Source organism: Trichosurus vulpecula, chromosome 1, assembly GCF_011100635.1.
Source record: "Trichosurus vulpecula isolate mTriVul1 chromosome 1, mTriVul1.pri, whole genome shotgun sequence".
Lineage (NCBI taxonomy): Eukaryota > Metazoa > Chordata > Mammalia > Diprotodontia > Phalangeridae > Trichosurus > Trichosurus vulpecula.
In genome coordinates this window covers 490,915,177-491,158,969 of record NC_050573.1, presented here as the reverse complement: position 1 = coordinate 491,158,969, position 243,793 = coordinate 490,915,177, and the positions used below count along the sequence as shown (strand labels likewise).

At 36.9% G+C, this 243,793-nt stretch overlaps 1 protein-coding gene and 1 pseudogene across 1 annotated transcript; one reads left to right on the top strand and one right to left on the bottom strand.

Moving 5' to 3' along the window:
* Positions 1 to 559: 559 nt before the first annotated feature.
* LOC118840419 (solute carrier organic anion transporter family member 4C1-like) lies at positions 560 to 120,808 on the bottom strand. The gene is made up of 13 exons (XM_036747920.1): positions 120,511 to 120,808; positions 108,449 to 108,712; positions 101,083 to 101,268; positions 97,576 to 97,672; positions 86,943 to 87,064; positions 82,544 to 82,659; positions 75,435 to 75,579; positions 74,243 to 74,438; positions 65,651 to 65,804; positions 50,839 to 51,029; positions 39,478 to 39,542; positions 35,468 to 35,605; positions 560 to 735 (listed from the first exon to the last, which is right to left on the bottom strand). Exons 1-13 carry the CDS (start codon positions 120,806 to 120,808, stop codon positions 560 to 562), a joined length of 2,148 nt encoding a protein of 715 aa, XP_036603815.1.
* A 74,645-nt stretch (positions 120,809 to 195,453) lies between these two features.
* LOC118834060 lies at positions 195,454 to 196,186 on the top strand (annotated as a pseudogene).
* Positions 196,187 to 243,793: the final 47,607 nt, after the last annotated feature.

Here is a 243,793-nt window from a genome sequence, read left to right as displayed (position 1 = left end):
AAAGGAGAAAAAATATGAAATCATACACAGAAGCTATTTTAATTAGAAATTGCATAATATGTTAAATTCATGTGTTATTTTAAAGGTAATCTTTTTTGGGGAAAAATGTGATGTAAATTCTAAGGATGCACAATTGGATTAGAGATAGAACAGTTATTAAGATAAGCAAACATAAATTTTGCACAATGGAATAACTTTTTGATGGTACTTTAATAGTTCTTTGTACTCAGAATTGTTAATTATTGATTGGTTGTCTTTGCCTCCCCTCTTTAGCTCAAAAAGTTTTTCTTCCTTTACCCTGAAAGGAGTATGTTTCTCTTTTACTCACCATAATGCACATGTGTATGTTTATCTTTTGGAACTGCTCATAGTTTTGGGGGGTCATCAAGGGGCACACACTCTACTTTATTACATTTGAACCCAAAATCAAAATCTGCATGTACATAAAATATAATTGATAAATATATGAAAAAATTATACAAAAATTATAAAGTAAGTTTTTATATAATTTCCCAAAATTGCAGCTCTACCATGCAGCTATAACTCATCAATATTTCAGCTATGAAATATTTTCTTCGGGGTTTTTTTTTAAAGTTTTGGTTTCAAGATTCATTCCTTGATCACCTTCTTTTTGATTGGTTGAATGCAATGATCCACTTGTGTCTGATGAAGGAGGTTTGTATAACATTAATGCAAAAGTATTGAACAGGATAGTAATTATTTTACAAATGATACCTGAATAAATAAAAAGAAAAGCAATGATTAGTTTAAGTTTCTTAGTAAAATTATTTTTGTAAATATTGTTTTTTGACTTGATCATTTAAATAATAAAATAAATAACAAAATAAGGTGGTGTATACATATACATTTTATCAGCAAAGGTTTATGTTCCTCTGTACCTACTCTAATTTATCTTAAGTAAAATGGGTGCACATTTCTGTAAAAAGATACAAAGCTCTTAGATTTCTTATAGAGTCCAACACAAAACTAAGGAGTTGGTATTACTTCCTAAAATGTTAATTATAAGTTCTGAGAAAAGCTATTTCCAAGTTCAAAACATTAAAAAGACGTATTTAGCTCAATACACAAAGCCTTACTCTTTTGGAAATGAACTTAAGGTTTTGAAACGACATAGTGCTTCGTAACACACACAAAAATTAGAAATAAGAAATGATTGACATCTTTATTTTCCATGTTTGGTTGGCCATTACTGTGCACAAAATAAATATATTAATTGCTCTCCAGGTCTATTCCAATGTCTCATTGGGGTTTTAAGAGTACTCTAGGTTTTTAAGCGTGATACCAATAGAGTGCATCTACTAAGCTGCAAATGACTGAAATGTAGGTCCAAATGATGACACTTACATCTATCATTTTGAAATCCATCCTAGCTAAGTTTGGAGAAGTTCATCACCAAGATGGCTATAGGACAATGTATTTTTCAGTCATACAAACATCCACAGTGATCTGATTTATAGAGGAGTCATGATATGGATTAGTGGAGGAAACAGAGGTCTTTGAAATATTGAAGCATCTGAATTCATACAAATATATGCCACTGTTAATGAACACATACTGTTTTAGAGCAAAGACATTATGGTAAGTGTTGGTGCTTAGAAGGACAAACAGATGGAACTAGGGATAAGGAAAAATAGTCAATCTGGAGAAATCTTCGCACAAAATCTGATATTCAAGATATAGGGACGATACTAATACATAAGACCATCACCAACAGACCTTTGGTAAAATGATGTGAATGATTTTCAGAAGAAATATAAATGATCAACAACCATATGAAAAATACCCCAAATCACTAATAATGAAAGAAACAGAAATTAAAACAATCCTGAAATTTCATCACATCCAGAACACTGGAAAAGATGATAAAAATAGAAAATCAATTATTTAAGGTATATCAAGAGGTTATGTAGAGACAAATATATTAATACACTTCTAGTTAGTCTTGCTATTTTGAAAAATGATCTGGAACTATGTTTGAAAATTGACTTAAATCTTTATATTCTTTGTCCCCCAAATTCCACTACTGGGTATATGCAGAAAAAGAAGTCAAAGACAAGGGAAACTAAAAAATTTATAGCACTTTTTATGGTAGCTAGAAACTGAAAACAAAGTGCATATTTGTAGATTGTGGAATGGCCAAACAAATTGTTGTAGGTATAATGGAATATTATTATACCATATGTAGCAAAGACTGAAGAATTCAGATAAATTTGGGATGATCTATAGCAACTGATTAAACAGAAAAAAGAGAACAGAACATACAAAGATTACAAAACTCCAAAGTATCTGTGATCTCATTGATTTTAGGCATTTCTTCCAACATGCAGGTCTCAATACATCCATGCCTCCATGCCTCCTCCTATATCATCACAGGGGATCCTCCCCAATACAGTGCATTCCCAGACATTATAGGGATGCCAGTGATGCACACTGTTTGTCTACCAGTTATGCCTTACTCTTCTGAATGATAATTTAGTATTTTTTCATTACATTACTGTTATTTTTCAACCTATGAGACAAAGAAAATTGACAATAACATAAAAATAGCAGTGGCACTAGAAATTAGATTAATTGCAGACCACTTCAGTCTATATTAGATAGAGAGTTGGATTTGGAGTCAAGAAGATCTGAGTTCAAATCCACCTCAGGCAGTTAATAGCTGTGTGACCCTTGACAAGACACTTAATGTCTGTTGGTCTTAGTTTCTTCATCTTTAAAATTAATATAATGAAAGCACTTACCTTATACAATTGTGAAGATGAAATGAGACAATGTATGTAAAATGCTTAGCAAACAAAGTGCTGTACTAGTGTTAGCCATTGTTAATGTTGTTGTTGCTATTACTATTATTACTACTGCCTCTCTTGGTAAATACATGGTGAAGAAAGCATATGCTGTCAGACATGATCTTGTTTCAATTTGCCTTTTAGATTTATTTATGGGTCACAATTTTTAAAAGTGTTAAAAACATTTTCTGGCACATTTGGTTATAAATGAAATGGGGAGCACAGCTATTAATAAAATTTGTATAATTGTATAATAGCGTTTTATACAGTGGTTTAAGGTTTGCAAAACATTTTATATATGTTTCCTTGTTTAAATCTTATTTTAAAATTTTATTTTTTCCCAATTACATGTGAGTTCCAAATTCTCTCCCTTCCTCTCCTAAACCCCCCAGTTGAGAAGGAGGGGGGCATTTCCAGTTATCCTGATTTATATCTTGTCACTGGACCAACATGACTCTGGAGAAGAGAGTGAGGCTGGTGTCTTTATACAGCCCTCCTTCACACTTAAATCGAATTCACTTGCATTTCTTTCCTGATGTCATGGTCCTCTTTGAGAATGGAGGACAAACAACAACAACATTGAGAAGGCAAGCAATTTGGGATAGGTTATACATGTAAAACACATTTCCATGTAAACCATGCTGAAGAAGAAAACAGACAAAAACGCCCCAAAAATAAACAAAGTACAGAAAAAGTATCTTTGATCTGCATTCAGGCTCCACCAGTTCTTTCTCTGGAGATGGACAGTAATTTTCATCACAAGTCCTCCAGAATTATCTTGAATCATTGTTGCTGAGAATAGCTAAGTTATTCACAGTGGATCATCATACAGTATTGCTGTCACTGTGTACAATGTTCTCCTGGTTCTGCTCACTTCACTTTGCATCAGTTCATGTAAATTTTTTTGAGGTTTTTCTGAGAGCCTCCTGCTCATCATTGCTTATAGCACAATAGTATTCTATCACAATCACATATAACAACTTGTTCAGCCATTCCCCAATTGATGGACATTTCCTCAATTTCCAATTTTTTTGCCACCAAAAAAGAGCTGTTACAAATATTTTTGTAAATATAAGTCCTTTTCCTTTTGTTTTTTATCTCTTTCAGATATAGATCTAGTAGTGGTATGGCTGGGTCAAATACTACCCTGAGTTTTATGGCCCTTTGGGCATAGATCCAAATTACTCTCCAGAATGTTTACAACTTCACCAACAGAGCATTAATGTTTTAATTTTCCCCATCCCCTCCAACATTTGTCATCTTTTTTGTCATATTAGCCAATCTGATAGGTGTGTGGTGGTAGCTCAGAGCTGTTAATTTCTATTTCTCTTATCAAGTGATTTAGAGCATTTTTTTCATATGGCTACAGATAGCTTTGATTACTTTGTCTGAAAACTGCCTGTTCATATCCTTTAACCATTCATCAATTGAGAAATGGCTCTTATTTCTATAAATTTGATTCATTTTTCTATATATTTGAGAAATGAAGTCTTTATCCAAGAAACTTGCTGCAGATTTTTTTCACAGTAATGATTACCAGCTCGCCTATCCTCTCTCTCTCTCTCTCTCTCTCTCTCTCTCTCTCTCTCTCTCTCTCTCTCTCTCTCCTCTTTCACCCTGTCCATTCTCAAGTGTGTTTTGTTTCTAACTTTTATCTCCCTCAATCTGCCCTCCCTTCCATCAGCCCCCTTTCCTATCCCCTTTTGCTCCTACTTTCCTATATTGCAAAACATAGATTTCTACACCCAACTGAGCCTGTATGTTACCCCTCTTTGAGCCAGTTCTGGTGAGAGTGAAGTTCATATCCTCCCCTCCCTTCCGCCATCTTCTGCTTCACTGAAAAAATCGCTTTCAGGCTTCTTTTATGTCAGAGAATTTACCCTATTCTCTTTCCCTTTCCCCTTCTCCCAGTGCATTCTTCTTTCTGACCCCTAAATTTAAAAACTTTTTAATGATAATCATCCCATCATATTCACCTTACACCTGCACTTTCTAGGTATATTCCTTCTAATTGCCTTAATAAGGAAGCTTTTAGGAGTTACAAATATTATTTTCCCATATAGGAATGTAAACAGTTTAACCTTATTGAATCCCTTAGGATTTCTCTTTCCTGTTTATGTTTTTATGCTTCTTTTGAGTCTTATATTTAAAAGTCAGATTTTTTATTCACCTCTGGTCTTTTCATCAGAAATGCTTGAAAGTCCTCTATTTCACTGAATACACATTTTTTCCCCTGAAAGATTATACTCAGTTTCACTGGGTAGGTGATTCTTGGTTGGCTCTTATCCTCTCTAGAACATCATATTCCAAGCCCTCTAATCCTTTAATGTAGACACTGTATTATCCTGACTGTGGCTCCAGGATACTTGAATTGTTTCTTTCTAGCTGCTTGCAATATTTTTTCCTTGACCTGGGAGCACAGAAATTGGGCTGTAATATTCCTGGGAGTTTTCATTTTGGGATCTCTTAATTGTTTTTCCAGTGAGATATTTCACATTTTCTTCTATTTTTAATCTTTTGATTTTGTTTTATTGTTTCTTGATGTCTCACAAAGTCATTAGCTTCCATCTGCCCAATTCTAATTTTTAATGAATTCTTTTCTTCAGTGAGCTTTTGTACCTCCTTTTCCATTTGGCCAATCCTGCTTTTTGAGGAGTTCTTCGCTTCAATGAATTTTTGCATATCTTTTTCCCATTTGGCCAATTCTGCTTTTCAAGGCATTCTTCTCTTCATTGCATTTTTTTGTGCCTCTTTTACCATTTAACTTATTCTGTTTTTTAAGGTATTGTTTTCTTCAGTATTTTTTGTGCCTCCTTTACCAAGCCATTGACTCTTTTTTCAGATTTTCTTGCATCACTCACTTTTCTTCTCAATTTCTCCTCTACCTCTCTTACTTGATTTTTAAAATCCTTTTTGAGCTCTTCCATGGCCTGTGGCCAATTCATACTTTTCTTTGAGGCTTTGGATGTAGGAGTTGTCAGAAAAGCCAAGTCTTTTTCATTCTGTCAGCTGCTACCATCTGCTTTAGAATTACATTTTTTTTTGAATACACAAGTAATTTGTTGAACATTCAAATTTAATCAAGGCAGTGTAATATTGCAATTTATTGGATTAATTCCTCTCATATATATGATGTCTTGATGTGACTTAGACACAGGGTTGAATTCAAACTTGGCACTCGGGTAGTACAATACAAAACAAAATGCTTATAAATGCTTCCTTTAAAAAATTGTCCATTTGAAAAGCCTTTCCTATTCAGTCTACTGACTAACACAGTAAAAGCTAGCTCTACTAATTTAACGTAATTGGCTCATTTCATGTAACATATATCTTTATTCAACAAGTACATCATTAAATGATAGAGAATGTCTAATATAACCACTTCCACGGAAAATAAATTTCTGCTATTTTTCTGACCCTATATCTTTTACACACAACCCTCACAGTCTAACTCTAAGGGGAAAAGCACCAAAAACTTTTTCCCCAAAAGGAGCTCATGACTAAAGTCATTTTACTATTTAAAATCTGTATTTCTGATTCATTATGAGCATTGAGACAAGATTTTTTATTCCCAAAGAATTATAATGAATGTTGTGAATCATCTATTTAGCAACAGCATTGAAAACCAACTCAGAGATTAAATAATAATAATTATTATTATTCAGTTATAAAGTTTATAGTCACAACTTTCTTCCCAAAATGAATACTTCAGTGAATTCTGTGAATATAGTTTTCATGATAGATCACAGCTTATAACCAAAGATACTTGACACATATCAATTCCACTAGCCAACAAGTCTGTAGTGATCAGAAACCAGACTGACCTTTCTCTGAATTCCCTCATGATAATGTCTCACTCTTAATCCATGTCACTATGCAGAGTAGAAACTCTAAAATCCTTGATGATTTATTTTTTCAATCTGCTTTTTAAATAACTCCCTATGTAATAACCAATGTCTCATACAAATAATAAAGAATATCTAGCTTATATTTTTCTCAATATCAATGCAGAATTGATTCCCTTAAGAATCAATTCTAATACAAATAGCATCACCATGAACTTTTTTGGTCACTTATAGAATTACATTTAGATATTGCAGCAGGCAAATCTTCCTTTTCTTCCCCAGTTTCTATAAAAATCCCTTGAGACTCTAAAGAAGTATATCTGTCCTCGTATTTTGAATTTTCATAAGGATAAAATTTATTTTCAATGATAAAAGTAACTTGGGCAAAATGCATTTGGGAACATGAGCCTGAAGCAGATTATTTATCAAAGCCTTTTCTTCATCTGTCACTCATTGTATCATCAGAACAGTATGAGACTTTCTCCAGCTGTCTTGCACAATGTGAAAAGCTTCAGCATCTTTTTTTTAACTGTATGCTAATTTTTTTCTCCTTTGAATGCAATCAGAAGGACTTTACCCATACTTTTTTTAGAATCCTTTATTTGAATTCCACTTATAGATGTTGTCTTTCTGGTGACCCTTTTAAGGTTTTTAGGGTTAAAGACATTAGAATCCAAATCTTCCTTTTTGTAGCCTATGGCAGGAAGCGAAGCAAGACAATTCACTATTGTTCATTACCTGCAAGACCCTACATGGAGAAGTAGGCATATATTTCTTTTTCCAATTTGGTGACCTACACTTTTGTGCTTCTACTTTCCTCTTCTGGTCTTATAATACCACTGAAACTACTTTCTCCAAAGTTACCAATGATCTCTTAGTTGCCAAATCCAATGGCCTTTTCTCAGTCTTCATTCTTCTTGACTTCTATGTAGGCTTTGACACTGTTGATCACCCTCTCCTACTTGCTACTCTTTTCTCAAGGTTTTGGAGACACCATCCTATCCTATTTATCCTCCCATCTGAATGCTCCTTCTCTGTCTCCTTTGCTGGATCCACATCCAGATCCAGCCCCCTAATCCTAGTTGTCCCTCACGGTCCTGTCCTGGACCTCTTCTTCCTCTGTATTACCTCACTTGATGATCTCATCAGCTCCTATAGATTTCATTATCATCTTTATGCTGATGATTCAAATCTTCCTATTCTGCTCTAACCTCTTTGCTGACCTTGAATCTTGCATCTCCAACTGTCAGACATCTCAAGCTGAATGCCTGCTAGATATCTTAAACTAAACATGTCCAAGACAGAACTTATCTTTCCCCCAATCCCACTCTACTCCTACCTTCCCTATTACAACACGATTCCAGATCCCCCAGCTTACAACCAAGGAATCATCCTCAACTCTTCACTATCTCTTTTCTCACACATCTAATTTGTTGCCAAGGCTTGTCAATTTCCCTTTTGCAATATTTCTCCAATACATCTTTCTGTCCTATAACACCTCCATCACTCTGGTGCAGGACCTCATCACCTCACACTTGGACTACTGCAATAGCCTGCTAGTGGATCTGCCTGTTTTAAGTCTCTCCCTAATTCAATTCATTCTTCATTCAGTCACTAAAATGATTTTCCCAAAGCATAGGTCCAACCACATAATACTCACATTTTTCCCTTGCCTCCTGACCATCCCCCCACCCAAATAAATAAACTCTGGTGGTTCCCTATTGCCCTTAGGATCAAATACAAATACAAAATGCTCTGTTTTCCTAGCCTCCTTCTACATTTCCAGTCTTCTTACACCACATATTCTTTGATACACTGACACTGGGCTTCTGGCAGTTCCACTAACAAGAAACTCCATCTCTTGGCTCTAGGCATTTTCTCTGGTTGTCCCCCATGCCTAGAACTCTCTCTCTCTCTCTCTCTCTCTCTCTCTCTCTCTTCAACTGTACCTACTGACTTCTCTGGCTTTCTTTAAGTCTCAACTAAAATTCCATTTTATACAGGAGCCTTTCCCAACCCCTCAATTCTAGTGTCTTCCCTCTGTTAATGATTTCTTATTTATGCTATATTTGGCTTGTTTGCATGCTGTTTCCTCCATTAGATTGTGAGCTCCTCAAGGACAGGGACTAACTTTTGCTTCTTTTTGTATCCCCAATGCTTAGCACTGGGCTTAGCACATAATAGTCACTTAATAAATTTTTAGTGATTGAACTTGTGTAGATTGAACTTATTCCTATTATATTTTTGAACTTTTTATTGAAATATTATTATATTATTGAACTTATTCCTATTATATTTTTCTTGTTACCTTTAGTAAATTGTTCCATTTTTTAAAAAATCTCAATTCTGTCATTCATTTTATCATCCAGGCCCTTCTAGTTTCATGTCAACTGAAAAATTCCACTTATGTTATCATCTAAGTCAATGATTTTTTTAAAAAAAAGAATTTGGCCAATAAACAAGACCTGTAGCACTCCACTAGATATTTCACCAACAATGATCTATTCATTAATTAACAGTTTCTGGATTTGGTTAACCACCTATGAACTCATTTATCACTCAGTCTGTTTATCTCTTTTGGTCTTGCTAACAAGAATATCATGGGAGCCTTTGTCAAAAGAAGTAATAACATTCAAATACAATATGTCCATTGTATTCAACTAATAATGTAAAAAAAAATGGAAATCAACCTAGTCTGGATTTTATTCTTGTTCTTCATAATCATAAGTAATAATTTTGGCTATTTCTACTCTCATTAAAATACACTCAGAGAAGAAGACAGTCCCCTTTCATAAACATTCTCATATCCTTAAACCATTCTTCATTTGACATGAATTAAGTTAGGCTTCATTCAACCTGGTCACCCACCTACGAACTCATTTGAATTTGTCAAAGGCTCTTTTGAAACATGGAGTATAGAGCTGAACAAAATTCTTCAAAGATGCTATGATCTGCACAGATTACAGTATAATTATTATTCCTATCAAATTAAATACTGTATCACTATCAATGCAACCTAAGATTACATTATGTTTATTGAAAGTTATGCTCCACTGTTGTCCTATATTAACATTGTCTTTTTCACATGGATTGCTACTAAGCTATACCTTCTATACTCCCTGGTCTCTATTTATATATTTGATTTAAACAAAACAACTATGTATAAGGCTTTACATTTTTCTCTATTTAATATGATATTGTTAAACTGAACTCAGAACAGAGATATCTTTGGATCCTGATTCTATCATCTATTGTATCCATTACCTTTTTGAGCTTTAAATCATCAAAAAATTTGAAAAGCATTTTCCTATAGATCCATCACAGCCACTGATAACAGGATAAAGTCAAGGACAGAGCCCAGTACCATCACCGGAGGCAGTGTCTCTTGTCAAAAATAACCTTATGAGGAAGCCTATGTTGGTAGTACAATTGGGTAGCAATAGCAATTGATGTATTTCGCCACATAATCGTCATCCCTGGTTAATCATTGTACTCTTTTTCAGTACAAAAATAGGGTTACCCTGTTTTTTCAGTCCAAAAATTGGTTTATAACCTTTCATTGTGTAATTGTTGCATGGCATAATTCTGTTTCGTGAGGAGCAATGTATTCACCAGTGCCACATGGATATACAAGACATATTCTTGTGCATTGTGAGCCAAGAGCCTAGAATTCACAGCACACGTGCATTGTCAGTATATTTTTGAAAACTGACACGGTAAGACTTGCATCTTCCTAATTTTAACATACATTCACAAGTATTCCATGTATCCTAATCTTGCACCAAAGACAGTTTACTAATAAATGATTTTTCAGTAATGCTGCCACAAAAACATTTTTTAAAGCTTCACATATTCCACTTTTTTGCAAAAAAAAAACTGGCATAAAATCTGTGATGATTATGCAATGAAATATGGTATTGGAGTTCCCTGGAATGAAGGAAAGTGAATCATTTTTATATGTGTTGTAATGATCACAAAGATGGTATTATACTAGTGAGAAATGGAGAACTTGGTAATGAAATCACAGTAACCATGGTTTCTATTATTGGGTAGTGCTTAATTACTGAACAAGGTCTTGCAGGTTCCCATTCTGGCTCTTGTCACAAGCAGCTATATATACCTGTATATATTTTCCTGAATCCATAGCCACCAAAATTCCTGGGTCACAGGTAGGCCTTAAAAAGTTCAAAATGACTATATGTCATAGGATAGCATGTAGTACATATACAGGATATTGTTACCTAGGACATGAAATTTTGATAATATGTCTCTCTTCCATGGTGGTGACTGAATATAAACAAAAAAAGAGCCTTGACATCAGATTTAAAGAAATTATGAAGGAAAACTATGCTGATATTTTAGAGCCAGAAGGAAAGTGAAAATAAAAAGAATCCACTGGCTATGCCCTAAAACAAATTACAAAATGAAAACTTCTAGGAATATTATAGCCAAAATCCAGAGCTTGCAGGTCAAAGAGAAAATATTGCATGCAGCCAGAAATAATTAATTAAAATATCTTGGAGCCCCAATCAGGATCACACAAGATTTGGCAACTACCAGGAGTGTAGGGCTTGGAATATGATAGAAACCCAGAATAACAGACCCAGGAAAACCAAGTGTAATCCTACAGGGGGAAAATTGATATTTAATGAAAAAGAGGACTTCGAAGCATTCCTGATGACAACACTAGAACTGAATAAAAAAATTTGATTTTCAAATTTTCAAACACTCAAAAGAAATAAAAAGGTAAACATTAGTGAGAAATCATAAAGGACTCAATTAGTTTAAATAGTTTACATTCCCATATGGGAAGATAAAACATATAATTCCAAGAACTTTATCATCATTAGGACAGTTAGAAGGAATCTACTTTGAGAGCATGGGTTTCTATCTATTATGATGGGATATTCTCAAAAGAAAAATGGAAAGGTGGGGAAAAAAGATATACTGGGAGAAGGGGGAAGGGAAAGGAAGAAGAATGGGAAAATTATCTCACATAAAAGGATTGTGCAAGGAATTGTTTTTAAAATGGAAGAAGAAATGGGGAGGGAGGAAGCAGGCAACACTTGAACCTTACTGTCATCTAAACTGGATCAATACGGGAATGCACATACACTCTCACACACACATATACACACACATACACAATGGGGTACAAAAACTCATCTTACCCAACAAGGAAGTAGAAGGGGAAAGGGCTAAGAGAAAGTGGGGGAGGTAGATTAAGGGAGGCAGTGTTCAGAAGCAAAACAGACTCTTGAAGAGAGGGGGGGAAAATGGAAATGTAAGAGAGGGTGGAAGGGAAATACACAGTTACAATCAACTGAATTGTGAATGGGATGAATCCACCCATGGATGGAAGAGGATAGCAAAATGGATTAGAAACTAGAATCCAACCACATGTTTTTAAGAAACCCACTTAATACAGAAAGATAAAAATAGAATTAAATAAGGCACTGGATCAGAATATATTATCCTTTAGCTGAAAAAAAAGGCAAGGGTAATAATCATGATCTCAGACAAAGCTTTTGCTAAAAATAGACCTAATTAAAAGAGATAATCAGAGAAAGTACATTTTCCTAAAAGGCATCATAGACAGTGAATTAGTATCATTACAGAACATATAAGTACCAAATGATATAGTATCCAAATTATTGAAGGAAAAGTTAAATGAATCATAGGAGGAAATAAATAGTAAATAGTAAAATTAACAGTGGTGGGACCTCAATTTGTTCCTCTCAGAAGTAGATGAATAAAATCATAAAATAAACACAAAAGAAGTTAAGGAGATGAACAGAATTTTAGAAAAGTTAAGTATGATAGACCTCTGGAGAATACTGAGTGTAAACAGAGAGGAGCACACTTATTTCTCAGCTGTGCATGACACCTTCACCAAAAAATGACCATGTTTTAGGTCATAAAAGCTTTACAAACAAATGTAGAAAAGCAGAAATATTAAATATGCCATTTTTGTATAATGCAATAAAAATTACATTCAATAAGGAACCTTACAGGGGAGATAAAACTTAACTAAATGTAAAGCCAATCAGTAAGTGAAAGATCTTTCCTGCCCATTGAAAAGGGTTCAGGTGGGGCCAACAAAGGGAGGCCTGATTAGAGACAGGCCCACACCCTTTCACTAACTGGGTATGAGGCCCCAGGCTAGCTATCAAACTAGTTTTCTAGTTTTTGAGAGGTGTGGATCCCTCAGTGCCCCAAGGGGAGTTGCTAAGACCAGAGCCAATGGTATGTGCACTGAGTTCTAGTCAGTCAGATGAAGGCTAGGGCTGTATAAAAAGAGAGCCCAAAACTGGGAGCAGCAGAGCAGCAGGATTCAGAAGCAGAGAGTAATATAAATTGCTCATGGACAGGCCAAGTAAATACAATAAAATTGATGATTCTGCCTAAATTAGTTTACACATTCAGTGCCACATCAATCAAACTACCTTCCTTTTTTTTGCAGAGTGGGGGGACATGGCTATTGGAGAAACATGTTTTGCATGACTTTCTATGTGTAATGAGTATTGTATTTCTTGCCTTTTCAATGGGTGGGGAGAGGGATGAAGGGAGGTGACAGATCCGTAACTGAAAACAAAATAAAATTGAATTAAAAAAGAAAAAATAGCAATATTCAACAAGATTGAGGAACTTAAGGCCAATAATCTCAGTGGAAATAACGAAAAAGAAGTGAGAAGATAGGGGTTCTAGCACTGACAGACTTCAAACTACCTGGTACTTTTTAAAAAATAGAAAAACTGATCAGTGGAATAGGAGGTACGTAAGATCCAGAAACAAACAAACATAGCACAGTTTTCAAAGATCCCAACTACTGAGTTAAGAATTATCTGACAAAATTTATCTGAAAAACTAGAACACAGTCTAATGGAAATTTGGTTGGGACCAATATCTTATATACATAAGTTGTAATATATATAATATGTAAAAATATGTAATATATGTAAAAATGTCATGCCATAAACAAATTAGAGGATCAAGGAAGGAAGGTCATTTCACGAGACTTAATTTAAAAACTCTGATCAGTACAATGAATAACCATGACTCCTGAGGATCTGTGAAATATTTTGCTTCTCATCTCCTGATATAAAATGAAACATGCATTTTCAGACATGAACAATATTTAGATTTGTTTTGCTTGGCTATACTTAGTTTAAAGGATGGATTTATTTTTTGGAGGAAGGTGAAATTTGGGGGCATAGTTGGGGGACAGTGATGGTGATGACAAAAAAAGAAGAGTATTAGTGAAATATTTTTTAAAATTCACATAAGAAAGCAGAAATTAGGGATACAGTCAAGGCCAGTTGCTGAACTACTATATCAAATTTATTAGAAAGGTTTAAAAATATGTTGTATATGAAATCTTCTATTTCCATTCTTATTTTTCAATGGAAACAATCAAGTTTTTTTATGTTTGTCTAGTTCATTAAAGAAAAAAAAGTTCATCAAAACTATGACCTCTCATGTTTGGCAGTTGGGGCAGGGGGTACTTATACTTGTTTAAATGCATTATTTTCCTATCTCCCTCCCCTCCACCCCTTGCCTTGCCATAATCCACTGTTAATTCATATGAAGTATGTAGTCCACTAAAACTCCCAGATCTTTTTCAGATGATTCATTGTCTGGCCATGCCTACCCCATCTTGCAGTTGTGAAGCTGAACCAGAGGGTAGTACTTCACATTATCTCTATTCAATTTTACAATATTAGACTTAGATTTATTTATATTAGATTTTAAATAGATAAGTCTTTTTTGGTTCTTGACTTTGTCATTCACTATTGTGATTAGCTTTCTCAGTTTTGTCTCATCTATAGATTTGGTAAGCATGTCATTTGTTCCTTCATCTAAATCACTGGTAAAAATGTTAAACCATATACATACAAGGATGGCTCTTTATTGTAAATTAATAAAAAAAAAGTTCTTCCAAATTGACAACGGCTACAATGATTTTGGCTTTTGAGTTTAGTCATTTAACAAGTTCTGAACATATTTAATTTTATTTTCATCTAAGCCTTATCTCTCCAACTTGTTCATAAAGTTAGAATGAGAAATTCTGTCAAATGCTTTGCTGAAATCTATGGAATTGTCCTGACCTACTAGTCTAATCATTGTATCAATATATCAAGAACTTGTGATTTTACTAATGTAGAACTTCCTCCACTAATACATAATGAAACCTGTCTAGAATTTATAGTCCTAGAGTGTTGACTCAGAGCTGTTAAGGGAACCAGGCTAGTAAAAAAGAAAATAGGATAAGCCTTGAATAAGATGTTTCTTTTATAAGATTTTTATTACATTTTATTTTACCATAACTAACACTTCCTATCAATGACTCCAAAATATATTCCCCCCTAACAGCAAGCAAAACCACCTTATAGAATGATTATGAAAGGTGCTATGCATCACTTAAAATTTTTGTAGTTTTCTAATTGTTAACAGAAAGAAAGAAAGCATGCTTTAACTTTAATAATTTGATATCAAGATTATCTATTTTATTTGAATTGTTTTGCTAGTTTTAGCAGATCCTTTATTTGTATTGTTATGGTCCTATATGTGTGTATACATAAAAATGTATGTGTATGCATATTTTTTAAGGTTCAGTTTTTTTCTGCATAATTCTCTAAATGGCATATTCTAGATAAGCCATGTGATCATAGTTATTACTGCAATCCTTTATACATATTCACAAAACATTTTTTTGCCAAGAAGAGAAATCAAGTTCACTAGTCTATAAGGTATCTTAGTAATCTCTTTACTCCTTTTGTTTGTCTCGAGTTACAAGGCCTTATTAACTATTTTTGTTCTGTCTTTTATGATCCAAAAATCATTCTCCTTGAAATGAACGGAGGAAAATAAAATTTGAATAGTTCTGCTTTTTCTTCATCATTGTCTATTACCACCATTCTGCTCATCCCAGTAGTTCAGTACTTTCTTTGATAATCCTGATTTTTTTCTAGCATAGCTATAACAGGTCCTATTGTTATATTTTGCATTATCTGCCAGCCTCAGCTCATTCTGAATTTTAACATTCATGACAATATTATTCCAAGACTGCCTGTCTCCATTTAAAATAATATACAATATAAAATATTTGGGAGGCTACCTGCAAAGACAAACCCAGGAGCTGTATGAACACAATCACAAAACACTTTTCACGCAAATAAAGTCAGATCTAAATAACTGGAAAATATCAGTTGCTCATGGGTAGGCTGAGCTAATATGATAAAAATGACAATTCTACCTAAATTAGTTTACTTATTCAGTGCTACAGCAATCAAACTACCAAGAAATTATTTTATAGAGCTAGAAAAAATAAAATAAAATTTATCTGGAAGAACAAAAAGTCAAGAATATTAAGGAAATTAACGGAAAAAAAATGGAAGGGAAGGTGGATTAGTCACACCAGATCTAAAACTATATCATAAAACAGCAATCATAAAAACTATTAGGTACAGACTAGGAAATAGTGATGGATCAGTGGAATATGTTAGGTACACAAAACACAGTAGTTAATGACTACAGCAATCTACTATTTGATAAACCCAAAAACTCAAGCTTCTGGGATAAGAACTCACTATATGACAAAAACTGTTGGGAAAACTGGAAAACAGTATGGCAGAAACCAGGCACAGACCAACATCTTAGACTGTATACCAAGATGGGTACCTGATTTAGACACAAACGGTGCTACCATAAACAAATTAGAACAGCAAAGAATAGTTTACCTGTCAGATCTAGGGAGAAGGGAAGAATTTATGACCAAACAAGTGATAGAGAACACTATGAAATGCAAAATGGATAATTTTGATTGTACTAAATTAAAAAGTTTTCACAAAGCCAATGCAACCAAGATTAGAAGGAAATCAGAAATCTGGGAAACAATTTTCACAACCAGTATGTCTGATAAAGGCCTCATTTCTCAAATATATAGAGAACAAAGCCAAATTTATAAGAATAGAAATCACTCCCCAATTGATAAATGGTCAAAGAATATGAACAAGCAGTTTTCAGATGAAGAAATTAAAAATATCAAGTCATATGAAAAAATGCTCTAAATCACTATTGATTAGAGAAATGTAAATTAAAACAACTCTGAAGTACCACTTCACAGATTGAATAATATGACAAAAAAGGAAAATTACTAATGTTGGAGTAAATGTGGGAAAATTAGAACACTAATGCATTGTTGGTGGAGTTGTAAACTGCTCTAACTATTCTGGAGAACAATTTTGAACTACGCCCAAAAGCTCTAAAACTACATGCCCTTTGATCCAGCAATACCACTACAAGGTCTGTATGGCAAAGATATCATAAAAACAGGGAAAGGATCCACACATAAAAAAATATTTATAGCAACTCTTCTGGTGGTGGCCAACAATTGGAAATTAAGGGGATGCCCATCAATTGCAGAATAGCTGAACAAGTTGTGGTATATGAATGTACTGGAATACTATTATGCTATAAGAAATGATGAGCAGGTGGATTTCAGAAAAACCTGGAAAGACTTGCATGAATATCTGATGCTCAGTGAAGTGAGCAGAAACAGGACAACATTGTACACAGTAATAGCAACATTGCATGATGATCAACTATGATAGACTCAGCTCTTCTCAGCAATACATTGATCCAAGACAATTCCAAAAGACTCATGATGGAAAATGCTATCCACATCCAGAGAAAGAAGTATGGAATCTGAATGCAGATAGAAGCATACTATTTTCTCTATTTTTTTCTTTTCTCATGGTTTTTGCCTTTTGTTCTGATTCTTCTTTCACGTGAATAACGTGGAAACATATTTAATATGATTGTACATGTATAGCTTAAATCAGATTGCTTGTTATCTTGGAGAGAAGGGAGGGACAGAGAAAAAAATTTGGAACACAAAATCTTATAAAAATGTTGAAAACTACCATTATGTGTAACTGGGAAAAAATACTATTAAGTGGGAAAAATATTTTAAAACGGTTTATTCACAGCAAAAAAAAAAAAAAACTTCCAAAAACAAACCCTGCCTGGCTCCTTTCTCTATCTCATGTTGTCTGCCTTAGCTTTCATTTTCTATACATTTCTAATCTAATGGTCAGTTCCATGCAAAACCATACCAGTTTCTTTGGTGTCCCATTCCTTTGTATTGGAATTGTCTTGTGTCTCCACTAAATGCTTCCTATGCTTTTTGGGGGACAACTTTCCTCTGTATAACTTTAGGCCATGTGATCTTACCATCTTTTGTTTGAATATTTTGAAAAATGTTTTCCCCAAATCTAAGGTGAATGTCAGACCATGCCCAGCTTCTTTCTCTTTCCTAATCACTATACCTAAGGGGATGGGTTACTTCTTCCCAATGCTCAAGAGATTTCTCCTTCATCAACTGGTTCCATCTTGGTCAGAATCAGGACCAGAAAAGAAGCTTCTTCTAAAAGATGAGATTATTATTAATGGAAGGGAAAAATCGATTAGTTTTTCTGCTTTTTCAAGAGAAAATGCCCCATCCTGTGCCTGTAAGGGGAAAGTCCCTATCATTTGTCTATGCGGGAATTCTCACACAATCTCTCTTTCTGTTCAGGTGAAATATCAGGGAGTATACAACCACAAGACTTCCTCTTTCCAGTGATGTTCATTCAAGTGCTATTCAGCATGCTTTCTCTTTTGGTTGCTGGAGTTCTTTATGTCAGAGCTTCTTAAACTTTTTCCACTCAAAACCCCTTTTTGCCTGAGAAACTTTTATGTGACCTGGGTATGGAGGTATTTAACATAGGTGTATAAATCAAACATTGCCTGATAATAAATAGTAAAGAAATTTATTTTAAAAACAATCCTTTGGCATACATATAATTTTACTATTTATTAAAGATGAAAGCAAGCTTGCATACCAATGAGATGGGTGTGTTTGTTTATTTTCACATAAAGAATTTAATCTTGGTGGAATATTTGATACTGCAGGACATAGAGCATCTTCAGAGTTTTTCAGAGTTGATTGACATTTCGATTTTATAATCATCAGTGCTGAGAATGTGGCTTCACACAAATGCACAGTATAAAATGGCAGAAGTATGTTTAGGGCCCTTTCAGAAATTGTTGGAAATTCTGTTCTAATCCCAAGCCAAAATTCATTGAACGATTTTGTATGTACAGTAAATATGCTGCAATTCATAACATACAATAGTCTCAAATCTGAGCCTAGGTATTTCTGGCTTGAGTGGCATGATGGCATGTGCATTTTGCACTGCACATATTAGCCAGGTTGCCTCCCCTCCCCCCACCAAAAACACCAAGAAAAATAATGTAAAAAAATTCTTAAATCTGCAGTGAGTTTATCAGTTCTTTCTTTGGAAGGTAAATAGCATTTTAAATCCTAAATACTTTGGAACTGTTGTGGATCATTGTATTGATCTGAGTTACTAAATTCTTCACAGTTAATTATCTTTACAATATTACTATTACTGTGTATAGCGTTTTCTTGGTTTGGCTCACTTCACATTGCACCAGTTGATATGCGTTTTCCTGGGTTTTTCTGGAACCATTCCCCTTGTCATTTCTTACAGCACAATAGTTTTCCATCACAATCTTATACCACAACTTCTTCAGTCATTACCTGATGGGCATCCTCTTAATTTTCAGTTCTTTGCCACCATGAAAAGAGCTGCTATAAATATTTTATAACATATAAGTTCTTTTCCTTTTTTTTTTAAATTGTTTTAGGAAAATGGTGGTATTGTTGGATCAAAGGGTATACATAGTTTTACAGCCATTTGGGTATGCTTCCAAATTATTCTCTAGCATGCTGGATCAGTTCACAATTCTACCAACAGTACATCACTATACCTATTTTTTCCACATCCTCTCTGGTGTTTATCATTTTCCTTTTCTGTTATATTTGCCAGACTTTTTAAAAATTATTTATTTATTTAATATTTTTAGTTTTCAGCATTGATTTTCACAAGAGTTTGAATTACAAATTTCCTCCCCATTTTTACCCTCCCCCCATTCCAAGATGGCATATATTCTGATTGCCCCATTCCCCAGTCAGCCCTCCCTTCTGTCACCCCACTCCCCCCATCCTCTTTCCCCTTACTTTCTTGTAGGGCAAGATAGTTTTCTATGCCCCCATTTGCCTGTATATCTTATTTCCTAGTTGCATTCAAAAACTTTTTTTTTGAACATCTGCTTTTAAAACTTTGAGTTCCAAATTCTCTCCCCTCTTCCCTCCCCACCTACACTCCCTAAGAAGGCAAGCAATTCAACATAGGCCACATGTGTATCATTATGTAAAACCCTTCCACAATACTCATGTTGTGAAAGACTAACTATATTTCCCTCCTTCCTATCCTATCCCCCTTTATTCAGTTTTCTCCCTTGACGATGACCCTTTTCAAAAGTGTTTGCTTTTGATTACCTACTCCCCCTATCTTCCCCCCTTCTATCATCCTCCTTTTTTATCTCCTTCCTCCTTCTTTCCTGTGGGGTAAGATACACAACTGAGTGTGTACGTTATTCCCTCCTCAGGTCATATTCGATGAGACCAAGATTCACTTATTCCCCCTCACCTGCCCCCTCTTCCCTTCCAATGAACTGCTTTTTTCTTGCCACTTTTATGTGAGATAATATACCCCATTCTATCTTTTCCTTTCTCCCTCTCTCAATATATTCCTCTCTCATCCCTTAGATTTTATTGTTTTAGATTTAATCCCTTCATATTCAACTCACCCTGTGCCCTCTGTCTATATATAATATATATGTGTATATATATATATATATATATATATATATGTATGTATGTATATATATTCCCTTCAGCTACCCTAATACTGAGGTCTCATGAATTATACACATCATCTTTCCATCTAGGAATGTAAACAAAACAGTTCAGCTTTAGTAAGTCCCTTATGTTTTCTCTTTCTTGTTTACCTTTTCATGCTTCTCTTGATTCTTGTGTTTGAAAGTCAAATTTTCTATTCAGCTCTGGTCTTTTCACTGAGAAAGCTTGAAAGTCCTCTATTTTGTTGAAAGTCCATATTTTGCCTTGGAGCATGATACTCAGTTTTGCTGGGTAGGTGATTCTTGGTTTTAATCCTAGCTCCATTGACCTCTGGAATATCATATTCCAAGCCCTTGGATCCCTTAATGTAGAAGCTGCTAGACTTTGTGTTATCCTGATTGTGTTTCTGCAATATCTCAAATTGTTTCTTTCTGGCTGCTTGCAGTATTTTCTCCTTGATCTGGGAGATCTGGAATTTGGCAACAATATTCCTAGGACTTTTCTTTTTGAGATCTTTTTCAGGAGGCAATCGGTGGATTCTTTCATTTTCCATTTTACCCTCTGGCTCTAGAATATCAGGGCAGTTCTCCTTCATAATTTCTTGAAAGATGATATCTAGGCTCTTTTTTTGATCATGGCTTTCAGGTAGTCCAATAATTTTTAAATTCTCTCTCCTGGATCTATTTTCCAGGTCAGTGGTTTTTCCAATGAGATATTTCGCATTGTCTTCCATTTTTTTCATTCCTTTGGTTCTGTTTTATAATCTCCTGATTTCTCATAAAGTCACTAGCTTCCATTTGCTCCAATCTAATTTTTAAGGTAGTATTTTCTTCAGTGGTCTTTTGGACCTCCTTTTCCATTTGGCTAATTCTGCCTTTCAAGGCATTCTTCTCCTCATTGGCTTTTTGCAGCTCTTTTGCCATTTGAGTTAGTCTATTTTTAAGGTATTATTTTCTTCAGTATTTTTTGGGATCTCCTTTAGCAAGTCATTGACTTGTTTTTCATGGTTTTCCCGTATCACTCTCATTTCTCTTTCCCATTTTCCTCTACTTCTCTTACTTGCTTTTCCAAATCCTTTTTGAGCTCTTCCATGGCCTGAGACCAGTTCATGTTTTTCTTCGAGGCTTTTGATGTAGGCTCTTTGACTTTGTTGCCTTCTTCTGGCTGTATGTTTTGGTCTTCTTTGTCAACAAAGAAAGATTCCAAAGTCTGAGTCTGAATCATGTTTCCAGCCAACTACTTGACCCTTGAGTTTTTCGTCGGGGTGTGACTGCTTGTAGAGAGTACTTTGTCCCAAGCTCGAGGGTCTGTGCTGTTGTTTTCAGAGCTATTTCTACACAGCAAGCTCTGCCACACCAGTGCTCCCCCCCCGCCAAGAACCGCCAACCTGGATCTGACTCAGATCTTAAGCAGACTCTGCACTCCTGCTCTGATCTGCCACTTAATTCCTTCCACCAGGTGGGCCTGGGGGCCAGAAGTCACTGCAGTTGTAGCCACACCTCCTCTGCTGCCCCCGGGGTGGTGGCTGAACCACGAACTCCTTTCACTTTGTCCCCAGAAGTTTTTCCCACTAACCTTCTCTGTTGTCTTTGCTGTTTGTGAGTTGAGAAGTCTGGTAACTGTTACAGCTCACTGATTTAGGGTGCTAGGGTGTGTTCCACCTTGCTCCCAGTCTGGCTGGTCTGGGTGTAGCCCACGCTGGTCTCTGCTCTGCTCCGCTCCCAGCTCTGTGCAAGACACCTTACCCAGCAACCATCTAGGCTGTCCTGGGTTGGAGGCCTGCTTCTCTCCACTATTCTGTGGGTTCTGCAGTTCTAAAATTTTTTCAGAGCCATTTTTTATCAGTGTTTGGAGGGTCCTGGGGGAAAGCCCTAGACAAGTCCCTGCTTTCCAGCTGCCATCTTGGCTCCACCCCTATATTTGCCAGTCTTGACCTTTTGTTCTTCCAGGTGAATTTTTGTTAGTTTTTTTCTAGTTCTATAAAATAATTCTTTAGTAGTCTGAACAGAATGGCAATGAATAAGATATTAATTTAGGTAGAATTGTCATTTTTATTATATTGGCTCAGCTTACTCATCAGCAATGAACATTTCTATAATTGTTTTGATCTGTCTTTATTTGTGTAAAGAGTGTTTTGTAATTGTGTCCATATAGTTCCTGTGTGTGTCTTCGCTATAGTATAATTTTAAATGAATTTTATTTTTCTAGATATAATATTATCTCTGCGCATCCTGTGCATCCATAGCCACTTTGGCTTGTGTCGATTTCATATGTTCTTTCATTTATTATCATTTAATTTATCTTATTCATCTTCAAAGTTATCTTTATTTTCTTATTTGAATGGAAGTTCTGATACATTTTCTTCCATTCATGTATGTTCAAGGTCTTTTACAATGCCTCCACTATTTTAGAGAAACTCTGTTATGTGTCCTAAGGTGTTTTTTTAATTTATTGGTTGAGAATTATGATTTCTTAAGTAATTTTTATCCTACTTTCTTCTTTTGATAGTTGTATTTCTCTTTGGAGAATACCACTGCAGAGTCTCTTGACATTCTTCCATTACTTTTTAGGGACCCTGAAGACTTTATCATTCAAATTTTGTTAGGAATTTGAGGTTTCCTTCATTTGATGACATTGTTTGTTCATCATTGTGTTGGGTGATTTTATCAATTGCTTGAAATAACAATATGTGAAATAGAGAATCTAGTGGTACCTGATGTTCTATAAACCTAAAACTTCCGCAAGTACTACTCTGGGTTACAATGGTTAGTTCAGACCATAATCAGATTATCTGGCCTCCTTCAGGTACTTCTGCTAGATCTCAAATGCAATCTTGATTGTCAAGATCTTGTTTTCTACTTTAGCAGAGTTTTGTTTCATAAAAATGAGCATGTTGGCATAATGTTATAATTGATTTAAAAGAGTGAAAGGTCACAAAAGAGTTCAGCTCTCTCATGTGTACCCCAGCAAATATCTAAAAAAAGCACCAGACCAAATAGTAATCACGAGATTCAAAGAGGAAGTACAATAAGGACATTTATCAAGCCAAGGTTTCCACAAAAAGATATCCAGAAGATTGCATGCATTGGAAAATTTGTTCTGACTGGCGGAGCCAAGATGGCGGCTGGTAAGCACGGACTAGAGTGAGCTCTGTACCCGAGTCCCTCCAAAAACCTATAAAAATGGCTCTGAACCAATTCTAGAACGGCAGAACCCACAGAACAGCAGAGGGAAGCAGGGCTCCAGCCCAGGACAGCCTGGATGGTCTCTGGGTGAGGTCTATTCCACACGGAGCTGGGAGCTGGGAGCTGGGAACCGAGTGGAGCAGAGCCCAGCCTGAGCGGCGTGGACGATCCAGACCAGAAGCCGGGCGGAGGGGGCCCTAGCACCCTGAATATGTGAGCTGCGGCAGTTACCAGACCCCTCAACCCACAAACACCAAAGACTGCGGAGAAGGTTAGTGGGAAAAGCTGCGGGAGTGGAAGGAGTTCGCGGTTTGGCTTCCAGCCCTGGGGGCAGCGGAGGTGGGGCAGCTACAGCTGTTGTTACTTCCGGCTCCAGGCCCACCTGGTGGGAGGAATTAAGTGGCGGATCAGAGCAGGAGTGCAACAGCCTGCTGAAGATCTAAGCCCAGTCTGGACTGGGGGTCCTTGGGGAAGGAGGAGTGCGGCTCTGACAGAGCTGGCACCTCCCCCCCAAACGTAGAACATAGAACTCGTTAGTCTACAAGCAGTCATACCCCACTGAAAAACTCAAGGGTCAAGTTAGTTGGTTGGGAATATGGCCAGGTAGTGAAAACGCGCCCAGATTCAGTCTTAGACTTTGGATTCTTTCTTTGGTGACAAAGAAGACCAAAACATACAGCCTAAAGAAGACAACAAAGTCATAGAGCCTACAACCAAAGCCTCCAAGAAAAACATGAACTGGCCCCAGGCCATAGAAGAACTCAAAAAGGATTTGGAAAAGCAAGTTAGAGAAGTAGAGGAAAAATTGGGAAGAGAAATGAGAAGGATGCGAGAAAACCATGAAAAACAAGTCAATGACTTGCTAAAGGAGACCCAAAAAAATACTGAAAAATACACTGAAGAAAACAACACCTTAAAAAATAGACTAACTCAAGTGGCAAAAGAGCTCCAAAAAGCCAATGAGGAGAAGAATGCCTTGAAAGGCAGAATTAGCCAAATGGAAAAGGAGGTCCAAAAGACCACTGAAGAAAATACTACTTTAAAAATTAGATTGGAGCAAGTGGAAGCTAGTGACTTTATGAGAAATCAGGAGATTATAAAACAGAACCAGAGGAATGAAAAAATGGAAGACAATGTGAAATATCTCCTTGGAAAAACCACTGACCTGGAAAATAGATCCAGGAGAGATAATTTAAAAATTATTGGACTACCTGAAAGCCATGATCAAAAAAAGAGCCTAGATACCATCTTTCAGGAAATTATCAAGGAGAACTGCCCTGATATTCTAGAGCCACAGGGCAAAATAGAAATTGGAAAATTTGTTCTGCTAAGAAAACTAGTGTGATAACAGGTAAACAAACTGGAAGGCTGCCAGTATCAGAACCAGAGATGATGCAGAGGTACATAAATAAAACCTATGGCATTATACATCTGCATATCAGAAAGCTTGGAATTCACACAAAAAGCTGTAAGAGGGGCAGGAAGTTGGAAACCCAGAGTACTCTCAACACAGATATGATGAAAAGAACCAGTAGAATCCTGACTGAAATGTGTAAGGTAGTGGGGCAAAATCCCCAGCACTTTGACCTGTGGTTCTCTAGAGGGCCCTGGAGCCTCTAGAGCACTCTGTACCCTGGAGTTGAGGGGAGAAGTCCAAAGTGATCATATAGCATTAGTGCAACTGGAAAGTCAAAGCACTTTCACCTGAGAAGCTGTAGAGGGCCTGAAGATTACAACATTCTGACCCAAGACAATCCAAAAGTCCTAAAACCTGCCAGAGGTATGAATGCAAACACACTCGTGGAGGTAGAAGCCAGATGAAGGAGTCCAGAAAATAGAGGTCAGAGCAAACAGGGCAATACTATGACACCTAAAAGTTGAGGAAGGGGCAGAGCCTGTCCATGTACATTTCCAGCTGGGAATAGAGGCAGGACACATGAGTAAAGAGAATATGTCACTGAACATTATGAAGAAACATTACCGGTCAAAAGATATCCATGAGGCATACCCATAAGGAGAGAATAACTTTACAACAACTATTCAGAGAAAAAAAAATTGCTTCACCACATGGACTATAATTGTAACTTGATGAAATGATCCAAATAAGGAAAATGAAATTATAAGTGAAAGAAGAACTCTAGAGGAAATAACTGGAAAGAGAGAAATATCTTTAAAAAGAATGTATAAAACCTTATCCAAGTAAGACTCTGGGAATGTTAGAATAGAGCACACAGAACTGAGTTCATCAGACAATAAGAAATATTAGAACATAATCAAAAATTGAAAATATACATGAATAGGTACACATACATATTCTATCTTTTTCATTAACACCAAGAACATTTCTAAGTTTGGGAGCAAAAGCAAATCTGCCACTACTCTGGGATGGTGTAATAACAACTTAGATTTGAAAATCTTTCCCACCCATTGATAGGCCATGTGACCTGCTTATGTTACAGGAAGCCTAAGTTACATGTGATAGGAGGAGCCTGCTGAGAGGAAAAGGAAAGTATGTCACAGGAAATGCAGAGAGAGCAGTTAGAGCTGGGGAAGAGAGCAGACATGGTGGTTGTGCTTTGAGTGTGCGTGTTGGTGGCAAGGCCCTACCTGGGGGGCAGAAAGCTTACGGGATGGAGTGGTTCTCTGCTGTGATATTGTGTATTGAATTTTTTGCTATGCTGGATTGGGCTTATTGGTTTTGGGATCTGGTTCTCTGGTGTCCGAATAAATGGTATACTTCTACCTTCTATGTGGAGGGTCTCTTATATTTTGTGATACAGAACCACATAGGCATACTGAAAATTATCATCCATATTGTGATTACTGCCTTGCTAATACAGATGGGCAGGAAGGTTTTTTGCTTCTCCAGTGCTCAAGTGAAGCCACCCTTGCTTTGTTTCTTCCCTGACATTTACACATTCACACACACACACACACACACACACACACACACACACACATGCACTCTCATACGTACACTGGCCTAGAAAATAGGTCAAGGAAAGTCAACTTGAGAATCATCTGACTTTCTGAAAACCAAGACCAAACAAAAAACTTGGATGGCATATTTCATGGAATTATAAATGAAAAATTACCTATTAAAACCTATTAGAACCTGGGGGAAAAGTGAAAATAAAATTCACTGGTCACATTCTGAAAAAAATAATCCAAGGAGTATCAAAGCCAAAATATAGGTTAAAAAAAAGTCTATAGTACTAGGTGACCATAATCAAGATTACATAAATCAACCAATTAGGACTTACTATGTGGCAGGTTCTGTTCTACATGCTGGGAATACAAATAAAAAGAAGAAAGAAAGGCAGTCTCTGCCCTAAAGGAGATCATATTCTAATGAGGGAAGGCAGCACAATAAAAGGAGGCTGAAAAGGTGAGTGAGAGAAAGGAGGGTACTAAACAGGGACATGATGGAAGAGTCTGGATTGCAGTCTGGTGAGAAATGAAGAAATGGCTGGTCTGGATATCCTTCTTAAATGGAGGTTCAAGGAGGAGCCTTTTAACTGTGGGACATGAGGCGAGGCTACAGGCCCTGAGGGTACTTGGGAGGAGTGAACTGGGGGTGGGGGGGCGGAAGTGATCTTCTAGGATGATGGTTTTCTGGGGCATGATGGAGCCAGTTCAAATTGTAGCCTGGTAAGAAATGAATAGTACTTTATAAAGCTATAAAGGACAGAAAATGTTCAAATACAATATTCTAAAAGGAAAAGGATAAAAGCTTACAACCAAGAATAATTTGTCCTGCAACAATGAGTATAATCTTACAGGGGAAAAAATAGACCTTTAATGAGGAGATAGAGAAGAAGAAGGGAATAAGCATTTATTAACCATCTACTACTTGCCAAACACTGTCCTTTCCAGATATTATTTCATTTGATCCTCACAACAACCCTATGAGTTAGGTACTATTATGATCTTCATTTTACAGTTGAGGAAACTGAGGCAGACAGGGATTAAATGAATGGACTAGAGAAATGTTGAGTACAGCACAGGAGAAGGCTAGAGATGAACAAAACAAGAACAACAACCACAACTTTGAAATGCAAACACAAGAGACAAGTGAAACTCAGACAGGTAGATGCTTTTTTGGTTCGTTTTTGTTTTTGGATGATGACTAATTGCTTACATTACAACAGGAGAGAAGAAACAATCGCTACTTAATGTCTTTAAGGGTCACAGTGGAATACTAAATAAGACAAACAGAAAGCCTATAGGAGATGTTTATGGTCTTAAGGGGGAAAGAAAAACTAGGAAAGAAATATAGTAGAAGTGGGTGGGACTTACCACTCATAACTGGAAAGTGTGAGAAGAGTATATAAATGTGGAGAAAAGTGTGGAGGAATTAGTAACACTAATTTACTCTAACAAACTGGGTGACAGAGAGTTGAACAAACACATCATGTGCATATAAAGAGTTTGGTGCAGTGGTACGTTAAACTCAACCAGGAAACAGGAAAGGTCAGGGAGGTAGAGAAGGACAAGTATGAGAGGGGAGAAGAAGAGAGGGAATGATTATAAGCAAAAACAATTCATCTTCAGAGAGTTCACTGTAAGGGAGGATTAAAAGGGAAAAAAAGAAATGTTAAGAAAAACTGATCAAGATCTGAACACAAGGAAGACAGGGGGGAAGAGGAGCTGACTGCTCCAATTATAGATTATAAACCAAACTACTCTTTCAACACCTCTTTCTTCTGCATAAATAGAGGAATGGGAGGGAGGAAGGAAAATGTCTAAGACTGAATAAATGAATGAATGAGAAGGCAGGGAAGAAAATAATCAGATGGAATTATAAGTGAATTGGATCAGACATTCAAAGAACAATTAATTCCAATACAAGAAAAAAAACTGCAAAAATATGAAAAGAAATGGATCTTATCAAATTCCTTCTATGATACAAATACTGTCTTATTATCAAAACTATGCTGAGGCAGAGCAGAGAAAGAAAACTATACATGAATATTCCTAATGAATATCAATATAAAATATTAAATAAAACATTAACAAAGAGACTATAGCAATACTTAAAAATTACTCTGTACAATGGCCATCTTGGATTTATATCATGAATACAAATAGAGTTCATTAAATATTAGGAAAATTTCAAACTTAACAGATCATATTAATAAAAAAGTCACATTGTTATGTTAATGGATGCAAAAAAGCTTATGACAAAAAATCCCAAGCCTTTTGTATTAAACATATTAAAAAGCAAGGAAATAATGGATTTTCCCTTTTTATGCTATTTCATGTCTATCTAAAACCAAGAGTTAGCATTATATATAATGCAGAAATTCTAGAGACCTTTCCAATAAGGTTAGGAGTAAAGCAAGGATATCTTCTATCATACTCTCTTTTAATGTAGTTCTAGAATGTTAGCTTTAACAATAACATAAATAAAAGAAATTGTGGGGAAAAGCATAGGCAAATAAGAAACAAAATCATTACTTTTTGAAGACAATATTATAGTCTACTTAAGAAAGCCAGAGAGGTAACTAAGAGACTAATTAACACAATTAAAAACTTTAGCAAATTAACAAGGTATAAAATAAATCCATATAAATCTTCAGTGTTTTTTTTAAATATATTACCAACAATAACCAGCAGGAAGAGCTAGAAGGAGAAATTCCATTAAAAATAATTACAGAATGCATAAAACATTTGGGAGATTTATCAAGATATACACTAGAAGTATATAAACAAAAGTATAAAACATTCTTTACAGGAAAAGAGACAGACCTAAATAATTTGAGAGATATGAACTGCTTAGGATCAGGCTGTGCCAATATAATAAAAATGACAATACTGTCTAAATTAATTGACCTATTCATTGCTATACCAAATAACAAATAATTTACTTTACAGAAGTGGGAAAAAATAACAAAATTCATCATAGAGAAACAAAGTGTCAAGAATCTCGAGGGAAATAATGAAACTAATCAATCAATAAACATTTATTATGCACCTGCTATGTGTTAGGCATCCAAAAAAATGGAAAGGAAGGGAACCTATCACGACTAGATAGTATATACACCACAAAACGGTAATCATCAAAACTATTTGGTATTAATTAAAAATAAAAAGTTGATCAGTAGAACAAATTTGATATACAAAAATACAGAAGCCAACAAACAGAGCAGTATGAGTATTCTAGTTATTAGAAAGGAATACATTACCATCGTATATGATTATGTTGGTCTTTTAATTTACAAATTTCTTGTCAACTCTGGTTAAACTAATGAAATAGAGTTCCTGAGCCTGAAGAATCAATGACAAAATCTAACCTGAATTGATTCTATCAGGATGTTACCAACACTAAAGGCCTAACCAGAGCAAATCCAATGTGGCCAACCAGCCTATCAAATTGCAGGACTATTCACCAAACCCTGCTCTGATGAATATGCCTTCTAATCCACCTGTCTTCATGGACTTGTCAAAATGAGGTATTCTAATTTCTTATATGGTTATAATGGAGCTAGGCCTACAGAAACGCTCTTAAATATTTCAGGACCTTTTTCTTATTTCCTTTGGCAGTCCAACACTCTTGTATATGTATTTGCTACATACCAAATACATGAAATTCTTAAGTTAGCTGTTCTGTGACACAGCCTCTTTCATTTACTATCTTCTCTTACCTGTAGGTCCTGTCCCTAGTCTGAAGATTATATCCTACGGAGTCCAGTTTTATATTATATGCAGGTGACCAAATGTAGTTCTTCCAGCGGTGAGGAATCAAAAAAGCAGGAATGGCAACTGATAAATGGTCAAAGGATATGAACAGGCAGTTTTCAGACAAAGAAATCAAAGCTATCCATAGTTATGTTGGAGGGGATGTGGGAAAACTGGGACACTAATGCACTGTTGGTGGAATTTGAAGTGATCCAACCATTCTGGAGAGTCATTTGGAACTATGCCCAAAGGGCTATAAAACTGTAGATATCCTTTGATCCAGCACTACTGCTAAATCTGTATCCCAAAGACATCCAAAAAAATGGAAAAGGACCTATTTGTACAAAAACAGTTATAGCAGCTCTTTTCGTGGTGGCTAAGAACTGGAAGTCTAAGAGATACCCATCAATTCGGGAATGGCTAAACAAGCTGTGGTATATGGTTCTAATGGAATATTATTATGCTATAAGAAATGACAAGCAGGATGATTTCAGAAAAACTTGTAAAGACTTACATGAACTGATGCATAGTAAAGTGAACAGAACCAGGAGAATGTTGTACACAGTAACAGCAATATTGTTTGATGAAGAAATATGAATGACTTAACTATTTGCAGCAATACAATAATCCAAGACAATCCCAAAGGACTATGAAGCATGCTATCTGCTTCCAGACAAAGAACTAATATTATTTGAATGGAGACTGAAGCATGCTATTTTCACTTTCTTTTTTTTCTTTTGACTCTTCTTGTACAAAATGACTGATATGGAAATGTTTTACATAATTGCACATGTGTAACCTATTTGCTTACCTTCTCAGGAAGAGAAGAGGGGAGGGAGGGAAAGATAGAATTTAGAACTCAAAATTTTAAATAAAAATGCATCATATTATATGTATATATAATTTGTTATAATATATCATCATATTATATATTTATAGCAGCTCTTTTTGTGGTGCCTAAGCAGCGGTATACGATTGTGGTGGAATATTATTATGCTATAAGAAATGATGAGCAGGATGATTTCAGAAAAACCTAGGAAGACTTATATGAACTGATACAAAGTGGAAGTGAGCAGAACCAGGAGAACGTTGTACACAGTAATGGCAATATTGTACAATGAAGAATTATAAATGACTTAGCTAATATCAGCAATACAATGATCCAAGACAACCCTAAAGGACTCATGATGAAGCATTCTTTCCACCTCCAGAGAAATAACTGATACTGTCTGAATAGGGTCTGAAGCATAGTATTTTTCTTTTCCTTCCTTCCTTTCTTTCTTCCTTCCTTCCTTCCTTCCTTCCTTCCTTCCTTCCTTCCTTCCTTCCTTCCTCCCTTCCTTCTTTCCTCAAGTCTTCTTGTACAAAATTACTAATATGGAAATGAGAGGGAAGGATAGAATTTGGAACTCAAAATATTTAAAAAGTATAAAAATTGTTTTATCTGTAATTGGGGAAAATATTTTTAAAAAGGCAGGGAGAGAAGGGATACTTTGCTATTCCTTATTCCATCTCCCAAATCTGCACTTTTTCCTATATCTTGCTACTCCTTACTCCATCTCTCAAGTCTATGCATTTTCCCTGGCTATCCTCCACCCCCAGAATTCTCTCCTTCCTCATTTCTTTCTCTTCACTTCCCTGGCTTCCTTCAAGTCTCAGCTAAAATGCCACCTATTGCAAGCAAGAATCCTTTTCTGGTCCCTGTCAATGCTAGTGCCTTGCTCTGAGTTTATTTCCAGTTTATCCTGTGTGTATGTGTGTGTGTGTGTGTGTGTGTGTGTGTGTGTGTGCACGCGTGTGTGTGTATACATATACATGCATAATTTGTATATAGCTGTTTGTATTTTGTCTCCCTATTATATTGTAAGCTCCATGGACACAAGAGCTGTCTTTGCCTTTTGTTTTATCCTAAGCATTTAGCACAGCACCTGGCACTTAATAAATGCCTGTTTGTTGTTGTTGACGATACTGAGGGGCCTATAATACAGTTCTCTGATTTTCATCTCAAAGAAAAGTACTAGGTGCCATGCCCATGGAGATGAACAGAGTGCTAGATAAAACTGGCATGAATTTGTATGTAAAGAAATCTTAGGTAACTTCCATATTTAGCTCTGAAAGTATATACTGTCCATTGGCATCTAAGACTCAACTCTAACTACAATCACACCGTAACAGTAATGATGTAATGGTGAGACAATTAGCTCCTATGGAACTGCACACATCCTAAAAATTATGATATTGTACTTCCACAGCATACTGAAGCCAGTTTCCTTCAGAGGGAGGTACAGACAGCTTAGAGGGCTCATATATAGTAATGTCCAAACCTGAAAGTTGAACTCCAGGACCTACATGTAATGAGGGGATTGTGTCAGTTTAGCCATTGGATCCTTAGAACCACAGAGAGGATAAGCCACTAAGTAGCACATGGGGCATTGCCTCTTAATGAGTCCTAATTGTAATCTGAGATCTTAGACACAATTCTAGAGACCTATGACCCCTGATTGCTGTTAATGGCTTTAATAGCTATAAGGGTTGGGCTTGATCCTGAGTAGATTCTACATGTGATTTAGTAGATTCTGACCAACAAAGTCCACATAAGCTGATTCCTCTTGCAGTCAGTATGCTTAAGGGTATGCTCACTAATGTGGTAGGAATCAAAGTGATAGTATTAACAGCAGCTCAGACTTGTAAGGGACCTCAGAAGTCATCTAGTCCAATTATTACCTGAACAAGAATTGCCTTTATAATCATGTACCTCATATACAAGAAGTGGTCATCAAGTTTCCTCTTGAAGTACTCCAGCATGTGGAAAATCACTTCCTCCTTAGTTAACTCTATTTGCAGACAGATCTAATTGTTAGGAAGTTTTTCCAGATATCAAGCCTAAATCCACCTCCACCCAAGGTTCCAGTTTTGTCCTCTGAGGCCAAACAGAACAAGTCTAATTCCTTTTTCTTCATGATATTCCCTAAATATCTGAAGACAGTTATCTTGCTTCTTCTAAGTTTTCTCTTTTCTAGACATCATATTCCTAGTACTTTCAGCAGATCTTTATATAGCATGGTTTTTAGTTTTTTCTTCATTCTGATCACCCTTTTCTGGACAATACAACTTGTATTGAAATGTGGCACTCAGAACTGAACACATGTTCAGAGAAGGAGAAAAGCAGATTTGAGGGATATTGTGAAGGGAGAAACAACAAGATATCACAACTGATTCATAAAATGGGGTGAGTGACTACTATAATAGCTTTCTGTCTCTCTCTCTCTCCCTCCTTTCCTCCCTCCCTCTCAACAACCAGGGTTAAGTGACTTGCCCATGCTCACGCAGCTAGTTTCAAGTGTCTGAAGCTGGATTTGAACTCAGGTCCTCCTGATTCCAGGGCCAGTGCTTTGTCCACTGTACCACCTAGCTGCCCCTGTAATAGTTTTTTAATTGGTCCTACTTCCTCAAGTGTCCCCACCCCAATCCATCCTCCACAAACCTCCCAAAGTGTTTTCCTTTAAGCCCAGCTCAACAAATTCCAGTGGTTCCCTATTACCTCCAGGACCCAGCATAAAATCATTTGTTTGGCATTTTAAACTCTTTACAACCTGGTCCATTTCAGTATTCTTCTCCTCCTCTTCCCAGATCCTGGGATCCACCCATACTGCACTATTCACTGTCCCTGGCATGCAGTACTCCATCCTGTTGGGCTATTCCCTAAGTCTAAAATGGTCTTTCTCCCAAACTCTGGTTCTTAGAATCTCTGGCTTCTTTTAAGACTTATTCAAGTTTTACCTCCTCGAGGGGGCTTTTCCGGGTTCTCCCAGACACTAGCACTATCCTCTTCAAGGTCACCTTCCCTCTACTCTATATTTATCTCTGATGTTCTGATATAGATAGATAGATAGATAGATAGATATAATATACACACATACCCGTATGTATATATATTATATATATAGTTTCTCGCATCATAATGTAAACAACTTGAGAGCAAGTTGTTATCTTACTTCGCTTAGCAAAGTGATTAAACTATGGTGATTAAGAAATACTCATTTGCTGCTTCTAATATCCTGTAAAGTAAATTTTAAAAATGAGCAAGTTTATTAGAATTTTGCTTCTAATACAAGTAAATAGAATTTAGATGATAGAACAAGAGCATATTATCTAAATAAAATACGTAAATTTTTGTAAATGGACCAACACCTGTTTTGGTTGCTTAGAAAACAATTTTTTTTTTTGCTTACTATGTTTTTTTGGCTGTATTCAGGATAAGAGAGGTACTTACTTTCTTCATCAAACAGGTATTTATTACTTTTAGATTAGTGTTTCTATGAACTTTAGACCTCATTAACTTATAATCTAAGAATATATGCCTATCGTAAAACATTTTGTTTCAGAAGACACGGTGACTTCTAAATCACTTACCATCTATTTTTTTAAAAGCTTAATGCATTGGGGCAGCTAGGTGGCGCAGTGAGTAGAGCACGGGCCCTGGAGTCCGGAGGACCTGAATTCAAATGCGGCCTCAGACACTTGACACATTTACTAGCTGTATGACCTTGGGCAAGTCACTTAACCCCAATTGCCCTGACTTCCCCCCTCCAAAAAAAAATTAAAAAAAAGTTTAATGCATTTTTGTTTTTAATATCAAAATCATTTCTTTATACATTTTTTATCCACTCTCCTAGGCCTTCCCTTATAATAAAGAAAAAAAGTCAAACATAGTCACACTTAAGATCTTGACATTCTTTAATAGCAAAACATATTTTCTCAAAATCAGATGACTTTCAAAGTAATTGCAGAAATTAAAAAAGGCAAGTGTAAAATGCTAAACAATCCAGCTGAAACAGGGATCTAATTATAATCACTCAACCAGAGCTAATTTAAGATAACTTGCAAATCTCCTTGTGAAAAATTACTTAGAAGCAATTTGAAAAATCACTTAAATGGGAAAAAATCATTAAGACATCACCATTAACACAATCAGAAATATTATTTGTGTATTTAATGCAATCACCTCCTCAAATATAAATACAAATTACTAAGGTTCTCCATATATTCCCAAAATCTATGAAAATACTTATTTATTGAAGAAATTAATTCTTTGATTGTGGTAAGATTGTTTATAAATGACGGTAGTTTAAGCTGGTTTTTTTCATATATCAATATGTATAAAATGCGGTCACTTACTTATTCCTACCAGCATGTAGGCCATTTTGAAATTGTCATAAATCCGACAAGCTCCTCTAACTCCACAATCGTTATGGTCCCATAGTACACAAGAGCTGTCTATTGCAATTCCAAAGAACATTGGTCCAGGAATGGTGCCTACAAGAAATGCAGTTATATATGAAGAACCCATGAGAAAAGACTGCATATTAGGATCATGTTCTATTCAACATATTTAAATATGTACTCATATTTCAAGGATCCAATAAACATTATTTAACATTTTCATGGTGTTTAAGAACAGCAATAAGTATCATATGTTGAAACACATTAGCTCCTTAAGGTAGGGATTGTTAGATTTTTATCTTTGTCACCCCACACCTAGCAGACTTCCTTGTATGGAGTCAATAAATGATTAACGAATTGAACTTTAAGGGAAGCTGGAAAAATTTCTCTGTAGGCTTTCCCTTTAAGTAAAAGTCCTCTTCATTTTAAGATAGTTTAAATGTAGTTTTGCCTACAGGTGGAGGTACTGGAAGATGAACTCTCAAAATCTATTTCATGTTTATGATTCTGCGAATTCAGTTTGAGATCACTTACTTTGAATAAACTACAAATAGACAAAGTAAAATATTCAGACAATAAAAATTTCAGTTCTGTGACACCACTAACATGGGTCTATTAGGTCTCAAATGATTAGCTAGGTAGGTTAACAACAACAGAGCACTACCTGTTGAGCACTGTGTCCGTTTTGGGACCAGGGTTAGGGTGAGACTATTTTATTAAAAGAAAACCAAAAGTGGATTTTTCTAACAATAATGGTTATCATTTATATGATTCTTTAGGTTTTTCAAAGCACTTTACATATATTATCTCATTTGGTCCTTACAACAACCCTGTAAGGTAGATACTATGTTGTTTTCCTCACTTTGCAGATGAGGCTGAGAAACATTGAATGCTTTGAGCAGGGTCAAACATCAAATAAGTTATCTGAGGTAATAGCCAAACTCAGGTCTTCCTGGTTCCAAGTCCAGCAATCTATCCACTGTATCAGCTAATTACCTCAACAGTCTTTGAGAACAATCTCTGAGAAATGTGTAACCTAAGACCAAAGTATCAGCTACCCAGGAAACCATCAGTCACCGTATGAGATTGCTAGAACAGAAATGTGACTGTATCGTACAATTCTCATTTGATGTTTAAGGCCAGAAAAAATTTCAACTTGTTATTAGCTAATAGTATTTTTCTTCAAATATTAATAAAATACCAATTGTTATATATCTGATATTTAAATTATAGAAAAGTCATTTAATTTTTATATAAGATTTATCATATAATGGGTCAGCTCTCCAAATGGGGCAACAACTTTAAAACTACCACACAAACCAATAATACATGTCATTTAGTATCCATGCTAATTAGTAACATTTCTATTCCTGGCCTAAATCCCTGTGTCCCACAGAGACTCCAAGGTACTGGTTTGTCTCAGGGCAGGTTTAAATCCAATTTACAAGCAAGTCAAGACATCACACCATGACATCATCACTGGTCCTCTTTGAAAACGAAGGACGAAGAACAACAAAAGCAACAAGACACCCTCTATAATTCAGAGGACCCTCAACAGGGTGGAATACTTCTGAGTACTTGGAATAATTTCAGTCAGTTTGGGGAGAGACTGAGGGCCGAAGATCTTGCCACAGAACCAAACTCTTAAGTAAACTCAGACCTTGATATCTATCATAAGAGTAGTAACTACAGGTCTGTATCTAATACTAGTGAAGCATTCGTGGTCCCCAGGTTCCCTGTTGACAGGGAACACTCTAGAAATTAGATTTTCAGTATTTGTGTGTGTGTGTGTGTGTGTGTGTGTGTGTGTGTATGCAAGCACACAAAAATATACATACACCACGTACACATGAAAATCTACAGAAGAACTCAGTGGTTCTGTTCTAGTTCACCAGGACAGAGGGGAGAAGAGATAGACAGATTCTGCCCAATTACCCAACCAACCACCTGTTGAGCATGGCATCAGTATTGGGGCTATATATAGTTCAAGACTATTTAGTTAAAAGATACCCCTGCAGTACAGTTTCCTAACAGTCTCTGAGAGATTTCCTCTAAAAAATATTTTATTTCATTAAATATTTCTCATTTACATGTAAAATTTTTTAACATTTTAAAATATTTTGAGTTCCAAATTCCCTTTCTCTCTCCTGCCTCTCTATCTCCTTAAGAAGGCAAACAATTTACAACGATTGTACATGTAATGTTATGCAAAACATTTCCACACTAGCCATATTGCAAAAGAAAACACAAAATAAAACAATAAAGTAAAAAAGTATGCTTCAGTCTACATCCAGAGTTCATCAGTTCTGAGAGATTTCTAAAATGAAAATTATTAGCCATTTAGTCATCATTTGCTATGTGAGACTGTTACATTACAAAGTTATAAGTGCTGCCTGAAGACAATTAGTTACAAAGTCAATCTGACACTATTAGCAGTAAATGACATTAAATCTTTAGCTACTATCTTTAATTAGAAGGCTATGATTTCACAAAAAGAACCAGGAGAAATATCTTATTTTTAATCATCATCTTCTACCAAGGCTAAGAAAAAATAGACATAGAAGTATACACATTTAAAACTGTGATATTCAAGTATATGAGTAAAGGGTTAGGCTGGTTGCTTAAAGTCTGAAAACATTTTCTCATTGAAACAATACAATAAATGGTTAGGTTCCCAAGTAAGCACCCACACAAAAACCCTTTTTAACTTGCAATATAACTGCAGTACTGTAACATGGCAATAATAACGAGAAATAACAACAGTGGCAACAGCAACATTAAATATAATGATCAAATGAGACAATATTTGTAAAGTGCTTAGTATAGTGTCTGGCACATAGTAGGTGCTATATAAATGCTTCTTCCTTTCCCTTCCCTTCTCTCCTTCCCTTCCCCTGCCTCATGTCCCATGATGACTGATAATTACAAAATGCATAACATTCCTGTTGTCCTATGTTCTACTGGAGTTGTATGGAAGATGTTTTCAGTGAGTTACAGAGAATGAGTTTATACTCTAATACTTCTATTCAACTACAAAAAGTTATTTTATCCACCCGTAATCTATAAAACATTAATTATAAAAGAATAATTTCAAGATAGAGGTTTGGCCCAGGACTGATTCTATCTGAACTCCATCAAAAATATGAGAATAACATAATAACAACATGAGATAATATGTGTAAAGTGCTTTGCAAACCTTAAAGTGCTATATAAATATTATTATTAGTGATGTAATTATATCTTTCCTTTTCTGCCATTTTTTTCTCCTGTATTGATTCTTTGGCCAAAATTCTCCTTTATATGTGGTCTTTTTCTAATTCTCTCAATTCTTACCTCTCTCATTCCTTGGTAAAATGATTTCCATTAGAAAACTCATTCTGAGCTTTAAAATGTATTCCCTTAATGCCCACAGAAGCAGCAATAGAGGTTCTGGCTGTAGTTACAGGAGTGGGTCCTCAATACTTGTATTATAAAATATATCCTTTTATACATGTGCACACGAAAAAATAACTAGGTAAATCTACTGGATGTGGCATTTGAAATATAGGTAAAATGTTTTTATTTTGTACTGTATATATGTGTATATATGTACATAGACATATATAAATGTAATGGTGGTAGATAAGCATACTCTAGTACCACTGATTCATATGCACAAATTCCTCATAAGTCAAAGACCGTCTATATTTTTCTTTTTCAAATATATAGCAACCATATCATTTATAACTTATGATAATTTTTGAATACCTCTAATTTAGATAGTGACAAAATCTTATTTATTTTCTTTTCTGAAAGATGACTCATTCCTGAATTTTGGAAAAGAAGCTCTCCCTTTCACATTTTTCCTATAACATGTCATCATTTTTTAAATTTGTTTTCCCATATATATGGACATATAAACTCAACAGAAATGAATAAGTCAACGACATTAATAGTTCACAAAGAACTATGTATCTATGCCATACCCAATAATCGGATAAGCATGAATTGTACGCCCAGGGCAAGGGAATGCTGTCTGTCAAATACACACCTGTAAGCAAACAATAATTATACAATCAATAACAGTTACAACTCAGACTGTTTTTGTCAGTGAATAATCAGTTTAGGTAACCCATGAACTACAGAAGAACAAAAATGCCCCAAACAGAAGCCTTTTTGCTCATATTAGCAAGTTTTGTAGCCTACGTGGTCCCACCCATCCCTGCACCCTACCACCCACTTCTCCAACACTCCAATCCTCATGGCCAGGCATACATAACCCATACCTTTGGACTGAATTTGTCCTCAGGTTCTAGGATTCATAATTATAGAACAGTGGAGAAATATTCTATGTTGGATTAGAATTGTTTTTTTCTTGGCAGGGGAGAAATAAGCATATTTGAATAACTCCATAAGAAATCAGCCCAATTCTGCTGACTTGTATAGCATTTCTAGTAACCGAGTGTAGCCATAATGGCTTTTGTTTTCTTTGAATGGCTCAGCTTGCCTCATTGAGCCTCTGGACACTGTGGCTTGCTCTTCCGGGGCAGGAGGCCCGGGGAGCATGCCAGGAGGCAGACGGCTTCCTGTGTGGGGAGTCATGGGGCTGGCTGAGGGGAGGTGTTAGCTCCAGAACCTGGTCTACCCTAGGGGGAGGAGCCAACTCAAGAACCAATCAGCCCTGGTCATTCGGGCGGAGCTTGATGATGTCAGAAACCCTATAAGAGGGGAGAGGACAGCTTGAAGATTCTTCCTCTCTTTCCTTTTCCGGTTGGAGCCAGAGGCAGTTACAACGACCGTTACAGAGGCAGTTACGACCGTTACATCGTCAGTTTCAGTTGCAGCTTCAGTTTCAGAAACAGACACAGCTGAGGCAGGAGCTGCCAGCAGCAGAGCTGATCTACGGGAGGAAGCTGAACAAAGACTTCAGTCCAGTGGGTAATCTTATTACCATCAAGGGGGAAACATGATTTTGCTTTACGCAATCATGTTTCTCTGTAGCCTCCTGGTTACTCTTTCAAGGCGTACCTATTGGGCCTGGAAGATTATGACCAACATATCAAAATGGGGCTTCTGGTTCATGGGTTGGTTACTGTGGAGCCTAAATAAATGTTTTGATTCTTCTGCCTTCTACTTTGAGAGTTTCTTCTATCCGGCGATTCCGAACCTTTCAGACATGTTTATGATCTTCTTTGAGATTATAAACTCGGCCCTCCTGATACATTTGGCGTCACGAACAGGATCGCTAGGTATAAGATCTCTATTTAGAAGCAGAACAATTCCAGAGGAAGAGATAAATATCCCAGGATGGGAGGATCCATTTTATTCCTCCCTAGCAAAAGAATTGGCTAAAAAAGCTGGACCCTGTGAAAACTGGGAACCAAGGCTACGGAGAGGAGATCCTAGGGATTTGGAAAAGTGTTTACGAGAAGTTGGGATTCAGTCAGGGGCATCACTATCTAGGCAAAGCTGGATAGTGTTATCAGCCTACCGGCTAGTATACGAAAGATTGAGATTAAGTGAAAGACATGGGGGCACTCCTACCCCACAGGAAGAAGGGAAATCTCAGATAGCAGAAGACCAAACTGACTCAAATGAGAACTTTTCTATTAATGTGGCTAAGAGCAACAGGAGACCAAAAAAGCCCAGAGTGCATTTCAACCCAGCCCAGAAAGAGCCGGCTGAGGCACAAAACACTACTGGGGTTCAGGATGTGCCTCACACAGAGAATAGGAGATGGTTAAATGATCAGACAAGGGCTCGACCCATACAAAGGAGGAAGACAGAAACCCGAGGTGAAGATTCAGTTACAAGGGAAATTCAGGAAGATTTCTCACCGCAAGAGGTCACAGATATTTTGAGTAGATTCAGCCAAAGAATAGGAGAACCATTGATATCTTGGATGGTAAGACTCAGTGATCAAGGGGCCGGTGGAATATCAGTAGATGGGACAGACTGCATGAGATTCATAGGTATCAGCCATGATCCTCTAGTTCAACAAGCTTTTAGGGAACATCATCAGCAAGGAGATGGTGATAGCAGGACTACTCTGTTGGCATTAGCCGCTGTGGGATGCAATAAGAGATATGATACTGATTCTATGTGGCCCACTGAGCACAGACCCTGGTATTCACTTAGAGATTGTATCATGAGACTAAAGGAGGAGGTAATGAAGACTGCCATTATGACAGGAACTGCAGACAAATATTACAATGATCCAATGGGACTGCCTCATAGGAACTTAATAATTAGGACAGCTCCCCCTGCTTATAAACAACTAATTTTGAATTTATTACTTGGAGAAGTAGGGAGCCGTCTTACAACAGTGATAAATAAGATTTTACAGTTATATGACTTAGGTGACTGGGGAAGGGATAGATCTCCTCGAGAGAGAAGGGTGAATAACCAGCAAACTTGGCGCCAAAGGAGAGTAACAAGGAAAGAAATGTTTACTACTTTATTGAGAGCAGGGGTAGGTTTTGAAATGATAGATGGAATTCCAACCAATGAATTATACAGAATGTATAGAGGACTTGATAACACGAGAAATAGGGAAATAAGAACTGCTCCTGCAAGCCTACAAGCCACTCAGACTGAAGGTGACCTTGTGTGATTAACGGATGAAAACTTGTACATTTGGGGAAAGGCTGGGAGGACAATCTTAGTCTATATCTAGGGTGGGATCCTCTTGGCTTCCTCATTATGTTCCTTTTGAAAAGAAACATTTCCCACCTGAGTTTGGCTCTGATGTTGGATCTTTGCATAACTAAAATCTCAACCAAACTTGAGATGATTTTATTTGAAGAATTATAGTCCATACTTGTCTATTCTTTTTGTCCTTTGTTTTGGCTAACCTTGTTGCTAGTTTTGTTTCCTTCAGGCTTAAGCACCCTGCACTTTCCGGTGACTGCCTAAGCATGTAGCATTCTTGGAATTCCTGCCAGCTCGTTAAAGAAATGACCTCTGGAATGGGACTTTTTGGGGGCAGGGCCATCTCTACATCCAATTTCAGCATGAAGAAGCTATGGAAAATGAGACCTTCACCCCTCACCCCAAGATTTTGAGCCCCAATCGTTCAAGGGGGGTGGAAATGATGATAGTGTTCTGTTTACTTATTTTGTGTTATCCTTGCTGTGTTGTTTTATTGTTATGATATTATTGATCCTATGTAATGGATACAAGGATTTAGGGGTGGACATTTGAATTATTAATAATTATTTTGGGGATGATTGATTGAAGAGATTATCTTGCTGGGACCTAGGGGTGGATCGCATTTGAATCGTTAAACCAATGTTTAGGAATGTCACCAAATGATATGTTTTGCTTTATAATGAATGATATGTTTTAGTTTCCTTTGTAATTGAATCACAATGTATGTTCTAGGATACATGGCTGATTAGATTATGTATCCTATAACAAGGGGTGGAATGTAGCCATAATGGCTTTTGTTTTCTTTGAATGGCTCAGCTTGCCTCATTGAGCCTCTGGACACTGTGGCTTGCTCTTCCGGGGCAGGAGGCCCGGGGAGCATGCCAGGAGGCAGACGGCTTCCTGTGTGGGGAGTCATGGGGCTGGCTGAGGGGAGGTGTTAGCTCCAGAACCTGGTCTACCCTAGGGGGAGGAGCCAACTCAAGAACCAATCAGCCCTGGTCATTCGGGCGGAGCTTGATGATGTCAGAAACCCTATAAGAGGGGAGAGGACAGCTTGAAGATTCTTCCTCTCTTTCCTTTTCCGGTTGGAGCCAGAGGCAGTTACAACGACCGTTACAGAGGCAGTTACGACCGTTACATCGTCAGTTTCAGTTGCAGCTTCAGTTTCAGAAACAGACACAGCTGAGGCAGGAGCTGCCAGCAGCAGAGCTGATCTACGGGAGGAAGCTGAACAAAGACTTCAGTCCAGTGGGTAATCTTATTACCATCAAGGGGGAAACATGATTTTGCTTTACGCAATCATGTTTCTCTGTAGCCTCCTGGTTACTCTTTCAAGGCGTACCTATTGGGCCTGGAAGATTATGACCAACATATCAAAATGGGGCTTCTGGTTCATGGGTTGGTTACTGTGGAGCCTAAATAAATGTTTTGATTCTTCTGCCTTCTACTTTGAGAGTTTCTTCTATCCGGCGATTCCGAACCTTTCAGACATGTTTATGATCTTCTTTGAGATTATAAACTCGGCCCTCCTGCTACACCGAGTCCCTGTCTTGTTCTTTTTATGATTAAAATCCTGCCTTAGTTCACTACCAAGTAAGCTAGTTCCCTGGGTGGTCTCAAGTCTTGCTCCTCTAGCTGGGTCTCTGCTTCCTGCTGTCTGATTGCTCCCTTGGCAGGTGTACTCAACAAGCAAACCACTACTGCCATGCCATGAGAGCTGAACATAAGAGCTACAGCCAAAATGATAGAGGACTTAAGTCCAGTCTATGGCCCTGGAAAAGGAACGGAATGAGTTAAAAAACAACAAAAACAACTATGTATGGAGGGGGGTGAGAGGGGTAGGCATTGAATAGCACAATATAGTAATAAGATAAATGCAACAAGACATCCAGTCACTAGAGAATTTGGGCAAAAAAGTAACTAAGAGAAAAACAAAAGTTCTTTAAATTCAGTCTTATATGACATGTTCTCTAGCCTCTTCACCATGATGATCATCTTCTTTTGGGCATATTCCTATTTGCCAATTTTCATTCTTAAATGTGGCATCCAGACCCCAATACAGAATTCCACTCATAGACCAACAAGTAGGGTAAAGCAGGACTATCAGCACCTAAATCCTGGAAACTATGCCTCTCTCAATCTCAATGCAGCCTGAGAGAGTGTGACTCCCAGACCCCTCTCCCTCCCTCTCTCTCTCTCTCTCTCTCTCTCTCTCTCTCTCTCTCTCTCTCACAAAGATATCTATAAAGATAGATAGATATCTAGCTCACCTTATGTATTCACCTATTTACATCTAGTTCAAAATCACCACCTAAATTCCTATTAGACATTTCCAGCTGAATGCCTCCTAGCTAGGTCAATCTCAACACATCTACAAGAACTCATTTTTCTCACCTCAAAACTCACCCCTTTCCCTAACTGTTCTACTTCTGTTAATAGTACAATCATTCTAGCTAACCAAGGTTCATAATCATTCCTCACTTTCCTGCATCCCTTATATCCTAATAGTTGCAAGGTTTTACAGACTCTATGACTACCATCTTTCACATCTGTCTCCTTCTTCCTATTCACAAGGCTGTCATCCTAACTCATGTCAGCTGGGTTAAGTCTACCTTCTCAGACTTTATATATAACCTTGATGCACTTTACAATTCAGTCAAATTGGCCTGCTTATTGCTCCTTACACACAACATTTCATCTAATGCCTTTGGATAGGCCGTTCCCTAAGCCTGCAATGTCTTGTTTCCTCACCTTTACTTCAAGGCTCAGCTCAAGGACTACCTCCTTTCCTGAGCCCCACTGCTGCTAGTGCCCATTCCCCTATCCCCAAACTCCCACAAATTACTTATATTTACTTTCTATATTATTTATAAATATTTATTGTTGATCCAAATGTTTGTTTGTTTTCCCTAGAAGAATTTAAGCTCCTTGAAGGCAGGGACTAATTCACTTTTCTCTTTGCACCTGCAGCGCATAGCACAGTGCCGGGCACATGAGAGGCATTGAATAAAGGTTTGTTGGTTGATTAACATTCTTATGTCTTGAATATTCTTCCATCTCACCTCTTCCTCTTAAAATTTCTGGCTTTCTTCAAAACTCAGTTCAAATGCCACCATCTGCAGGAGGGATTCCCTGCTAAAGTTGCCTTCCATCTACTCTGTATGTATTGCGTATATATTTGTCAGGTAAGGTCCCTGAAGGCTGGGATTATTTTTACTTTTTCTTTCTCTTCAAATTGTTTAGCACATCGTATGCACTAAATGCTTGTTTACTGAATGATTAGCTTCCACATCACAATGTTTACTCATAATGGACTTGTAGTATACTAAATCCTCTAGCTTTTCCTCATATGAAAGTCTTGCCACAACTTTCCCATCTTGCACTTGTGAACTTGGTTTTCTAAGCCCAAGTGAAATGTTTTGCATTTGTAGCTAATGACTTAATTTTAGGCCAGTGTTTTAGTTGTCGAGATCTTTTCCGTCATCTCCCATGTTATCTAACCTACCTAATTTTGTGGCATCTGAAAATCTGATAAATATGTCATCTGTACCTTTAACCAAGTAATTGATAAAAACATTACATGAAGAGAGCAAAATACAAATCTGTGGGGAGTACTTCCAAGCTGACATCAAACTACTACTGAACTGAAATGCTTGGCATGTGGTTTTATTATTTTTTGTCATACGAATACATAAAAAGGCTATTTGCTCATCTTCCTGCCTTTATTTCCCAAACACTAGCAGATATGTTTTATTCTTTCATATGCCACAATGCACTGAGATACAACTGAGAGGGCTGTTTCATATTCATATTCAGAGCACTGAGACATCCTAAGAATTTTTTGTTCCTCCATGCTTCTTGGTTTGGAGTGAAAGTTCTGGCATTTATAGACATTGCAAATAATCAGAACAATCCTTTGCTTCAGTCTGGCAAATCAACTGATGTGTATAATCTTTTGTTCTTCTAGGCCATTATTTTTTGTTTCTACACAACAGGAAGTGCTCCCAATCTAAGTCTCTCTTCAAATAAACAACCATACCCTTAACCCAGCCTCATAAACAGATAACAGAAAGGCAGTCAAAAGCAGTGTCATAAGCAAAGCATTAGCAAATAACCGCAAGGCAGTCTGCCAGGTGAGACAGCAAGAACCACTGCTGCTGTGAACCACTCCCTGGAGAGCCTCATAGTAGCTTCGGAAAGTTTTCTGAGTCCCTCACCTTCTGCACCAACCACCCTACTGTTGTGGAGTTTATTGCTATTCTTCCCTGAGTTTTGACATCAGACAACACAAACCAGTCCAGTACCAAAGAACCTCTGTCCTTTTTCAGAAGGGAAAAAAAAATCAAAACATTTGAGCTGGACCCTATGGCACTGTTCCCTTTGGATGGCAATCTACTGTGTTATGGCTAGCACACCCATTATAAAAAGCCCAAGACTGTACAGGTGAAAATTCCCTTCCCTATTACCAGTCTCTGCTCTCTTACCTCTATTCGCTTTAGCCTGACCCTTCCTATGTCCCTATCCTGCTCTGTCTGCCATTTCTATTGATAACGAACTATCCTTCACATTAGATCTCTTTGTCTCACACTCCTGTGCTCGTCGTACAGTTATGAAATCCTGGCTCTACTCAGAAGAAACTGCAGCTCCACACCTCCAGTACTGGATGTATCTTTTTTTCAAAGACAAACTGGGCCAAGAGGAGAAATACTCCTTGCTCCTTGCCACCACTTTCAGACCTTCCCCCATCTCAATTATTTGGTAACCTTTTTTCCTCTAAGGTTCGTTGCATCCTATCCTATCACATCCACCCTATCCTGATTCTGTTGGCAGGTGTTTTCCAGTCCCTAGGATATTCCCTTCTCTCTCAAGGAGTTTGGTTAGTTGGCTCACAGGCTTTCTCTCAGTCCTAGAACCTGCTTTTATACTTGGAGACCTCAATATACATATTAATGTCCCCTCAAAAATCAACTTCCTTACTTCCATGACCTATACTTTTTTTTAAAACAATTCAGCCACAAAAAGGGATGATCAAACCCTTGCTCTCATCTCTATCATCATCTTCACAAATATTCCTTCCATCTCCAGAATCTAGAACAACAAAATTCTATCTTTCCCTACTTACCCATAATAGCAACCTTGGAGTTACTGATTTCTCTTACTCAGAAGATCTGCATAAGGTTGCAGACATAAACAGTAGAAGAGCCAGGATTTAAAACCAGGTCCTCTGACTCAAAATAGGGCCCTTTTTCAACTATACCAGCTCTCCTCCAATCTCTTCATAGAAGCAGCTAGATGGTGCAGTGGATAGAGCACTGCATCTAGAGTCAGTAAGACCTGATATCAAATATAGGTTTAGACCCTTACTATCTATGTGACCCAGGACAATTCACTTAATCTCTACTTACCTTAGTTTCCTTATATATAAAATAGAGATAATAATAGCACCTGCCTCCCAGGGTTGTTGCGCTATGTCCTGAGTTCTGACCATTATTTGATCTCTGTCAATTTTAATTTTTCCCATTCTTTAGGGCTCAGCTTGGGTTCACTTTCCACATGAAATATTCAATGAATATCCTCAAATGGAAACTCTTTGCCTTATCATAGACTTTTTTCTATACTTCTCCAATGTCTTTATCATATTCTAATTTGCATTATCATTATTTCTATCACTATATTATTTTCCTTACAATGTCACACGCTTTTCTTGGACAGGGACTGTATTTTATTGATCTTGTGCAATGTAAGTGCTTAATAAGTCTTTAGTAAATATAATTATATACTTGGTTTTTGTTATAGTACTTCATATTTATTGATTCTCTGCTTTGCAGTAATGGATCAAGCTGCCTTAAGTTTGTTTTCTATCCCAAATGAAACTATTATGTCCATGAAAGAGGGAACTGTGCATTTAACAGCTTATGTATACTATTCTACACATTTTAGCTTATTTCTGATCAATCTAAGATCTGGGGACAAATGTTGCTTTTCAAACTTAAGCAGGTGAAAAGAAAGAAAAATCATCATCAAGCACATTTAATACTATGATTTAAAGTATTAGTAAAGAGATTTTACCCTCAAAATGGATGAGAAATGTAAACCTGTCAATTCTATTCAGTTTAATGCACAAAAAAGGTATTAACACATTAAAAACATGTATTCCTTTGTTTCTAGCTTCTCTCCTTGGTCAGATTGGCTAACACGGCAGTGATGCTCAGGAAATGCCTATAACTAATCCATTACTAACCCAATCTGTGTAATAATGAGCTGACAATTTCTATTATTCTTGTCATCTATGATCAATACATTAGAAACACCTTTGATTTTTTTTCCTTCCTCAACTCCATATTTCCCTGTCTTATTTCCCTCCCTCTTCTCCACCCATCCCCTATTCAATTAGTTATCCAGTCACTTCAACTCTTTCTTGGAAATGGCTTTTCTATATGTACCCATTTGTCCATGGAAAAGCATCATTTTATAGTGAATATGTTCTGAATCTTGGCTGTCACACATCCTGCTTTTGTGACCAGGGCGAGTCATTTAATCTATCTAAATTTTAGTTTCCTCATGTATAATGGGCTATGATAAAATATTTTTAAACCACAAATAATTACATAAATTTGAGTTTATTATTATTATTACTCACCCCGTGACCAGCCTAGTTCAGGCCACCAATATCTGTAGCTGGATTGTATTAGTAGCTTTCTAATTGGTCTCCCTGTATCCAGCCTTTTTTAACTTTCATTCATATATTGTACAGTTGCCAAAATAATTTTCCCAACACACAGGCCTAGCAGGTCACTACCTAATGCTTATATAATAGAATATAAACTTCTTTAGCCTAGGATTTAAGATGCTCAATTATGGCTGCAACCTACCCTTTCAAATGTATTTCCCTGTATTTATTCCCTTCTACATCCTATATTCCAGCCAAACTGAACTACTAGCAGCTGTCCTCTCTTACTTTAACCCCCTTCAGCCTTGATTTATTTTTACCTGCCAGCCCCTGCCCAAAGACTTCACCCCTACCCCACATCCCATCCCGCCACTCCTTCATTTCTGCTTATTGAAATTCTTCTTTTCCTTTATGGCCCAGTTAAAATGCTACGTGATCCAGGAAGTATTCCTTCATAATCTCCCTCCTTCCCACATCAACTGAAAACAACAACAGCCATTAACAGCTAGTATTTAAATAGTGCCTACTAGGTGCTAGGCACTATGCTAAGCATTTGGCAAATATTATTTGATAAAACAACCTTGGGAGACAGGTGCTGTTGTTACCTCTGTTTTACAGATGAGGAAACTGAACCAGATAGAAGTTAAGCGCTATGGTCACACCACTACTAAGTTTTCCAGGCCACATTTGAACTCTGGTCCTCCTGTCTCCTTACCCAGTGCTCTATTCACTGTACCACCTAGTGGTGGAAGCTTTTAATGCTTTCAATTTCCTCAAATCTTTATGATATTTAATCTAGACCTCTACTTTGTTTTTAACACATCCAACTTTGTATCATTTTTTAATGTGTAAGATCCTTTAGGACAAAGATTGCCTTTTTTCTTCCTATTTATATACTCATTATAAAAGTCTGTTTAATTATTCTCTCATTATTAATATCAAGATATAAAATAGAGATAGGTGCTCTGTCAAAGCCCTTTGCCACTGACATGAAAGGTGTCTGGCACAGAGTCCAGATGGGAGTAGAGAATCCCTACAGATAATCCTAGATGATGGTGTACTCATTTCAACAAGCTGTGCAACATCACAGAGCCTCTAAAATGAGACTGATTCACAATGACTCAAAAGAGCTTGGCATATCTACACAGGAAAAACCAAGTGGATAAAGAATGTTTATTATTCTGATTATGATATAAAGTTGGCTCCATAGGTAATAGAGCTAGTCCATAAGTGCTTATATTTACACATATACACAACATATATGTAACTGCATGCATGTACACACATATGTACATATGTAAATGCAAACATTTTTCCTTACCCCATTAGTTTTCTGATAATGCTACATTGCATCAAATCATGGAATACCATAATGTCTAAAAAATAAAAATTGCTAGTCACCCAAAAGGAAATGGAGAGATATATTGTAGACATAAATAGGATGCAGCATATTACCATCAATAGACTGTGTGCAAGAAATAGCATAAAAGGTACTATCAAAGACATGTATGGCTAGAAGAAGCAATGGGTGAGTAATATAGTGAGAGTAAGTGGCACACTAATATTCATTTAATTTTAGGAGATCTAAAAGAAGGAACCTATCATTTTGAATAGACTCCCATGTGGAGGACTTAGAAAGACAGGCGCAACAGTCATGGGATAAGAAGGTGAGGATGGGTTGTTCACTTAAGGATTTAAGTATACCCAATGCTTAACATAGCCTCTGGCACGAATCAGGTACTTTATAAAGTCTTTAAATTACATCAAAATAAAATTTTACTGTATTTGCTAATTTGTGATTTGTTTTCAACCAACATGAGTAAGAAGCAATTAAGGCATGCTATTGCGTATTTCATGACTGGAAACAACTATAAAGCAGCCTTTAGATTTTGTACAATACTTGTTCTGAAATATAAAAAGGACTGAAGATTCAAGATTCTTAAATCTACTTAAAATATAATGAATATTTCTTATAAACGAATTTAGGCTAGAATATTTATGTAAAGACTACAAATGAAATGCATACCTGAGGATGGCCACAGTAATTGGGGTACCAGCCATAAAAGTAAACACAACTGTAGCAAAGAAAAAGGCAAAGAATATGGGTAAATTCTTGCATCGGGATTCACATCTCCCAGCTTGGGCGTCTATGACATCACCCTCCACAGTTGATAGTAGTCGTTTCTTCTGTCCCACACAGGAACAGTTATAATACACCTATGAATATTATGATGTAAAACAAAGCTTTCATAAACATGGCTGTCATACAAAACTATTCATGAAAATAAAATTTAAATGAATATCTATATAGGAACTAAACTTTTATTTGTAGGCAACACCTTTAAATTTAGTCCATCAAAATTTAGAAAAGCATTCTAGATTCTCTTCTTTAAAGAACATCTTTGCCATAGCAGTTATGGTTAGTTTGGCTAGATGTTTTTAATTTAAAATATTTGCCTTTTAAATATTTCATTTCAATTCAGGAGAAATTTACTGACCACATAATAAATGCTATAAAAGGAATAAAAGGAAAAAGCACCATAGTTTTTTTTATTTCCAAAAGGAGAACTATCTAGCTGAAATAGGTTTTATTGTTAAAGTTATGCAAGATAAATGAGGTAGAAAAACTGTCACTAAGATTTTTAAAATTAGAAAAAGAAAAAAATAGAAAAATCACCAAATTTATCAATTATGTTTGAAAGTATATGAACTATCTTACACCCACAGTCTCTCTTCTCTGCAAAGAGAGGAGAAAAATGAATTTTCTCAACTCTTCGGAATGGCTGTGCTTAATTGTGTCTCAATTACACAGTGTCCAGTTTCATTTTTTTGTGCTTTCTGATTATATTCTTGTCATTATGCGTACTGTTCTCCTGGTTCTGTTTGCCTTCTCTCCAGAATCAGAATTCTTCATATGAATTATTTCTGACAGCACACTCTATTACCTTTCTTAACCAGAATTTGGTTAGCCATTTCCCAATCAATGGACATCTACTTTGTTTCCAGTTCTTTGCTACCATAAACAAGGCTGCTATGAATCTTTTGATTTTTTTTCCTTTTCTTTGACCTCACTGACTTGTACTTCTGGGTCAAAAGACAACATAAACATTTTAGCTATATTTAAGACCATAATTCTTAAATTCATAAAATCATAAAACTATAAAATTCACAAAACCATAAAACCAATTTATAGTTTCACCAAAAATGTATTAATGTGGTTATCTTTCTGTAGCCTTCCTAACATTGATTATTTCCATCTTTTGCCAGCTTTGACAATATGTGAGATAAAATTTCAGTGTTCTTTTGATTGGGATTTATCTTATTAGTGATTTGGAACAATCTTTCTTTTGGTTGCAAGAACTTTTGAGATTGTTCATACACATTGACCGCTAACCAAGTGAAGAATGGCTCTTGATCTTATATATTTGTATTAGTTCCCTACATATCTTTACTATCAGACTATATCAAAGACATTTGATGATAACTTTTATTCCCTCATTTGACACATTTGCTTCTCATTTTAACTACATTGGTTTTGTACATGTAAATCTTTTTAATTTCATGTAATCTAAATTATTTATTTTTTATGATCACATCTACCCTTCTTTGATTAAAAATTCTCCTCCTCACCAAATTTGTGAAAATTACTTTATTTCATTGGCTTCCATTTTTTCCATATTCAGGTCATATATCCATTTTAAACATGTTCAGGTATGTGGTTTAAGATATTCTTCTAAATCAGAAGTTCTTTATCTGGGGTCTACAGACACTAAAAGAATATCTGGATAGGTTTGGGGCGGGGGTAGGGACTCTATTAATTGGATAGATCTTCATATCTTTATTTTCACTAACTTCTAAATGAAGTTTAGGATTTTCTTCCATTATATATTTCTAAAAAGAGTCAGATATGACCTAAATGACCGAACAACAAAGTAAAATCAATAAATGCAAGTTAGGCTATTTTTTTCCTTAAAAGATATTGAAACCATCCTCAAGACTTGGTTGGCTCAGGAAACTAAAGGTTAAGGCTGTTGACATAGTTTCCTAGTGGCCTGAGTACAAAGCAGCCCCAAGGAGCTTCAGGAGTCTTCTCTGATGCTTGGCTAGTGGAAAACAATGGGCAAAACAAGCAAAGGAGCTGCATATAGCTGAAGAAACTTGAGGAAACTTGCTGAATATCATTCTCCTGCCATGGCCAAGTAAGTCTCCTTTTGTTAACTATTGAATGAGCAAAGAATGATTCATTATCAAAAATGAAATAACATAGTGCTGGGCTTTCAGGCCGACAATAGTATTCAGGGGTGTGTTAGAGCCAGCTTGAAATGACCCATGAGAGCAGACTTAAATTTTCAGTACGGGCATTTATACCTCAGAAATCAACAAATGCTACAATTTAAGGCTTGATTTATTGTGTTTCAGATTATCTAGAACTAAAAAAGTAACAGGAAAATGTTAATAATGTAGATTAAACTTAAAGGTGTATTGTTCATATATATTTTTTTCTGGACAGTCAGCTAACATTTGCCAGAACACTCCTTGGTAGGAAAGGAAGGCAATGAGTTCTTCTGGAAGTGCTTTTGGGGATGACTCTCAAAGATGGTGGTTGCTTATTGTGAGATGCTCCCCACTCTTATGGGATTAGAACATAAACTACTTGTGGCTACTCAGGGGAGAATGAAGTGAGTATGCTCTGTGACTTTAAGAAATGTCCATTTACGATAATGACAATAAATGTTTAGTCCCTCCAGGTGTGGTGTCCTACTAGGGGAATCTCTTCAGAACACATATTACCTTCAAAACAGCTTGGAAATCCTGAATTTAGGGGATCAAAAGAGATTTTATCCTCACTAGAAATGTACAAATTCAGAAGAATAGATTTACATTCTGTCCTTGCTGGGACTAGATGCCTTTGTATATCTAATGGTTATCATCACCCAGATGCTTTTACAGAGGCCTCCTAAAAATAAAAATGCCCCTCTCAGGGTTTAGGGAGTCATATTTGCATGAAATAAGGAAGTAATTGTTTGGTTTTGAACATTTTTGAAATAACAACATAACTGAACCAGCAATCCTCAGGCTTATAATTGCATATGAACATAGTCAGCAAATTGAGGGATGGCATGAAAGACCCCAATAGTGAGAGAATGGAAATCAGAGAATTTGAGAATTGTCTAACAATTCTTTCAAAGAAATTGTGTGTGGTTTTTCTTTTTATTTTGTAATTTGAGATGCTAACTGGAATATTTCTACATGAACTTTATTATAATTTTTTTGGTTCAAGACATTGGAAAGCACTTTAAAGGCCAATGCTCAACTCTCTCTAGGAGCTTAAAGACTTTTCTGGAATTAGGGATATGGACAAATGTGCCAATTGCACCCTTGTCTACTTACTAACATAGGGATATGGACAAATGTGCCAATTGCACCCTTGTCTACTTACTAAGGATAGTTAAGTAAGTAGACAAGGGTGCAATTGGTACATTTGTCCATATCCCCAATTCCAACAGCAGTGATGCTATATCAGTTTAAAAAAGTTTCCACATGAGCAACAAGATGGAGGACAAGATATTTTCTCTGATCCTCCTCACCTCTCAAACCTCTCCAAAACAAAAATTATGTACAACTTCAACTATCTCCACAGTCTATGATACCCAGAATCCAAAAGAAGATTGCAACACACACCACACACACCACACCCAGGAATTGATGCTCACTGATCCTTCAGCTCACTCAATACTACTAAGAAGAAACAACACAGACTTACATCAAAACCCACTTCCATGCTACCATGCCACCCTCTTTCCCATACCAGGGCCACATTGGCTCCAGGATGTGGAAGTTGGCCTAGGTCAAGACAGACAGTCGGGTGGCCATAGCTTCTCAGGAGTAAAGGCCTGCCAGGGATTGAAAACCCATAGCACCAGCAGAGCAGGTGCTGGAGCAGACAAACTGTTAGGACCAGTGTGGCAAAAGTCTGAACTGCCAGCTAGGACAGAGATCTAAGGAATAAAGGGAGTGGTACAAGACATCAGGACTTGACGTGTGCGTGTGTGTGTGTGTGTGTGTGTGTGTGTGTGTGTGTGTGTGTGTGTGTGTAGGGCTAGTTCTGACCACTCAAACATCATATGGGGCAGATATCTAGCCTGGTAAACCAGGAGGAGGCTGAGATGATATAAGATCCACCCCCCAACACCAGAGGAGACAGAGTCAGAAAGTGAATAGGGGAAAATTGGAGAGGAGTGTGGGGAAGACTGAAATTACCAAAGATTCAACAAGAAAAAAACTCAAAGACCTTGAACAAAAGCAGACAAATCAACTCAACAACAGAATGAAATATGGCCTCCAGATTTAGTAAATGAAACAGGAAAATAATCCAATACTTTATGAGACAGAGGACCCAGTGGAATGAGGTGGGAAGATGGAGCAACAACACACTGTTCTTGAGTGGTTAAAAAGAAAATGAAAATTGTAAAAGCAGAATTTGTGACCTACATAGAAAAAATAACGGGAAGAACAGAAAAAAACTGGGTTCTATGATGGCAAATCTCACTACAAAAACAAAAGAGAGAAGAATAGAGTGAGAATGCAAACACGGAAGTGAAGGACAATGTAGAAGAATAAAAACTCAGCAATTTCAAGTGAGTATATTCTCATTATCCAAGCAAACACAGTGATCTGAAAGACAGGATGTGTAGAGACAACCTAAAGATCATAGGTCTCCCAGAAGAATGAGACAGGACAAAAAATCTTAACACCATAATGCAGGAAATACTAGAAGAGAATTGCCCAAAACTTCTGAACATAGAAAATAGAATACCAATTGAAAAAATTCACAGATCACCTCCAGGAAAAAGAAACAAAACCCCCCCAAGGCTGACAACTACAAGACACACAGTAGTTACATTTAATAAGTCAATTAAGAAACAAATTCTACAAGAGGTCAGGAGAAAGAGCTTCAAGTACAAAGAAAAAGAAATTCCAATAAAGCAAGACTATTTAGCACCTAGAAAATGTAGAAGCGAATGGAATAATGTCTTCCAGATAGCAATAGAGCTTACGGTGCCGCCCAGTATGACCCACCATGTGAATCTGAATTTAACTGTACTAAAAAATAAAATCCCAAAGGGAAAGTGGTAACAGACGAAAAAAGAGAGGAGGGGATCAGGAATGACAGGATCAGGAGTAACAGGACAGAAACAGGGCTACCTTAAAAAAGATTAAGATAAAGTGATTAAAGGGACATAGTTCTGGGTTTATAGCAGAAGAGGGAAGAAAAATCGTACCTTGAAAAAAATACCCAAATATTAGAGACTGATAAAGGAAAACACAATTTTAACTTTAAATGTGAATAGATTAAACAATCCAATAAAATGAAAAAGAGAAATAGATTATATAAGAAAACTATTCTACAATCTGTTGCTTACAAGAAACATTTTGAAAAATTAAGACACATAAAATAAAACTGAGAAAGGAAAAAAAGTTTACTATGCATCAAATAAATCCAAAAAACCAGGAGTTGCAATCATCTTATCTGACAAAGCAAAAAACAAACAAAAAAAACCCATTCAAAATATATAAAGGGATAATAAACAAGGAAAGTATTATATTGGAAGGAACCATAAACAACAAATAAATATTAATAATAAACATGTATTACGAATACCTCAGCATACAAAATTGTAAAGGAAACATTATCTGAGTTACAAGAAGACATAGACAGATGGCAAGAGATTTCAATCTCTCTCTCTCTCTCAGTTCTGGATAAACCAAATACAAAGATAAACAGAAGGGAAAATATGGATCTGAACAAAATGCCGGAAAAAAACTAGATTTGAAGACTTAAGGCATCTTCTAAAGGGCACAGCAAAAGAATATATATACATTTCTTAGAACCACATAGAACTTTTACAAAAATTGATTATCTACCAGGGTACAGAGATGATGCAAACAAATGCAAAAAGGCAGAAAAAGTTAATATATCCTTTATTGACCATAACTTAATAAAAATAGTAATTGGTTCAGGGACCACAAACAAAAGATAAACATCCAATTTAGACTTAAGTGGATATAGTGCTGGGCCTGGAGTCAGGAAGACTCATCTCCCTGAATTCAAATCTAGCCTTGGACACTTACTAGCTGTATGACCCTGGACAAGTCACTCTACCCCCATTTACCTCAGTTTCCTCATCTATAAGATGAGCTGGAGAAGGGCAGGGCAAACTGCTCCAGTATCTTTGTCAAGAAAACCCCAAATGGGGTCACTAAGAGTTGGACGTGACTGAAACCACTGAACAACAACAACAACAATAAAGAACAAATCATAGAAACAATTAATAACTATATAAAAGAAAATGATAATGAAGAAACAACATACCAAAATTTCTTGGATGCAGCTAAAGCAGTCCTCATGGGAAAAATCATATCCTTACAAACACACATTAACAAAATAGAAAAAAAATGTATTAATGATCTGGATATGCATTTAGAAAATTAGAAAGGCAACAAATAAACAAACCTAAAATAAGCACAAAAGAAGAGATAATGAAAAGTATAGGGGAATAGATAAATTAGAAACCAAAAAACTCCCACAGAAATGAATAAAACTAAGAGCTGGTTCTTTGAAAAGATGAACAAAATTGATAAATCCTTAACTAATTTGATTAAAAAGAAGAGAGTAGGAAATCAAAACAATAAAATAGCAAATGAACAGGGTGAAATCACAGCAAAACCAGGAGAAATAAAAAGAATAACCAGAAAATATTATGCAGCTACATGCTAAAAAACTGAGAACACAAAAGAAATAGAGGAATACCTTCAAAAATATAAAATAGTCAAACACTCAGAAGACCAGATAGAGATCTTAAATTACCCAGTCTCAGGAAAGGAAACAGATTTGGCTATAAAGGAACAATCAAAGCGGGGAAAAAACCCTTCTGTTTCTGATTGATTCACAGGAGAATTCTATCGAACTTTCAAAGGACAGTTAGTACCCATACCTCACAAATTATTTGAAAAAATTAAGAAAAACACAATCAGAATCCTTTTATGAGGAAAATATAGCTCTAATACTTAGGTTAAACCAGGTAAAGATAAAACACATGAAGAAAACTATTGGCCAATATCATTAATGAACACCGACTCAAAAATTTTAAACAAAATCTTGCCATAGAGATTACAGTGATTCACCCAAAAAGTCCTTCATTATGACCAAGTCGGTTTTATACCAAGAATGCAAGGACATTTCAACATTAGGAAAATAATCAACATAACGAATCATATTAAAAACCATATCATCTGAAACCACATGATTCTCTCAAGAAACGCACAAAAAGTCTTTGACAATGAGCTACACCCTTTTATGCTAAAATCCCTACAAAATATAGGCACTACTCTAAAAAGCATCTCTCTGAAAACAAAACCAAATATGTGTAACGGGGACACACTAGAATATTTTCCAGTAAACATAGGAATGAAGCAAAAATGCCCTCTTTTCCCATTATTATTTGATATACTTCTGGAACTAGCAATAGAAGTAAGACAAGACAAAGAAATTAGAAAGATAAAGACAGGGAAAGAGGAGACAAAACTATCCCTATTTGCTGATGGTTTACTTGGAAAATCCTAGGAAATCAATGAAGATATTAACTGAGGCAATTAATAGCTTCAGCAAAGCTATATGCAACAAAATGAATCCAAAATCAACAGCATTTCTATGTAGTAATAATAAAACACAAGAAATAATAGTAAAAAGGGAAAACTCATTCCAAATAACTTCAAAGCGAAAAAAATATCTGGGGATCCACATCCCAATGCTCACAAAAGACTTTTATAGATTCGATTACATAATGCTCCTAAAAGAAATAAAGAGCAACTTAAATAGCTGGAAGAATATTCAGTTCACATGGCTAGGCCATGCCATTAAATGAGAAAAGACAGGATTTCCAAAACTTATTAAATGAATTACTAATGTATACAATCAAATTACAGAGTGGATAATTTAAAGAATTTGATAAGATAATAACAAAATTCATTTTGAAAAAGAAAAGATCTAGAATACCAAGGGAAATAATGAAAAGAATTAGGTACAAAAGGGGAATGGCATTTCTATACCTCAAACTGTACTATAAAGCAGCAGTCATCAAAACCATCTGTTATCGATTAAAAAACAGGAACAGATCAGTGGTGCGGACTAGACAAGGAAGATTCAGAAATAACAGAACTGAACAACCCGTTATTTCATAAAGTGGAAAACTTAAACAAAGTGCAAACCTGGGGGAAAAACAAACAAAGCAAAACTTCTCATTTAATAAAAACTCCTGAGAAAACTGTAAGGCAATCTGGAAGAAATTAGGCTTAGACCAACACCTTATACCAAATTCCATAGTACATTCTAAATGGATAAATTACCTTGATATTGCAGATCATACTCTAAAAAATGAGAAGAGAAACAAATCATATATCTCTCACAGTTATGGGGAGGAGACATATTCCTAACCAAACAAGAGATAAAAGCAACTAAAAAAGATAAAATAGATAACTCTGATTACTTGAAACTGAAAAGCTTCTGCACAGAAGAAATTGATACACCTAGGATAAGATGGAAAGTGACTGAATGGGAAAAATCCTTTTATCATATTTCTTTAATTGAAGTTTGGCATCCAAGATATATAAACAACTTATATATACATGTTTATATATATGTATGTATGTGTGTATAAATACATGTATGTGTATTTTAAAAAATATATGACATAGCCATTCCTCAGTAGATAAGTGGTCAAAGGATTTGAACAAACAACTCTCAAAAGAACTGCAAAGTATTCTCAACCACACAGATGCTCCAAATCATTAATAATAAGAGAAATGAAAATCAAAACAACTCTGAGGTTTTATCATATATTCTGCAAACTGACAAAAATGACCGAAAAATGGAAATAGTCAATGCTGGAGTCATTGTGGAATAATAGGCCTACTAATACACTATTGGTGGAGCTATAAAATGATATAACCATTTTGTAAGGCAATTTGGGATTATGCAAATAAAGCAACTAAAATGTTCATACCCTTTGAACCATAAGCCCATTACTGAGCTTAAACCCCAAGGAAATCATCAATAAGAAAAAAATCCCCATACACTCCAAATTATTGAAAAAGCACTTTTTGCGATAGCCAATAACTAAAACAAAGTATATGCCCATCAAATGGAGAATAGTTAAACAAATATGAATATAATAGAACATTACTGTGCTGTAAGAAATGATGCATGTGATGAATATGTAGAAGCATGGAAAAATCTTTATAAACTGGTACATAATGAAGTAAGCAGAGGTAAGAAAACAATATATACAGTAACTACAACAATGAAAATTGAAAGAACTACACTCCAAAAATCCAAAGTAAATGTAACAAAAGTATAAAGATCAAGCAGAACTCAAATGAGGAGATATTAAAGGACACTCCTCAGCTCAATCCTTTGTGGAAGTAGGGGGTCTATAAAGTGTTACACATTGCACATGTCTTCAGGCTTTTTCTATGGCTTAATCAGTTGTGTTGACTTTTCTTCCTCACTAAAAATACTATTTGTTATATAGTATGGCTCTCAGGAAGGGGAAGGGACACTTGGGATAATGACAATGATGTAAGAAACAAATGATACCAATAAAAAACATCTTTTAAAAATGTTTCTGCTCTTACCGTTGAACTGTGATCTCTTATCTCTTCTGTCTCTGTCTCTCTCCCTTCCTCCCTTTCCCATTCTTTCTCTTTCTCCTTCCCTCCCTCTCTATAAGCCAAAGAACTTGACCTTGAAGATCAAATATTGTCATATAATTGCAGGATTACTCAGAAAACATCAGGAAAAGATTAAATTTTAGAAAATAATATAAGAAAACTTCTCAGACATATTGGAATTAAAAATCAGTAGAATCTACATGATATCAGTAGTGAGGACTCTCAAGCTTAATAAGCCTAGAAATGTAGCCACTGAGTTACAGAACTATATGTTTTCACCATCTCTTTACCATAATCTCTACATTCTAGTCATAATCCCCATCATGCCTTCTCCTTCTTTCCTTCCATACACATACACTGGAACTCAGGACTACTTCTGATAGGAGAGCTTTCACCTTATCTTCCTGGAACCAGGCTTCCCACTACTTCCCAGCCATCTTCAGTCCACCACATCACTTAAGTCCCCTCATTCCACCCTTTTTCAGTTCCACTTTATGTGCTGTCTTCCTCATTAAAATGAAAGCTCTGCAAAGGCAAATACTGTCTCCTTTGCTTGCATTTGTATCTCAAGGACTTAGCATCGCCTTTAGAAAATGCTTAAGAAAAGTTCTCTCTTTCAGAGTCTAGGGGAAAGTGGGCACATGTAGCAGAGAGTTAACTCTTAGTTTCTGGTTTCTGGGAGTCATTTTCTCCCATTTGTGGGATGTTCAAGAAGTTCTCCTTAAGCATGGTGAATCTGTACCTGTATATACTTACCACCTGATACAAACAACAAATACTACTTCTAGCTGATTCTGGGACATCACTAAGACACTGTAGGAATGAAGGTAACCTATTTTAAAGTATATCATAAAGCAGTAATCAAATCTATTTGGTACTGGTTATGTCAAAAGAAATATATGAGTAGAACGGATTAGATAACCAAGGCCCAAAAGAAATAAAACACAATAGTTTACTAAACCCAAGAATACAAAACATTGTGGGAAGGATTCCTTATCAATAAGAAGTGCTGGGAAAAGTTGGAATTAATAGAAAATAGTGCTAGTCCAACGTCTATACCACACAATAAACTTCAAATGGATAAACAACCTAAATGAAAAAGTGATAGGTGAATGAAAGGTGCTTTCATGGTTAGGGAGAGAACTGAATGATGCAAGGAAAGGTATCACAAAAGACAAAATAAACTATTTTGATTATTTATAAGAGGTACTCTGATGTGGTAGATAAGGAGCTATTCTCAGAGTCAGGGAGATCTGTGCCAGCTTCTGGCACAAATTGGCTCCGTATCCGGACAAACCCCTTAAACTCTCAGGGCCTCAGGAGATTCTTGTAGTATAAGTTGCAGGATAACAAAGAGGTACAACTATCAATCCATTAATAAGTACTGTTTGCCAAGTACTACATATGTTCTAGGTTCTAGGCATATAGAAATAAAATACAAAATGTCACTGCCCACAAGGAGCTTATAATCTAATGGGGAAGGTTTCATCCACATGTGTAGGTACATACAAAATGCACACAGAGCAGAAACAAGAAAACCTAGGTGGGAGTTTGGAGAGACAAAGGTGTTAATAGTCAAGGGATATATCTCAAATAGAAGGTGGTGCCTGAGCATAATCTTTAAGAAGAGCAGAGATTCCAAATGGTGATGGTGAGAATGGAGAACATTGTAGGAATGAAGAAAAACATGTGCAAATGCACTCAGACAGGAGAGTATATGTCTTGTGTGAGGAACAGCAAGAAATCCAGTATGGACAGCCCATAGAGGTTGCAGAGGGAAATGATATGTATTAAGTCTGAAGCAATTGCTGGGTGAATGGAGAAAAAAGAGGGGTAGCAAGAGCCATAGAGATAAAAATGAAGGAAACTGGCAAATTCTTCATTTCCCACCTTGCTGCACTCCTTTAGACTGCTCTTCCCTCATGCCTCTAGGAACCTGGCCATAAGGAACCTTATCACCTTGCAAGATGGCATCAGATGCAGTACTCTCACCTCCTCAGTATCCTCTGCTCCTCCGACTGGATGGTGGAGGGATAAACTCCCCTAGAACCTCCATGTAAGCTGACTGCCTGGACCGGTCATCTCTTTATTTCCCAACCAGCTGCACTCTCCTGGACTTCTTCAGTATACTCTTTTCAGCTTCCTTTTGTGTGTTGTTTTCTTTCTTTAGATTGTTGTGTGTTCCCTGAGGGTGAGAACTATCTTTCTTTTCCATATTTGTATCTTCAGTGCTCAGCACAGGTCTGGCACACAGTAGCCACTTCATATGTGGGGTGAGTGAGAGAAGGAGTTGAGAATGACACTGAGATTTTGAAGTTGGGTGAATGGAAAGATTGTGGCATCCCTGACAAAGGAAAGTGTGGAAGATAGGTGGGTTTAGGGGGAAAGATAACAAGTTTCAGATTTAGACATGTTGAATTTTAGATGTCTATGGGACATTTAGTTTCATCTATCTAGTAGTCAGTTGGTGATGTAGGACTAGAGCTCACAAGGGATACTAAGGCTAGAAGTAATAGTTCTAGGAGTCAACTACAGAGATATGCTAATAAAATCCATGGAGGCTGATGAGATTCCATGAAAGAATATAGTGATATATATATATATATATATATATATATATATACACACATATATATATTTATGTATTTAAAAACAGTCTCAGAATGGGTCCATTGGCTTCACGAGGTCTGACTCATCAGTCTACCAAAGGGAAACATGATAGAAAAAAAGATTTTGAACTCCTAAATATGCAGGAGATGGTCAACAGTATCAAATGATGTAGAAAGGTCAGGTATAAGGTGTAATAACTGAAAAAAGGTCATTAGATTAGAAATTAGAAAATCATGTATATCATTGTAGGAACAATTTCAATTGAATAATAAGACCAGAAGTCAGATATCAGAGGGTTTAGAAGAAAGTAAGGAGTAAAGGACATGAAGGCAATGGGTTTAGACAGCTTTTTCAATGAGTCTTCCTGAAAAGGGGAGGATACAGTGAGGGTTTTTTAAAAAATTTAGAAACAAGGCTGTGTTTGTACACATTAAGTGGAAGAATAACAGGTAGGGAAAGACAAGCTTAGAGAGAGGCGTGACCAAAGTGGTAGCAAGATGATAGAGAAGAGGGGAGGGGATGGGTTTAAGGGTCTAAGTAGAAGGGTTGCCTCTAATGAAGACAGGAGTTACCTCTTCATTAGAGAAAGGAATAAAGGAGGAGATAATGATGAAATCAAAGAGAATGACATTGAAGAGAAGAGGAGTTCACAGTAAATGGTCTTAATTTTCTCAGTAAAGTATAAAGTCCTCATATGGGAGAGGAAGGATGTGCTGCAAGAAGTTTGAGAAGCCACTATGGAAAATGGGATGAGAAAATCCATTTGAGAGAAGAAAAGGATTGCTTTGATACAGTACTGCAGCCCAGTTGAGATTAGATCACATACTTTGTAGTGGACCAAGTCAACAAGATGGTGGGACTTCTTGTAGCTCTGTTTAGTAGGATGTGAGTAGGAGCAAATGTAGATGGTGGGCATAATTCAATGTTAGGGTTTGTCAAAGCATGAGTGGTAACAGAACAAGGAGCAAAGGTAGAAGATTATGTAGAGTTATGAAAATTAAAGGGATGGGGGAGGAGGTGCAACATGGAGAATTTTTCAGAGATGGTCAGGAAATAAAATGAGGCCTTACTGGAGCAGATCTATTTTAACATAGAGGTTAACAGTATAGTGAGGCCACAGGGTGGCAGTTCTAGAAATGAGACAGTAAGTCCTCCAGGGCATGGTCTGTGGTCTGAGCAGCAAGGTGTCTAGAGAAGAGATGACCAAGGAGTAAAGTGAGTGATATGTCAATGAGAAGAGCAACCTCTGTCAGTGAGGGAAAGAGAGAATGGAAGATGACAAGATGTTTTGAAATGAAGAGAATGGGATAATTAGAAATCCAAATGGACTAAGTTTTTATCAGTAAAGTAAGAGGTGAGGTCCTCTGCTGAGTGAGGTGAGAGAAGAGGATATGTGGGAGGCTTGAGAAGAAAAGAAAACATTCTGAATGGTTTTTGTGGTTTGAGAGGGAATGAATTAGAGAACAGTAAAAGGATTCCCTCACAACCATAAGGGCCCAATTGAAGGTAGATTGCATGAATTTATAATACATCTAGCCAGTATAGTTTTGTGCATTAGAAAGCAGTTATAGTATCTCAAGCAAGATATAATGGCTTGAACTTGAATATTGGCTATGTGACTAGAAAAAAAGGGATAGTTGTGAGGGATCTTGTGGAAGCAGAACAGAGAAGTCCAGATAAATGATTACATGTAGGGAGTAAAGCAGAGCAGAAAGTGAAGGATAATTCTTAGGTTGCTAAAGTAGGGTGCCTTGAAAGTTAATGGTGCTCTCAATAGAAATGGAGTTTGGAGGAGACATTAGTTGAAGAGCATGTGGATAGGGCATAGACATTAATACCATTTAGGAAATGTTGGGTTTGAAACATCTATCGTACATTCAAGTAGAGATACACAAGTAGACAATTGTTACTGTGGATCTAGAGTTAGGAAAGAAATAAAGAGTGTATATATAGGACTGGGAGTCATCTGCATTGAAATGACTGAACTCATGGGCACTGATGAGATCATTGAGAGAGTACAAAGAAGAGAAGAGAAAGGAAGAAGAATGGAAAGGATAGGACAGGGCAGAAGGTGGTCCAGGATAGAGACTTGGGGAAGAACTAGGTTGTGATGCACAAAATGGATAATTATTCACTGATACTTCCAATTTCTCCTGCCCCTCAGTACATTCTCAGGCCATCGTCCCTACTCCAACTTTACTTTCGTCCCTCTCTAATCTTGACCCTATAGTTAGTCAGTTCTACTCTACAGTGTCCTTTGTTCTCAAATTCCTCAGCCGCTTGTCCTATTTCCATTCATCACTTGTCAGTCTTCACCCCTGGATTCCTCCCACCATCTGCCTTCTCTGTCCCAACTCTAAAAAGAAGAAAAGTAAATTTATAAAAAACCTAATCAAAATAGATGTCCACATAAATATGGTAGATTCTGAGTACTAGAAATATCCTGGAAAAGACAGGTTCCTCACTGATGCTGAAGAAATATTTTAAAAACGAATTACCTTTTGATGTTCTATTGTATTTGAAGACGTACAACCTGCAATGCAGGGAGAGAAATACTGGAGACTGTCTCTTCCACAGACAGGATAATAAAATGAGCGAGAGCAATTACACCTCAAATTACAAGGGGCTGTGATGTTTCCTACGCTTTCTGCTCTGTAAGAAACAAATTGAATCTCTGTTTTATAAGTTAATGGTCACTTTAAAATGTAGGTGTCCATCTAAAAATGAGATCACTACAGAACAGTCGTGCTTAGAGGTCATATAGTTTACTATAATAAGCTGGACATTACTCTAAAGAAAAAAAGATTTGTTTACATTTTATTTATTGGATATATAGAATATTTTTATTAATAAAAATAGTTGCATAATTAGGCTGTAGAATATGGTACAGTAGAAAAGGCACTGCCTCTGGAGTTAGGGGACCTAAGTTGAAATTTTATCTCTGATGATTATCTATACAATTTTGTCAAAGCCATTTAACTTCTCTGTACTTCAGTTTCTTTAGTTATAAAGTAAAAGGTTGGATTTGATGTCCTCTTAGGTAACTTCTGATTTTAGATCTAGCATTTTCTGATTGAGTTCATGATCAATCAATCAATCAATCAATCAAGAAGAATTTATTAAGCATCTACTATGTGCCAGGCACTGAGCTAGGTAATTGGGATGGAAAGACAAAAGGTATATGTTGTTTAGGAATATATAAAATAGATAAAGGTAACCTTGAGGGGACAGTCACTAGTAACTGGGTATGTGTGTAGGAGGAGGGAACAGAGTCTTTAAAATGAGAGATTTCAAGAGGTAGAAAGGTATTCTAGGCATGGTGGACAGTCAGCGCAAAGATACAGAAATGGGAGTTCAAGTACTATGGTTTAGGAAGAGCAAAAAGGCCAATATGTCTGGAATTACTTTGTGGAGCCAGAAAAAAAAACAACAGAATTCATTTGGAGGAATGAAAGGTCAAGAATCTCAAGAAAATTAATGAAAAAAATAGGAAGGAAAGGGGTTTTGTAGTACCAAATTTGAAACTATTCTACAAAGTTATAATCATCTAAACAATTTTGTGCTGGGTAAGAAATAGATAGATTGATCAGTGGAACAAAGTAGGTACACAATATACAGAATCTACAGAAACAAACAAGCACAAAAGCTTAGGTGTTTTCTATTCCCGGATATTTTCTATTTCCCCAAATACCAGGTATTGGAGCAAGAACTCACCATCCAATAAAAACTATTAGAAAAACTGGAAAGCAGTCTGGCATAAACTAGGTATAACTCATCGGCTCTCTAGGAATATTAAGACAAGCTTCAAATGAGTACATGACTTAGACATAAAAGGTGACATCGTAAACAAATTAGAAGTGCAAGGAAGAAATACTTAGTTATATCTATGAATTAAGGAAAAGGTCATGACCAATTGTAGCAACAATGCTACTTGCCACTACTGTGGCTGTGTAAGCCCAATAACACCAGCACACAGGAAGGCTACTAGCACATGTTCTTTGATCGGCTTTTCTAAGGGAAGCAACTTTGAGGGGTTAACAATCTTACTTTAATTAAACATACATATATCATTCACTTAGTTCAGGGGAACTTTCAGAGAAAATACAAACAGAAATTACAAACAGGAATTACAGGCAGAGAGAATAACAGAAACCAACAGACAGGCTTCTATCTGTCTGACCAAATCACAATATATAGTTACCAGAGAAAGAAGCACCAATATCTGGGTTTTCAAAGCTCATGGGGTCAGGGGTGGGGGGGGCTCTTAATGGCTACCCAGAGTCTCTTCTGGCCACACCACACAACCACTCTTCCAATGAGTGAAAACCTCCCAAAACAAAACTCTAACCTCCGAGTATCTATACACTTCTTCAGGGTCAATGGGTGTCACAACCATGTGACTTAAACCCATGTGACGTAAGCCTTTCCACTACTTAAGCAGGTCATCAAAGACTCCCGATTTGATCAAAGACTCTTGATTGAAAAAAAGGCAAGACTCATCTTAATTGCCTTAGTACTGAGAAACACTCCAGAACAAAAGACAACAAAAAGTTCATTTTTCTTGCCATTACATTTGAAAGGCAAGACTCATCAGAGGTACTTGACTGCCTTAGTCCTGAGAAGCACTCCTAAAGAAAAAAAACAAAGGCAAAAATCCCACCCTGCTTGCCATCACACCAATCAAGAAACAGAGAGGACTACCAAAAGGTAAAACAGAAAATTTTTGATTATATAAAAAACAAAACAAGAGGCAGAGAGAGAAAGAGAAGTCCTATTAAAAATAACTAAAAGAAATACAAAATACTTAGTTAGAAGTGCATGAATCCAACTACAAATTGTTTTGAATAAATGTAGATCTAAATACTTGTAGAAATATTAACTGCTCATGGATAGGCTAGGCCAATATAAAAAAATGACAACAATCCTAAGCTAACTTACTTATTCAGTGCCAGGCCAATCAAGACACTAATGGATTATTTTATAGGCCTAGAAAAATAATAAAGTTCCTGTGGTGGAATAAAGGATCAAGAATCTCAAGGGAAGCAAAGGAAAAAAAGTAGGAAAGAAGTCTAGCGGTACCAGATCTCAAACTATACTACAAAATAGTAATCATTAAAATGATTTGGTACTGATTGATAAATACAAGTAGATCAATGGAACAAACCAGATGTATAACATAGAGAGGCAAACAGACACAGTTGCATACTATTCAACAAACCCAAAGACCTCAGTTACTGGGCAAAGAACACACTACTTAAAAAATGCTGAAAAAACTAGAAAGGAGTCTGGATGAAATTAGGTACAGACCAACATTTCATAAGATATAGTACAAATGGATTCATGACTTAATCAAAAAAGGTGATATCACAAGCAAATTAGAGGAGGAAGAAAGAAATTACCTTTATGGAAAGGTTTTGTCAATACCTTTTTCAACACCTATTTATATAATAATCTGGTTTAAATGATTTAAGTTATTACTATACCTTATTCAGTTTCAGACTTTCTTGTATCGAACTAACCCTGCATTTCTGGTGTAAATCCAAACTGGTCATAGTGTATAATCTTTCTAATATGTTGATGGGGACTGAATTCACAACCAAACAAGAGATTGAGAGGTTCAAAGATCACTAGACAATTGTGATTATATAAAATTAAAAAGGTTTTGTGCAAACAAAACCAATGCAGTTAAAATTAGAAAGGAAACAAGGAACTGGGAAAAGATCTTCACAGCATGTTTCTCCAATAACGGTGTCATATCTAAGATATATAAGAAATTATTCAAACATATAAGAATGAGAATCATTCCTCAATTGATAAATGGGCCAATCATAGTAACAGTCTTCAAATGAAGAAATATAAATTATCAGCAACCATATTAAAATGTTTCAGATAACTAATAATTAGAGAATTGCAAACTAAAACAATAACGATGTTTTACCTCACCACTTGTCAGATTGGCAAAGTTGACTAAAGAGGAAAATGACAAATTTTGGAGGGGCTACAGGAAGCAGGCTCACTAATGCACTGTTGGTGAAGCCGCAATTTGGAACTATGCCCCCAAAACTACTAAACTAGGTACACCAATTGACCCACCTATGTAACTGGTAGGACTGTATCCCAACAGATTAAAGAAATAAGAAAGGTACTCACAGGTGCAAAAGTTTTTATAGGAGCTTTTCTTAAGGTGGCAGAGAACTATAAACTAAAGGAGTGCCTTTCTCCTGGGGAACAGCTAAACAAATTATGGTATATGAATGTAATAGGATATTACTGTGCCCTAAGAAATAACAAAATGAAGAGTTTTAGAAGAAACTATGAATACCACTATTAACTGATGCAGAATGAAGTCAGAAGAACTAGGATGACAATCTATATAAGGACAATTATAAGGAAAAATTAAAGTTGAAAGCTTTAGGACTCCGATTAATGCAATGATAAAACATGATTCCAAAGGATTAAAGATGAAACATGCTATCCGCTTTCTGTTCCACTTCTGTTCTAGATGGATTCAAAAAATGAAGAATGATAGCCAAGGTGGGAATTTGTTTTGCTTGACTACGCATTATTTATTTGGGTTTTCTTTTTCTTTTTACTATTCAATTGGGGAGAGAGAAGTGTGAAGAAAAGAAAATTAATATTTAATTGGAAAAAATCTATAATTTTTTTCTCAGTAATTGCAGCATCTAATTCTCTTTTGTTGTGTGTGCGTGTGTGTGTGTGTGGGCGTGCGCACATGTGTGCCAATCCCCTCTTTATCATGGAAACTCTGGTTCCATCCAATTCCCTCTGTATGCATACCTTTGTGGGCATTACTGTATTATGTGAATGACACTTAGGAGTTATTAAAACTAATTTCTGAATATAAATTAAATATCTGGTGAGCAAATTTCCCATTATTGATAAACAATTTGTTGATGTGTCTTGAAGTTAACATTTCTCCAAAGTACCACAGAAGCACAGAATTTCAGAGTTAGAAGAGAATTCCAATTCAGTCTAAATCTGAAAACCAACCAAAGAAAATAGTCACCTAGTCTGACCTGTACTGAAAAATAAAATCCTCTGTTATATACCTGACCAAGAAGATGTCCAGCTTTACTTGAAGACTTCCCATCACGGGGAAATCATTACTTTCCAGTGTAGTCCATTTCACTTTGGGGTAGGTCTAACTGTTAAGAATTTTTTTCTTGAAATCAAGGCTAAATTCATTCTTTACAACTTTCACTCAATATTCTATGAAATAGAAGTCCTGCCCTCTTAGGCCAAGAACCAGTCTAATCTCTTTTCTTTCAATTACCGTATACCACAATATCTTATCTTCTCCAGATTAAACATCATCAATTTTTTTCAACAAATCCTCATGACTATGAAAGTACTTTACCATTTACCAGGGCTCCTGGACCAAGAGACTTCAGAGGGTCCATTGGAAAAAAAGTTACATCTTTGTTTTCACTAACTTTTCCTTTGATTATGAATTTTGAATTTGATTATGAATTTTAAAAAAAATTCTTCTTCGATGACCCCAGGTTTCACCCAACTGTCATCAGGGTCCATGAAAAACAAAAAAGCTTAATAATCCTTGCTCAAATCTAATGGTCTTTTTTCCCAGTTCTTATCTTTGACCCTTTTGTGGCTGTTGGCACTATGGACTACCCTCTTCTCTTTGAAACCCTCTTATCTCTAGGTTTCCCTAATACTCCTCTACCCTGGTTCTCTTCCTACCTATCTCACGGATCTTCCTCAATCTTCTTCGCTATATATTCATCCAAGTCATTTGCTCCCACTAACCGTAGGTATCCTCCACTAGGGGACTCTGTCCTGGGCCCTCTTCTCTTCTTTCTCTACATACTTTACTTGGTGATCTCATCATCTTCCATGGTTTCAATGATAATTTCTAAGCTGATAATTTTCAGATCTACTCAGTCAAGCTCTAATTTCTCTCCTGACCTCCAGGCTTGCATCTCCAATCACCTATTAGACATCTCAAACTTGCTGTCCCATTGACATCTTAAACTCGGAATGTCTAAAATTGAATTCATCATTTTTCCTCTCAAACCCTTTCCTCTTTTTAACTTTTCTGTTACTGTCAATGGTTCCGCCACCTTCTCAGTCATTTAAATTCAGAACAGAGTATCATCCTCTACTTTTCACTCTCTTACCACCCGCCCTCCCTCCCAATATCTAGACTTTTGCTGTGTCCTGTCAGCTTTACCTTGATAATACCACTCATATACTCCACTTCTCTCCTTTGACAATGCCACCATCCTGGTGTAGGCCTTCATCATCTCATGACTGGACTTCTGCAATGGCTGGTCTCCCTGCTTCAAGCCTCTCCCCACTTTGCTCTATCCCCTCATACTTTGGCTAATGCCCAAACTTCTGGTTTATCTCCTTGACTTAAGTCTCCTCACTCAATTTCATCCTCTACTTGGCTGTCAAATCAATCTTTCTAAAGCAAAAGTCAGACCATATTACCTCCTTCTATTCAATAAATACCAGTGGCTCCCTATCACCTCTAAGAGCAAATATATACTCTGTTTGAAATTCAAAGTCTTTCATAACCTCACCCTCTCTGACCTAACCAGTCTTCTTACACCTTTACTTCCTGCTCCCCTATGCCCTGTGATCTGGTGACACTGGCCTTCTTGCTGTTTCTCACACAAAAGTCTATCTCTAGTCTCTGGAAATTTTCACTATTCCCCATGTCTAGAAGATTCTCCCTCCTCATATCTGCTTCCTGCATGCTCTGGCTTCTTTCAACATCAAGCTAAAATTCCATCTTCTATGAGAACCCTTTCCTGATTTCTCCTTGATACTCGTACCTCCCCTCTGTCATCTCCAACTTGTCCTGTACATATCTTATTTGCACATGGTATTTTGCATATGGTCTCCATTACAGATTAGAGTCCATGCTCCTTAAAAATAGGAACTATCTTTTGCCTTTCTTTGCATGCCTATCACTCAGCATGGTGCCAGGTAAATAACAGGTGCTTAATAAATGCATATTGACTGACTGCTCTAGAGGCTCCTCAGTTTATCACTGTCCTTTCTAAAATACAGCCCTCTGAATAAATACAATATCCTACATGTGGTGTTACCAGGGCAAGTACATCAGGACTCTCGCCTCACATCCCTGGCTTCTATGCCTTTTCAAAAGCAGGCAATGTTCATATTGACTTTCTTCACTGCCATAATCATTCGACTAAAACCAAAAGATTTTCTTTCCAAACACACGACTATCTAGTAAGACCTTCCTCATCCTGTACTTGTAAGGTTGATTATCTGAACTGAAATATAAGGTTTATACACACACACACACACACACACACACACACACACACACACAAATATCTACATTTGCGTTTATCCTCTATAATAAGATAAAAACAAATTTTATCTTATTTTCTTTGACCTAAAATTTTAGACTATCAAGAATTCTGAACAGTGGGAGGGAGTATACTCTAAGCCTGTGGGTGAATATTTTGTGGAAAGTGTATATACCATAGTCTTTGGAGAAAGTAGCAAATACACACCTCTGAATAAATTTCTCGTTGGTGGCTTCAGAAAATCCAAATTTTATATTATATTCCATTACAGGATAAGCAGTTAATGATAAAATGACAGCTTGCCTTACAGTGGTCAGCAAATTTGATAAGCATTCTATATATGGCTTTGTTATTGAGGGGACAATCTCCTGGAAGAGATGAAAAGGGGTGAGTTTAAGGGAATAAGTAGAAACGCTGGCCTTTGAGAAGAGAACCTTCCTCAGAGAATGGGGTGAAGGAAGGTATTAAAGGGTTTTGAGGTATGCAAAAAGGAAAAGAAGGAACTCAGGATAAATGTCCTCCATTTTCATAGTTAAATACGAGGTAAGGCCCTCTGTAGATGGGGTAAGATGGGATACTGTAGTACACTCGAGAGAAGTTCGTAAACTGTTGATGTGGGAACTACAGTAGTAAGTAAATTAGGGAGGAATAAAAGGACTGCCATAAAGTAATGAGACTTGAGAACTTCCATTTGTAGGAGGCCTAGTTGGCCCAATTGTGTGACTTCCTCCAGCACAGGTGAACAGGGTGGAGAAAAGGGATGGTAGGGGTTACCAAGAAATGGGTTTTAGCAAGCCATGACCAATAAGAGAGGGTTAAAGAATTCAAAACATGAAGACAGACTATAAATACGGAACCAGATAACTTGGGCCAAGTTTGGGAGGAAAGGAAAGGCCAGGGCACGAGGTTATGGTCTGGAAGAACACTGAATCATGGAGGGATTAGCAGTTATGATGAGAATGATGAATTAGCTTAGAAAGAACAAGATATAAGGATAAATAGGAAGTTTTGGTCAGAGAGGAATTTCAGAATTTCTATCTTTGAAGTAGAATGTTTATAGGGACTGGCAAGATCAAAAATCAAAAATTCTTGTATACAAATAAGATGAAATAAAGGTGTAGGTTATTAGAGTTGAGGCAGCTGGGTGGTATAATGGATAGAACACTGAACCTGAAGTCAGGCTTGAAGCCTTGTGTTCAAATATGGCCTCAGACACTTACTAGCTGACCTTGGGAAAGTCACCTAATTACAGTTACTCAGCTTCAGTTTCCCTATCTATAAAATGGGGATAGCACCTATCTCCCAGAGTTGCTATGAGGATAAAATGAGATATTTGTAAAGCACTTTACGAACCTTAAAGCTCTATTACTAACTATTTTTATTATTGAGGGAGTTGATGGATTGGAAGGATAGGATATCACTGAAGTCCCCAAGTATCAAAGGCAGGGAAGACAGCACTAATACAATTCTTTCTTCTCCAAATTTTTATTGTGCAATTAGTCAGTACAAAATTTAAAATGCTATGTTTAGTATTATTACTGTCATTATCATTTTTAATATCCTCCAAATCTTCACAGTTATTAGATTTGTCTTCACATGATTTTAAGCTCCTTGAAAACAACAGCATCTTATGATTTATAAACCCATACAGTGTTTCATATGGCACTGAACACATATAGTACCCACTTGGAAAATACTTGATAATGACTAATAAACAGTTTTTGGACTACGATGTTAAACTATAAAAAGATATTAAGATATATTTACCCTTTATATGGTTGAAAAACTCCAGCAAATGCCTCATTTGGACATTTCATAAAAATTAAAGTTATAGTTAGCAAAAAGGACGCTATAGATGAAAGTACTGCAAATTTCATAGCTTGTTTACAAGACATTTTGAACTTGGAAACAATGACACCACCCAAAATCTGCCCAAGAGCTGCTCCTGGTATTAAAACAATCCCTAAAAAAAAGGTCCAACAGTTAGAATATGAATGAGACACAGTCAATCACAGAACAATTCACAATGACATTCAGAAAAAAACAAATCATTTGCTCAACTAGTTAGCAGTGGCAGATCTTTTCCTCCCCCCAAAATACAAGCAATAGAGTTGGGAAAGTAGAAGAAAAAAAGAAGAAAGGTGTGAAAGAGAAGAAGAAAGAAGAGGCAAAAGGAAAAGTAAATGTGGGTAAGAGGAAAGTAAAAGCCAAGAGAGAAATTAGAAAAGTCATAGGAAAGGAAGGAGATTTTTAAAAAAGGGTTATTCTGGAGAGGATTCTGGAAACTCTCTTCTGACAAATTATATCCTGAAAATGACCATCTATCAAAAGCCCAAATACATGTGAACATCCAATAACCTGCCACTGCTAGGTAGAAATTATGAAATAATAAATAAAAACTTTATTATCCCAGAGACATTAAAGCTTAACAAAATGACCCCCCTGGATATCAGTTACCTCCTCTCTAAAAATGAGAGGCTTAAACTATGACCTCTAGGGTTCCTTTTTACTCCAACGTTTTATTATTCAACTTTTAGTTTTACAAATTTAATTTTGGCTCCATTTTTTTTCAACCCAGACCAGTGATTTCATTGATATGAAGAATTCTAGAAGGGGAAATTTCCTCTACTAAAGAAGACCAGCATCTACCATGCAATTTCATAGTCTAAAAGAGTTCTCTGAGAGATTAAATGACATGCCAAGGGTCACACAGCCAATGTGTATTGGAAGTGGGACTTGAACTCAGGTCTTTCCTAATCAAAGGTCTAAGCTGGACTCTCTGTTCACTATACCATGTTGCCTCTCCATTACTGTTTTCTAGAATCTTTTCTTTCATATACTTAGAAATTTTGCCAAGGGTCACATTCAAATTTGTATAAACTAAAAGTTTTAGCAGTAAGGATATTTAAGAATAGCTGATGTTTTTAGCATAAAGGAAAATCTAATGATGTGAATGTACCTCCAAGGGTAGCTGCATAGCTGGATGACTTTCCAAATTGATTTTCTATATATTTAGGTAAAAAGGTAGCAAATCCAGTGGTAATCAAGGCTTCTGTGGTGGTGGATAGAACTAAACACATGAAGGCAGGATTCTTCAGCAAAATCTGTAAATAAAGTGTTTCGAGTTAGTAGCCACATTATTAATGATTATATTTCATTAAGAGGATAATTTAACAACTAGAAATGATACTTTGCAGCCATCACATGTTAAAACTGCACATTTCCCCAATCTGAGACATACACAGTAAATTTAAAAAGAAGCCACTGATAAATAATTTAAAGGCAAGTACTGTGTTGGACTAGGAGTCAGGAAGTCATGGATTTGAATGCTGCCTCAGACACTCACTGCTTATATGACCTTGGGCAAGTCATGTAACCTCTCTAGATCTAAGGATCCTTATTGATAAAATGAGGAGGATAGATTCAACGACTTCCAGGGTCCTCCATCCTAAAATCTATAATTCTATTAATATGAAAAAGATATTAGCAGATGTTTGACATGCTTTTTTGTTGTTCCCAATACCACTGTTTGTGAGCTACATGTCAGGTAAATGAGATAAAGAAAAAGTGGACAAAGTACCAAACAGAACTCAGAGTAAACACTGACAAAGTATTGTAAAGAAATAGTCTACTGAGTCTATTACACTATATGAGGAGGAAAGGCATATTTTAAATGATTATATTATTTGTTCATATGCAAATGTGCATAATATTTGAAAATAGCATGTTCCTTTATGTGGGTTAATTTTTCCATAATATTGCTAACATTATTAATTGCTTTAACAATTACTTTTTTTCCTCCAATAGAAAATATGGTCTCCTTCCACAGTCTTGATTCAATTCAATTCTATATTCTTCTACACCTTTGAATCTGTTTTCCCCTTGCTCTACTACAGTCAGGCATAGCCAATTCTTTTTTTTTAATTAATTAATTTTTCATTTTCGGCATTTGCTTTTATAAGATTTTGAGTTCTAAAATTTCCCCCCTCTCTCCATTCCCCCCTCTGCAAGATGGCATTCAATCTGATACATGTATGATCATATAAAAACATATTTCTATATTAGTCATATTGTGAAAGAAGAATCAGAATAAAAGGGGAAAACCATGAGAAATAAAAAACCAAAAAAAATCAACCAAAAAGGGAAAATTGTATGCTTCAATCTGTGTTTAGACTCCATAGTTCTTTTTCTGGATGTGGCTAGCATTTTCTATCATGAGTGTTTTGGAATTGTCTTAGGTCATTGCATTGCTCAGAAGAGCTAAGTCTAACAAAGTCGGTCATCGCACAGTGTTGCTGTTACTGGCATCTCTTTAAATTCTCTTTCATTGCCAAACTCTTAAACAGTATTGTCTATTCTCATTACATCCACTTCCTCATAAACCACTCACAATATTGTGGTTTCCAACTTCCATACTCAGCCAAAATTTCTCCAAAGCCCCATTTTGTTTTTATTTTGTTGATAGCTTGTGCTTTCACATCACTTCCAAACATATTCTTCCCCTCCCATTTTTCTAACAAAGAACTTATAAAAGCAATAGAAAAAATAGTTCAGTAAAACCAACTCTTTAACTACATCTGAAAGTACATGATATTTCACACTCATAATGCCCCATTTCAAAGAAGATGGAGAGGTTAATTTTCTCAGTTCATGATGGCCTATCTGTTAAATCTGATGGCCTTTTCCTTAATCTTTATTAGAACTTGCCTCTGTAAGGTTTCTTCTAGATATTCTCTCCTCCCTTGGCTTCTGTGATACTCCTCTTTTCATGTTTCTCCTACCTTCCTCTTTTTCCTGGCTCATTATCACTTTCCCATCTGCTAAGCATGAAGGCTCCCTCAAGATACAGCTTGGTCCCCTTTCTCCTCTCCCTACAGGCTGTTTCTTTGTTCTCAGCCACTCCTATGGATTCAATAATCATCTCTAAGAAAATGACTCTCAAATTTGTATACCCAGCCCTAATTGTACTACTCTTGTACTCTAATACCAAATCATCAACAGTCTTCTGGACATTACTATCTGAATGTCTCATTAGCAGCTCAAATTAAACATTTCAAAACCAGCTGTACCTGAACCTTGTCACCTTGACATATAAGGCCATCTATATGTAATTTCAATGTAACTTCCCATTCTTATTTGACATTACTCTCTTCCTTCATGCACACAACATTCCAAGAAAACTGGACAATTAGCTGTTGGAATTCAGGATTCCAGTTTCCATGTCTGTGTACTTAACAAAGAAAAAAGGAAAAAGAAAAAAAAGGGTTTATTTTGTTTCTATACAAGAAGCTACTTTGCAAAACGTATTCAGGCATTTCCTGAAAAAGATAGATTGCTAAATGTCTATGTCCATCCTGATTAGTATTCTCATATGTTTCTTTCCAAACCATTATACACATGCATCTCATGACCTTCTTGTCACCAACACTGCCTTCCATTTACCTGAATGCAATAAAACTTTGTGAATGCACCCTCACAGGAAATACTGGCATTGTAAGGGGAAGAGACAGACAGGATGTGAGAGGAAGGGATGTGTGGCTAAGAGTGCTAGACTGATCACATAGACTTATCTTCTTTAAGGTAAACATTCACATTCAACCAAAGCGGTAGCCTCAAGGCAAGACAACTACCAGAAGACAATGCCAAGAGATTAGAGCACTTCTTTGTGGGTGAAGTTTGTTGCTAACTTAGCAGAAACGATTAAATAATTTTGAGTTAGAGAATGACGTGGTTAGATTTATGTTTTAGGAGTATCAATTTTGATTCTTCAAACACTATAATGTGCCATGACTCCATGCCACTTAACATCAGCAGCCGAATAGCCTTGTTTAAAAAGATGGGTTTTGATGTTAAGGAGTAGCTTTGGATTTCATAATTTTCCAAATACACTCCCAGTCATTTTCTTCCTTCTATTCAATTCTGGACCCAGTTCAAGTTCCTTCTACCAGTGCCTACCTTGTTGGACTAACTGAATGAACTTTCCATCCAGCAGTACGTCAGAGTCTTCTATAAGGAATCTCTTTTCCACTTGGATTCTACACAAGACAACACTCTCTATTATAGATGTGAATATCTTTTGTGAGCATATACCTATTTTTTGCTTCTGTTCACTATATGAGAAAGATAAGGATAGAGAGTAGGCCTATGATTTCACTGGTACATGGAAATATCAGATATGGAAATCATACCAATGAAACGTATAGTCTCAGTGTTGATTAGAACAAAGTGACTTACCCAGAGCCACGTAGCCAATATGTGTTGAGGGAAGATTTGAACCCACGTGTTCCTAATTCCAAGGACAGCTCCATATCCACTATGCTATGCTGTCTTACTGCTTAGAAAAGTAGTTGCTTTGCAAGATTTGCCACAAACTTAATTTCTGTAAAGTGCTTATTTTTCTCCTTTCCCTTCAGATAAAGCTTTGGAGTTTTGATCCCATATCCAAAGGACAAGGCAGGCAGAAGAAATGGTAGTATCACATAGTTATTTAGTATGATAATGCTACAAATGATTCTTCTTATATTTTGCCACAGAGTATAAAAAGTAGAATTGCCATACCAGCGATGAACTATCAATATTTATTTAATGGTGTTATCTTTTAGAATAGGAAAAACAAAAAAGAAACTATGTAAATGTTGCCATTCATTTGTCTTCTCAGAGCATATGCCAAATTAATTTCCTACTCTTCTGCTTTTCTTATATAAAGTTGTTACATGAATGGTCTTATAAGAGGATGCAGCTACATTGTAATTCTTATACTCAGCAAATGTGGAACAAACATTCTCTCACTGTTTCTTAATCTCACCTACATTAAAGTTGATGACAATTCAGTAATTTGCCACATTGTCCAAATATTTAGGAAGTGACTTGCCCAAAGATAAAGTCAGACTGAAAAGCTTCACATCTTTTCTTTCAGATTCCTTATTTAATTTAGACTTACAAACATAAATCTATAAAAAGAAACTTCTCATTTTTGCTTCTTTACGTTGGATAAAATTATTTCATTTCCCATTTAGAGTCTTTATCTTGGGCATCCCAAAACCCAAAGTTGTTTCTGTAATCTTAGAGATAATACACATAGGAAGTGCTTATTAATAAGTACCTTTTCATTTATTTCATTCATTGGTTGAATAATTATGGCTTCTAGAAGCTTCTGTCCAAAATTCTATAATTTTTATGAAGATTTACATTTCTTATCTTACATGTAGACCATGCTCTTATAAACCATTTTTAATGCTTACATCTTAAACTGGAAGCAATCTTTATAGAACACAACCATAAACTGTATGTGATTATAAAGTAATGATACTTGAATTTTAGGAGAAGATATAAATCAAAGTGATGTGGTGCTTTTCCAAATGTATTGCCTTGGGAAACTAAATATGTTCCGATCCAAATTCTACCTTTGCTCATAATACTTTTAGAACTGCTTTCAGAGCCTGTATCATATTCTTTCAAATATCCTTATGTATAGCAAATCTTCATCATTTAAAAGTATATTTCATTTTTTGAAAATGTCAGTAGTTGTTTGGCGCCATGTCTGGAGATAAAGTGAGTAATCAAGCTGGACAATACAACTTGGAGGCTTAAACTAATAGGAAATCATAGCCATCTCATCTCAGATGAGGAAGCAACTAAACTGCAGAGAAATTATGCTCTTCAGCACTGTCATAAAGAACGAAATAACTGAAACAGTTCATTATTTTTGCATTGTAAAGAATTTCTCAGGGCACCTCAGAATCCCTCTATAATTTCTGGAACTCAAAGTATAGCAAAAAGGCAGTGGTTAATAGCTACTAGATGCTATGGGTTACACAAAATTACAAGGTAAATTCTGTAAAGTGGTAATGTAAATGAAAGAGGTCACCACCAGGTCAGTAAAGTGAAAAGCAAGCAGGGAACTAGAAAGAGTGTTCAAATGTCAGATCCAAGCAACTAGGAACTAGCAGAAATCAGGCATAAATTAAGTTGACCCAAGTGGAATGAATACAAAGAGAAAAGAACTAAAATGAACAAAACAAAGAATGAAAACTAGAATATATAAATCAGAAACAATACTTCAGAGAAACTAGACAGAAGCACAGCTATACAAAAACAATATTTGCCCGTCTACAGAATAAACGTGCAAGTACCAGACAGCACTCAGAGCAGAATATCATCCTTATCAAAACCTAGTACAGAGCACAGAGCTGTTGGGAGGATAAGATGAAGATAATCCATATAAAACTCTTTGCAAACCTTAAAGTGCTATGTCAGTGCTGGCAATTACTATTATTACTACAATGATTGTTTATTTGTTTCTAAATGAAATTCAAGCTCTTGACCATTCAATGTAAAGCTACAGAACTTGCATCCTGGTCACATGGATCCTTTCACTTACATAGAAAGATAACAAATAAAATAAACAAAAAGTTTAGGTAAGAGTTCCTAAATTTTAATAAAGGTCATTTCTACTTATTTGCACAATTTGTTTCTTGCTTTTCATTTTTTCATAAAGGTATAATTGAGATTCTTGAATGATAAGATAATGACAACATCAAATAATTAAAAACTAAAGCAATAAATACACTAATTAGGAGGCTAAGGCTATGACTTCGGCTTAGCCACTTTTCAATTTAAATTAGCAAACATTTGTTAAGTTCCTATCATATATAAAGTGAGAGGCAGGATCACATAGCAGACGGAAAGCTGGACCTGGACCAGAGTTTGGTTTTGCCTCTGACAAATACTACATGATCCTCAACAGATCACTTAACCTCTTTTTGCCTCAAACAACTTTCTAAGATAAGTTACAAAAGACTGGCTGATTTGCATTGATGAAGGGAGATTCTCTACTAGAATTTCTCCACACTGATGTATTCTTAACTTTAAAAAATATATGCATGGTACCATGCTAAGCACTAGGGACATAAAAATGATAATCTCTGCCCTCAAGGAGATTTGGTATACCATCTTCTCGTTTCCCTTACTTCATCACTTTAATTTACCTGTAATCCTTTATCCATCATCCCTTGCTCTCACTATGTAACTAACCCACCTCCTCATTTCTCAATCATACATATCCTGAATGATAGTCCTCACACCATGTCTTGTGCAGAGGCCATCAATAGAAATATGCTGCAGTCTGCCTTCACCCACTATGAATCTCATCAAAAGTTTTTGCCATTGTCATGGAGAATGTCCTGCACAGTCAAATGGAAGAGAGATATCCTATAGATCAGTGTTTCACAAAGGTATAATAGGAAATACTGAAGTTATTGAAAATAAAACTTCATGAATAACGGTGTTTACTATAAAGTACACTCAGCATATGTCATATAAGTATAATATTCAGAAAATAAATAAAATTTGTTTGTTACATGTATGTACTAACATCAAAATATGCCAGACCTTGAATTCACAAATAATTTAACAAAAATTGCTGCTCAATTTGAAAACTGTACATGCAAGATTGTCCCAACTCTCTTATATAGTGTTATCAACTTAAACATTTACTATGCCTTGATTCCTCATGGCAAAGAATACCATGCTGTCAAAAAAAAAAAGAATTGAGAATCAGATCTCTAGATGATGAGGTCTACCGGGTGATACTGCTTTTTTTTGCACTGCACTTCAAAACATTGTTGGACCTCCTCAGTAAGAACCATGATACTTAGAAAAGACTAGTTTCATAATATAAGGTATGAAAAGCTAAAAGGATGAAAAATGCCTATTGTATAGTCTGTGACATGGTGCTGGAAGGCCAGTTCACTGAGGTATAATATAAAATATTGAAGTTACTGAAAATGCCTATTTTGGGAACATATTTTTGGGACAAGATAAACAATGAATCTTCTCTTCCCTTCCTCCCAAATTTCAGTTATAAGCCTAAAAAAGCAATACTTGTAGGTTTGTTCTGTATTGCTTTTTCTGAACTATTGTTTCCACATTTATAGAAGATGATCTCTCTAAGTTTCTTAAAATATTAAAATTTATGTTGTATGAAAACTTAAATGCCTCACAATCCAAGTCACAGTATCAAAAAATGAAATATTCTCATTGAATTTATTATAAAAGATGTTACATTACCAGAAGAGACGCTGGGAAATCTTTAAAACTCTTTCCAAATTCCTCATCTTGAAATTTTGTTATATTGTCATCCTGATGGACCTGAGAAACTTTTCCAGCTCGCACTAAAGTGGTGCCTACAAATGAACAAATTTGACATAATAGACAAGTTGGACAATTTTCTTGATTTCTACAATTAATATATCTTAATACAGGGTCTAATTTTCTCCATTAACAAGTCAGTAATATGGAAACCTAAGTTATGAAAACTAATAATAATAATAACTAAAATTTACATAGCAACATAAGGTTTGCAAAGCACTTTACCTATATTATCTTATTTGACTCTCACAACAACCTGAGAGAAATGATTATTAATAATCAATGATTTGGGGAGATCCAGAGTTACCTCCTTTTTCTAAAGTCCTAATTTCAAAAGCTTAGTTTCTTGAAGCATATTACTGATAATGAGATTGGAATAACTTTCTTCTTCAGACCCCACCCAGGTGGAGAAGCCATTGTGCTCTACTCAGGTTTGGGTGGGGATAAATTCTTCGAATAGATTGCCCAAGGCTGGGGGTGACTTAGAAGTAAATGACATAATAAAAGTTCATTCAAATAGGTTCAGCCCCTCATTTTAATATTCATTCTCTCATTAATTGTTAACCAATTAGAGTTGAATGCCACCCTTGGAACACCACTCTTCCAATGGGCATATAAGCCATTAGCCCACTGTCATGATTGTCTTTGGTCTAAGGGAGATGACCAAATGACCATCCTTTTATTAATAAACATACTGGCATTATTAATAAATGAATGAATTACCTAGAAATTGTGTCTTCCAAACTTTTTAAACTTCACAAGCCCCATAAAATAGGTGTTATTATTATCCCTATTTTACAGGTGGGGAAACTGAGACTCAGAGAGGTTAAATAGCTGGCCCAGGGTCACACATTTATTAAGTGTTTGAGGAAGAACTGAGGTTCAGGTCTCCCTCACCCCATTACCCCACTTATGTGCCTCAGATAAGGGGAAGTTCATGACAGTGTTAGGTGTTAAAGGAAACGTGCCCACCAGGGAGCCTCCTTTCTTTCCTTTAAGTGTTTTCACGCAAGTATAGGATTTAAGATTTAGAGCTGGAAGAAACCTCAGATTCAATTCCTCCTCTATTTTACAGATGTTCATAGAATCATAGATTTAGAACTGTATGTAGAGAGCTTAGAAGTTATAAAATCCAATCTGTTCATTTTACAGACGAGGAAATGAGGCCCTGAGAATGTAAGGGACTTGCCAAGGTTAACACACTCCATCCACTGTCCTCCTCAGCTGCCTCAACACAAATTCTTTTTTTTAATGAGTTTTGATGAAAACAAAGCCAATGAAAGGAGTTGTACTTAGCAATGTATGACTTTGCAATTAAAATGTTTCTTATAAACTATGCTCATGTAATAAAGCCGAAGAAACTTATAAGCTCTGTAAAACATTTAAAAGTATCAGATTCATCTGTTATTCAAAGATTTTCATAGCAGCCTTGTATGGTACTGCAAAAGACTACAAACCTTACTGGTTAACAATAGGGAAAGAGTCAAATAAATTGTGGTACATTAGGGTAATGAAATACTATGATGACACCAATTATAAGACACAAAGAAAACTGGAGAAGGCTTTATGAATAATACAAAAGAGAAAGAGCAGAACCAAAAGAATGATGTAGATATTATGACCATATAAGAATAAAAATGATCAAAAAGTAATGAAAACAAAAGAAACTGATGAAAAGTGAGAAAAACAAATGGATGGAATTCAGCTCTGGAAAGATGATGATGCTACTTATTTAAAATGAACAAAGAGATAAAAGTGTATTTGCATTGCATAGTAAAAAAAATCCTTGTGTAAAAATTTCAGAAAAAAAAGAAAGGGAAAGAACAATAGAATAGATTTGGGTTATAAATCAATGGAGGAAGAAAAATAAGTGAAATTATTATATTAATTCTTCAAAAGGTGCAAGGAGGGCCAAAGCAAATGCTATTCTGGACCTATTCTGATCAACAAGGATGTTCCTGCCCTCGAGGAGCTTAGCTTCTATAAGGGGAGACTATATACACACAAACACACACACACATGCGCACACACAGGTATACATATATATGTATACACGTATGTATGTGTGGATGTATATGTAAATACAGAATACATACAAAAGAAATATAAGCTAAAGTAGTGGGAATACAAGGTGGCTCTTGGTATCAGGAAAGGTTTTATGCAGAAGGTGGCACCTGAACAGAGTTTTGAAGGAAGTCATGGATTATAAGAGGCAAAAGTAACAAAGGAGTATATTCCAGGTACAGTGAATAGCCAGGACAAAGGCAAGTTGCTGGCAGGGGGAGAGTCACATGTGAGCAACAGCAAGGAACAAAACGATAGGAAAGTTAGAACTGTGTCAGCTTCAATAATAGGCAGAATAAACTGAGGCTAGTTAGGAAAATAAAAAAAAATTCATTTATCTCAGGGTCAATGGGAAGATAGTAATGGATGGTTAAGGAGAAAACAAAACTACTCAACTCTTGTTTTATTTGTTTCCTTTGCCAAGGAAAATGATCTCACAACAGAACAAAATTGGCTAATACTTGGACTTGAAAACAAAGGTAAGCAATGCAAGTAGTAAAAGCTATTTTAAAGAGTTCAAATCATCGGGCCTGAATGTAAAGATCTTAAAAGACTGAAGACTGGAAGAGGTACTATGGAATTAGAAAAAAAGGAAATATCTGGATATTTTTAAAGGGAAGTGAGGGATGGAGGTGGAGGGGAGGAAGAATGTACAAATCATAGGCTTGATTTTTGATTCCAGGAAGGATTGTAGAATGTAAGAAATAGTTAATGAAAGACTAGAAAAGAAGATAATGATCATAGAGAACCAGCACGACTTCATCAAGAATATATCATGACAATGTAACCTCCTTTCTTTTCTTGTCCGGGAAACTGCACTGGTACAGTAGGGGAATGTGATGAAGACATTTAACCCATCTCTCATGAATGTCATTGTAAAGTTGGTAAGAGAAGGAGGACTAAACAATGGAGAAAATAGTATAGTTTGGCATATTCAGAAATGGTTGAATGACTAGGCCCGGAATACTCATTAAAGGGCTGATATTAATTTGGATAAAGGTCTTTACTGACTTCCCCCAGGAAGCTTCCTTCTCTCTATGCAGTTTCACATTTAAATTAATGATTTAGCTAAAGACACAGATGATATCCATATTAAATATGCAGGTGGTACAAAGCTGTGAGGGATAGCTATTTTGTTGGATGACAGAATCTGGATCCAAAATGATACAAGTAGGTTAGAATCCTGGTTGGAATAAAATAACGCCAAATCTAATAAGGTTAAGTTTTAAAAAAATCAACACTACAGGTACAAGATTAGGAAAGCATGGCTAGGCATAGTTAATTGAAAATGATAAGAAAATTTTGATGGGCAACAAGCCCCATTTCAGTGAAAAGTATAATATGGTAGCCAAATAACAGTTGTTAAGTGGAAAAACAGGGATGGATGCCAGTAATGTTGCAGAGAAAAAACTGACAAGATTTGGAAGCTGAGTAGTCATCAGGAGTCAGAGAGAGAGGAAAAACCCAAACATAACTTTGCAGTGAAGGAATAGAGAGGGTCAGATGAGGAGCATATTTAGGGGAAAGATAATAAGTTACTTTATTGAATCTGAAATGTGGGATACACAGGTAGAGATGGCCAGTAGGCAGAAAAAATTAACAAATCCACGGCTGTGGCAGAGAAATTAAACAAAATAAGAAAATTTAGGAACAGTAATATAAAGCCAGATACTATACACACAAAAAATTTGAAGTTTTACTACTCAGTTCTCTTACAGAATTAAGGGCTAATCATGCAGAAAAGATATACTTCTAGGTATCTGCTATTTGGAAATTATCCCTAAATAGATTATTATGATTTATGCCAATAGGACCTATTTTGTTCTAATAAATTAAGGGCACATTAATCTGAAATATAAAATAGTGGTAATGATAACTGTTATTTTACTGAAATTTATTTAGTCAATAAAATGTACTGTTATAATAAGATATTAAGTTTATTTGAATTATAAAATAATAGTATATTACAGTTTAGTGCTTTTAAAGCACTTGCACGTGTTATTTTATTTTATCCATAGAGCCATCCCACGAATGCAAAGTAGAGTATTTTTGAATAATGCAAAATAGATTTTTTCAAATCAGTTGCTAATTGAAATGGATTATTACTGGAGTAATGCTTTTTACCCTCTAAGAATAAAGCAACAAGTCTAATGGTAACAATGAAAAGTAAACATACTAGTCAAGCAAATCTTAGATTTCAGTACCTACTTTAAGAATGAAGTTTATTTTAAGAAATTATCTTTTTAACATTTACCTGGTAAATGCTTTGGAAAGCAAGAAAAAGGTATAATCATAGACCATCCCAGGAAGCAGGAAAGAAGAAACCCTATCCACCATGCACCCAGCCAGCGTGGATCATCTTCAGTGATGTCAATGCTTAAATAAGAAAAAAAAAAGATTCAAATCTAGTTTCTAATTACAAATGAACACAGAAGTACTTTTCTACTCTGATATTATAAGGCAGAGGCCATCTTCTCTACTACCTTTTTATCTCCCCAGTGCCTAGCAAGTGCTTTATACACAATAGTAACTACTTAACAAATGATTGCTGAATGGATGATTAGATGGAAATTCCTTCTGAGGCAGAATAGCACCAATTAGTCAATCAGCAGGCATATATTAAGGTGCTTTGCAAACAAATACAAACTGAAACTATCTTAGCCGTTAAGGAGTTTATTCTTGTTTTATATATAGTAGGTCTACTTGGAGATAGTTTGTGTGATATTTTGTCGTACAAGTCACTAGTTTATATTATAATTACCAAAATAAAGGTCTCTGTCTTTTTTGTCCCTAATGCAGCCAGCTCTTTAAAACATATCAGTATTCAAACTGGGGTAGCTGTCATAGAAAGTAGAATGAAGCAAAAATATTAAAATATCTACAGATGAAATGCCACTGTAACCAAGTTCACGGAACATGGAGATCATTTTGTCATAGAGCTCTTATAATGTACATATAGATGATGAAACACACTTCTCTCATCTTAGAAGAGAGGTAGGGTAGTACAGGGTGCTTTTACACCATCAGATGTCATCAAGGTATCAGTTGGTTTAACTTAACTCTTTTTCTTTGTTACAATGGAGGGTTCTAAGTGGGAATGTTATGACATTAGGATTATTATTATCATATAAAAACAATTTTTTAAAAAATTGGGGCCTTTGGTGGATTGAAAGCTCATTATGAATCAGCGTGTGACCTCAAAAAGTTAATGCTATGGAGAAGTATATTCATAACAAGGAAGTTGACAGTGTCTCTGAACTCAACTCTTCCATGATCAGACCACATTTGGAATAGTCTCTGTTCAGATCTGATGATCAAACTTTTAGGAAGAACAATGATAAGCTGAAATATTTCTAAAGGAAATCTACCAAGATGATGAAAAGACTGGAGATATTCCATAGACAGACTGGTGGAAGACTTTGGGGGACCTGATAGCTAGAAGTTGGCTTAAACTTGTTCTGCTTGCCCCAAGAAAGCAGAATTAGAAGCAATGGATGGAAGCTACAGGGAAGATGCAAGGGAAATTACAATTAAAATTACAATAAAAAATTTAAAAATGGAATGTATTTCTTTTTCTTTTCATTAGAAGTCTTTAAGGAAAAGCAGATATCTACTTGCCAAGTATTTTGTGGAGGGAATTTTAAGGCAAACAGGTTGGACTAGATGGCATCTTGGAAGCCTAAATTCATAATTCTGTGAATCTGGTTCCCTTTCTAGACCACTGGAAAATGGCTACAGATCAGGGTTTTAAGGGAAAAAAATATAAAACTTAGCCTTTGAATATATTCTGCCAAGAAACACCACTGTGACTAGCCTCCCCCACCCCTCCATGTTGTATAGGTACATTTCTGCTCCATTTTGGGCAATGAGTTCAGTTTTGGATATATCAAAATATCTAGGGGATACCCAGTTCAAGATATCTAATAAGAGTTTGAAAATGTGAGACTGGAGATCAGCAGAGAGATTAGGGATGGATAAGTAGATCTGAGAATCATCAGCATTGAGATGATAATTGAATACATGGAAGTTGATGAGATCTGAGTTCAAATTTGACATTAGACACTTAATAGCTGTATGATCCTAAGCAAGGCACTTAACCCCTATTTGCTTCAATTTCCCCATCTGTATAATGGGAATAATAACAGCACTTAGCTCCTAGGATTGTGAGGATAAAATGAAATAATATTAATAAACTGCTTTGCAAACTTGAAAGCACCATAGAAAGGCTATTGTTATTATTGTTATTATTATTATTACACACACACACACACACACACACACACACACAGAGTTTGATTAGGAATACAGTCACTTCAAAAAGAATACAATAAGGAATAGGAAGAGGGAAAAGGAGATGACTGTAAGGGGGAAGGTAGATGATCCAGGGAGGGATTTTTCATAAGCAAAACAAACTCTAAGCTTGGAAAATGGATAATGATTGGACAGAAGATTAAAAAGAAAGGGTAAGAACTCATCATAAATATGGGGCAGGAATAAAGAGAAGAAAAAGTTTAAGAAAATAGGATTGAGAGAAATACTTAATTACCATTCATAGCTGTAAGTGTAAATGGGATTAACTCACCCATAAAACAAGAGGACAGCATAAAGGATTAGAAAACAAAATCAAACAATATATTGTTTATAAGAAAACACATTTGAAACACTTGCACAGAGTTAAAATAAAAGCAAAACCTACTATGCTTCAACTGAGCCAAAAACAATCAAACAAATAAAGGGTTACAAGTATGATTTAGACAAGGATGAATAAAAAATAATGTTAATTAAAAGAGATAAATGGGGAAACAACATTTTGCTGAAAGGTAACAGACAATAAATTAATTTCAGTACTTAAAATACACCAAATGGCATAGGATCTAAATTATTAAAAAAAAAAACTAAATTAGTTACAAGGAGAAATAAATAGCAAGACTATAATAGTGGAGGGGATCTCAATGTACCCACTTTTAGCCCTGGGTAAATCTTAGCAAAAAATAAAATAGTTAAGAACTAAATAGAATTTAAGGAAAGTTAAATAGCATAAACTTCCCATTATTACTGAATGGGAATATAAAGAATTATGCAGATTTCTCAGTTCTATAATTTGCAAAACGGATCATGTACGATGACATAAAACACTCAAAAATGCAGAAGAGCAAATATTAGAGATATCCTTTACTAATTACTTTGCAATAAAAATCACATTAAAGGGCCATTAAAAAGTATTAAAAATGAACTGAAGAAATAATTGTTCAGAATTGGCAGGTCAAAGAATAAATCACAGAAAGGACAAGTAATTTCATTAAATGACAGAAATAAGAGAACACAGCAAAATTTGGGAGATGCAGCCAAAGCAATACTAAGGACAAAACTTCTCTGAACATTTTCATTTATAAGAAAAAGAGATCACTGGGCGTTAAGTAAAAAAAAACAACTAGAATCATAACAATTTTAAAAAATTAAACACCAAAATAGAAATCCTAAAGATCAAGAATAAATGAACAAAAGCATGGACAAAAACACTGAACCATTAAGTAATTAGTTTCTCTCTTCTTTTTAATCTAAGTTATCAGTAATAAAAATTTAAAAGGAGAATTCGCAATACAAGAAGAATGAAATGAAAGATATTTTTAGAAATGATTTTGAACAACCATATACCATAAAACCAACTTACTTGAAATAATGATAAAAATATGAAGTACAAAAATTAACAGAGCAAAAAAGAGAGAATGTAAACAACCCAATCTAAGAGGAAGAAATCAAACAAGCTATAGACTTTCAAAGACAAAAACAAAAATCAGAAACAAATGGATTCACAAGTGAATTCATTGAAATATTCAAATAAAATTTAATTACAAAATTACAAAAACTGTATGCAAAATTAGCAAAAGATGGGATCCTTTCAAATTCCTTTTGAGAAAAATATCGGGAGGGGGGTGGAGCCAAGATGGCAGAGTGAAAGCTGGGACTTGCTTGAGCTCTCCCCCAAAGCCCTCCATATACCTGTAAAAAACGACTCTACACAATTCCTAGAGCAATAGAACCCACAAAGTGAATGAGTGAAACAAATTTCTAGCCCAAGACAAGCTGGGAGGTCAACAGGAAAAGTCTGCTGCACCAGTCTGAGACAGGAACGCAGTCCAGTGTGGGCCGTGCTGGCACAGACCAGGCCCCAGCAAATCTGGAATAAGCTTCAAGGGACTGAATCAGTGGCAGCTGTTGTGGTTTCCAGACTTCTCAACCAATTGCCAAAGACAACTTAGAAGGTCAGTAGGAAAAGTCTGTGGGGCATGAGTGAGAGAGGAATGTGGTCCAGCCTCAGGCCCAGCCCCAGGGGTGGTGGCTGCAGCAGCAGCAGCAGGAGCAGTGGCAGTGGCTTCTTTTGGAGCTCTCAGCCCTCAGATGGTGGCGGGATCAAGCAGCTGATCAAAGGGGGGATCGCAGGGATCTCTTTGCTGGCACTAAGGCAGGATTCCTTGCTTTGCCCTTGCTTGGATCTGGGTTGCAGTCTTAGGTGGCAGTCCTGGGGTGAGAATGAGGGCTGGCATGATGGAGCTTGTGGTGGTGGTGAAGAGGGAATCTTCCTCACAGTTCTAAGGCAGAAAAGACTACTTATGGTCACTCAGAGATGAGAGCACAGAGTAGGAGAGGAGTAAACACTTCTTTGATCACACAATCTTGGAAGAACCAAAAATTTACAGGTCCTTAGAAATATTTCTGAAAACAGCTGTGCAAACCTCTGAAGTGCGGGACAGTACACTCTCCACTCTGGAAGCAGAGTTATACCTTAACAAAGAGCTAAAAAGTTGAGTAATTGGCTGGGAAAATGAGCAAACAGCAGAAATAAATTAGATTATAGACTCTTAATTTGGTGACAAAGAAAATCAAAACATACAACCAAAAGAAGACAGCAAAGTCAAAGCTCCTACATCCAAAGCCTCCAAGAAAAATTTGAATTGTCCTCAGGCCATGGAAGAGCTCAAAAAGCATTTTGAAAATCAAGTAAGAGAAGTAGAGGAAAAATTAGGTATAGAAATGAGTGTGATGCAAGAAAATCATGAAAAATGACTCAATAGCTTGCTAAAGGAGACCCCAAAAAATGCTGAAGAAAATAACACCTTTAAAAATAGACTAAACCAAATGGCAAAAGAGCTCAAAAAAGCCAATGAAGAGAAGAATGTCTTAAAAAGTAAAATCTGGCAAATGGAAAAGGAGGTCCAAAAGCTCACTGAAGAAAATAATTCCTTAAAAATTAGAATGGAGCAAATGGAAGTTCATGACTCTTTGAGAAATCAAGAAATTATAAAACAAAACCAAAAGAATGAAAAAATAGAAGACAATGTGAAATAACTCATACAACAGTAATGTAAATTTGAAGATCTTTCCCACCCATTTATAGGCCCATGTGATCTGCTTATGTCACAGGAAGCCTAAGTCATATGTGGTGGGAGGAGCTTGCTGAATGAGAAGACAGGAAAGGGTGGAACAGGAAATGCTCAGAGCAATTAGAGCTGAGGGAGAGAACAGATGTAGGAGTGCTAGCTATGCTGTGAGTCTGTTTGTGGGAAGGCTCCAGCAGGGGCCGGAAGGTTATAGGATGGCAAGGCTCCATGCTGTGATATTGTGTTTTAAGTTCCTTGCTGTTATGATAAAGTGGACTTACTGGTTTTGAGAGTTGCTGCTTGTATGGGTTGGACTTATTGGTTATGGGATCTGGTCCTCTGGTGTCTGAATAAATGTTTTACTTCTATCTTCTATATGGAAAGTCTCTCATATTTTGTGACACAGAACTACATAAGCATAATCATAATTATTGTCGATGTGTTTATTGCCTTGCTGATACAACTCATTGGAGAAAAAAACTGACCTGGAAAATAGATCTAGGAGGAAAAAATTTTTTTTGCTTTTTTAAATTTATTTTTAGTTTTCAACATTCATTTCCACAAGATTTTGAGTTACAAATTTTCTCCCCATCTCTACCCTCCCCCCCACCCCAAGATAGCATATATTCTGGTTGCCCCTTTCCCCAGTCTGCCCTTCCTTCTATCACCGCACTCACCCCGCCTTATCCCTTTTACCCTTACTTTCTTGTAGGGAAAGACAAATTTCTATACCCCATGGCCTGTATATCTTATTCAGGAGAGAGAATTTTTAAATTATTGGACTACTTGAAAGCCATGATCAAAAAAAGATCCTAGACATCATCTTTCAAGAAATTATCGAAGAAAACTGCCCTGATATTCTAGAAGCAGAGGAGAAAATAGAAATTGAAAAAATCCACCAATCGCTTTCTGAAAGAGATCCCCAAAGGAAAACTCCTAGGAATATTGTAGCCAAATTTCAGAGTTCCCAGGTCAGGGAGAAAATATTTCAAGCAGCCAGAAAGAAAAAAATACAAGTATTATGGAGACACAATTAGGATAACACAAGATTTAGCAGCTTCTATATTAAGGGATCACAGAGCTTGGAATATGATATTCCAGAAGTCAAAGGATCTAGGATTAAAACCAAGAATTACCTACCAGAAAAACTGAGTATAATCCTTCAGGGAAAATGGACATTCAATGTAATAGAGGACTTTCAAGCATTCTTGATGAAAAGACCAGAGCTGAATAGAAAATCTGACTTTCAAATACAAGACTCAAGAGAAGCATGAAAAGGTAAACAGGAAAAAGAACTCAGAAGGGACTTATTAAAGTTGAAATGTTTACATTCCTACATGGGAAGATGATATTTGTAACTCATGAGACCTTTTTCATTATTAGGGTAGTTGGAGGAAACATACATACACACATGTATGTATATATATATATACATACATGTGTGTGTGTGTGTGTGTGTGTGTGTATACACACATATATGTATATGTGTGTGTGTGTCTACACAGGATGAGTTGAATATGAAGGGATAATATCTAAAAAATAAAATCAAGGGATGAAAGAGGAATGTACTGGGAAGAGAAAGGGAGAGGTAGAATGGAGTAAACTATCTCACATAAAAGAGGCAAGAAAAAGCCTTTACAGTGAGGGAAAGAGGGGGAGGTGAGAGGGAATGAGTGAACCTTACTCCTATTAGATTTGACTTCTGAAGGAGGGAATAACATGCTTACCCTACGGCAAAGTAAGGGGGAAGGGGATAAAGGGGGTAGGGGTGATAGAAAAGAGGGCAAATGGGGGGAGGGGCAATCAGAAGCAAATACTTTTGAGGTGGGATAGGAAAACTGCCATGATATTCTAGAACCAGAGGGTAAAATAGAAATTGAAAGAATCCACCGATCACCTCTTGAAAAAGATTCCCAAAACAAAACTTCTAGGAATATTTTAGCCAAATTCCAGAGTTCCCAGGTCAAGGATAACATATTGCAAGCAGCCAGAAAGAAACAATTTGAGTATTGTGGAAACACAATCACGGTAACACAAGGTCTAGCAGCTTTCACATTAAGGGATTGAAGGGCTTGGAATATGATATTCAGGAGGTCAAAGGAGCTAGGATTAAAACCAAGAATCACCTACCTAGCAAAACTGAGTATAATACTTCAAGGGAAAATGGATTTTCAATAAAATAGAGGACTTTCAAGCATTCTTGATTAAGAAAAGACCAGAACTGAATAGAAACTCTGACTTTCAAATACAAGACTCAAGAGAAGCATGAAAAGGTAAACAGGAAAGAGAACTCATAAGGGACTTACTAAAGTTGAACTGTTTTGTTTACATTCCTACATGGAAAGATGATATTTGTAATGCATGAAACCTTTCTAAGTATTAGGGTAGTTGAAGGGAATATACATACATATATATAGACAAAGGACACAGGGTGAGCTGAATATGCAGGGATGATATCTAAAAATAAATAAATACAATTAAGGGGTGAGAGAGAAATATATTGGGAGAAGGAGAAAGAGAGAGATAGAATGGGGTAAATTATCTCACATAAGAGTGGCAAGAAAAAGCAGTTCTATTGGAAGGGAAGAGGGGATAGCTGAAAGAGTAGGAATGAAGCTTGCTCTCATCAGACTTGACTTAAGGAGGGAATAACATACACACTCAATTGAGTATCTTACCCTACAGGAAAGTAGGGGGGAAGGGGATAAGAAAAAGGGGATGATAGAAGAGAGGGCAGAGAGGGGGAGCAGGTAATTAAAAGCAAATACTTTTGAAAAGGGCCAGGTCAAGGGAATGAAACTGAATAAAGGGGGACAGGATAGGATGGAGGGAAATACAATTAGTCTTTCACAACACGACTGTTATGGAAGTGTTTTGCATAATGACACATGTGTGGCCTTTGTTGAACTGCTTGCCTTCTCAAGGTGGGTTGGTAGGGAGGGAAGAAGGGAGAAAATTTGGAACTCAAAGTTCTAAAAACAAATGCTCAAAAAAGTTGTTTTTTACATGCAATTAGGAAATAAGATATACAGGCAATGGGGTATAGAAATCTATCTTGCCCTACAAGAAAGTAAGGGTAAAGGGGATAAGAGGGAGGGGAGTGGGGTGACAGAAGGGAGGGAAGACTGGGGAAAGAGGCAATCAGAATATATCCCATCTTGCTGTAGGGGGAGGGTAGAAATGGGGAGAAAATTTGTAACTCAAAATCTTGTGGAAATCAATGTTGAAAACTAAAAAGTACTAAATAAAAAATAAAACCCTTTAAAAAAGTTTTATCACTGTGACAGATTAGGTACAAAATAGACAAAAGCAAGAAAACAAGTACCTTGGTGTTCAATAAACACAATAGTCAACCCCTGTGAGAACTGGACAACAGTATGGAAGAAATTAAATTCACCACTGCCTCATACCTCATGTCAATATAAGTTCCAAATGGATATGTGTCAAATATAAGGTCTTATTGTAAACAAATTAGAGATACATGGGAAAAAATTAGGTATCAGAATGCCACTGATTTATGTGGGTTTATTTTACATCCCGCAACTTTGCTAAAGTTTTTTATTATTTCAAGTAGTTTTTTGCTTGATTCTCTAGGATTCTCTAAGTCAATCATCATATCATGTGAAAGAGTGATAACTTAGTTTCTTCTTTGACTATGCTAATGCCTTCAATTTCTTTTTCTTCTCTTATTGCTAAAGCTAACATTTCTAGTACCAAATTGCATAATAGAGGTGACAATGGACATTCTTGTTTCACCCCCGATCTTATTGGGAATGCATCTAGCTTATCCCCATTACATATTAATGCTTGCTGATGGTTTTAGGTAGATGCTACTTATAATTTTAAGGAAGACTCCACTTATTCCTGTGCTTTCTAGTATTTTTAATAGGAATGGGTGTTGTATTTTGTCAAAAGCTTTTTCTGCATCTATTGAGATAATGATATGGCTTTTGCTAGTTTTGTTGTTGATATGGTCAATTATGCTAATAGTTTTCATAATATTGAACCAGCCTTGCATTCCTGGAATAAATCCTATCTGGTCATAGTGCATTAGTCTCATAATAAGTTGCTGCAATCTTTTTGCTAATATTTTATTTAAAATTTTTGCATCAATATTCATTATCACCTATGCATTTTTTATGTCATTATAACATAATCGACTCACTCATGAATCCTCTTTCTATGTAGAATCTTTCTAAATGCCATTATTGTCAGGTAACAGAAACTACAGATAATAGCCTTCTAGCCTAAATCAGAGTTTGACTGTAAGAATCACTCTAGTTCTGTACTGTTTTCAAAGCTGCCACTTCTAACACTACTGGAGTAGTCTTCTGTTAGAACAATCATGCTACTAATGAATGACTTCTCTTGTTATTATCACACATTTCTATCACCATACCAGAATTCTCCAGTTGTTCCACAGGGTCCACACTCCAAGTTCTGAATGCTCCCTGAGTCTGGCCATGGCTACAGATTAATATTGTTTTGGGTATGACCATGATGGATGCCTTTTTAAGTATCCCAATGCTTTTCTTTTTGGTAAGCTGTCTCTCCTATTTTGGATTTTATCTGTATTGTCAGTCCAGCTGATCAGAGGTGCTAAACCTGAAACACTGGCCATAATGTTCCTAGTATTACTATACTCTAGGGTACATAAGGCGTCAGTTGACCCCTACCTGATACTATTTGTGTTGTGATTGGCTGACAAAGCTATGGGATCCAAAGGATACAGCCTCTAGAGCTATGGGTATTCTCAGTTTCTAATGTTCCTCACATGAGCTTACATACCCAGGGATAGAGGCATTATTCAATGGCTTAGGGAACGGTTATCTTGTCTGTGTCTGTTAGAGAGTAGATTCTATTTTAGAGCTTTCTGGCATTATTTGTTACAGGTTGTTATCAGGGTATTTTTTTTTCCAGTGCAACGCAACTGATGAAAATGAGCCTTAGCTATTAGATGTTTTTGTCTACAGCAAAGCAATCTGAAGATCCACCTTTACTTGGAAGTAAGTGATGACAGAATGAGGATACCAATCACCCTGGACATTTACTTAAGGTACTATATTAATTATTTCATTAGTTTCTGGGTTGGAAATTAGAAAGGTAAATGTAAGTAAAGTACACGGAAGCTCTAGGTTTTGTGGATGATGCTTTTTCATAAAAAAAATGAATCTTGCTATCTTCAAATTACTATGATACTTGCCTCACTTAAAAAGACATTGTTCACCATAAATAGCATAACACTGATAAAATTAGTGATAGCATTAAATTCATATTTAGTAGTTTATTAAAAATACTTTGCAGCCTTCATCACATATACTTAATTATATTAACTAAATACAATGGGAAAATGCAACTTAATTTACATAAATATTCTTTCTGAAGAATAATAAATGTTAAAGAGAGAAAAACATTCATTTTAAGAAACACATATCAAATGCGGCATCTATAAGCAACATTTTACACAATTAAAAATGAGAGAAAATACACTAGAAAATAATGACTTACTCTTCTTCTACATTGGCATCAATATAAATTGTTAGAAGTTGTCCTCCTAATACATAGCCAATAGCAGGGCCAAGAACAGACATAGCATAGCCAATTCCTAGAAAATACATTATGAACATCAATACATACTGTCATTTTCAAATATTAAGCTCAGTAATGATTAACTACCTCTTACTGTGACTTTTAGAAGCAATGATACAAATGAACACGGAGACCATTTAAATACTCCTGAGATTAAGAATAGCAAGTAATGTAAATAATTTTTCTTACATGTAGGTATGTGGTGTTAATGTGATTAAAGATCTTCCCCTCCCATTAATAGGTTTCAAGCGGAGCTAGTTAAGGGAAGTTTGACTAGGGGAGGCTTGTTTGTAAAAAGGCCCATACCCTTTCGCTAATTAGGACACAAGGGTTGTGAAGCCCTCTGGCTCTAAAAAGGGCATATATACTCAAGGATAGCTGTTAGGCTCTCTCTCTCTCAGAACTGCAGAAGGAGAGGATACAGGCAAGCAGACAGCTAGGATTTGTAAATGAGTATTTATGGGAAGGCCCCAGCAGAGGGGAAGGTTATGGGATAGCTTGGCTCCCTGCTGTGATATTGTGTTGTAAGTTCTTTGCTTTTATAATGAAGTGGACTTACTGGTTTTGGGATGTAATTGTTGCTATGTTGAATTGGAGCTATTGGTTTTGGGATTTGATCCTCTGGTGTCTGAATAAATGTTTGACTTCTTCTGTCTTCTATATGGAGAGTCTCATATTCTGCGATACAGAACTATACAGGCATATTTATGGTCACCATTGATATTGTGACACTTGCCTTACTGATGTAAGGCATTAAATGATAGAAAATACTTAACTTCTGTTAAAAGGTCTTGTCTTTTTGAGTTGCCATATTTTCTAGAAACAGTGGACCCAGAGTATGCAAGAGGCCCCGAAACATGTCAAGGACGAAGCCCCAACCAGGAAGCCCCATCCTGTGCTGGCATAATTTGTTATTTGCATCCCAACTTGAACTCCCTGTGTGTCCTTGGGCATCAAGAAAGGCAGCAATCAGTCTGTGCTAGGCTGAGAAACTGCTTGTGCAGCTGTGACCCATGTAGATAAGCAAACCATTATATCTTCATAATCTAGCAGTTCTCAAGTGAAAAGAATGTTGTTTTTTGCCATCTTACATATTCATTCTCCTACCTTTCAGGAGGGGATTAGTCCATTTTCCCTATCCTATGACTTTCCTTTTTCCCTGTAACATATATGCCAAAGCTTTCCCTGCACCACTAGGCTCCTTAGTATAAGGAGTTCCCACAGCATGTGCCTTTCTCTTGTAATAAGTCCAGTTGCATGCATATCTCTCATGGGCTTGTGATAATTGTCTTTTGGTTAGCACTTCATAAGATTTAAAGAACTCATTATCCAATCCATAAAGAAATTAGTATGATTAATATATAAAATTCACTACTATTGATTTCATTAAAAAGGTAAATATTTTTAACATCTTCACATGTAAAACTATAATAATCTGCTACTTTCTGAAATACAATGTAATTTTTCTTAAATTTAAGCAAAAATGAGAATCTAAACTAGTATCATCTACTTATACTTGTTTATGAAGAATATAATTTATTTAAATTGGGCTTATATTTTAAAAAATATTAGTAGCTTTTGTTTTTATATCATCTTAATTTCCAAATATATTCCTTCCCCCACCCACTCTCAGTAATTATTTTCTCATAATAAATTAAAACAAGAAAAAAAATCAGTTCATTAAAATCAATCAACATATTAAATGAATATGAAATGAATCTAACAGTACATGCTATTATTCCATACCAATAGTCACCCACTTCTGTAAATAAAGGAGGGAAATGCACTTTCTCAACTCTTCCCTATGGCAAAGGTTGGTTTTTTATAATTATAGTTTCACCTATCTAATTTTAGCATTAGTTAAAGCTAATATAATTAGGAATAAGGTACATATAATAATTATATACCTCATAACACCTTATATTGTAATGAGAGAAATGATTATTAATAACCAATGATTTGAGAGGTTCCTTCTTTTTTTAAAGTCTTCATTTTGAAATAGCCTCTGAAGGACAGGACTGATGATAGCAGATAGGATTAACATTCTCCTCATTCTAGCCATTGTTATCCCACTGAACCTTGTAAGAAATTTAATCTAAGATGAAACTCCCAGACCACTGTCTTCTGCTCAGGCTTGGGTGGGGAATATAGATTCTTGGTCTAGATTTCCTCTAGGCTGAGAGTGATGTGGAAGTAAATAACATGATTAAAGTTACATTCCCTAGCCCCTCATAAGAACAGGTCCAACCCTCATTGTACTATTCATTTTCTTTCATTACTTGTTAACCAGTCAGAGTGGATGGCCACCCTCAGGAATACCTACTCTTCCAAGGACATATAAACTGTGAGGCTACCACCAGAACTGGTCTTTGGCATTCAAGAGTGTCACTGACCCTTTTATTAATAAAATGCTAGCATTATTAATATAATGATTAATTATCCAGAAATCATGTCTCTTGAACTTTTTAAATATCACCATAAACTTCTATATGAATTTTGACTTGATACTTGACTTATCCATGCCACAATTTTGATCAGTAGTATCAATAATACTTTACTGCTAATGGTATCAAATAACTTAAATAAAGAAAAAAATTTACAATGTTTAAGTACCAAAAGAAAAATCTGCCACGACTTCACATATCCAAATCTGTTGGGATCAGATTTAATCTGGATATAAAAGAATATCAAGGAAACCAATCTTGGGTTAAGAAAGATAGCACTATGTTGCTTACACAGTACAATGTGTCCTTGCATGCGCTCACTGAGGCCTACCAATTTTAAAGTATGATTCCACTTCACTTCTCTATTCTCCCTCTGACCAATATAAGTTAAGTACTAATGAATCCAAAGGGATGCTGTGTACAACCAATTCAACCAGAACAAGAGTTTGGTAGAGTTAGATCTTTAAAGGTCTTGACATTAAAATAAAAGAAAATAAAACAAAAGAGTAGAGCTACCACAATTTGGAAAAAAAGGATATGCAAAAAGCAATTGGAGAAACTTTGAGAATCTCTCTTTTACCATATATTTTTGCAGCCTTTAGAAGTGTTCCTACTCAAGGGCCAAACTTCAGGTAGCTTCTGAAGTGCTGATGGCCAGAAGGACTTCAAATACAACTGAATTTGTATCAGCATAGCTACTACCACTTACCACAATCAAATCCAAGATCTGCAAAGCTCATAGTATAAAAGTAGCCATAAGAATTCAGTATTAGTTAAGGCTAATATAATTAGGAATATATTCATTTTTCAGGTCCTAAACAAGTAGGCAAGTCAATACAGCAAAATAATTTGTTCATCTCATGGAGAAAGTCTCCAACATTAAGATTGCTAACTATGAGATTTAAATTGATTTAAATTATTATATCCACGTATAGAAAATTTCAACAAGAAGCCAATATGGCTAAACTATATAAGAATTCACCTATATAGAGAGAGGACAAGTGTGTGGGAACACTGTCATGAATGAAGGCTGTTCCCAAAGTATAGAGAGGTGTTCCTCCAACCCCTAGCAGCATCTGTCCAAGTATGAAGACATATAGGTAGTTTGAAAGTGAAGATGTTATGTAGTGTTGACAAGTGCTATTGATTCTTGTTTCTGGGCAGGTATCTTTAAAAAAAGAGATAAAAACAATTATTATTTTTTCTAGTTATTTCAAAATATAAATACACTACATACAGCATTTTCTTTACCAAACATGAAAATGTTTAATTATTTCTTAATCATCACTTTTGGCATCATAATTCAAGTAGTAAGAAATATATATATATATTGCTATGGATTTAGAACTATATATGAAAAAGATTATATGAGTGCAGGTTGGATTTATACCAGGAAAGCCAAGTTGGTTCAATATTAGGAAAAATTATAAACATAATGGCCCATAGCAGTAGCAAAAAGGCAAAAATGATATAATTCTATCAAGAGATTCAGAAAAAGCTTTTGACAAAATAGGACACTAATCTCTGTTAATAAAAAAATTAAAAACTTTGGGATCAATGAACTTTTCCTTAACATTGTCAATAGTATCTTCAAGAGCTTTAAATGAGAAATATTGGAGGCCTTTCTAGAAAAAATAGACCCGGGGTAAAAACAAGATTGTCCATTTTCACCACTATTTGGTGTTCAGTAAATGGTAACTAAAGAAAAAGAAATTTAGGGAATAAACATACACAAAGGGAAAAACAAAATTATCACTTTTTGAACATTATATCAACATTAGAGAAACATAGAGTCAGCAAAAATTAATTTAAATAATTAGCAACTTCAAAAAAGTAGGAAGATATAAAACCCATTAAGTCATCAGCTTTTCAGTATGTTACCAACAAAATGAAGGATGAAGAAAAACGCAAAGAAACTTCACTCATAACAACTAAAGAATATTTAAAACATTTGATGTTTCAGCTCCCAACACACACACACACATATGCACACGCACATGCACACGCACACGCACACACACACACACACACAATTATATGAATACAATTACAAAGCATTCTTTTCAGAAAGAAATACTTAACTAATTGGAGACATCTACTGCTCATGTTTGAGCCACATCAATATAATTTTTAAAAATTATAATACTAGCTAAATTAAATTACAGAGTCAGTTTCATGCCAACCCAGCAACCAACAGATCACTTTATAGGATTAGAAAAATTCATCTGGAGGAACAAAAGGCCAAGAACCTCAAGGGATACTTTAAAGAGGGAAAGAGAAGATTAAGGGGGAATGCAGAAGAAACAGCACTATTAAATATTAAATTACAGTTCAAATGAGTAATCACTGAAACTCTCTGGTACTGACTAAAATTCAGAAAAGATCCGTGGAGAAGATTAGGTACACAAGACTCAGAGGAAATCAAATATAGTAGCACAGTGTTTGATAAAGCCACTGACTTACAATTCAATAAAAATTGTTGGGAAGGCTAGAAAGCAGTATGGTAGAAATTTGGTTCAGCGCAATATTTCACATCACTTACCACAAGAAATTCCAAATGGTAACATGAGCTAGATATGAAAGGTCATATCATAAACAAATTAGAGAAGAGAAAGAGGTAACATTCTCCACTATGGAAAAATTCCTGCACTAGCAAGGGACAGAGAAAAGTTACAGGAGATAAAATGGATAATCTAGGTTACACAAAACATTTTGAACAAAAAGAAAATCACAGTGCCTAGAATTAAAAGATAAATAGCAAGCTAGAGGGAAATTTTCTGCAGCAAATTTCTCTTAATAAAGCCTTGATACTCACAATGTGTTAGGAATTGATACAAATGTGTAAGGAAAGCCACTACCCAATACAGATATGATCAAAAGACATGAATAGGCAGCTCTCAGAGGAAAAAAAATCAAACAATCAATAACCATCTGAAAAAAATGTTCCAAGTCAATAACAAGAAAAACACCACTTTAAACAATCCTTAGTTTCTATTTTACATCCAACGAATTGCCAAGGAAGGCAAAAAGAGCAACAGTTGCAGTAGAGGCATGGGAGGCAAAATTTAGAACCATGCTCCCAAAGTAAATAAACCATGCATATGTACTCTTTGATCTAGTTATGAGCTAACTGTTTTAAGAGTATTACAAGTTAAAGAGGGAAAAGATCTATATATCCAAAAAAAATATAGCAGCACTTTTTGTTGTAGTAAAGAACTGAAAATAATGTAGGGGCCCATCGACTGGGAAAGAGCTGAACGAAGTATGGTATATGAATATGATAGAATATTATTGTACTGCAAGAAGTGACAAATTCAAAGAAATGTGGGAAGACACGCAAGCAGAGTAAAGTGAGCCCTAGCAGGAGAACAACTCACACAACTACACACAACATTGAAAAGGAGAACACTTTTGAAGCACCTGTGAACCATGGTCAATGAAGTGATCCAACACAACTCTGCTGATGAAGCGTGCGTTCCACACTGTCAACGGACTGCAGAATGAGACCAATGCTTCCAGACACGGCCAAGGTGCAGATTTATTTTGCTTCACTATAAGTTTTTGTTCACACCAAAGAGCTTTTACTGGGAAAGAACTGAATTATAATGAGAGACAGGGGGAATGATTCCCCCCAAAAAGAATGACATTAAATATTTTTGAAATACACAGAAAAGAACATAAGGGAGTTGAGGAGACACAGACAAGCAGGGTAGTGTTGAAACCATTATTTAAATTTAATATATACTTTAAAAACTAAGCTACAGATAACAACGATTCATAGCTCTCTATATAGCTTTTTTCTCTTCTTCTTTACATGTGAAAATGTTCGCATTTGTTGGTGTCTTTCCAGTTTATAAAAAAGAAAAATAATTTTTAAAAAATAAAGTGAATCTTGAATCATTCAACAAATATGTACTGAGCAACCAATTACTTGTAAAGCATTATGCTGAGGACTAGCACCTTATTTATTCAATATTGTAATACACTGGAAATAAATGGTCAACTATGTGCACCTACCTACCAGTTATATATATATATATATATATATGTATATATATATATATATATGTATATATATACATATAAATCAATTAATATTTAAGTGTCCATATGTACACAGCACTATACTAGGTAGTATGTATATCTTTCATATTTGCCTGGACCTGAATTTTACATATCTCCACTGGCTACCTTTTCCATGAAAGATACACCTCATCAGGAAGGACATTCTCTCTTAGAGATTATATAGCATTTTGTCATATAACTCTCTAATACACCAACACATAATACTGAATATTACAGTTATGTTTATATCTAATACTCCTATTAGAATGTATGCTTTATAAGGTCAGGGACCATGTCTTATTTAAACACCAGCAGCTATCATAAACTAATTCATGGATGTTAATGAGCAATTCTTCTAGCACCTAGCACAGTGCATACATGAACTTCTCGCACACCTTACATAAGCAATCAGACCCTTAGACTGAAGAAAACAAAATTTATTTCCTCATTGATCTTTATTTACTGTCTCTGAGATGATATAAAAATATATTCATGACAAAAGTTATCTAAATTTTAATGTTAATTTAGAATTTTTCTTTCATATGTCATTAAATGTTTAGAATAAAAAAAATACTACCTTGGTAACAACTTTAGGTGCAAAATAGGGTTTTATGTGTGCCTAGGAATATAAAATTGAGGTAAATTTTATTTTGTTATTAGGAAGTATAATTTCAGAATGTAATAATTATTTCCATTTTTAAATGTTAATTTATGATTTTTGGTAAAATGACTCAGAAGTAGTAAGCCCAGCTCCTTGTCATTACCAGAAAACAGCAAGAAATATACCAAATAAAGAAGGTGGAGGAAAGATATCTTTTTGAGGAAAACCCCACAGAAAAACTAGCATACTGAACAAAAAAATTAATAAGCAAAAAAGATCTCCTAATACAAAAAGAAATACTATGGAGTAAAAGAACCTAAAAAAATCTCCAGAAGAAAAATACGTGTAATAACTACAAACAGATCTCTAGAAAAGTGAATGAAGCAACCACAAGAATGAGAGAGAGACAGAGAGACAGAGAAAAAGAGACTTTTACTCAGAGCTCTTAAAAAACTCAATAAATCAACAAGTATTCATTAAACCCTTATTATTTGCTAAGTACTGCAGGGGTTACAAAGAAAAGGCATAAACAGCCCCCTTCCCTTGAGGAACTCATATTCGAAGAGGAGAGACAAAATGTAAATAACTTCACCAAAAAAAAGTGGTGAAACAAAATCCTGAATGACATAGTTGAGAAAATCATATAAAAAAGTTTCCTGAAAGTATTTGAACTAGAGGACAAAATATAGCTTGATAAAAGCCACAAGATTCCATCAGAAAATACTAAATTTAATTAACTGATAAATGTGGCAGCTTCGGTTCAGAGCTTTCAGATCAAAGAAAGAAATCTTGAAAAGGGCAAGGTTAAACAGGCTTACTTACCAAGACATCCACCTGAGTGTCAGGCACTGAGCTAAGGTCTGTGGATACAATTAATAAAAACAATAGTCCTCCTTTTTATATTATAATCAATAAGGAAAATATGAATGTAACTCAATTCAATAAGCATTCATTGAGTGACTACTATATGCCAACAACCCTAGTCATCTTGATTTTTGTCTTGCCACTGGACTTCAACGACTCTGGAAGAGATTGAGGCTGACGACTTCGTACAACTCTGCCTCACTTAAATCCAATTCATGCTCGAGTCAAGACACCACCCTGTGACATCATTGGTCCTCTTGGTGGGGGGTGGGGGGACCAAAGGACAAGCAACAATTACTTGCTGAACAGCAGGCTTAAGCAGCAAGGATACAAAAAAAAAAATAAACAGTCTTTGCTGTCATGAAGCTTAGGTTCTACAGAGTGAAAACAATATGTACCTAGATAAGCATATGCAAATAAATACAAAGTAAACTCAAAATGATGCTTTAGGGAAAGGGCACTAACAATTGCTGAGATAAGGAAAGACCTCATACAGAATGTGAGATCTGATCTATACTTTGAAGGAGGGTAGGACTTTAGTAGGTTGAGAGAAGGAGTGAACATAATCCAGGCTGTGCAAAGATAGAACAGGAAATGGCATTGTTAACCAAAAATCATGACTCCACAAGACATGGTTAGTAACTTGATTTATTACTAGAGAAAGGCACATGCATATGGGAACTCCTTAAACCAAACAGATAAAGCCTTGGATATTTATAGGGTACAGCAAGATGGGAGTGGCATAAAAGGAGGAAGGGAGCAGTAAAGGAAGGGGAGCAAGAGGGAGCAGGGGGGCATGTGAGCTTTGGACCATGGAGGGAGAATGTTCTGCTTATATGAAAGGGTCTCAGCTTTAATTAGTCTGGGCAAGACTGGCCAGAGTCAGATTTGTACCTGACTGGGCCCAAGGGCACTGAAAGTTTAATAGAGTTCAGTTGCAAAAGATCATTGTTATGTTAGTTTACAGGGGCTTCATCTCTGGAAAATAGGGCAACTCATGAAAAAAAGTTCAGGAGGCCCCTCCACAGCATGTATGAGGAACAGCAAGTAGGCAAGTTATGATGGAACAACTGCATGATTTGTAATTTGAGACCAGTCTGGAAAAAATAGGTTGATGCTGGATTTTTAGGAGTATTAAATGACAAACAAAGGACACTGTACTTCATCTAAGAAGGGTAGAGACCTGGTCAGATCTACATTTTAATACCAACTTAGCAACTGTGTGGAGGAAAGGTTGCAGAAAAAGACTAGGGAGACCAGCTAGGAGACTACTGTAATATTTCAGGTGAAAGGGACAGAATCAAGTAGGTATTTTTGCGTGAGTGAAGAGAAGGGGATGAACACTGAAGATGTTATCAAAACAGAATCCATAGGATTTGGCAGCTGATTGGATATATGAAGTGAGGGGGCAAACTGTCAAGGATGTCTCCTAGGCTATGAACCTGAGTGAATAATAATAGTGCATTTGACAAAAAACTAAAATGTTAGGAAAATGGTGATTTAGGTGGCAGTTTTGGGGGGAGCAGTGGGGGTGGGAAGGGAACATCACAAATTCTATTTTGACTTTAAGATGCCTATGGTAATCCAAACGAAGATACCCAAAAGGCATGATATAGAATTGGATGACAGGAGAGAAAGGAGAGCTACAAAGGGAGATTTTAAAGTCACACACATAACAATAAGCTGAAGAGATCACTAGGCAAGAGTATATATATATATAGAGAGAGAGATGAAGATGTTAAGACAGCCCCAGGGTATACCATATAGACAGACCCCAAGATATAGATGATAATGCAGAAGAAGGAAAATCATGGGAGTGGAATAATAAAAATCTGGAGAGAACAGAGAGTCTAGGTCTAGGACAAAGGAGAAGTCAACAGCATTAAAAATGAGAGGTCAAGAAGGAAGAGGACTAAAAAAAGGCAAGATTCAGCCCTTAGATTTTTAGTAACCTTGGACAGAGTAGTTAAGGTTTTTTAAGATGGGAAGATTTGGGAGGTTTTGTAGGCAGCAAGGAAGTAGGGAGGGGCAGGGAAGAGAGAGAGAAGGAAAGAGGAGGCAAGGAGGAGGGAGGATGACTTAAATGACAAGCTTATGGAGCAGACTATAGGGGATAGGGGGACATGGGCACAGGTATGGAGAGTAGTTAGCTTTAGTAAGGAGAGGAACTACCTCTTCCTGGACACTGGAACAAAGGAGGAGAATGAGAGATGATACTGAGGGTGACTGAGGCATAGAAGTAGGGAGCTCCTAATGAAATGCCTCAATTTCTGAGGCTCAATAATGTTATCTGATATAATGGGAAGGTGAAAAAACAAATAATGGAAACAAATAATTGTAGTAAAGAAGATTATAACAAAGAGACAACAAATCAGTGTTTGTGGGATGCAGCAAAAACAGTAAGGGAAAATACTTCTCAACATTTATATTAACAAAAGAATTGAGCATGTAATTAAAAACTAGAAAATCAACAAATTAGTAATCTCAGAACATGCATAAAAGTATAAATTTTGAAAAATCAAATTGAAAATAAGATGACTGAGCTGATAATACCAAAGAACTTTTTTTAAAAAGCCAAAGGTGACTGATTATATCTTTTAATCTAATTACACATCCTTAAGAATACTATTTGGCACATAATAAAAACTTAATAAATACTTTTTCATTCATTTATTCATTCTTAAGGATGTATAATTAGATTAAAGATATGGTTAGTCACATTTCTCTATCATGTCATAACCTAAGTCCTTGATCCAATGACAATTTTCTGCAAATTTTAAACCTTTTGAGTACAACAGGTTGTCAGGAAACATCTTACCTTTAAATTCAGATGCCAACTGATATTTTCCACTAGTAAAGTGAGGCAAAGAAAATACAAGTGATCCCAATCCTATCATAAAGGATGCAAATGCAAGCCATCTTGGCTTGTGTCCTCTTTCTCCATAAAATGATACAAATAATGATAACAAACAAAATGAAATATCATAACTTGATGACACCAGACCAGTCATGAAACTGCTCAGTTGATAGCGCTTCTCGATGGTGGAGATGCTGATATTTACTAATCCATTTACCACAATACCTACAATGAAACAAAAAAGAGATCATAAGACTATGCACATTCAAAAACTGTAAATGACAACCACAATCAATATGTTGAAAGTGAATTCTTGGAAGAACGTAACTTACTCCATTTTATCCTATATTCAACATTTTGTTAGATATGACCCCTGTATAAACTGCATGACCAGCAGCCATAGCTGGTTCCCTTCAATGTCTTTCTTCACTCTCTAACTTGTATATGTGCCCCTCCCCCCAAAATCAATCTGTGAAATGTTTTCCTCTTTTAACTAGCTTGGAAGGTAGTTCTTTTTCATTTATACTAACCAGGACACAGTCCTTATCTATCTCCTATAGCTAATGATATACTTTTTTTTTCTTAACCAAGCATACTTTATTTCTTTTGTATAACCAGCTGTACTATAATGAACAGGCATATACTTTTTCTTTGTTTCATGTAATGTGTAACTACTACTAGCTTAATTGTGAATAATACACATTTCCATTGACTGCTGGTGAGTTGTGTGTCACACTTTGAGTGTAATAAGACTTGTTTTTCTGATTTTTGAGGGCTTACTGGCAATAGCTAGTTAAACTGGCAAGATATTATTTTATATGATCAAAGTTCATGCAATATATACACTTCATGTAATACATTTCAAGAATCCTTATTATTATTTACTGTTCTCTACAGACAGGCAGGTTACTCTCCCAACTTTCTGAATAATTTTAACACTTCTCTCATGGTATTCTTCACTATTTCGTGCCCCACAAATTAATGTTACACAAGATCCTGACTGGGTTCTCACAGCAAGCCAAGCCTCTTATATCTCCCTAATTGATTCTCTCTCCCACTTACCAGAGCAGTTATTCCAGAACCATTTTTTATCTCTTCTCAAGCCTCTCATGGCATCACTCCCCTCCGCCACCCTCAACTGATGAGTTCATTACATACTTCCTTGAAAAAATGGAGGCTATTCATTGATATCCTTCTTTGCTCCTCAGATCACTATGTCAGACATCTTCCACTACTATGGTTTCTCTCACTCCCTCTCTCACATAAAGAAAGGGTCCTATTCCTTGCCAAAGCAAACCTTCAACATGTACCACTGATCCCATCCCATCTACTCTACTCTAGCAAATCTATCCTTCTATCATCCCCACTCTATAAGGTATCTAATGGTACCTTTCCTATTCACTACAAATACATAAATAATTCTCCCCCATTAGAAACCTTCACTTGATCCTGCTAACTATAGCTTATATTTCATCCCCCTTTTGGTCAAATTCTTTAAGAAAGTTGTCTAAAATTGTTGCCTACACTTCTTCTTCTTGTTTTCTTCTGAACCCTCTGAAATCTGTTTTGTGTCCTCATGCAACTGAAACTACTCTCCAAAAACCACTAAAGATTTCTTAATTACCAAATCCAGAGGACTTTCCTTAGTCATTCTTCTTGACCTTTCTATAGCCTTTGGCACTGTTGATCATCCTCTTTTCCTGGGTACTTTCTCCTCTCTAAGTTTTCAGTACACCACTCTCTGGGTTCTGGTGCTGGTTCTCTTAATTACTCATCTGCCTGCTCTTCAGTTTCCTCAAGTGGATCTTCATCCAGGTCATGCCCACTAACTGTGGACACTCTCACCAATTTTGATAAATGGAAGACATGGAATTTCTAGCATACCTTGGGAAGGAAAGGGAAGACTTAGCTATGGTCAAGGGAGATACTGAGAAGTTTCATTGGTTCTACAAGTATGTTGAAGCAGAGGACCCAGGCTGAGAGAAGTTCTAAGAAAAAAGGTCAGCTCTTTCCCAAACTTTCCTTTCTCATGCCTGTCTTTCCACAGACACTGTATCATAATATGCTGTTTCATTACCTAAATGTTTCCAATAAACTGAATTTTGCCTCAACCACAAAAAAGCCAGGAGTTAACTAGAGACAATTATAAGTGTGAGATTAGGCAGAGGGTCTAACTTTTGCCTTTTTATTGTTCAATCATTCCGTCGTGTCAGATTTGTCATGGCCCCATGGACCGTAGCACACCAGGTACTTCTATCCTCTACTATTTCTTGAAGTCCAACTCCTACAGTTAATGATATACAGCATTTTGTTGGGTTTTTAAAATTCTTATAGCCTACTAAATACATATGATAGTATACAATATGCTAGCAAAACTGAGAATTTAAGAAAAATGAAAGATTACCTACAAAAACTTAAAATACCTCAAATTAACAGAAAATGCTATAGATCTTAAACAGCTCACTCTAAGAAAATGAAAATGAAGTAGCTATGAGGGAATGATCAAAGGAAAAAAAAATACCCTGAGTCAGACGGATTAATGGGCTACCAAAAATTTAAAGAGCAATTAATAGGTATGCTAGAGAAGTCATTCTCAAAAAAAAAAAAAACACTCCACCCTTCTCCTTTGATGAGATAAATAACAGTTCTGATAACTAAACCAGGGAAGGATAAAGCAAAGAAAGAGAAATATAGACCAAGATCACTAATGACTATCAATGCAAAATTTTAAAATAAAAACCTAGCAAAAAACTACAGCAATATATATCATTTCCCCCCACTATGACTAAGTGAGATCTAAGAAGAGACATGCAATAACAGTTAAACATTAGGAAAAAATTATCATAAAGAACTGAAAACAAAAACACACTAAACTACATAATGTTATAAATGGTTACAGCAGAAATCTTTTACAAAATACGGTCATTTATAACAAAAAAATAACCTATAGGCAGATAAGGGTAATTTCAATGTAATTTAAGAGGGTATGTACAAATATAGATATATAAAAATATATGAACGTATGTGTGTGTCTAAAAACCAAAAGCTAGAATTATTTAAAATTGGGAGACATTAGAATTTTTTCCTAAGAAATAAAAGAAAAAATGCCTCTTTTACCCACTATTATTTGACATAAATATAAAAAGATAATGACAGCAATATGACAAAAGAAAGAACTTAAAAGCACAAGCATTAGGCAAAAGGAGACAAAACATATCTATTTGCTAATGATGTGATGATTTACTTAGAGAACCCCAGAGATTCAGCAAAGAAACCCTATGAGACAATAACCTCTGTAGAGTTGCAGCATACAAAAATAAATCCAGAAAATCAGCAACATCTGTTTATAGCAAAAACAAAATGCAAAAGGAAATAATAAAAAGTGTAGTTCCATTCAAAATCCTCTAAGATATATGGGAATCATCTACCAAAGCCCACTTAAGACCTATGTAACTAAACTAATATAAATATAATAACAAAGCACTCTATAAACAAATAAAGAATGATAAATAATTGGAAGGATAGTTATTGTTCATGGTTGGGACATCACAATTTAATAATGCTGATACTACCTAAATTAGTACAGACTTAATGCTTTATCAATCAAACTACCAAGGAAGTGTTTTACTAAGTTAATCATTTGTTAGAATCTCAAGGAATATAGGATTTTTGGTGACATTTTGTTGATATTTTAAGAAAGTAACCATCAAAACTATTTGGTACTAGCTTAAAAACAGAAAAGCAAGATCAGTGGATGAGACTAGAAAAGCAAGATTTAAAAGCATTCGAACACTATAGCCAGCATTTGATAAATCCAACACAAAAGACTAATGGGAAGGACACTATTCAATAAAAGTTACTGGAAAACTGGAAAACAGTTCAGTTGAAATTATATCTTACATCACATACCACCATAACCGCCAAATGGACACATTACCTAAAATAAAAAAAGCCCATATGATTCTTAAAAAGAAATTAATTTAATTTCCATTTCTGTACTCAACAGTGATTTAAAGCATTTTTTTCATGACTATAGATAGGTTTGATTACTTTGTTGGAAAACTGTTCCTATCCTTTGTCCATTTATCAATTGGGGAATGACTTGTATTCTTACATATTTGAGAAATGAAGCCTTTATCAGAGAAACTTGCTGTGAAAATCTTTTCGCACTCACGGTTACTGACGGTGTATTTCCCTCCATCCTTTCCCCCCCGTTTATCTTCCTCTCTCTCTCCTTTTACCCTGTCAGTCTTCAAAAGTGTTTTGATTCATTACTGTCTCCTCCAATCTATTCTCCAATCAGCCCTGCCCTTTTCTCTTATCCCCTTTCTCTCCTACTTTATTGTAGGGTGTAGCACCAATGTGATACCCACAGCTGTTATGGCTACTATGAATATGCTGAATGGCAATAGTTCTGAATCGCAAAAATATAAGACTCTCTTCATTGAATGCTGAACCAAAACATTTATTCAAACACCAGAAAGTCAAATCCATCATAGCAAGAAAGAAATCTATACATATTATCAATGTGGGGGGCACTGACATCCCCAAGCCTTTCCTCTGTTAGGGCCTTCCCACAAATACCCTCAAGAAAATTCACTCCTTGGCTCTCACTCATGCTAGCTGCTGCTGCTGCTGCTGCTGCTGCTGCTCTCTCTCTCTCTCTCTCTCTCTCTCTCTCTCTCTCTCTCTCTCTCTCTCTCTCTCTCAGCTCTGACTGCTCTTTCTCACTTCCTCTCAGTTCTGCTCCACCCTTCCTGCTCCATCAATTTGGCAAGCTGTCCCCACCACAAGCTCATGTGACTCAGGCTTCCATGTGACTCAAACTCATGTGACTCAGACAGGTCACATGGGCTTATTAACGGATGGGAAAGATCTTCAAATTGTATTAACATTACATAGGGTAAGAGATTTCTTTACCCAACTGAGTTTGTATATTATTCCCTCTTTGGGCCAATTCTGATGATAAAAATGATTTTTTAAAAAATTCTGTTTTCCAGGTTTAAAGGCTATACCCCCTCAACTTTCCCCATCTTCCCCTCCACTGTAAAAGTTCTTTTGTGCCTTTTATGAGAGATAACCTACCCCATTCTACTTCTTGCTTTCTACTTCTCTCAGTGCATTTCTTTTTCTCATCTATTTTTTAAGTATCATTCCATCATATTCAACTCATAACCATACTCTTCGTCTATGTTTTCTAGTTGCCCTAATAATGAGGGTTACAAGCATCATTTTCCCATGTAGGATTGTAAGTTTAACCTTACTGAGTCCCTTATGATTTCTCTTTCCTGCTTACCTTTTTATGCTTCTCTTGAGTCTTGCATTTAAAAGTCAGATTTCCTACTAATCTCTAGTCTTTTCATTAGGAATGCTAGAAAGTCCTCAGTTTTACTGAATGCCCATTTTTCTCCTGGAGGATTATACTTAGTTTTGCTGAATCAGTGATCTCTTTCAGGAGGTGATTGGTGGATTCTTTCAATTTCAATTTTACCCTCTGGTTCTAGAATATCATGGAGGTTTTCCTTGACAATTCCCTGAAAGATGATGTATGTCTAAGCTCTTTTTTTGGATCATGGCTTTCAGGTAATCCACTAATTCTTAAATTATCTCTCCTGGATCTGTTTTCCAGGTCAATTGTCTTTCCAATGAGATAGTTCACATTTTCTTCTATTTTTCATTGTTTTGATTTTATTTTTTCTTGATGTCTCATGGAGTCATTAGCTTCTACTTGCCCAGTTTGAATTTCTGAAGAATTATTTTCTTTTATACCTCTTTTTCCATGTGATCAATTCTACTTTTTAAGGAGTTCTTTTCTTCGGTGAATTTTTATATATATTTTCCCATTTAGCCAATTCTGTTTTTTAAGGAACTCTTCTTTTCACTGGATTTTTTGTGCCTCTTTTACCATTTGGCCTATTCTGTTTTTAAGCTGTTATTTTCTTCAATATTTTTTGTGCCTCCTTTACCAAGCTGTTGACTCTTTTTTCATTATTTCTTTGTAGCACTGTCACTTCTTTTCCCAATTTTTCTTTACCTCTCTTATTTGATTTTTAAAATCCTTTGAGTTCTTTCAGGAATTCTTTTTGTGTCTGAGATGAATTCACATTTTTCTTTGAGGCTTTGGATGTAGCGGTTTTGACTCTGTTATCTTCTACATTTGTATTTTGATTTTCCCCATCACCATAATAAATTTCTATGGTCAGGTTCTTTTTTTCTTGTTGTTTGCTTGTTTTTCCAATTTATTTCTTGACTTTTAACTTTATTTTAAAGTTAGGTTCTGCTCCAGGGTGGAGGGAGCACTCTCCCAAGTTTCAGGTTTTTTGTGCAGCTGTTTTCAGAGGTAGCTTGGGGGCAGGAAGGAGAGAGTGTCCTGTAAATTTTAAGTTCTTACAAGGTGGAATGATATTTTAAGGTATATTTACTATTCTCCTGGCCTGTGCTCTGATCTGTGAGTAAATACAAGCACTCTTTTCCACCTTGGAACTCTGACTAGTAACTTCAGTCTCCTATAGTTGCAGCTATGGTTTGCTAATGTTTCTACTTACCCTGGGATTGCAACCTGGATCCAAGTGTGGGAAATGAAATAGAGTCCTGCACCCAGTGCCAGCAAAAGGACCCTTATAATCTCCTTCTGAACAGTTGTCCAACCCTTTATCAACTGGTGGGCTGAGAGCTCCAGAAGTAACTGCTGTTGCTGATGATTTGGTCACCCCTCAGGCCTGCTGTTGGTTTGCTGGGTCACAGCCTGTGCTGATGGGCCTGAGTTGGACTGCACTCTACTCTCACTGGGTGGAGCAGACCTTTTCCACAGACCTTTTAAGACGTCTTGGGTTGGAAAATTGCTTCACCCTGTCCTTTTATGTGTTACTCTGCTCCAGAGTTGATTTTGAGTACCATTTACAGTTGTTTAGAGGGGAATTCAGAAGAACTAAAGGGAGTCCCTGCCTTTTCTCTGCCATTTCAGCTCCGCCTCCATAAGCAGCAGGCTTTCACAACAGAGGTTCAATAATGGACCACATCTTTACCATCTGACAATTAAAGTGTAAAGAACATAAGCTCACACTGTGTTTATTGTCTGTTGATTAACCCCCCCCGCCCCCCACCACACACACACAAAGAGCATTTGATTCTGTAGAACTAAACACAACCTTACAGACCCTTTTATGACAAGGTGTAATTGCATCAATGCATCAAGATCATTCAAGATTCCTTGGAAGATATAAGGAAAGGAAATAAAGAAAGAAATCATCTTTGCTAACAACTCTCTGATAACAACCACCGAGGAGGCCATAAAATAGGAAGAAAGATGTATAGGGACCAAAATTCTTTGTTGCTATAGCAGAGAAGATCCAGCATAAAGTCCAAGCCAAAGAGGAATTTCCTGTGGAGTATGAGGTGCTCTAAGTGCTAGCTCCCATTTTTGAATTACATTCTGCTGATTACATTAAGAACTGAATGTTTCAAAGTCTCCTGGAAATCTGTAATCATTCCCACGAGTTTGCCTTAACCCTATACACCAGAAAAACCAAGTGAATGAATAATGTCAACCAACCAGTACGTGGGCTGGACAATCACATAAAGCTTCTTTGTCAGTATGCATATCTAGGACAGATAATACATCTAGATAATGAGTAAGATTAGAGTTTAAAAGGAAGAGAAGGATGGATTGGATTGCTCTAGGAAAACTGCAAAACTTCTTTACTGTCTCCACGTTTCCCATAAAGTTACAAGTTTATATTGTTAAAACCAACATTCACTGGTATTCCTATGTGGCAGTGAAACATGGAATACAATTTTCTCTAAAGAATAAAAAATTTATATTACACAAATAGCATGGAGAAGTGGGTGTGAAAAGGTTTCAATATTATTTTGAGATCTGGAAAGGTCCTCAGCAACAAAATACCTGACAAGTGGTCATCTAGCCCACTCCTTTGTATTGTCTGAGCCATATTAAAGTGTAACTGTGAAATGTTTAACAAAATAAATAAAAATACCACATACATAATATTAATTTGTGATCTTTATATTTAAATTTGTTAGTACTGATCTTGCCTCTACTCTAAGAATTCTAGGGAGAGAGAACCCACCATCTCTCAGTTTCAATCATAAATATTTATTAAGCACCCACTATGTGCCAGGCATTGCGTTAAACACTGGGAATACAAAAAAGAGGTAAAAGTCAGTCCCTGACCACAAAGAGCTCACAAATTAATGGAGAAGACAACAAAAAAATATACAAAATCTACATACAAGATAAATAATTAAGAGAGGAGAGGCACTAAAATTAAGACAGGTTAAGAAAAACTTCCTATAGAAAATGAGATTTTAGTTGGGACTTAAAGGAAACCAACCATAGATGTCAACTGGAGGAAGGAAAGAGGGAGGGAAGGAAGAAGGAGGAAGCAAGGGAGAAAGGAAGAACATTATGGGCGTGTGGGACAGCCAGAGAAAGTGTCCATAGCCACTAAAGTATCCTGTAGGTGGAACAGCCAGTCATTAGATCTAAGAGTACCTGGCAGAATGTAAAATATAAGACTGGAAAAGTAGGAAGGGGCTAGGTTATGAAGCACTTTGAACAGCAAACAAAAGATTCTGTACTTGATCCTGGAGGCAACAGGGAGCCATTGAAGTTTACTGAATAAAGGGGTGACATAGTTAGACCTGCACTTTGGGAAAATCATTTTAATGGCTGAATGGATGATGGATTGGAGTGGGGAGAGACTTTAGGCAGGCAGATCCACTAGGAAGCTATTTAGGTAGTCTAAGCATGAGGTGATGTGGGCCTTCACCAGGGTAGTGGCAGTCAGTATCAGAGGAAGGAAAAGGGGCATATTTGAGGGATTTTTTGTTGTTTGTTTTTCAGTCCTGTCCAACTCTTCATAACCCTGTTTGGGGTTTTCTTGGCAAAGTTACTGGAGTGGTTTTCCATTTCCTTCTTCAGCTCATTTTACAGATGAGGAAACTGAAGCAAACAGGGTTAAGTGACTTGCCCAGGGTCATACAGTTAGTAAGTGTCTGAGGACAGATTTCAACTCAGGAAGATGAGTCTTCCTGATTCCAGGTCTGGCATTCCATCAACTGTGCCATCTAGCTGCTTCTGACTTGAAAGATGTTGCAAGGTTGGCAAGGTTGGATATGGAGGAATGAGAGATTATGAGGTACCAGGATGACTCCTATGTTGCCAGCCTGAGGAACTGGGAGGATGGAGTTGCTCTCTATGGTAACAGGAACAGTATTATCAGAGGAGGCTTTAAGGGAAAAAATGATGAATTCTGTTTTGGAGATGTTGGGTTTAAGATGTCCACTAGACATTGTCATGATATTACGAGGAGACACCTTGTTTTCCAGAGCTAAGGCCCAGCAAGCAAGCTGTACCCTGACCTTGGCATAACAACAATCCTTTGCACTCACCCTCTGGATGAAGACTGCTGCAATTAAATCACAAAACTAGTGGTTGCTGAGCTCGGGTAGGCACCAATAGACCCAGACATGAAGCCCTGATATGGATGCCCTTTTGGTCTCTAGACAACCTTGCCCCACTGTTGCTACATTACGTTGTTTGATTCTTTGTCTAGTCACAAATGTATAAATCAAGGTTCAGCCCCAGCACAGGTATCCAGTTTCCCTCCTTGTTTGCATGCCATTTCCCTCACTATAGAAAATGAACTTCTGTCTTAGCTTCTACATAGCTGTTCTTGCCTTCTCTTTCTGTTCCTCTCTGGCCTCTGCAGGCCAAGAGGTTTAGTCCAGTCTACAACATCCAGGTTGAGATGTCTAAAAGGCACTTGAAGATTTGAGATAGGAGGTCACTAGAGAGGTTGGGTGGGATAGCTAAATTTGTGAAGAAGTTTTTCCTGAGACAAAGTATAAATGTGTCCTTTTGTAACTGCCACCTCGTGCTGCTGATTCTGCCCTCCTGGGACCAAACAGAACAAATTAAATCCCTCTTTCACATGACAGCCCTTCAAATAAGTGAACACAGCTATTATATGTTCATGTCAAAATACCTAAATATGGCTGTCACATTTCTTTACTAGCCCTCATTAAATGCATTACGTTTTTGTCCATCATACTTAAATTTTAAGCCTTGGTACAGAAACCCAAATTTTACATAGGGACAATACTTCTCATCGAGCTTCTTGTTGTTCAGTTATGTCTGACTCTTTGTCACCCCATTTGGGGTTTTCTTGGCAAAGATACTGGAGTGGTTTGCCATTTCCTTCTGCAGCTCACTTTTACAGATGAGGAACTGTAGCTATTTATTTGTTAAATCAATCCTTTTCTTCTTAAACTTAAACTACCTTTAACTGTCACCAATGATGAAATATATGTTCTCCTATGGTATAGTTTCTTGCCCAAGTCTTCATGACTCCAGCAATGATTACTAGGTTCTTTGTAGCAGTATCAGTCATCCCAGAATGAATTAACAAGTGGTTCTCCACAGTCTTCATTCAGACAGCCTGATATTCTAGTACTCAGTTTAAGCATGGATTAAACATATACATATCACTCCCCTACACAAACAGTAAACTCTAGCCCTAACTAGATTACTCATTTCTTTTTTTTTTTTATTTTTGCCTTTTGGCAGGGCAATTGGAGTTAAGTGACTTGCCCAAGGTCACACAGCTAGTACAAGTGTCAAGTGTCTGAGGCCGGATTTGAACTCAGGTCCACCTGACTCCAGGGCCGGTGCTCTACTCACTGCGCCACCTAGCTGCCCCCTAAATTACTCATTTCTTAAACACATTATGCACTTTTTTATTTCTGAGTCTTCCCCAGTTTACATGATCTCTCCTACTAAAATCCTTTCCAATCTCTAGCTTGGTTGAGATTTTCTCTACTAAAATTTTCTTGATCACTCCAGCCAGACGTGAGCTCACCTTTCTCTTTAAGTTTTCTTTAACACTTCCATAGCAAGCTTATCCCATTCTCCCTTAGTTAATGGCTACACTTTATGAGACAAGCTCACTAGATCGCAGGATTCCTTAGGGCAGAACCGTGGTTAAGCCAATTTTGTATCCTAACACAGCACCTCACAGAGAGTAGAATTGCAATAAAGGATTATTGGTAGGTTGGATAAATGAACTGTTGCCTTTCTAAATGGAAAGTAAATTCCATGAAGCTAATGAAGAGCAGGAAGAGAGCTAAAAAAAGCCACTCGCCCTCAATCCAATCCTGCACAGATATACAAGAAGCACTAACAAACTTGATGACAAGCTATATTCAAATACTAACAGAAAAAAATGAAAGGAAATGAAATTTAAGATAAACAGACAATAACCCTAACTCGACTTTGGTCTCTAGGGATGTGTGGGGGGCTTATGGACACCATTTTTTTCAACTCACTTCCTATTAATGCTGATCACTTGTGGACTGGACATCTCCTGTCTTCATCCTTACCTGACCAACTAGATCCACCCCTTATCATCACCCTTTGTCCTTCAGATTGGAGGGTGGAGCCATGAGCCCCAATTAATGAAGGAGTGCTGGGCAATACCCTTCCTTTTCTCATCTGGTTGCAATGCCTCGGGGACTTCTTTGATTCCCTTCCCCCACCCTCCCCCCCCCCCACCCGCCACTCCAACCATACACACACTTTTAAACTTCTTTTATGTGTTTTCTTCCCCCTTTAGATTGTAAGCTCCTTGAGGGCAGGGACAATAAATGGATAGAAAAGATAGAAAACAGAATTATTTCTGTCTTCTCTCTACCTTCTACCTAGATAGATGATAGGCACTAAAGAAATATGTGTGTGTGTGTATACACACACACACACACACACATCTTTAGTGTCTGTAAACATATAGATAACTAGAAACATGAATGTATAGAATATATGTATGTATGCACCCCAGTACTTAGAAGCATGACTAGCACACAGTAGTACTAAATGATCTTGACCGCCTGACTCCTCGCATCTTCCCCCCAAGTCTGAGCAGTGTCTCCCCCTTGCCATCTGAGCAGTGCCCCTACGCCCCGTCTGAGCAGTGACACCCACCCACCCCCACCCGGGGCGGGGTTACCTTGGGTCAGGGCCAGGAGGCAGTAGTGGCACAGGAAGCCCTTGGGGTTGTTCCAGCGCTGCAGGCAGTCGGGAGCGAAGTTTCCCCAGCCGCACAAGCCCTCCTCCAGCGGCGGGGGCTGAGCCTGCGGCCGTTGTTGTGGGACCGGCGGCGGCGACGCCTCCTGTTCCTCGGGGGAGCTGGATTGGGAGGCCGACCTGGGGGCCTCCTCCTCGGCGGGAGGCTCCGGCAAGTTACGCTGGAGGCCGGGGCTGGATGGGACGAAAGCCGGGTTGTCGATGCCTTCGGCTTCTTCCATGGCGGGACGAGCTCAGAGTGGTCCAAAGTCACCTCCCAGTCCGGGGGCTGCCCCTCAGGCCCAGGGGACGCGAGCGAAACTGCGCTCGGACCTCCCGCAGCGCTCCGGCCCCGGCCCGGAGGCGAGGCCGTGACGCGGCCGCTGCCCAACCGCGGAGCCCCCGCCTGTGGTCCGAGACCCCCGCCCCCAGCCTCGACGCGGGGCCAGGCCCGCGCGAGCCCGCGAGGCCTTCGTGGACGACTCTGCCGGGGCGGGGTGGGGGTGGGGGTGGGTCTTCCAGGGCTTGCAGGAATCGCACTTCGTGGGATTTGTTTATTTACATGTTTATGGTGTTTTCTTAAGTTCTCGGGAATCTTGTATCCACCCGAAATAGCCGAGGGAACCCCACGACAGCATGGCCCCACAGGCAGGCAGTTATTTCAGCCCAGACGACAGTACAATCCACTTTGAGAACGGCGCAATAAATACCGCTCTTTACCTTTTCCATATAAGCTTCTCACACCCAGGAAACCCACGCGCGAAGCAGCGGTTTATTTAGGGCGCTGCCCTTTCTACGCACAAGCCGCCCACGCCACTCCAGGCCCTCTCAGAGGAGCCCTCCCTGCCCCGATCATACGGAGAAAACGGACCTTTCACTTGGCATGATCCTCCCCCATTGTCTAAAAATCTCTTAACATCACCCTCTTTGCTTCTTTACTCCCCGCTCTACAATTCTCTGTCGCTAAAGCCTTTGTTTCCTCCGCCACGCACTCATTCCTTCCTCTCTAATTTTCCAGCTGTCCCGGTATACTTTCTCATTTCCAGGTGCTTACAAATTCGCAGAAATCTTGCTCTCCCCACCCCACCCCCCAAACAAAAACAAAACCCTTCATCCTCAAGTTACTGCCGTATATTACTCCTAGAAAAAGCTGTTCACAGGGTCTTCTCACTTTTCAGCCCTTCCTGTCTCATCGATCAACTAAACGCCTTTCTTCAAGGTTATCAATGATTAGTCTTCATTCTTAGACCTCTATGCAACATTTGATGTTGACCACCTTCTTCCTTTGCCCATACGCTTTCCTCTTTGGGTTTTCCTGACCCTCTTCTCTGTATGGCCTCTCATTAGTCTATTGGGGTAACATCACCCGTGTCTCATCCCACTGTTGTGGGAGTACCCCAGCACTCTGTCCTTCAGCCCTTTCTCTCTGTCTCCAATCTTTCTATGACCTTATCAATTCCACTGGTTCAACTAGTATCTCTTAAGTGAATGACTTCTAGATCTACAGATATTCAGTCCCAGTTTTTTTTCCTGGCTTCCAGTCCCATCACTGCCAAAAGCCTATATTTCCAACTGCTTGCCTATGAGCATCTCAAATTCAACATGTCCAAAGTGGAATTTATTTTCTTTGCCACATACTCCTATCCTGCCTTCTTTTCTTTCTAACTTCCATTTCTGAGAGGCCTGAGGGCAGCACTATCCTTCTATTCCACCAGGTTCATAAACTTGGAATCAACCTCAACTCCTCCTACTCCCAATCATTTTTCAATGTGTCTTGTATCTTTCTGTCAATTCACAGGATCAATATCCCAGTTCTGGCCCTCCATACCTCTCACTCGGATTATTGCAGTACGCTCCCTGTTCACAGTCTCTCTCCTCTCTAATATATCCTCCACACAACTGACAAGTTAATATTTCTAAAGCACAGGTCTGACCATATTATTACTTTGTTCACAAAGTTCCAGCGACTTCCCCATGCTTCTAGTATAAAATATGATTTTCTTTGGCTTTTAAAGCTCTTCACAATCTGGTTCCAGGACTCCGAGTACGTTTTAACCTCTCTCAGACTCAGTTTCCTCATCTATAAAACTGGAATAATTATAATAATAGCACCTATTTTACAGAGTTGCGTGGATCAAATGAGGAAACATGCAAAGTGCTTTGCAAACCTCAAAGTTCTATGTAAATGTTAACTGTTATTATTATGTGATTACAAAGACACCGTAAGTGATGTTTGAAAGAACATGGAAAATAGAAGTACTACATGATTGGAGAAATGCGACTTTCATTTTAGTTTTCAAGAAAGGAAAAAGAACAAAGTCTGAAAACGATAGCCAGAGAGTTTGACTTCAGTTCCTGGGAAAACATTATTAATGACATCATTGGTGAACATCCATAAAGGGTCCATGGCTTCATCAAAAATTGCTCCCCTCACTTCCTTTTCTGGCAAAATTACTAAACCAGTAGTTGAGGGTAATGCTGTGGATATGTTACCTAAATTTTAGTAGAGCTTTTGATAAAATATTTGACATTATTTTTGTTAAGAAGATATAGAGGTATGGATCAAAACAATATAATAAGATGAATTCAGCATGGGTCAGATATCTTTAATAACTAGACTAGTTATTAATGGTTTGGTGTCAATGTAGCAGGAAGTTTCAGTGTATGTGTGTATGTATGTGGGTGATGAATCTTTTTGGCATTCTGGTGAAGTCCTCAGAATAATGTTTTTGAATGCACAAAATAAAATATATAGGATTACAAAGGAAACCAATTTTATTGAAATAGTTATAAAAGTATTTTTAATAACAAGTTCTTGGACCCCAAGTTGAGAATCCTTGGTAGAGCATTGGGCTAATCTAACAAGATGAAGTTCAAAGGGGATAAATATGAGATTTTGTACTGGGATGCCTTGTTCAACCTTACAAATATAAAATGCAGGGACATGGCAAAACATTAATTATTCTGAAAAAGATCTGGGAATTTTAGTTGACTACAACCTCAATGTGGAGCAGCAGTGTGATGTGGCCCCCAAATACTCTAATAAGATCTTGGGCTGCATTAAGATATTAAGCTTAGCTTCCAGGAATAGGGAGGTAATATACTCTATACTGTACCTTTGTCAGATCTCATCTGTATTGTTGGATTCAGTTCTGGGTACCTTCAAGAAGGACGTAAGCTAGACATTATCCATAGTTGGGTAATCAGAGTAGTAAATTACTTTAAATCTATTTATTTTGAGAATCATTTGAAGGAACTAGGCATGTTTTAGTCTGGAGAAGACTCAAAGTAGGGTTTAGAGGGTGGGGACATGACAGTTTATCTTCTAATATTTGAAGAGCTTTCATGTGGAGGGACTGGATTTTTTTTATTTGGTCTTAGAAGACAAAACAAGAAGCGATGTATAGAGGTTACATAGAGGCAAATTTTGGCTCAACATCAGGAAAAGACTCCTAACAAAAATTTGAACTGTCCAAAAGTGGAATGGACTGTTTAGAAAGATGATAAAGGTCATCGAGGCTCTTCTAATCCTGGCATATAGTACACAATAAATCTTGTAGAATGAATGAATATCAATACTAAATCTAAGAAAGGATTCATCATGGCATTCAAAAGTCAATTGACTACCATTACAAAACTAGTATTCAGAAGTAAGTCCTCAGAAGTTTAAAATGGAAAAGGGTGAGCATAAATATAAGCTTTATGAAATAAATTTCTAGCATATAAGTCAGTGGCTAAAAATTGCAAAAATCAATCAGCAAGAGTTGAGTTTTTCATGTGCTCAGTATTGTGCTAAAACCTGGAGACAAAAAGACAAAAATGAAACAGTACTGGCCCCCTCAAGGACTTCACATTCTAGCAAAGGCCTGGCCCTTTTATAGCTATTGGAATGTTTGAGATTAAAGATTCTATGTTAGTTTTGACAGTTGATCAGAAAAATCCCTATGTCAAAACTCGGTGTCATAAAATGAGATCAGTTAAATAAGTGAATGAGATCTAGGGCATAATCCCTCTTTGCCCAGACAATTACAAAATCAACCATTCTGTTAAGCTTACCATGTACTCACTTCAAGCAAAGCACCATGGCACACATTACCTGCTTTACAGGATTGTTATGAGGATCAAATAAGATACATTGAAAATCTTAAAGTATTATGTAGATGTTAACTATTAATATTATCTCATTTTTTCTTTTGTATGCATGGATACTTATTTCCCTCTAGAGAAAGATATTAGGAATGAATCTATAAATAAAAAGGACAAACTTGAACAAATGGAGTCTTTGCTTTCTGAACCATCTGAATTAGGCCGCCTCCCTATTTGTTTCCCTTTGGTGCCCTTAGCAAGATTTGTGAAGGTTCATGCTGCTCCCCGGCATGAAAAATCCATCTTCTTATTACAGACTTTCTCCCCATAATGCCTCTGACATGTTGAGTAGATTTTTTTGTGGAGAATCTTTGGGAAAACATGGACAAGAATAAAGCAGGATGAAAAAGTATGATCTGCAAAAATCTAAGTTGATAGACGGAATAATCATGGCAATGAGGTCACAGATGCATCCAAGTATATCATATCTCTAGTTTGAAATTTTCCATATAATTATTACTTTTTGCTATCTTGAATTTTTCTAGTTTGCTCATTTGATGCTTAAGAACATCCTATATTTGCCTATTTAACCTTTCACTCATTCATCTGCCAGTTTTTAGTGGTGTTTGAACACACCCAGTAAAGGATATATAGTTTAAAAAAAGCAGCTTAGACTAATAATGACAGCATCTGAGTTCTCTCACTTGATATCTATGCAACCCTGGGTAAATCATTCAGCCTTTCTGACCCTGAAGTTCCAATTTTATCATATGGAGACAGTAACATTTATACTGTCCATGACACAAGGTTGTTTTGAAATACTATATAAAATGATTTGTTAAACTTAAAAGAGCAGCTGCTATGGTGTAGTGGCATCCGAGTACTGAATTTACAGTATGAATTCAGACTCTGCTCCTTAATCTGTGTGACTTTAGGGCCTCAGTTTTCTCGAGTGTAACTTAAGAGGGTTCCACTAGTTGACCTCTTAGGTCACCTCTCCCAGAATCCTATCATGGGAAAGATAAATTTAAGCTATTCTCATTTCCTGAATTGCAAATGCACCCCTTGTGAACATTACACCTTACTGATTCATGATGGACCTTTGGTGGCAAAAATGAGTAACTGCTTAGCTTTCCCTACAACACTTGAGGGAGAAGATAGTGATTGTCATTTTTTAGTAATTCAATTTTATAATGCTTTTTCTTAAAGATATATTTCTTCAAAAGGTGGGGATTAGTTGTATTGAAGTGGTAGTAATGCCTTATTCAGGCCATATTTAGATTTTTATGTTGAATTCTAAGTATTACATTTCAGAAAAGGAAGCACACATTTATTAAGTGTCTCCTGTTTTCTAGGAGCTTTACAATATTATCTCATTTGATCATGCCAATGCTATAACTCTAAGAGGTATGTGACATTAGTATCATCTCCATTTCATAGTTTGGGAAACTGAGGCAGATAGGTTAAGTAACTTGCCCAGGATCACACAGCTACATGAGACTGAATTTTAACTCCAGGCTTCCTGAATTCAATATTCAGGCCTAGCACTCTATTCATTGCAGCATCTAACTTTGTTTCTTTTTTTTTGAGTTTTTTTAATTTAATATTTTTACTTTTCAGCATTGATTTTCACAAGAGTTTGCATTACAAATTTTCTCCCCATTTCTACCCTCCCCTCCACTCCAAGATGGCATATATTCTGATTGCCCCATTCCCCAGTCAGCCCTCCCTTCTGTCACCCCACACCCCCCCATCCCCTTTTCCCTTACTTTCTTGTAGGACAAGATAGATTTCTACGTCCCATTGCCTGTATATCGTATTTCCTAATTGCATGCAAAAACTTTTTTTTTGAACATCTGTTTTTAAAACTTTGAGTTCTAAATTCTCTCCCCTCTTCCCTCCCCACCCACCCTCCCTAAGAAGGCAAGCAATTCAACATAGGCCACATGTGTATCATTATGTAAAACCCTTCCATAATACTCATGTTGTGAAAGACTAACTATATTTCCCTCCTTCCCATCCTATCCCTCTTTGTTCAATTTTCTCCCTTGACCCTGTCCCTTTTCGAAAGTGTTTGCTTTTGATTACCTCCTCCCCCTTCTTCCCTTCCTACTATTGTCCCCCCTTTTTTATCTCCTTCCTCCTTCTTTACCGTGGGGTAAGACACCCAACTGAGTGTTTATGCTATTGCCTCCTCAGGTCAAATCCGATGAGAGCAAGATTCACTCATTCCCCCTCAGCTGCCCCCTCTTCCCTTCCTACAGAACTGCTTTTTTTTTGCCACTTTTATGCGAGATAATTTACCCCATTCTATCTCTCCCTTTCTCCCTCTCTCAATATATTCCTCTCTTATCCCTTAATTTGATTTTATTTTTTTAGATATCATCGTTTCAGATTCAACTCACCCTGTGCTCTTTGTCTGTATATATACATATACATATATATGTATACACACACACGTATATATATATATATATATACACACATACATATATGTATGTATATTCCCTTCAGCTACCCTAATACTGAGGTCTCATGAATTACACACGTCATCTTTCCATGTAGGAATGTGAACAAAACAGTTCAACTTTAGAAAGTCCCTTATGATTCCTCTTTCTTGCTTACCTTTTCATGCTTCTCTTAATTCTTGTGTTTGAAAGTCAAATTTTCTATTCAGCCTTGGTCTTTTCACTGAGAAAGCTTGAAAGTCCTCTATTTTATTGAAAATCTGTATTTTGCCTTGGAGCATGATACTCAGTTTTGCCAGGTAGGTGATTCTTGGTTTTAATCCTAGCTCCATTGACCTCTGGAATATTATTATATTCCAAGCCCTTCGATCCCTTAATGTAGAAGCTGTTAGATCTTGTGTTTCCTGATTGTGTTTCCACAATACTCAAATTGTTTCTTTCTGGCTGCTTGCAGTATTTTTCCTTGATCTGGGAGCTCTGGAATTTGGCAACAATATTCCTAGTTTTCTTTTTGGGATCTTTTTCAGGAGGTGATTGGTGGATTCTTTCAATTTCTATTTTACCCTCTGGCTCTAGAATATCAGGGCAGTTCTCCTTGATAATTTCTTGAAAGATGATATCTAGGCTCTTTTTTTGATCATGGCTTTCAGGTAGTCCAATAATTTTTAAATTATCTCTCCTGGATCTATTTTCTAGGTCAGTGGTTTTCCCAATGAGATATTTCACATTGTCTTCCATTTTTTGATTCCTTTGGTTCTGTTTTATAATATCTTGATTTCTCATAAAGTCACTTGCTTCTACTTGCTCCAATCTAATTTTTAAGGTAGTAATTTCTTCAGTGGTTTTTTGGAGCTCCTTTTCCATTGGGCTAATTCTGCCTTTCTAGGCATTCTCCTCCTCATTGGCTTTTTGGAGCTCTTTTGCCATTTGAGTTAGTCTATTTTTAAGGTGTTATTTTCTTCAGTATTTTTTTGGGTCTCCTTTAACAAGTCATTGACTTGTTTTTCATGGTTTTCTTGCATCACTCTCATTTCTCTTCCCAAATTTTCCTCTACTTCTCTAACTTGCTTTTCCAAATCCTTTTTGAGCTCTTCCATGGCCTGAGACCAGTTCATGTTTTTCTTGGAGGCTTTTGATGTAGGCTCTTTGACTTTGTTGACTTCTTCTGGCTGTATGTTTTGGTCTCCCTTGTCGCCAAAGAAAGATTCCAAAGTCTGAGTCTGAGTCCTTTTGCACTGCCTGGCCATGTTCCCAGCCAACTACTTGACCCTTGAGTTTTTCAGCAGGGTATGACTGCTTGTAGAGTAGAGAGTACTTTGTCCCAAGCTTGCGGGGCTGTGCTGTTGTTTTCAGAGCTTTTTCTACACAGCAAGCTCTGCCACACCAGCACTCCTCCTCCCCCAAGAACTGCCAACTCGGACTGTGACTCAGATCTGAGCAGGCTCTGCACTCCTGCTGGGATCCACCAAATAATTCCTCCCACCAAGTGGGCCTGGGGCCAGAAGGAACTCCAGCTGTAGTTCTGTAGCTGCACCACCTCTGCTGCTCCCAGGGTGGTGGCCGAACCGCGAACTCCTTTCACTCTGTTCCCGAAGTTTTTTCCCATTAACCTTCTCTGCTGTCTTTGGTGTTTGTGGGTTGAGAAGTCTGGTAACTACCACAGCTCACTGATTCAGGGTGCTAGGGCCTATTCCACCCAGCTCCTGGTCTGGTTGGTCCAGGCACAGCCCATGCTGGACTCTGCTCTGCTACCCTCCCAGCACGGTGTGATAGACCTTACTCAGCAACCATCCAGGCTGTCCTGGGCTGGATCCCTGTTTTCCTCTGCTATTTCATGGGTTCTACAGTTCTAGAATTTGTTCAGAGCCATTTTCATAGCTGTTTGGAGGGTCCTGGGGGAGAGCTTTATGCCAGTCCCTGCTTTCCAGCCACCACTGTCCCCCGCAGCATCTAACTTTCAGGAGCTATAATGTCAATAGAAAGGCTTCGAAGATGATGATTGGTGGCTAACATAATAATAACTGACACATAGGGCTTTGTAGTTTGCAAAGCACTTTTCATACAGTATTCCATGTATTCCTTACAATAAGTCTGTGAAGTAGACAAAACATTTTATACATGAGAAAGCCGAGGCTCAGAAAGTCTGATGTGACTTGTCCATATCCACATAACTAGCAAGAGTTTTATATATATATATATATATATATATATATATATATATATATATATATATATATATATATATATATATATACATGTGTGTACAGCTAACAAGAGAATATAACTACCTAGCTAGTTCATATAACTAGCAAGTGTGAGAAACACAATTTTAACTTGTCTGCTTCTGATTACAGATCTAGTGCTTCTCTTTCCATTATAACACAATACATCTTCGTATCAGTTTATGTAAAGGAAATAGAGATATTTAGCCTGGAGTGAAGGAGCGTAATTGCTGCCTTCAAATATTTGAAGAGCTTTAGTTTTTTCAGAGGTTGTTTTCTTCCGGACAATTAACTCCCCAACCCAGGAGCTGCCAAACTTCCGAACTTGAGGATGCCACTTGTGCTAAGAAATGTACAGATTTTGTGTGCATAATGAGAGGGACACTTACTGGAGAGAAACAAGCGTCCACATTGCTAAAGCAGGGTTTTATTTGCATCCCCACCAGACTTTAGCCAGAGGCTTTTTGTTCTTTTATCCTTTTCATCCTTGCTCACTCACTTCCCTTCTTCCCCTTTCTCCTCAACAAGCCATTGCTTTGGCAGCATGGAACTGAGCTGTTCCTTTAAGCAGTAAAGGTGCCATTTTGGCTTTGTGGACTTTTGAGATTTAAGAAGCCTACCCTAATGAGAATACCTATCAGAGCTTCCACCTGAGTACTTCCTGATCATATGTATGTGTATATATAGTCTGCTATGCTGACTATATAAGGAGCTGAAGAGTATTTTATTTTAATCTTGTATCATTTAAATTTATTTCAGTTTGTTATTAAGTAAAATTTTAATTATATTTTATGATCCACACAGTATCTTATTGCATTTTAAAACTTAAACCTGAGTTATTAGATTACCTTAATTTAGATTTGCCTACAATTGTTGGTATAAATTGGCAGTGTTTTGGTTGCTTTGTTTATTATTATTATCTTTGCAGTAGCATCAGAGCCATTTTTAAAGTGGAGAAATTGTCTTTTAAAAGAAAGGTGACCATTGGTGATGGGATGGCTAGATAGTATAGTTTCAGTTCCAAGTGGCAAAAATTTGGTTTGCTATATAAGGAGCCTTTGTTTGGGGGGAGGGAATAAAAAGAAAATTCCCAGTGACCTTTTGGGATTAGGATGATGCATTTTGAATCACTTAATACCAAAAAAATATTCCTTGGCTACTATTAACTTCATTCGAAAAGTTGAATTACTAATACAGCAAAGTAAAAATTAATTGTTCTTGCCTGTTATGCAATTAGAGGTAGATAAGAATGAGTTTTTAATCTTGAAAGATCAGGCACTGAGAGCAGAAGAAAGACTAATGGATTTGTTAATCATGTAAGTGAAAAGGGCATTGCTGCTGGAGATAGAAACCAATAGACTACAAACTGAAGACATACTCCCCGACCCAGAAGTTTCTCTGGAGGAGACTTTAAATCTTACAGAAATTAAGATTATAAGAGGAGAATAAAAACAGAAGTAAAGATAGAGGTGGGTGGGAGGGAATTAGAGCAAAGCAGAATTCTATTACCACCTTTTCCTCCCATCCCCCATTACATCCCTGGAGAGTGACTAACTCCATGGATAATGCAGAAGTTGGGCAAGCTTTCACTACTAAGGAACTTGTGTTTGTAAGAAAAGTGTAAAAGGTAAATCACTGACTCAATCAAACAATGGCTCATGAGGCTATTATCTAATGGAGCGAAATCAGAGTATTTGTCACAGAGTTCCACACTGGAAGAATTTACAAATGATTGGCTCTTACAAAATCAGTTGAACCAACCAGAGGCTCCAGATATTTATAGTCCTTTGTCCCTTTTAAAGTTGATAAAATGGAGAATTGTTTGTATTTGGCCCAATAAAGATGAATTTTTCCATGGCAAAGGATGAGACTAATTTTTTTTTTTAAGATATAGGTTTGGCTGATTGGATTTATGTAATGTCCAAGGCTCTGCTTGTTAGTTCTTTTTTAAGGCACACCCTGTTCTGGCAGCGAATCAAAAAACCTTCTAACACTGTAGTCAGAAGACTGGTACAAAATAAAGCATATCTACAAATAATCAAGTCTCACCAAAGAACTCCCATTACATGTTACAGCTCTCTAGGAAACTGACTCCTCAATCTCTCCATTTCTGGAGGCCCTTTCCAAGGTGATCTGCACATGGACCAGTCCCAGTTAATTGTTGCTGCTGTTGCTTTTTGTCCTTTGTTCTTGAAGAGGACCATGAGGTCAGGGAGGTGATACCATGACATGCAAGTGAGTTGGATTTACGTGAGGGAGGGCTGTGCAAAGTCACCCACCTCACTTTCTCCTCTGGAAAAATGTGAGTCCAATGACCAGATATGGATCAGGACAACAGGAGATGGCTCCCCAGTTACTTACATATTTGGTCAGAACTTGTGATTTCATTGATCTATGGAAATACTGATATGGAAACTCTCTATAACTTAGAGGTTTTAGAGAGGCATCTACAGGCATTAAGAGGTGAGTGACTAGCTTAAGGTCACAGAATTATTATGTGTTAGAAACAGAGCTTGAACTCAAGTCTTCCTGATAACAAGACTATCCCTTTATCCACTCTGCCATACTGCTTCTCTTTTAAAAAAATCAAGAAAAAATTAAGAACAAGTATTATTAATCAGGAAGAAGTGAATCAACTAAACTGAATGATGATTATTTTTAAATGAGGATCTTCAAATTAGAAGCTCCTATCATATTTTCAGCAACTCATCTTTCATAAAAATAACAGTCAAAACGAGAAGATTCTACTGAATATTGAAATATAGTAGCTTTGCTATTTAGAAGCAAAAACTCGTAAGTCTTTAGGTAGGAATCCTCTCAATATAAAGTTTTATGATTGTTTTTCATGAACAGTTTTCCCCGATAAGGATGAATAATCTCTCTTCAATGTTCCCATTTCCTAGAATCTTTTAATCTAACCCATTTGAACTGCTTACTCAAGAAGCCAATGTTAATCATGCAAAAGTAACCACTCACTGATGCCTTTCAAATTTCTGCTTGTCATGCCTCACTAAACATTAACTGAAATGAAAAGCAAAGCCAAAACTGATTCAGCAGCACTGTCAGAAATTCTTGCTTTTGAGACTTCAAAAGACAGATGCTTAGTGATATTTTTTGACAGGAAGAAACTATGTTCATGTTATCCCCAGTTTGACTCCAGTTTTCAAAGAAAATGTAAAATCACCTTTTTGCTTTGAATTAACACATCACCAGGAAGCAGTGTGGTGAAGTGGAAAGGTATTGGTTTAGAAGTCAGACTCAGCACTTAAAACCCATGTAACCTTGGGAAAGTAATTTAACCTCTTTGGGGCTCAGTTGTCTCATCTATAAAATGAGAGGGTCAGAGTAGATGACTTCTAATATCACTGCCAACTCTAAATCTATGATCCTAGCATAGCAGTGGCTGAGGCTTGGAGGGGTTTGGCTTAACAGAAAACTGTCTACTTCTTCTTAGAGGGCCCCCACCTTTGTGGGGGTAGAGCCACTCTGTTCCTACTTTTCTTTTCAGGTGGGACTTTCCCTCTAGCTGTCTCACTCAGCCCCCTTTGGGGGAGACATATTTCTTTTAACATGTAGCAGAAGAAAATGGATGCTTCTGAGTCACACAAGGTGACTGCCTCTGCAGCGAAGCCATTTCTGTTCCATGATCCCCAAGTCTCTTAGTGCCTCAGGCCTGGTCAGCACTCTATCTTCTATCCCAGATCTGATCCATTAACTATCCATACCATTGAAGAAATTACAAAGGGGTGATTTGTCTCTATCATTTATAAACAAAGTTAGGCAAATACTAAGGAGACAATCTCTTGTCATTACAATAACATTTCTCCCCCAACAGATGGGTTAAGATGATATGTGGGATGTGGGAAAAAGGAAGCATGTATTCTGAGCACCCCTGGAAATTTTGTGTGGGCAGCCCCTTATTGTTCTCCCTCTACAGTAAATAAGAATGAGTGACTGCATAAAATAGTCTTAGAAATCATTTCAGATATGCATTATAACATTTATATATAACTGACATTTATATCGAGCTTTAAGGGTTTTCACCCTTAAATACTTTCATTATCTTATTTGATTTTCACAACAACCCTTTGAGGTAGGTGCTACAGCTGCTATCCTTTTTCTTTTTCCTCACTCCCTCTTTTTTATTTTTTTATTTTTGACTAGAGGGGTGAATGGGATGGATAATTGTGAAGACTTCACAGAGTACGTCTAATGGAGAGGTTTTGGGATTTGATTTGGCTTTGTGATTTTGGAAGGTGAGGGCCTGGAACTGTGGGCATGCCCTTCCCCCTCTCTCTCTCAGATGTTAGAAGATAATGAACTTCCTGTGAGCTATTTGTTCTCTGCTCCAGGAAGGGTTTCTCCTCCCCCCACCCCGTTTCTTCTCCTAGACTTTCAGACGCCACCCTGGCAGTTGAGTTCTGATAGGGAAAAACCTGAATGGACTGGATCAACCTTGGTCCTCTGTGTAGTTTTCATGCCTAGACTGTAAGCCTACCTCCCAGCCAATGGTGAGAAGGGATAGAGGTGGGTGGGAATCTTTTCATTAAGACTATAAATTAAGGCAGGTTCCCTTTTACCTCGCCTCCTCCATTATGGAGTTGTGCCCAAATCTTGCAAGGTTTGTGAAATAAATTTACTTTGTTTCTCTTAAAGATGTCTCTCCTATTATTTAAAAATTCTGTCCCATACAGGGGGAAATAGTTTTAGAAGGGCTATCTGGTTCACTCCCAGGCTACAAGCTAGCACTTGTAGGATTTAGTTCTAGCCTTTCCTGGTGAGGACACAAAGGTGCCCCTCTCACCAATTTCTTCCTCTTATCTCTCTCTCTGGTCTTCCCCTTTACTCACTTTCCAATCTTCCTCTTGTCTCCTCTCAGCCTCCTGAGTAATAGTTTGGGATGGCTAGTAGATCACTAATCAACTTTCCCGAGGTCATCACAAGGCTGTTGTTTTTCTGAGTTAAAAGGGAGCTTAGAGATCATCTAGGACAACTCCGTTATTTTCAGGTGAGAAGACAAGGCCTAAATTTGTGAGGTGACTTGCACCAGATCACACAGCTAATTAGTGGAGGAGCTGAGATAAGAGCTCTAGGCCTCAGGGGCTGTTTTTTGAATTTGCTTGTTTTATTTTTTTGTTTTGTTTGTTTTTATGAGGCCAAGTCAATGTCTGCTCTGTGGCACAGAAGAAAGTATTGCTGTTGGCTACAAATTGTGTCTGCCTAGTTGGGCCAAGTGTGAAAGGGACATTGTATGCTTTTTTTTCCCTTTGACAGATCTCCTCTCCACAAAAGGATATATTCTCTCTTTCCCAGTTATGCGTTTCTTTTATTTTTATATAAAATTTCTCACTTTCTCTTTTGTTTTCCCCATCCTATCAACACAAAAATGGGAGAAGCAGTTGCCCCTATGTATATAGTCGCATAAGTTAAATCACTTGTATTATATGCAGTTTTATGTTTGGTCATATATTTTATGATTTGTGTACATTGTGTTTTCTACTACTACTAAAATATTCTATAATTTATTCATGGTTTTTACACTTTATAGTGTTCCTTTTAAATTTAGTATCTTGCATTTTATGTCACCTTTATTTATTGTTTAGCAGAATTAGTGTTTTCCATGTTTTGTGAATGGGGTTGGGGGAGATACAGCAGACTGTGCTGTTATAGAAAATTGAGACAGGAACCTCCATAGTTTTAAACGCAAGCCTCTGAGGCTTCTCAGGATGACTGGCTTGAGGGGTGAGGATACTGAATAGGAGCTTCCAATATTTAAAGTTTCTGATGGTATTTCATAAGGCTTTTATCTTTTGCTGTGTTTCTAACTTCTTGTGAATTCAGCTTAGTTATGATAGTTCTGGCATTTTGGGGGGTGAGTTTAAGATTAGAGAAGCTTGTGAAAAAAATCTACCATATTGTCAATCACTTGACCTCCATGGTCCTTCAAGGAGAGCTGTATATGTATATAGGTGCCAGTTATTGGATTTCTAGCTATTAAAAGCACTCTATTGCCAATTTTTTAGGATATTGAGGTTTTCACTGAATTGACTTTTTGAGGACACGGAGAGAACATTGGCTGTATAGACTTATTTAAGATTGCAGAATTTCTACCTAGAGAAATCCTACTTACAATGGCTGTGCCCTGTGGCAAGAATATACTCATTCACTGTTAAGATGGCCCTTGGAGAGTTCAAAAGAATTATATGAAATCACTTGTGTCATATAGAATTGGAGTCATTGTTGTTTTTGTAGGAACTTTTGATCTCTTTATAAAAATTAAAGAACTCTGTTTGAAAGACTCACTATAGTGCTGATTTTTTTCAGTTATGATATGAAATCATAAAATGGTAGAATGAAAAAGGGATCTGGAGCCATGGCTTAATAAAAAGAGAACTATATTTTAAGCCAGAACATGCAGATTTGAATTTTGACTCTGCTAATTACTATCTGTATAACAGTAAGCTACTTAACTTTTTGAGGCCTCAGTTTCCTCATCTGTCAACACCCAAATAAAGGTGTTAATTCCTAAGGCTCCTTATAGTTCAAAATCTTATGATTTTGAGATCTGCTTATTTGAAAGATGAAGATACTGAGGTCTATAGATTTTGGCAAAGAAAAGACTAGGACAATAGCTTCTTGATTCTCAATCCAGTGTTCTTTCAACTACACCATGCTAAGAAAAATCTTAAAAGAATTTCTGTAAATAATTTGTGCAATTGTTTCAAATACTGCTATAAAATAGCTTATGCTTGAGTTTCTGATATAAGACTACTCTGAAATTTTTATTCAAAGATTACTTTGTACACTCTTTAATGAGCCACAGGAATCAATGAATTTTTAAAAAATAATCTAAAAGTGAAAACAATGTGAATTATATACAGTGCATACTACTTAGGACTTGTTCCTCTCCGTGTAGAGATATTACCTTAGAAAGTTGGTAAGTTATATACCTTCTCTTTAACTGAGGAGATGGGAGGCAGCCATGATGGGACTTGTCTCTGTATTGACGAAAGGAAGAAGCAGTGGAGACAATGGCTGAGATTCAGAATTTATGATAGAGAATGACAGGGAATGGTGATGTGGTTGGGGAGAGTGGTGAGCACCTGCCGGATGTGACTGTTGAATCTTCAGAGATCAGGAATGATGGCAGAGAAACAGAAGCCATGAAAGAACTAATTGGATCAAGACAATGACAAATCTAATGGCCTTTTCTGAATTCTCATCTGTCTTGACTTCTGTGCTGTTTTGATACTACCAGTCACCCCCTTCTTGAGACTCTCTTCTTTCTAGGTTTCCATAAAACTGCTCACCCCTGGTCTTCTCCTACCTATCTAACCTCTCCTCAGTATCCTTTGCTGGCTCTTTGTTCAGGTCATATCCATTAATAGGGGGTGTCACATAAGACTCTGTCCTCGACCATCTTCTCTTCCTCTCAATACTATTGTTCTTAGGCATCTCATCTGTTCCCATAGATTTAATTGTTATTGCTATGTTGATGATTCCCAGATTTCCTTTTCCATCTGTAATCTGTCTTGACCTCCAACTTCACATCTCCAACTGTCTATTAGATATCTCAAAATAAATGTCCCATAGATATCTCAAACTCAACATATCCAAAATTGAACTCCTTATCATTCTACCTATCTTTCTTTTCTTCCAAACCTAAAAGGATACCACAATTTTCCCAGTCACCCAAGCTCATAAGTAATTTTTGACCCCTCACTCTCTCACCTTCATACCCAATTTTTTTTGTCAAATTCTGTTAATTTTACCTTTGTACCATCTCTCCTGTATGTCTCATTCTTTCCTCTGGCACTCACCACCAACCAAATACCTAGAATATTACAAGAGCCTGCTGCTTGGTCTACCTTGGTCTAAATGTGCTTACTTTTAGAACCCATGCTATTTAAACTGTTCCTATGAATATTGATGGTCAATAATTTTTGCTGTTTACATTGACTATGTATTGGAGAGTGAGAGAAAGAGAAAACCAAAATCCTTAAATCTGTGTTTCTTAACCTTTTTTCCCCATTCTTTTTAAAAAAAAATCTGCTTAGTAGGAAGAGTAGTGAGAAGAGCAGATTATAAAAGAAAAAATGCATAGCGTTGAAAAACCATTATGAGTAATCATTAAACACACAGCTTAACACATTGATTTTTATTAAAATAGTTATTTTTAGAAGCTATACATATCTAGCTAGATTGTATTCATTTTATTTTATGTATGATTGGTTTATGTGTAAATAATACATTATTTTTCATTAAAAATAAATATGGGAGAAAAGTCTGGCAATATAATCAGTAGACTACATCCATGGTCCACAGCTTCTGCAAAGAAGCAGGGAGAGGTACCCTTTCATAGTTATTTCTTTTTGTTTATTTGTTTTTGTTTTTGTTTTTATTTTTTTTATTTTTAGTTTACAACACTCAGTTCCACAATTTTTTGAGTTCCAAATTTTCTTCCCCTTCCTCTCCTCATCCCTTCCCCCTCAAGATGGCATGTAATTTGATATAGGTTCCACATATACCTTCACATTAAACTTATTTATGCAATAATCAAGTTGTAAAGAAGGATTATCACCAATGGAATGAATCATGAGAAAGAATAAACAAAGCCAAAAAAGAAGGAAAAAAAAGAGAGAGCAAATAGTTTGCCTCAATCTGCATTCAGTCTCTGTGATTCTTTCTCTGAATGTGGATAACTTTTTCCATCATGAGTCTTTTGGAGCTGTCTTTGAACCTTGTATTGCTGAGAAGAGCCAAGTCTATCAAAGTTAGTCACCACAGATTCCATGTGTCTGTAATCATGTACAAAGTTCTCCTGGTTCTGCTCCACTCACTCAGCATCAGATCACATAAGCCTTTCCAGGTTATTATGAAGTCCATCTGCTCCTCATTTCTTATAGCACAATAGTATTCCATTACATTCATATACCACAACTTGGTTAGCCATTCCCCAATTGATGGGCATCCCCCTGATTTCCAATTCTTTGCCACCACAAAAAGAGCTTCTATAAATATTTTTGTACATATGTAACAACAATGCTACTTGCCACTACTGTGGTTGTATAAGGCCAATAACACCAGCACACAGGAGAGCTACTAGCACAGGTTCTTTGATCTGCTTTTCTAAGGAAAGCAACTTTAAGTGTCTAACAATCTCACTTTAGTCAAACACACACACACACACACACACACATATAATTCACTTAGTTCAGGGGGGAAAGCCAGCACCCTGAACTTCAGAGCAAATACAAACAGAGAAAATATAAACTGACCAAATAACCCAAATCAACAGACAGGCTTCTAGCTGTCTGAACAAAGCTATAAATACATAGTTACTAGAGAGAGAAGCACCAACATCTAGGTTTTTGAAAGCAGGGGAGCTCCTTAATGGCTACCCAGAGTATCCACACCAAATACTCTTCTAATGAGTGATCCCCAAACAAAATGCTAACCTCAGAGTATATATATATACTTCTTCATTGATGAGGGGTTCTCCTATCACTCCTATTATACTAATAATCAGGAACATTGCTTCCTTCACTGAACTGATTTGCTCATTGAGTCATCATAGTAAAAAAAAAAGTTAAGCCCGGAGGGTGCATATGTATACACTTAGCTGACAGGAGTATTGGACCAGGAATTAGGAGAATCAGTTAGAATCAAGCTCTTACCACTAACTGCATGATCCTGTGAAATTCCTTTCTGGGACTCAATTGGGACACTAATCCACCTCCTGGCCCTCTCTCTAGTTCTCCCTTGTTTTCACTTTTCCAGACCAAGATGTGATCACCTTTTCATAATAGGTAAGGGGAAGAGCTCTGAGCTACGATCACATGGAGTAAATATATAGAAATATTGAAAATGTCTTCTTTTGTCTTTAATACGTCAAACTACATAGCAGCAGAAAGTTGAAAACTTCTATTTCAGTCAGAAGGGATTTTCTTCTTGCTCAATTCTTTGAAGTCGAACAACTAAGTGGGGTAGGATGCCCACTGAAGTACATTAGAGAAAATCTTTATATGCATAAGAGATTGGACGACACTTTGAGTATAGTGCCACCTGGTGATCTATACTTCTTTATAATGTACTCCACTGTAATTATAAGTATTTATATGTATGTTCAGATTATATATATACATGCATGTATACATATATGTATATGTATACATACATATACATATATGGCGATTTTATATTATACTCCTTACTAGAAAGTAAAATCCTGTATTTAATATATGAATTTATGGATGAGCTGGTGTATGCTGCTAGCACAAATACAGTGCCCCAACTTCCATGTGAGATTACAAAATACACACACAACTACTCCTGGGGCATGGTCATTTTCAAATGTCACAATGACCCATTTATTCATCACACTTTTGTTTCTGGTTTTGTTTTATTTTATATGACTGAGGGATATGAATAAACACAGAGAAATGTCAGTATCGAGGGAAAGCATTTATTGAAAACTTAGCACATTGAATGTTTAATCCTTGAAGGAAGATTTTACTTGTTCCTTTTCTCCAACACAAAGGTGTTGCTCACCTTTCTGAGATTTGCTTAATCTCCAAATCTTCCTCATGTCTGACATTTGTGCAAATAAGCAAATAAAGAAAAAAAAGTAATCATGTTCTTCTTTACCTGAGAAGGTCCTTTGTCCTGGCCTTTATAGAAAGTCTTTCTTATAGAATCTTTGCTGCCCCCCCACACTAAAAAAATGCCTTTATTTTGCATTTTTCTCAGACTATTTCAGAAGAGCAGTTGTGTTTCCTCATCTCTTTGTCTCCTTTGTAAGAAATCTGATTTCCTTACTGGACACAAAGGAAAGTGTTTCTACAGTGGTCCCTGCTCAACTGAAAATAGGTCTATGGGTGGGCAAACTACCTCGATATTATAAAGAAATCTTTAGGTGATAATGATAATTTATATTTCTAAAACGCCCTACAATTTACAAAGGGCTCTCTTTATAACATTCAGGTATGGGACAGGTAACTTTTTTTTCTGCACATGTGTTACTACAAAAAGTGCAGCTGTAAGTATATGTATTTGTCCACATATATATGTATGTATATGACATAATTCTTTATTTCTTCGACCTCTTTGGGATGTATACCTATGTAATTTCCACACCCAAGTGTTAGGATACCTTTCTCACACAGAAACCTCTGGTTGGGCATGTCTTTTTTCAAGGGCTCCACTGTAAATGACCAGGGAACAGTTCTATCCAAGGTGTTGTGAGGCTCAAATGAGATAATAGATATAAAGTACATGGCAAACTTAAACTTAAAACTCTATATACATGCCAGTGGTGATGATGAAGATGATGATGATGATGATGATGATGATGATATGATAAGCTGATAGTCACCAGACTAGTCTGGTGACAACTTCATTCCTTGAGCCTTCTACCACACTTCTGCTGAGTTCAAGCAATGTTTATAAAGTAATTCAGGGGTGTGTTGGTAAATGTTTAACAACCCTGCTCTCAAAAAAAAAGAAAAAAAATTTGGCACATGCTTAAGTTTATTCTGTGTTGTTAACACTTTCTTAAGGCTAGACAATCAACAGAACAACATATCAAGCCCTGTTTTGTAGGTTTGTTGATTTCTGAAGTGTAAATGCTCACATTGAAAACTTAATAAGGGGCTTTCCCAAGCTTGGCTAGACCTGACTCCAGCACACCTCTGGAATGTTGCACAGAGATGGCCACTGTTACATTAAGTAGTGATATCACTGGGTGTATCAGTAAGGCAAGATTCATGACCTTGAAGATGACCATGAACATGCTTGTATAGTTCAGAATTGCTAAGTATAAGAGATTCTCTAGGTAGAAGGCAGAGGAAGTATAACATTTATTTAGACGCCAGAGTGTCAAACTCCAAGACCAATAATTCCAACCCAACATAGCAGTAATTGTATTCCAAAACCAGTAAGTCCACCTCAATGTAAGAATAAGGAAATTGTAACAGTATTACAGCAAAGCACCAAATCATCCCATAACCTTTCCCCCTGCTGGGACCTTCCCATAACACTCACAAATCCCAGCTGTCTGCTTGCCTGCATTCTCTCCCCCCTCAGTTCTCTGGTCTCCACAGCTCCCTGGTTTCCCCTATTTGTTCTGCACTCTCTCTGCAGCTCTGTCTCAGAGTTCTTACTCCTCTTTGGGCTGAATTCTGACTTTACAATGGCTACCTTCTGGGTATATATACTCTTTGCAGGGCCCAAGGGCTTCACACCCAATCAGCAAAGGGTGTAGGCCTGAGGCTTAGTACTTAGTAACTAAAGGGTGTAGGTCTGCCTACAAACAAACCTCTAATCAAGCTTCCCTTAACTAGCCCCACCTGAGGCCTATTGAATGGTTTGGAAATATCTGTAATCACTGATTGGCATCACACTGGGTCAAGGCAAGTACAGAGTTTGGTTAAGAAAGTAGCAGAGGGCAAGATGGCAACTAGAAAACAGGGACTTGCTTAAACTCTTCCCCCAAACCTCCAAAAATTGCTCTGGACAAATTCTAGAGCTACAGAACCCATGAAATAACAGAGGGAAACAAGTCTCCAGCCCAAGACAGCCTGGATGGTTGCTGGGAAGGGTCTATCACACTGTGCTGGGAGAAGAGCGCAGCCCAGCTTGGGCCACACCAGGACAGACCAGACCGAGAGTCTGGCTTGGAGCAAGTAGAAGCTAGTGACTTTATGAGAAATCAAGAAATTATAAAACAGAACCAAAAGAATGAAAAAATGGAAGACAATGTGAAATATCTCATTGGAAAAACCACTGACCTGGAAAACAGATCCAGGAGAGATCATTTAAAAATTATTGGACTACCTACCTGAAAGCCATGATCAAAAAAAGAGCCTACACATCATCTTTCAAGAAATTATGAAGGAAAACTGCCCCGATATTTTAGAACCAGAGGGTAAAATAGAAATTGAAAGAGTTCACCAATTGCCTCTTGAAAAAGATCCCAAAAAGAAAACTCCTTGGAATATTGTCGCCAAATTCCAGAAAGCAAGCAGCCAGAAAGAAACAACTTGAGTATGGTGCCAAAATAATCAGGATAACACAAGATCTAGCAGCTTCTACATTAAAGGATCAAAGGGCTTAGAATATGATATTCTGGAGGTCAAAAAAGTTAGGATTAAAACGAAAAATCACCTACCCAGCAAAACTGAGTATAATATTGCAAGGCAAAACACGGATTTTCAATAAAATAGAGGACTTTCAAGTCTTCTCGATGAAAAGACCAGAGCTGAATAGAAAATTTGACTTTCAAATACAAGACTCAAGAGAAGCATGAAAAGGTAAACAGGAAAGGAAACTCATAAGGGACTTACTAAAATTGAACCATTTTGTTTACATTCATACATGGGAAGATGATATTTGTAACTCATGAGACCTTTCTCAGTATTAGGGTAGTTGAAGGGAATATACATATGCATATAAACAGAGGGCACAGGGTGAGTTGAATATGAAGGGATGATATCTAAAAAAATAAAATAAAATCAAAGGGTGAAAGAGGAATATATTGGGAGAAGGAGAAAGGGAGAGATAGAATGGGGTAAATTATCTCACATAAAAGTGGCAAGATAAAGCAGTTCCATTAGAAGTGAAGAGAGGGTAGGTGAAAGGGAATGAGTGAATCTTGCTCTCATCGGATTTGATTTAAGGAGGAATAACATACGCACTCAATTGGGTATCTTACACCACAGGAATGGAAGGGGGAGGGGATTAGATAGGGGGATGATAGAAGGGAGGGCAGATAGGGGAAGGAGATAATCAAAAGCAAACATTTTTGAACAGGGACAGGGTCAAGGGAGAAAATTGAATAAAGGGGGACAGGATAGGATGGAGGGAAATACAGTTAGTCTTTCACAACATGACTATTATGGAATTGTTTTGCATAATTATACATGTGTGGCCTATGTTGAATTGCTTGATTCTTAGGGAGGGTGGGTGGGAAGGGAAGAGGGGAGAGAATTTGGAACTTCAAGTTATAAAAACAAATGCTCAAAAAAGGTTGTTTTTTATGTGCAACTAGGAAATAAGATATACAGGCAATGGGGTATAGAAATCTATCTTGCCCCACAAGCAAGTAAGGGGAAAGGGGATGGGGGGAGTTGGGTGACAGAAGGGAGGGCAGGTTGGGGAAAGTGGCAATCAGAATTGATGACGTCTTGGAGTGGGGAGGAGGGTAGAAATGGGGAGAAAATCTGTAACTCAAAATCTTGTGGAAATCGATGTTGAAAACTAAAAATATTAAATAATAAAAACATTTTGACAACAACAACAAAAAAAACCCTACAAATAAAGGTAAGTACAAAAAGAAAGAAAGAAAGTAGCAGAGGACACAGGTACAGTAAGTAGCAGAACATGCTTTACTAAAAACCCTTTGGTTTTGAATAGGTTTGTTCCAGAGTGGAAGAAAGAGCATTAAATGCAGTAGGATTAGAAGTCAGAAATCAAATCTCCTTGGGAGTTTACATTACTCAGTACTATTTTCTTGATCATTCTTTCCATGTAGGAATGTAAACAAAACAGTTCAACTTTAGTAAGTCCCTTGCAATTTCCGTTTCTTGATTACCTTTTCATGATTCTCTTGATTCTTGTGTTTGAAAGTCAAATTTTCTATTCAGTTCTGGTCTTTTCACTGAGAAAGCTTGAAAGTCCTCTATTTTATTGAAAATCCATATTTTGCCTTGGAACATGATACTCAGTTTTGCTGGGTAGGTGATTCTAGGTTTTAATCCTAGCTCCATTGACCTCCGGAATATCGCATTCCAAGCCCTTCGATCTCTTAATGTAGAAGCTGCCAGATCTTGGGTTATTCTGATTGGGTTTCCACAATACTCAAATTGTTTCTTTCTGGCTGCTTGCAGGATTTTCTCCTTGATCTGGGAGCTCTGGAATCTGGCAACAATATTCCTAGGAGATTTCTTTTTGGGATCTATTTGAGGAGGCGATCGATGGATTCTTTCAATTTCTATTTTGCCCTGTGGCTCTAGAATATCAGGGCAGTTCTCCTTGATAATTTCTTGAAAGATGGTATCTAGGCTCTTTTTTTGATCATGGCTTTCAGGTAGTCCAATAATTTTTAAATGATCTCTCCTGGATCTATTTTCCAGGTCAGTGGTTTCTCCAAGGAGATATTTCACATTGTCTTCCATTTTTTCATTCCTCTGGTTCTGTTTTATAATATCTCGATTTCTCATAAAGTCACTAGCTTCCACTTGCTCTAATCTAATTTTTAAAGTAGTATTTTCTTCAGTGGTCTTTTGGACCTCCTTTTCCATTTGGCTAATTCTGCCTTTCAAGGCATTCTTCTCCTCATTGGCTTTTTGGAGCTCTTTTGCCATTTGAGTTAGTCTGTTTTTTAAGGTGTTGTTTTCTTCAGTGTATTTTTCAGTATTTTTTTGGGTCTCCTTTAGCAAGTCATTGACTTGTTTTTCATGGTTTTCTCGCATCCTTCTCATTTCTCTTCCCAATTTTTCCTCTACTTCTCTAACTTGCTTTTCCAAATCCTTTTTGAGTTCTTCTATGGCCTGGGGCCAGTTCATGTTTTTCTTGGAGGCTTTGTTGTAGGCTCTATGACTTTGTTGTCTTCTTTAGGCTGTATGTTTTGGTCTTCTTTGTCACCAAAGAAAGAATCCAAAGTCTGAGACTGAATCTGGGTGCGTTTTCGCTGCCTGGCCATATTCCCAACCAACTAACTTGACCCTTGAGTTTTTCAGTGGGGTATGACTGCTTGTAGACTAACGAGTTCTATGTTCTACGTTTGTGGGGGAGGTGCCAGCTCTGTCAGAGCCGCACTCCTCCTTCCCCAAGGACCCCCAGTCCAGACTGGGCTTAGATCTTCAGCAGGTTGTTGCACTCCTGCTCTGATCCGCCACTTAATTCCTCCCACCAGGTGGGCCTGGAGCCGGAAGTAACAACAGCTGTAGCTGCCCCACCTCCGCTGCCCCCGGGGCTGGAAGCCGAACCGCGAACTCCTTCCACTCCCGCAGCTTTTCCCACTAACCTTCTCCGCAGTCTTTGGTGTTTGTGGGTCGAGGGGTCTGGTAACTGCCGCAGCTCACATATTCAGGGCGCTAGGGCCCCCTCCGCCCAGCTTCTGGTCTGGATCGTCCACGCCGCTCAGGCTGGGCTCTGCTCCACTCCGTTCCCAGCTCCCAGCTCCGTGTGGAATAGAGCTCACCCAGAGACCATCCAGGCTGTCCTGGGCTGGAGCCCTGCTTCCCTCTGCTGTTCTGTGGGTTCTGCCGTTCTAGAATTGGTTCAGAGCCATTTTCATAGGTTTTTGGAGGGACTCGGGTACGGAGCTCACTCTAGTCCGTGCTTACCAGCCGCCATCTTCTTCTTGATCATTCTTAATGTTCAGAGGCAGGATAGTATGTTGGACTGTCAATCTTGAAAACAAATGACCAAAGAGTCACAAAAGTTATGCCACTGCTGCTAACTCTGAAAGGTAAAACACGAATGTGCTCCCACAGGTCATCAGAGCCACAGTTAACTCTGAAAAATCAAATTGAATCGAAGAGCCACAGTGACTATGCAACTGCTATTAACTCTGGAAAAAAAAAACAAAACCAAAAAAAAGAGCTCACACAGGTCATCTCAACCATAGTTGAGAATAAATACATACTATAAATAATAAATAAATACTCCGAATAAATACAACAAAACCAAAATGAAACCAGAGTTAACAGCGGTTATAAGTGAAAAAAATTTCTTTATTCCAATGGAGGAGGGAAACTAGACCCGCACCCTGGGGCCTTGGCCTCTAGGAAGAGACATGCTTTAGTGAGGCCAAACCTTGATACACATAGTAAGGGCTACACAGTGACCTTGTAGCTATGACAATGAGGGGTAACAATGATAAGATGAGTTTGATTCATCCGGGGCTTCATGACTGGAGCACGGTCCTTGCAGGTGTTTGTCCGAGCTCCTTTACCACTTGGAGCTGGTGCGGAAACAATTCTGGGATTTCTCAGCAGCAGAGTTCATCTGGAAGGTGAGTTCAAAGGACAGTTGTTATGTCAGGCTCAGGGCACAGCTTGCTTGCTGAGCCTTAATGCTGGAAAACAGGGTGTCTCCTAATAGTAGAAAGAGAAGAATGAAAAGGGAGGGATGGTGTTGGCAGGGGGATCCTGACAGACATGGAGTTCAGAGTCAAGAAGAACTCTTTCCATGTCCCATTTCTAGCTGTGTGACCCTAGGCAAGTCATTCAATTTCCCAGTGTTCCAGGTAGCTCTGTAATATTATAGTGTTGATCAAATTAACTGGACAAAGTAAAATACTTAAGTGCATAGACCTATACAATAAACCCTACAACTTTTAACATGTTTAAAAAACTTCTAATATGCCACACTTCTTTCTTTCGCTACATTTGTTTTTAAAAATTGGCTTTAAGTTCATCAATATTTTGACATATTCTTTAATTCTTCAGGAAACCACACTTTTTATCAATTAGATATTAAGCATGCTTTTGACAAATAGACTTTTTTTTTCCAAGTCTAGTCTTCCTTACTGCCCATATGTTTTAAAAAAAAGGAGATGAGTTTATGGGACAGTGAAGCACATTAATCTTCATCTTTTTTTATACATTTATTGACTTTTTGTGATGTGTTGCATGGTTCAAGGTGGTGTTGCAGTATTACCTCTTCATTCCCATTTGTTAATTTCTGTAATTCTGGAATAATTCTGCTTCTCAGTATATCAGTATTTTAATCAGAATTCATTATTTCCTTAGTGGGAACAGGACTTCCAGGCCCATATAAAGTAAAAAAGAAATTAACAGTGTGGTGTAAATGCCTAGATCTTACAGGATCATCTGGACTTTCAACATTGGTTTTAGTACAGCTTTAATGAAAAAGTTAAGTTTCAGTAGTAAAAATTACAATTTTCCAGTCTTCAGCACTCCAGTCTTTACCCCAGTTAGGAGATTTTTTTTTTACTTGTCTTCCTAGTTTCGTTCCAACTTCAAGAAGTCTATGCTAAATTGCAGAGGAATCAGTAACTACCCCCTCCATATGCCAGATCCCTTTGAAGGTATATTTGTCTGTTTTTTGGAAGATCGATTATTTTCCAACAAGAGTTTGTCAGTTCATGTGGTTTTTCATTTTCATCCTTTACCATTGGGTGTGACTGGTTGTATTTCATTGTGGGCTTGAATGTCCCTTGAAATGTTTGACTTCTTCACACCAATAGTTGCTTCAATATTTCTAACAATCACTGAAGCATGCTCCATGTGCTATTTTTTGCATGTTTCCTTGGCATAACACCCGTTTTATAAGCCATTGAATTAAAAACATAACAAAAGAGAGCAATGAAACATATGGATGGCACTAAATCCAGTACTCAATTGACAAAGAACTGACTAAAGGTTGAAAAACCAGTTCCATATGGCTTCATTTGGACAAGGTCAGATGTTCTGAATCAGCTTGTTATCAGTAGAAGCACACACACTTGATCATTGACACAAAGTAAAACCATATCAAAATTATTGCTCATCCCAAGTAATTTGCATACCTCTCTATACATTGCAGAGAAGGTGCTGATATGCATTGGGCAAGAGAGTTGCCTAGGAAGAGATCCCTGTACCAAGGAAATCAAGTCCAGTAAAAAAAATGTGCAGGATACTAAAGCCTCTTATAGTTCCAAGTACAGTGCATGACACATACAGAAGGCAGCAAATAAATACTGGTTGGTCTTTATCAATAAACTATTATAATTTTAAAGTAGCCCAGAATTTTAATTTTTAATTTAGCTATTATAATTAATCAAGTTGAGTTAAATTCAAAACATCTTAGTACTAGGTAATGTTCCCTATTTTTTGAGATTCTCTTTTTGAGGGAGAAGTACTAAGTAAGGCCACTTAAATGTCTTGCAGATGGTTTTGAGGTATATTACTGATCACTGGAGATACCTTCACTACTGTTTTTTAATTACATGCTTAAATATGAAGAGATATAGTCCAGTCCTTTGATAATTATGGTCAGTATGGGAATGACATTATGATCTTGGCCCATACTATTCTTCAGAGACCCATGCTGCTAAGAAACGAAAGAAACAAAGAGCTTTCCAGCCATCTGGGATGACCATTCTAAACTGAGAAAATAAACAGTTTTTATTGCAGGTGGTCTTGTAGAAACAAAAAAAAAAAAACTCAAATACTAATTTTAAGGAAGCAGGGCTCAAGAATGTCTTCCCAAAGAACTGGATAAAAAAATTTAACTTCAAATCATATTATTTGTTTGGATTCAGGGTCTTTCTATTCCTTTAAAAAATATTCAAGTAAATTTATAAATGTCATGGTATAGTTTTTACTTATAATGAGGAACAATGGGCTAAGTAATATGTGATTTTATCAAGGAAATGTGCTCTCTACAATGTCTTTTCCATAGTGTGGATTTTGAAAGAAAATGACATAATCTACATTAAAACACTAAAAAATCCAAGTACCTCTTTCTTGTAAGTATAAATCAGCATTTAGACATTTAAATTTTTTTTTGCTGAATTTAATATGTGTTGGAGACTCTAGACATTTGGATATTAGTCTTCTAGAAAAAAACCTCAGGATAAGAACGGAATTTGCTTACTTGGGACAAAATATTTGTATTACATATTTCTGATAAGGGTCTTTTTGTATATGCATACACACACACACACACACACACATATATATATATATACACATGTACATACATATACATATATACCTACATATACACATATATGGGAACTAACACAAATACATAAGAGCATGAGTAATTTCCTAATAGGCAACTGGTCAAAGAATATGAAAAAGTTTTCAAAGGAAGAATTACAAACTATTGACAATCATAATAAAGATTGTCCCAAATCACTAAAAATAAGAGAAGTGCAAATTCAAGCAACGCTGAGTGCAAGGTGACAAAAGATAAGAACAGTCAATGTTGAATGGGTTGGCAAAAAGCAGGAACACTAATACTGTGTTGATGCAGCTATAAATTGGTAGAACTATTCTGAAAAGCAATTTGAAATTATACTAAGCAATTAAAATAGTAATTCTCCTTGATGTAGAGATTCTACTGTTAGGCATATACCCCAAGGAGGTTAAAGATAGAAGGAAAGATCTGATGTACAGCAAAATATTTATTGCCTCACTTTTTGTTATGGCAAAAACTGGAAACAAAGCAGATGTCTGTTGACTGAGAATGGATAAATAAATTGCAGCATATTACTGTAATGGAATATTATGTGCTATATAAAAGATGAATATGAAGAATATAGAGAAACATGGTAAGAGCTCAGCAAAGTGATGTAAAATGAAGTGAGCAGAACTAGGAAAAACGACACATGTAATGACTAAAATGATGTAAATGGAGAGAAAAACAAAACTCAAACAGAGCATTGTTTAATAAGCAAGCCTGGCTCTGAAGAGATGATGACAAAATACAAATCCTTTCTTTCTATTGGACACAAGTGACTATTACTATGGAGAAATGCACATACTGTCAGACTTGGTTGACAGATTGGGTAGTTTGGCCAAACTGCTTTTCCCTCTCAATTTAATTCTTTGTTACAAAATGTCATTTAAAAGAAAAAGTAGAAAAGTTTAGAAAGGGAGAGGAGAGGAGAGGAAAGATTTGGAAATTGATATGATAAAAAACAAAAGACATTAACAAAATTTTAAAATTTCTTTAAAGGATATAATAATGTTGCTAGGTAAGACTACTTCTCTCACTCTCTTAACTCCCTACAATCTACCTTCTGAGATCATCATTCAGTTGAAACTGCTCTCTCCAAAGTTACCAGTGATCTCCTAATTGCCAAATTCAGTGGCCTTTTCTTACTCTTCAACCTTCGTGACTTCTTTTCAGTCTTTGGCATCATTGATTGCCCTCTTCTCATTGATACTCTCTTCTCTCTAGGTTTTCATGACACTATTTACTCCTGATTCTCATTCTACCTATCTGACTGCTCCTTCTCAATCTCTTTTGCTGGGTTTTCATCCAGTCATGTTGGTTAACTGTGGCTGTCCCAGAGGAGTCTATCCTAGGTTTTTTTCTCTTCTCTGTCTATATTATTTCACTTGGTAATCCATCAGCTCCCATAGAATCAATTATTGTCTCTCTGCTGCTGATTCTCAAATGTACTTATCCAGCCCTAACCTCTCTGCTGTCTTGTTCCATGTTCATTTGCCTATTGGCCATCTCAAACTGGATGTTCTACGCACATTTAAAACTCAACATATCCATAACTGAACTCTCTAGGTTCTCAGGACATCACTCTCTCGGTTCTTCTCTTACATATCTGACTACTGCAGTCTCCTTTGCTGGATTTTTATTTAGGTCATGACCACTAATCATTAGTGTTCTTTCTCTGCTTTCACTTGGTGATCTCCTCAGCTCTCTTGGATTTAATTATCTCTATGCTGGTGATTCTCAAATGTTATGTAATGGTAATCAAGGCAGGACTTTTTTTATTGTTTTCTCTTTTGGAGCACTTAGGTAATCAGTCTGGCCTTTGTTACTTTGATTAAATCAGGAGTTTTTCTGCTTATGTCAAGGGAAAGCTTAGTTCACATATGTTTGAGTCCCATGGCTGTGATGCCCGAAGAAATGTCACATGGCTTTGAGTCCCATAGTTGTGATGCCCTTTGACCCTGAACAGGATATATAAACTCAGAGGTTAGCATTTTGTTTGGGGGCTCTCACTCACTGGAAGAGTGTTGTGTGATTTGACCAGACAAGATTGGGGCAACCACTGGAGCACCCCCAGTTTGAAAACCCAGATGTTGGTGCTTCCCGGGTAATTATGTACTGAGATTTTGGACAGAGAGCTAGAAGCCTGTCTACTGGTTTGTGTTATTTGATCTGTTGATATTTTCTGTTTGTAATTTCTGTTTGTATTTGCTCTGAAGTTCAGGGTGCTGGCTTTTTCCCCTGAAATAAGTGAATGATATATGTATGTTTAATTAAAGTGAGATTGTTAACCCCTTAAAGTTGCTTTCCTTAGAAAAGCAGATTAAATAACCTGTGCTAGCAGCCCTTCTATGTGCTGGTCTTGTTGTGTCTTTCACCCCCACAACAGCTGCTAACAGCATTATTGTTACATCTGCTTAATATTCCTAACCTTTCTGCTGACTTCTGATATCACATCTTCAACTGTCTTTCAGACATCTCAATCTGAATGTTACACAGATACCTTAAATTCAACACCTCCAAAACTGAACTCATTATATTTCTCTTAACCCCGCCCCCCCCCCCCACATCCTATCTTTCCTCTTACTGTTGAGGGCACCACTGTCCTGGTCTCCCAGCCTCCCAATGAGGTTCAAAACCTCCTCATTATCTCTCACCCTCCACATCCAATCTGTTGCCAATGTTTTGTCAATTTCACCTTTGTGATATTACTTGAATATGCCCCCTTCTCTCCTCTTATGCTGCTACCACACTGGTACAGGCCCTCTTCCCCTTCTCACATCAGGACTATTACAATAGCATGCTAATGGCCTTGCCAGCTTCACATCTCTCCCCAATCCTTACCCATCCTTCCATTTAACTGCTAAAGTGGCTTTCCTAAAGCATCAGTCTGACCATGTCATCTAATAAACGCCAGTGGCTCCATACCACCTCCAGGATCAAACACAAAATCATCTGTTGGAATTCAGATCCCTACATAACCTTATCCCCCCACTACCTTTCTAGTCTTTTTATTCCTTATACCCCACACTATATACTCTTCAATCCAGTGAAACTGATCTTGCCGAGGTACCCAAACAAGACCCTCCATTTTGGCTCTGAGCATTTTCTCTGGCTGTCCTTCACACCTAGAATTCTGTCCCTCCTCATTTTTGCTTCCTGACTTCCCAGGCTTCCTTCAAGTCCTAGCTAAAATCCATATTTCTACAGAAATCCTCTCTCAATCCTTCTTAATTCTAGTGCCTTCCCTGTGTTAATTGTTTTCTATTTATCCTATATATAGCTTATTTTTACATATTAGTTTCCACATTGTCTCCTCCTTTAGCATGTGAATTCTTTGAGGGCATGTACTGTCTTTTGCCTTTCTTTGTATTCCCAGTGCTTAGGGTAGTACCTGTCACATAGTAGGCACTTAACAAATGTATATTGGTTGACTAGAGGAAATAATATCCTAATGTCTTGCTACAATATAATTTAGTTAATTTCTCCTTGAAAGGGAACAATATATCCTGTAGACTGACATCAGTTACTGGTTACCTGAAAAGAAAATAGCCATAAGGAGCTCCAGGTATGCTCTGATGCTTGACTTTCAGATTACCATGGGTAACTCAGATACAAAGAAGTTCACTCAGTTGAATCAACATAAAAGTGTTTTCAATGCATGTCTTTTCAGAGTATCCTTCACTTGCTATGGCTAAGTAAATCTTCTTTTGTTAAAAATTGATCAACTGACAAGTACCTTATGACATTCCAGTCCGGAACACAAAATACCAAGGAACTGGTCTAAGTTGAGCCCAGCCTGAAACAATATGAATTAAGAATATTTAAGAATTCTAGAATATTTAAAAATAGATCCAATTTTGTTACTTTTAAATTATGTCCAATATTTTATGGTTGTTAAAGAAAGTGTCAAAAATGAAGTGGGTGAATGCATCAGCAAAGAAGGTGAAATTGAAGCAATGATTAGGAGCTATTTTGCCCAATTTTATGCTGGTAAAACTGACAGTCTAAGTGAACTGGATGAATATTTGCAAAAATATAAGTTGCCTACATTAACAGAAGAGGAAATAGATTGCACAAAACCCCCTATGTTAACTCCCTAAGAAAAAAATCCCCAGGCCAAATATATTTACAAGTGAATTCTACTAAACATTGAAAAAACAGTTAGTTTCAATATTATATAACCTATTTGAAAAAAAGGTAAAGACGGAATCCTACCAAATTCCTTCTATAACACAAAAATGGTTTTGATACCTAAACAAGGGAAAGCAAAAACAGATTTTAAAAAATACCAACCTCAAAGTTCTAAAAACAAATGTTTAAAAAATTGTTTTTACATGCAACTGGGAAATAAGATATACAGGCAACGGGGTATAGAAATCTATCTTTCCCTACAAGAAAGCAAGGGGAAAGGGGATAGGGGGAGAGTGGGGTGATAGAAGGGAGGGCAGACTGGGGAAAGGGGCAATCAGAATACATGCCATCTTGGGGTTAGGGGAAGGGTAGAGATGGGGAGAAAATTTGTAACTCAAAATCTTGTGGAAATGAGTGTTTAAAAATAAATTTTAAAAAAAAGAATGAGGCAAAAAAACCCAACCAAACTATAGACCGCTTTCTGTAATGAATATTGATGAAAACATTTTAAATAATATACTAGCAAGCAGATTACAGCAATACATCACAAATATCATATACTATGACCAGGTGGGATTTATACCAGGAATAAAGGGCTGGTTCAATATTGGGAAACTTATAAACATAATAGACCATATGAATAACAAAAACAACAAAAATCATATGATTATATCAATAGATGAAGAAAATACTTTAGGTAAAATACAATACCCATTCCTACTTAAAAACACTAAAAAGCACAAGAATAAATAGAGCCCTTCTTAAAATGATAAGTAATATATATCTAAAGCCAAGAGTAAGAATTGTCTGTAATGGAGAAGGACTAGATGCCTTCCCAATCAGATCAGGTGTGAAGCAAGGGTGTTTATTATCACCGCTGTTGTTTGATATTGTACTAGAAATGTTAGCTGTAACAATAAGAAAAGAAAAAGAAATTGAAAGAATAAAAATAGGCAATGAGGAAACAAAACTATCACTCTTTACAGATGATATGATAGTATATTTAGAGAACCCTGGAGAATGAACTAAAAAGTTAGTTTAAAAAATTAACAACTTTAGCAAAATTTCAGGATGTAAAATAAACTCACATAAACCATAAGCATTTCTATATAATACCAACAAAACACAGCAGGAAGAGATAGAAAGAGAAATTCCACTTAAAATAACTACAGACAATATACAATTCTTGGGAACATACCTGCCAAGCTAAACCCAGGAACTATAAGAACACAATTATAAAACACTTTTCAAACAAATAAAGACAGATTTAAACAATTAAAGATATATTAATTGACTATGGTCAATATGATAAAAACACCTAAGTTAACTACCTAAATTAACTTACTTATCCAATGCCATATCGATAAAACTACCAAAGAATTGTTTTATAGAGCTAGAAAAATAATTACAAAATTAATCTGGAAGAACAAAAGGTCAAGAATATCAAGGGAATAAATGAAAAAAAAACTAAAGAAGGTAGCCTAAAAAATTTTTTAAAAAAAGAAGGCAGCCTAGCAATAACAGATATCAACCTATATTCCAAAGTAATACTCATTAAAACAATCTGGTACCAGCTAAAAAATAGAGGGGTGGAGCAGTAGAATAGATTAGGTACACCCTACATGGTAGAAAATGACCATAATAATTCAGTGTTTGATAAACCCAAAGATCCATGCTTTTGGAGTAAGAACTCAATATTTGACAAAAATTATAGGGAACATTGAAGAGTAATTTGGCAGAAACTAGGCATAGACCAACATTCATACAAGATAAGGTTAAAATGGATAAATGATTTAGACACAAGTGCTCATATCATAAGTATATTGGGGGAGCATGGAAAATACTACCTGCTAGATATTTGGAAAAGGGAAGAGTTTATGACCAAATAAGAGATAGAAAGGATCACAAGAAGCATAATAAATAGAAGGAAAACAGATACTATGGGAAGATATTATAGTATTTCTCTGATAAGAATCTTCATTTTTAAAATACATAGGGTACTGAGCCAAATATATAAAAATAAGAGCCATTCTCCAGTTGATAAATGGTCAAAGGATATTAACAGACAATTTTCAGAAGAAGAAATCAAAACTATCGATAATCATGTGAAAAATTCTCTAAATCACTATTGATTAGAGAAATGAAATTTAATACAACTCTGAGATACCATCTCACATCTATCAGATTGGCTAACATGATGGAAAAGAAAAATGACAAATGCTGGAGAGGATATGGAAAAATTGGGACACTAATGCACTATTGGTGGAATTGTGAACTGATCTAACCATTCTGGAGAACAATTTGAAACTATGCCAAATGAGGCTACAAAACTATGCATACCCTTTGACCCAGCAATATCACTCCTAGATCTATATGCCAAACAAATCAAATAAAAGGAAAAAAAAGACTTATTTGTTCAAAAATAGTTATAGCAGTTCTTTCTGTGGTAGCAAAGAATTGGAAACTAAGGAAATGCTGGCTGAACAAATTTTGGTATGTGATTGTGATGGAATACTATTGTGCTAATAAGAAGTGATGAGCAGGATGGTTTCAAAAAATCTAGGAAGACATATTAATTGATACAAAGTGAAGTGAACAGAACCAGGAGAACATTGTACACAGTAACCACAATATTGTAAGGATGATCAACTGTGAAAAACTTAGCTACCCTGACCAATAAAATGATCCAAGACAATTCTGAAAGACTCATGATGAAAAAAATGTTATCTACTTACAGAGAGAAAACTGATGAACTCTGAGAGCAAATTGAAGTATACTTTTTCACTTTATTTTTCTTGCTTTTTTGTAATGTGGTTAATGTAGATATATGTTTTGCATGATTTCACATGTATAATCATATCATATTTGCCTTCTTAGTGGGTGGGGGAGGAGATGGAAGGAGGGGGAGAATTTAGAATTCAGAACTTTAAAAATTGAATGCTAAAAATAAATAAATAATATAATTATTTTTTAAAAGAATGAATAAAAGAAAACTTACATTAAAATTATTATGATGAAATTTTTTCCCACCATTGTTGGGCAAGTCATTTGATAGCCTAGAGTCTATTTCCCTATTGGTTAAATGAAGAGGTGGAACTAAATGGCAACTAAATGGGAGCAGTATCCTAGCTCCCTGACCCCATGCTGGGTTTTTTTTTCTTTAAAAGATTTTAAAATAAGTCTTAAGGCTTCATTTATTCAGGCAACTAAAGACTCAGGCTGTTGACATAACTTCCTGGTTACCTAAATACAAAATAACTGCAATGAACTCCAGCAGAACTCTAATGGTTGGCTGGGGTACTTTGATTAGCAATTCAGAGGCAGGGGAGCTTAGCTCAGCTGAATTAATTTGTGTTGTCCTCAGAGCATATACTTGTTGAACATCCTTCTTCTGCTGTCTAAGTGAATAAATCATCTCCCCTTTGTTAATTGTTGAATGATCTATGAATACCTCATTTCTTTCTATTTCAAACACAAACTACTAATGGAATAGCCTGAGTCATTTCCAGCTCAGAATGTGAACTAAGGTGCCTTCCAGATCTAAAACTATGATCTTTAGCCAATTATGCATCTAATGTAAATTTAGAATTCTAAAACATGTTTTGCAAGAATCCACTAGGTGGAGCCATTTGCCTTGGGCTGGTTCTAATATACTATGTAGTTAGTGTGTTCAGAAGTAACTGACCACGGCATCACAAGATTTAGAATGGGATCTTAGAATTCATCTAGTTCAACCCCCTCATTTTTCAGATTAGGAAACTGAGACCTAAAGAAGCTAAAGGTCCAAGATCACACAGAATGGGGACTCTGAAAAAATTCTGGTAGTGAAAACAACAATAACAACAAAACCTAATAAAACACACTATCACTAAGAACCAATTTCTCAATTTTCCCTATTACTCTGTGTATTTTGAAAGGTTCATACTGATGTTTTGTTCATTTGGGTCTAGACCTAGAATTTCATTAATTTAGAGATTTACCACTGGAAACTGAAGTCGAAGGGCAGAAATTGTTTCCTATAGTATTTTTCCTGGAGTAGTTCATTTGTGGCTTGCTTAAGTTCAATCCAATCCAACAAGCATCTATTAAACAACTACTATCTGCAGGTCATTGTGCTATATGATGGGGATACAAGTACAAAATATACTCATGGAGCTGTATTTTTGCTCTCCGAGACAGAATTATTCAAGTTCTTTGTGGCATGTCTTTTTTTTTGTGATTTTATATTTTTATAGGTAGCTACTAATTTAAAGTTTTAGTTTTCTTGACATATAATTATATATACTAATTTCTGGCATTTATTTTTGTTTTGTCTCTTTTTTGTAAGTGTACCTTATTTATTTTAAAAAAAAACTTAATTTGATTTCTCTTTAAAAAGCCAAATTAGCTTATTGATTTTGTTAGTCTTTTTAAACGGACCTGTTTTCTTTGTCATTTCTATGGAGTTTTGTTTTTAACATTATCTATTTTTCTTCTAATTGTTAAGACTTCTGTGATTGTTTTGAAGGTTCCTAATCTGTTGATTTTTCTAGTTTTTTCAAATTCGTATGATCATGGGGCAGCTAGGTGGTGCAGTCAGTAGAGCACCGGCCCTGGAGTCAGGAGGACCTGAGTTCAAATCCGGCCTCAGACACTTGACACATGTACTAGCTGTGTGACCTTGGGCAAGTCACTTAACCCCAACTGCCCTGCCAAAAAAAAAAAAAAGCAAAAAAAAAAATTCGTATGATCAGTTTGTTAAGCCTCTTTTTTCTATTTGTTTTCTTCTGAGGACTACTTTAACTACGTTACACGAATTTTGATATATTGTTTCATTATTGTATGATTTGTTCTTTGACCTATTTATTATTCAAAGTGTCTTAGGACTTCATTTTTGTTTATATTACCTGTATTGATTACCTTTTATTGAATTATATCGTATAAAGCATGTGTTTAATATTTCTGTCCTTTTACACTTATGCCATAACTCATGACCAATTTTTTCTAAATGTATTGCTGAATGTAATATATATGTATACATATATATCTATATCTATCTATCTATCTGCATTTGTTCTTTAATATTCCAATTTAGGAGAGACGATAAGTCTTTGAAATCAAAATTTTCCAACATTCCAACAGTTCTATACTTTCCCCTTTGTTTATCTTTCTATTAGATTTATTCAGCTCTAGAACAGAAACATTATAAAGCTATTTGGTTAGTTCCTGTTTAAGATCTTAAGTAAGACATCACTGGGTAAATATATATTTAATAATGATGGTTTCAGTGTGTATGGTACCTTTAAGCATAATGTAGTTACCCTCTTCCTCTGTCTTGACACTGTGTTTTTGTTGTTGCCTTATTTGAAGTCATCATAGGATCATAGATTTAGAGTTAGAAGGGAACTTAAAGGTCTGTAGGTCCAGCCCACCACATTTTATAGAAGAGAAAACTACGGTGCATTGAGGTTAAGTGACTTGCCTGGGCTTACACAACTAATAAATTCTGAGGCAGGATTTGAAATCGGTTCTCCTTAACTCCAAGTTCAGTGCTCTGTTCACTAAACCACAGTGTCTCTTATGAGCACAACCCCTGATATGGGCTAATCACCAGAAGAATAGTTAATTTTGTTCTAGCCTCTCATTTTTATTCTATATGTGTTTTATTTTTTAATTCTTCCTGTGTGTAGCAGTTTGTCAAATTTTATTTTCATGTAGAAGTGGCAGAATGGATAGAGCTTGCCTGGAAACCAGAAAGATATAGGTTCCTACCTCTGACACATAAAAGCTGTGTGACCCTGGGCAAGGCCTCGTTCTCCAAATGAGAAGGTGATGACCTGCGTTGAGAGAGGGAGTATTCCCACTGGGAAGTTCCCTATGGCAGGGAAATCACAGGTCCTGTCCCTATCCCTACCCATCAGCCCTTCTGTTGTTTTATTGTGAAGTTTAATTGATTCACATTTAAGGTTATAGTTCTTAGGTTTGAGATGGCATTAAATGAATTCTTTCCTATTGATTCCACATTCCTCTCCTTTTTTTTCTGCTCAAGACAGCAGTTGGTAACTGAGATTGATTTTGTTTATACCAAATCAATTCTGCTTTTCCCACCAAGTCATCCCATCACCCTCTGCTTATCCTACTCCGACTCAAGTTCCCTGAGTGTCCTTTATTTCCTTTCTATTCTTTTCCTTTCCCTTTATTTGCTTTTCCTTTCTTTTCATTCCCTTTCTTAGCTTTTCCCTTCACTTCTCTTCCCTTTCTTGCCTCCCTCTGCTTTTTACTTCCTTGCCTTTCCCTTCCTTTCCTTAGTTACTGTTCTGGGCAGGCACTGACTCAGGCTACTCCCTTAGTAGTTTATGTTTGATATAGAAAGAAATGAGGCATTCATAGATCCTCCAACAATTAGCAAGAGGAGATGATTTATTTACCTAGACAGCAGGAGAAGCATGTTCAACAGAAATATGCTCTGAGGACAACGCAAATTGATTCAGTTGAGCTCAGCTGCCCTGTCTCTGGGTTGCTGATCAAAGTACTAGTTTTTAAATTGATTCTTTAGGATTCTCTAAGTATAACACCATATCATCTGCAGAATGATAGTTTTGTTTCCTCATAGACTATTCTAATTCCTTCAATTTCTTTTTCTTCTCTTTTTGCTAGAGCTAACATTTCTAATACAATATTGAATACTAGTGATGATAATGTGCGTCCTTGCTTCATCTTGTCAGTAAAGACATCTAGTTTACCCTCATCACAGATAATGCTCACTCTTGGTTTTAGAAGATATTACTTATCATTTTAAGAAAGGTTCCATTTATTTCTGCGCTTTCTCATGTTTTCAATAGGAATTCGTGTCGTATTTTATCAAAGGCTTTTTCTGCATCTTTTGAGATATGATTTCTATTGGTTTTGTTATTGACATGATCAATTATGCTGACAGTTTTCCTAATGTTGAACCAGCCCTATATTCTTGGTATAAATACCACCTGGTTATAGTGTATGATCCTTGTGATATATTGCTGTAATCTCCTTGCTAGTATTTATTTTTAAATTTTGCATCAATATTCATCAGGGAAATTGGCCTAGAGCTGGTCTAGAATTATCTTTCTCTGTTTTACTCTTCCATATTTGTGTTATAAAAGGAATTTGGCAGGACTCTTTCTTCATCTATTTTTCCCAATAGATTATATAGTATTGAGATTAATTGTTCTTCATCTGTTTGGTAGAATTCACTTGTGAATCCATCTGGCTCTGGAGATTTTTTCTTAGGGAGTTTATTGGTGGCTTGTTGAATTTTTTTTTTCTAAGCTGGTGTTATGTAAGTATTCTATTTCCTATTTTGTTAGTCTGGGAAATTTATATTTTTGTAATATTCATCCATTTTACTTAAATTGTCAGATTTATTGGCATATAATCAGGCAAAATAGTTCCTAATAATTGTTTTAATTTCCTCTTCATTGGTGGTGAATTCACTCCTTTCATTTTTGAAACTGGTTATTTGGTTTTCCTCTTTCCTTTTAAAAATGAAATTAACCAATGGTTTATCTATTTTATTGGTTTTATTCATAAAACCAGCTTCTATTTTGTTTATTAGTTCAATGGTTTTCTTATTTTCAATTTTATTAATCTCTTCTTTAATTTTCAGGATCTTCAATTTGGTGTTTAATTGGAAATTTTTAATTTGTTCTTTTTCTAGTTTTTTTTAGGTGTGTGCCCAAGTCATTGATCTGCCCTTTCTCTGTTTTGTTGATGCAAGCATTTAGAGATATAAAATTTCCCCTAAGTACTGCTTTGGCTACATCCCATAAATTTTGGTATTTTGTTGCTTTGTTGTCTTTAATGAAACAGTTGTTTGTTTCTATAACCTGCTTATTCTTTAGGATTAGATTATTTGTTTCCAATTAATGTTTAATCTATCTTTCCACTGCCCTTTATTGAGTATACTTTTATTGCATTATGATCTAGAGAGGATGCATTTAATATTTCTGCTTTTCTGCATTTGGTTGTGAGGCTTTTATGCCCTGCTACATGGTCAGTTTTTGTGTAGGTGCCATGTACGGCTGATAAAATGGTATATCCCATTCTATTCCCATTCAATTTTCTCCAGAGGTCTATCATATCTAACTTTTCTAAAATTCTATTCTTCTCCTTAACTTCTTTCTTGTTTATTTTTTGGTTAGATTTATCTAGCTCTGAGGGGAAAACTGAGGTCCCCATTAGTGTAGTTTTACTGTCTATTTTCTCCTGTAACTCATTTAACTTCTTTAAAAATATAGATGCTATACCATTAGGTGCATATATGTTTAATATTGATATTAATTCATTGTCCATTTTAGCAAGATATAGTTTCCTTCCTTATCTCTTTTAATTAGATCTCTTTTTGCTTTTGCATTTTCAGAGATCATGACTGCTACCCTTGCTTTTTATTTTTACTTTAACTGAAGCATATTGGATTCTGCTCCTGGCCCTTCTTTTTATTCTGTGTGTGTCTCTCTGCTTCAAGTATGTGTCTTGTAAACTGCATATTGTAGGATTCTGGTTTCTAATCCATTCTGCTAACTGCTTCTGTTTTATGGGTGAGTTCATCCCATTCACATTTGTAGTTATGACAACTAACTGTGTATTTCAGTCAATCCTATTTTCCTCTTGCTTATCTTTCTCTCTCTCTTAACTTTTCCCCTATCCCTCCTCATAAGTGTGCTACTTCTGACTTATACATTTCCCAATAAGCCCTCCCTTCTGTCAATCCCCCCTCCTTCCTTCTCTTATACCTGTCCATTTTCACTTCCTTATAGGGTAAGATAGATTTCTATATCCTATTGAGTGTGTATGTTATTCCCTCTTTGAGCCAATTCTGATGAGAGTAAGATTCAAGCATTGTCCACCTACTCCCCCATCTTTCTCTCCACTGTAGTGACTCTTTTGTGTGAGATAATTTGCCCCATTCAGTCTCTGCCTTCCCTCTTCTCCCAGTGCAATCTTCTTTCTCACTCCTTAATTTTGGTTTTTTTGGATATCATCTCATCATAGTCAACTCACACCCACAGCCCCTATCTATGTATACTCCTTCTAATTGCCCTAATAGTGATAAAGTTCTTAAGAGTTACAAATATCGTCTTGCCATGTGGGAATACAAACAGTTTAACCTTGTTGAATCTCTTAAGCTTTCTCTTTCTTGTTAACTTTTTTTTACTTCTCTTGAGTCTTGCATTTAGAGGTCAAATGTTTTTCTTCAGCTCTTGTCTTTTAATTAGGAATGCTTGAAAGTTCTCTATTTTGTTAAATATCCATTCCCAAACACCACCCCCCTGGAAGCTTATGTTCAGTTTCATTTGTTCGGTGATTCTTGTTTGTAATCCCAGATGCCTTGCCTTCCATAATATATTCCAAGCCCTCCAGTTCTTTAATGTAGAAGCTACTAAATCCTGTATAATTTTTACTGTGGCTCCATGATATTTCAATTGTTTCTTTCTGGCTACTTGCAATATTTTCTCCTTGTCCTGGGAACTCTGGAATTTGGCTATGATATTTCTGGGAATTTTCATTTTGTTATCTCTTTCAGGTGATGATTGGTAGATTCTTTCCATTTCCATTTTGCCCTCTAGTTCTATGATATCAGAGAAGTTTTTCTTGATAATTTCTTGCAATATGATGTCCAGGTTCTTTTTTTGATCATGGCTTCCAGGTAGCACAGTAATACTTAAATTATCTCTCTTGGATCAGTTTTCCAGGTCAGTTTTTTTCCAATGAAAAATTTCACATTTTCTTCTATTTTTTTTTATTCTTTTGATTTTGTTTTGTTGTTTCTTGATATCTCACAGGGTCATTACTTTCTCTTTCCCAATTCTAATTTTTAAGGAATTATTTTCTTCAAAGAGCTTTTGTACCTCCCTTTTTCCATTTGGCCAGTTGAACTTTTTAAGGAATTGTTTTCTTTAGCAAAATTTTGTACCTCCTCTTCCATTTGGTTAATTTTACTTTTTAAAGAATTGTTTTCTTTGGTGGATTTTTCTATCTTTTTCTATTTTTTTGTGCTTCTTTTACCAAGCTCTTGACTTTTCCATGATTCTCTTGCAATACTATCATTTCTTTTTCTAATTTTTCTTTTTTAAAATTTAATATATTTACTTTTCAGCATTGATTTTCACAAGAATTTGAATTACAAATTTTCTCCCCATTTCTACCTTCCTCCCCACTCCAAGATGGTGTATATTCTGGTTGCCCTGTTCCCCAGTCAGCCCTCCCTTCTGTCACCCCACTCCTCTCCCATCCCCTTTTCCCTTCCTTTCTTGTAGGGCAAGATAAATTTCTATGCCCCATTGCCTGTGTATCTTATTTCCTAGTTGTATGCAAAAACTTTTTTTTTTGTTTTTGAACATCTGTTTTTAAAACTTTGAGTTCCAAATTCTCTCCCCTCTTCCCTTCCCACCCACCCTCCCTAAGAAGTCAAGCAATTCAACATAGGCCACATGTGTATCATTATGTATAACCCTTCCACAATACTCATGTTGTGAAAGACTAACTATATTTTGCTCCTTCCTAACCTATCCCCCTTTATTGAATTTTCTTCCTTGACCATGTCCCCTTTGTTTGTTTTTGATTACCTCCACCCCCATCTGCCCTCCCTTCTATCATCCCCTCCCTTTTTTATCTTCTTCCTTCTTCTTTCCTGTGGGGTAAGATACCCAATTGAGTGTGTATGGTATTCCCTCCTCAGGTCAAATCTGATGAGAGTAAAATTCACTCATTCCCCCTCACCTGACTTCTCTTCTCTTCCTACAGGACTGCTTTTTCTTGCCACGTTTATGTGAGATAATTTACCCCATTCTATCTCTCCCTATCTCCCTCTCTCAATATATTCCTCTCTCATCCCTTAATTTGATTTTATTTCTTTTAGATATCTTCCCTTCATCTTCAACTCACCCTGTGTCCACTCTCTCTCTCTCTCTTTCTCTCTCTCTCTACATATATATACACATACACATATACATACACACACACACATTCACTTATACATATATATATGTATATATATATGTATATATATACATATATATGTATATATATGTGTATATATATATATATATACATATATATATATATACATATTCCCTTCAGCTACCCTAATACTGAGGTCTCATGAATCACACATATCATCTTTACATGAAAGAATGTAAACAAAACAGTTCAACTTTAGTAAGTCCCTTGCGATTTCTTTTTCTTGTTCTTTTTCTTGTTTACCTTTTCACGCTTCTCTTGATCCTTGTGTTTGAAAGTCAAAGTTTCTATTCAGTTCTGGTCTTTTCACTGAGAAAGCTTGAAAGTCCTCTATTTTATTGAAAATCCATATTTTGCCTTGGAACATGATACTCGGTTTTGCCAGGTAGGTGATTCTTGGTTTTAATCCTAGCTCCATTGACCTCCAGAATATTGTATTCCAAGCCCTTTGATCTCTTAATGTAGAAGCTGCCAGATGTTGGATTATTCTGATTGTGTTTCCACAATATTCAAATTGTTTCTTTCTAGCTGCTTGCAGTATTTTCTCTTTGACCTGGGAACTCTGAAATTTGGTGACAATATTCCTTGGAGTTTTCTTTTTGGGATCTATTTGAGGAGGCGATCGATGGATTCTTTCAATTTTTATTTTACCCTGTGGCTCTAGAATATCAGGGCAGTTCTCCTTCATAATTTCTTGAAAGATGGTTTCTAGGCTCTATTTTTGATCATGGCTTTCAGGTAGTCCAATAATTTTTAAATTCTATCTCCTGGATCTATTTTCTAGGTCAGTGGTTTTTCCAATGAGATACTTCACATTGCCTTCCTTTTTTTCATTCCTTTGGTTCTGTTTTATAATATCTTGATTTCTCATCAAGTCACTAGTTTCCACTTGCTCCAATCTAATTTTTAAGGTGGTATTTTCTTCAGTGGTCTTTTGGACTTTCTTTTCCATTTGGCTAATTCTGCCTTTCAAAGCATTCTTCTCACTGGCTTTTTGGAGCTCTTTTGACATTTGGGTTAGTCTATTTCTTAAGGTGTTATTTTCTTCCGTACTTTTTTGGGTCTCCTTTAGCAAGTGGTTGACTTATTTTTCATTGTTTTCTTGCATCACTGTCATTTCTCTTCCCCATTTTTCCTCTACTTCTCTTACTTGCTTTTCCAAATGCTTTTTGAGCTCTTCCATGGCCTGAGGCCAATTCATATTTTTCCTGGAGGCTTTTGATGTAGGCTCTTTGAATTTGTTGACTTCTTCTGGCTGTATGTTTTGGTCTTCTTTGTCACCAAAAAAAAGATTCTAGAGTCTGAATCTGCATCCTTTTTCTCCGCTTGGCCATGTTCCCAGCCAACTACTTGACCCTTGAGCTTTTTGTCGGGGTATGACTGCTTGTAGAGTAGAGAGTACTTTGTCCCAAGCTTGAGGAGCTGTGCTGCTGTTTTCAGAGCTACTTCTACACAAGAATCTCTGCTACAGCAATGCTCCTTCTTCCCAAAGAACTGCCAACCAGGACCATGACCCAGATCCAAGCAGGGCAAAGCTGCCTCTGTGCCAGCAAAGTGCTCCTTGCACTCCTGCTCTGATCCACTGCTTGATTCCTCCCACCAAGTGGACCAGGGACTCCAGATGCAGCTGATGCTAGAGCTTGGGAGGCAGCCAGGGGAGCTTCCTGCTGCTGCTGCCACCACTGCCATGCCACCTCTGCTACCCCCAGGGCTGGGGCTGGACCACTTTCTATCCCAATCTAGTAGTTTTCCCATTAACCTGCTCAGTGGTCTTTGGCGTTTGCGGGTTGAGAAGTCTGGTAACTGCCACAGCTCAATGATTTATAGCCCTCAGGCCAGCTCTGGCCAACTCCCGGTCTAGTCTGTCCTGGCACAGCCCACGCTGGACTGTGCCCTGCTCCCGGCACTGTGTGATACACCCTTCCCAGTGACCATTTAGGCTTTCCTGGGCTGGAGACCTGCTTCCCTCTGCTATTTTGTAGGTTCCACAGCTCTAGAATTTGTTCAGAGCCATTTTTTACAGGTGTTTTGAGGGATTTGGGGAAGAGCTTAAGCAAGTCCCTGCTTTCCAGCTGCCATCTTGGCTCAGCCCCACCTCTTCCTTTCCTTCTTTCTATATGTGTAAAGCTTCGAATTTCAGTAAAACTATTTCTTTCTTCCTAATAGAGCAAACTTCTGGTTTATTTGATCATGGGTTTGGCTTATAACCAAACCTTTTTTATCTCAATCTTCCTGCTTTTCCCCTTCCTCTTCTATTACAGGAAACTTTGTCTAAGTTCTCCCTTTCTCCTTAGGTCTTCCTTCTGTCATTGCAATCGAATCAGACTATCATGGTTTAGTAATTTTAATAAACTCCTCATGAGGGGTTGAGAGGGGAGGACTAGATGGATCCATACTGAGTGGAAACTCCATTGGATGATGATTATATCTGTGTTTATCCCTCCCTTGTTACAAAGGACTCTTCTCCTGTAATCATACTCATAGGTCCCTCCATTTATTCCTTCCATAGTTACTACTTCTTCCATTGCAGGTGCTAGAAAATTCAATATTCTTTCCTTTAAAGGATTGGGAGAAGATTAGACTATCACTACTGAGGGCAAACATCAAGGGCAGAGGGTAAAAGACACTATGGCCAAAGCCTGAAATTCAGGCCTGAAAGATGGTCAAGCGAGGTGTGAAGCAGGCAATGCACAGAGAGGGGATAAAATCTGAAGCATGACCTTTTGCATTGCAAGAAAGCTTGAAGATGTCCCTAAACCTTGTCTCCTGACACTTAGTCTAATATTTTTCAATATATTATACTGTCTCATGGAAATGCAAGTATAGAAAAGCACAATAATTTTAGCAGTGTGTTAGTCTATCAACTGTATATTGAAAACTCTAGGGTTATCTCTGACTCTTCTGTCTCCTTTTGCTCATATCCAATGACTTTTGATATTTTGCCAATACCAGCTCTTGCACTCATTTCCTTTCCTTCTGGCAACTGAATATCAAATCACTTACATATTTTTTCATAACTGGATACTATATGTGTATTTAAACCTAATTTTGATCACTTGCTGTTAACGAACCAAAAAAAATGCTCTTCCATTTAAAACAAAGGTTTTTAGATCAGTCCAGATACAGTATTATGACCCACCTTAGAAGCTGAAGACCAAATGAAGGTCACCAAGGTTAATGCTGGTTCCTCCACCCTGACATAATTCTTTTAACTAAAACTGATGTGTGAACTTTATGTGGAGAATATGGATTTGAGTTTCAAAGAGGGTGCTGGAAAAATGCTTTCTTGACCTGTTTCTTACCTATAGAGTTCGTTTTCATATTTTATTCATGAGATGGGAAAATTCAGCAGTTTGTTACATTTACAAGAGATCAAAAGGAAGATAACCTTAGAATAAAGAAACAATATAAAACCAGTAATATCAGAGTGGATTTGACCTCAGCAAGAATGATATAATCACAAGATTCATGTCAAATCTATCAGAGTATAACAAAAGAATAAAAGTAGATTTATAGCGTTAAAGTACATTAGTTCTATGTTCCATTTAGAGTCCATACGTCACTTCTTAGAAAAATGTAAACATACTTCTTGAAGGCAAGTACTATTTTTTGTTTTCATAGCTCCAGAGCCTAGAACACTGCTTTACAGGTAATAGATGCTTGATATTTTAAAAACGATTAGAGTGAAATATGTATGTAAAAAGATCCCGGGAAATTATGAAAAAATAACAAAAATTTTCATAAATTTTTCTCAGGTGAAACTTGAGCTATAGAAGCAACTATTAGACTCTATATTCAAGAGAATGGTTCTACAGAAAATTTGAACATGATATATATATATACTATACTAACAATATATAAAGAAAGGAGTCTCCTCCCTACCCCACCCCACATATACAGTATCATAATAGGTCCAGAATGTAATCACAAGATATTAATTAAGCATTAAACTATCTGTTAAGTTCTACTGACATCTTTATGAGTTGCAAATACCTCTCTTATTGACTAAAAAACAAAACAATGCAATTGGCTGAGCAAACAAATTAGCTGTGCCTCTGGTGCTTTAATAGCCAATGTCCAGAAGGATGAAATAATAGAAGAAATAATAACAGTTAAGAGAGGTTTTAAACTGAGAGGGGAAAGGAGAGAACCTCTCTGAACATTAGCTGTGTAGCTTTGAAGAAGGGCTACTGTCCACATAGGAGACAATTCATGGAGTGGGGAATAGACATTGACACAAAGAATAACCAAAGAAGGAAGCAGCTTCAAGGAACATGTTTCAAGGCAGTAGAGAAGAGAGTTAAACCATAGATGAGAGCATGCCCTGAGAACCCATATGATCAACCAGCCCAGGCATCCCTAAGATCACACCCTTCAGTGAACTTTGTGAGGACTCTTCCAAGAATAATGGTTTGAAGTCCTATTGTTTCTAAGTTGATTTGGCCATGTGTGTTCTCTATATGTGTGTCTTGCTACCATCATATTTCAAGTTTGTGCCTAGCCTTCCCAACCCAATCCTCTACCATGGATTCTGGAGAGTATGTATAAGGTTTTTGTTGGAAATGCTTTTTTTTAACTACTGTTATAGCTATGCCATTTGAATAAGTACTTTTTCTAAAAGGTCCATCAAGTGTACTAGCTGATTTTTAAATCAAAACACACTTGTAGGGGCTCATGAGATATGCTATTGGGAGTATAGTCAACCCATGCAGTTACCCTTAGAACCCGAGGTAGCAGCTACCCTTCTGAGGACCCAATGTGCCAGTAGTAGTGTGAGTTGGGAGAGTAAGGTAAACTGACCCCTGTTTTCAGTTTTGAAGTAGAAAATAGGTTCTTATCAGCTTTGGGCAGTCAGTGCCAAAACAATAGAGCAATCTTGTATGGTACTGACCCTCCTTGCTAAATAGGAATCCCTCACATCTCTTGATGGGAGAGAAAGAACTAGGAGAAATCCTGTAAAGAGTAACTTCCGAGGAAGTAAAAAATAGCCCCAGATTTGTCTTTGGGATTGAGTTGGGTAGGACCCAACATGAAAGACCCTGTCCAATCAAGTTATTTGAATAATCATTCACATAGGTACCACGTTTAGGCAACCCTAAAAATTGGGCAATTTTTTATAACCATAACTACCCTGACACATTTTGTAGTTTCACCTAAAGAATTTTCATATGGCTATTTCATAAAAACACCTAGGTGACACAATATATAAAGTGCTGAACTTGGAGTCAGAAAGGTCTGAGTCCAAATCATACTTCATATACTCAGCTATGTGATGCTGGGCAAATCACTTCAGCACTTTCAGACTTCATTTCTTCATCTCATCTATATGATGAGAATGACAGTAGAACATACCTCACCAGGTTGTTGGAATGATCAAATGAGTTAACATATGCAAAACACTTTGCAAACTTTAAAATGTTATAGAAATGTTAACTATCATTATGCCAGTGAGCTAATTACCATGTACATTGACGGCAAATGTTTTAGTATATATACAGGCTATCACAGTTTTGTCGCTTTCTGGTTCTTTGAACTTTGACAGAGAAATCTCATGTGAAAAAGAATGATACATGGAAAGGATAAATGATGGATTTTCCTCATTGTGTACACATTTGAATATAGACTACTTTAGAAGATGATGGAAGACTGTGGCATTTCAAAGTTCCTGAAACATTTTTTTTTAACTGAGATGCCATCATAGATCATCATTCCCTTGAAATTAAAGTGCCTGCCTCTATGTAGTCTCATTGTCAATGGCAACTGAATGAATGTCTTCTCCTGAAGGCACTCTTTTATCTCATGGGACTCACACTAATGCTATTTTTTGTGGCATCTTTTTTGAGTTATGCCAGGAAGCAATTTTACCAGGGTTTGAAAATGCAATTTCCTGAACAGTAAGAGATGGAAGAGGACAATGATTAATTGTCCAGAGAGACAAAACAAAAACATAACTCTTTTTTCTGATATATGTTTCAGTTTGTCACAGGTGAAACAAGTAATGACATAATTAAAAGGATCTGGTTATTTGTTTAAGGCATTATCTTTCCCACTCAGAGGCTGAAGGGATAGTTCCAAAGGAGGCAATTGTACACAGTTCAAATTTATTGATTCCTAGAATCCTCAGACATCCAGCCATAATTCAAGGAAGGAAAAAAGGTCACATAGGATGCAAATGAGTATTATATAATACACAGTTTAGTAAGTGGCCAGGACACTATGCTGGGTACATGGAGTGATATGAAGTTTAGATAGGAAACAGCCAAGGAGTTTAGACCAGATCAAAATGTCAGAGAGCTAGATCACAAAGTCTCCTTAGAAGCTATCTAGTCTAACCTCCTCATTTTATAAATTGGAAATGGAGGCTCACAGAGGGTCTCACTTGCCAAAGGCCATACAGATAGAACGAGGCAGATCCAGCATTCATTCTCGGATCCCATGAGTCAGTGTTCTTTCCACTATACCATCCTGAATTGAAAGGGGATTTGAAATCATTTAGTCCAAATCTTTCCTTTCTGAGTGTTACCTAAGAGGTAGTATTTGCAATAGTCCCAATATATTAATGTTCAGCAAACATCAATTGAATGTGGGGGCATTTTTGACTCTGGAGGCAACCGGTCACCCAGGCTTGGTCAAGCTCATATTCTTTCTTCCATTCAGATTAGGCACATGACACTTGGGTGAGAATTGCTGGGTTAAAGGTGATTTGAAAAAAAAACAAGTAATTGTCTGCATTTACAATCCTAGAATAAAACTGCCATCTCATCTGTTCCTTGGATGGTGGGTAAAAAGATTAGCTCAATATGCAGATAGTCGTGTATTTCTAGTTTCCAGTCAATTTTTCTTAAGAACTCTATTTTGAACAGCTGACAAAGGATATCTTTTTAATTTTAACCATAGCATTAGCTCTCCTTCATGCCAGCTTGATTCCTCCAGTAATAGCTGACACTGAATTGAATTTCTAGATAATAAGTTTGAATGTTTCCTTAATGACCATACCTGCTTCCCTCTTCCTCACTCCTTCCCAGTGGTTCCCTTCTTAGGATTTCCTATAGGGTCTTCATCTAGCATCTGATTGCTAGATAGTTAGTAATGGTTATTGAAGCTATTCTCCTTGTGAGTGACTAAGAAATTGCTGGTGTTTCTTTCAATGCCCCGAAGCAAGTCAATAAGTCACAGAGAAGGTGCTGATCTTCATTGGTAGAGGGAATTTACTCATTGGGAGTTCCCTTTAATCAATGAAATCTCTCTCTCTCACTCACTCACACACACACACAGAAATATATAGACTAAAAGAATTCTAGATCTACCAGAAATTTCAGCTATATAGCCATGCAATAGATGTGTTTATTATTGTTGTTATTTTATTATTATGTGAAGAATACAATATAATTTTATATATATATATATGTATATACATGTATATATATATATATATATATATATATATATAGGCTTAGCAAATATTTTATATTGGATCTAAAATATTCAAATAGAGTAATGATATCATTTTGCCAAAGTCAGTGCCAGGCAGATAGTAAGCCTTGAATAAACACTTTTTCATTCACTAATACTCTGTGAAATACAGCAAGGTCATGGAAAGAGAAGGTTCTTCATTGGATTGGCGCTTAGAATCTATTCTGATAGGGTAAATCAACACTAACTGCACTCCTTAGATGAAGGAGATAGAACAGTGACCCAGAGAGAGGTAGACCTGGAGAATAGAGTATCTGAAAACCTTAGAAAACTTGGTACTTCTACAGACTTCCTGCTTTAAATCAAGGTACATAACTACCCAGGTGAGTGTAGGATTTGCCCAGCACTTGATTCTTCTGGTTGAATGGGTTCTGAATAGTAGCTATCAACAGCACTCATGGTTAAATATCTATTTTTCTCTGAACAGCAATTTTTAATATTTTTAAAAAAGAGAATCCATCTTTCATCTCTTTGTTCAACAAAGAATTGAGCTAGACTATGAAGAACCTTAGTGATGGTTTCATCTAGGAGGTTACATTTTCTTTGAAAAATTATACTTTACCCAATTCTTAGGAAGTTCATGTCATTATTAGAAACTTATCTTTTTTAGCAGCTGAGAGAAAGCATAGGGAACTTCTGTGTATGATAATTCAAAATAGCTCAGATGAGTATATATGGGAGTTTGTTTCTTTGCTCAGAACAGCAAAGATTATAAACTATACACACAAAATATAATTTTGCTCTTTTAGATGAAAAGACCACATCTTAAACTTTTTATAATTAACTGAAAGGTGTAGAAAATATAGAATCCCATTGTGTTTGTTTGCTGACTGGAAGAAATCATTTGATTCAGTACAGCATAATGTTGCCTTTCTGACTCTTTTACAAGATATCTCCCATCCACACATGAAGATCATCCAAGATTGTGTGAAAGATGTAATGACAGGGATAATACTACTCTACAATTAATTCAGGAAAAGCATACAACAAGAAGATGTGTGCACAGCAAAGCTATCTGCCACTGGGGATGGAGGAGATTCAGCTCAGAGCCCAGATTGAAGAGGGCATTTCTGTAGATGGTGAGATTCTCCAGATGCTCCCATTTGTGAGTGACATACTGACTCAATTAAGCCCTAGGATACTGCAGAACCTCCTGAAAGAGCTTTGTAATCACTCAGAGAAGTTTGGCTCATTCATCCACACAGCAAAGACCAAGTAGATGAAAACTATTGCCCAGATGAATACTCTATGAAGTCTGTCCAATGGTGTGTGTGTGTGTGTGTGTGTGTGTGTGTGTGTGTGTACATATGCACATACTATTGGAGTCTAAATATGTATATATACATAGCATTATATGTACATACATACACACAAACACACACACATATGTATATACATACACAGTATGGATGTTCAATGAGTTGGGCCCAGAGTTCAACAGGAGGAAGAAAATAGCCAAGAAAGCTTTTGGGCAATTGCAAAACCCTTTTACTGAACCAAAACTTCCCATGAAAGCAAAAGACCATCCTTTTTGGTACTAATATTTTGCTGGTCTTGTTATACGGCAGTAAGATGTAGGACACTGCTGTTGCTGAAAAAACTAAAAATAAGGATCCTTCAGAGAATAATGGAGATACACATGGTTTTTAGATTGTATGTGCTGCCACATATAATCAGTGAGAAAATTTGAAGAACAGGAATAAAGTGTCATCAAGGATTTGTATGATAGGAACAGAAAATGGTCTAGTCACATGGCAAGAGTAAGTGATGACAAGTGGACAGTTAGTGTGTTCCATTCATAACCTTCCAATGTTGGTAGAAAGTGAGGAAGGCCCCCAGTGGGTGGCTTCCTGTGATGAACTTTCAATGAAGGTAGAGGAGAGTTGCACAGGATAGGCAGGCATGGATGGGTTGCATTCTACATTGTAGGAAGGAACTCCTGTATCAATAAGACATGCTATTTAAATATTCCAGAGCTAATATAAATTAGTTACTAAGACAACAGCATGCAAAGTATTCTAAGTTGCTGCCAAATTATCACATGTAAATCAGTGTCAAAAAGATTCAGGAGCTAGTTGTCGTCATTTAATATTTTTTTTCCAAATTATGCCACAAATAGATGGAAATGAAGATGAATTCTACTTCCTCCATTCGTGCTTTCTTTAGAAATGAAATAATTCCTTACTTTAGAAAAAAATCATTTTCTTACAAATATGGAACCAATTAGAACTGCTTCAAGTTGGTTCTGTATTTATAGGATTTAAAAAGCTCTACTTTTCAACACCAATTAATATTTAATAAATGCCATCATGTGTGCTATTTAGAATAGGATTGGAAAATGATTCTCTATTCTTCAAGAGCTTATAGGAAATAGCTCATATGGAATGACAAATGAACACATATAATATAGCCATGCTATCTACGCAAGACTATAGTAAAAGAGTTAACTAAATTGTTACAGTCTAAAAAATGGCCAGTCATAGGGAATCAGTGTCAGAGTTGAATAGCTGGTGTAAATGAAGTATACAGCTGTCTAAAGTTTACCAGCTTTTGGCAGGTGCAAATGAGCTGAGAAGTGAGCCTGGGAAAGGTCAGCAAACATATTCATTGGGTCACCAAGTTCCCAGATCTTTAAAATTGGATGTAGATTAATAGCCTAAGAAAAATGCAGTTATACTAAGAAAATGGTATCCATAAATCACACATGGAAACTTCAAGACTTTCCTAGGAGGAACACATTTGCTGAAATTGTACAATTGTCCACAGAAGTGTTGCAGGCAAGATTCTTGATCATATATACTATCCTGAAAATATTTAATTTAAAAAATTAAAAATCTATATCTTCTCTATGTTGAGATCAAACCCACAAAGATGATGAAAAGGGAATACTTGAAGTCAAATCACATTTAAAAGATTTTAAAACACAAAAATGTTATTTCATCTATTTTCCTAAAACAATTCCATACATAGATGTGTGCCAATGGGTTTTTTTTGTAAATACACAAAGAAAAGCTACCATTTACAAAGAAATAAATGCTGACATAAATAACGTATTTATAGAATGCTTTAGGGTTTGCATAGTACTTTACTCATAACGACTCTGTAATGAGGAAAATGAAGACTCATGCTAAATTGCATATGTAAAGGTAGTGAACCAGGGGAATCTGATGATCAATGTATTGAGCTGACTAGGAGGTGAGGCTTTGTTTGGAAATTTTGATTGTCCATACCTCCCATTACAGAGATTATGAAGAAATTCATTGTCACCTTATTGAAAGGACAAAACAACTCTTAGTAATTTTCAGCATCTGAGGCTGTTCTCAAGAGGATGCAGTTGGCTAAGACTCTTGGGAGATTGAATTCTCGTAAGAGCCACTACACACACACACACACACACACACACACACACACACACATATACATAGCCAATCTATAAAAGAAAGCTAAATAGCCTTCTGTTCCTTTTTTAATCTTTTCCCTGTTCAGAGGACAAACCAGAACAAAGCAGAATAAATTTAGGATCTGGATAGAAAAGCCTATACATCTGTATAGCCCATCTCATTACCTTGCTGCAATAACTGTTAATGGCTACCTTGGTACATGGGGGTTACACACGCACCTCTACAATTTTCCCTGACCAAGTGATGGCAGCAACTAGAATGGCATGAGGTATTCCAGAAAACATATTGAAGCTACCTGTGTTTTTTACATAGTCCCCAAATGCAATTGGAAGGGACCTCTCTTGTGATTGGAAAATGTCTTTGGCTGCACAGATTGGAGAAGAATCAGATACTTTTTTCCTATTAAAGTACTACCCCATGGATACCCTAGTAAGAGGGAAAACAGGAATTGTCAGAGGGACAAACTACCAGAAATAGGAAGATTTTGTAGAAATAAAGGAACAAAAATTCAAGGCATGAAGGCAGAGAAAAATAAAAATAGAAAAGAGGTTTGGGCAAAGGTCATTTAAGGTTCTCAAATTTGTGTAGATGCAAGAAATAGAAGGGGAAGATTCTCTTTACCATATTAAAGTCATAAAAAAGCTTCTGGATCGCCAATTCTGAAGTGTACCTAATTCAAGTCAGGTTTGTGTGAGGAAAGGGGAATAAAATAGACAACAATATGCTCTAGTCAGTTTGTGCCAAAGCCACATATTTAGGAATTGGATGCACTAATTTTTCTGCTCTTGGCATAAATATAATCTACAGAGAACCAGAAAGACCAGATTTTACGGTCTCATATCTAGTTTACTTCCCTCATGTAAATTTTGAATATGTCTGGCCTAAGAAAATTCTTCATTTTCATCACCCTGCAGCAAAAATAAAGAACTCTGTAACCTGAATATCTTTAAAGCCTCCCTGACACTTAGCAAGGGCTACATTATCTTTTAATAGGTATATATTATTAATGCAACAAAAGAGAAGGGTGTATTTTTTGCATGTGGATAGTTTTTGTATAAAACCTTTACAAATGGGAAATATTTTGTTTAGTTATACGCAAGCTCTGAGCTTTATGTGAGTTATCTCTCCAATAATTAGCACATCATCTGAATGTATTGTTCACTATTCAACACAACTCTTTCCCCAAGGCATAATATGACCATGAGAAAATATCTTTTTTAGTCCATTCCTTTTAAGCTCTTTCCTCCTCCCTGCCCCCCTTCTCTAGTCACAGAATCACAAAGCCATAGAATTTGAGAGTTGGAAGGGACCTCAGCAGTGATCTAGGCCAAACCATAAGCGAAAGAAACACCCACCGTTTGGCAGTGCAGCTTCTGCTTTCCCCTCCAAGGAGGGGATCCCCACCCCTTCTCAGGGTAGCCTATTTCACGTGTAGTCAGCTCTAATTGTCAGGAGGGTTCTGCTGACGTCAAACCCAATTTGCTTCTTGGCAATTTACATCTGATGCTTCTGATTCTGCCTGCCTGCCCATTCTGACCACTTTGTGTGATGAATATAAAGCATACAAATTCAACAATTCAGTTCAACTTAACAAACATATAAAACTGTTCATACGATATAAGAATATCTTGTACATCTACATGTTACCAACACTAAAAAAGCAAACAAGAAAGAGTTTAGTTAGGATATTAACCCTCCTGCTGAGAGACTATGCAAATAAGCTCTTTCCAAAGGACAAATATTCTATACAGACTTTCGAATTTATGACCAGCTTCTGACTTTTTGGGTCAAATAATACACTATGAGGCTGTGATTTACGGGTAAAGTGAATTTGTTTAGCCACTGGTAAAACCAAAGTTCTAGCATTTATTGCATTGTTTTCTAAAACATCTGAACAACGTTTCCTTCACCTACAGTTGCTATATCAGATGATTTGAAATTTTTAGTCCCTTGAATGCCCATCACAGAAGTATTTGAATTTTATTGTGGTGGAGAGACATGCTGGGTTTAATGAAATAAAATAAACAACTTTAAAGCCACTATAAACCTTGCCGTAGTTATTATACAAGGAAGATAAAAGTAGAAGAGTGTTTCTGTTGACAGGCATAGTATACAATGCACTTCACTGGTATTTATTTTGAACAAATCAGATTGTGCTCTCTGAATTCATGGCTGAACCTAGAACACAACTGATAGATCAAATCATGATAAGTTATGTCAGCGAAAGATTTGAAATGGAATCAGTTCTTAAATAATTTATTCTTTAACTTTCTTTATCAGAAAATATCTGTAACCATTGTTAAGAATTTTGCCAGCTTTACCATTATGCATGGAACAAATACCATGACGCTTTTAAGAAGCTAACCTACTAAATATTCCACTCTCCTTTTAGGAAATGATAACCTGAAAGGAGGAACTTTAATCATCATCCACAAGTTAAATTCTTGTGTTCTTTTTCTTAGACTAACTATCTGTGTGGAATAGCTCAGTATAAAGTAGTACAAATTGCCAGGGTGGTACTTCAGGACATTTCTAAAGAGTCCTCAGATATTATGAAACACAACAGCAGCGCAGCAAATCCTCTCTACTTCCCCTTCCTCCAGCTTTACAAGAAGCACGTACCTCTTTGTTGAGTTCCCTGAGCGGATCTGTGGGGGCTATCTATGAGACTGGAGAGGGATTCAGGTGGCTAGGCCAGGATTAGAGACAAGGGTATGAGAAGAAAGAGCATACTTGGACCCAGGTCAGTTACTAGTAAAGAAGTTCTCAGGAAAACACTTAAGAGTTTCATCAGCTCAAAATCTTTTGCAAGTTCTAATTTTTTCTACACTAGAACTCCTTCCCAAAGCCAATTGATGCTAGCGTTCTTTGGTGTTGGTTCAAACCTGGGAAGCTCCAGCCTTAACATAGTTCTCTAAGGCTACCTTATGCTCTTAGATTATTATCTCCATTTTACAATGAAAGAAACTGAGGCAAGCAGTGGTTAAATGACATGCCCAGGGAAACATATTTAGTAAGTGTCTGAGGCTGGTTTTGAATTTAGGTCTGACTCCTGGTCCATTGATCTATCCATTGTGCCTCTTAGCTGTCTTACTGGTAAAATCCCTCAGAATTGTAAGATACATAGGCTTGAGGAAAACCCAAGAATAACCTAAGGGTATAAGATGGCTTTGGAGACCTTTCCAGGTTTGAACCAATACCCAGTGGTATTTCTGGGTCAAAGGGTATGCACAGTTTACAGCTTTTTGAACATAATTCCAAATTGCTCTACAGAATGGTTGGATCAGTTTACAACTCCACCAACAGTGTAGTAGTGTCCCAATTTTTTCCATATCCTCTCCAACATTTCTCATTTTCCTTTTCTGTCATTTTAGCCAATCTGATAGCTGTGAGGTGTTACCTCAGAGTTGTTTTAATTTATGTTTTTTTCAAATTGACAGTGATTAAGAGCATTTTTATATGACCTAAGATAGTTTTGATTTCTTCATCTGTAAACTGCCTGTTCATACCCTTTGACCATTTGTCAAGTGGGAAATGACCCATGTACTTATAAATTTGACCCAGTTCTATGTATATTTGAAAAATAAGGCCTTTATCAGAAAAATGTGCTATAAAATTCTTTCACAGTTATGGGTACTGACTGTATATTTCCCTCCATCCTATTTTCCCACTGTTTATCCTTCTCTATCTTTTCTTTCATGCTCTCCCTTGCCAAAAATGTTTTGCTTTTGGCCACCACTTCTTCCAGTCCACCCTCCCTTCTATCGCCTTCTCTCTTTTATCTCCTTCTGTTCCTACTTCCCTGTAGGATGAGAGATTTTTTACCCAACTGAGTATAGCCAGTTCAATGAGAGTAAGGTCCAGGCATTGTCTGCTCCCCCTAACCCCACCTTTATTTCCACTGCATGGCTCTTTTATGTGAGATAATTTACCCCGTTCTGCCTCTCCCTTTCCCTTGTCTCAGTATATCCCTCTTTCTCTCCACTTAATTTAATTTTTATTTTTAGATGTCATCCTGTCATAGTCAACTCTTACCCATGCCCTACTCCTTCTAATCTTCCCTAATAATGATGAAGTTCTCAGGAGTTACAAGAATCATATTCCCATGTAGGAATGTAAACGATATAACCTTACTGAATTTCTTATGATTTCTATTTCCTGTTTACCTTTAAAGGCTTCTCTGGACTCTTGTATTTGAAAGTCAAATTTTCTACTTAGCTCTGGCCTTTACACTAGGAATGCTTGAAACTCCTCAATACCCATTTCCCCCCAGCTTGGCTGAGCAGGTGATTCTTGGTTGTAATCCTAGATCCTTTGCCCTCCAGAATATCATATTCCAAGTCCTTTTATCTTCTGATGTAGTAGCTGCTAAATCTTGTGTAACAACAATGCTACTTGCCACTACTGTGGCTGGGTAAAGCCAGTAACACCAGCACACAGGAAGGCTACTAGCACGTGTACTTTGATCTGTTTTTCTAAGGAAAGCAACTTTAAGGGGTTTACAATCTCACTTTAATTAAACATACATATATCATTCGCTTAGTTCAGGGGAAATAGTCAGCACCTTGAACTTCAGAGAAAACACAAACAGAAATTTCAAGCAGAAATCATATAAACAGAGAAAAATAACACAAATCAACAGACAGGCTTCTAGCTGTCTCTCCAAAGCTATACATACATAGTTACCAGAGAAAGAAGCACCAAAATCTGGGTTTTCAAAGCCAGGGGGCTCCTTAACAGCTACACAGAGTCTACACACCAACACTCCTCCAATGAGTGTGCCCTGAACAAAATGCTAACATCAGAGTATATATACACTTCTTCAGGGTCAGAGGGCATCCCAACCATGCAACTCAAACCCAGTGACCTAGCCCTTCCTGTGACTTAAGCAGGTCATCAAAGATTCCTGATTCAATCAAAGACTCTTGACTGAAAAAAGGGCAAGACTCAAAGGCACTTAACTGCCTTGGTGCTGAAAAGCACTCCAAAACAAAAGGCAACAAAAAGTCCCACTTTGCTTGCCATTACATATCTTTACTATGGCTCTGTAAAATTTGAATTATTTCTTATTGGCTGCTTGCAGTTTTTTCTCCTAGACCCGGGAGCTCCCAAATTTGGCTATAATATTCCTGGGAGTTTTCAGGCTGGGATCTCTTTCGGGAGGTGATTGGTGGACTATTTTAATTTCTATTTGACTTCTGGTTCTTGGATATCAAGCTCTTTTTTCAGTCATGGCTTCCAGGTAGTCCAATAATTCTTAAATTATTTCTCCTTTTTATTATACTATCTATGGAAATGCTTGTTTTATTCCATAAACTAAAAATAAAATAAATCTAACCAAAATTTTTATCTCTCCTTGATCTGTTTTCCAGATCAGCTGTCTTTCCAATGAGATATTTCACATTTTCTTCTTTCTTTATTCTTTTGACTTTGTTTTATTGTTTCTTGATGTCTCTTGGAGTCATTAGCTTCCCCTTGCCCAATTCTAATTTTTAAAAAAAGCTTTTGTACCTCCTTTTCCATTTGACCAATTGTACTTTTTAAGGAGTTCTTTTCTTCAGTGAATTTTGTGCCTCTTTTCCCATTTGGCCTATTCTTTTTTTAAAAGGTATTATTTTCCTTAGTATTTTTTGGCACTCTTTACTAAGCTGTTGACTCTTTGGTCTTGATTTTCTTGCATCATTCTCATTTCCTTTCCCAATTTTTCCTCTACCTCTTTTATTTAATTTTTTTTGCAGGGGAGAACCTAGAGCAATTGGGGTGAAGCGACTTGCCCAAGGTCACACAGCTAGTAAATGTGTCAAGTGTCTGAGGCTGGATTTGAACTCAGGTACTCCTGACTCCAGGGCTGGTTCTCTACTCACTGCACCACCTAGCTGCCCCTTATTTGATTTTTATAATCCCTTTTAAGCTCTTCTAGGAATTCTTTTACAGCCTAAGATTGATTCTTATTTTTCTTTGAGGCATTGCATGTAGCTGTTTTGATTTTGTTGTCTTCTGAGTTTGTGTTTTGACCTTCCCTGTCACCATATTAATTTTCCATGATCAGTTCTTTTTTGTTGTTGTCTGCTTATTTTTCCAGCCTATTTTTTGATTTTCAGTTTGATGTTAGGCTCTGCTACTGAGATGGAGGGGACACTGTCCCAAGCTTCAGGTTTTTTGTGCTGCTGTTTTCAGATCTAAGTGTGGTGGTTGGTAAGTTTTCAGTTGATATGATCTAAGAAGAGGCATGATCACTGCTCTTCCAACCTCTGCTCTGGTGTGTGAGTTACCACAAATATTTTTTTTTCCATCCTGGACCTGTGATCAGGCCCCTGTTCCTGCTACTGCTTCTCCTGGCCCAGGGACTGCGAACCAGAACTTTGTATGGGCAGTGTAAGAGAGCCCTGCACCCAGAATCTCCTTCTGGCTGGTTGTCTGACTCCTTTACTATCTGTGAGCTGAGAACTATAGAAATTGCTGCTGCAGATTCAGTTGCCCACAAGGCTTGTGTTGAACTGGGCTCTATTCTCATCTTGGTGAGACAGACTTTTCCTGTGAACCTGTCCTAGGCTGGGAAGGGAACTAAATGTACAAAAATATTCATAGCAGTTCTTTTTGTATTGGCAAAGAATTGGAAATTGAGTGGATGTCTATCAATTGTTGAATGACTGAACAAGTTGTGGCACATGATGGAATATGATTGTTCTATAAGAAATGATGAGCAGAATGCTTTCAGAAAAACCTGGAAAGACTTACATGAACTGATGCAAAATAAAATGAGCAGAACCAGGAGAACAGTGTACATAGTAATAGCAATGTTGTATGATGATATATTCTTAGCAATACAATGATCCAAGACAAGTCTGAATGACATATGATGAAAAATGTTATCAACCTCCAGAGAAAGAACTGATGGAGTCCAAATACAAATCAAGACATACTTTAAAAAAAAACCTTTTTTAATTCTGTGTGTGTGTGTGTGCATGTGTGTGTGTGTGTGTGTGTGTGTGTGTGTGTGTGGTGTGTGTATGTGTGGGTATGTTTGGTCTGTGTGTTTTTTTACAACATGATCAGTATGGAAATATGTTTTTCATGACTGGACATGTATAACTTATGTCAAATTCCTTGCCTTTTCAGTGAAGTGGGAGGGAAAGAAAAGGAGGGAGAATTTGGAACTCAAAATTTAAAAAAATGAATGTTAAAAATTGTTTTTTTACATGTAATTGGAAAAAGTAAAATATAAAAACCAAAAATATCTTATTTATATAGTCATATATTTATATTAAATATACATAATAGTCAATAAACATGTATTAAGCGCTTACATCATGTTCATCATGTTATGCATTGTGCTAAGTGTTGGGAATACAAAAAAAGGCAAAAGACAGTTCCTGCCCTCGGGAAGCTCATTTAATGGAGAAAAACAACAGTTTAAAAAAAAAGCTGAAAAGAAGAAAGTGATGATGAAGTCCTTCCAACAGGTGCAAAATGATGAGGTGTGTGCCCTTGGCCCTTCTTCAAATAGAGGACCTGGGAGGACCTGTCCCATGTCCACCTGATCAGAGATGGCAAAGCAGTGTGAGAGAAAGAGGGTACTGAGAAGGTATGAGTTTCAGACTTGATGTGATTTTGCAGGAAAGTGAGTTCTCTCCAATGTTGTCAGGAATACTAATGATCATTATTAGCTGAGCCTAGCAAGGAAAATTAAGGACAATCGAAAGGTTTTTTAAAAAGCTATGTTGGGGGACAAAGGAAAACCAAAGAAGGGATGAGATATTTGTGTGGGGTAGAGTCCTTTGAGATGCATCTAATAAGATTAAATTCAATACGGATAAATATAAAAGACTTTAACTGGTATAAAAATTCAACTTTGTATGTACAAAGAGGAGGTATGCTTAGACAGGAATTGTTCTAAAAAATTTCTGAAGGTTTTAGTTGACTGAAAGTCCAATGAGTCAGAGGTTTGATGTGGCAGCCAAAAACCTGAGATATTCAGCTGCATTAAGAGAGACATATCTTCCAGAAATAGAGAATTATCTGAATGTGGGGAGATATCAGAATAGGGAGATTCATCTGAAGTACTGTGTTCAGTTCTTAGTGCCACAGTTTAATTAGGACTTTGGCAGAGAGGAGAGTGTCCATAAGAGGGCAATCAGGATGGCAAAGGGCCACAAGTCAATGCCATATGAGAATGGGTTACAGGAACTGAGCACATTTAAACTGGAGAAGAGAAGACAAAGGCGGGACGTGATAGCTTAAAAGATTGCTGTGTAGAGAAGGGATTAGATTTGTTCTGCTTGATCTCAGAGGGCAAAACAAGGCACAATTGGAAGGATTCACCAAGAGGCAAAGTTACCTTAGATAGTAAGAAAAACTTCCGACTAACTGGAGTTGTTCAGAAGTAGAATATAGAACTCATTACATTCCAGGGGATATCTTTAAGTTGAGGTTGAAATTTTTAAAAGATAATCATTAGCAACCTTGGAGAGAGCACTGTCAATCATAATGGGGAAGAAGGTGATTGTAAGAGATTCAAAAGTAGGTGATAAGTAAGTGGAGGCAGTGTCTAAGTTACTGCTTTTCTCCTTTCTCACCTCACTTGGTAATTTACAGATAACCCTGGCATGTGACCAAGTTTCATCATCCTGTTCAAACCCTCCACCTGCTCAATTACTTTTAGCATTTAGTTCAAAGTTTATATTTAATTGATTCAAACTGAGGCCTGTGATTGAGATTATTGCCTGTGATTGAGATTGATTGATGTTTTACACTGTTAAGGCACCAAGGTAGCTTATCATTTGTTAAATCAGATGGGGGGTGACATGATTGAGTAAATAACTCAACCAGTCTTTATAGATTATTCACATAAAGATTTTATAGAAAGAAAAACAACACATAGATGATGATAATGTCTTTTTAGATTGTTTTAGGGGGAAATAAACTTTCACGATCTCCATTTTTCTGGAATCTTTACCTTTTTTGAGCTATGTTAAAAATGAATACCTTAGTTTTTCTAAAACTCGATTATGGATTTTTTTTTAGTATGAATCAAACCTAGTTATTTTTCTGCGCTCACTTTGTTTTGGGTCTCATTTCCACATATTCTTACAACAATCAGCTATTCAAGTTTTAGATTCCAGATATAATTGTTTCACTGTCATCAATGATAAAAATAGATCACCGTAGAAACGTTATCAAATTTCTTCTATTTCATTCATTCACAAACACTACTATTATGATATTGCACAGTTGGATCTCATGCCAAGATCTTTTCATTCTCATTTCCCCTTCCATTCTTTTGTTTTCATTGTTGTTTTGGGAGGAAATCCTGCATATGATCTTTCATATTACTCCTTCATGATGTTTTTCACATGCTCTTATGATGTTTTTGGTTTTGGTTTTTTACTCTCATACCTCTCTGCTTTCCAAGATCAAGTATTTTCTGGCCGAAGAAATTTTGGAGTTCCTTTGTCCTTCTTGTTCCTCAAAAAAGACAAAATTTCCACCTAATATATTGGTGTGGGAGTTTGTAGAGAAGTTTAGCTATATTCCATAAACCACAACAAATATTTGAGAACTTCAGAAATACCAGTGATAAAGAAAATAAATAAATAAACAGAAACAAGTTTTTCTATCCAGTTCAGAACTGCACAAAAAGACTACTGGAGGTGCAGAGAAGAGCCATGCCAGGAAAACCAGTGGATTTCAGATATACATGGAAGCTGCAGGAGGCGAGGAGAGGAGCCACAGCAGAGAAGCCAGTATACACCAATAACAGTGAACCTAAACGAAGCTAGATTCTGTTCCTGGCCAAGCAAAGTGGAGGAACAAAACAAGTCCCCACAAATCATTGCACAGGGGGACAATATCTGGATGCACGTTCCTCAAAGAGTTGGAAGCCACATCAGGAGGCAGGAACTACTCAGAGCCTTGAAGCCAAGACTTGGCAGGGTTGGGGAGGGGTGTAACTGTGTGGGAGGTCTAAAATCACTATGATTTTCAATATCCCACTTAGTCCTAATAGGGCTGCAGCAGGGGAAACAAACATTTTCTGACTGAGGATTATGTATAAAAAAGAAGATAGAGACTAGCTGAGGCCAGAATACTCAATAGACTAGAAGGGGATTAAAACAAAAGTGAAAGAGTGAGGCAGAGATAAGGGCTTAATACAAGCCAACATATCTAGATCAACAACACCCAGACTACAGAGGGGACAGGAGAAAACAAAGCCTATCCATTCCACCCAAGGATATTGTAGAGGACTGGCATGAAAACTCAATCTAAGAATTGAGTCTAGAAAGATAAGGAAACATAAGAAAATACCAAACATAATAAAGAAATACTATGGATTAAGAGAAGTCCACTGGATGAAGTCATGAGAAACCCCACAAAAGAAAAAAAAAACACAGAAGAAGAAGGGAAGAAAAAGACAAGAGGTTATGATTAATAAACATAATAGTGAATAAGAATGGGATAGTGTATTGGTAATTAAGGAGGGCATTTAGCACTTATTCAATCAAGTGCCCTTGAAGAGTTTGGCCTTTGTTTCCTTGATTAAATTAGGAGTCCTTGATGACCTCTTTGCCTCAAGGGAAACCCTAGTTTACATGGGTTTGAGTGACGTGTCTGTGACATCAGAGGCTTTTTAGACCGTACGGGTTTAAGTCTCATTTTTGTGACACTTTTAGGTCATGTGGGTTAGTCGCATGTATAACTCACCTTTGACCCTGAACAAGATATATAAACACAGAGGATGGCGTTCTCCCTTGGGGCTCTCACTCTTGGAGGTGTGTTGATGTGGAGACTCTAGGCAGCTATAGTTAAGAGCCCTCCAGTTTGTAAATGCAGATGTTGGGACTCTGTTAAAGCCTGGTAACTATGCATTGACATTTGAATCAGACAAGGTCTGTCTGTTGAAGTTTGTAATTTGTATTTGTTCTGAAGTTCAGGGTGCTGGCTTTTCCCCCCGAACTAAGTGAATGATATTTGTATGTTGGATTGAAATAAGATTGTTAACTCCTTAACATTACTTTCCTTAGTAAAGCAGATCAAAAGAACCTGTGCTGGCAGCATTCTTGTTATTGGGCTTGTGTTGGTCTTTCACCCCCACAGCAGCTGCTAGCCAAATTGCTGCAATAGATGAACTCACCCATAAAATGAAACAGAGTAGCCAAATGGGTTAGAAACGAAATCAAACAAAATGTTTGCAAGAAACACAGATTTACACAGAATTAAGATGATGTCCAGAAGAGAATTTATCATGCGTCTAGCTGTTTAGAAATTCAGGCATAAAAATCATAATCTCAAATGACGTAACAGTAAAAAAAATAAGCATGGCCAAAACTATAAGCATAAAAATTATGTTGAACATCATAATGGAGAATATTAGAAGCCAGAATAATAAGATCAGGAGTAGAGCAAAATATCTCTACTCTTTCCAGTATTATGTGATATAGTTTTAGAAATGCAAATGATAACAATAAGACAAGAAAAATTAATGGAAATTTTAAAAAAAGCAGAGGTAGAGAGGAGACAAAATTAATAAATTGTGAAGATGAGATTAAACTAATTAATTAATCGAAACAGTATCCAACAAAGTAGCAGGATGTAAAATAAATTCCCCAAATCATCAACCTTTCCATATATTACCTATAACATTTGGCAGGAAGAGCTAGAAAGAGAAACTTGATTAAAAATTATTAAGGAATGTGTAAAATAATTAAGAGTCTACTTGCAAAGTCACATACAGGGATGAGAAGAATTGGAGAAAGGGAGAGGGAGATGGGAGGGAAGAAGGGAAGGAGGGAGAGAGAGAAAGAGACAGACAGACAGATAGATAGATAGATAGATAGATAGATAGATAGATAAAGAGAGAAACAGAGAGACAGAGAGAGAGAGGTTCAGCATAGGTCCATGCTTAAGTCTAGATATAGGTATCCAAATGTTCCTCTTTTCACTTCCCCACAGTAAGGTCCAGGGCAGCTAGGTAGCTCAGTAGATAGTGTGCTGGGCCTGCAGTCAGGAAGACTCATCTTCTTGTGTTCAAATCTGACTTCAGACACTTACTAGCTGTGTGACTCTGGGCAAGTCACTTAACTCTGCTTCAGTTTCCTCATCTATAAAATGAGCTGGAGAAGGAAATGGCAAACCACTCCAGGATCTTTGCCAAGGAAGCCCCCAAATGGGGTCATGAAGTTGGATACAACTGAACAACAATGATATTGAGGTTCACTTATTTATAGCAAACACTTATCAGCTTATTTGTTATCTGATGAGAGAACTAATTTTGAAAATATAGGCAATAATAAACAATATTTAAAGGTAATGTTTAAGCTCACCAAAAGTGCAGAGGCAGAGGAAGGGAAGGAGTAGGAAGAGGAAAGGGAATAAATTTACTTGGTCTTTTTGAATATTCCAGTAGATCTAATAAAACTTCTCTAGTTCTTATCAAACCTGATGGCCAATGAGTTCCTTCTTCTATTTAAGTGTAATTTCTCTTTCTTCAGTTTAAACCTTCCAATACTTGGAGAGAATATGAGAATCACATATCTCATTTTCAAGCTGAATTTGCTCGAGATCTTTAATATTTACCTCATATATTTTTTATATTCCCCAGCTTTCTGCAGATTTCTCTAGATGACTAGATTATATTTTATCTTACCAGGCAACTATCTTTTAGACCTGGAAGAGGCTTTAGAAACCATCTATTCCAACCTCCTCAGAGACGTCAAGTGAACTGCCTAAGATCTAACAGGTGGTAAAATGCAGAACTAGGATTGAAATCAGGTCCTCAAATCCCTTTCAACTATAGCACAGATAGGGATGACTAGGAACAGCTAGGACAAGGAAGACAGCTAAATAGAAGTAATCTAGTAGTTACCAAAGGATGAGGATCATAACCACAGAGGTCAGCTAAGGTAGGGAGAAGTCCAGGTTTAGGACACCATAGTCCATATAGACAGCATATGTAGGCACTGAGTAGGTAAATGCCAATTTTAGAGAAGAACTCTGTACTCTATTATACTGACTGATGGATGCTGGCGTCCCAGGGCCATGTTGGTGATCATAGATTTCAGAAGGAGGAGTAAAGCTTGGGCATGAATGTTGCCCTTGATTTGGACAGGGAAAACATGTTGAACTTGCTTCATTTGTCACCATTTAAAAATGAACTATTCTGAGTATTAGGTGGAATTAATATTTTTTCTAAAATATTCATAAGCCAAAGGAATATTCTTATATAAAATAAAAGGATTATGCATTTATAGAAGACTTTATAAGAGAATGTGTTTTATAAGAGGCAGGAAGATACTTTATCTTACATATTTTCACCCTTTCAGTGATGCATAGTTCTTAAAATCACTTGGTTGACTCTATTATATATTAGAAGATTATGTTTCTTCATCATGTTATAATTATGTTTGTTCAGCTTTGAGAAGTTTTAATAAATTATAGTTATATAAACTTTCTTTTGTTTCTTTTTAAATAGTATTTTATTTTTTCCAATTATATGTAAAGACAATTTTTGACATTCATTTAAACATTTTTTTGAGTTGTAAATTTTCTTCCTCCCTCCCTTCTTCATCTCCGCCTCCCTAGGATGGTAAACAATTTGATATCGGTTATATATGTGCAATCATGAAAAATGTATTTCTATATTAGTCATGTTGTGAAAGAAGAAACAGGCCAAAAGAAAATACCACAAAAACATAAAGTGAAAATAGCATGATTCCATCTGTATTCAGACTCCATCAGTTCTTTCTCTGCATGTGGAAAGCACTTTCTGTCAGGAGTTCTTTGGAATCATCTTGGATCATTGTATTGCTAAGAGCTAAATCATTCATAGTTGATTATCACACAATTTTGCTGTTATTGTGCACAACGTTCTCCTGGGTTTGCTCATTTCACTTTGCATCAATTCATGTGAGTCTTTCTGGGTTTTTCTGAAATCTGCTGGCTCGTCATTTCTTATAGCACAATAGTATTCTATTATATTCATATGCCACGACTTGTTCAGCCATTCTTCAAATGATGGGCATCTTCTCAATTTCCAATTCTTTGCCACCACAAAAAGCAGCTATAAATATTTTTCATACATGTAGGTCCTTTCCCCCTTTTTTATGCTTTCTTTGGGATATAGACCTAGTAGTGGTATTGCTGGATCAAAGGCCTGTACAGTTTGATTGCCCTTTGGGCATAGTTCCAAATTGCTCTCCAGAATGATTGGATCAGTTCACACCTCCACCAACAGTGCATTAGTGTCCCAATTTACCCATATCCTCTCCAACATTTATCATTTTCCTTTTCTTTCATATTAGTCAATCTGACAGGTATAAGGTAGTACCTCAGAGTTGTTTTAATTTGCATTTCTCTACTCAACAGTGATTTAGAGCATTTTTTCATGTGACTATAGGTAGCTTTGAATTCTTTGCTTGAAAACTGCCTATTCATATGTTTTTACCATTTATCAATTGGGGAATAACTTTTAGTCTTATAAATTTGACTCAGTTCTCTATATATTTCAGAAACAAAGTCTTTATCAGAGATACTTGTAAAAATTATTTCCCAGCTTTCTGCTTTCCTTCTAATGTTGGTTGCATTGGTTTTGCTTTTGTAAAAAAATTTAAATTTAACATCAAAATATATGTTACATCCAGTAATGCTCCCTATCTCTTGTTTGGTCATAAATTCTTCCCTTTTCCCTAGATCTGACAGATAAACTATTCTTTGCTCTTTTAATGTGCTTGTGGTATCACCCTTTATGTCTAAATCATGTATACATTTTGACCTTATCTTGGTATACTATGTAAGATATTGTTCCATACCTAGTTTCTGCCATACTGCCAATTTTCCCAGAAGTTTTTGTTAAATAGTGAGTTTTTTCCCAGAAGCTGGGGTCTTTGGACTTATCAAATATTAAATTACTATGGTCATTTTCTATTGTGTATTGTACACCTAATCTATTCCACTGATACACTTCTCTATTTTGTGGCCAGTGCTAGACTGTTTTGATGATTACCACTTTATAATACAGTTCGAGATCTGGTAGAGCTAAGCCACCTCACCTCACATTTGTTTTCATTGATTCCCTTGACAGTCTTGACCTTTTGTTCTTCCAGATGAATTTTGTTATTATAAAATTATCTATAAAATAATTTTTTGGTACTTTGATTGGTATGGCACTGAATAAGTAAATTAATTTAGGTAGAATTGTCCTTTATATTATATTGCCTCTGCCTATGCATGAGCAATTCATATTTTTCCAGTTGTTTAGATTTGACTTTATTTGTGTGAAGTGTTTTGTAGTTGTGTCCATATAGTTCCCAGGTTTGTCTTGGCAGACTCCCAAGTATTTTATATTGTCTATAGTTATTTTAAATGGAATTTCTTTTTCTATCTCTGGCTGCCAGGCTTTGTTGATGATAAAAAAATGCTGATGATTTATGTGAGTTTATTTTATGTCCTGTAACTTTGCTAAAGTTGTTAATTGTTTGAACTAGTTTTTTAGTTGATTCTCTAGGATTCTCTAAGTATACCATAATATTCATCTGCAAAAAAGTGTTAGGTTTGTTTCCTCATTGCTTATTCTAATTCCTTAAGTTTCCTTTTCTTTATTGCTAGAGCTATACAATATTGATGAGAATAGTGGTGATAATAGTCATCCTTGCTTCACCCCTAATCCTATTGGGAAGGCTTCTAGCTTATCCCCATTACAAATAATGTTTGCTGATGGTTTTAGATAGATACTACTTATCATTTTAAGGAAACATTAATTGATTCTTATGCTTTCTAGTTTTTTCAATGGGAATGGGTTTTGTATTTTTGTCAAAGGCTTTTTCTGCATCTATTGAGATAATCTTAAGACTTCTGTTGGTTTTGTTATTGATATGGTCAAACATGCTGATAGTTTTCCTACACATTGAATCAGCCTTGTGTTCCTGGTATAAATCCCACCTAGTCACAGTATATGATGTTAGTGATATATTACTGTAATTTCCTTGCTAGTATTTTATTTAAAATGTTTGCATCAATATTGATTAGGGAAATTTGTTTTCTTTCTCCATTTTATTCTTCCTGGTTTAGGTATCAACACCATGTTTGTTTCATAAAAGGAATTTTTATGTCATAAATTTTTTGTGTCATAAAAACTTTTTGACTGTTTTTTTCAAATAGTTTACATATTATTGGAATTAATTATTCTTTAAATATTTGGTAGAATTCACTTGTGAACTCATCTGGCCCTAGGGAGTTTTTCTTAGGTAGTTCATGGATGGCTTCTTCAATTTCTTTTTCTAAGATGGGGTTATTATGTCAGTATTCTATTTCCTCTTTTGTTAATCTGGATAACTTATATTTTTGTAAATATTCATACATTTTATTTAAATTGTCAGATTTATTCAAATATAATTGCGTAAAATAGTTCCTAATAACTGCTTTAATTCCCTTTTCTTTGGTTTGAATTGTCCCTTTTCATTTTTGATACTGGTAATTTGGTTTTCTTCCTTTTTAAAATCAAATTCAGCGATGGTTTATCTGTCTTACTGGTTTTTGCTTTTCATAAAACCAGCTCCCAGTTTTATTAGCTTCATAGTTTTATTACTTTCAATTTTATTGACCTCACCTTTGGTTTTCAGGATTTTCAATTTGGTGCTTAATTGTAGATTTTCAATTTTTTCTTTTCTAGTTTTTTAGTTGCATGCCCAGTTCATTGATTTGCTCTTTTTCTATTTTATTGATGTAAGTATTTAGAGACATAAAATTTCCCCTAAGTACTGCATTGGCATATCCCATAAATTGTGATGTGTTGTCTCATTGTTGTCATTCTCTTTGATGATATTATTGATTGTTTTTATGACTTGTTCTTTGACTCACTTACTTTTTAGGATTAGAATATTTAGTTTCCAATTAGTTTTTAATCTGTATTTCCATGGCCTCTTATTGAATATAGTTTTTATTGCATTATGATCTGAAAAGGATGCATTTAATATTTCTGCTTTTCTGCATTTGGTTGTGAGGTTTTTATGCCCTAATACACAGTCAATTTTTGTGTAGGTGCCATGTAACACTGAGAAAAAGATACATTTTTTCCTAACCCTTTTCAATTTTCTCCAGAGGTCTATCATATCTAACTTTTCTAAAATTCTATTCACCTCCTTAACTTTTTTATTGTTTATTTTGTGGTCAGATTTATCTAGTTCTAGGAGGGGAAATTTGAGGTGCCTTACTAATATAGTTTTACTGCCTGTTTCCTTCTGTAACTCACTTAACTTCTCCTTTAAGAATTTGGATGCAAAAAAAAATTAAAAAAATTTTAAATTGAAAGAAAGAATTTGGATGCTGTACTACTTGGTGTACATTATATTTAACACTGATATTACTTCATTGTCTGTGGTACCCTTTAGGAAGATATAGTTTCCTTCCTCATCTCTTTTAATTGGATCTATTTTTGCTTTTACTTTGTCTGAGATAACGAGTTACTCCTGCTTTTTTTCCATTTACTTTAGCTGAAGTATAATAGATTCTGCTCTTGCCCCTCACCTTTACCCTGGGCATGTGTCTCTGCTTCAAGTGTGTTCCTTATAAACAACATATTGTAAAATTCTGATTTTTCATCCATTCTGTTACCTACTTCCATTTTGTGGGTAAGTTCATCCCACTCACAGTCATAGTTATGATTCCTAACTCTGTATTTCCCTTCACTCTATTTTTCCTCCTGTTTATCATTTTCTATTTTCTTTCACCCTTTCCCTCCTCACCAGTGTTTTTCTTCTGACAACCACCTTCTCCAGTCTGTCCTTCCTTAAACTTTGTAAATGTTGTTTTCTCCTTTCCTTTAATAAGGATTTCAAGTTCAAGTGGTTATTTGAAATGGTTTGTGGAGTACAAATAGATGAAACCTTTTTTTAAGTCCCACTTTGTTTTTTTAATAACTAACACAAGACAAAGCTCTTGAAAGCTATTCAGAAGCCAGCTAATTTCTATGTGTGTCTATTTTTAAATTCTTAAACAAAAAGCACTCTATGATTCAGACACTCTCTATTCACCTAAAGGTCACAGGGCTGTTAGATTTATTGCTTATAGCTAAATACCATATAGTAACACAACTGCTCAATAAGGATCTAAAAAATGCTGCTTTCATTTTGACACAGGTATATAGAGCATGAGGCCTCATTTTCATATGAGCCATCTTTCTTTCTAAAGAAAATGCTGTACTGGCTATGCACACCTTTGTATTCATGGACCTGTGATTGGAATGATAGAAAATTTGCACTGAATTTATTATTTTCTCTAGACCCAAACTTTCACGTACAAGGAAAAGGGCAATGTTATTCATTTGACACAGGGAAGAGGCAATTAATTGTTAGATTCTGATTTTATTAAGTACTTTTGAAAATTAATCAAATAGAAAGGACATAATGGGGGGGGAATTGAACAGGTCTAATTTAAATGATGATCCACAAAGAGCAAATCTTTATTTTTATAAAAAGATAAGGAAGATATATAGAAGTCTCAGTTCTATTTTTAACATGAGTAACTATACCAGACATAGAAACTTAATTTTTTTAAAAAAATAATCAGGGAACAAGAATTTATTATATACTTATTCTGTGCCAGGCACTGAGTTAAGTGCTAGAGTTATAAAGACTAAAAAATGAAGCAGTCTTTGTTCTCAAGAAGCTTAGAGGAGTCAATCTGTACACATTTAAGTGCATACAAAATAAATATATGCCAAATAAACACAAAATAAATATAAAGTGGTCAGTTACATGGTACTTTGGGAAAGAGGGAGTTGAAAGCACCAGGAAAGGCTCTAGGTTGACAGTAGTACTTTAAGTGAATCTTGAAGGAAATGAGGAACTCTTTGAGTTGGAGGCAAGGAGGATCTACTTTCCAGGCATGATTTACTGTCAATGGAGAAGGCCTATAATTATTCATTGAATCAATCAATCAAATCAAATCAATTAAACATACAAATTAGGTGGTAACCAAGATTTTACTCAATTTGAGAAGAATGAAGCACTTTGATCATTGGATGAAAGCAGATGATGCCACACAGCAAATACCTTGGGATTGGCTAAAAGAATAAGATATACTTCTGGGCCTACAAATAACATAATAAAGCAGCTCACAGTCCTACATTCCAGAAACAGGCAAGCCTAGTAGTAGAGGAACTCTAGCTAGGTTCTTTAGCATCTCTTTGGGACTTCTATCATCCCTCTCACCCAAGAACATTGTGAGTTTGAGGGATTCATATAAACATAGTTTATTATTATATAATTTTTAGTTATTTTTTAGACAAAACTATAAATATCTAGAGAATATGCTACTCTTTGTTATATACACCATAATAAAGCTTTGATGGTTGCTCCTCAGGGACCACTATTTACTCAGAAGCAACTACCCAAACTATGCCAGTAGGGATAGTTAATTGAGTCTCTTAGTCTTAAATTTTATGTTTACTATTGCTGCGACTACTATCTAAGTTGTTTAATACCTCTCAGTCTCAGTTTCCTTAGCTATAAATATGGGGAAGGAGTAATAATAATATTTTATTACCTTCCTTACAGGAATATTGTTTGTGATGAAAACATTTTCTACAGCTAAGGGTGATGAAAAATTATTCTGGACCAATTTAAACTTCTGGGAGCCAAGATGGCAGGGTAAACAGTAAGTCCTCTCACCTCACCTTTTTGACCTTGAAAAACCCAGAGAATACTGCCCCAAGAAAAATCCTGGAATAGTGGAGCCAGCAGAAAGGGTACTGCAGTCTTTTAGCTCAGGAGGCTAGGGGGATAAATAGGGAAGGTCCCTTTTGCTGTGGCTGAAGGGGACCAATACAGGACAGGAGGTGTCCCAGCAAGCCAGCAGCAAGCCCCACCTCAGTGGACCAGTGGGAGATCCTTAGACAAAGGGTGGTGGAGCTGGTAAGCACCAATACCAGGACCCCAGGTGTGCCTCCACACAGCCAGGGGAATCAGCAGACACCAGCATGTATGGGCATCCACCAGTGGCTGAGGCTACCCAGGCTCTGGCACAGCCCTAGGGGAGAAGGAGACCCCCAGTGGCCAGAACCAATCTCCCCCACACCTCAAGCTGCGAGCTTTAGTGTAAACCTGAGGAAATGCAGAACGACTTCACCTGGCATCAGCCTCAGCACACACCAGCCAGCTCCAGGTCAGTACTAAGAAAGCTGCAACATTATATAGCTTCCAGCTGCCAGAACCAGAGGCCACAGCACACAAAGCCAATAACCAGGCCCCTAGCCCCCAGCACAAGAAGCTTGGGACAGAACCACCTGTGCCCTAGAAGTAGAGATTCACTTTAAAAGCCAGGAAAAAGGTAATCATAAGGAGCAAGAAGCAAATTAGAAAAACAAAGACCAGATTACCTTCGCCTCCAGTCCAGCGCCTCCTCCCTTGTCCGCTGGGCAGCCACTGCCACCGCCACCGCTGAAAGGATGAGTTTCCTGAAGAGCTTCCCTCCACCCAGCCCAGAAGACGGGCTTTGGCAGCAGTAGCCTGACACCAAAGCAGTGCTGGACGGCAAGGACCTGGGCACCAGCACCCTCTGCATCACTGAGAGCTGCCTGTCCTGGTTAGATGGCTCTGGAATAGGATTTTTGCTGGACTATCCCAACATTAGTTTACATGCTTTCTCCAGGGACCTAAATGCCTATCCACAAGAGCACTTGTATGTTATGGTCAATGCTCGATTTGGAGAAGAAGAACCAAAAGAACTAAAAGAAACTCCAGTGGCAGAAGGGAAAGAAGATGAGGACAATGATGAAGAAATTGAACCAATTGCTGAGTTCAGATTTGTACTGAGTGACAAGTCAGCATTGGAAGCATTGTTTGCTGCAATGTGTGAATGTCAAGCTTTACATCCAGATTCCTGAGGATGAAGATTCAGATGATTATGATGGAGAAGAATATGATGTGGAAGCACATGAACAAGGACAAGGGGATATTCCTACATTTTACACCTATGAAGAAGGATTGTCTCATTTAACTGCAGAAGGACAAGCTACTCTGGAGCGATTGGAAGGAATACTTGCTCAGTCTGTGAGCAGCCAATATAACATGGATGGAGTAAGGACAGAAGACTCAATTAGGGATTATGAAGATGCGATGGAGATAGATACCACACCAACTGTCACTGGACAGTTTGAGGATGCAGATGTTGATCATTGAAGATTACTTATACTGAGATTAGATGCCGCATATTACTGAAGGAGGGAACTTTCTATCTTTCCACAGTGGAGAGGCAGGAGAAGAAACATCTTTTTCCCTTCTGCAAAAATGACCTAAACCAGTTTTTAATTCAGACAGACTTATACTGAGGCCATATGAATCACCACCAGCAGAAGCCTACAGTCTTTATTAACACAAGTGGCTGAATTCACCCAAGAGGATATTTGTAACTTATTGACTCAAGAATCCCATGCCCAGTTGCAGTCATCTAGGCCTATAAGTCCTCCTCTCACAGTATTCATCTTCCGTAAGACAGGAGGCCCACATGGTGCAGGGGTATGGAAAAGAATAGGATGTGGGAGGATGTGCAACCAGGAATATGCCATATATGCATATATGTATGTATATCCACATGTACGTATATGTATGTACATATACAACATGCGTGTGTGCATATGTGTATAGCAGCACTTGCTGCTTGAGAAGAGGAGATTAAGAGGTCTCAGAGGCTTGTCTCTGCTCTTTTGTACTCTGGATCAATCAGGTAACTACCCATAGGGAATATCAAAGCCTGATTAGCTTATTCCTGCTTCTATGAGTAGCCTAATTAACTATTCTACCATGTCCCACCGACCTTCATTAACATAAGCTGGGAGCTTCTGACAAGCTTTTGCTATTTTCACAGTTCACTTTAGTCTGAAAAATGGATTTTTTAATTCCAGTCTGTTGTGACAAATTGGCCTCAAAAGCTATTCCCCTCTTAGATTCCTCTGAAGATTTAGAGAGTCTGGAATGAGTTCCTTAAAATACTGAAGACGAGAATCCTTTTGTCTTTGTTACAGCTAAATAAATAAAATTAGGCTTTATATGTTAAAAAAAAGAAAAACAAAGACCATATATTCTTACTATGGAGAAAGGAAAGACCAAAATATGAATTCAGAAGAGGACAGCACTGACACTATATCCACATCTGAAACCTCAAAAAGAAATATGTACTAGTCTCTGACTTATACTCTAGAATCTTTTTTTGGTGACAAAGAAGCTCAAAACATACAGCCAGAAGAAGTCAACAAAGTCAAAGGGCCTACATCAAAAGCCTCCAAGAAAAATATGAACTGGTCTCAGGCCATGGAAGAGCTCAAAAAGGATTTGGAAAAGCAAGTTAGAGAAGTAGAGGAAAAATTGGAAAGAGAAATGAGAGTGATGCAAGAAAACCATGAAAAACAAGTCAACCACTTGCTAAAGGAGACCCAAAAAAATACTGAAGAAAATAACACCTTAAAAAATAGACTAACCCAAATATCAAAAGAGCTCCAAAAAGCCAATGAGGAGAAGAATGCCTAGAAAGGCAGAATTAGCCAAATGGAAAAGGAGGTCCAAAAGACCACTGAAGAAAATACTACCTTAAAGATTAGATTGGAGCAAGGGGAAACTAGTGACTTTATGAGAAATCAAGATATTATAAAACAGAACCAAAGGAATGAAAAAATGGAAAACAATGTGAAATATCTCATTGGAAAAACCACTGACCTGGAAAATAGATCCAGGAGAAATAATTTTGAAATTATTGGACTACCTGAAAGCCATGATCAAAAAAGAGGCTAGACATCATCTTTCAAGAAATTATCAAGGAGAACTGCCCTGATATTCTAGAGCCAGAGCGTAAAATAGAAATTGAAAGAATCCACAGATTGCCTCTTGAAAAAGACCCCAAAAAGAAAACTCCTAGGAATATTGTCACCAAATTCCAGAGTTTCCAGGTCAAAGAGAAAATACTGCAAGCAGCCAGAAAGAAACAATTTGAATACTGTGGAAACACAATCAGGATAACACAACATCTAGCAGCTTCTACATTAAGGGATCAAAGGGCTTGGAATATGATATTCTGGAGGTCAAAGGAGCTTGGATTAAAACCAAGAATCACCTACCCAGAAAAACTGAGTATAATTCTCCAAGGCAAAATTGGACTTTCAATAAAATAGAGGACTTTCAAACTTTCTCAATGAAAAGACCAGAGCTGAATAGAAAATTTGACTTTCAAATACAAGAATCAAGAGAAGCATGAAAAGGCAAACAAGAAAGAGAAATTATAAGGGACTTACTAAAGTTGAACTGTTTTGTTTATGGAAAAGATGTTGTGCGTAATGGAAAGATGATGTGTGTAATACATGAGACCTTTCTCAGTATTAGGGTAGTTGAAGGTAATGTACATATATGTAGAGAGAAGGCACAGGGTGAGTTCAATATGAAGGGATGATATCTAAAAAAATAAAATCAAATTAAGGGATGAGAGAGGAATATATTGAGAGAGGGAGAAAGGGAGGGACAGATTGGGGTAAGTTATCTCACATAAATGTGATAAGAAAAAGCAGTTCTGTTGGAAGAGAAGAGGGGGTAGGTGAGGGGGAATGAGTGAATCTTACTTTCATCGATTTGACTTGAGGAAGGAATAACATACACACTCAATTGGGTATGTTACCCCACAGGAAAGTAGGGGGAAGAGGATAAAAAGGGGGGATGATAGAAGAGAGGGCAGATAGGGGGAGGAGGTAATCAAAAGTAAACACTTTTGAAAAGGGACAGGGTCAAGGCAGAAAATTGAATAAAGGGGGACAGGATAGGATGTAGGGAAACGTAGTTAGTCTTTTACAACATGATTATTGTGAAAGTGTTTTGCATAATGATACATGTGTGGCCTATGTTGAATTGCTTGCTTTCTTAGGGAGGGTGGGTGGGAAAGGAAGAGGGGAGAGAATTTGGAACTCAAAGTTTTAAAAGCAGATGCTCAAAAAAAGTTGTTTTTGCATGCATCTGGGAAAAACGATATACAGGCAGTGGGACATAGAAATTTATCTTGCCCTACAAGAAAGTAAGGGGAAAAGGGATGGGGGGGAGTGGGGTGACAGAAAGGAGGGCTGACTAGGGAACGGGGCAATCAGAATATATGCTATCTTGGAGTGTGGGGGAGGGCAGATATGGGTAGATGTTTTGTAACTCAAAATCTTGTGGAAATCAATGCTGAAAACTAAAATATTAAATAATAAAATATGAAAAGAATTTTTAAAACTACTAGAGAGCATAGGAATAAATGCAGCTTTCCTTAAAATGATAAGTAGCATCTACCTAAAACCTTCAGAAAGCATTATATGTAATGAGGATAAGCTAGATGCATTCCCAATAAGATCAGCTATGAAACAAGGATGTCCATTATCACCACTGTTATTAAATAGGGTAGTAGAAATGTTAGTTTTAGCAACAAGAGAAGAAAAAGAAATTGAAGGAATTAGAACAGACAAAGACAAAACTAAGTATTCACTCTTTGCAGATGATATGATGATATAGTTAGAGAATCCTAGAGAATCAAGTAAAAAACTACTTGAAATAAGAAACTTTAGCAAAGTTGAAAGATATAAAATAAACCCACATAAATTATCAGCATTTCTATATATTATTAACAAAGCCCAACAGGAAGAGAGAGAAAGAGAAATTCCACTTAAAGTTACTGTAGACATTATAAACTATTTGGGAGTTTACCTGCCAAAACAAACCCAGGAACTATATGAACACAATTACAAAACACTTTTCACACTACAAAGTCAGATCTAAATAATTGGAAAATCATCAGTTGCTCATGGTAGGCTGAACTAATATGATAAAAATGACAAGTATACCTAAATTAGTTTACTTATTCAGCGCCATGCCAATCAAACTACCAAAAATTATTTTATAGAGCTAGAAAAAATAATATCAAAATTTGTCTGGAAGAAGAAAAAGTCCAGAATATCAAGGGAATTAATGAAAAGAAATGCTAGGGAAGGTGGCCTAGCCATATCAGATCTTAAATTGTATTACAAAGCAGTAATCATCAAAACTGCTTGGTACTGGCTAAGAAATAGAGGGGTAGATCAGTGGAATAGGTTAGGTATACAAGACACAGTAGTCAATGATTATAGCAATCTACTGTTTGATAAACCCAAGGACCTCAGGTTCTGGGAAAAGAACTCACTATTTGACAAAAACTGCTGGAAAATAGTATGGCAGAAACTGGGCATAGACCAACATCTGATACCGTGTACCAAAATAAAGTCCAAATGGGTACACAACTTAGGCATAAAGGCTGTCAGATTTATGGGGAATGGAGAAATTTATGAACAAACAAGAGATAGAGAACATTATGATATCCAAAATGGATAATTTTGATTACATTAAATTGAAATTTTTTTTTGTGGAAACAAAGCCAATGCAACCAAGATTAGGAGGGAAGCAGAAAACTGGGAAAGAATTTTTACAACTAGTATCTCTAATAAAGGCCTCATTTCTAAAATATATAGAGAACTGAGTCAAATTTACAAGAATTCAAGTCATTCCCCAATTGATAAATGGTCAAAGGATATGAATAGGCAGTTTTCAGAGGAAGAAATTAAAGCTATCTATAGTCAAATGAAAAATGCTCTAAATCACTACTGATTAGAGAGATCCAAATCAAAAGAACTCTGAGGTACCACATCACACCTATCAGATTGGCTAAAATGACAAAACAAGAAAATGATAAATGTTGGAGAAGAGGTGGGAAAATTTGGAACACTGTTACACTGTTGGTGGAGCTGTGAGCTGATCCAATCATTCTGGAGAGCAATTGGAAACTATGCCCAAAGGGCTATAAAAATGTACATACCCTTTGACCCAGCAATACTGCCCCTAGGGCTGTATCCCAAAGAGATCATAAACATGGGAAAAGGATCCATAGGTACAAAAATATTTATAGCAGCTCTTTTTGTAGTGGCCAAGAACTGGAAATTGAGGGGATGCCCATGAATTGGGGAATGGGTGAACAAGTTGTGGTGTATGAATGTAATAAAAATACTATAGTGCTATAAGAAATGATGAACAGGCAGACCTCAGAAAAACTTGGAAAGATTTAAATGAACTGAAGTGAGCAGAACCAGGAGAACATTGCACACAGTAATAGCCACAGTGTGCAATGACTGATTTTGATACACTAGCCCTTCTCAGCAATGAAAGGACCTAAAACAGTTCTGAAGGACTCATGATGGAAAATGCCATCCACTTCCAGAGAAAGAACTATGGAGTCAGAATGAAGAGCAAAGCAGACTATTTTCTTTTTTGTTTTGTTTTTCTTTCTCATGGTTTCTCTCATTTGTTATAATTCTTCTATGCAACATGATTAATGTGAAAATATGTTTAATAAGAATGTATATGCAGAGCCTATAGCAAATTGCATGCCATCTTGGGAAGGGAGGGGGGCCAGAGAGGGAGAAAATTTAAAACTTATTGAAGTGAATGTTGAAAAATAAAAATAAATAAATTAATAAAAAAAAGAAAAAGAAAGAAAAATTATTCTGAAAAGCCAATAGATGTGGGTATAAGAGTTGTTATTATTATTATTATTATTATTAATTCCTAAAAGCAGATAATCAATGTCTATAAAGATGAATTGTAAAACCCAATGTCATAGTATCTAAGGGCCTAGCAGTTTAGTAGGGTAAACAAATCTTATATGATGATGCTTTGGAATTCCATTTTAGGAGACCAGAATTCCTGAAAATTATACATCAAAAAGATTCTCAAGAATGATTATACAGATAGTTTCTACTTCATGAAGGTTTTTTTAAAAAAAATTTAACTCTAGATACAACACTTGGCACATTATAGATATTAATCAGTCAAGGGAAAAATGAATCTGTAGATCCCCGGTTGCATGAGCTGGCTAAATCAGATCATCCCAAGAGCTTTTATAGGTGAAACTACAAACACAGTGACATGAAGATGTAAAATGAAATAGATATGCTGCCATTTTTCTGGTTCTTCTCATCAGTGAGGATAGCGGCATCATCTCACTTGGTGACCATGGTACTTAAGAAGATTAACTCAAGAAGGGCATCTGGAGCTTACCAAGGATTTGTAGAGGAAACCTACACTGGATACCACATAATTTTAAAGTGACTTAGGTATTGATTTGCAAGAAACCTAAAATGGGGGAATATCCTAAAAGAATGGAAATGTTTACGGAAGTTAACAAAAAGGCATCAACAAGTATCAACCCATGTGCTTCCTTTGTCACCTCACACACAAAAAGCATTGACTAAATGTTAACATTTGACTAATAAAGCAAAATGCAGGCCTTAAAAGCTTTCCTCAAAGTGAGTCCAACACACATGTTAAAATCTTGCAAGCTTTTTATGATCAACATCAAGTGAAACATAAAGCAGGGAGATAGCAGGATTCACATAGGTGTGTTTCACAGCATGTGTCATGAGCTGGCCTGTGTATAACACATAATGAACAGAAAGGTTGTTATTGCTAGTGAGCTTCTCTACATGCTCCTATTCACAGATGACATTGTGATAACTAAAACACACTCAAGAATGTTAGATCGATAAGGAACCTTTACGATTATATAATTTAATTTCTACATTTACAGCTGAGTAGACCCATCTCATGATTCTTTAGCCAGCGTTCTTTCCACTACAGCACCAATGCCTCTTGCCTGAAGTCATTATTTGTAGGTGGAGTATGCCAGTTCTAACCCTTCCACTCTCAGCTAAAACCCCATCTGCTACAAGAAACCTTTCCTGAGCCCCACGAACACTAGTGCCTTCCCTCCCCTGGTTATCTTCAGTCTACCCTGTATACACCTTGTTCTTCCATGGTTGTTTGCATGTTTTCTCCCCCATCAGACTGCGAGTTCCTTGAGAATAAGGACGACTTTTGTCTTTCTTTCCCAGCACTTAACACAGTGCCTGGTACGTAAATACTTGTGGACTTCATGACCTCTCAATGCTATTGGAGCAACAAAAGCAACAACAAAGAGCATTTTTAAACACCTTCTATGTACAAGGCCCCGTACTAGGTGCCGGGATGCAGAAACAGAAAGAAAATGGTCCTTGCTTTTAAAGAAACTTACACTCTACTAGAGAGGGGACTGCGAATTGAGGATGTATATAAGTCATTTGGCACAAGGTAATTTGAGGAGGTAGAGAACATCAGCAAAAGGGGATCAGGGAAGGTGTCACAGAGGTAGCAGCTCCTGAGCTAAGCCTTGAAGGAGGATAAACATTTTGAAAAGCAGAAATGAGGAGGGAAAAGGCCTGACAAGGGGAAGGCTTGTGTGAATGCACAGAGGAATATGAAGGCCAGGTACTAGCCATTAGTATAGTTTGGTTTGAACATTGACTAAAAGCAGAAGAAACAAGGCTAGGAAGCCAGATTAGACACAGGTTGTGACGTACCTTAAATTTTTAGCTGAAGAGTTTGCACGTTATCAAAAATTGAATAAGGAGTCCCTGAAGTTTTAAATCAGTAGAGTAAGTAACATGCTTAGGCCTATTCTTAGGAAGATCATTTTGGTAGCTGGGTGAAACAGTGATTGGAGAGGGGGTAAGTTAAAGGCCTGGAGGCCAATTAGAAGGCTATCTGTTTCAGCAGTCCATAGGTGATGGAGTTTTTGACAAGTGTGGCACTGTCTTGGCCATGCCTCCTGAAGGCCTGGCCAAAACAATCATGACACTATTTTGGCCACTTTTACTGCTTCCTTTCAGGAAACAATGGAAGTCTCCTTTGGAGAGGGATGGTCAAGATTCCTGAGATATTTAGTCAGACCTTCCTGAGAGCAATAGTTAGACATAGGCATTAGCCACATGGGCAACACACACACTCTACAAAAAAGAAAAGTGAAAACATTGCATGGATAATTCATAAGAAGTTCAGTGTTCAAGAGACTTAATGCTTGAGGTGATAGAAGGGTCACAAGTAGGGTTTTTTTAAGATTAGGAGAAACCTGACCATCTTTGTAGGGCAGCTAGGTGGCATAGCGGATAGGAAGAGCTCTGGGTATAGAGTCAGGAAGACCTGAGTTCAAATTCTGCCTTAGACATTTACTAGCTGTGTGACCTAAGCAAGTCACTTAACCCTCTTTGCCTCAGTTTCCTTATCTGTCAAATGAGCTGGAGAAGGAAATGGCAAACCACTTCAGTTTCTTCGCCAAGAAAACCTCAAATGGGGTCATGAAGAGTCAGACACAACTGAAAAATGACTGAGCAGTGGTGACCATCTTTGTAGGCATTGAGAAAAACATAATAGGTGGGGGAGAGTGGGGCATGAATGGAGAGAGAGACAGAGGGAATAGTTGATAGGGCAAAGTCCTAGAAGAAATGAGAGAGGCAGGTGGACCAAGGACACAGCTAGAGAGGTTGTCTCTGTCAAAAAAAATCTGCTACTTTTAAAATGTTATATTAACAAAACTATTGTTTTACTTATAATAAATCAGAAATACTGAATTTTCTGCAAAAACAATCAGGTGTGCAATAGTTCACCACCAGATGGCATTATTTAGTTTTTACATTTTTTTAAAGCCTGTAGTTGCAGAGAATCTGCTGGAAACACTCAAAATGGCTTAACAGAAGGGTGAATCAGCTTCTATCAAATTAAAGAATCATTAAAGGGACAAATTCCCCAGGCCTACCTAACTGCAAAAGATGTAATTCCTTCTTTGAAATTAGTGATAATCAAAATAAGCTGAAGATACACATTAATAGGCAGAGATAAGAATAGGGCCCAAAGTGCTCATCTTTAAAAACAAATTTTTTGAGAGTGAGGAAAGATAATAAGAATGTCAGTAGTTTATTTGTCATCTCTCTTTGAAGCTTGAAGAACTTAATCAGCTACCTCAGTTATCCTAGCAACGTCTAGTGTTTTTTATCAAGGGTAGAAAAACGTAAGCCCTCCCAATCACATTTTCTGACAGAATAATATCAACTTTGATATCTGCAACAGAAATGTATGGAGGAGGAGAATTGCGGGAATTAAAGGTATTTCTGCATATTAAACAGACAATATGAATATAAATGTGAATTTTTTCTTTTTTTGTCAAACACTCAATTTTTTAAAAAAGAAGTATTACAGAATAAAAAATATTCCTGTGAATCAGATATTGTCTCCATTTGCCAAATATAAAAAGTGAAGTAAACAAACTTCTTCATAACATTCAGATACTCTGGACTAGAATTTAAGACTCCTATTTCTTATTCCAGTTTTCATTGTTGTTGTCATTTAATTTGAGTCTCTCAAATGTTGATGTGACCTAAACAAGCCCTCTCTCACACAGACTTGCTAGATGAAAAAATTTCAAATGTAGCTAGGTTACAAAAGGCACCGTGACAGCATGGATGGGCTCAGTTGGTTAAGAGGAGCAAGTTACGAAATGTTGTATATGGGTATGCAGAATGGTCTCTCTCTTTTTTTGGCCTATATCTTGCTTGACTTTTGGAGGGGACTTCTGAGAGCTCTGAATAGTGGTGGTGGAGCTGAGCTGGTCTGGTGAGCTGCGATGGCTAAGATGGACAAAAGATGCAGGCACTAGGATGAAGAGATGTGGCAGGCATGAGAGGCTGAGTCAGTGGGATTGGCTGGGCCCCTGACGTGAAACTCTAGCCTTGGGGAGGTTGGGTAGTGTAGCAACAATGTTACTAGCAGCTGCTAGTAACACCAGCACATAGAAGGGCTGTTAGCACAGGTTCTGTGATCTGCTTTTCTAAGGAAAGCAACTTTAAAGGGGTCATCAAGCTTACTTTAATCAAACATATATATACATATATGTGTATATGTGTGTGTGTGTACACACACACACACACACACACACATATATATATATATATATATATATATATATATATATATTTCACTTAGTTCAGGGGAAAAGTCAGCACCCTGAACTTCAGAGAAAATACAAACAGAAATTACAAATATAAACAGCAAAGACCAACAGACAGGGTTTCCAACTGTCTGACCAAAAGCAATACATACATAGTTACCAGAGAGAGAAGCACCAACATCTGGGTTTTTCAAAGCCGGGGGGCTCCTTAATGGCTACCCAGAGTCTCAGCTGGCCACATCACACGAACACTCTTCCCATGAGTGAGCCCCAAAGCAAAATGCTAACCTCTGAGTATATATACACTTCTTCAGGGTCAGAGGGCATCACAACCCTCGTGACCAAGACTCATGTCATTCAAACTCATGTGACTTGGGCTTCCATGTGACTTAAGCAGGTCAGCCTATTAAGGGGTGGAGAAGATCTTCAAATTGTATGAACATTATAGGTAGGGAGATCAATCCAATCTCCCATGCTTCTTCTGCTGTTTTTTCCAGTTGTTGCAAAGCTAGTCCTGGAGGATCCAAGATACGACTCCTTTCTCTGTCTTTTTCTCCGTTCCCCTAAGAGCAGTGAAGATGGCCAGGATAATCTATGGGAGACTGTAGGTCTAAATGCTCCATGAAGTAGCGCTTAGCAAGTGTCTTATTGTCATTATTCAGTGTTCTATCCACTGCACCACATAGCTTTCCCTACTTCCATTTTAAGGGTAAGGAAATTGAGTCTCAGCAAGGTGACTTGCCTAAATTCACATGACTAGTGACTGTCAGGACTGAGATGTAAACCTTAGTCTCTTGACCACAGGTCCAGATCGTTTCTCACTGCACCAGGTTGTTTCAGAGGACTGAAAGTTAAAGTCCTTCTTGCCTTAATGACGGTTTTCTGATCTATAGATAGAAAGCCTGACCTGGAGTCAGAAAGATCTGAGTTCAATTCCAGCCTCAGACACTCCCTAGTTGTGTGACCCTGGGCAAGTCACTTAACTCTCTTTGCCTCAGTTTCCTCATCTGTAAATCTAGGCAGTTAGATGGTACAGTGGATAGAGTGCCTCACCTGGAGTCAGGAAGATTCATCTTCCTTAGTTCAAATCTGGCCTCAGACATTATTAGCTCTATGAACCCGGCCAAGTTACTTTTCCTCAGTTTCCGCACCAGTAAAAATGAGCTGCAAAATGAAATGGCAAACCACTCTAGTACCTTTGCCAAGAAAATCCCAAATGGGGTCACAAAGAATCAGATATGACTGAAAATGATTGAACGAGAAGCTCTATATCACAAAACAATCTATCATAATCATCTGTAGCATATTCTCAAAAGACCATTTTTTTCTGCAAACATTACTTTATTTCTTCTGACTGCAAGTTCCCTGCTCAGAAATCAGCAATGGTCTTTTTACTTCTAAGATAAAACAGACCTTCCTAAGCCTACCTTTTAAAACCCTCAAGTACCTGACTTGCAACTAACTACCTTTTTGTTCTATCTCATATTACCTAGTCCCTTTTATATCATCTGTATTCCAGCCATACTGGCCTATTATTATTTCCTGAGCTCTGCATTCTATTTCTTCTCTCACTGTTTTCATTCAGGCAGTCTCCCATGCCAGGAATGTGCTCCTTTCTCGTCTCTGCATCTTTAGAATCCTTACATTGCTTTGAGGAATAGAGACTAAAATTTCATACGCTGCATTAAATCTTTCCTATGACTCCAGTCAGTAGGGTTTTCTCCTGTCTCAAATTATTTTGTACTATTTATTTGTGTGGATGTTTGCATTTCCAGTAGAATGCAAGCTTCTCTGAGGCCAAGAGTATTTTTTTGTTTTTGCTTAGTGTCCTCAGTACATTGAATATTTTAGTTGTTCAGTCATTTTTTCAGTTGTATCTGACTCTTCATGACCCCATTTTTAGTTTATTTGTTTGTTTTTTGGCAAAGATACTGGAGCGATTTGCCATTTCCTTTTCCAGTTCATTTTACAGATAAGGAAACTGAAGCAAACTGGATTAAGTGACTTGCCCAGGGTCACACAGCTAGTGAGTGTTTGAGGCCAGATTTTGAACTCAGGAAGATAAATCTTCCTTACTTCAGGCCCAGCACTCTATCCACAGCTGCCCCACCTAGCTGTCCCACCTTGAACATAATACACATTTAATAAATGTTTGCTAAGTTGAACTGAATCAAAGTGAACTGAATAGCCCATGTTGCCTTTCTTCCCATAGCCAACTCATCCTAGATGAGTTTCTCAAAGTTGAGGGTGTGAGTCCCAAGGGTTTATGGGAGTATAACATATAAGTGGTTTTTATAATATTAATAACAATGACAGCAGGCCATTTACAAATAACAACATATGGATTTACCAAGTACTTCCACTTCAATAAGAAGAGAATTTAGGAGAGAAGTGATATAATAGCAAAAATATTAGACCTAGAAGCAGGCAAGCTGTCTTTGAGAACCAGCTCCATACTATGCTATGCTAATTGTGGCGACTCATTTGTCTTCTTTGGAGCCTCATTTTCCACCTCTATAAAATGAGGTTAATAAGACACGTACTATCTGTATTTCAGATCTATTGTGAGGAAAGTATATGGTAAACTTTAATTTGATGATGATGATAGGAGATTCTGTTATTTCCTAAGGAATATGGTATCATCAGAGAATTAAAACTTTACAGAATTTTTCAATTCTTTAGTTCACAGGTCAAGGTTGTATTATGAATATGTAGTATACTATCCCTCTGAGGTCCTCTTCATATGGTTCAGTTTAGTCACTAAAGGGACAAAAAAGTATTTTTATTTATGTAAAAGAAAAGACTTAAACCATTAAAGGATGTAAGATGTTGCTGCCACATTCATTTGAATGACTTAAAGGTATAGATAAATAACTTGATTTTAATAAAAACCGGTAATATATAAAGAAACAAAGCAGTCATATGTGATTTGCGATGTTTGGGGCAGAAAATGAACTGTGGCATGAATATAAAGACTTCAATATTCTTTTGAACAATACAGAATAATACCTTGCTAGGGTATGATGAGTTTGATGTCTTAAAGAGGCAGCAAAAACTTTTATTTATTACAAAATGGCAAAATATGAATTACAATAAGTACAGGTTCAAAGAGATAAGATATAAGGTTGGATTACATTGAGGACTCATGTGTAGCTGCAGGGGATTATGGTACCTCAGATGATTTTCATATAACTGTTTAATTACTAAAGAAGATAAAACTAAAAAGTAATGAACCATAGACACTTAGAGATGTGGTTATGATTTTAAAAGAATGACAGATTTCATAGAGGGTAGTTGTTTCCTTTTAAGTGAAAGGTGAGTCTCTGAAAGAGTAGGGTCTCACTTAAGCTAGGATAAGGACCTTAGAGATATAGGAACCAGAGGAGAATTAAAATCCCAACAGAGGGCTGAAGAGCCCCTCTTCTGGGAGCTGTGGCATATAGAAGCCATCATCTGACAGAAGGCTTCAGCCGAGTGTTCCTACTTTGTGGTAGAAAGAATGATTTCACTGGCCAGGAGCTTCAGAGACAGTTATTATATTTCAGCAGTATTTAGAACTGGCAAAAGATGAAGCTTTTCGTAAAGTGCCTATTGCACCTCTGGTTTGAGGAGGGAAAGGAGAGAAAACAGACTTTGCAGTTACTTTATATGCTGGTGAACTGGCTAGGCCTATTTGCCTTGCTTCAAAAGTCAACTTAATATGTATTAGAGGAAGAAATCCAAGCTATCAATAATTGTATGAAAAAAACACTCCAAATCACTAATAATTAAAGAATGCAAATTAAGACAACCCCAAGGTTCTACTTCACACTCATTAGCTTGATAATGATGACAAAAGAGGAGGATGAAAAATTTTGAAGGCATGCAGGAAAATACCATAGGTGTAGCTGTGAATTGGTTCAACAATTCTGGAAAGCAATTTGGAGCTATGTCCTAAAAGTTACTAACCTGTGTTTAACTTTTTTTCCCAGCTATATTTCTAGAAGGCCTATACCCCAAAGATTAAAAAAGGGAAAACTACCCATATGTAAAAGAAACATTTATAGCAGCTCTTTTCATAGGAGCCCCAAACAGGAAACTAAGGAGACATCCATATTTTGGGAGAGAGTTAAATAAATTATGATATATGAATGTAATGGAATATTATTGTACCATAGGAAATGATAAAATGGACTATTTCTGGTTAACTGGGGTAAAATCAATGAACTGATACAGAAAGAAGTGAACAAAACTAGGAGAACCTTTTGAACGACAATGTTTTAGAGAAAAATAATTTTGAAAGACTTTAGAACTCTGATCAATTACACATCCAAAAGAATAAAGGTGAAACATGCCACCCAACTCCTGCCAGAGAAGTAGTGGTTTTAGAAAGCAGAATAAGATACACATTTTTAGACATGGCCAGTTTCAGAATTTGTGTTGTGGAACTACGCATATTTGTTGTGGAAATTGTTCTTTTTCTTTTTAAATTTTTTAATTGGGGTGGTAGTGGGAGGGAGAAATAATAAATGTTTGTGAAAGTATAGTATATATTTAAAAAAAGAGTCAGCTTAAGTTGTATTGCTATGATTTCTGTTCTGATTAGACCATAGGATACCCAGGTGAGTGAATAATTTGCTGGTCTGGTCTGAAATAGCATAGAGATAGCAAGTCTGTTAAACTTTGCAAATTCTCTGACTTATAGGGAACCACTATTCACATTAAGAGTTATCATTTTCTAAATGCCCATTTAAAGATGATTGTGAATTGAAAGAGATTTTTAAATGCTACATGTAAGTACCCAAGTGAAAAATATTTGACCAGCTAAAGAAAGGTGAGGATCAATAGACAGTAGTAAACAGAGACCCAGTTTCATGTGATGCAGATGTTCTGAATGGACATCAGAGCCTACATGCCAGAGTTACGCATTATCACAAACACATGCAATTTTTCCTTCATGTACTTCCCTATCAAGTTCCTATGAGTGTGTCTCCATTCTTCCTCAAATATTAAGTGCATTAGTGGGAGACTGTGACCCAGATTTACAGGTAGCTTGTGCTGTATTTTACTATTTACGTGTTTGTTTTAATATATATTAATATCTGTGAGGTTACTGTTGCCTTACTGTTAAGTAAGTGGTTATTTTTATGATTTGAAAGTGTCATTACTGTAAAGTGACTGGTTATATAAAGAAAGTGCATTGGTGAGGAATCAATACCTAGAGTGGTGAGTAGGGGGGAATATATTTAAGATGGTAAATTAATTTAAATTACCATATGGTGATGGTCTATCTCCTGGAACTTAGGACTACTACTGCGGAAGCAGGTTGGAGTGAGTGAAACAACTCAGAAAGTGAGTAGTATTGAGGTTCCTACAGAATGAGGTGGCAGTGGGGGTAGGGGATCATCCCATGGGCTCAGTTCCCACCTTACTCTCACCCCTTATCTGTGTCCGCGGGAATCCCATTAAGTGTCACCTTCTGCAAGAGACCCGTTTTCCTCCTACAAGAGGCCCCCAGTTGTCAGTACTCCACCCTGTATCCCACTGAAATTACTTGCTATTTTTTCTTATGTATTGTTTTTGCTCCTTCGAGTATATCATATTTTCCCTCAACAGAATGTAAGCGTTTGGGACAGGGACTATTGTATTTCTGGTTTTGTGTCACCAGTTCACAGTGTGTGATAGTAGGCTTTTAGCTAACTTTTTAAATTGGATTAGATAATGTTGGTGTAGTGGATTTGGAGTCAGGAAGACCCGAATCCTAATACTACCTCACACACTTACTAACCTAGTTATGCTGGCAAGACACTCAATTTCTCTGGACCTCATTTTTATCATCTATAAAATAACAGACTTGGCCTGGCCTCTAAGGTCCCTTTCAGTTCAAAATCTGTTATCCTATGAACCTACAAAAGACAGTAAGAATATGTTTATCTGGTATCTAGAAAATCTAATCAAAAGGGTTTTAAACTGGAAAGGAAGGGGGAAGAGACAAAATTGTCTGTCTATATTGACCAAGCTAGAACATGAAAAGACCTTAGCTTGAAAGGGCCAAGGTCTCCCACTGCATCCTGGGCCTTCTCCAGTTGTCCTGATCATTATCAGGCCACTGGACCCAGATGGCTCTGGAGGAGAAGGTGAGGCTGGTGACTTTGCACAGTCCTCCCTCATTCAAAATCAAAGTCAACTGCAAGTCATGTCACCACCTCCCTGATGTCATGGTCCGCTTCAAGAATGAAGGACAAACCACAAACTAGATTCCATAGAAAGTGGGGAGGAGTTGTTGAGATACCCAGAAACTCACAGAGAGACAAAACCCAAGCTAACTATTCCACATTAGCCAGTTTTATTGTCTTTTCCAGGTTTTCTTCTTGGTAGAAAGCAAAGAAACAAAATTAGAATTTGGTAGCTTTTCTTTCTTCAGAGGTATTGCCACCCTAAGGAAATTTGCAAAAAAAAGGTCAATTAGCATTGTCCCATGCATCCTGAGCAGTGTTGATAACCCTCCTTTGAGCCTCCTCTTTTCCTAAATATAGTTTAAATGTTTTTTAAAAAATATGTTTCCATTTTATGTTTTATTAAATATTTTTCTATAATCCATTCAACAACTATTGGATATCTACCATATTTAAATATTGTAGTCTTAAAGTGTCTAATACTCAAAGGAAAGCAATACCATTAATTTTATTTAAATAGAATAAACATATTTGTTCAACTATCTGATAATTAAAGTTTCAATCAGCTTTTGAGTTACCAAAGGAGTAACTCATAATGAGAATTATGTTGCTGATATGCTAAGCAAACCAAGCAGCACAACATTTCTTAACAATTTCATCACAAGGAGAATTGCAGCTTCTTATTCCCCTTTTCTGTTAAAGAACTGTGAATGTAAAAGAAAAGCTGATTCTTCCTGTAACTGTGTGAAATAGGATTCTATTTCTAATATGTGTCTCTTATCTTTCCCCCTAAACATAGCTTCCACCTTTGTTTTATATACCGACACCCTTCTTGACCAGAATTCTTGGCTCAGTTGTCTCTACCAAACTCATCCAATATAGTTCATATTTATTCTACTTTGCCTCTTCTGTCCTTTAGTTCTTCCCCCTCTCTCCCTGCTACCATTCCCTCATGTCCTTTGGATTGCCCATTCCAACATAAGCAAAATTCCATTTATTAGATAGAGACTTATTTCTCACCTTTTCCCTCTATCTCCTCATTTTAATATAAATATTCCTTCCCCATATATACCATATTTCTTGCTGCATCCTTTCATGGAGTTTTTACCTACTCCATTGCTCTCTGTAAGGCTGAGGGGAATGGGAAATTAAACTTCTTAATTCCTAGGGTCACTGTCTGGCCATAGATCCACCACTTTCCCTCTATTTTTCAATCATGTGATGTCCATGAACTACATCTTTGCCATCCCCTTCATTAATTTACTTTTTTGTCTTCTCCTCTCTCCCACTCTACAACTGAGTCCCACCTTTCTAAATGATCTTGACATCTAGTTCACATTTTTCCTCCCCATGTAATCTCCCACTGTCAACCTCAGCAACTTCAGTACAAGTTGTCGAACTTTCAGAAGCCTCAATTTCATCATTCTATACTATTCTTCTATACTACGAAGACAACCATCCACAAACTAGCAGAGCCTTATTGTAATTTTTACTGATCTATTTCCTAGTTGTCCATTTTTAAATTTTATCATGAGTTCTTTTGTCATCTGTTACTCCTTCAGACACACTGTACCTGATCTTGACCCAAATTCTGGCTATAATTTTTCACACTTTCCCCATATCATTAATCTTCTCCTCTTCCCTCCCTATCCATCTTGCTTACCCCCTAATAAGCATCATTCATTTTCATGGGTACTCCTTTTGCCTTAAATTCCTTTGGCAGAGATCTAGCCCCTAAGGTACAAAGGAAATATAATATATGGTCTTTGTCCACAATGAGTTTATAATCCGGTTGGGGTACACACACACACACACATACACACACACACACACACACATGTCCATACCATCACTTTCTGTAATGGGGGACCTGGCCAATAAGAATGAAGTTCTTAGAGCATGCTCAGATTTTCCCTTTTTGGGAGGTTATAAAGCTGTATGTACAGATATTTCTTGGACTGCTTCAAATCCAGCCATGTGTGGAAGCTTGTTGAGCCTACTTTGCCTGTGTATGATTTGGCGTAGGGGATATGCTGGTCCTGTGTATTGGCAAGGAGTCTTCTGGTTGGTTTTAAAACCTCCAAAGCCAATGTTTCAGGAGCCAGGACTGACTGCATATACAAAAGGAAAAAGGAAGAACAGACAGGAGCTGCGAGCTTGGGGAGGAGAAGCAGCTGTCCTATTTCCCACCCAGCTGCCATGTGTCTGTGAGGCAGGCGTCAGCTTCTTTTGTGTTGCTCTTTCCCGATTTTAGAACAAGGAGGATTTCCAGATGGTGGAATGGAGCAATGCTGACAGTATTTGTTTCTATATATGGGCTATTGTAAGTTGAATATTTGATGATCTCTTTAATGACACTTGTGGTGTAAAAGTTTTTGTTGGTAGCGTGCCTTTGAAAAAATACTGGATAAAATTGAGACAAAATTGATTTGCAAATGCCATAAAAGCACAAATCATTTAATAACTACCAGTTTAGTTTCATAAAGAATAAGTCTGATATGAAAAATCCAATCTATGGAATGATGAAACGGAGTAAATTTACTTATGCTGTTTTTAACTGTCATGACTAACTGGCTTTTGGCAAAATCACTTAACACCTTGGGGCTGCAATTTCCTCATCCTCATTCTTCAAAATGAGGGTATTCAACTATACAATCTCTAAACAGCTACCAATTCTCCATCCTATGTTATTTTAATCACTAAACTGGGGAACTATGGCCTACACATGACACCTATAGTAATATCTATTTTCCCTGATACATATAAACGAATTTTCTAAATATTTAAAGGTTATTCTTTTAATCATTGAGATATTTTTTTAATAGTAACCATTGTGCCTGAGAGTCTGCCCCAGGGTAATTCATAGAACTTAGAGATAGACTGGAACTTAAAAACTCTCCAGTCCAATCCTTTCATTTTACAAATGAGTAAAGTTAGGTGACTTGTCCAAAGTCATATAAGTATTAAATAGCAGAACCGTGAGAGGAACCTGTTGTTCTTTCCATTACATGACCCTAAATTGATCCTGTTTTCACAGCTTCCTACTTTTATTTCTGAACCAAAGGTTTTTTTAACTGGATGCCAATACCTCTGGAGGTAATAGAACAGAATAGGCCTGATAGAATTTGTTTCTATAGATGAATCAGAGTTAGTTAGACATTCCCCATATTTGGCATCTTAGCATGGTATTTTATGCTGGGGTGCTTTCAATCAATGAGTGAAGATTTATGAAGTATTTAATATATGCCAGACACTATGTTTGGTGGGCCCTAGGGATACAGAGAACAAAATAGAATAGTTCATGTCCCCAAGGAATTTACCGTATTCTATAAGAGAAGACAATGTATATACATGTAAGTACATACAAAATATATACAGTAAGATAATTTTGGGGGAACCAGAAAGACTTCATTCGGGGGGGAGGAACCTATGGCCTTGAGGCCACATGTGGCCCTCTAGGTCTTCAAGTATGGCCCTTTGATAGAATCCTTTGGATTTGGGCCTCATTTGAGGACCTAGAGGGCCACATGTGGCCTCAAGGCCACAGGTTCTCCACTCCTGAATAGGTGATGCTTGAGCTGAGCTTTAAAGGAAACTATAGAATCTAAAGAACAGAGAGAAGTTTGTTTTTGTTCTTGGCAAAGATACTGGGGTGATTTGCATTTCCTTCTCCAGCTCATTTTATAGATGAGGAACTGAGGCAAACAAGGTTAAGTGTCTTGCCTGTGCTGCTTAGCTGCCCCAACAGAGATTTAAATAGAGAATACATTAAAGCTTAGAGAAGGAAATGGCACACCACTCCAGTATCTTTGTCAGGAAAACCCCGAATGGGATCATAAAGAGCAGGACACGACTGAAAAATGACTGAATGACAACAAAACATTATAGCTGGTGCAAAAATATTGAGGAGGAAATAGATTGTTGACTGCGAGAAATGGCAAGAAGCCCAATTTGGCTGAAGAACTTTGCAGTGAGAAACTCAGGCCTAACAGACCAGGTGACTTGTTAGGATTTTACTTTGTGTACTTTTTTAGAAGTGGTAAGATAACTTTGTCAGGGTTTCAAATTATTCTGCCAACGGTCATTAACTACATTTAGTCTGCTTTCATTCAGTCCAGCTGTTTGTCTCCTGTCTCTTTAAAGGCTTATGTCCTTCAGACCACTGTTCTTTTTGGAGAGGAAAAAAAGATAACTCACTAGATTTCCAGTTCACAGTTTCTCACTTTGCCCGTTTAGTATTTTGTGGAAGCAAATGGAAAATGTGTGAACCTTGTTGGAGCCCCTGGGAAGATCAGCTGTCCATTACAGCCCTTTGCTGGCAGGTAGGGAAGTTCAAGGTTTCCTTGAGAAAGCTTATGTAGAGTTTCTTAATAGCTTCTATTTTTTTTTTGCAAAAGTTTTAACAGTATTTCACAATTCCCCAGTACCTAGCACAGTGCCTGGCACATAGTAGGCACTCAATATATACATGTTGACTTGACATGTCCAAAGTAGCTAGTCATAAAGTAGCAATCAGATTAGTAAGGTATCACTCTATCAAATTAGATATAATAATAATAATAATACTGATAGTGATAATAATTCATCTGGAGGAACACAAGGCCAAGAGTTTCAAGAGAAATATTGAAAAAAAGTACTAATGAAAGGGACATAGAATTACTACATCTCAAAGTAAATTCATCAAAACAGAGAAGCAGCATGGAGTAGTAGATGGAGGGCTAACCTTGTAGGCAAAAATACCTGGGTTCAAATCCTGAATCTGATATATGCTAGCTGTGTAACCATGAGGAAATCACTTAACCTCTCAGTACCCCAAGATATGTTCAAAGATGAGTCACATATCTAGATCCTGCTTCACTCTTCTCTACTCACCCCCCCAATAATCAAAACTACTTTGGTACTAGTTTCAAAAAAAGAAATATAGATATATGGAATAAACTAGTTTAGCAAAATTCAGAGGAAAGCAAACACAGTCAGTATTTGATCAACCCCAAAAGACGAACTATTAGTGGAAAGACTTATTGTTAGTCCATTCCCTTGTCTCATCATTAACTGCCTGTTTGTAACTCCAGTGCTCAGAACATTACCTATTGTATCTGAGGTACTTAATAGATGTTTATTGATGGACTCCACCAAGATGTCCCTTAGGTGGCTTAAACTCAACATGGCCAGAACAGAATTCATTTTTCCACCAAAATCCGCCATGTAGCACAATAAATTGCAAATGTTTCGGCAATCTCAATAGAAAAGATCACAGCCTAAGCTAGAGAATGGGAGGTACCTTTTGCAGCTCTACCTAGAGGGAGAATTCTTAGCCAAACAAGGGATAGAGGTCATCATAAAAGATCGAATAGATAATTTCAAGTACATAAAACTTAAAAAGCTTTTTGAAGGAACAAAACCTCTCATTAGAGCTCAGAATCTGCCAGGACTAGGAAATACTCGGTGAAAAGGCACAAAAATAGAGAGCCTTTCACAAAGAGCAGCAAGAAGGTTAGTGTTGCTGAAGTGTAGAGTACGCAGAATGGGGTGAAATATAAGAAAATGAGAAAGGTAGGAAGAGGACGGGTTGTGAAGGGCTTTAAAAACCAAAGAGGATTTTATATTTGATCCTGGAAGTAATAGGGAGTCACTGGAGTTTTTCTGAGTAAGGGTGGGGGTTGCTTGGTAAGATTTTTACTTTAGGAAGATTACTTCAGCAGCTGAGTGGAATATGTACTAGAGTAGGGAGAGACTTGAGGCAGGGAGAACAACCAGCAAGACCGTGCACTATTCCTGGCAATGAGGTGATAAGGACCTGCCACTGGCTGGCGGTTATGTGAACGGAGAGGAAGAAGACATGTAAAAGATGTTGTGAAGGTTAAAAATGACAAAACCTAGCTACAAATGGGATGAAAAGAGTGAGGAGTCAGGGGTGACACAGAGATTGTAAACCTGGGTGACTGATGTGATGGTGGTAATCTTGACAGAAAAAGGGAAGCTGGAAAGAGCAGAGGTTTTGAAGGGGAAAGGTAATGTGTTCTATTTTGGCCATATTGAGGTTGAAATATTGACATGAAATCCAATTTGAAATGTTCAATAGGCAATTGGTAATATTAGACTAGAGGCCAGGAAAATTGTTAGGGTTAGATAAATGCATCTGAGAATCTTCTTGGAGATGATGGTTGAATCCATGGGATTTGATAAAAACCCCTAAAGGACATAGTATGGATGGAAAAGAGACCCTCATCAGACACTCACAATGAGCTGGGCATGCCTTGGATGAAGATCCAGGAAAGGAGATTGAGAAGTGGTCACACAGGTAACAGGAAAACCAAGAGAGGGCAGTATCACTTAAACCTAGAGGGGAGAAAGTGAACAACAAAATCCTCAAAAAAGGTGAAGACTAAAAAAAAAGGCCATCAGATTTAGCAGTTAAGAGATCACTGGTAATTTTGGGGAGAGTAGGTACAGTAGGATGATGAGTTTAGAAGCCAGACTGAACAGGTTCCATGAGAGAGTAAAAGGAGAGGAGGTGGAGTCATTTCTTTCTAAATAAGTTTAATTGAGAAGAGAGAGATGGGACAGTAGAGAGTAGAGATGGTAGAATCAAGTGACTTTTTAAGAATGGCAAAGACATGGTTGGGTTTGTAGGCAGTAGGGAAGTAGCCAGTTGATAGGGACACAGTGAAGATAAGAAAGGGAGCGGGGATGTTAGTACAGTCAAGTGGATAGAGGAAATTATTTGGAAGGGGATCAGGGATGCATGTAAAATGGGATTGCCTTGTCAAGAAGAAGAGTTGGCTCTTCACACAAAACAGAACAAATTATAAGCATAATGGGTCCATGGTGGGCTGCAATGAGGACTTTGTGATGGCTTCTAATTGGGGAGAGTTAGAACTGCAGGAAGCCACAGTCTCTGAGTAGGGGATATACTTCTTGGCACTACCTTCTACCCAGAGTAGGGACGGAGGGTGTCATAGCTCTCGTGACTGGCTAGTGCTGAGGTTGAATAGATTGAGGTGGCTGGGGAAATATGCTCAGGAGCATGGGTTTCTGGCCTTAGGATGGTGTGGTGGAGTCTGAAAAGTTGTGGCATCACACTAGATCTATTAAATTTGGTCACAAGCTCTTTGCATCATACTGTTATCATTGCCTCCTACATGCATGAATGAATATTTTTGGGAATGAAGCTCCCAGGAAAAACATGTTTTCAGATAGAGACAGACAGACATAGACAGAAATACAGAAATAGTCAGAGGGAAAGACAGACTAAAAATAAGCTTAGTAATTTAAAGTGCAAAGGATTAGACAAAAAGGCAGAGTAAAGGAGTGAGGAAGGAAACTTGGAAGACATTGGTGGTGACTTCAGTTTGATTAGTGAATGATTAGTGAAAGAAATAAACTGCAAAGACTAAGTGCTGGTTTAAAAGAGTAGCCAGAAAAAAATCTCTGATGTCAAGATTTAATGAAAGAAAACATAAACTGAACAAGAATAACCATAAATGTAAAAGAATTAAATTTTCCACTAAAACAAAAGGGAGTGGAAAAATGACTAAGAACATAAAGCCTAAGCCTTTGCTACATGCAAGAAACATTTTAAACAGATACAAACTTGAAGATGGAACAAAATTTATTATGCTTCAAGTGATTCTAAAAAGCAAAAAAAAAAAAAAATAACTAGGGCATGCCTTAAGGGTTTCACTTCACTGAGTCTCAAATGGAGACTCCGTTTTTACTGAGGAAAAAAGGATGGAGCCACTTTAGGCAGAGTGATATAAAAGAGGGAGCCACAGCTTCCTGGAAATGCCTCTGTCTCCTATATACTGAGACTTTTCTTTTCCCCAAGTTCCCATTGTCATGCTTATCCTGTCCGAATTGTTGACTTTCATTCTTAACATATGACCAGCCCATCTTCTTTTCCATTCATATCCACTTTCCATATTGCCTTTTCATACTGATTTAGTGAAAGTCATCATTGGTAATATACTGTAGCCAATTTTCATGAATATTTCTATTTTATTACCCTATGCAATTTTGATACTTCCAAAATGTGGTGTTCTTTTACTCACTTTACTTACTAAAACATCATCAAAATACTGTGTTAAAGAAAGTGACTTTTGTGACAGCAAGCAGTATAAGATCACTTAAATTACTGGGTAATTTCCTAAGTACTGTGCCCAGCCCCCCAACTCGAACCTGCACCCAGTTAATTCTCTATCCGCATACCTGTCTAATATGTCTATGTAGTTTGCAGAAGCCTGATGGTAGAGTGGATAGAGAGCCAGACTTAGTTTTAAGAAGACCTGAATTTGACTCCTACCTCAGATACTTACTAGCTGGCCAAGGCACTTAATCTCTTTCAACTCAGATTCCTCATATGTAAAAAGGTGATAACAAGAGCACCTTCCTCACAGAGTTCGTGTGAGGACCAAATGAAATAGTATATGTAAAGTACTTTGCAAACATTGAAATGCTATGTAAATGCTAGTTATTATTACTATTATTATGTCTTATATATGGTTATTACTACGTAGACATAGATATAGCTCTATATATTAATGCACTTACTCAATGGCCTACTGCATTTCTGGGCAGTAGCAATTTTTCATGTACTTTATGTGTGATTATACTATTTTCTTTCAAGTTGGTCTGGATTTGCCTGACGAGGTTTTGTAGTGTTTCAGGACTTGATGCAACTAATCCCTTCAAATAGTAAAATTAGGAAAACTCAGTCATTGATAAGGGGCTCCTACTCCCTTCTAGGGGTCTCTGTGAAGAGCATCCACAATGAAATTAAAGACAATTCCTCCTCCTTCTTGTGGAATTGGCTTTAATACAGCTGATCTTATTTGAGAAGGGAAAAGTGAGTGGTGCTAGTGTCTGTAGTCTGAGCATATCCAATATGTCCTGATTACTATAATAATTGGCTGGTTGCTGTGATAAGTAGGAAAAAGAATAAAATTAGCAAAATTCAAAGAAATACTGAGCAAATGCCCAACAAAGATAGAAAATTCATTTTCCTAAAACTTTTCATAGAGAAATACTATAACAAAATCAATTCAAATATCAAGAGGACGGATTCTGAGAATGTCGGTATCACTGCAATCTTGTGGAAAACACATATGATGAGCAGCCATTTTCATTCTGTGCTTCATATCCTGCCTAGTTAGTTTTTTTCCTTAGCTTGAGTTTATAAAGAAGTTTATATAAAGCCTTTTCAATTTTGTATTTTCAAAATTGTCCATTTTATCTTCTGTGATCCTTTCTATCCCATGACCATGTTTGGTCATGATTTATATTGCATTTAGGTGGGCAGAAGTATTGGAACGTTTATTCTGAAGTGCTTTTACAAATCTGAGATTCCACCAAGAAACACTTCTGAGTCACAAAGGCATTTCTATTTGTGATGTGAGAGAAAACTATTCCCCAAAGAAGGCTTCTAGCAGAATCCAACTTCATCATTTTTTCTCAGATAAGACGGTCCACAAACAACTACTGCATTACAAAATGTTCCCTAGCTTCCTCATACTGAAGAAATAAAGACTATTCCAAAACACTGCCTCTCAGCTATAATGTGGCTAAATATGTTCTCAACAAGTTATTCCCATCCTGAGCCAGCACAGCTCTGAATGACAGTCATCTTGAAATGTCAAGCACACACTCTCTTCTCCTGTGAGGAAATGGACTAATTTGTTTCTGAGTTCAGGACTGCTTTCCCCTTTTAAACTGATGTGTTGCTCAGATAAAAAGAAATGTATAGTATGAGATCGATAAGAAGTAATTATAAGTAAGGGGTTCTTAATGATTATAAATGAAGCTTGGGGCATACATGAAGATCTTAGTAACCCAGGGTTATGACCAGAGCACCATAGTTTGTTAACATCTGTTTCCTAGGTACAGATATTTTCCTTACAAAACAGTATGGCAACATGACTCACAGGATCCAGTGGAATTAGTCTGTGCTATCCAAGTTTGGTCTGGAGACTTGAAAAAAAATTCGTTGATCTTTGGTGAGGTCTATTAAGGAACAGGAGCTATTTTTAAAGCCACACCAGATGTTACAGATTGTCTTCATTGTTCCCATAAGAACATGTACTGTTTATTCAGAATTTATCTGAGACCTGAAGATGTTGAGTGAGTTTCCATAACAAATTCAGAGAACAGACCTGTGCTCAAAAAAACCTATCATTGTTCCTCTTTGTGTAATTTGGCTGATGATTTGTTCTTTGACCTGTACCCCCTGAAAAATTTCTCTTAGATTTTCCTTCTGAGGCACATGCTTTTCCTTGGTAGATAGACAACATATTTCTTTATCATTTTAAATTATTTTTATGATCTCCTGGTGAAATTCAAATCCTATCTGATAAGTGATAAGATTAGTTCCTTCTTTTTTCAAGAGCCATAATATGAAGCCATTCATATTGTCAGGGATAATCTCTAGCAATATAAAAATGGTAATTAGTTGAGTTTAATTGGAACTGAAAAAAGGGAAAATTTTATTGTCATAATCAGTCTGGACTTATGACAGGTATCTCCTACCACATATTTATCCTCAATAGGGGTCAGAATATATCATTCAAAAATACTTCAAAGGATCCATGACTTCATTTGTGTAGTGGGTTGTCACTCCACCAATCAAGATCATAGGCCTTTCCATGTCTTAGGAGATTGTCTTTATGAGTTGCTAAAGCCAAAACATTCATCATCTACTGAGTAGCCATCATTAATGAATGATGAATCTTTTCAGACTTGGCCAAGTGCTAGTCTTGAATTCCTTCACCAGGCTAGTACTCAAAGCTTTTCCAGTTTGATAAGACTCGTCTAAGCCTGTGCTCCATTGTTATGGTATTTGATAACCCAGAGTCAGCACCATGACATGATGAGATTTCAGTTGTTATTGTTCAGTCAATCAGTCACATCCAATTCTTTGTGACCCCATGGATCATACTGTCCATTGGAGTTTTCTTGGCAAATCCACATGCCCTTTCCTTCTTCAGTGGATTAAGGCAAACAGGTTAAGTGACTTACCCAGGGTCACACATCTAATGTCTGAGACCAGATTTGACTCAGGTCTTCCTGGTCCGGCACTTTATCCACTGAGCCACCTAGCTAAGATACTGCTATTAGTGAAGGGGTGTTCAATTAATAATGCAAATTTCTTTCAGTATATTTTGCTCACATCAGAGGTATTGGATTAATCATCTTGTTCTTTTCAGAACAAAAATAGTACAGTCAGAGGCTCTAGGCTGATTTTTCATCAACCAGTCAGAGTTCTATAACTGACACGAGAGCTGAGACAATCTCTTGCTGTTAAATATTTGCATATCCTTAGCCCTTTGAACTATATTAAGAATATGCTTACAGTGACAGCCATGGCACAACTTCTATAATGTGGACATCTGTCCACTAGACATCATTCTCTGATCAGCATCTCATTTTCAATGAGTATATTCATTAATAGAGAGAGGAAGTGTGGAGTATTATAGAGAAATGCCCTTAGAGCCTGGAAGATCCGGTTTCAAGTTTTGCCTCTAACATGTATTGGCATGTGAGTGGCAAATCTGTAAGACTTTTCAGTGAAGGTGCCATGCCACATTGATAGGGGAAGTTTCTCACTTGGAACTCCCTACTCTGACTTCTACTTCCTTCATTCCTGAAACCAACCACCAAGGAAAAAAAGTGGGGAGAAAAGGGTAGTTATCTGTTTTTTTTCCTGGAGAGTTATATTAAGAATGAAGCTACCTAAGCTTCCCCTACCTAAGGAGGGGAAACTTTGAGACACATTTTGTAGCAAAAGACATGCAAAGCAGTGCTCTGACACCAAATGGGGCAGGCATGGTTGGAAGCCTTTGGATAAAGCATCTATTCTTCCTGCATTCTTCTCCCATTCTACACTAGCACTGAGCATTGGGACATTTTCAGTCCATAGATCATTATGAGATAGAATAATTCTCCATCAAGAATGATACTCCTTTATTTATTTGTACAAAAGATGTATAGAGTTTTATAGTCAGGGATGTTGTGAGGTTCAAATGAGACAGTGTATGTAAAGGATTTTGCAAACCTTAAAGTGCTATATAAATGCCAATTATTACTATCATTATTATTATTGTTGTTGTTGGCCTCTGGTCACCAGGCCTCTAGTCTGGTGATTAATTCATTCTACTATATACATTTTGAGTTCAAGCAATATTTAAGGAGCAATACAGAGATGGGCTGGGGCAGCTAGGTGGCGCAGCAGATGGAGTGCTGGGCCTGAAATCAGGAAGACTCATCTTCCTGAGTTCAAATTTGGCCTCAGGCATTTCTTAGCTATGTGACCCTGGGCAAATCACTTAACCCAGTTTGCCTCAGTTTCCACATCTGTAAAATGAGCTGGAGAAGGAAATGGCAAACCACTCCAGTATCTTTGCCAAGAAAACTCTAAATGGGGTCATGAAGAGTTGGGCATGACTAAACAACAACAGAGATATGCTGGCTAATGTTTAACAACTGGGCTGGAGGTCAAGGGAGAAAAAAATGTATGCACACTAAGTTTAATCTGCATTATTAATACTTTCTTAAGTCTAGACAATCAACAAAACAACAAGCTTAGCCATGATTTGTATCAATCGTCAATTTCTAAGATGTAAACGGTCACACAGGAAATTTAACAATGGTTTTTCTCAAGCTGGTTAGAGCTGGCTCTAGCACACCCATTATCATAGCAAAATTTATATCTTGAGTGAGCATGTAGTATCCATCTAAATGTAGAATTCAGCTGAAAGTATTAAATTGTTTGCTTCCATCCATATATAAAAGTCAGAAATTTGAAAAAAAGAATTAAAGTGGATAGTGATACAGATTCACCTAAGGACATTTATTCTCTTGGCTTTCCCCTTTCTGTTTACTTGCAAAGAAGATCAAAAATAATCTTGGAATACAAGCCATTCCCCAATTGAGAAATGGTCAAAGGATATGAACAGGCAGTTTTCAGAGGAAGAAATTAAAGCTATCTACAGGCATATGGAAAAATGCTCTGGATCGCTGCTGATTAGAGAAATGCAAATCAAAACAACTCTTAGATACCACATCTCTCCTGTCAGATTGGCTAAAATAACAAATCAGGAGAATGATAAATGCTGGAAAGGATGTGGGGAAATTGGAACATTGTCGCATTGCTGGTGGAGTTGTGAGCTGATCCAGCCATTTTGGAGGGCGGTTTGGAACTATGCCCAAAGGGCTATAGAAATGTTCATACCCTTTGACCCAGCAATACCACTTCTAGGGTTGTATCCCAAAGAAATCACGCAAGCGGGAAAAGAACCCATATGTACAAGAATATTTATAGCGGCTCTCTTTGTGGTAGCCAAGAATTGGAAATCAAAGGGATGCCCATCAATTGGGGAATGGCTGAACAAACTGTGGTACATGAAGGTAATGGAATACTATTGTGCCATAAGAAATGGGGATGATGCAGACTTCATAACAACCTGGAAAAACCTACACAACATAATGCTGAGTGAGCGGAGCAGAGCCAGGAGAACGTTGTGCACAGCCACAGATATATGGATTCCGTGAGGACCAACCCTGACAAACTGCGCTTTTCTCAGCAACCTAAGGGGCAAGGACAACTCCAGGGGACTCACAATGGAGAATGCTATCTTCATCGAGACAAAGAACTGCGAAGTTTGAATACAGACTGAGGCACACTACATGCTCGCCTTTTCTGCTTCTCTTTTGTTTTTGTTTTTGGGTTTTTTTTTTTTTGGTTCTGTTTCTTCTTTCTCATGATTCATTCCATTGGTCAAAATTCTTCTCCACGACTTGACTAGTGCATAAATTAATTCAATGCGAAGTTATACATGACAGTTATATGAGACTTCATGCCGTCTTGGGGAGGGAGGGGGGAGGGAGGGGAGAAAAACTGGAACTCAAAACTATGTAGAACCTTGCGTGGTAAACTAAAAATAAATAAAGAAATTTATTAAAAAAAATAAAAAAAAATAATCTTGGGATTGAGAAAATTTGAAGTAAAAACCTGGACAGAGAAGAATTACAGAACCAGATAGCTCTCGCCAGTTTGTTGAAAGGATTGCCCTTGAGTGATGCTGCCTGGATACAGCTTGGCAATTGGACGTTAAGTGAGAGTTACAACGACTTTCTAGGTTTAAGTCTATAGATGTAGGCTATAGACAGTACAATGAACAAGAAACGGAGGTTTAAAAATATACTTAGTATCTACAGGTACTATTAAGTGGATTAGCTTTGATTTATAGCCAGAAGGGGTTAGCTAGCTCAACCCCTTCATTTGACAGATAAGGAAACCAAGGTCCAGAGAGTTTAAGTGACTTACCCGAAGTCATCTATGTAGTGATAGAGCTAAGATTTAAACTCAGGTCCCATGACTCTGAGTGTATTAGTCTTTCCATTGCAACCCACTGATGCCTATGGTGAAGAATTGCTTTTTGGAGAAAAAAAGCCTATCATAGTTAAGGCTCTGAAGATTGACAGATTCTCCTATTAGGAATGCGGGGATGGAACCAAGAGAAAAAGGAGTGAAGAGTTTTCCATGATCCGGTGGCTAGGTATGTGCGATTCTTCCATTCTGAAAAGAGTTTGAGTTTAAACCTATCTGCTTCAAGCAAAAAGAGAGAGAAGATGGCAGAACCCATTCTTCCTTTTACAAGAAAGGTGAAAGAAGGAAAGAAAGGAAGGAAAGAAGGAAGGAAGGATGGAAGGAAGGAAGGAAGGAAGGAAGGAAGGAAGGAAGGAAGGAAGGAAGGAAGGAAGAAAAGAAGGAAACACTTCAGATAATGACTTTAGCTGAAGCCAAAGGTGGAAAAAGGGGTAGCTACACAACCTTTTACCCAATGGAACCACACCCAGCCTGACCAGCAGTGAACGTGGGACTAGCAGACCACAAGAAAGCAGCAGGAAGTGGAATCAGTGGGACCAGGGTTGGAAGCAGGATTATAACACTGAAGGCTTGAACTGCCCCTCCTCCTAGGCAACCCAACCATACATGTTTCCTTTAGTGTCTGCTTCTCCATTTGTGTTCCCTAGGTTGTCTAGTTTTCCCTATGATGGCGTATGTATTTGTGTGAGGGAGCACCCCAAGTTTATGGGAAGGAACTTCATATTGATAGTTTTACTACTTTGTTATTTAATTAAATGATTTTACTTTAAATTATGTCCTCTGACTTACTGATGAAGATTTGTGAACTGTAATTTTGAGTGCATGGGGACCCTTGCAATAGCTTTAACATTGGGTAGTTTGTCTGAAACATGGTGTGGGCAGGTTGGGTGCACATGTGAGTTGGCAAGGATTGCTCTCCAACCAGCTACCCAGCATAACTCTTTGCTCACTCTGGCAAAGGCTGAATCCTAGTTGGTTTTTGTTTTGTTTTCTGGGTGTAGAGGCAAAAGATAACAGGAGCCGATTTTTATTAACCTGGTCCCTAATATAACTAACTCCCAGGATCAATTCTTCCTAAAATGCCTCCATGTTCACTGCCATGTTAGGGCTGAACTGGGCAGAGAGCTTCAGAGAAATAGTGACCCAGAGCCATAGTAAATAAATGTAAATAGAGAACCCCTCTGTAATGTTAGCTAAGAACGTGATGGATAGTCCGCCTTACCTTAGACATTACAAATTTTTATCAGAATCCATTAATATAAAACTCTACCTTTTAAAAGGCAAACATTCCATTTGGCACAACTGAAAGACTGAAAGAAGTGTGACAAGTAAAAGATATCCAGGAGATGTTGGGTATTGAGAATGTGCTCATCTTTGAAAATGTCCTTAATTGAATCTATTTACAAATGGTACTTATAGTAAACAAAGCTTTCTTTTTCGGAAGCAGGTTAAAGAAGATTTAGCATAATGACTGACAGAATGTTCATTCAAGAACTGAGGTGTTTGCAGAATTTAATCTAAATAATCCAAGTTTTCCATCTTCTTTGGATAGAAAGTGTTAAGAGACAAATTCCCCTAGGAGCTATACGATTCTGATATGTTACCTCTTCTTTGTTATTAATGAAACTGTGGTGTGAACAGCAAGGAATCATGCCAAGTTTATAGCAAATCCCTTCCTGCCTTTTCTGAAATGTCTTTTTCTAGTTTTTGTCACCATCTCATACTTGTTACATGCAAAAGGAATATTTCTTGGCAGATACAACATTTGCATTTCCATATGTAATAAATAGGATTTAATTCATAGAGTTCTTTCTAATACAAGAAAATTAGTTGAAGACATCTGAAATCACACACTAACTACCACATCATTTAAACCCAAGGGCAAGAGATGATGGTTCAACAGACTATAAAACTTGCCTTATTTTTGGAAACATTTCAAATAAAGATATATAGCATGGTATAGCAATGGTACAGCATTTCAATTATTCTGCCTCTGAAAAAGGAAAGAAGACTGATTTTACATGTGCATTTTGTTTTTTCTATATATCATAGCTATCATCATTCTTGAAATAAGATGAAGATGACAGCAGCTTTGGGTTCATTCCAAAATACAGTTTTCCAACTGTAGTTACAATGAAAATTATCTCTAATACCTAACGGAATTTTTAAAAGCTAGATGAGCTCTAAGATTTTCTGTTGGGCAAGTGGGAATGATTTGTGGTAGAAATCTTTTACTATAACAAAATACATGGTCAGTTTATGTGCACCATGGAAATATTACAATTATTCTCTCCTTAGTGTGAAATCCATGTAGAATGCAAAGCTTTTTTTACTAGTAAGTATAAAAATTGTCCATATATTGAACTGATATAGTGGGTGTGTCCATGTACAATATCTAGGCAAAAATAGAAAAGAGATATTTGAACTTCACTGTAGGACATTTCCCTTCCCTTTATGATTGCCTTGAAAGAAGGAAAACCCCACAGTGCTTCATGCATAACATATTTTTAACCTGACTAGAGTTATTTCATGAAAATGTCCAGGTCTTTGAAAGATAGTAGGGACAGAATAGAGGAAGAAAATGTTATGAGAACTACTTATCTTCTTACTCCTTAGAAGATTAACACAGTACATGGCCCAAGAGATTTTTTGACTAAAACATGCACATCACAGTTTTATTTTCACATGTATATGAATTTGCATAATATTCAGGCACTGGGACAAGAAACCATAAGTAGTAAAGTTCCATTGGGACTGGAAGGAATGGTGGGAATGCCCTGTGTGTTATTAGAAGTTTTCATCTCACAAACAATTCAGGAGCCATTTTCCCCCACATTTCCATTACATTTAAACTGTTGAATCCTATAGATAAGCCTAATTAGAATAGAATAAACACATTTTAATGACACTTTAAATATAGAACCACATCAAAATGTAAGACCAAGCCAGATACTTAAAATTGACTAAACTGCTTCATATGCTATGTCTTGAACACAGTGGGTACCAGAGTCAATTCTGGTTGCCATGGCAACAGACACTGAAAATTTAAGCATCCAGCAGCAAGCTCAATTCTCTGCAAAGAGAGCTATTTTACATTAAAATTACATACCACTGCAACAGTTTCAGTGCAACATGTTAAACAGAGATGCATGCAAGCCATCTTTTCTTTAAAAGACATCTTAATTCAAGTATATGAAGGCCATGAGTCCTCAGGTATCACATCTATCATTTCAACTTGAACTTTGTCTTACTTATTTTAAAGAATGAAATGCAATCTAATTCACAAAAAGCAAACAGTTAATTATAAAAACACTATTCCAGGGAAGATAAAAAGATATTGAAACTAATCATGTAATTAAGATCTTACAAAATAGATTGTCAATTGATCACAATTATTGTGGCAAAGTAATACTTTGTCCCACAATCATTGGAAGAAATCTTGCAAATAAACTGGAAGGAAATCAAGAGAAAAGTGAATATTTGTAGGTATACACTCAATTTTAAGATTCGATCAAACGAATAATGATTTCTCTGAAGAGTCTTTAACTCTACAACCAGATGAAAATTATTGGATTTTAACATGACTGTGTATTGTAACTTTCTAATACAATTTTTATGGCCAAAGCTCATCTACTCTGCCAAATAAAGTCTCATTCTTACAATTCAAAAAGCACTTGCCTTGGAAATATTCAAATCAACTACAAGGGGCCTGTGAAGGAAGATGCTATCCACCTACAGAGGAAGAACTGTTATTTGGAACTATGTGTTATATAATTTCACATATATATCTGTATCAAATGTTGGCCTTCTATAGTGTGGAGTTGGGAGGGAGGGAAGGAAATATCTTAGAACTCAAATGTAGCCAAAAAAACAAAGAAAGCAGTTGCCTTGTATATATGAACCAAAAGGAAGGAAAGGAGGATATGAAGGGCTGTCAAACAAGTCTCCATCAAATGGAAAAGGAAGAGAGCTATCCACATAAGATTATGTCTTGCCTGCATTTCATCTCTCCTTACAAGAAAGAAAAGAATGGTGATATAATTACTGAGATGGATCCCTTGTATACATGACAGCCTAATTTCCAAGATGAGCACTGGCCATTTTCATATTGCTCTTTCTGCTCAAGTGTACCACCACCACTGACCTGGCTTACTTTGAGAGGTAATTAAATAGCTTCACTATGTGGTGTCATCATTTGATTAAAATGGATATATTTCTCTCTGTGGGTTTTTAAAAGATATCCTCCATCTTAACGTCCTCAAATCAATCTTTCTTTTTGAGGTATGTGGGAATGAAGAAAATGGAGAGAAAATATTCCTTTAAACATCAATATTCTAAATCCATAAATTATATACAACTTTCAAGTATCCAGGGGCTAATTATTGAGCTTTTTGGACTCCATTCCAGGGGGATGATAGGTGTATGTCAGAATTTTATTGGATTTGCACTCTCAACATTAATTGACGTACTTCTTATAGTCAAGTAATAGGTAGACGTGCAAAAAGTGTGAGTGCCAGATATTGTGACACATATATCCCATATTCCATCCATACCAATGATAATAATAAAAGGAAAATACTATTTTTGGCTCTTCAAATACAATACAGATGGGAAATTCTTTATTTATGTATGGGGATGTGTATGTGTGTGTGTGTGTGTGTGTGTGTGTGTGTATACAGTGATATTTTTCAAGTCCCACACATTTTAATATATGAGTGTGCCCCCTTTAAACTTAAGAAATTTGAAGGGCAGAATGGAAAAAAAATACTGAAATGCTTAGGGGAAGCACTTACACACTTAAAGAAAACATTCCTTACCTTAGAAATGGTCTGAGCCTTTTCTAGTTTACCTACATTTCAAAAGGCAAGAAAATTCAATAAACTTGTCCTAGGGGCACAGAATGCCTTTGTCTACTGCCACTTATTCAAATAAAGCCCCACCAGAAATCTGGCAAGTTTTACTGGATGACCAAAGGAAGAGTCCTTTATTGGGGGAACTTTGTCTGAACCAGGAAAAATTGTTAATAGGTAGTCTATACCTCTTCTACCTCCTGCTTAGAGATGACAACCCTAAGAAGCATCTGTAAATCCAAGCAAAATGTCATTGTCTTTGCTGAAAAAACACGTAGTACACCAGCTGAAAAGGAGCACTATTAATACTTTGACTGAAGAGAACATAGCAAGACCCAGTCAAGCCAGAGCCTTAAGGTAGTAAAGACTGAAGCCATCCATTCAAGAGAAAGTCCAGGGAATCCAGTGGATTGACTCATACTGTAAAGGTGCTGCATCCTATAAAGAGTATGGTGCTTGAGTCATCTTTTTAGCCCAATCCAGGCAGCAGCAACCAATGACTGGACAACTTCCCTGGTACAATCCAGTAGCAGTGTAGAGATCTACTAATCAATATGGACCATCCTAGAATCAACTGTAGCCATTGAGGAACAAGCTCCACATTTGGCTCCACAGCCAAGCAACCTGAATGAACTAGCCTAGCAGCAGATTGACCCATTCAGCTGAGGGAAATCAGTCTAAATGAGCATGGGAGGGACTTGTCTATTACCAATGCCATGTCTCATAGCAAACTCTGTATATTTATAGGAAAATGTGCCCCAGGTTTGTTTTTGTTCATTTGAGAAATTATTTATGACTGTTCTTTCTGTGCCATTTGAGTAAATGCCTTTGCTAAAGAATTGAGTCTACCGGCTGATTGTTAAAGGAAAGAATAATGATAGGGACTCATGAGCTACAATGTCAGGATAGCTACCATAAGTTATCCTCAGGACCTTGAGAGTAGTATCAGCCACCCCTCTGGGGATTTAAATGTCAGCACCAGCGGGGTGGAGGAGTGAGCCAAGAAAAGTGCCAAATTAAAGAGGCACAAAACTGAGCAATGCATGAGTGACGCTCTACTCTGAAATGTTAGAATATTTATTGTAAAGGATATGAATGAAAAGGTATTAATTAATGATGCTAAATGCCAGTTACTGTGCTTAACATGGTGATATAAGTACAATATTGAGACAGTCTCTACCTTCAAGAAAATTACATTCTCATAGGAGGAGTGAAGCCATATAGAGAAATAGTGACCAAGGAAAGGAGTTTTGTTTTGGAGAGTTATAGAAATGTTCAACTGATCCATGACTGAGATGCTCTTTTCAGAAGGAATGTTTATATTAATTTGATTAACATCTCCAGAGGAGGAATTGGAGGAGACAGATAGAACATGGCAAATATTGCGATGGCCAGGGTGATCAGCTAGAGGGAATTAAAGTATGGTCTGGTCCAGCTATATATTACAGGTGCCTAGGTGATTTTTCACTTGCTTACAATTAAGTATCTCAGCCTTAAGGCAAGAGTTCCAAAGTTGAATAGATTAATTGCCCCAGGAACTGGGCAATTAAAAATAAGGAAATGCCTATTCAAAAAAATACACATGGAGCCTCAATAATCAAAATTGATAATTATATATCTTTCAGGTTATGTCTCAATATGTAACCTAGAAAGGAATCCCAGCAGGCAGAGGATTATAAATATAGATGTTAATTTGGCATTTAAAAAAAAAACTCTAATTTATTTAATTTCGATTTTGTTTTATGAACATTTTACTCAGCTCAATTCATCCCCTTGCTTTAATGAGTCCCCATCAAGTACTTAAAGGTCCTAGGAACTGATCCAAGCATTGTTGATTATAACTTTTCATGCATCCCTGCTTTATTTGTCAGCAATACCATTTATAGTTGTGTGGCAAATGTTCACACTAAGAAAATTTTTTATTCATTCTTTTAAATCTAATTTGCATAAAATCATGCAAGGTCTTTGCACACTAAATAAGAAAAAGCAGCCTAACATTACTAATTGGATAATAATCCATCTACTGAAAAGTAGATTTCATCCCAGGATTTGAACGTCAATTGATTTGATCTCTTAAAACAGACTAATTAAATAATCTATATTCAGTTAGAAACAATTTTACGAATTACTCATTATGGTGTGTTCAGCTAAATCAGTATTGCACAATGGCAGATGCTTATTCCAATCATCTATTTTTTGTTAAGTAATTCACTGAACGTAGGTTTTTTGTTTGCTGTCATTATTTTTTTCCTGAGTCTGGCACTCAGTCTAATAGTATGAATGGTATGCTTTTCCTTACAAGTTTTGATACCTTTAGAATTCTGAATTTTCAATCAATTTGATTTTAACCCAGAACCTGGGACAAAAAGGAAAAGAAAGGAGAGAGAGAGAGAGGAGAGAGAGAGAGAGAGAGAGAGAGAGAGAGAGAGAGAGAGAGAAAATTAAAATTTCCATTAGGCCAAAAGATTATTGGAGACAGAGACCATATTTTATTTCATTTTTGTATCTGTTGGATCTAGCAAGTACTTCATACAATGTAACTATTTAATAAATGTAGATAACATGTCAATTATAGATGCAGCCCAAGAATTTCTGCGTGATTGTTTCTCCAACAGCTGCTCTTGTGGATCTCTTCCCAGACTGAATTAAAGACCCATAGTGTTGAGAAATTCTCAGCACAAACTCTAATTGGAGGGATTCATTGGCATGGCAATGAGATACACTTACCTGGAAAGGCGTGAATACAAGATTTAGAGAAGGAAAAGGATAGGGAGAGATGGATAAGCATGGCACCATTCATGTGCTGTGCTGGTTAGGTAATCAACAAGATGGAGGACCACACATTTTCTCCACTAGCTCTCAACCTTTCCCTCTACCACAAATGAGAAATTATGTGCTGGTGATAGAGCAATTTCAGTTGTCTCCACAGCATTAGAAATAAGAAGCCCAACAAAGTAACAGTGAAGAATAATGATCCTTAGAGTTCATGCAGCATCTGTCCTACACTGTCTTCCATGCCCTATCAGGGCACACAAACTGATGCACTGGCTTGTGCTCTGGGACCAAATAGGGAGTTTCCCTCTTACTACAGTCTGCAAGGATGCTGCCCTTGCCCCTACCCCAGCACTTAGCTGCAACAAGCAGCCGACTTCAACTCTGCCCAGCCACATACCAATGAAGAAGCATGTAGGATGAAGATTTGGGGAAGATGGTGGAATAGGTCAGAAAATTCCAAGCTTTCCAGATTTCCCCCACAAACAAGACAAAATAGAATGTCAGGGCAAATGTAAAGCAGTAAAAATAAACAAGATTTGGGGCAGAACAGTGGTCCTCCTGGGACAACCGGAGAAGATCAAAGAAAAATATCAGGGCCGAGGTTCGGTCCCTACGAAGTGTAAACACCTCCAGGCTAGTTCTGCTGAAATAGCAAGTGGCAAGCCCTGGGGATAGCTGGGTTGGGAGGTAGCCTCAGCCCCAGCCACAGGAATCTTCACCTCTGGACAGTGTAGGGAGTGTCTGAGTGGGGGATGATTGAAGGAACCTCTTCTGATAAGGGATGTCAGACCTAGCTGTGCTGCTAAGATGCAGTCCTGGGCTAAAAGGAACCAGTACATGCCCAGTGAGTGCAGAAGCAGTGGGATGGGGATGCTGCTGGCTGTGGGCACTTATAAGCAGGCAGAGTTCTTGGTTTTGGTTCCAGGCCAGAGGGGAGAACTGAAAGAGGATCTGAAGCCAGAGGCACCATCCCCTGTACCCCAGGATTAGAGGTGACAAGCTGCTACAAATAAAAAAATGAGCAGGCAAAGGAGAAAGAACCCAACTATAGAAAGTTACTATGGGAACAGAGAAGACATTGTCTTCAGAGGAAGATACTGAGGCAAAAAAAAGGCCTCTCCTGCCCCAAAGAGTAATGTCAAATAGCCATCTGCCCAAAAAGAATCCATAGAAGAACTTCAAAAAGACTTTAAAAATTAGTTGAGAGAAATTGAGGAAAATTTTTTAAAAAAATAAGAACAATCCAAGAAAAACAAGAAGGATTATGAAAAAAGAAAGTCAACCAACTGGAAAAAGAGATCCAGAATCTTAAGAAAGAAAACAATTCCTTGAAAATTAGAATTGGGCAAGAGGAAGCAAGTGAAGTTATAAGAGACGTAGAAATAATAAAATAAAATATAAAGAAAGAAAAAAAGAAGAGAATGTGAAAACATCTCATAAGAAAAACAACTGATCTGAAGAACAGACCAAGAAGAGAAAACATAGGAATAATCAGACTACCTGAAAGCTACAATAAAAAAAAGAAAGAATCTTGATACAATAATACAAGAAATCATTACAGAAAATTGTCCAGAAGCATTAGAGCAAGAGGGAAAAGTAGAAATAGAAAAAAATCCACCAATCACCACCCGAAAGAGATCCTACAAGGAAAACCTACAGGATTATCACAGCAAAATCCAGCGCAAGGAGAAAATATTATGAGCAACAAGAAAAAAGCAGTTCAAATATGGCAGAGACATAATCAGAATCACACAAGACCTAACTATGGTGACACTAAAAGACCACAGGTCTTGGAACAGTATATATGGAAGAGCAAAAAAACAACTCAGGTTACAGCTAAGAATATCATACCCAAGGAAGTTACGCATAATCCTGAATGAAAAAAAAGAACATTCGATTCTGGGGGGGCGGAGCCAAGATGGCAGCTGGAAAGCAGGGACTAGCATAAGCTCCCCACTGAGCCCCTCCAAAAACTTATAAAAATGGCTCTGAAGCAATTCTGGAACTGCAGAACCCAGAAAATAGCAGAGGGAAGCAGGGCTCCAGCCCAGGACAGCCTGGATGGTCTCTGGGTGAGGTCTATCCTGCACAGAGCTGGGAGCAGAGCAGAGCAGAGCCCAGCGTGGGCTGCGCGGACCAACCAGACCAGGAGCCAGGTGGAGCATGCCCTAGTGCCCTGAATCAGTGAGCTGCAGCAGTTACCAGACTTCTCAACCCACAAACACCAAAGACAGCAGAGAAGGTTAGTGGGAAAAGCTGCTGGGACAGAGTTTAAAATGGAGTTTGCAGTTGGGCAACTCCCCAGGGGCAGAGGAGGTAGGGCAGCTATAGAACTAAAGCTGCAGTTGCTTCCAGCACCAGGCCCACCTGGTGGAAGGAATTAAGTGGCGGATCAGAGCAGGAGTGAAGAGCCTGCTGAAGATCTAAGTCCAGTCTGGGTTGGGGGTTCTTGGGCAAGGAGGAGTGCTGGTGTGGCACAGCTGGCACATCCCCCCAGGCTTGGAACACAGTTCTCTTAACTCTACAAGCAGTCATACCCCGCTGAAAAACTCAAGGGTCAAGTTAGTTGGTTGGGAATATGGCCAGGCAGCGAAAACGCACCCAGATTCAGTCTCAGACTCTGGAATCTTTCTTTGGTGACAAAGAAGACCAAAACATACAGACAGAAGAAGTCAACAAAGTCAAAGAGCCTACACCAAAAGCCTCCAAGAAAAACATGAACTGGTCTCAGGCCATGGAAGAGCTCAAAAAGCATTTGGAAAAGCAGGTTAGAGAAGTAGAGGAAAAATTGGGAAGAGAAATGAGAAGGATGTGAGAAAACCATGAAAAACAAGTCAATGACTTGCTAAAGGAGACCCAAAAAAATACTGAAAAATATACTGAAGAAAACAGCACCTTAAAAAATAGACTAACTCAAATTGCAAAAGAGCTCCAAAAAGCCAATGAGGAGAACACCTTGAAAGGCAGAATTAGCCAAATAGAAAAGAAGGTCCAAAAGACCACTGAAGAAAATACTACCTTAAAAATTAGATTGGAGCAAGTGGAAGCTAGTGACTTTGTGAGAAATCAGGATATTATAAAACAGAACCAAAGGAATGAAAAAATGGAAGACAATGTCAAATATCTCATTGGAAAAACCACTGACCTGGAAAATAGATCCAGGAGAGATAATTTAAAAATTATTGGACTACCTGAAAGCCATGATCAAAAAAAGAGCCTACACATCATCTTTCAAGAAATTATCAAGGAGAACTGCCCTGATATTCTAGAGCCACAGGGTAAAATAGAAATTGAAAGAATCCACCAATCCCCTCCTCAAATAGATCCCAAAAAGAAATCTCCTAGGAATATTGTCGCCAAATTCCAGATCTCCCAGATCAAGGAGAAAATATTGAAAGCAGCCAGAAAGAAACAATTTGAGTATTGTGGAAACATAATCAGAATAATCCAAGATCTGGCAGCTTCTACATTAAGAGACTGAAGGGCTTGGAATATGATATTCCGGAGGTCAATGAAGCTAGGATTAAGACCAAGAATCACCTACCCAGCAAAACTGAGTATGATGCTCCAAGGCAAAATATGGATTTTTAATAAAATAGAGGACTTTCAAGCTTTCTCAGTGAAAAGACCAGAACTGAATAGAAAATTTGACTTTCAAACACAAGAATCAAGAGAAGCATGAAAAGGTAATCAAGAAACAGAAATTGCAAGGGACTTACTAAAGTTGAACTGTTTTGTTGACATTCCTACATGGAAAGATGATGTGTATGATTCATGAGACCTCAGTTTTAGGGTAGCTGAAGGGAATATGCATATATATATATGTTTATGTATATATATATGTATATGTGAGTGTGCATGTATGTATATATGTATGTGGAGAGAGAGAAAGAGAGAGAGAGAGAGAGAGAGAGAGAGAGAGAGAGAGAGAGAGAGAGAGGGCACAGGGTGAGTTGAAGATGAAGGGAAGATATCTAAAAGAAATAAAATCAAATTAAGGGATGAGAGAGGAATATATTGAGAGAGGGAGATAGGGAGAGATAGAATGGGGTAAATTATCTTGCATAAAAGTGGCAAGAAAAAGCTGTTCTGTAGGAAGAGAAGAGAAGGCAGGTGAGGGGGAATGAGTGAATCTTGCTCTCAACAAATTTGACCTGAGGAGGGAATATGATACATACTCATTTGGGTATCTTACCCCACAGGAAAAAAGGAGGAAGAAGATAAAAAGAAGTGGATGATAGAAGGGAGGGCAGATGGGGGTGGAGGTAATCAAAAACAAACACTTTCGAAAGGGGCCAGGGTCAAGGGAGAAAATTCAATAAAGGGGGATGGGTTGGGAAGGAGCAAAATATACTGAGTCTTTCACAGCATGAGTATTGTGGAAGGGTTATACATAATGATACGCATGTGGCCTGTGTTGAATTGCTTGACTTCTTAGGGAGGGTGGGTGGGAAGGGAAGAGGGGAGAGAATTTGGAACTCAAAGTTTTAAAAACAGATGTTCAAAACCAAAAAAAAAGTTTTTGCATGCAACTAGGAAATAAGATACACAGGCAATGAGGCGCAGAATTTTATCTTGCCCTACAAGAAAGGAAGGGAAAAGGGGATGGGAGGGGAGTGGGGTGACAGAAGGGAGGGCTGACTGGGGAACAGGGCAACCAGAATATATGCCATCTTGGAGTGGGGGGGCGGGTAGAAATGGGGAGAAAATTTGTAATTCAAACTCTTGTGAAAATCAATGCTGAAAACTAAATAAAAAAATTTTAAAAAAAGAACATTCAATGAATTGCCAGATTTTTAGGATTTTGTTGCAAAAACACCCTGAACTTAAAAGAAAAATCTGACATACAAGATCCAAGAGAAATGTAAAGTATATATCAAAGACTAATTACAAGGGACTTAATAAGGATATTTTGCTTATTTTTTTATATGAGGAAATATAAAACATATGTCTAAGACTGTTATTAGTAATTGGGTAGTTTGAAAGAAAGATTGGGGTAGAACTGAGTATGATGTGATTCTAAAAAGTAAAACTGTTTAGGAAAAAATAAAAAAATGTCATTATCTTATACAAATGAGGTGTGAGAAGAACTGACACAGAGGAATTCAATGGGGGAGGAGGGCTGGTAGTTCTGGAACTCTACTCTCAGGATTGGGTTAAAAAGGGGACTATGTGTATATATATATATATATATATATAAATATATACACACACACACACACACACATATACATGTATATATACATAGAAGGGTATAAAAGTCTTTTAAATTAAGAAAGAAATAAAAAGCTAAGGGGATACAGAGTGGGGAGGGTTTTTTAAAGGAAACCCTACTCACATCAGATCTGCATTAAAGAGAGAACAACATATACATTTAGAAGGAAATAAAAGTCTAAATTTATAAAGAAATAAGAGGGTGAAGGAATAGGATAAGGGGGTATAGAAGGATGTTTAGATTAACAGGAATGGGATAAAGAGGGAATAGCATATTTTTGGAGTTTTCTAAATTCAGAAAGAAACAAGAGAGTAAGGGGTGGGGAGAAGAGGATGTGGGAGGGATCTTTGGAGGGCGGGAGAGGTTAAGTAACAGGAGGGCAAGGTAGCAGGTAGAAGTAAGGTAGAAGAGTCAGGAGGAATAGGAGGTGAATTTATTCAGAAAAAAGCAGGGGTAGTAATCATGAGCTCAGACAAAGTTAAAGCTAAAATAGATTTAATCAAAAGAGAAAAACAGGGAAACTACACTACACGTCAGCCATATTAATCAATATTGTTTTAGACTATTTAAAATAACTAGACAGTGTAAGGTTGAAATATTGCTGTGGTGTAGGAAATGATTAGTTGGTAGACTAAGAAAAATATGGAAAGACTTGGACTTATGAAGGAAGTTGTTATCCACCCTCAGAGAAACAGAGGACAAACAATTATAGTACAGCCTTACATAGAGGCATATGAATGCATATGTCTATATATGAGTATGATTATACATATCTAAGCACATATATGTGTAAGTGTATGTATATATGTGTATATGTATGTACATAAGTTAGTGTGTATATGTATATATGTAGGTATGTATATATTTATATCTCTCTATATATCTGTGCTTTCAATTATAACCTTTTGGGGGGAGGGGAGGGAGAAAAAGGGGGAAATGAACAAAGTAAAAAGTGCATAGCAGAGAACAAAAAAAACTACAAGAAAGCAAAGACAGACAGCTCTGAATACAATGCATACTATTTATTATTTCTTGAAATGTAAATTTATTGCTGCATATTTTTAATCCTCTCATTCTGCTATGCACATGGAAATGCTCGTTTTTTTCTTACTTTGTGTTAAAGTTTTAGTATTTAAGTTTATAATGTTTCTTTTTCTTTTCTTATTGTATATTTAAGTTTTAGTATTTAAGTTCAAAATAAATTAATAAAAAAGGATCATATAGGAGGGGGGATTCTATGCTCTTTCTGAGGTGGCTTCTAGATTAGGGAACTCTAAAGTAGCACAAACTCTTTCAAGAAAACCCATTCCAGGGGCAGCTAGGTGGTGCAGTGAGTAGAGCACCAGCCCTGGAGTCAGAAGGACATGAGTTCAAATCCGACCTCAGACACTTTACACACTTAGTAGCTGTGTGACCTTGGGCAAGTCACTTAACCTCAATTGCCTTGCCTTCCCCCCTCCAAAAAAAACCCGACAAAGGAAACCCTCTCCACCCTCTCCTAGGTCTGCATAAAGGTAACAGACACTGACCCAGCTTTAGCCAAAGAACTAACGAACAGAGGGAAATTAAGCAAGTGGCTAGTATATGGAACTTCACTGAAAGAAAAGGGGACTGGCACACAGCAGCAACTAGTCTTGATCCCCCAAAAGTTAGGTGGGACAGGGAATGTAGCCAATAAAAATGATTTTCCCAATTTGATAGGAAGCTAAGATAGTTTTAAGGTCTATCCCCAAAAGGCACACCCACTATCAAAGGAGACAGAATCAGAAAATAATTGACAGGGAAATATAAGATGAAAAAAGACTAAATTCAGCAAAAATCTCAGAAGAAAGAAAACTCACAAGCCAAAAAATCAGAAGGAAGGTGAGTAAAAAGATACCTAAAATATTACACGTCTCTAAGTAAACATTGCAGGGCCAAGACCCAGTAAAACACAAAACCCTGTGGATTCCCAAGAGAGCACTGAATTGCAGTAGACTGTTCCTTAATACTTTGAGAGAAATCAAAACTTAAGAGAATTTAGATGAGAACATATGGCACAATTTATGGACTACACAGCAGAATAGGAAAACTTGAATCCATTATGGCAAGTTTCTCCAAAGAAGTGAAAGGAAGAAATATACTAAAGTAAAGGGCCATTTGGAATAAAAGAAGAAAAAAGCAACGATGTTAAAGAATACACAACTGGGCTTGGTGGTGTATAACCATAAAGGGAGCCAAGGCCAGTGGATTGCTTGAGCTCAGAAACTTCATGATTCAGCAAAGCTAAGGCCAATCACGTGTCTCCACAAAGTCTGACAACAATATGGCCAATTCCTACGATCAGAGGACCGCGAAGCTGCCTAAGGAGAGGTGAACTGGTCAAAAATGGAGTGGGTCAAGTTTCCGGAGCTGATCAGTTGGAACCAGGGCTCCTGAGTAATCAATGCACTGGGTGAGATAGTGAGACCTAGATTCAAAAGAAAAAAAACTTTATACAAATAAAGCATATTGATATTGAAGGCATGATATATAGAGACAGTTTAAGGATCACAGATCTCTCAGAAGAACACAAGAAGTGGAAAAACCTGAACATCATAATGAAAAAAAAGCACAAGAAAACTACTCAGAACTTCTGAATTCAGCAAACACACCACTAATTGAAAGAGTCTGTAAAATATCTCCAGAAACAAAAACAAGACAATTAAAAAAACCCTCCTATACTCCAAGATAAACAGTAAATTTCTTATACTCGGGAACGAGTAGAGCAGCTTGTTGATCAATGGTTCCTGCCATGTTGAATGCAGCAATTAGAGGCAGTGGAAATAAAAATGTATAGGCAGTAACGTTCTTGCAGCCTGTAGGAAACCCAGTGAAATCCAACCTCTAATCTGCTACTAGCTGGTTTTTGGAGTGGCTACAGTCATTCCCTGTACTCAGGGAAGTCCAGACACCTGCTTCCCTAGCAACTCCAATGAGTGACTTTGAATACTTGAATTCTAGCAAACCAGAAGTTTATATAAAAGAGGTGACTGCCTGATTTTTAATCCTCAAGTTCTCAAGTCCCAGGAAAAATAAAACTCTAAACTGGAGCAGCAAAGACTGAGATTTAGAGCAATTTCTGCCATTTCTTATAAGCATGTTACCATGCTTTTAACTAACTAAACCATTTTATTTTCACTGATCTAAGAGATCTAAATGATCTGTTGACAACATCTAGATATGATGTTGATGAGTTTCTGTAATATCAATTAAATTGGGACTTTTTTTCTACTGTTTTAGAATGATAAATAAGTGTCTTTGATTGAACCTTACTAGGTGCAAAGCCCCAGGCCCAAACCCTTATCTACTAGGTGCTAAGCCTGTGCGGGTGTGAAGCCCTCAGGGTCCTAAGGGGAGTTGCTAGGACCAGAACCAATAGTAGGAGCCTAAGTTCTGGTCACTCAGATGGCGTTTGATGATGGCTAAAGAGTGTATAAAAAGAGAGAACAGAGCTATTTGTTGAGACTCTCACTCCTGGAGGAGTGTTGGCTCAGGACTCTGGGCAGCCACTCTAAGAGCCTCCTGGCTTACCCAGATGTTGATGGTTTCTTGGTAACTATGAATTGTATTTTGTCTCTTATAACGTATGTTTGCAATTGTTTGTGTTTGTTCTGAAGTTCACGGTGCTGGCTTTTTCCCCTGAACTAAGTGAATGATATTTGTATGTTGGATTGAAATAAGATTGTTAACCCCTTAATGTTACTTTCCTTAGTAAAGTAGATCAAAAGAACCTGTCCTGGAAGCATTCTTGTTATTGGGCTTGTGTTGGTCTTTCACCCCCACAGCAGCCGCTAGCCGAATTGTTGCAACAGTTTCCCAGTGGAATGGAGGTGAAGCCATCACAGATAAATAAACCATAAAATTTGTGATTAAAAGGGTTTGAAAAGAGGAGGAGACTGAAGACTGCCCTACTCAAAGAGGGAATATGTCAAACATGGCTGTCTATCACATTGGATGGGGCATCCGTAACACATAAGTATTTGTGGGATGCTGTTGAACATCCTAGCATGGAGACTGAATTTAAAAGGACTTAGCAACCCCTGTGATACTGGTGATTCCAATCCATATTAATGATAATATTCCCTCCAATGCCACTTATCTTTGCTTTGTGCCCAGTTGTGCCCAGTTGTCTCTCTAGTTAACATGTTCTGCCTATCCCTTATGCTCTTCTCTATCTGCCTCCATCCTATACACTCCCCTCCAAATATGGAGAAGACTGAAACACCAGACCTTTCTTTTTTTAAATCTTTTAAAACATATTTTATTTTTTCCAATTAAATCTGAAAACAGTTTTTAACATTCTTTTAAAAACAATTTTGAGTTCCAAATTCTCTCCCTCCCTTCTTCTCCTTACTCCTCCCTGAGATGGCAAGCAATTTGGTAGGTTATACATGTGCAATCATGCAAAATATATTTCCATATTAGTCATGTTGTGAAAGAAAACACAATCCAAAAGAAAATATAAAAAAGTAAAAATAAAAGAATACTTCGATCAGCATTCAGACTCCATCAGTTTTTTTCTCTGCAGGTGGGGAGCATTT

What these genes read in the sequence shown, in the direction of transcription:
- LOC118840419 (XM_036747920.1), bottom strand. Translation starts at nt 120,808, where the DNA reads ATGGAAGAAGCCGAAGGCATCGACAACCCGGCTTTCGTCCCATCCAGC. An exon ending in GATGCCAATGTAGAAGAAGA is followed by an intron (nt 87,065 to 97,575) that starts GTAAGTCATTAT and finishes TTCTTATTTAAG; the next exon opens with CATTGACATCACTGAAGATG. An exon ending in CTTTCCAAAGCATTTACCAG is followed by an intron (nt 82,660 to 86,942) that starts GTAAATGTTAAA and finishes GTTCATTTGTAG; the next exon opens with GCACCACTTTAGTGCGAGCT.